The sequence below is a fragment of the Saimiri boliviensis genome, chromosome 9, assembly GCF_048565385.1.
Source record: "Saimiri boliviensis isolate mSaiBol1 chromosome 9, mSaiBol1.pri, whole genome shotgun sequence".
Classification (NCBI taxonomy): domain Eukaryota; kingdom Metazoa; phylum Chordata; class Mammalia; order Primates; family Cebidae; genus Saimiri; species Saimiri boliviensis.
Window position 1 is genome coordinate 23330131 of NC_133457.1, and position 213482 is coordinate 23543612.

The 213482-nt window shown below is 37.5% G+C and overlaps 3 protein-coding genes and 2 pseudogenes across 11 annotated transcripts; 2 read left to right on the forward strand and 3 right to left on the reverse strand.

Moving 5' to 3' along the window:
* The first annotated feature begins 9854 nt into the window (after positions 1 to 9854).
* Positions 9855 to 12574, forward strand: LOC101035122 (breast cancer anti-estrogen resistance protein 1 pseudogene; annotated as a pseudogene).
* A 1946-nt stretch (positions 12575 to 14520) lies between these two features.
* Positions 14521 to 152864, reverse strand: IFT80 (intraflagellar transport 80). 6 transcript variants are annotated; one of them, XR_012519158.1, is made up of 23 exons: positions 152377 to 152864; positions 136762 to 136829; positions 136081 to 136165; positions 133029 to 133248; positions 128966 to 129076; positions 127284 to 127352; positions 115647 to 115756; positions 111541 to 111630; positions 110265 to 110402; positions 78743 to 78922; positions 66489 to 66607; positions 63062 to 63136; positions 59706 to 59869; positions 44723 to 44787; positions 42776 to 42868; positions 41136 to 41271; positions 39344 to 39491; positions 37544 to 37715; positions 36145 to 36234; positions 35874 to 36046; positions 26234 to 26357; positions 16807 to 17445; positions 14521 to 15399 (listed from the first exon to the last, which is right to left on the reverse strand). XR_012519158.1 is itself a non-coding variant. In XM_074405588.1 (22 exons), the coding sequence occupies exons 3-22, from the start codon at positions 136117 to 136119 to the stop codon at positions 17335 to 17337; spliced, it is 2427 nt and encodes an 808-aa protein (XP_074261689.1). In that variant the 5' UTR covers positions 136120 to 136165; positions 152137 to 152291; positions 152377 to 152864; the 3' UTR covers positions 15951 to 17334. The 6 variants fall into 6 exon arrangements, 5 of the variants coding, with proteins under 5 accessions (XP_074261691.1, XP_074261689.1, XP_074261688.1 ...); XM_074405588.1 differs by lacking the exons at positions 14521 to 15399; positions 136762 to 136829 and adding an exon at positions 152137 to 152291 and having other exon boundaries at positions 15951 to 17445; XM_074405587.1 differs by lacking the exons at positions 14521 to 15399; positions 136762 to 136829 and having other exon boundaries at positions 15951 to 17445.
* Positions 152865 to 152911: 47 nt separating this feature from the next.
* Positions 152912 to 191219, forward strand: SMC4 (structural maintenance of chromosomes 4). Its single transcript, XM_074405593.1, has 23 exons — positions 152912 to 154217; positions 155159 to 155337; positions 155904 to 156095; positions 157605 to 157781; positions 165699 to 165863; positions 166075 to 166202; positions 167182 to 167322; positions 168400 to 168550; positions 171505 to 171669; positions 173490 to 173723; positions 175157 to 175342; positions 176702 to 176863; positions 179013 to 179238; positions 179323 to 179402; positions 180453 to 180605; positions 181676 to 181802; positions 185933 to 186122; positions 187278 to 187422; positions 187699 to 187872; positions 188295 to 188477; positions 188776 to 189008; positions 189809 to 189992; positions 190413 to 191219. The coding sequence occupies exons 1-23, from the start codon at positions 154082 to 154084 to the stop codon at positions 190563 to 190565; spliced, it is 3864 nt and encodes a 1287-aa protein (XP_074261694.1). The 5' UTR covers positions 152912 to 154081; the 3' UTR covers positions 190566 to 191219.
* TRIM59 (tripartite motif containing 59) lies at positions 189659 to 212022 on the reverse strand. Of its 4 annotated transcripts, none has more exons than XM_039480286.2 (3): positions 211921 to 212022; positions 210928 to 211003; positions 189659 to 196296 (listed from the first exon to the last, which is right to left on the reverse strand). In XM_039480286.2, exon 3 carries the CDS (start codon positions 196291 to 196293, stop codon positions 195082 to 195084), a length of 1212 nt encoding a protein of 403 aa, XP_039336220.1. In that variant the 5' UTR covers positions 196294 to 196296; positions 210928 to 211003; positions 211921 to 212022; the 3' UTR covers positions 189659 to 195081. The 4 variants fall into 4 exon arrangements, with proteins under 4 accessions (XP_039336220.1, XP_010334017.1, XP_074261692.1 ...); XM_010335715.2 differs by lacking the exon at positions 211921 to 212022 and adding an exon at positions 211677 to 211880; XM_074405591.1 differs by lacking the exon at positions 211921 to 212022 and adding an exon at positions 211293 to 211625.
* LOC101034290 (small ribosomal subunit protein eS6-like) lies at positions 197569 to 209751 on the reverse strand (annotated as a pseudogene).
* Positions 212023 to 213482: the final 1460 nt, after the last annotated feature.

Genomic DNA, 213482 nt, shown 5'->3' on the forward strand with positions numbered 1-213482 from the left:
CTTTGAAGGAAGCAGATTGCTGCTGCAGGCTCTGAGAGACAGCCAAAATTTGTGAGTCTCCAAAGTGTGAAAGTCTGAAAAGGGGATCATCCAGCCCCAAACACACATTCCCACTTGGGAACCTGAAGGTGCAGATCACTGGAGAAGAATTTGACCTTACCTGGAGCTAAGGTGAACTTAGAGAGCCAAGGGAAGTACAGGGGTAGAAGAAGCAGCGGGAGAGTGCCTGTGAGCATCCTCAGTCCCTGGGGAAGCCATTTCCGACTTTGTCTCACGGGGGTTCTTGGTGAGGGCTGCCAGTGGAATTGGGGAAAGACCACAGGGAGAAGGGAACTTCCAACTGAACTTTATAACAATTTTAACTGAATGCGAAGTTCCCTGGACAGAATCTGGGAAAAAGGGTGAACCACGAGTGCAGACAAAGCTCAGAAGTTGCCGCAGGGAGGTGCAAAACCTGAAAAGCTTGTTTTCCCAGTGGGGCAGCCTGAAGCCTGGGGTGAGTCCTCAGCCCTGCTCACCTCCTACTGTCGGGGGGTTGGGGGGTGGGGCATGGTGGGAGTCAGACCGGCTTTTTGGGCTGCATGGGGGCTGAGTGAGGCCTGTAACTGCCCGCTTTCCCCCACTTCCCTGATAACCTGGATAACACAGCAGAGGCACACATAATCCCCCTGGGAACATAACTCCATTGGCCTGAGAACAACACCGCCATCCCCCACAGCGCCACAGCAAGCCCCACCAAAGGAGAGTCTAAGCTCAGACATGCCTATCCCTGCCTAGACCTGATGGTCTTTCTCTACCTGCTCTGGTAGCTGAAGGCAAAGGATGTAATCTCTTGGTAGCTCTATGGCCCCACCTACTGCCTGAGAAATTTATCCAGGTGACCCTAGGACAAGGTTGTATCCTCCTTATTCTACTGCAACTGATGCTGTCTTGAAAGCACCACCTCCTAGTTAGAGGCCAACCGACACAAAACCAGTGCAATAAACAACAACACAACAAAGGACCCTCACAGAGTCCACTTTACTCTCCTTCTACCTCCACTGGAGGAGGTGCTGGTATCCAAGGCTAAGAGACCTGGGACAGGTAACATCACGGGTCTCTTTGCAGAGACTCCCAGTACCATGCCTGAGCCTGGTAGCTCTGCTGGGCATCTAGATTTAGAAAAGAAATAACAGTCACTGCAGTTTAGCTCTCAGGAAACCACTTTTCTGAGCACTCACATCCAGGGAGCACCCTGTGGGAAGAAAGAATCTGAACAGCAGCCCTTGAGCCCCAGATCTTTCCTCTGACAGAATCTACCCATATGAGAAAGAACCAGAAAAACAATTCTGGTAATATGGCAAAACAATGTTCTTTAACAGCCACAAAAGATCACACTAGCTCACCAGCCATGGATCCAAACCAAGAAGAAATCTCTGAATTGCCAGAAAAAGAATTCAAAAGGTCAATTATTAAGCTACTCAAGGAGGTACCAGAAAAAGGTGAATATCAACTCCAAGAAATTTTTAAAATGTTATAGGATATGCATGGAAAAATCTTCAGAGAAATAGATAGCATAAATGAAAAACAATCACAACTTCTGGAAATGAAGGACACACTTAGAAAAATACAAAATGCACTAGAAAGTCTTAGTAATAGAATCAAACAAGTAGAAGAAAGAACTTCAGAGCCTGAAGACAAGGCTTTCAAATTAACCCAATTCAACAAAGACAAAAATAAAAAAGAATTTTAAAAAAAAAGCCTCCAAGAAGTTTGGGATTATGTTAAATGACCACATTTAAGAATAATTGGTGTTCCTGAGGAAGAAAGAAAATCTAAATGTTTGGAAAACATATTTGAGAGAATAATTGAAAATTTCCTTGGCCTTGCAAGGGAACTAGACATCCAAATATAAGAAGCTGAAAGAACACTGGGAAATTTATCACAAAATGATAATCACCTAGGCACACAGTCATCAGGCTATCTAAAGTCAAGATGAAGCAAATAATTTTAAGAGCCATGGAGGCAAAAGCATCAGGTAATCTATACAGGAAAACCTATCATATTAACCTATGCAGATTTCTCAGCAGAAACCCTACAAGCTCAAAAGGACTGGAATTCTATCTTTAGGCTCCTTAAACAAAACAATTATCAGCCAAGCATTTTGTATCTGGTGAAACTAAGCTTTATAAATGAAGGAAAGATCCAGTCTTTTTCAAACAAATACTGAAAGAATTTGCCACTACCAACCCAGCACTATAAGAACTTCTAAAAGCAGCTTTAAATCTTGAAACAAATCCTCAAGCACACTAAAATAGAATCTCCTTAAAGTATAGGTCTGAGAGGACCTATAAAACAACATGATGTCAAAGAAAAACATATTTAAGTAACAAATAGCATGATAAACAGAGCAGTACCTCACATCTCAATACTTTGAAAGTAAATGACGTAAATGCTCCACTTAAAAGATATAGAATGGCAGAATGGGTAAGAATTCACCAACTATCTGCTGTCTTCAAGAGACTCATCTAACATGAGGACTCATATCAACTTAAGGTAAAGGGGCGGAGATAGATATTCCACATGTTAATGGACATCAAAAGTGAGCAGGAGTAGCTATTCTTATTTCATACAAAGCAAACTTTAAAGCAACAGCAGTTAAAAAAGACAAAGAGGGGTCATTATGTAATTATAAAAAGGATTTGTCCAATAGGAAAATATCACAATCCTAAAAATATATGCACCTAACACTGGAGATCCCAAATTAATAATGGGGTGATTCAATACTCCACTGACAGCACTAGACAGGTAATCAAGAGAAAGTTAGCAAAGAAACAATGAACTTAAACTATACCCTACAACAAATTGACTTAGCAAATATTTACAGAACGTTCTACCCAACAACTGTAGATTATACATTCTATTCATCAACATATGGAACTTTCTCTAAGATAGACCGTATGATAGACAACAAAACAAGTCTCAACAAATTTTAAAAAATCAAAATTATATCAAGTACTCACTCAGACCACAGTGGGAAAAAATTGGAAATCAGCTCCAAAAGGAATCCTGAAATGCAAATACATGGAAATTAAATAACCTGCTCCTGAATGATCGTTGGGTCTACAATGAAATCAAGATGGAAATTTAAAAATTATTTGAACTGAACAATAATTGTGATACAACCTATCAAAACCTCTGGGATACAGCAAAGGCAGTGCTAAGAGAAAAAGTTCATAGCCTTAAGTGCCTACATCAAACAGTCTGAAAGTGCACAAATGGACAATCTAAAGTGACACCTCAAGGAACTAGAGAAACAAGAGCAAACCAAGCCCAAATCCAGCAAAAGAAAAGAAAAAATAATAAAGATCAGAGCAGAGCTAAATGAAATTCAAACAAACAAAAATACAGAAGACAAATGAAAAAAAAAAAAAGCTGGCTTTTTGAAAAGATTTTTAAAAAAATCTATAGACCATTAGCAAGATTAACCAAGAAAAGAGAGAAGATCAAAGTAAGCTCAATTAGAAATGAAACAGGAGATATTACAACCAATACAACAGAAATATAAAAGGTCATTCAAGGCTATTATGTACACTTCTGTGTGCATAAACTAGAAAACCTAGAGGAGATGGATAAATTCCTGGAAATAAGCTTCAAGCAGCGAGATTGAAATGGTAATTTAAAAATTGTCAACAAAAAAAAGTCCAAGGCCAGGAGGATTGACAGCTGAATTATATCAGACATTCAAAGAATTGGGGCCAGTCATGGTGGCTCACATCTGTAATCTCAGCACTTTGGGAGGCTGAGGTGGGTGGATCACTAGAGGTCAGGCATTCAAGACCAGCTTGGACAACATGTCAAAACCCTGTTTGTATTAAAAATACAAAAAGACTTTTGCCAAGATGGCCTAATAGGAACAACTCCAGTCCACAGTTCCCAGTGAGAGTGATCCAGAAGGTGAGTGATCTCTACATTTCCAACCGAGGTACCAGGTTCACCTCATTGGGACTAGTTACACAGCAACTGGGCAGAGCCCACAGCAGATCAGGAAAGCCTCTGCAGGCAGACTGTGACTAGACTCCCTTCTTGCTGGGCAAGTCATCTCTGAAAAAAGGTAGCAGCTCATCAGGGACTTATAAATAAAGCCCCCATCTTCATTCAGGAGACCCATCTAACATGCAAAGACACACATGGGCTCAAAATAAAGGGTTGGAGGAAGATTTACCAAGAAAACGGAGAGCAAAAAAAAAAAAAGAAAGAAAGAAAGAAAGTAAAGAAATGGTTGCAATCCTAGTCTCTGATAAAACAGAGTTTAAACCAACAAAGATCAAAAGACAAAGAAGGGCATTACATAATGGTAAAGGGATCGCAAATAGAGACGATAAAATCGTCTCTTTTATCGTCTCTATTTGTGTATATTTAGAAGACCCTATAATCTCAGCCCCAAATCTCCTTAAACTGATAAGCAACTTCAGCAGTTTCAGGATACAAAATCAATGTGCAGAAATCACAAGCATTTCTATACACCAATAACAGACTTAAAGAGAGCCAAATCTTGAGCAAACTCCCATTCACAATTGCTACAAAGAGAATAAAATACCTAGGAATACAACTAACAAAGGATGTAAAGGATCTCTTCAAAGAGAACTACAAACCGCTACTCAAGGAAATAAGAGAGGACACAAACAGGGGAACATTCCATGCTCATGGTTAGGAAGAATCCATATTGTGAAAATGACCATACTGCCCAAAGCAATTTATAGATTCAACGCTATCCCCATCAAGCTACCAATGACCTTTTTCACAGAACTGGAAAAAACCTCCTTAAACTTCATATGGAACCAAAAGAGAGCCCACATAGCCAAGACAATCCTAAGCAAAAAGAACAAAGCTGCAGGCATCATGCTACCTGATTTCAAACTATACTACAAGGCTACAGTATGGTAGTGGTGGTACCATAACACCAGAATGGTAATCAAAACAGTATGGTACTGGTACCAAAACAGAGATATAGACCAATGGAACAGAACAGAGGCCCTGGAGGCAATGCCACACATCTAAAACCATCAGATCTTTGACAAACTTGACAAAAACAAGCAATGGGGAAAGGATTCCCTGTTTAATAAATGGTGCTGGGAAAACTGGCTAGTAGTATGCAGAATGCTTACTGGACCTCTTCCTGACACCTTACACTTAAATTAACTCCAGATGGATTAAAGACTTAAACATAAGTCCTAACACCATAAAAACCCTAGAAGAAAACCTAGGCAAAACCATCCAGGACATAGGCATAGGCCAGGACTTTGTAACTAAAACACCAAAAGCATTGTCAACAAAAGCCAAAATCGACAAATGGGACCTAATTAATCTCCAGAGCTTCTGTACAGTAATCATTAGAGTGAATTGGCAACCAACAGAATAGGAAAAAATTTTTGCAATCTACCCATGTGACAAAGGGCTAATATCCAGAATCTGCAAAGAACTAAAACAGATTTACAGGAAAAAAACCCATCCAAAAGTGGGCAAAGGATATGAACAGACACTTTTCAAAAGAAGACATATGTGAGGCCAATAAACATATGAAAAAGTGCTCATAATCACTGATTATTAGAGAAATGCAAATCAAAACCACATTGAGATACCACCTCACATCAGTTAGAATGGCAATCATTTAAAAATCAGGAAACAACAGAAGCTGGAGAGGATGTGGAGAAATAGGAACACTTTTCCACTGTTGGTGGGAGTATAAACTAGTTCAACCACTGTGGAAGACAGTGTGGTGCTTCCTCAAGGACCTAGAAATAGAAATTCCATTTGACCCAGCAATCTCATTACTGGGTATATACCCAAAGGATTATAAATCATTCCATTATGAAGACACATGCACATGTATATTCATAGCAGCAATGTTTACAATAGCAAAGACCTGGAACCAACCCAAATGCCTATCAACGATAGACTGGACAAGGAAAATGTAGCACATATACACCATGGAATACTACACAGCCATAAAAAATGATGAGTCTGTGTCCTTTGTAGGGACATGGATGAATCTGGAAGCCATAATTCTCAGCAAACTGACACAAGAACAGAAAATCAAACATGGCATGTTCTTACTCATCAGCAGATGTTGAACAATGAGAACACATGGACACAGGAAGGGGAGCATCACACACTGGGGTCTGTCAGGGGAGGCCAAGGGAGGGACAGTGTTGAGGGGGTGGTGAGGAGGTCAGGAAGGGATAACACAGGGAGAAATGCCAGATGTAGGTGATGGGGGGATGGAGGCAACAAACCATATTGCCATATGCGTACCTATGCAACAATCCTGCATGATCTACACATGTACCCCAGAACCTAAAGTACAATAAAAAAATTTTAAAATAAAATTTTGTTTAAAAAAAAAGAAAATCTATTACTCAATAACTTGTATGAAAATGTTCATAACACCTTTACTTATAACAGCCCAAACAAAAGTAGATACTACCCAAATGTCTATCAACTGATAAATGAATAAATAAATTGTGGCATATAAATACAGTGGAATATTATTCAGCAATAAAGAAAGAACCAATACATGCTACAACATGGATAAACCTTGAAACATTGTACTAAGTGAAAGAGGCCAGTTACAAAAGAATTGTTTAATTCCATTTAAATTAAATGCCCAGGAGAGGAAAATCTGTAAAGAGAGAAAGTTGATTAGTAGTTTCTAGGGCTGTGTGAGGGGTGGGAAGGAGATGAGGATTTATTGCTAGTGGGTACAAGGTTTCTAGGGTTGTCTTGTGGTTTTTTTTTGTTTTTGTTTTTGTTTTTTGGTGTAATAAAATGTTCAAACTTGATTAAAAATATTTTTCAATAAAAATAAAATTACAAAAGTGATAATTAAACACACATTGGAGAAAATTCAGTCTTAAAATCTGTCCTTTATCTCACTACACTGAGATACTCCAGTGAACTATGTAACCTTCCAGTCTTCTTTGATTACATTCTCAAGTAATAACAAATACATCTTCCTTTACAAAGAAGGAAAGAAAGAAAACATTACAACAAAGTCCCCTATACTACCTTGGTCCTCAATCACTGCCTACTCCTCTAAATCGAGATTTAACCAATGTTTGTTAAGTATCTTTTCAGAATTTTCTCTGTATATTTTTGATCCACGTGGATGTACCCAGAGTAAATATAGACAGCATCGTACTGTTTTGCACCAAAGGTTGTTTATGTACAATATAATCATTTAGTAGCTTCATGTAACCGTCATCACAATCAAGGCACAGATCTGTTCTATCATCACAGGATACATAAAGAAATGCAAAATAGGAGAGAGATCCAAGATGGCTGATCACTAGCAGCTCGGGATTGCAGCTCCCAGTGAAAGTGCAAAGAACGAGAGGATGCCACACCTTCACATGAATTCTTGTTGCTCACGCACCAGGAGATTCCCAGCGGAGGAGCCCCACGGGTCGCCAGCAAGACTCTTGTGACCGGCGAGGCGGTTTTGCCAGTGCCTCGGAGCGTCGGTTCTTGGTGCAGAGTCAGAAAAGCACCATCAATCTTAAGCCGCTGATTTAGTCAGCGCAGTGTGTTGCTCAGATTTCGGTGCTGAGAATCAATAAGTTGGACGTCCACTCAGAAACTCAATTATAAAGACGGTAATTATAAAGACCACAGACAGATAAATCTACAATTAAGGGAAGAAAACAGCCAAAAAAGGCTGAGAATACCCAAGATCAGAACGCCTCTCCCTCAGCAGGGGATCACGGTTCCTCATCAGCAACAAAACAAGGCTTGATGGAGAACGAGTGTGTTCCAATTACAGAAGCAGGCTTCAAAATGTGGATAATAAGAAACTTCTGTGAATTAAAAGAACTTGTTCTAACCCAATCCAAAGAAACTAAGAACTTTGAAAAAAGCTTTGATGAAATGTTAACAAGAATACACAATTTAGAGAGGAATATAAGTGAATTGATGGAGCTGAAAAACACAATACGAGAACTACGTGAAGTATGCACGAGTTTTAACAGCCGAATTGATCAAGCAGAAGAAAGGATATCAGAGGTCGAAGACCAACTCAATGAAATAAAACAAGAAGACAAGATTAGAGAAAAAAGGATAAAAACGAACAAGCAAAGTCTCCAAGAATTATGGGACTATGTGAAAAGACCTAATCTACGCTTGATAGGTGTACCTGAATGTGACAAAGAGAATGAATCCAAGCTGGGAAATACGCTTCAGGATATTATTCAGGAAAATTTTCCCAACCTAGTAAGGCAGGATAATATTCAACTCCAGGTAATACAGAGAACACCACCAAGATATTCCTCAAAAAGAGCAACTCCAAGGCACATAATCGTCAGATTCACCAGGGTTGAAATGAAGGAGAAAATACTAAGGGCAGCCAGAGAGAAAGGTCAGGTTACCCACAAAGGGAAGCCTATCAGACTTAACAGCAGATCTCTCAGCAGAAACCTAAAAGCCAGAAGAGAGTGGGGACCAATATTCAACATCCTTAAAGAAAAGAACTTTCAACCAAGAATTTCACATCCAGCCAAACTAAGCTTCATAAGTGAAGGAAAAATAAAGTGTTTTGTGAACAAGCAAGCACTCAGAGATTTCATCACCACCAGGCCTGCTTTACAAGAGCTTCTGAAAGAACCACTATACATAGAAAGGAACAAACAGTATCAGCCTTTCTAAAAAATGCCAAAAAGTAAAGAGCATCAATATAATGAAGAATTTACATCAACTAATGGGCAAAATAGCCAGCTAATATTAAATGGCAGTATTAAACTCACATATATCATTATTAATTCTAAATTTAAATTGACTAAATCCCCCAATCCAAAGACAGACGGGCAATTTGGATAAAAAACTAAAACCCATCGGTATCCTGCATCCAGACCCATCTCACATTCAAGGATACACAAAGACTCAAAACAATGGATGGAGAAAGATTTACCAACCAAACAGAGAGCAAAAATAAATAAATAAAAAGCAGAAGTTATAATTTTTGCCTCTAATAAAATAGTCTTTAAAGCAACAAAGATCAAAAGAAGCAAAGAAGGACATTATATAATGATAAAAGGATCAATGCAACAACAAGAAGAGCTAAAGATCCTAAATATATACACACCCAATACAGGAATACCCAGACATACAAGACTTATAAAGAGACTTAGACTCCCACACAATAATAGTGGGAGACTTCAACATTAATATTAGACAGATCAATGAGACAGAAAATTAACAACGATATCCAGGACTTGAACTCAGATCTGGAACAAGTAAATTTAATTAACATTTATAGAACTCTCCACTTTAAATACACAAAATATACAATCTTATCAGTACCACATCATATCAACTTAGAAGTTTAAACGAAATGTTAGTTGGCTCCTTGTTTGTTATTCTCTTCCCTCATTTTCTTCCATGTCTCCATTATTAAGGACAATTATAGGCATACTCATATTTAGACTGCATTCTAGCCAGGGCAATAAAGCAATACCCCCATTCTCTCTCCCTCTTCCTCTTTCTCTTTCTTCTTCTTCTTTATTCTTTTTCTTATTCTTTTTTTCTTTCTCAAAAAAAAAGAAATGCAAAATAGTAAGAAATATAGTAAACACCCCTTGGCTCTATCTATAATATAGCTAAAGTGAGAGTCAAAGAAAACGCTAGGGTGCATGTTGACCCTGAACCAAACTAAGATTTTGGTAGGTCTCAGCTATGACCACTAGTCTCAAGCCATCCCCGAAGGGAACAATCATGATAGGACAGCAGAAGGAGATGCAAGGACTCCGAGTGCCGCTGGATTGGCTCTGGGCAGCTGGATCGGCGGTACCAGGGTGGCTGCGGGGCGCTCGGAGCCCCAAGGGCACACGGCCCGGGCAGCTCGGTGTGTGCCGGGGAGGGGGAGTTCCAGGCCCGCTGGACACCATGAACCACCTGAACGTGCTGGCCAAAGCCCTCTATGACAACGTGGCCGAGTCCCCAGATGAGCTCTCCTTCTACAAGGGCGACATCATGACGGTACTGGAGCAGGACACGCAGGGCCTGGACAGCTGGTGGCTCTGCTCACTGCACGGGCGCCAGGGCATCGTGCCCGGGAACCGCCTCAAGATCTTAGTGGGCATGTACGATAAGAAGTCAGCAGGGCCTGGCCCCGGTCCTCCTGCTGCCCTGGCCCAGTCGGGCTCCATGCCAGCACCTCCGACCTCCCAGTACACACCAATGCTACCTGCCACCTACCAGGCCCTGCTCAACAACGTCTACCTGGTGCTCACCCCGAGCAAGACTCAGCAAGGCCTCTACCAAGCCCCCGGTCCCAGCCCTCAGTTCCAGTCGTCCCCAGCCAAGCAGACATCCACATTCTCGAAGCAGACGCCTCATCACCCATTTTCCCAGCCCGGCCACAGACCTGTACCATGTACTCCCAGGGCCTGGAGGCCCTGCCCAGGACATTTACCAGGTGCCATCTTCTACTGGGATGGGGCATGACATCTACCAGTTTCCCTCGTCCATGAATACACGCAGCTGGGAGGGCACAAAGCTCCCGGCAAAGTGGTGGTGCCCACCCGCGTGGGGCAGAGCTATGTATGAGGCCGCACAGCCGGAGCAGGGCGAGTAAGACATCCCGCGACACCTGCTGGCCCCCGGCGCCCCAGGACATCTACGATGTGCCCCCTTTCGGGGGCTGCTTCCCAGCCAGTATGGCCAGAAGGTACATGACACACCCTCACGGCTGTCAAGGGTTCCAACGGCCGAGCCCCATTGCTAGAGGTGTATGACGTGCTCCCCAGCGTGAAGGGCCTGCCCCTGTCCAGCCAGCACGCGGTCAACAATGTTCCTCCATCAGTGAGCAAGGATGTGCCTGACGGCCCGCTGCCGCGTGAGGAGACCTACGAGGTACCCCCGCCCCGACCTTCACCAAGGCCAAGCCCTTTGACCCAACCGGCACCCCGCTGGTCCTGGCTGCGCCCCCTCCAGACTCCCTGCCGTCTGAGGACGTGTATGACGTGCCGCCCCCGGTTCCTGACCTCTATGGTGTGCCCCTTGACTTGCAGCGGCCTGGGCCAGGCACCTGTACGATGTGCCCCGTGAACGGGCGCTTCCTCCTGAGGTGGCCGACGGTGGCGAGGCTGACTGGTGTGTATGCGTTGCCTCCCCCAGCTGAGCGTGAGGCCCCCAGCACCGGCAGCACACGCAGCAGCCAGTCGGCGTCCTACTTGGAGGTGGTGGGGCCGGGGCCGAGAACCCCTGGAGCTGGAAGTCGCTGTGGAGGCCCAGGCTCGGCTGCAGTAGGGTGTGAGCGCCACCGTTGCCCACCTCCTGGACCTGGCAGGCAGCACCAGTGGGACCCGAAGCTGGCGCAGCACCCCTGAGCCACAGGAGCCACTGGTGCAGGAGCGGCGGGCCGCCGTGGCTGCAGTCCAGAGTTCAGTCCACGAGCTGCTGGAATTCGCTCACAGCGCTGTTAGCAACGCTGCCCACACATCTGACCGCGCCCTTCACGCCAAGCTTAGCCTGCAACTGCAGAAGATGGAGGATGTGCACCAGACGCTGGTGGCACATGGTCAGGCCCTTGACGCTGGCCAGGGAGGCCCAGTAGCCACCCCTGAAGACCTGGACCTGCTGGTGGCCTGCTCGTGGGCCGTGCCCGAGGACGCCAAGCAGCTGGCCTCCTTCCTGCACGGCAACGCCTCGTTGCTATTCAGACGGACCAAGGCCCCTGCGCGGGGGACTAAGGTGGGTGGCACCCTGCATCCCAACCTCACTGACAAGGTCAGCAGCATCCAGTCATAGCCCCTGCCCTCACCCACTAAGTTCACCTCCCAGGACTCGCCGGATGGGCAATATGAGAACAGCGAGGGTGGCTGGGTGGAGGACTATGACTACGTACATCTGCAGGGGAAGGAAGAGTTTGAGAAGACCCAGAAGGAGCTGCTGGAAAAGGGCCGCATCACACGGCAGGGCAAGAGCCAGCTGGAGCTGCAGCAGCTGAAGCACTTCCAACGCCTGGAACAGGAGGTGTCACACTGCCCATAGACCACGACCTGGCCAACTGGACGCCGGCCCAGACCCTGGCCCCGGGGTGGACGGGCAGCCTGGGGCCCTGGGACCAGCAGCTGCTGCTCTTCTATCTGGAACAGTGTGAGGCCAACCCGACCACGCTGACCAAATGCCGTGGACGCCTTCTTCACTGCTGTGGCCACTAACCAGCCACCCAAGATCTTCGTGGCACATAGCAAGTTCGTCATCCTCAGCGCCCACAAGCTGGTGTTCATCCGGGACACACTGTTTCGGCAGGCCAAGGTGGCTGAAGTGCGCAGCCAGGTGACCCACTACAGCAACCTGCTATGCGACATCCTGCACGGCATTTTGGCCACCACCAAGGCCTCCGCCCTGCAGTACCCATCATCCTCTGCTGCCCAGGACATGGTGGAGAGGGTCAAGGAGCTGGGCCACAGCACACAGCAGTTGCGCAGTGTCCTGGGCCAGCTGGCAGCCCCCTGAGGGCAGTGACCCCAGGAGGGAGGCAGGGGAGGGGTGTGGCAGCCCCAGCTCCCCATCCCCCATCTCAAGAGTACCTGTGCTGCAGGCTGGGGGACAGGACCCCAGCTCTGCCTCAGGCCTGGCACCCAGATGCCCAGGATCTGTATATATTTATGGCTGGGTAGGGCGTGGGGCCGTGCCCCTCAGGGGAGCCGAAGCCCAGGGGCTGGCCAGTGGCCTTCCCCCTCGTGCACCGCAGGCCCGGGCTTGTCCCCAGGCAGGGGGCTGGAGTGTGAGGGCTCACAGCCTGCAGGACCTCCTGCCACCAGAGGGCTGAGCCTGGCCCCCAGAGGGTGCCCTGTCCCGACAGGGCCAGTGCAGTTTGGTGTGTTCCTCTGCGTCACCAGGAAAAGACCCTGAAGAATTATTTTTCATTATTGGTTTTCCAATCATTTGACTAAGTCTCCATTTAAATAAAGTTTTTAAAATGAAGGAAAAACAAAAGTTGGGTCAGTAACAGGGTACTTCATGTTGCAGGAGGACAAACCCAAAAAACTACTGAAATCAGCAGGTGTAGTGTGAAGGAGCTGTTTAATTTTGTGAATAGTTATCAGCTTCCTGAAGAATCTTTACTAAAGTGGACTGTAAGAATATCTAATTTAGGGGCAATACCTTCGGTTTTGAATGCTGCAGTACAGAAGGTTATGTTTGGGTTGATATGGTACCCACAGCTCACTATGGAACAATCATAGAAGGCTGTATGTGATCCAGATACACAGCAGGTTATTCCAGAGGGAACAGCTGCCTTGGTGGACTGAATAAAAGCCACTGTAAGAAGTGTAATAAAAGCCCTGAGAAGGACTTTGATTCTCTCTATAACTGCCAAATGAAATAGCCCAGATGAAGCAGCTGATATGTTTTGTATGCAAACCACTGAAACTGGATTTATGATAATCAGGATATTTATCTACTGAATGTGCCCATTACCTAGTCATGGTAAATGCCGTGATTAAAGGGACCCCTTTTGCAAGGGCACCCCATGTAAACTTACTCTTGCAGAATTCAACAACAGAGAAGGCTTATCAGGTTTGCTTTCTCTGCTTCTTGATGTGGGTCATAAAGATATCAAGAACATTAATTAACGAGACAATGAGAAGACGCAGGAGAATTAAAGGATTCATTCCATCAGGGTGGAAATCTTTAGATGGCTATTAAGAAATGAGATAAATAAAACGGGCACTGGTGGGTTGAAATAAAGATCTTAATATAGCACTGTAGAAGGTTGGGTGAACCAATGGGACCCCCTCCTAAGCCTCCAACATTAAAAGGACTCCTAAAAGTCTGCTTTATTTATCCCAATTTGGAGGATTTATTTTTTATTTTTTTATTTTTTTAAGTAGAGACAGGGGTTTGTTATATTGCCCAGGCTGGTTTATGGACGGTGGTTCCAGTGAGATCAGACAACATCACTACTCTGATCAAAAAATGTAAAACAAAAAATAATTTTTTTTTTTTCTGAGACAGCATCTTGCTCTGTCACCCAGGTTGGAGTGCAGTGGCATGATCATGGCTCAATGCAGCCTCTGCTTCCCTGGTTCAAGCAATCCTCCCTATTGAGCAGCTGGGACTACAGGTGCATGTCACCATGCCTGGCTTTTTTGTAGAGATGGGGTTTCACTATGTTGTCCAGGCTGGTCTCAAACTCCTGGGCTCAAGCAATTCCCCTGCCTTGGCCTTCCAAAGTGCTGGGATTACAGGAATGAGCCACTGCACCCAGAGTAGAATGCAAACACAAACCAGCCTGTTGGGCTGTATTGCATGCTGTTTCTTATGTTTGGGTTTCTACATACTCCTTGCTGGTGGCCAGTGGCCTGGACATGTGGTCAAGCAGAAGAGCAATGGGAGATTCATCTATTAAAGAGATGCCCTTATATAAATCTGTGGAAATCAATATGGGAATTTGAGGGGTGCATTAAAGTAAGACAAGTCAATGCTCTTAAGAGGACCTCACTTCCAGCATCAAAAGGTGATTGGAGTGGATGATACCCAGTATATTCACTTGACATAGCCACCTGGGCCCATAAAATGACTCTGGGGAGCTGCAGCAATGCATAGAAGGGGTGAATGTAGACATGTTCCGCTTACCTCTTCTGAGGAAAAAATTACCAATAAAAATTTTACTGTCTGCCAAAAAGAGAGACAGAGACTCCAGATAGATGGCTAGGGGGAAGATTCCCCAGGGGGAAGGTCCTACACACAGAGAACAACTTACACTGATGCCAGTGGCCATGGGCGAGCTACAAATGGGTCCTGACAGGAATAGGCACTTGGGACTGGGCTTTGCTTATACAGGGAGAGACGCAAATACTTAAGAATATCAGTTATGCTCAGCCAGGTATGATCTTTTTGCTACAAAAGATCCTGTGGTCAAAGACAAGGAGGTGGTCTGTAATATACAAAGAATATATATGGTCTACTGAAGGACGGTTCCTGGCACTGATCTTCCAAAGTCTTTGGAATTTCCTGAGTGATAAGAATATCTTCGTTATTCAAAAAAGGTTACACTGGGAGAAAAGGTCTAGATAGCTTCAGAATGGGGCTGGTTGCCAGAAAAACTAACCATGTGATTGGAATTTAAGCCACTAGACCTCTGGGCAGAGGAGGAGGCAGGAGACCGAGTTCAATTGCATGGCCAATGTTTTAATCAATTAACGAAATCCTAATTAAGAAAAAAGAAACAAAACAGAAAAGTAAGGCTCGGGGAGCTTCCCAGTGGGTGAACACATCGAAGTGCTAGGATGATGAAATACCTGGACTCCATGAAGAGAGGACACGAAGTTCTGTGTTCCATGTTCCCTCCCTCAACTTCTTCCCAGACAGTGCAAGTCTTCCATGTGGCTCTTCCTGAGTTGTGTCCTTTTAATAAAACTGGAAGTAATGCATTTCTGTGAGTTCTGTGAATCTTTGTAGCAAATTATCAAACCAAAGGGAGGTCGAGGGAACCCCTAAATGTGCAGCCAAGTCAGACACAAGTGTGAGTAGCCCTGGGACTCTTGATTATGGCTGGAGCCTAAAATAAGGGCAGTCTTAGGCCAGGTGCGGTGGCTCATGCCTGTAATCCCAGTACTTTGGGAGACTGAGGAGCATGAATCAGTTGAGGTCAGGAGTTCAGGAGTTCGAGACCAGCCTGGCCAACATGGCAAAACCCCATCTGTACTGAAAATACAAAAATTAGCCGAGTGCAGTGGAGTGCACTTGTAATTCCAGCTACTTAGGAGGCTGAGGCACTAGAATCGCTTAAACCTGAAAGGCAGAGGTTGCAGTGAGCTGAGATTGGGCCACTGCACTCCAGCATGAAAGACAGAGCGAGACTCCATCTCAGAAAACTAATAAATAAATAATAATAAAATAAAATAAGGGCAGTTTTTTGGGGAACCTTGCCCTTTAACTTGTGGGATCTAACTCCAGGTAGTGTCAGAATTGAATTGAATTCTAGGATATTAGAGAACTGTTATTTAGAACACAAACTTTTTATTTTTTTAATTTTTTGTGGTAAAATACACATAACATAAGACCCTTTTAACCATTTTTTATTTTTAAACTTCTCATTGAAAGATAACAATACAGAAAACATATAAACAGTACAACTTATAAAGTATACTGCTCAATCAGATTTCATCTGGAACAAGAACAGGATATTCCAATATTCCAGGAGGAAAAGAAACATGTTAAAAAGAAAAAGATTTTTATTTTAAAAACTTAGACATAGTACATAGTAATTAAAATGGGAGTTAAGAGCAGTAATCCCTCTATCCCTTTGTGTGTGTGTGTGTGTGTGTGTGTATCTGTAACATATTTATATATAATCCCATATATATGCATATACCCACTCTATAATGTACCATTTCCAGAAATGGGTTCATGAAGACTTTCTAAGGGGTATTTATTATTTAAAAGATTATGTGATAATAACTTTGGGACATACTAAATTAAGAGCAATCAAACAGTTTATCACCTATGAAAATACTTCAGGGCTTATTGCCTGGCCATTCTCAAGTCAGGAGAGGAATGAGGAGAATCCTTCTTGCCATTCTAGATATATTTTGAAAATTATGATAATATATAGATAGCAAAATTTACCATTTTAACCATTTTTATGGGTACAATTCAGTGGCACTAACATTCACAATGTTGAGAAACCATCATCGCTATCCATTTCCAGAATTTGTTCATCCCAAACAAAAACTATGTACCTGTTAAACAATAAGCCCCCCATTTCCTCCTCCCTGCAGTCTCTGGTAACCACTGTTCTCCTTTCCGTCTCTATGAACTTACCTATGCTGGTTTCTCCATGTTGGTCAGGCTGGTCTTGAACTCCTGGCCTCAGGTGATCCGCCTGCCTCAACCTCCCAAAGCGCTGGGTGTAAGCCACCGTGCCTGGCCTCCAAATGTATTTTTGTTCTATAAATAAACTTTTGGAGGCACTTTAGAATTTAGAGGTCAAATAGAAATTAATCATAACGTATATTTCAAAAAGTGCAATGTTTTATTATCAACATTAATATATGTTCATGCTAAAGATTCAGGGACGAAGTAATAGGCAAAAAACTGAAATATAATCAACATTACACAGGTATATCTTAGGTATATAGTAATACTTTGCTAATTATTGGACTAAAAATATAAAAGAAGTACATCAATTATTTTGTGTTTCACCTTTCTGAATATACTTTTACATTAAATACACAGCAAGTACTTATTTATAAATTATGCTTTTTTTTCTTTAGGAACCAAAACATGCTTATTCTTGATTAATCAGAATTTGTTTCAAAAGATAAAACTTCTTAAAGATAAGCATGGCATTTAGAGTTTTAGGCCCATATTCTTGCTGGATTGGCTGTTTGATGATTGCTCTTGTTCTTTCGTAATTTCCATCTTGATCTTGGCTTTGATTTTCTCCCAATCTATTTGGAGCTGCAATAGAAAAAAAAAAGAAGAAGAAATATGCTTAGATATTGTAAGACATTTTTGTTTAATCCAAAGTAACCAAGAGTAAATAGATAGAATGTATGAATTCCAAAAGATTAGAAAAAAGGAGAGCATTAAAGTTAAGAAGAAGAAATAATGCTTGGTCAGGGGCAGTGGCTCACTCCTGTAATCCCAATACTACAGAAGGCTGAGGTGGGTGGATTGCTTGAGTCCAGGAATTTGACACCATCCTGGGCAACATGGCAAAGTCCCATCTCTACAAAAAATAGAAAATTAGCTGGGTGTGGTAGCAAACACCTGTGGTCCCAGCCTTTAGGGAGGCTGAGGTAGGAGAATCAACAAAACCCTTGAGGTCAAGGCTGCACTTTGTAAATATTTTGGCTCACCTTTATTTAAAATAACAATTCCATATACTTAGGTATAATACATAAAATAGATGAATTGATAAAGTAATTCCTCTTACTCATAGAAGACAAATGTCTGTGCTAAGATGCAAGTGACAGCTCATTGAAAAGCTGAGCAGATGTTAGATTATTTGAAAGACTCATTTTTTCAATCAGGGCAAAACCTGATACTTTTAAAATGGCAAAGCACTCATTTCTATGTCTAACAAAACAAAGAGAAGACAAAACTTGATGAATGCTTTGGCTTTCTTCCAGCCTTAAATTGACTTACATATATTTCTCAAATCAATCACAATAAAACCATATATTGATAGTATACTGAACAACTGTTGCTCTGTTGCAAGTAAATTGATGATATTCGTATTAGTTACTTGTTATAATACAAATGAGGGTGTCAGTGGATAGCTGTCCTACTGAAAATAAACGTTTCACTTTCACTTTGGCATTGATCCAGTTTTAAAAGCGTTTCATAGATAATTTAGTTCTTGGATTAGAATATTTTTAATAGCAGATTTTAGATAAGAATGTTCTCTGATAGCGGTCAAGTGATTTGCACACTAAAATCCATCTTTTGCTAGTATAAGGAGTGCCAGTATTATCTGGCACTCCTTATTCTACTCGTTAGTCAATTCTTATTCATCTAGAAGCAATTTCAAAATCATACCAAAAGACTCTCCATCTTCTTAACACATTTTTCTTCCTCTCAGCTGAAGATCAGCTTCCTACTTTATAGAGAATATAGTGGCCATCAGGTATGAGTTCATTTAATTTTCCTTCCTTGCATTCACAAACATACCTGTTATCTACACCCATCATTATCTTTCTCTTCCATCTCTGGCCAACCTCTAACACATGTCCCTGATTCCATTTTCTTTGACTCCTTTGGGACATCTGACTTCAATTATTCCTCACACATTCAATGTCCTTTTCACTGGTGCTTTCTCATCATCCTTGCCTCTCTATTCTGTCTTCTCCCTGCAAGCTACCATCCCTCATTCTTCTTCTCATTCCTGACTCTCATTCTCTTCCCAGTCCACTGTAATTCTGATCCTATGACACTTTAGGAACTTTGCACTAAAGCCACCATTGGCTGCTTTCAGTTCTTATCCTATATACCTTCTCTGTATGATTCGATTTTTCATTCAACACATTCACTGATTAGTATATGTCAAAGAATGTCTGAGGTACAAGGATTCACCAGTGAACAGAAAGATAAAAATCACTGTCTTCATAGAAAGATAATAAAGAAAGAGAGAGAAAAATGGAAGAGGCAGATAATAAATAAAAAATATATCTAGTATGCCAGAAGCAATAAAGATTTTGAAAACAGAAGGGAGATAGTCAACACCAGGAATAGAATAAGAGGTTGCAGTGTCATAAGTTTACTTGATGGGAAGTCAAGGCAAGAGGATTGCTTGAGGACAGAAGATCGAGACCAGCCTAGGCAACATAGTGAGAAACTGCCTATATGAAAACTTAGTTTTTATTTTTATTTTTTGGGGGTGGTGGCATTCATCTGTAGTCCCATCTACTCACTGAGCTCAGTATGTTGAGGCTACAGTGAGCTGTCATTGTGCCACTGCACTCCAGCCTAGGCAAAAAAGTGAGACCCTGTCTCAAAAAAAAAAAAAAGGTCGGGGGGACTTGAAGGAGATGAGTGAGTGAACCCATGTGTACATCTGGGGAAGGGCATGGTAACATGGAGAAAAACATGGCCCTGGGATAAGAGCATTCTCTGGACCTTGCTTGCTGGCCACTGCTCTTCGAAAAATCTCTCAGACTGTATAATACTACTCTTTTCTGGTTCCTGCTCTCCTTTCTAAATGCTGCTTCTTTCTTTCTCTCTCTTTTTTTCCCCTATATTCTGCTCCTAAACAATGTTGGAGAAGAAATATAATTTCTCCTCAACTCTTGTAAGTTTATTGATGGGATAGACCCCTATAACAAGAGACAGGTTAAAAAGAGAAAAACAGGCCAGTTCAATAATATGTGCAATGTACATCACATTAGGAGAAATCTCAATGAAAGGTAACTCAAAACAGTGTCTTGGAACTCTGGCTTACAGAGCATATTCAACAAAGAACAAAACATTTTAGAGATGTGACAAGACTGTTTTTACAGAAGTGAAAGAGGTTTTAGGCTTCCAGAGATTGGAAACCATGGGAATAAAAATATATGGAAAAAACCTAATAAAGTGAGATTTGTTCTTTTTTGAGACAAAGTCTTGCTCTGCCGCCCAGGCTGGTGTGTGGTGGCCCAAACATGGCTCACTGTAGCCTTGACCTCCTGCTGGGACCAAAGGTGTGTGCTATCATGCTTGGCTAATTTTTAATTTTTTTTGTAGAGATAAGGTCTCACTTTGTTACCCAGGCTGGTCCTGAACTCCCAGGGTTGGCTTATGTGATCCTCCTGCCTTGTTCTCCCATAGTGTTGAGATTACAGGGGTGAGCTACCACCCCCAGCCATGGAGTAAGGTTTTTTTATAGATTGCTCTGGAGTTGTCTCTGAGCTGACAAGAGTTGTCTCCAGTAAAGGAGAATTTATATTCTGTCTTTAGGAGGAAAAAAGGGAGAATAGAGAGAGCTCTTCCATTTGCTGCTTCTTAATTGTCTTTAGCTCAAAAATATGTATTCCAAAGAGGCATATTTGGGGGTGCCATATTTTGGTTTCCTTCAACAACCTTTCAACTGTTAATATTCATCAAGGTCCAACCATAGCTTTCTCACACCTTCCCTAAGAAATATCAATTCACATAGCTTCAACTATACCTAGATGGTCAAGACAATAAATTTAGTTGTCTACCCCTTATGTCTCCTTGTCAACGTCCTTGTGTGTTCATATTTATATTTCTAATTGCCTTCTAGATACCTCCTCCTGGACACCTAATAGATATTCTAAACACATAAAAAATGGCATATTTTCATGTATTCATACTCAAAGTTCCAAAATATGTATATTCTTATGTATTCTTTATCTAGATTAATGGCATTCCCATCTATTAGCTGTCCACACTAGAAATGCTCAAGTCATTCTCAAATGCCTTGTCTTACTTCACCACCTCTCCTCCCACCCCCAGCCACAACTGTTCTCTTAATTTGACTTGTAAAATTTTTCTTACATTTTTTTACCCTTTCCATTTCCTGGTGGGATTATTATAGTAACTTCCTAACTAGTTTAGTCATTATGCTCACCTCTAAGCTATCTTTCACGTCTGATGTCATCTTTCAAGTCACTCTCTTGACTACAAATCTCCAAGTCTTCTCATTGCCTTCATTATGAAGTCTATTCTCTTACCCTGGTATTATTAAAACCTTTCAGTGTCTTGTCCCAACCAGTATTCCAACCACCCGGGGCCCAGAGCAGTCTCAGGATTCTTCCTCATTCATTCAAAAACTCATACGTTTGCTCTTATCATCACCTTCAACTGACTGGCAAAATCTTATAATTTTGTAAAAAATGTTGTTTCCATTTATTTTTAGGAATCAGGATTTTACTGATTATTTGTTTCTTTATTTTTTAATAGAGACAAGGTCTCACTACATCGCCCAGGCTGGTCTCGAACTCCTGGGCTCAAACGATCCTCCCACCTCAGCCTCCTAAGTGTTGGGATTACAGGCGTGAGCCACTGCACCTGGCCAGGAATCAGGATTTTATTTTATTTTTTTGGAGATGGAGTCTTGCTCTGTTGCCCAGGTTGGAGTGCAGTGGTGTGAACTCAGCTAACTGAAACTTCTGTCTCCGGGGCTGAAGTGATTCTCTCACCTAGGCTTCCAGGGCAGCTAGAACTACAGGTGTATGCCAACATGCCCAGTTTTGTTTTGTTGTTTTGTAGAGACAAGATTTCACCATGTTGCCCAGGCTGATCTCCAAACTCTTGGACTCAAGCAATCCTCCCACCTCAGCCTCCCAAAGTGCTGGGATTACAGGTATGAAACACTGTGTCTGGCCAGGGATCAGGATTTTATTTTATTTTATTTTTGAGCTCTCATTCTGTTGCCTGGGTTGGAGTACAGTGGCATGACCTCAGATCACTGTAACCTCTGCCTCCTGGGCTCAAGTGATTCTCCCACCTAAACTTCCAGAGTAGCTGGAACTAAAGGTGCACATCACTATACCCAGCTAACATATATATATATATATATATATATATATATATATATATATATATATACACACACACACACACACACACACACACATATATATATATATATATATATATATATATATATATATATATATACATACATACATATTTTTGGTAGAGACAGGTTTCACCATGTTGCCCAGGTTGGTCTCCAAACTCTTAGACTCAAGCAATCCTCCCATCTTGGCCTCCCAAAGTGCTGGGATTACAGATGTAAGCCACCACACCTCGCCAAATCAGGATTTTAAAAGGGAAAAGTAATCATGTTATTTCCCTCCAATGGCTTCTCTTTATTTAATTTGCCCTGTGAAACCCTAAAGTCAATCCCTCCATTACTTTTACTCTTTCCCACTTCAAAGCCTTCCCTCTGCCTGGAACATGTTTGTCCTCATCTCCCACCCCCAGCCTCTACCCTGCAGTGAGCTTCTACTATTCATTCTCTAAAGCTGAGTTCAAATATCATAGTGCTTTGCTAGAAAATTCTCTGCTGATTGCCTCACCCTAGGTCAGGATCCGCATTCATAAAGTCTTATAGTGCCATGTACATCTCCTTCAAGGCAATTATCACAATTGAAATGAACAATTAACTATATAATTGTCATCTCCATTTGAATACAAACTTCATAAAGCCAGGGCCAGTGTCTGTCACATTTACTATTATAGCCCAATCACTAAGGAAAAAACATTGTCAGCAGGGGGCACTCAATAAATATTGAATGAATAAAAGGCAAATAATTACCCGGCAAATCAGTAATCAGCTAACAATTCCTCACTATTAACAATTCCTCCAAATTAAAAACCTGTAAAGCAGCTTTTAGGTAGTAGCTAAGCCTAAAGTGGTTTGTCCTAAATAGAGTGTTGACTCAGATCTTCAAAATTCTAAACTTTAGGAAATCCTGCTCATGAGTTTGATTTCTTTCACTCTTTTTCTTTTTCCTAGCAACATGTTTGAGGTATTTCCCAGATTTTCTACTTTTCTTCCTGTACAGAGTATATATGCAATAGAATGAATATATTCTTTGAATGGATTTTGCTAGATTTACAATTTGTTTTATAAATATTTACAGAACACTATTGTAGACCAAGTACAATGACTCTAAATATTAGGGTTCTTAGAAAACAGTACTCCTTGTATGAATCCTAGATTGTCATATTTTAAATCAGAAATAACATTTCAGGGCTCATAAAGTGTCTATCAAACTTCTAACTTCTTCCCTTATATAGATTCCAATCATTTATAAACTTCCAGATGGTATGCATTGTAGCCCACCGAAATTCACCAAATATCTAGAATAAATTTCTCAATGTTATTTTTAACCTTTTAAAAATAAAAGTGACCCTTTTCTATTTAACTTTTAGTTCTGAAATAAAAGGTTTATATAATCATAAGTGTGGCAAAGATAGATAAATATGAATGCTATATCATGACTAGATTATAGACCTAAATGAAACCAAATGATCAGTAAGTAACGCAGATATCTCTAAAGCTATTTTCCTAGGGTTACATTTTATTTCATTGGTGGGAATTTTTTAAGGAAAAAAATAATTTTCATCTTAAAATAACTGCTTTATAGGCCGGGTGCGGTGGCTCACGCCTGTAATCCCAGCACTTTGGGAGGCCGAGGTGGGTGGATTACGAGGTGAAGAGATTGAGACCATCCTGGCTAACATGGTGAAACCCCATCTCTACTAAAAATACAAAAAATTAGCCGGACGTGGTGGCACATACCTGTAATCCCAGCTACTTGGGAGGCTGAGACAGGAGAATCGCTTGAACCCAGGAGGCGGAGGTTGCAGTGAGCCAAGAATGCACCATTGCACTCCAGCCTGGGCAACAAGAGCAAAACTCCATCTCGAAAAAAAAAAAAATACTGCTTTATGATTTTTAGTTAACTCCAAATGACATTTATGAAGAAAAGTAGGAAACTAGAACATAGTACCATAGGGAGTCAAAGTAACCTACATAGCTTCTGGATTTAAAAAAAACCCTAAAATGCCTAAGAAAGCCATGTTGTTCTGGTTATCTCAGTTTGGAAATTTCTGCTACTTTTATGATTAAAGTATTAAATTTTGGTAACAGTTGAATATATGCATAATGAAAAAGATGATAAGGATGTTAAGTTTTTGCTATCTCAAATATAATTTCCTTTCTAGTAAGAACTTTCCTTCCTTCCCTTCTTCCCTCTTTCCATTTCTTCCTTCCTTCCTTCTCTCTCTTTTTCTCTTTCTCTGTTTTCTTCCATTCCAACAGAATCTCACTCTGTCACTTAGGCTGGAGTGGCATGATCTCAACTCACTGCAGCCTTGACTTCCCAGGCTCAGGTGATCCTCCTACCTCAGCCTCCTAAGTAGCTGGGACTACAAGCATAGGCCAGGATGTCTAGCTAATCTTTTAATTTTTTGTAGAGGTGGGGTCTCACTATGTTGCCTAAGCTGACCTCAAACTCCTGGGCTCATGTGATCTCCTGTCTTGGTCTCCCAAAGTGTTGGGATTAAAGGCTTGAGCCACCACACCTGATCAGAACTATATTTTCTATGTTCTCCAAAGTATCTAATGTGAATATTGAAAAAATATTGATGACAATGAGGAAGAAGCAGCAGAGCAGCTTAATCTGCTTTAAAATTATACAATAAACAAGGTAGGTGCTTAGTTTTAACATATAGCCATATTTCCAAAACTGTGACACAAAGATCAGGTAATCTGGTGATTCTCTAGGCTGCTTAGCACTGTTTTGGTGGTGGCTGCTGTCATATACTATGAATCAGAGTATAGCCCCAGAGATCCCGGGGATGCTGTGTTTGCCCTAATAGTAGAGTACGCCCACATTCCCAGGATTCACTTCAGTACTAAGCAGGTTCCAAATGAAATCAAAAAAGGTTTGTAGAGCTTCTATAAAATATGTCTCCTTTCTACCATGAAATACACAACTTGTAGCTACCCTAGATCCAGATGTTGAAGTTGCATTGCTAAACTCTAAGAATGATCTCAAGGGCCTGACTCACCTGAAAATTGTTCTGAAGTGCAAGACGCTATGTATTCTAAATACGATAAGCAGACAATGTTGGCTTTAACAGAAATTGTGGGTGCCTTCTCTCTACCTTCTCTCCTCTTCCTAAGGCTCCTCTAACCCACTCTGCCCCTAGGAGCAACCAGAACATTCCATTTTATTCTATACCAAGAAGGAATGTTCCCACATAATCTGTAAGCTCTACAGAGACATATAAGGCTGTATCTGATTGTAACCCCTAGCATGGTCTGTAACCAGAATGAGATCTCATAAATATTTTTTGAATAAATGAATGAATAAAAGGCTAAAGAAAGTGGTTCACAGAACTGAAAGAAAGGTCAGCCCTGTCTTGTAACCACAGCTCTCAGGAGTCAAGCCTCTGGGATCTACATAGCTAGTGACAGGAACTCTGTTTCTGCTGTCTAAAACTAAATGAATCTGGGTAAGTGGCTACAATCAGTTATAGTCTAGGCAATGGGGCAAACACATTCTGAGTCTCCTTGTGGGCTGATCTTTACTGGAATAAATTTATTATTATTATTTTTATTTATTTATTTAGAGGTGGGGTCTTGCTATATTGCTCAGGTTGGACTTGAGTTCATGGACTCAAACAATCCTCCTGCCTCAGCCTCCCAAGTAGCTGGGACTACACGCATGCACCACTGCATCCAGAATGACTTTCTTCTAGAGTGATAAAATCTGAGATTCTGGTAGGAGCTTGTGAGGCAAAGGTTGAGTCTTCTTTGGTTCTAGCTAGTGAAATCTACCTAGGCTAGGCACTTCTAGGAGGTACAACCTAGCTCTCTAGAATTCTACAAAGTGACCAACTATGCATTTTCTGGTCATTGCCCTCTCTGTATATGTATTTCCCCTGAAGCAGAAGAGGCAGTTGGTGGCAGGTAAAATTTAGGAGTTAGAAGCTTTTATTCCACCCACATATATTATTTATCTAAAAATATCAAATAGGACCCAACCTTAGCACAAACGGAATATGATGATGACAGACCTGAGTTAATCAAAACGTGCCTGCAAGATTCCAGAAAAAAAATTCAGTACTATAATTACATAGTCAAAATAAGATGTCATAAGGTAAAAAGTAATTCATTTAGTAATTAACAGATACAAAATTTGAATAATTCACATTTTGTCTCAGGATGAATACGATATATACTTTTAAGCATATGTATTATTATAAAAAACTGTAAAATACTTACGCCTTCTGCATAATGCAAGAATCGTTTATTAGTTTCCTGTTTACCAAATGTCTCCAAAAACTTTTGACGGTAAGCAAGAACCGTATCAACATGTGTTTTGTATTTTACAGCCAATTCCAGTGCCCTATAATGAGAAATAAAACATCATTAACATTGTTTGTGTCAGACTCCATGAGTAGTAGTTCTGGAGTTGGGGGTAAGACAAATGGCTGTTCTCTCTGTTTATTCCAGAATATAAAATGTCATTTTCTACCTCATCCATCTTGCAAATTCCTATTTTTATACTTCAAGGCCCAGACCAAACATGACCTCTTCTTCCTGACCAGCTCCCCTTGTAGAAATAAATGACTATTATCTTACCTATGCTCCATACCATTTATATATATACATACACACATATATATATTTACAGCACTGCTTATAGTACAATTGTTATAAGTCTGTTTTCTCTACTAGCCAGCACAGTTTTAAAGAGAGATATTTCTCTTTGGTGAGTACTACAGAGTACATATGTGGTAAATATTCATTGAAAATATTTTTCATGAACCACTTAACACAAATGGTTCATGTCTGTAATCCCAGCACTTTGGGAGGCCAAGGTGGGAGGATCACTTGAAGCCAGGAGTCCAAGACCAGCCTGGCCAACATGGCATCCCTCTGTCTCTACTAAAGACAGAAAAATTAGCTGGGTGTGGTGGCACATGCCTGTAATCCCAGTTACGTGGGAGGCTGAGGCAGGAGAATCGCTTGAACCTGGGAGGTGGAGGTTGCAGTGAGCTGAGATCATGCCACTGCACTCCAGCTTGAGTATCAGAGCAAGATTCTGTCTCAAAAAAAAAAAAAAAAAAAAAAAAAGAAACTACTTTTGAAATCATCCTGTAATCCTATAATTCAAGTGAATGAACTTCCCCACAATATAAATGATCCAACTATTTTGACCATTTTCGTAAGTCTATACTAAGTTTATAAAATTAAAAACTGGTATATTTATATTATTACTACAGCAAATTAAAAATCTTATGCGAGTAATAAATTGAGGCTAAGAAGTCTGACAAAATGCCTTTTACCATCTGAGTCTCAGAAAAAGTTGAGTCATTTAAGTTATATAATTCAATCAATATTTATGCAAATTATTTTTAAAGTAATATTTTATTTAAATGGTATATGAGAACTAAATGAACTGCTGCTGAAAACGGTGGTAAAAACTAAAGATATAAAATATATGCACTGACAATAATTTGCAGGAAAATAAAAAGATTAATCCTCAGTTCCAGGTTTACTTTCACAAGTGAGTTTTAGACAGCACCTCAGCCACTGCAATTCTGTGCATAACAGATATTAGTTGAGTCGAGAAAAATCCAGTGGATGATAGCTCTCCTATACTGTTCACTGTCATCTTATTTCAAAACATAGATAACAGGCATTATAATAGTCAAAAGCACATTAATTCTCAAGTTCTCTTTCTTTTTCTTTTTTTTTTTTTTTTTTGAGATGGAGTTTCACTCTGTCATGCAGGCTGGAGTGCAGTGGCGTGATCTCGGCTCACTGCAACCTCTGCCTCCCAGCTTCAAGCGATTCTCCTGCTTCAGCCTCCCAAGTAGCTGGGATTACACCATGCCTGGCTAATTTTTGTATTTTTTAGTAGAGATGGGGTTTCACCATGTTGGTCAGGCTGGTCTCAGACTCCTGACCTTGTGATCCGCCTTGCCTCAGCCTCCCAAAGTGCTGGGATTACAGGCATAAGCCACCGCACCCGGCCTTGTTCTCTTGTTTTCTAATATGACATAGGACTTCTAAATATTCCAGTCAGGATTTATCATAGCCAACTATTATAAATCTGTTGTTTTAGCAAAGCTGACTACTGATTAGATTTTTTGCAATTAGACTCTTTAATAGGAAAATCTGGTTCTTTCTTCTCATGCTTTAGTTTGCCTTACTATTTTTTTTAGATGGAGTCTCACTCTGTTGCCCAGGCTAGAGTGCAGTGGCATGATCTTGGCTCACTGCAACCTCCACCACCAGGTCCAAGCAATTCTCCTGCTTCAAGCCTCCTAAGTAGCTGGGATTACAGGCATCTGCCACCACATCCAATTAATTTTTTATTTTTAGTAGAGACAGGGTTTCACCATGTTGGCCAGGCTGGTCTTGAACTACTGACCTTAAGTGATCTGCCTGCCTTGGCCTCCCAAAGTGCTGAGATTACAGGCGTGAGCCACTGTGCCTGGCCTGGTTTGCTTTACTATCAATCAAACGCAGTAGTCACTTTAAAAAGTATTTTAGACATGGTGTATGTATTGACTGACAACTTATAGACTTTCGAGAAAGATATTAAACATTTAATATGAAAAAATGATGAATTTAAGTTATATCCAATACAAACATTATGATTTCTTATAAATATATTGACATATACTATATTGTGAAATCCAAGGGTCAGTATTTTTTTTTTTTTTTTTTTTTTTTTTTCTGAGACGGAGTTTCACTCTTGTTACCCAGGCTGGAGTGCAATGGTGCGATCTCGGCTCACTGCAACCTCCGCCTCCTGGGCTCAGGCAATTCTCCTGCCTCAATCTCCTGAGTAGCTGGGATTACAGGCATGCGCCACCATGCCCAGCTAATGTTTTGTATTTTTAGTAGAGACGGGGTTTCACCATGTTGACCAGGATGGTCTCGATCTCTTGACCTTGTGATCCACCCGCCTCGGCCTCTCAAAGTGCTGGGATTACAGGCTTGAGCCACCACACCTGGCCCAAGGGTCAGTATTTGCTACCTATCACACACTCTCACAAAGTTCCCAACCATTCCTCTGTGGCCTTAAGTCTTCCAGAGAAAAATCAGATAGGCAGAAGAAAATGTAAAGTTACTAGAATATAGAAGGGAAAAGTGGAAGATAAAGAAGGCAAAAAGCCATTCACAGAGGCTCAAAAAAGGCAGAAGGGAAGTAAAGATGCCTCAGATCTTCTAACCCTCTTCCATATAATCCATGTAATCCAAAAAGGCGGAAATGGAAGTAAAGATGCCTCAGTTCTAACCCTCTCCCATATAATCCCCCCATGAATATCCCTAAGGCTCTGATTCCAGTGGTATATATGTGAGTGGAGACTGATAAGCTACTTTTTTTGTCACCTTAGACGCTCCATCTCCCATACTTTCTTTATGATTGTACATGATGAGGGAAGATCTTGATTGTGCAAAACTGAAAGTATTCTCAATGGGGAGTACACGGAAGCACCAATTCTGGGTTGAAGCTTACAATTTTCCAAAATTGCAAGAGATACTTTGGTATGAAACATCAATATATTTAATTTTGTAGCAACAATAGAATATGATGTCTAACCCTGCATTTAGATGCTAGATACTAAGAATTATCTATCATTGTTGTTATAATAAAATATGTATCGATTGAATAGCAATGGCTAAAGGTAAACATTCAAATGACATGTGCTATTTTAAATGTTCTCTAAAAGCACATACTGGGTAAAAAAATATTTCTTCACCACATTTAGGAGGGAACTTACTCCAAATTATATAAGGATTTTGGGAACAGTATGTCTCTAGTTTTAAAATGGTTATTTGGCAACCAAACAAATATGACAGTAGATTCTAAGGCTGGAATAAGTTCATGTATTTTAAGTAGAAGGAAATTATATAAAAAGATGTTATAACTTCAAAATATGATTTTTACATAACTTGAATGAAGCAAAATCACTTTGTATAACTGGTAGAAGATTAGAAATTATCGTTATTAATATGTACATGAAGAATCAATATACATATCTGGAGTTTCTAGTTTCTCTCTCTCTTAACTTCAGTTTTTGAGAACATGCTATCACCAAATGTCCGAAGCAGATAACAAACAGGTAACTTGCTTACCTATAACTCTTCAAGAGCTATACCTTAATAGGTTGCAGGCAATTTTCAAACTCAAATATGAAAGACAGAAGCATAAACCAGCAAGACTATGGTTCTCAAGTGGAATATCACATATGAACAAAACAAAATCTGTTCCCTTCTAGAGGATTTAAACAAATACAGAAATTCAGGAATATTAAAAGCAACTTAATGTATTTACCATCTAACAAATTCCATTCTTCTGGAATGATAGAATATCATCATTTTATAAGTCCATAGAAATAGATTTAGGCAATGATCATCAATGGCTAACAATATCACAAAAAAAATCATGAAAAACCACCAGAGCCAATCATTACAGAAACATATAACACTACTATAATGAAGTCTCATACAAAAATAAAACCTAAATCTAATCAAGTTCCTAGATTGAACAACCAATTTGCAACTAATTCAGGGGACAGAGGACTATGTTAAAGTATGCCACAAAGTTGCAATCTTTGTCCAAAGATCCAATAATGTTCACACTATGGTAAATTCTATAGGCCCAGTTTCTTCAATGGGAAGATTGCAAGAAAACACACAAAAAAGAATAGGAGAAGCTATCGATTAAAATAAATTTAAGAACATATCAGTCAATCACAATGTATGGATTTACAGGATTCTGATTTAAACAAACTGTAAAACAAAGCAGAACACTTATGAGTGAAACAGAAATAGGAACACTGAATATAATCACTGTTAACTTTTTAAGGTATGACCATAATATTGTGGCTATGTTTAAAAAAATTTAGAGATACATACTGAAATATTTACAGAAAAAATGGTATGATGATTGGGGTCTGCTTTAAAATAGATGGTAGGGAAGAGTAGAAATTGTTCACAAATTGATAATTGTTGACATGAATGATGGGTACATTCTGATTTGTTATCCTATTCTCTCTACTTTTGTGTTTGAAATTTTCCATAATAAACATTTTTTTTTAAATTCCATCTTTTTGTTCCCTTCTGATCTCTACTGCTAAATTCTCTTCTTAAAGCACATCGTTAAATATTGGTATTCAGCAGAGATCTGCTTGCTGCTGCTCTCTTAAGTTTTCATGATTAACCTTAGCCATACTCATGGCTTCAACTACTGTCTGTAGGCTGATAATTCCTTCACTGGCTGTCCTTCAATGCCTAGGATCTCTCCTAAACATTACACTTGTATATCCCACTCCCTACTGGGCCTTATGAACTGGATATAGAAAGTCAATTAAAGGTAAATAAATTCAAATTGTTAGCTTAACCATTACCTTATACTCTCTATAAAAAAAAAATCTAGTACAGCTCTGTTCTGTACATATATTGAATGTGGGCTTTCCATGCAGCTAATGTACAAAAACAAACTCAAGTCCTGTGCATAGGTTATATGTGAATACTATGCCATCTTATATAAAGAACTTGAACATCCCAGATTTTGGTATCCTGAGGGTCATTATCTGTCTCATGGATACCAAGGGATTACACTCAATCATCTGTTGCATGAATGAATGTGTAGTTGGAACAAATACTCCAAACTGTTTCAGAAATATCTGTAGAACTTAGAAATGAAGACAATATATAAGTTTCCTGCAGGTTTCTTAGCAGCTATAATTACTTTTCCTTATTATTTACAGTCCTTTCTTATGCAATCTTGATATTTATGCTAAAAGCAATGGGAAACTATGAATTTCACTGATGCAGGTTTCATTGAAGTGAATCAGAGGCAAGAGTGATATGATCAGATTTCCACTGTGAAAAGATCACTATGACTGCAGAGTGAAGAATGAGTAGGAAAGAGACAGAGTAGATATAGGGAGATCAGTGATGACATTAAACAGAAACACTTGAATCAACTTAGAAAACGGTATTGGTAGTGAAGTGGATGAGTGGCTGAGTGGCTGAGTGTTAGAGCCATGTGGGAGGGAAATGGTTGATAACAGAGAGGGGGAAGGCGAGGAAAATGTCAAAAGTAACTTCTAGATTTCCAGCTTTGTACAACTGAAAGAATGATAAGATAGCCTAGTCTGGAAGAGGACCAGGTTTACGAGAGAATAAACATAAATTTGAGCTAAAAAAAATGTGTGATATCTAATGGAAATGTTAACTATGCAGCTGGAGAATTGATTCTGGAAACAAATATGGGCAGAACAGAAGGCTAGATGAGAGGTGTATATTTTGGAGTCTTAAGTGTATGGATAGTGTAGTGTATAGATAATTATTAGAATCTAGGAACAATGTTCTGGTATCTTTATCATCTTACCAGTTAGACTCAGAGATTTTACCAGCACCTGACCAACCCGCTGGCTTACAGTTAGATAAAAGCAAGAAACAAAGGCAAAGAAAGTGCCAGGAGATAAGAAGAACGGAGGAGCACCCAGAATTCATTCTCTTTCCTCATTACATCTTCTTTGATCCTCTTGTTTTCCCTCTCCCTGAGATCTAATAATCTCAAGGCAAGATCACTCACTGAGAATTGGAAGGTGAAGAGGGGCATGCAGGGAACAGGATATAAAGATAGCAGGAAAAGTCTGAGGTCTCAGCAAAAAGTAAGTAGAGACATATGATACAAGCCTTAAAGGACTGGAGATTTTATAAGATAGGGAAATAAAGATGAGGGAAGCAAAAAGGACACCAACTCCACTGACACTGGATCCTAAGGAATGTAGAGTAGAGAGAGTAAATGGACTCCATTTGAAAGGACTGGTAGAGAAATGGTGTTCTCCGGGCAAAGGTAGGTTTCATTTGGGTCAAAGAGGTACAAGAAATGTTCAGAAGGTTATTTGATAGGACATCAGAGGCAAATTTCCTCATCTTCTTCTGTGATATTTACTCACTCACTGCATGCATCTACATCCAATAAATGTTTGAAGAAAAGGAATGCTGCAAAATGATGAAGAGTAAGAGCATGAATATTAACTACCCACTATGTATAGATAATGTGAAATGTTTCTGCTCTTCAGGAAGCATACAATCTGTAAGGGGAAAGACTATATAACATCTGCAAAGATAAAAAGATAAATAGTAATCCAGTAAAAACAACGTTAAGTGTGACTGAGCACAGTGGCTCATGCCTGTAATCCCAGTACTTTGGGAGGCCAAGGTAGGCAGATCGCTTGAGGTCAGGAGCTGGAGATTAGCCTCGCCAACATGAAGAAACCCCGTCTCTACTAAAAATATAAAAATTAGCCTGTAATCCCAGCAACTCGGGAGGCTGAAGTGGAAGAATCCCTTGAAACCAGGAGGCAGAGATTGCAGTGAGCTGAGATCATGCTGCTGCACTCCAGTCTGGGTGACAGAGTGAGACCTCGTCTCAAAAAAACAAACCAAACCAAACCAAACCAAAAAAATGTAAGCAATGGTACCAGCTGTAGACAACTGATTGCTTGGTGATAAATTGAGCTCTTCTTTGATATTACACAACTTGAGGGTTCAAATACTAGATTTTGTGCTTACTTATAAGTAAACCTCAATTTCCTCATTTGTAAAATGGGGCTGGTAATAGCTAAACTTCTAGAGCTGAGATAACCTAATGAAATAATATATAGGAAGTATTTAGCACAATTAATTCCTGGCACATCATAACCACTCAATAAATGGAGGCTAGTGTGAAGAAATATTATTTCAACCTTTGTATGTTCCCACTAAACATTAGTAAGTGGGTCACTTTTGATTCTTTAGATGGAAGTTTTTTTTATAGAATTGATGTACTGAATCCTATCAATCTAAAAAAAGGAATGCTGCAAAATGATTATTAATGATCACGAAGCAGTTAATTACATACTTCTGGTACCACTGTTCATATTGTTTTTTACTGGATTACTGTTTATGTCTCTAATTATTTATCTTTGTAGATATTTATGTTATCTTTCCCCCTTACAGATTACATGTTTCCTGAAGAGCAGAAACATTTTACATTATCTATACATAGTAGGTAGCTAATATTCATTCTGTATGCAATACTCTTCATCATTTTGACATTTGACTATTATTAATAACAATAAAGTGGAATTCCCAATTAGATCATAAGCTTTTTAAGATAAAGACTATTATCTTAAATTTTTTTGTTAAATTGTACAGTATTCAGAATGCTATATGAAAAGTAGGGTCTACAGTTTCAACATATTTTTTCAAAAACTCTGGTCAAAAGAATGCTATAAACACAATTCTTCCCTATTTCTCAATAGAACTCTGTTAGCTTGGTAATTATATATACAATTTTATATAAGTTACTTAACATAGAATTTAAAAAATAATCACACTCTCTAAACTAATTACCTTAAACTTTATGAATTATGAATAAATTCAGGACAAAGACAATGGCCTATTTATTTATCTATTTTTGAGACAGAGTCTTGCTCTGTCACCCAGGCTGGAGTGCACTGGCGTGATCTCGGCTCACTGCAACCTGTGCCTCCTGGGTTCAAGCAATTCTCCTGCCTTAGCCTCTTGAGTAGCTAGGATTACAGGCATGTGCCACCATGCCTGGCTAATTTCTCTGTATTTTTAGTAGAGACGGGGTTTCACCATATTGGCCAGGCTAGTCTTGAACTCCTGTGATCCGCCCACCTCGGCCTCCCAAAGTGCTGGATTATAGGCATAAGCCACTGCACCTATTTATTTTTATAAAATTAAAAACACCTTTCATGATCCTTTGTACAGCTAGACAATAACAATAAATTTGTGTTAATAAAGGACAGAAACAGAGTAGCTAAATTATATGAATAGTATAGATCATTAGGTATAAATTAAATAAGGAGACTACAGTATGTCAGTCATAAAATTAACCATCCGCCATTTTTGTCATTTCTAGTCAAGGGAAAGATAGAGATAAAATATCTATAAAAATTCGAATCTAAGGAAGTTTAAGTAAAGGGCCTTGTGATTGACAAATACAGGGGATACTTTTTAGCTCAGGCAGAAACAAAGATCATGAAAGACATTTCAAACCTGGAAAAGTATGTCAATTTCATAATATAGTAACTTGAAGAGCATATAAAAACTATAAGAGCAAATAAAAACTATAGTTTTGCTCACTGAGTGACATGTACCTTAGAGAATGATTGGGAGGAACCTCTTTATGTCACAGAGAAGAGCAACTTGTCACTTTGCCTCAGAAAGCAATCTGTCCCAGAGCCTAATGTAAGGCTGTTGACTGCTGCTGACCAATCCTTTCCTGTTTCTTCCTTAGCACTACACATCTCTTGGTTCTTCTTTTTGCTGCCTGTCTGGCTGCTTAATGGAATAACATTTCGTGTGTTTCTTTTCTTTCATCCATCTCATAATGTAGAGGATGTCTTTCCATTCCACACATTCCGAAGGCAATTGCATCCATTCCTCTGACTTCAACTACTATCCATTTGCGAATGACTTCTAAATCTAAACCTGTAATTCAGATCTTTCTTATGAGTCCAGGTCCATTTAATCAACTATTATATCTCTTTGCAAGTATTTCAAAGTAAACTTGGCTAAAATGAAATTCGCTGTCTTCCCTACCAAATCTGCAAATGGTGGCATGATCTCTCCAGTTACTGAAACAAAAATTTGGGAAACATCCTAGCTTCTCTTCTTCACACCCCAACGTTTAATCAGTCACAAGTTCAGAAAAGAAATAAACTGCAAACTATTCACAAACAAAAATATGAATAAATTATTCTGTGAGTTAAAAAACTAAAATATAGTGGAAAATGTAATTTACTAAGTGGTAGGTGGAAAAATACATTAAGGTGAAACAGATTTTGGAACTGATGGAAAGTATTCTTATTACCTTTCCCAGTTGTAGAGATTAATATTGATCTGGATTGCTTGATAAACAAGGCCAGCCTGAAGAAGTACTATTTCAGCCTCCTGTATGTTCCCACTAAACAGTAGTATGTGGGCCATTTTTGATTCTTTAGATGGAAGATTTTTTATAGAATTGATGTACTGAACCTTATCAATCTAAAAAAAGAAAAGAAAAATATTGAAGTAGATAATAACAGAAATAAATTATGCTAAGAAAAAACACACATACATATATGTAAACATTAATTACTTACTTCACCAATTGCTGCATAGCCTATTTCTGCAGTAGTCATATCTCGATTAGCAACTGCCATAGCAGCTAGACAAGCCCACATGGTTTGCTCCTAAAGTGAAGTATGAGAACGGTTATCAACTACACAGCTGAACTGCCTTAAAATAAGGATCATTTAAATATTCATATTAAAATTATATTTTAATTTAAAAAAAAGAAAAATTACTAAGCTCAGCATTGAAAAATAATAATGTAAAAATTTCATTGTGGCCATTTTGTTAAAATATACTAATAACACAAACTTTTGAATGAAATTTTCAATTTCAGGTTATTATGAATTTATTTCTGAATTAAAAATAACTCAAGGTTATAAACCTTCCAGTCTTTTGATGAGGTGTCAAAGAATGTAATTTATAGGGAACCAAAGAAATAGTGAAGTTCTCAGACAATGCTATAGTAAGGGTACAGAAGTCCTAGATAAGGTTTTCCTTTTAATGAAAAGCAGCCCCCAGATCATTTTCTTTTCTAATAAAGAGCAGCCTGTAAAACTGAGCTGCAGACATAAGCAAACTGGAAGCTTGCATGGGTGAATGCCAATAGTTGTGCCCATAGCAATATACTACCTGGGACTAGGCATGTTCAAAATGGCAGCTCCATCTTCTCTTTTTGCCACACTTGTACAGTAAGGAGTAGACAAGATGGGGCTGGCCAAGTGGAAAGTCTATTTGCATAATAAGATTAGGGTGGGGTGACCAGCCTTCCCTGTGCTATGTAAATGTCACACCTGGTCAAACCAATCTGTGAGCACTACATAAATCAAACACAGCCTCCTCAAGCCTGCCTGCCTATAAAATCTGCTGCAGTCTGCCACTTTTCCCTTTTTGGCTGCCTCTCTCTGGCAAGAGTTGCTCTCCTCTCTCCTTTCTTCTGCCAATTAAACTTTCCACTTTTTAACCTACCCACATGTCCATGTCCTCAATTTTCTTGGTGTGAGATGATGGACTCAGGGTATTTACCCCAGAAAATGATGCTGCTTTACCACCAATGATCCATTGTTAAAAAAAAGCATCTGAAAGTCATTTCACAAAAGTGTTTTCTAAGGAATGTTCACTGATATTCAATTTAAAAAAGTCTATGGTTAAACATGTTTGAAAAATACTAGATTCAACCAAGTTGGAAAAAGGCTGATTGAAAGCAGAGATTCTTAACCTTAGCTGTATAAAACAATCATCTGAGGAAATTAAAAAATATGCCCAGGACTCAATCCAGACATAATGAATTAGAATCTTTACTTATAAAACAAAGGACATGATCTTATTGACAATTTTTCCAGCCTCTAAGCCTATTATCATTACTCATTTTGCACAAAGGTAAACTACTATGCAATATATATGCAACTTTGAATCTAAAATGTAAATTACCTTAACAAAGCGACAAAGTCTTACAGCATCTTCCCATTTTGAACTGCTTACATATTCATGGAGAATAGCAGGATATGGTGATATGCTGATGTGAACCAGGGAGCCATCAGCTCTTCTAATAGTTACTTGATTTCCAACAAAACTCATAATATGGGGATTTTTACTAAATTCACTGTTAAAAAAAAAAAAAAGCCAAGTACACTTTAAAGTTGTATTCTGAGCAAAATTTTTCATGTATATTAAATCTGGGGAGTGGATTGTGAAACATATATGGAGTCTCCAATTTCCAAAGGCACACCCCCAGAAGGTAACTCCAGGGAGAATGTATATATTCAAATAAATACATTGAAATTTATTTGAATATATACATTCTCCCTGGAATTAACTTTGAATATAAACATTTGAATATAACTTGCTATATACAGCTTAAATTGGCAAAAATTATTACATATTTGAGAGCTATTCCTAAGAGCATTTGAAGTCACCTTTTTTTTTCCTGAGGCTTAAGACAAATTGCAACAATAATTAATATAGCTTTAGTTTTTAAAAGTATTAAAGAGTAAGCTGATAAAAAATAAACTTAATTCCAAGACTATTTTCTTTTTCTTTTTTTTTTTTTTTTTTTTGAGATGGAGTTTCACTCTTGTTACCCAGGCTGGAGTGCAATGGCGTGATCTCGGCTCACCGCAACCTCCGCCTCCTGGGTTCAGGCAATTCTCCTGCCTCAGCCTCCTGAGTAGCTGGGATTACAGGCACGCGCCACCATGCCCAGCTAATTTTTTTGTATTTTTAGTAGAGACGGGGTTTCACCATGTTGACCAGGATGGTCTTGATCTCTTGACCTCGTGATCCACCCACCTCGGCCTCCCAAAGTGCTGGGATTACAGGCTTGAGCCACCGTGCCCGGCCTGACTATTTTCTTAGAATAAAAAGAGGTGAGCCGGGTGCAGTGGCTCATACCTGCAGCCCTAACTACTTGGGAAGATCACTTAAGCCCAGGCTGCAGTGAGCCATGACTGCACCACTGCATTCCAGCTTGGGCGACAGAGTGAGATCTTGACTCTAAAAATAAATAAATAAAAAGAGATGACCTCCAAATAAAGAGACTAATTTCTTTTCATTAGTTCAAATGCTTTTTAAAATACACTGTTTTATTTCGATGCCTCTCTGGTTTTGCTAAGGTTGTATACTTTAATACTAAAAATGAACTCAAAATAGATTTGAAAACTAAGTTAAGGTCTAGAATTAAGAAGTCTTGGTATGCCTATTTTGTCAAGAATAAGACATCTCCTTGCCATTTCTTAGAGAATTTAGGAATATAAATGATTTTCTGAAGCATATATATTTTTTAAAAATTTCAGTAACTTTGGTCTTTTCCTACTTTTAATATTAACCAAAAATTCAATTCTAGAGACATACACATTCTTGAAAGTGTTAAAGTCAATGATAATATGTGACAGAATTGGGTAGTTGTCACAAGTTTGTACATCCTGAAAAATCTTAATAGTGCCTATACTAAAATCACTTAATCACACTGAGAAAACTACCTGAGCTACCATTATACCATACTAAGCTTGAAAATTATATTCATATGAGGGAAAATATATAATTCATATCATACAACACTATCAACTTGATTCTGTCACTTAAGTCTCAAGCTAGCTTTAGCTGAACAATTTATTCATCAATAATCTGACTGATGTGAAAAATACCTTGCAGGATTGAAAACAGAAGCAAAACATGATACTCTATTAGAGTTTTATTTACTACAACACAGAATTATATGCAGTAAAATGTTACCTTGCATCCCTTTCATATAATGTTTTAGGCAAAATGTCTCTGTCCACATAAACTGTATTGGGGTAATACCACACTATAAATCGAGTATCTTGAAGTCCACAAAGGATATTGCATGTATCATTCCATGCCAAGGTATGCACCATTGTTCCTTAATTTAAAAAGAATGTTAATATGCTATTAGTTTTAATATGTAAGTATTAAAATATATCTTTAAAATGCCTGATAAACAAAATCCCATATAATTTCTGGTAGATATGACTCTAGTTTCTGATTGTATAATGGTGAAAAAACATTTAAAAAACACACAAGAATTTACAGAAATATTTGAATGCTTTACCTAGAACTCTTAGATTTTTAATTTGCAAATTTTTCTTTCAGTGACAATTTAACTGCAGCAGCTAAAAACTTGCTATTAAGATGAGTTAATCCTCTTGCCTCAGACCATCAAGTTCCAGATGCTCCTCAGTGAGGGATACCGTCCTCTCAATATTCAAGAGTCACTCTTCTACAGGGGACCCCTAGTCTGCCCATCAGTGGGACATGACGGAGGTGTACTCCTGCCTTTCTCTCCCTTGGACCCGGCTGGATACTGCTTTCACCAACCCATGGAGCCACCCTGCCCTGAGAGCTAGCAGGAGGCTAAGACCCACAGAACAACCACTACTGCCCCTCTGTCAGCAGGAAGCAGTTACAGAAGACTGACCTTTCTCCATTTTTACCATAGCATTAGGGTCTTGGACCCTTGACGGGGGGGGAAGTGTTACAGCAGGTAGTCAGGCAGACTTAAGCAAGGCAGGAGAGGCCCCCCCGCCTCTAGCACCAGGAATGTCAGGTAACCATCAAGTGATGGTCAGGTAGTTGTTAAGCTGTCTCTCTAAAATAGTAATTGGTTACAGCCAGTACCAGGGAAAGGCAGTCTCTCAATAGAAACATCGAAACTGGAAATTAGTGCTTCTCCATATGATCTCAAGAGCTAGGTGAGTGGGCTCACACATGTGCGCTAACAGGCAAAACGGTGGAGGAGTTTAATTGGTATATGAACCTTGTTAAGAACACTGGAGTGGTAAAGAAAAAAATGCCTCAAGTGAGCATGTGTACAACTTCAGTAAACACACTGTGCATGTGGCCCCTCCCAGATGCTGGCAGGCCACTGTGCATGTGGACAGCCCACCCCAAGGGAAGAACTAGGGCAGAAGGGTTACAACTCCCCAGAAGCATGCCAAAGTATAAAACCACAAATCAAAGGTCAAACAATGCACTTGATCTCTCAAATTGCCTGCCTGCCTGCCCTCTTGTGAGTTTACTTTATTTCCATTCTTTCCTGCTCTAAAGCTTTTTAATAGATTGGACACCTGTAATCCTAACACTAAGAGACTGAGGCAGGTGGATGGCTTGAGCTCAGGAGTTTGAGACCAGCCTGGGCAACATGGTGAAATCCTGTCTCTACCAAAAATACAAAAAAATTAGCTGGATGTGGTATCACGTGCCTGTAGTCCTAGCTACTTAGGAGGCTGAGGCAGGAGAATCACTTGAGCTCAGGAGGGGGAGGTACAGTGAGCCCTGATCGTGCCATTGCACTCCAGCATGGGTTACAGAGTGAGACCGTGTCTCAAACAAAATAAACTTAAAATAAAAAATAAAAAATAAAGCTTTTGAATAAACTTTCACTCCTGCTGTTAAAAAAAAGTAGCTAAGATTAAAACATTTCCAGATTCATTTGAACAAATTATTTATTACAGCAAATATAAGAAAGTAGACAATTAAAACTTAAAATGAATTAAAATTGTTTTACCAAGTTTGATAATTTGTTCTTCCTTCCCAAATCGTTTCACAGAAGTGATACAGAGATCTCTATTTTTATCAATGAAAGCAATTTTTCTATCATTGGTAAGTCCTTTTTGATCCAGAGCAATTTCCAAGATTTCCATCTAAAATTTTTTAAAAATGTAAATACTGGGTTAGTTTTAGTGTTTGATATAAGATAATTTTAATTATTTAACGATAAGAATATTTTCTTTTTTAAGATCAATTAAATGTCACTTACACTTACAATGATAAAATGTCCTTGTTAAATAATTTTAAACTGCCAATATATTAATTATTCAAAAGCTGCACTAAAGTATATTTGCCTGACATCCAAGGAAAAGATACCTCTCAAAATACAATAAAATAATATATATTTTGATACTCTGTTGGCTGAGAAACACTCCTATCTGTTCTGTCCTACCTTTCACAGTCAGGGTGAAAGGGGCAGGTAAGTCTGAGTATGAGAGGTCTATTTTGATTAACAAGTTGCCTAATATAACTATAACTTAAATATTTTTAAAACTAAATTTTGGAAATATGTGGAAATATATCATGTGTCCAGAGCCTTGTATTTTACAGATTCTCTCACATTCATTCTTGCAAAACAGAAAAGTCTTGTAATATAGATACTATTATACTTACTTTGCAAATCAGAAGACTAGATTTATACTCAGTAAGTGATTTTGCTCAGAAAAAGCCAGTATCAAGTATATCTAAACTTGCAACTCAGACTTCTAACTCCAAGATCATTTGTTTTCATTTGCTAGTACGATGAGATTTATTAAAACTTGAAAATGTTTTAATACAGATTTATTTTAACTCAAACCAAGAAAGATTTATTTACTGTCTACAATGTCTGAAGACTTTGCTAGGAACTGTGAATTCAACAAGAATCATGACCACAACATCAAATCATTGTATCAAAATGTAGTATAAGAAACATTGTTTAAAATAAAACAAAATACACATGTAACTTTATTCAAAATGATTAATCAATCATACACCAGTTCAAAATACATTTTAAAAAATTCAACTCTTTCTAGAATACAATAATTTATATTTTAAGGAAGAAAATAATTTTGTTTCATATATATCAAGGCATGCATGAAATATAACACTAGGTATTTTCAAAATAGAAATGTTTCAGAGAAACTGATCTTTACAATAAAGAATTGCTTATCATTGTCATCATCCTCAGAACCTACTGTATTATTTTAAAAACACTGTTAAACAGATATGATTCTTCTAAGAAATTAAAAATCAAAGATGTATAGTAATTATAATAATGCCCATGTATGTAGGGGAAGAGGGGTTCCCCAACTTCATTCAGCAGGGCATCCCCCATTTTCCTCTTGTTAAGTCCATCTTCCCCCATATGTTCTATTCCTCCTGGGTGGCTCTGCAGTCGGTCATAAAAGCAGTTCTGTGTTCAGTAGAACCGTCTCCCTTGCCCTACACTAATTAATATTTATTTACTGATACACAGACTTGAGCTCTAGTTGGGTTCTGTTACTATTTGGGAAGATCCTAGATATGAGTTTCTTCCAGATATAAAATAAAATAGTTTGGGTGAGTTTTCTATTACTTCATAGAATGTAAAATTTAAAAATCCTTTGTATTACGTACCAATGTTCTGGGTAATTGGGTGAAGTGTGACAAGTAGAAGTCACTTCCATTCTTATAATTAGGAAATGGTAAATTATCCAGGAAATTCTTACACTTAGGAAAAGTGTTATAGAAAGCATTATTAACATTAAAATAAATATTTAACCTTATTAATTGACTCTCTTTTCAATCCTACTAACAAAAATAACTGCATCTTGAAAAGCTGAAAAATTTACTCCTTTTGATATGCTTAATCTTACTGAAGAGGAAAATCTCTGCTTACATAGTCTTGATTTAAAATGACAATAATGGAGAGGTTGTAGTGAAATAAGCACCTCAGATATTACCAGTGCAAAGGTAAACTGATACAATCTCTTTGAAAGATAACTTCAAAATATTTATTAAAATTACAAATTCTCATATCCTTTGACCCAGCAACAATATTTCAAGAATAAATCCCACAGTTATAATAGCACATGTACAAGAAGATGTATATGCAAGATAATTCATCTTGCCAATACTGTAATATTCATAGCAAAAGGTTGGAAACAGTTTAAATTCTGATACATCCATAAAATGTTATACCATACAGTGGAGAAAAAAGGGTTGAGAAAACACTTTAGGTATAGATATGGAACCATCTCCAGAAAGAGAATATTATATGAAAAAAGCAAAGTGATATAGAATTGTGTGTTACATTTTTGTAAAAGAGGAGAAAGAGAACATATATCAGTTTTGTTGGTACATACACTAAAAATCTCTGGAAGAATATATAAGAGATTAATAACAACGGTTACTTATTTGGTGAAGAGGCACTATAGTGATGAATAATAGTATAGCAGGAAGACTACCACTGTATACTTTTTAATGCTTTTTGATTTCTGAACCATATGAATGTATTTGTTATTCAAATTTAAAACTAGGGCCAGGTGTGGTGACTCATGTCTGTAATCCTAGCACTTTGGGGAGCTGAGGCAGGTGGATTGCTTGAGTTCAGGAGTTCGAGACTAGCCTGGGCAATATGGCAAAACACTGTCTCTGCCAAAAACAAACAAATAAATAAAAAACTAATAATTACAAATATATATATATATATATATATATATATATATATATTATATTAACATTTCACTAGAAGTATTAATAAAACAAAAGCATCTTTAGACTCTAATATATCAGTAATTTAGAAGGATAACTCAATGTAATATGCTTCTTTAAGGCTAAAAATCAGAAACCAATAACCAACTTAAAATTCAGGGTCTTTTGTACTTGTATAGATTTCTTACTACAGTCTTAAAGCCTACAGAAAATGCTGGCTAGCTGGGCGCAGTGGCTCAAGCCTGTAATCCCAGCACTTTGGGAGGCCGAGGCGGGTGGATCACGAGGTCAAGAGATCGAGACCATCCTGGTCAACATGGTGAAACCCCGTCTCTACTAAAAATACCAAAAAAATTAGCTGGGCATGGTGGCGCGTGCCTGTAATCCCAGCTACTCAGGAGGCTGAGGCAGGAGAATTGCCTGAACCCAGGAGGCGGACGTTGCGGTGAGCCAAGATCGCACCATTGCACTCCAGCCTGGGTAACAAGAGTGAAACTCTGTCTCAAAAAAAAAAAAAAAAAAATGCTGGCTAAGAACAGGTCAATGAGAAAACTGCAGGATATTCAGAAACACAAATACATTTTTATTTACTGATAAGTGCTAACATTTTAATCTAAATAGAACACGTAACTGAAAAACAGTGAAGAGCTTGACAATAGACATATAAGTCAGATCCTTTTATTCAATTAATTTGCATATATAGACTAAGGTCTTTGTGACATTTTTAGGCAGAATAGTCAATGGAGAATTCACAGTGATTTAAATATAAAACTAATTCCTTTGTGTCCTCTTTAAATTGAAAACGTTAATCTTAAAAAGGAAGTAAATAAATAGTGGCTATTTACATTAGAAGTAGTTAATGTCCATTACCTTATGAGAAAGAAACTTCCCATCACCTAATGGTTTTCCAGTTGACGCCTCAAAGAGGAAGATTACTTGAAAAAAAGTAGAACATGAATTAATGTGTCATATTAAAATTTTTACTAGTAAAATTTGGCAAAACTATTATAAGACTTATGAGAAATTATTTAACTCTCTAGACCACAGAGAGTTAAATAATTCAGCACAGAAGAGCAGCAGCATCCAATTTTAATTTATTAATGTGGTCACATTTCTTATGAAAACAATAAAACGGAATACTTCTTCCTAAAACACATTCTTTAATTAGAATTTTTATTAATGGCATGGCATCAATGCTCCATAGGCTCAACCATGGCAAGTCCAAATGTGAAAGTAATTTATAATTCTGATAACTTTGATATAAACTACTGTAACACCATAGTATACACGCCAAAGAAAAACTTCCTCTTTGTCCTTTGGAGGTTAGCTGAAAACCAACTCACAAAAGGCAGATTAATAGGATAAATGGCATACATATTTATTAACTTACATGAGGGAGGATCATAGAGTGATTACTCTACCATACAATGGGGTGCAGATGGTTAAAAGCCCCTTCTTCCCCTCTTAAGGGAAATGGAGATGGGGAATGTGGATGATTTTAGAAGGAGTAGTAAATGATTTCTAGGGGAATTCAGTGGGCAGGAAGAACATACAAAGTCTGTTGGGCACACAAGAGCACACAATGGTTTGTGACAAATGTCTGCCCAGGTGTGTTGACAGCCTTCTGTATTTCTTCCTGCAATATGAGTTTTGTTAATGAAAACTCAGGGAAGGGACCAGAGGTAATTTGGTGGGTCCGAAGTTGAGGCAGATAAAGGAACTTCAGCATAGTATGCCAAAGAACCATATTTTGGGGTACTGGTTTCTAAGTCCCAACAATAGACAACCATATTCCACAAAGGAAAAACATGTTGAATGCCTATTATAATGCCAGGCAATGTGTTATATGTGCTGCTCAGTTTTCTGTTATTAATATGTTACTCTGGTATAATCAATAATTTACCTGGTCTCTGTCCTGGAGCTTCAAAAACCCTTAGAATTTCCTGATTAGAGCATCTTTATTATTGCTAGTGAAGAGACTCTTGGTGGGCCCCTATACAGCTTCAGGATAGGAGCTGATAATCAGATCAAGTATGTGGTTTGATGGTCTGAACTTTCAGGTTCCCAGTCTCTGGAGATGGGAAGCAGGCTGGAGACAGTTCATCAGGTGGCCAATGATTTAATTAATCATGTTAATGTAACAAAACCCCATAAAAATTCTGAATGCCAAAGCTCAGTGGAGCTTCCTGATTAGTGAACACAGTGATGAACTGGGAAGATGATGTGTCCTGAGACAAGAGGACACAGAAACTCTGTGTCCATCCTTTATAATAAAACTGTAATTAAGTATAGCTTTCCTGAGTTCTTTGAGTCATTTTAGTGAATTATCAAACTTGAAGGAGTTGTAGGAATCCCTGACTTTGTAGCTGGTTGGTCAGAAAAGTAGGCAGCTACAGTGGGGTTGGGGGAGTCTTAGATTTGTAGCTAGCATCTGGAGTAGGCGCAGTCTTAAGCTTTGGTGTCTGCACTAGTTCCAGCTAGTGTAGAAACGAAATGCAGTAAACCCAGTTGAGATGAAAATGTAATAGTTGGTATTAGGTTATTGAAGGATTTGGTTTGGAAAGAGAAAGGATGAAAGGGTAGAGGATGAAGAACTTCTGATTCCTCAATGGCCACGGGGTCACCCATGATATGAAACATCAGCTATGTTGCAATCAGTTATTGGAGGTAAAAGTTACCCATGGAATTTAAGATGATGCATACATCTTGTGGGGAACTGGCTCACTAAATGCATAGGAAAATGGAAAGTCATAAGAAAAAAGATAAATACACAATCTCTTGATTATTGCTATCTCTAATAGCTAAAAATGAAAGGAAGAGATTAACCAAATATAAATTCTGGCCAGTCTAAATTATGGCCTCTAGTCTCAGGGCCCCTACTGAAGGAATGAATGTGTTGGGAAAGATATTGATTCTTGCCAGTTCAAGAACAGGCACTAGCCTCAGAGTCATTTTCAAAGGAAAAAGTCATGCTGAAACAAATCTTGAAATATACTAAAATAATTCCTAAGACAATGGAGATAGAAAGAGGGAGATGTCTAGAAATTCACCCAAACTGGGAAAAAAAATCTTTAAACAGTTATTAAGAAATAGAGCAAACAAAACTATAAAAACTCAACTTAGGCAATACCATTCTGAACATGGGAACAAGAAAAGATTTCATGACAAAGATGCCAAAAGCAATCTCAACAATAGTAAAAATTGACAAATGGAATCTAATTAAAGACCTTCGTCACAGCAAAAGAAACTATCAACAGAGTAAACAGACAACCTAGAGAATAGGAGAAAATTTCTGCAAACTGTATATCTGACAAAAGTCAAATATCTAGCATCTACAAGGAACTTAAATTACAGGAAAAAAACATTAAAAAGTAGGCAAAGGGCATGAAAAGCCACTTAAAAGAAGACATACATGTGGCCAACAAGCATGTGCATAAAAGCACAATTCAATTATCATTAGAGAAATACAAATTAAAACCACAATGAGATACCATCTCACACCAGTCAGAATGGCTATTAGTAAAAAGTCAAAAAACAACAGATGCTGGTAAGTTGTGGAGAAAAAGGAATGGTTTTACACTGTTGGTGGGAGTGTAAATTAGTTCAATCATTGTGGCAAGGAGTGTGGCAATTCCTCAAAGAGCTAAAAACAGAACTACCATTCAACCCAGCAATTCCATTACTGGGTATATACCCAGAGGAATAGAAATCATTCTACCATAAAGACACATGCATGGGAATGTGCACTGCAACACCTATTCACAATGGCAAATACATGGAGTCAACCTAAATGCCCAGCAGTGACAGACTGGAAAAAGAAAATGTTGTACATATACACCACAGAATACTATACAGCCATAAAAAAGAATGAGATCATGTCCTCTGTGTGAATGTAGATGGAACTGGAGGCCATTATCCTTAGCAAACTAATGCAGAAACAGAAAACCAAATACCATATGCTCTTACTTACAAGTGGGAGCTAAATGATGAGAACTCATGGACACAAAGAGGGAAACAGAGACTGGGGCCTTGAGGGTGAAGAGTGGCAGGATGGAGCAAATCAGAAAAAATAATTATTAGGTACTAGGCTTAGTAACTAGGTGATGAAATAATCTGTACAACAAACCCGTATGTAACAAGTTTACCTATGTAACAAACTTGTACATGTAACCTGAACCTAAAACAAAAGTTTTTGTTTTTTTAAAGAAATGGAGTGAAAAAGCAAACAATGATGCGGGTAAAATGAAAGAGAAAGAGAAATGGGAGAGTTAAGGGACTTACCACAGCAGGGTAGAAGTCTGGGGTCAAAACACAGTGCTAGGTGGACTGATGCGGGGGCTCCTGCTAGTGTCCCAACATTTAAGAACACTAAGTAAATCTGCTTTATTCATCTTAGTTTGGAAGAATTTGGAAAGCAGCAAGGCAAAGATGGCAACAAGAAGCTTGACCTTCCATTACCTGGAGCAACAGTCTACCAATTTAATCAAGAAAAAGACTTAGGAAAAGGCCTGAATTCCTTGGCTCAGTTATGAGCTGGGGACCCAACACTTTAAGCACACGAATGGGCAAAATGATCAGGGTGTGGTGAGGAGAAGACTCGAGGACACCTTGACACAAAAGTGCCATGTACTTTGGTCCCAAACGCCCTGGTGATGCCCTAAAGAAGACTACAATTAAATTGAGAGTACAGAAGTGCAAGCATTGATAGAATTAAGGTGAAAGTTTGAATGAAAACTGGAGAGTTTAAACAGACTTTATGTGAAGAGGCTGTATCCTTTACTTGAATGTTTCATGGGAATAGATATTATGTCTGACTGGAACACTTCCCCTACCTACTACTGAAAGTCCCAATGGGGATGGGTGTGGTAGCTCACATCTGTAATCCCAGCACTTTGGGAGGCCAAGGTGGATGGATTACTTGAAGTTAGGAGTTTGAGAACAGCCTGCCCAACATGGTGAAACCCCATCTCTCCTAAAAATACAAAAAAATAACTGGGTGTGGTGGTGCACGCCTGTAATCCTAGCTACTTGGGAGGCTGAAGCAGGAGAATCACTTGAACCTGGGAGGTGGAGATTGCAGTGAGCCAAGATTGTGCCACTGCAGTCCAGCCTGCAACAGAGTGAGACTCTTAAAGAAAAGAAAAGTCCTAACAGGAGTCACAACTAGATTGAAAGGATATAGAAATGCAAGACTTAATGAAATTAAGGCAAAAGTTTGGATGAAAATTGGTAGTTTAAACAAGCTTTGTTTTCTTTTTTAGAAGAAATGTTTGCTCTTGTTGACTAGGATGGAGTGCAGTGGCACAATCTCAGCTCACTGCAACTTCTGCCTCCAGGGTTCAAGCAATTCTCCTGCCTCACCTTCCTCAGTAGCCAGCTAATTTTTTTGTATTTTTAGTAGAGATGGGGTTTTGCCATGTTGGCCAGGCTGGTCTCTAATTCCTGACCTCAGGTGATCCACCTGCCTCAGCTTCTCAAAGTACTGGGATTACAGGCGTGACTCACCATGCCTAGCCCTCAACAAGCTTTATGTTAAGTAGCTGTATCTCATTTACCAGGATGTATCACAGGGATTGATATTACATCTGGTTGGAGAGTGTTTCCTCTAACAAGTAATATGAAACAGAAGGCATGTAAACCCACCCTTTAAGCAATATTAATTGGGAATGCAAAATGGGAATAAATACGATTACTCAAGTTCACACAGGCCTTTAATATCAATCAGTATATGAACTAGTATGGATGAATTCTCTATACAATAACCCTGGGTGGAATGCAGATTTGAACTTAAAGGGGAAAGCCTATGAGCACCTCTCAGTGAGAATTACTGGGACTAATTACTAGCTTGCTATCTGACATTAATTGAAACTACCCCTATAACAGTAGAAAATAATTTTGAAATCTAATGTATCCATAATATCTTGGGTGATATTGGAGACAGATTCTACTAGGAAAGGCAATGCCCAGAAGAGTTTCATAATAAAATGTAGATTCAACACTCGGATAGTGGCCTATAAACAGCTGTCAATTAACCAACAAGTAGCTGCCTAGTTTATGAACAGCAGTTCTACTGTGAACATACAACATTTTATTTGTAAGGCCACCCCTCTGACAGAAGGTGAAAACAAGCATGGTGGGCTGCACTGCATGCTGTTTGCCTAGATATGTGAGTTTTTATTAACTCACAGGCAGCGGTCACATGGTCAGGCAAGAAGGACAGTTGAAAACTGGCCTATTATAGGGATGCCCATGGGTACAGCCTCAAGCAACTTACTATAGGAATGTGATGGCTACATTAAGGTATGACGTATCAATGCCTATCAGGAGACTTCCCCTTCTAGATTCAAAAGGCGATTGGAATTGATGAGCAAATACCTCAGGATGCCTGCTTGAGGTGGCCCCCTAGATACATGAAGCAAGTGGACACTGAGGGCTGCAGCAATGCAGAGATGAACTGAATTTAGAAATGTTCATCTCATACCCTCTGAGGCACAAAATACCAATAAGAACTGTTCTGTCTGCCCATGACAGACTGCAGATGACTATGGGGCAGATTCCTTGGGAGAAAGGCTCTACACGTAGCTGGAAACTTGGACTCATGCCAGTAGCTGGGGAGGGCTCCAAATGGGTCCTGACATGAATAGATGCTGACTCAGGAATGGGCTTTGTTTAACCAGTGGTAGCCTGGCAAATACTGAGGGTACTATAAAAGAACCAGTAGAGAAGATAATTCATTGATTTGGACCACCTAGTCACATTTTATCAGACCAAGGAACATACTTTACAATCCACAATGTCCAACAATGGGCAGAGAGATATCCTCCCCAGAGTAATGGTTTGGTGAAAAATCAGAATGGGAAGTTAAAACAGTGGGTCTCGAAAACAGGGGAAAGGATGAACTGGCTTGCATGCCTGCATGAGTATGGCCTCAACAAGAGAGAGAAACAAAAAGATAGATTCCTCTGCTGTTTTTGTTTTGTTTTACTTTTTAGATGGAGTTTTGCTCTTATTGCCCAGGCTGGAATGGCACAAGCTCAGCTCATCATAACCTCCGCCTCCCAGTTTCAACTGATTCTCCTGCCTCAGCCTCCCCAGTAGCTGGGATTATAGGCAGGCACCACCACGCCCAGCTAATTTTTGCATATTTTAGTAGAGAGAGGGTTTCTTCATGTTGGTCGGGCTGGTCTCAAACTCCTGACCTCAGGTAATCCTCCCGCCTCAGCCTCCTAAAGTGCTGGGATTACAGGAGTGAGCCACCATCTCAGGCACTTTTTTTTTTTTTTTTTTTTTTTTTTTTTGAGAAAAAGTCTCACTCTGTCACCCACGCTGGAGTGCAGTGGCATGATCTTGGCTCACTACAACCTCTGCCTCCCAGATTCAACCTATTCTCCTGTCTCAGCCTTCTGAGTAGCTGGGATTACAGGTGTGTGCCACCATGCCTGGCTAATTTCTGTATTTTTAGTAGAGACTAGGTTTCACAAGTTGGTCAGGCTGGCCTCGAACACCTGACCTCGTGATCTGCCTGCCTCAGCCACCCTCTGTTTTTTTGATGAATCTCAGGAAGAAGGGGAAGGGAAAGGAGGATACTGGTATGGCAAAACACTTTTTTCTTTCGTTCCTATATCACCTCAGCTTTCTCCTCTCTGATGCCATGGTCCCAAGGTCAGGGCTACCACTATAAATGCCAGAAGCAGAGATGGTTCCCAAGTAAGAAACTGTAACTATACTTTTAAGCCTTAATGTCAAAATTCCTAAGGACCTGATAGGATTGGTTGTGCCTTCACTCCATCTGGAGAATTTGGGGTTAATAGTGAATGCAGCTTTATTGGCTTGTAGTGGAAATAGCTTGCTTGCTCTATACAAATGAAAAGGAGAAATAACAGCTGAGAGTAAAGGAACGAATAAATAGGTTGTGCAATAAGTAAAATATTACATTAATGTTTCAAAAGAGACTCAGAGCAAAAGAATGATATTGTTTCTTGACTTAATTATAGCTGATACATGAAAGAGTGAAACCATATATTGCTGAGACCTCTCCTGCTTGGAACTTAACACACTTGAATGGAATCCTGCAAACCTCAGAGGCCTAAACTTGAAGACAACTTGGTAATAGAACGTGATGATGGACTGGACTAATTATTAACGACCAGTTGAACCCTAGTAATGCACTAGTGTCTTCTGACTCTTATCTTACAATATGGTATAACACTGGAATTGCTGGTAAGTGTATAATACTGATAGTGATGGTCAGATGTACTGGGAATGGAATTTAAAAGCCTCCTATCTCTACCCAATATTGATTCCTCCAAACACTAGGCATATTCATACTAGTCCTATAGACAGGAAGGATCCTTTTGCTATAAGGGATCCATGGTCATAGACCAGGGGGTGATCTGTGATATAATAAATAATTTGTCTGGTGTTTTGTCTTGGGCTCCTGGCAGGTAGCTTCAAAAATGCTTGGAATTTTCTGAGTGATAGAAGTGTCTTTGTTGTCCTAATAAGGTGACTCTGGTGAGTCCCTAGATAGCTTCAGGAGAGTGACTGGTCACCAGAAAGACCAATCTCATGTTTAAAGGGTTGAGCACTTTCAACCCTCCACCCCACCCGCAACCTCTTGAGAAGAAAGCTGGAAACTCAGTTCAATCACATGGCCAATGATTTAGATAATCATGTCTAATCAATCAGGTCATCAAATCCCAAAAGCCTTCTCTGGACACCAAAGCTCAAAGCTCAGTGGAGCTTCCTTGTTGAACACGTTGATGTGCCAGGATGATGTACCCTGATTCCATGAGGGCACAGAAGCTCCAGGCCTCACCCTATGTCTATCCTTTGTAATAAAATTGTAATAATAAATATAGTGCTTTTCTGAGTTCTGAGTCATTCTAGCAAATTATTGAACCTTAGGGGTTGATGAGGTCACCAAATTTTTAGCCAGTTGGTCAGAAATGCAATTGCCCTTGGGAACCCCCACCCCGCAAAAACTAGTGCTGGCATCTGAAGTGAGGTCAATCTTGGCAGACTTTTGTCTTTAACTTTTTTTTTCCTTTTTTGGAGACAGGGTCCCGCTCTGACATCCAGGCTCGGGGAGCAGTGGTGTGATCTCAGCTCACTGCAACCTCTGCCTCAAGCAAACTAAAGCAATCCTCCCACCTCAGCCTTCCACGTAGCTGGGAGTACACGTGTGCGCCACACTATGCTTGCTTAAGTTTTATATTTTTTGTAGAGATATGGTTTTGCTATGTTGCCCCGGCTGGTCTCAAACTTCTGGCTCAAGTGATCCACCCACCTTGGCCTCCCCAGGTGCTGGGATTGCAGGCATGAACCACCACGTCTGGCCAACTTTTGGCATTGCACTAACTCTGAGTAATCAGTGTCTGAATTGAACTGCAGTATATTCAGTTTGAGCAGAAACAGATTAATTACTAACAAGTGAGATTCTCCATAAGTCATCAATACAGTATTACAAATTTGTGACCTTATTGTAAAATATTCAACTCAAAGTTTCAGAATACCAGAGAACTAGGAGAAATCTTGAAGAACTTTTATTTGTCACAAACACTTGCTTTGGGAGCTAAGCTAGCTCCCAGTCTGAGAATTTCCCTAAACTCTTGAGGAAGGCTTTCAGAACCGTTCTCTCCATATCTCCAGTAAGCCTCTTAATTTTTAGTTAGTGAAGGAAAAAGCACACATGCAAATAAGGTGCAGTCTATTAAATTATTTATTAAATTAGATAATGATTATTTCAGCATCACTTCTAAAGTGTTTTTCTTTTTGAGGGCTGCTTAGCAATGATTTAACTAACTGATAGTTGGGGAGATTAGCTCCTGTAATAAACCGGGGCAGGTATTTCAAGATTAAATATGAAAAGGTGTTCAATGTCATTAATCTTCAAGAAAATGTAAACCAAAACCATAATGAGATATCACCTCAAACCTGTTAGGCTATTACTTTAAGAAAACAGCATGTTGATGAGGATGTGAAGAAACTGGAACACTTGCCCACTTCTAGTGAGAATGCAAAGTAGTACAGCCACTATGAAAAATACTATGAAGGTTCCTCAAAAAATTAGAATCAGCCAGGCACAGTGGCTCATGCCTATAATCTCAGCACTTCGGGAAGCTGAGGTGGGAAGAATGTTTAAACTCAGGAGTTGGAGACCAGCCTGGGCAACATAGTGAGACCTTGTCCTACTAAAAATATAAAAATTAACCAGACATTGAGGTACCTGCTTCCTGTAGCCCCAGATACTTGGAGGCTGAGGCAGGAAAATCACTTGAGCCCATGATGGAGAGGCTGCAGTGGAGCACTACTGCACTCCAGCCTGGGTGAAAGAGGAGACCCTGTCTCAAAAAAAAAAAAAAAAAAAAAAAAAAAAAATTAAAAATAGAACTACCCAGCAATACCACATATGAGTGCTTATCTGAAAGAACTGAAATCAGGATCTTGAAGAGCTATTTGCATTCCCATGTTCACTGCAGCACTGGTCACATTAACCAAGATGTAGAAACAACCCAAATATCGGTCGACAGATGAATGGATAAGAAAATGTGGTATATATGTACAACGATTATTTAGTCTTCAAAGAAAAAAGAAAACCCTGTAGTATGTAATAACATGGACAAGCCTGAAGGACATTGTGCTAACTGAAAAGCTTGTCACAGAACAAAGACTGCATGATTCCACCTATATGAGGTATACTAAAATAGTTAAATTTATTGGAACAAAAGCAGATCCGGTTGCCAGAGGCAGGAGGGAGGGAGAAATGGGGAGTTGCTAATCAAGGGCATAAAATTTCAGTAATGCAAGATGAGAAAGTTCTAGGGATCTGCTGTACAACATTGTACTTATGTTGTATTGTTCACTGTTAACAATATTGAAGTGTACCCTGAAAAATCTGTTAAAAAGGTAGATCTCATGTTAAGTATTCCTATACTCATGTTAAGTATTCCTATCAAAATCAAATAAAAATAAAATTCAATCCTAAAAAAAACTCCCCAGAAGCCACTAAATAGATATGAAATATTCATTAAGATGATGTATTAAAAAAATGTCACTATATAAAAGTAAACTTTTGGTAACTTTTGATGTAACAGCTCAATTTCCCTCAGATTTATCTCCAACCTTACTTATAATAGTTCAGGTCCTCACCACACACATTCTAATTTCAGGCAAAGGAGTATCTATTGCCCATACTTCTCCATCCCTACTACATTCTTTACCTATATATTGTTACTCTATCTGTTATTCTATCTCCCTGGCTTTCTCCGAAATACTATTCTATCAACAATCCCCACTTTCTCCTGCACCTTTACCCGGGTTCATTCTCAGCATACAAACGATTCTGATATTACCCTCACTTTAAAAAAAAAAAAATCACAATTACAATTATTTGCCTTTTTTTAACTCTAAACTTCCTGAAACAACAGTTATTCTGGTTTTTACAACTCCTACCCATTCTTCAATCCCCATTCTTCAATCTATGACAATTTGCTATTCAACCTCACTACACTGATGACCTACATGTTGCCAAATCAAAGACTATTTTTAGTCCTCACTCTAGGAGTCTATTTTTAGTCTTGACCTCCCAGGAGCACTGATGCTTCTGACTATCCTCTCTGTCTTGAAATGCTTATGTGGGCTACACATAACATTGTTTTCTCCCAATTCTCTTCTATTTTGGATCATTCCTCACTCTCCTTTCCTAGCTTCTCCTTATCTTAAGGAGATAACCTTAAGATAAGGATCTTAAGGATCTTAAACCTTTGATCTTAAGGTTTTGTTCTTTGCAGACTTTTCACTATAAATACTTACCCCAGTATCATTAACTTCTATGACATCAATCACTATTTAAATAATGATAATTCATAGTTCTCTATTTCCAACCTCAACCTTTCTCTGATGTTGTGCAGTAGGTAAAGCTGTAAAAATTACAGGAGATATTCTATTGAAGAAGCCTGGAACAAATGCTGCCTCTGCCCCTTTCTCTGTATCACCAAGGCTTCTCTTAGTCTCAATCATAACAGTAGTATTGGTAGCTGTTGTTTATGCTTTTGAAAAGATTGTTGGGAAAGAAAAAAACAAAAAGATTATTTTGATGGTTCTCTTTAAGTAATTCTCAAATTACTCCAACCCAAGATTAATCTCAAATAGAGTAATTTTATATGACAGCATATGAATAGGATTACAAGAAATGAAAAGATAGAAATGGCATAAGACAGAAGTGGCATTGAGTACTCAGCCAAAAAAACTGGACAACATATACAGATTATAAAAATGCTACAATGTGTATAACATGAAATTTAATTCCAGAGGATCGTACTAATACATTATTAGCTTCTAGTAAATCATAGGATGCTAAGTTGGAGGTCATTGGCTATATTCACAAAGTCATGTTGTAACGTTTAGTTATCTTCTAAAGTTGCCAATTATGAAAAATAAAAATACTATAATAGAATTTTGTTTTTGTTTTTTTGTTTTTTGAGACAGAGTCTCACTCTGTCGCCAGGTGCTAGGCTGGATTGCAGTGGCACAGTCTTGGCCCACTGCAACCTCCACCTCCTGGGTTCAAACAATTCTTCTGCCTCAGCCTCCCGAGTAGCTGGGACTGCAGGCGTATGCCACCACGCCCAGCTAATTTTTGTATTTTTAGTAGAGACGGGGTTTCACCACGTTGGCCAGGATGGTCTCGATCTCTTGACCTTGTGATCCGCCCACCTTGGCCTCCCAAAGTGCTGGGATTACAGGCTTGAGCCACCGCGCCTGGCCTAGAATTTTTAATTAAGCAGGGAAACAAAAATTTAAAATTTTTGGCTTTCATTTTAAAAATGTTTTGGGTTTGGCTAATTCATATTATTTTCATAGCTATGCAAACTAATAAACTTTTTAAATGATAGCAGCCTTCCATCCTTTTTCTGACTATATATATATAAAAAGCTAGGGATATGCAGATGAACTCATCTACTTTTTCCACAACTGTAAGTGCACCTGATCTATGGGAGGTTGGTCCTGTTTTTCAGTGTTAACATGTAATAGAAACCGGCAGAATGAACAACAAAGGAGCTGTGAGTTGAAAGAGTTGCTTCTAAATATGAATAACTATCCCCTAACTTCTAGACATTTCTTTCAAATAATCACCCACACTAATATAGCATATCTGTGCAAAGTGAATAGGGAGAAGGAAGGCAAAAACAGCAGCTCTAGTACTTAATCACCAAAAGGGGTACTCAAACCCACCCAAGATCTATTTGTGGAGCACCTGTTATAATATAGAATACTACACTTGATGCAAGAATAAAAATGTCACATACAGATGGCACCCTTCTAAGGGTTAAATATGTTGGGTACTTCAATTGTATTTTCTATTGTTAGCACTTACCACTATTTAGCCACCAATAAATACCATTTTTTTAAAAAAAGGAACATACAAAAATATTTTCCCTTTCATTTAAGTTCTACAATAATTTTATTTTAGTATTTTGAGTTTATATTTACAGCAAAACAGAATTACATAATTATCTTGTTTAACAATCTAAACTTACAGAAGTAAAATAGATAATTTATTGGCTTATAAATTCATATTTCTGTAAATGTTAATAATTTTTTATAGTTTTAGAATTCTACCAATTATCAATGGATTAAAGAATAACAAAATACGTTCCAGATGTGAATTAACCACAGAAAATTTCAGAATAGGGTATATTCAGTTGAGATCACACATACTGTCATGCCTTGCTTAATGATAGGGATATGTTCTGAGAAATGCACTGTTAGGCAATTTATCATTGTGTGAGCATCATAGAGTGTACTTATATAAACCTAGACAGTATAACTTACTATTCACTAAACATAGAAAAAGGTAATGCACTATGACATCACAATGGCTTTGACATTACTAGCTGACAGGAAATTTTTAGCTCCATTATAATCTTATGGTATATGCAGTCTGTTGTTGACTGAAATGTTGTTAGCAGGGCATGCCTGTACTTTATTAAAGCTTTTATCTAAAATACATGGTATTGAATAAGGAGAGCACAGACAGCTCATAGTGATCACAGGGACTTTCAATCTTAAGTTTATTGAAAACAAAAATCTGTCTTCCAAATTACAATTATTTTTACAATTATATAGCTATCTTAATTCTGTCTGCTATCTGGATACTATTTTACTCCATTCTCTTTTCCTCATTTTTAGCCAGAAAGAAAGTCCTTTTTAAAAAATTACCAAATGTCTTCACTCAGAGAAGGCCTAAGGCATGAAGAGATAGAAAAGCTCTATTTAGGAGAGTTATATTTCCTACCAGTATAAGAGGTGCTATTATCTGAAGTACTGAAAATTAAAAATTAGGAAAGTTCCTAGTTTATGAATTAGGTCTTCTGTGGTATGAACTAATAAAATTAACATTCAAGTAAGATTTTTTGGTAACAGTAATATACAATATTTCGTGATATATTTTAATAGAGAGAAACAATTATTTAATATACAATATTTTTCACTAGGTTTTTGGGATCACTCACTCTTAACTTTCCTCTTACCTCACTGGCTTCTCTTCCTTTTATTCATCCCTAAGTACTGATGTGCTGTGTTTAGTCCTCTTCTCTGTATACACTTATTTCCCAGGTGATTTCATTCAGTGTTATAGCTTTAAGCACTAGTAGTATACCAATGACCATCAAATTCATATCTCTAGTCCCAACCTCTCTCCCAAGCCTTGGGCTGGTTTATCCTGTTGTTCACTCTCATCCCTGCTTGGCTGTCTAAGAAAGATTTAAACATACCAGGACCAAAATCAACTCTTGGTTTGCAGACCAGCCCACTCCAAATGACCTCTTTCCCTGTCTTCTATCTCATTTACTCAGGGCAAAAACCTAGGATAATATGCTTGCCTCCTCTCTTTCCTGCATGCCCACATCTTTACCATGGCCAAGTCTTTACATGATCTGGTTCCTGCCTATCTCTACGTTGTCCTCTCCTCCCACTCTCTAGCTAGCTGATTTGACCCAGTCACATGGCCTTCTGGCAATTCCTTTAACAGCTGGTTGCTCCCACCTCAGAATCCTTGTACTTGATTGTCTGTCATTTCCCTGCCTCACCTTCACAACCCTTTATTCTCTCACCCTGCACTAGTTTTCTTCATAGCTTGTATCATTATGTGACAATTTATTAAATATTTATTAAATTTTAATTTTTATTTGCTAATTTTGTTCACCATTGTATCCTCAACTTCTAGAAAAGTAGTTGGCACATAGTAAGCACTCAATAATACTTACTAGATGAGTGAATCTGTGATATAGATATGCCCTAATAAAATGGTTTCATTGTGCTATGTAATCCAAAACACTTGACATACTTATATTTATTTATAAGTATTAATGTGGCCTAGATTTTTAAAAAGAAAATTTAAGTTATTCATATCTTTCTTTCACTTAACTTTAAAATATTAATTTAAAAATAAAAACAAACTAAATAGTTCAATGAAGTGCAGTATTTACTATGTTACCAAATGAAGAAAACTGGAACATTTGGGATAAAAAGATCAAAAACTTAAACATTAATATACATTTTTAGGACCACAACATTGAGTTCAAATTCTCTACCAACAGATACTGAATATATATGTTTTCCTTATCACTGATGTTCGATGTTGTGATGATATCTATTTGTTCTATTAACTGGATAAAATATGACAATTTTAGTTGCTTAATTAACTCATGTTTTGAAAACAAATTAGAAAGCTCATAATTCTTTTGATATAAAGTTAATGAATTGGTAGATAAGAAAATGTAAGTTATGAAAAATTTATAATGTTAACAAATTTCATATTTGACAGGAAAAATTATAAAAACGTACTTACTTTTTTCATCAGCTTTGTCTCTTATTGCTATGGTATCATTACTCAAAGATACAGTCTGTGCATTCAGAATATCTGTTCTCATCCCAGGAAATTTTGGAGATGAAATAAAGCGCCCTTCATATGAATATAAATAGATACTACTACCATCTACAAGAAGAAAATGTCTAAAAAATAAAGAATAGAAATAGATTCTCAAATATGGGTAGACTACATTTTCATTTTTATATTACAGAATAGTTTATCCTTGGGAAAAAATCTAAATCTTACAACTAATATAAATGTGTAGATATGTAAGGAATAAAACATTTTAAAGACTGAAAGCCAGGGCCGGGCACGGTGGCTCAAGCCTGTAATCCCAGCACTTTGGGAGGCCGAGGCGGGTGGATCACAAGGTCGAGAGATCGAGACCATCCTGGTCAACATGGTGAAACCCCGTCTCTACTAAAGATACAAAAAAATTAGCTGGGCATGGTGGCACGTGCCTGTAATCCCAGCTACTCAGGAGGCTGAGGCAGGAGAATTGCTTGAACCCAGGAGGCGGAGGTTGCGGTGAGCCGAGATCGTGCCATTGCACTCCAACCTGGGTAACAAGAGCGAAACTCCGTCTCAAAAAAAAAAAAAAAAAAAAAAAGACTGAAAGCCAGCCAGCATTGGTTGTTTTGGTTTGTTTTCTGTGTTTTTGTTTTATGATGACGTAGGAGAAGAAAAATGAAAATGTCCATAATCACCACCCTATACACTAAAATTCTGACTTATACCCACAATTCATTTCCTTTCCTAAAGAAGATTCTATACAAAGGCAATCAAAAAATCTTATAATTTATAATTCAGTGATTTTAATGCCAGGTGCTATTTGTTTCATGAAACAGTTTTAATATGTATTTTATAACTAAAGATTATGCTACAAATAATTAAAGATTCAATACAGGTTAAAGTCTAAAGCAGTGAAAATGACTAAAAAAATTACCATGTGGGCAAACATTTATTAAAAATAAGGCAGTTGTGACTTTAAAATCATGTGGTGACCATCAGTATGTATTCACATCTAAAAATTCCTGTATTTTTGCTGCAGGGTCAGAGTCACTTGCTGTGTTGACAGCTATATTTAAGGCATAGGGCTCTGTAGTTAATTTTTTATTAACTCAAAACATAAGTATTTTATGGCTGTTATATTTTTCCTTTGAAAATTTATGAATATTGTGCAAAATAATTCAAGCAATACAGAGAAAACAAGACCTCTTGAGATCCTACCTCCACAGAGATAACTATGCCAAAGTATGAACTTCCATAACTTTACTAACTCACTCATTCCTGACATACATCTGTTTCAAACTATTCACTGTTTTAAAGAATATCTATAGTATATATACATTATCCATATATCTTCCCTACTTATTTTCCTTAGTACAGCTTCTAGGAGTGCATTACTAGATTAAAGAGCATACATTCAGAATTTTAAAATATATATTGTTATACTGCCCTTTGAAAAGCTGTACTGATTTACACACATACTATGGCTATATTGGTATGCCTGCTTCCTTAATGCTGAAGACATTATTACTTTTCAAAATCTTATGTTTAATGTTTTAATATCCTTGATTCAGAACTGGTTCTTGATTAAGGAACTGCTAATTATTCTTTTTTTGCTATGGAAACAAAAGGGAAATAAACACCAAAACCAATGGAAAAATTAGTATCTAATGAACACCAATTATATACACTTCAATTAAATTAATACTTGAGGATTGGTAGGTAGTTTATTTAATTGAAGGGTTTGGCCCTTACACACTGGTGTCTGGTCATACATAATGGCTTATGAAAACTACATTTGCTAAACTTGACAAAGTGACATATATTAGTACGTATTCCTCTGTTTCAGTACTAAAAGCATTTTCTTTTCCAAACAAGACACTATAGCTTTTAACCTACTTGTGAGTAAACACCCTGTTTCAAGGGGCAAGCAACTCTAAGTGTATACATAAGACCAATGATAGGTAGTAACTATATTCTATAGGTAGTAACTATATTTTTTGGCTATTTATGCCATTAATATATGTTTTATTAAGAGCATATTCAGTAAATACATTTATAAATAATGTATAAATAAATTTATTTGGAATAGAGTAAAAAGCATTTCAGAAATATGGTCTTTTAGATAGCTGACATCTTACCTTTCAAATGACAAAAAAGATTGACTTAAAAAAATTTATGGTATAACTAAATAATTCATATATTTAAATTTCATTAAATAAATAACATAAAAGTTGATATAATATTTTCTTGGGCACTCAAGGTCATCAATATGGTGACCACACTTTTCAGTAACGATTTAACTGACAACTTTGATACTGATCAAAATCTGTTAGTGCTCAGAATCATTACATTACTCAGGGACACAGTTCTGTGCTTTTGGTTTTTCCATATTCCCTTGCCAGGCAGTCACTTTTCTTCCTGTCATTGCGCCAGCCTCTAACAGCCCACCAGTACCATTCTTCTGGTTTTCTATTTATAAAAAGCTGTGGGCTAGAAAATCTGCTAATAAACACTTTTAAGAGCTGCCTACATGATAAGTAAAGGGATGAGGAATAAAGTACATGGTTTTAGCGCAAATGTTTTATGGGTAGATATTTTAGGGAACTGTCGATTATATTTTCATAATTTTTTAACAAGTTTTATTGGGTTGTAGCTGTCTAAGTCCTCTTCTGATTCAGTAGAATATCACTGTATTCAAGAGACTGACAGTTTTCATGGAAAAGTGTAGGTTCTTGAGTAATAGCTATTCCTAATTTACTTAGTTAATTGCCTAACATTTCTTAGTCCTGCATATGCTGAATGTCTAAGTAGAAACAACTAGTTTTCAAACTTTCAAGTCACAACCCAGAAGGCCCACAAAACCAGAGTTTCAACCAATATTTAAAACAAAGCAGAACAGAACAGAATGGAAAATAGAGGGACTATGAGGTAAAAACTCTTTAATAGTTATTTGCCTGTGTTGCTTTCATTCTCTCATGTCATTACTCTGATGTTTACCTGTAATGAGCTTATTCTCATCATTTAAAATAAATAGCTTTAAAATTTCTGTTTTAATTTCTAATATCATAATTGTTGATATATATAACACATATATAACCCTCAATAATTTTCTAAGAATGTTAAGAAATTCAGAGATTAAAATGTTTCAGAATCACTGATTTAAAGAGCTTATTCTTTTTTTCTTCTAAAATGTATAACAGAAACAGATTAGTTCTAAATGACTAGCACACCATTCTTTAAATTAGATGTTTTTACTAAAGAGTGCTTTAGTGCTTTTTGAGATATTTTAAACCCAAATCCAGTAGTTAAACATAATAAATTACCTTTCTGCCTGTAGAATTAAACTAACAGTTCCTTCTTTGAGATCAAATATAATTGGTGTATTCCAGTTCTTTGTGCTAAAAGACAAATAAAATGGATATTTATTAACCTTTAAAAAACCAAATACTTTAAAATAAGTAGATAGGTAATCACTTTAAATAAAGTGACTTCAGTTTCATAGCGATTATATACATACTTCTATTATAGCACTTGGTGCATTGTTCTGAAATTATTCACCTATATGTCCATATCCCTGACTAAAAAGCAGAGACTCTGTATCCCCAAGAACTAGCACATAATAGGCATCCAATAAATGCTCACTGTAGTATTACAACATGTGAATTGAGGAATTCTAAGTATAAGTCTGAGTTCTGCCATTTGTTGGCTCTGAGTCTGGGCAAGTCATCTCATGATTCTCATTTGAAAAACAGTAGCAGCATGGCATAATGAAGAGATGATAGCTTTTTGTTAGACAGATCTGGATTAGAAATATGGTTTCACCACCTGTCAGCCACTTGATCTTAACAAGCTTAACCTGCTAAGCATTAGTTTTTTATTTGTAAAATGGGGATAATGGGCCAGGACTTACATAGTGTCTGGCAAACTACCTAATATAAAGCAGGTACCAAACAAACAGAAACTGTAATAATAGTAATATGATGAACATGATTTTATTTCCTACAGGTTTCCCAAAGTTACTGTTGGATTGAAACAGAAAGATTTCTTTGAAGCATTCTGCAAACTCTAAAATACTATATAAATGTAAGCCATGAACATGCTTATTGAATGAATGGATGAATAAATGAACAAATAAATCATTTTGCTTTTACAGGGTAACATGAATCAAAGATCGGGGTGGGTAAAGGGAACATTTACAAACAGGAAAACCTATCCTCAAATAATAAAAGTTGTTCCATAGTTTAAAATAAGTTTTATTACTTCTATATATTCTGAATTTCTCTCAGTAATTTTCATAAAACCAATTCTCTAAATCAGATTAAATCTCATGTTCAAATCCAGATGATTGAGGAGAGAAGGGGAAGAATGCAGTGAGTAAGCAAACTGGTAGGTAACTGATCTTGGCTAATGGAAAGAATCTGATAATCATTTCAGTAAGTAAATACATGCAAAAAGCAAAATAACAAATAAATTACTGCTAATAATTAGTGATTACTAATTACTGATTATTAATTAGTTTGGGGTTCACAGATATGATAAAGATATGCTTTTGTACTTTAGAAAAAATATCACAGCATACTTTATTAATTAACCTTCATTCTTTGTCAAGAGAGTTGTTAAGTAGTGATTATGTGAGTTTTTTTTTTAATATCCCTTCAGAAAAAAATCTGAGATTTCTGACAATGGAGATATATAAATGCCATGAAAATATAAATTCCCTAAGCTATAAATGCTGAATAGAACAAGAATATTTTCAATATAATTATCTGAAAAATCGAATGAAAATTTAATGTAGAATGCTTATATATTGTTTTCTTTTTCTGGAACTTCTTTTCATATAAACCAGTAAAGTACTTGCATGTCTGTTTTTAGAATTATATTTTTATTACTGAAAAAGAGGCAACAATTATTAAGAACTTGGATTCAAATTCCTGCTTTCCTTTAGTAACAAAGTCAATAATCTGATTTAAGGCAAGTTACCTAATCATTTTTATGTCCTTTAGCTTCAGCTTTCAAACGAGAATAATAGTAAACATAAAAGACAGTAAAACAATTGTTCAATAAATGATAATCATTATTATCTAAAATGCTAGGTTTTTAAAATGTTATGAAATATGTTTTGGTGGTGATTCATTCCCACTACGACATCCTGGTATTTTATTACCACTGCTGCATCCTAATAAATATTTTGTACCTTAATAAATGTCTTGACAATCAAAGAAGGGAGGCAAGGTTCAATCACAAAAGAAGAAAAGCAGTTTTACATTTGCCACATATTAACTGGTAAGGAAAAAGCAGAGTGACCAAAAAAAAAAAAATTAACAGCTACTAAAATCTGGGTATTTTTAAAGGCAGCTTCTCTAATACACATAACACCTAATGATATTAATCCTATAGATTCAAACATTTTGTCCTTGCCACATAACTAGTAGAATAAAAGGGAAGTTATTATAGATAAGTTAAGAGTATGGCCTTTCTTCAAACAAATAAACACTAAACTGAAGAGATTTCTGTTCTCCCCTGCCCCATGAAAATTAATTATTCAAACACCTATCTGCATTAAAGTGAGTGGGTGATCTCACATTCTATAATCCCTTCCCCATATCTCAGCTGCTTAACTTGGTATCTTTTTTGAATTTTCCCAAATTCTTACTGTTCCTCTTTCCCGCTCATGTAAGGGGGAGAAAAAAAAACCTCATATAAAATTAAGTTCCTTATTTCTTCATCCATTCACCTCTGTTTCTTCTATTTCATCACTCCAGACTTGGCTATTTGTCCCAAATTGTAGATTCTGATTAGTAGCAGGTTTACACATAGTAAGTGGGAATTTTTAAATATATAGTTGTAGCGGTTGTTAATTAAACTAAATACCTTTGTGTTGTGTACTACTAGACTTTAGGATACTAAAATGACAAAGTACTTGACATATTTTAATTCATTTGTTCATTCAGAAGTATTCATTAAGTACCCACAACATGGGCACTGTGCTAGGTGCTGGGCATACAGTGGTAAATGAGACACGTATAGTCTCCATCCTCAATTTTATATTCAATGACTAAACTATAACCACATAATGTTATAAATACAAGGATAAAACTTTTAAAAATCCTTAACTATGTATAACTCTTGAAAGTATCTTAATGGTTACTTGAGTTTTCTGGATAGTTGAAGAATCAACTGGTAGTACGCTAGAGCCAGCTTGTACTAGTTATTAAATTTTCAGGAATTTTGTAAGCCAACTGTTAAATAAAGCCATTATTTATTATTTGAGACAGGGTCTCCAGCCTGGAGTGTAGTGGTAGGATCACAGCTCACTGCACCCTCTGTCTCCTGGGCTCAAGCAATTCTCCAATCCCAGCCTTCTGAGAAGCTAGGATCATAGGTGCGCACCAACATGCCCAGGTAATTTTAAAAAATTTTTGTAGAGATGGAGTCTCACTATGTTACTTATGCTGGTCTCAAGCTCATGTCCTCAAACAATCCTCCTGCTTTGGTCTTCCAAAGTGCTGAAATTACAAGCATAAGCCATTACACCTCACCTGACTATTAGCTGTTGATGTACAAACCTTGTTAGATCTATTTTTGCTGCTATAAGTTCACTTTCTCTCACTTCCTGGTTTGAGGTAGTTCAGGATAGCTGAGGTTTTGAGGAAGTTAACTTTAAACCAAACCATGCTGATGTGAAATCCTCAAAATAAACTCCTCAGCACAGACAAAACTCTGAATTTTTAAGAAATGCAAGATGCTTACGAGAACACATAACATTGAAGAGATGTTGAAACCACTAAATGTGCATAGTTCAAAGATGCTTTAATGACTCTATCACGGAATTCCAGTAAATCCACTGCATCATTAAGAACGTTACGAACCTAAACAAGGAAAAATAAAATACCAACAAACATCATTAAAACACAACCCAATTTTATTTAGATAAGTTAGCAAGATTTTGAAACACAAAAAAATTCAATGCACTATTGATTACCTAATCATATAAAAAAAGAATTTAATAGAAACTAGGTGTAAGACAGTCTACCTAATTTTTAAAAACCAACCAACAAATTATAGATACAGAAAATCTCTCAGAAATAAGTAGGAAAAAAACCTACAGAGATTTCTAACTTGCAAGCCAAAATGAATGACGTAGTAATGAAGTGATATGAAAAATACTCCAACACTGAGATATAGTCAAAGGAGGGTGGCATATTGAAGTTGGAAAGATTCTATGTGATTTCTGCCCAAAACGGTAAGAATATCTCTTTTGGGGGTTAGATTTTACTTTAAAATATACATTCTAAAAGAAGAGACATAATTGCTTTAAAAATCAAAAGTGGGGTAGGAGGTATTGGTAAACAAACCAATTGCATAATGAAGAAGCCAAGCTGCATGGAGTGGGAAAAGGTATTTCCGTATGCAAAAACCTGGAGATTGTATATAAAAAGTCAAGCAGCAAGTAACAAAGAGAGATTTGTTTATGATAGTCCGATTTATCATAAAAGTTTGTAACAGACTGTTTTGCAAGGATTTTAAAATTTCGCAGTATTGGCCAAAAATCTTGAAGTTGATGAACAAAGTGGAAGAAATTAAGAAAAATGTTGAGCAAGTTAAATTTACCTAATCTCTGGTCTATACTAGAACAGGTATTATGGGAGTATAGTAAGAGGTGAAGAATAGAGGAAAAAATCTAATTATACCTACAAAACTCCTTTAAGTCCTCCTCAAAGTGTTACCATATTTCTAAATATAATGTGACAATACTAAAGAGCAATGAAAGGGTATGGAAAGAAAAATAGGAAGGTAAATCAAACTTCTTATAAGTACTTCAAAGAAGTACGCCTACCAGGCACTGCCATGATCTAAATGTTTGTGTCTTCAAAATTCAAATCTAATCACCAATATGACATTATTAGCAGGTGGAGCCTTTGAAAGGTTGTGGGCGCTGATGAATGGGATTAGTGTTCTTATAAAAGAGGTCCCAGAGAGCTGCCTTGCCCATTTCGCCAAGCGTGGACACAGCAAGAAGGCACCATATGAATTAGAAAGTGGGCCCTCGCCAGACACTAAATCTGCTGGCACCTTGATCTTGGACTCCCAGCTTCCAAAATTATGAGAAATAAATTTCTGTTGTTTACAAGCTACCTAGATTATGGTATTTTGTTATAGCAGCCCAAACAGAATAAACAAGTATGTTACTTTTTTTACTATCTGCTCCCCAACTCCCATCTCCACCAAAATACTGACCCAGCAATCTCATTTCTAGAGTTCCATCCCAAAGATAAACAAGCAAAACTATAAAATAACATATGCACAGACTATCACTATAGCACTATTACTAATACCAAAAAACTGGAAATAGCCCAAATGTCTATTGATAAAAGACAGGTTGTATAAACTATGATATAGTCAAACAGGGGAATATTATACAGCTATAAAAAGAAATAAGGAAGATCTATAGATGTCCATGAGATACAGTACAGTAAAAAAATGCAAGATGCAGAACAGTGTGTATAGTATGATACTTTTTATCTTAAAAAAGATAAAATATAAAAATATATAGATTTGCTCACTTTTTTAAAAAAACAAGAAATCTTAAACAGTATTCACTAACATTATTAGAATAATATTAATATTGTTATTTTAAAACCATATTTTGGGATATAATGTTTTTAGGAACCAAATTTTTCTGGTCAGAAGAGTTGCTCTTAAAAAACCAAGAAGTAAAACTCTATAATCTTGAATTTAAATTAAAAACCTCAGTATAAACTTGTGATGTATTTTTATCTGTCAAAAACAAAAACATTTCTTTCCAGTACAGACTCAAGTAAAAAGAAAAAAGAAAAATAAATTTTGTCTAGAAGTAATGATCAAATCAATAGCAATGAACACATGTTATTTAGAGATCTGATTGTGTCTGTAAATAACATTTCCCTCCAAAAGGAACAAGGCCTTCATGGAAAAATGGTTGATTTTAGTCTAGATGTACAAAAGAAGCCTGAAACATCTTGTCACACCAGAAAGCAAGGAAGCTACTGAAATCAGTCAAAAGAATATAGGTACCAATTGGCCAAAGATGGAACAATCTGAGCATTAAAGAGAGAATAACCACGATGGATAGAAACACATAAAGTTAAAATTGGAAGGGTGTGGTGGCGCACGCCTGTAATCCCAGCACTTTGGGAGGCTGAGGCAGGTGGATCATGAGATAAGGAGATCAAGACCAGCCTGGCCAACATGGTGAAACCCTGTCTCTACTAAAAATACAAAAAAATTACCCAGGCATGGTGGCGCATGCCTGTAGTCCCAGCTACTCAGGAGGCTGAGGCAGGAGTATCACTTGAACCTGGGAGGCGGAAGTTGCAGTGAGCGGAGATAGTGCAACTGCATTCCAGCCTGGGCAACAGAGCGAAACTCCATCTCAAAAAGAAAAAATTAAAATCCACAAGTTTATAATGATAACATCAATGATAACAAAAAAGGAAACTTATTGGACTTGCTAGGAAACCAGCTTATTACTTGAAAACTGGCAAATAGGAAAATAATTTAGCATTTGATACCATTCCCCAAAAGGTAACCCAGTGGTGGAGGAGGAAAACAAAGTCTTTTATAGAAGAATTCTAGCTAATAAATGTGGAAGGAATGATAGAATTACAATGTTACCACTTCACAATTCCCCAATGAAAAATAGATCTAGACGACTATTATCAATGGCAGCTAAAAACGTTAAGGTTAAAAGCCCAGTGGGGAAATATATGATAGATGAATCAGGTTTATTAATACCCAAACACACTGATCAAATGTTAACATCAGTAAAAGAGAGACAAGCAGACATATGCGCCTCCTGATGCAATGCAACAGGAAGCACACAGCATCACCTAAGGCTTTAAACCTAATAACCAGTCTACAGGAAATGCAGGATAAATGAACGTATTAATTGTAATCAAGGCCAAGAGTGGTGGCTTATGCCTTTATTCCCAGCATTTTGAGTGGCTGAGGTGGGCAGAGTTCAAAACCAGCCTAGGCAAAAAGGTGAGACCCTGTCTTTACAAAAAACAAAAACAAAATAGCTAGGTGAGGTGGCAGATGCCTGTGGTCCCAGCTACTAGGGAGGCTGAAGTGGGAGGATTGTTTATGCTTGGGAAGTCAAGGCTGCTGTGAGCCGTGATTGTGCCACTCACTCCAGCCCGGGTGATAGAGTGAGACCATATCTTGAAAAAATAAATACATAAATAAGTAAATAAAAATAAATTAATTAATTAATGTAATCACATCACAAAGATGGAATCAGTCAAATATAGAATGTGGGAAATTCAACAGAATAATCTGGTTTCTTTAACAAATAAATCATAAGTAAATAAATAGTAAGTTGTTTCAGATTTCAAAAGACTTAAGAGACAAATTAACTAAGTGCAATGTGGGACTTTATTTCCTGATACAAACAAACCAACTGTAAAAATATACTTAGAAAATAATTGGAGAAATGTGATCTGTTACTGTAGAAAGATGTTAGAAAAAGACTGGGGAAATGTGAATGTTACTATGGTAATGTTAAAATGAAAATAGTTCTTATCTTTCAGACAGTTTTAAACAACTTAAAAAACAATTCCAGAACTAGTAGTGAAGAGATACCATCTCATGCTAGTTAGAAAGGGGATCATTAAAAAATCTGGAGACAACAGATGCTGGAAAGGATGTAGAGAAATAGGAACACTTTTACACTATTGGTGGGAGTGTAAATTAGTTCAACCATTGTGGAAGACAGTGATTCCTCAAGGACCTAGAAATAGAAATTCCATTTGACCCAGCAATCCCATTACTGGATATATATCCAAAGGATTATAAATCAATCTATTATAAGGACACATTGAACACGAATGTTCATTGCAGCACTGTTTACAATAGCAAAGACCTGGAACCAACCAAAATGCCCATCGATGGTAGACTGGACAAGGAAAATGTGGCACATATATACCATTTAATACTATGCAGCCATAAAAAACGATGAGTTTGTGTCCTTTGTAGGGACATGGAAGAACCTGGAAACTATCATTCTCAGCAAACTGACACAAGAACAGAAAATCAAACACCGCATGTTCTCACTCATAGGCAGGTGTTGAACAATGAGAACACATAGACACAGGGAGGGGAGCATCACACACTGGGGTCTGTTGTGGGGAACTAGGGGAGGGACAGCGGTGGGTGAGGAGTTGGGGAGGGATAACATGGAGAGAAATGCCAGATACAGGTGATGGGGAGGAAGGCAGCAAACCACATTGCCATGTATGTACCTATGCAAAAATCTTGCATGTTCTTCACATGTACCCCAAAACCTAAACACAATAAAATACATATTAAAATAGAAAAAAAAAGAAAAAGACATGAATATTTTTGCTCACCTCTTCAATGAGTAACAGTAATGACTGCAAAGAGGGTAGTAGTCTGATGACAAAAGTTTCAAAGGAGCTAGAGTTTTTTAGGGAACCTCAGAGGTTATAGTGGTCTAGAATCAGCAAGGAGTAAAGAAGACATCTACCCAGATCCAGTGATACGCGGCGCATCAAAGAAAAACACTTCTACTTGAGAAGGCTGGAGGAAAAACACTGCTCTCAGTATTCAGCTGCTGTTAATTAGAACAAGAATGCTTTCAGTGAAAGGGCTGAGGTTTTTAAGGCCACAGCTATATGACTGCAGGTTGTGTACTGCACAACTCTGGGTCTGTGTGAATGGTGCCCTCTGGAATTGAACAGGCCGCTCACTGCAGGTGGTGTCATGTAAACCTCTCTTCAAATTTCCTAGGCCTACAACTCCGCATATGAAGCCCCATATAGCAGTTGGCTGTAGATTTTTTAGGTCACCTTTCAGGATGAAGAGAAGGAAGCTACCTCATAGACCCCCCCAGGCTCTGATTTCAAACAGAAGCCTGGATCTAGTCCCTTGTCTCACTGCAAGTATTAATACTTTCAGTTTCCTTAGCCAGCAGGAGCTACTCTCTTCACTGCCTTTGCCTGCCTGCTTCTGGACCTGAAGTAGGTCTGAGACTCCATACTGCATTTTTGTTCTGTTTCTAGTCCACAGAGATCTTTATCTTGTTTTTGAGTCCAGGTAAGTCTTTTAAATATATATCTATATACATATATTTTAATCTTTTGGAGCCAAAAGTATGTCTTTGTCTTCTATGAATGAACTAACACCATTTTCACAAGAAGTCTGAGCTTCCTGAGATTTTTTTTTAAAGATCCAAATACCATAGTTTTCTAAAAAGTTTAAAGCTAATAGAATGATATAAAAATTTTAAAGGGAAGTTATATGTTAGTATTTTTATAGCAACATGCTGTCTAGAACTGCCTGCAAACTTTCCTAAACAGGTTTAAGAAAATTCAACATTTAAAAATTCAGTTGTATAGGCCTCTAACATTATTAAAATTATAGACAGATTTCTTAAGATCCATATTTGTCTAAAGCTTCACCTGGGGGAATGCACCGTTTTGTGAATCTGGTACACTAGAACCAAACCAGAATAAAGCATCCTAGCCATAATAACAAAACTAAAGACACTCCAGTAATTGCTGTTATAGTTTCAAAACTATGGCAAATTTCACATCAGAAATGTTCTGTGCTGAATTTTAAAATACACCTATTACTCTGTTCAATTCAGGGTAGCTCCAGGATTAATCTCCTGATATTCACGCCACCCAATTATTCTATGTGATCACAATATTTAGACTCCTCAGATTGACATAAGTCTAAACATTCTGTTCGCACATTTGCAAAACATCATTTAGTCCTATACATAGCTATAATCATAATAGCAATAGCTATCATTTATTTTTGTTATATATACATTATCTCATTTCATCCTCAAAATTACTCTATTATTAGCTCTTATTTTTACAAGACATAAAAGTGTCCTGTAAATTAGACACTTTTGAACTTTGACGACTATTAAAAGCCAAATTTGTGCTCCATCCTAAAGTTAGAATGGCAGGAAAGAAATAAAGGTAATTTCTGAGATACCAGAAGTACCTCATCCTTTGCACCTGCACACTTTCCCACCTAGGTAGGCACTTCCTTCTACCAAATATATCAACGATCTTTTTGGGAAAGAATTATCCACTGGGCTGCTTCCTGGAGGCAAGAGGCAGATTAAGAAACTTTTTCACTCCAGCTATTGTGCCCCACAAAAGACAGTAGGGCAAAGAAGTCTATTGTAGAAAAACAGCACCAGCCAGTCAAGGTGTAGATTTAACAATCATGACTCCACACGATCTCTGGTTTCTGAGTTAATGAAACACAGATAAAACAAAAGCCAACTAAGCCTCTAAAGAAACTGTAAAATTCTAAATCGGACAAACAAAAAAATTGTGACTGTTCAGTCTCACTGAAATCCTGTGGCTCCACTTTGCAACAAAAGTAAGCTGCTAAAAAGTACAGCTCTCAGAAAGGGAATCCTCCCAAATGTCCAGGGTTATCTTCCCAGAAAGGCAAACTAGAGTTAACACACTGACCAAGCAACTGCTTTATTGCTAAGAGAGTTAACAGTATATTCTTGGTGTAAAACCAAAGAAAATGACTGGAGGTGAGTCTCAATCAATTTATAGGTTTATTTTGCCTAAGTTGGGGATGTGCCCAGGAAAAAGGAACACAAAAATCACAGAAACATCTGTGATTCATGCTTTTTCCAAAAAGCGTTTGGAGAGCTTCAATATTTAAAGGAGGGGAAAAAAGTAGGCAGGAGGGGAAAAGGGAGACAGAAAGAGTAAAGAGGGAGGGTATGGTCACATTCTTGTGAGGCTTCGATTAGAGTTCACTGAATCCACATGTTGCAAGTGAAAACAGGTACAGGGATAGTCAACTATGTATTCCCCTTGCAGTGAATCTGTATTTGTTTATAAGATAAACACAGAGTAGAAGAAGCAGTGAAATATGTATTGTCTCAGGTGAGCAGAGGGATGACTTCTATAGTCTTGTCTTCCCACATCTGTGAAGATAAGCTGTTAATTTACGTGGTCAGGGTGAAACTCAACAGAACTCTGTTTTGGGGTAAAGATCTTGGGGACCACAGGAAATTTACTTGTGGGCATATTCTGAGGAAAGCCCTCTGCAGAGGTATGTGTTCTTTTATCTTTGCAGCATCTACTTAGGAACAAAATGGGAGGCAGTTTTGCATGACTCAGTTCTCAGGCTTACCCTTTCCCTTTGAGATAGTGAGGTTGGGGTCTCAAGATTTTCATTTTTCTTTCACACTCACCAGCTGGATTTTAGCTATAAACTGGTAATCACTGTGTGTTGTTTTCCTTTCTCTCCTTTTCCAAATTGTTTTCACTGCAGCCACCCTCTTTTCCCTTCGCCATTGTAAACTGGGAATATGAAGAGTGGGAGGGGAGGGGAGAAGAATTAAAATACATACTTATGTATAGTTTTCCAAACCAGAGAATTGGAGCTGGATGCAATAACTGGAGAGTCTAGGTTATCTGTTTTTAGAAAGCGGATGGGTTTGTTTTCAATCATATATTAAATAGCTGCATGATAAAGTAGTATATTTCAGAATCATATATATAAGAGAAGGTTGAATATATATTCATATATATGAATAAAGGCATTGCAAGGTGACTCCCAATGATCCCTGCCTCCTGGTATTTACACATGTGAAAATCTCTACATTTAGTTTGGACTGGACCTAATAGCTTGCTTCTAGTGAATAGAATATAGCAAAAGTGATGAGATGTCACTTCTGAGCTCGGGTTATAAAAACTGTAACTTTTGAGAGGCCGAGGTAGGCAGATCACGAGATCAGGAGATCGAGACCATCCAGGCCAACATGGTGAAACCCCATCCCTACTAAAAATACAAAAAAATTTGCTGAGCATGGTGGCGCATGTCTGTAGTCCCAGCTACCTGGGAGGCTGAGGCAGGAGAACAGCTTAAACCCAGAAGTCAGAGACTGTAGTGAGCCGAGATCGCGCCACTGCACTATAGCCTGAGCGACAGTGCGAGACTCCATCTCAAAAAATAAAAATAAAAAACAAGAACTGTGACTTATGTCTTGCTTACACTCTCTCTGGCCCTTCTTGCTTGCTCTAATAAAGCAAATCACCAAGTTGTGAGCTTCGCTATTAAGAGGCCACATGCAAAGAACTGAAGGAGATCTCCAGTCAATAGTCAAGAAAAAACTGAGGCCCTCAGTGCAAAAGACACTGATGAACTGAATTTTGCAGCAATCATGTCAGTGAGCTTGAAAGCAAATCTTTCCCCAGTTGAGCCTTTAGATAAGACTCAAGTCCTGGTCAACACCTTGTTTAGAACCTTGTGAGACTGTGAAACAGAGGACCCAGCTAAGCCATGCTTGGATTCCTGACCCACAGAAAATGAGTGATAACAATTATTGCTGTTGAAGCCACTATGTTTAGGGTTATTTATTATGCAGCAATAAGTAACTAACACATATTACTACATAAGTAATAACACAGCAATAAGTAACTAACACTAAACAGCGCAAAATAGACTATAGTATATATCTATCATTTTTTTGTCTGCCCAGAATCAAATGACATATTTTCTTATAAATATACATTTATTTTCCTTTAAGAAATCATTCCTTCCACTATTCTCAGTGACTGGCTAGATGGGATTGACTCATCTTTCTCTGCCTCTCCCTGTCTAAATACATTTGACTCAGGCTCAGCATATAAAATCCAAGGCTGAGATCTCTCCTGAATTACTGGGAAAAAAGCAGTCTTTCTGCTGAACTTGAAGTTGGTAGAATGAGCCTGGAACTACCAAGGCCACAAAATAGAATCTTTCTGAAAACTAAGACAATTACAGAGAAAAAGAGAGTTGAGGAAGAGAAAGAGATGAAGTCCTCTTGGCATTATTTAAGCCTCTGAACTAGTAATGTCTCTCAAGTCAGTCTATCTCGTAACTTCACATGAATCAATAAATTTCCTTTTTTCCTTCATTTTTCACTTTACATCAATTTCAGCTAAATTTATGGAAAAAAAAATTTTTCAAGGTGCTAATCTAGGAGGTCCACAAAAACAAGGACCAAATCTGTCTTATTCACTACTGTATTCCTCCTTGCTTAGCCCAACCCCTGGCAAGTAGGGACCACTCAATAGATATCCATTGAATGGTGAATACAATCATTCAAAGAAGAAACAGTGAATAGGCCTAACTCAGCAAAAATGCAGTCAAATGTTTTATAATCATGGAGAAAGTAAAACCCCTTTTAAAAAATAAAAATAATGTTCTAGTTTAAAACTTTAAATATTTATTTATAAATATTATTTTAAACACAAGGATAATTTAGATTAGATAAGCCAGTTGAGCATTTCCACAGTTCATTTTATTTCACATAAAAATCCTCTAATCGCTAGGATAATTCCTTTTTACTATAAAAGAAGAACTCCTATTTCTAGATATATTCTCATGTTGGGGCACTTCTGTAAGGCCAGAACTTATTTTAGCAATACTATATTAGCTATAAATATAATATATCCCAGTTAGTTGATTAGAACTCACAATGGATTCTATGTCATATATAGACTATTATAATGTTTCAGATGCCAGGTTAATTAGAAGAAATATATATTTACACCATCATCTAGATCGTAAATCCTTCTTTAAGGAAATACAGAAGATAGAGGGGTGTGTCAAATCACCCCATAAAGATACAATCAGCCAAGTCCAGACTGAGAAACTATACCAGACAAATTACTTGGTTTTTCAACAGAAAAACTGCAGGGCAAGAAACAGAGATAGAAAGGGAATTTACAGTCATCTACAGACTAAAAGAGACTTAAAAGATACATCAGCGGGGCACAGTGGCTCACACCTGTAATCCTAGCACTTTGGGAGGCTGAGGCAGGCAAATCACCTGAGGTCAGGAGCTCGAGACCAGTCTGGCCAACACAGTGAAGCCCCATCTCTACTAAAAATACAAAAAATAAGCTGAGTGTGGTGGCAGGCACCTGTAATCCCAGCTACTCGGGAGGCTGAGGCAGAGTAATTGCTTGAACCCAAGAGGCAGAGGTTGCAGTGAGGCAAGATGGCGCCATTGCACTCCAGCCTGGGTAACAGAGAGAGACTCCATCTCAAAAAAAAAAAAAAAAAAAAAGATACATCAACCAATTGCAATATGTAAACCTGGATCCTGATTCAAACAAACTTTTGTGGCATGTAGGAAAAAACTGGACATTTAAACACTTTGTGGATATTTGATAATGTTAAGAAATTATTTTTATATGGTATGATAATGGTAGTGTGATTTTGTTAAAACATAGTCCTTATCTTTTAGTTATATATACTAAAATATTTACAATGAAATACAATGTCTGAATTTGGGGAACAGGGAATGTAGATGGGACATGGACCAGGCAGGCTTAAGTATGAATTGATGATTTTCAGGGCTGAGTACATGGGGATTCATCATACTACTCTGTGTGTGTTTAATATTCTCTAAATAAAAAGTTTTACAATTTTAAAATAAACAGAACAAAGGAAAGTATAATACATTTAATTATTAGAAATCTAGTGACAATATCATCCAAATTTTAAAATCTGGATACCTGGGCTAACAGAATATTTGAATAGGCCTGCACAAGAAATCACATGATATATGCTTCTAAATTTTTATAGTAATAATACGAATTATGAATACTGAAGAAAGAGGCAACTGATACAGAAAAAAGGAAGAGGAGGAAGGTCGAGCCTTCTTTTTCAGAGGATTTGCGTCGGCACATTGGACTTTAGTCTTTTCCTTGTACCTTTCTTCAACTAATTATTAATATATTAAGTGCAAGGCACTGGGCTAGAGGCCCTGAAGGAGAGATAAAGATGAGCCATGAGGATACTTGTGCCCTCTCACTGATGTCCTGTGACCTGTAAAACATTTCCCCCCACTTCCCATTGCCACATTCCAACCTTCTCGTATTAATCTACAAAATATTTGACTTCAAAATGTTCTTCTGATGGCATTGAGGATACACTATTCCAAAAAAAGGCACTATGGCATACTGAATAAGCTAAAGGAATTTAATAAAACTAGAGCAGCAGGAGATCACTCTGACCTTCCCCTACTCTTCTTCCCAACACAGGTCATAAAACCTAGGAAGGATTTTCTGACCTTTCCCTGAAGCAGGTCATAAGACTCTCATATGAGAGGTGCCCTCCCTATACCCAGAGGAAAGTTATATTCTTATTTCTGAAGACACAGGGACACAGAGAAGAATCTAAACACACAGGCCTTGCTAAATTTCCCCCAGCTTATTACCATAAGATCATATCTTTTTTGCCCTATTGTGTATCGCCACAACTGTCTACTCTTCATCAAACCTGCATAAAAGCACATGGGTTTAACTGTTTCTTCAGGTCTTCATTTCCTCAGGAAGGCTCTGTTATCATGTAAAACTTACATGGAATCAGTTAATATACTTTTTTCTTGTTAATGTATCTTTTGTTACAAGGACGTCAGTCATGAACCTAGGATGGGTAGAGAGATTTTTCTTCCCCTATACTTCCTAATTCCCAGTAAGAACTTCCTATACCATTTTCCCATTTTGACTCTCCTTAGGTAATTCTTAAAAGAAAGAAAATTTTTTAAAATCAGGTTAAATAAGTTATCCAATTACAAATAAGTAAAACAATTAACCCTGTCAGTAACTGGCAGATTAGACCTGCCTTGGAGTCAGCTCTAGGAGTTAAATCCAATATGTTCCTATTTGTTACAACTTCTTATCTCCTTTCCTCACTGAATCCACATATTTCCTCAAGGTTTCCAATTTCATTGTCTTTGTCCTAAACATATTAACGGAAGAGCTTGGGGCATTCAGGTTCTATATCTGTGAAAGGTTCTTTCATCAGAAAAAGCAACTAATGGCAGAGTTAAAATAATTCTAATGTGACTGAACTTTTATAAGCTTGACTAAATATAATTATGAAGATAACTCCATATTCTGTACAGTTAACTAATACGAAAAGAAGTAGGTTTAATCAACCTTGGAACATAATCATACCTGCATGGTCCTTCTTTTAGTTAATGTTACTTGAAAATTTTTCCACTCCCAATGTTGTTCCACCACATGTGCAAAAACAACATGTCCATTTCCACAGGCTCCAGCAATCTGAGTGCCATCAATAGACCATGCGATATTAAATATGCTGCCAGTGTTGGGTTTTTCTAATGCGTATGACCACTGGGGAAGAAAACACAAGAAAAAAATTGACATTGAAAAAAAAATTTTAGGAAGTTTTAAATCAGGCATGTGACAACATATTAGGTCATTTTAAAAATAATATCTGTTTATTCTGGAATTATGAAACACTACATGAATACTATTTTATATATTATTGGAATTTTTCTCAATAAAATTATATTGTACTGAATAGAAAATACAGATATAATTGTTAAAGTCCATAGTAGAACATCATGATAAAACAGTGTATGAAAATATCTCAAGAACTGTAAAAAACCCACATCATTTTAATGTGTGTTATTGCTTTTAAGTAATAACACTTAATAGGTAAACATAAAGATTCTTTAGAAAAAACAGACATCTTGGCCGGGCGCGGTGGCTCAAGCCTGTAATCCCAGCACTTTGGGAGGCCAAGGCGGGTGGATCACGAGGTCGAGAGATCGAGACCAACCTGGTCAACATGGTGAAACCCCGTCTCTACTAAAAATACAAAACATTAGCTGGGCATGGTGGTGCGTGCCTATAATCCCAGCTACTCAGGAGGCTGAGGCAGGAGAATTGCCTGAACCCAGGAGGCGGAGGTTGCGGTGAGCCGAGATCGCGCCATTGCACTCCAGCCTGGGTAACAAGAGCGAAACTCCGTCTCAAAAAAAAAAAGAAAAGGGAAAAACAGACATCTTAATATTCATTCTTAAGGCTGCATATAGTCTTCACACCTAAAAATTTCTCATTACAATATTTTAAGACTGTCACAAAAAACTGAAATTAAACACACAATGTAACTAAAACAGCTCTATACACATCATGAAATTACATGCAACTGGATCTATTTTTTTTCTTTCTTTTTTTTTTTTTAACAGACTACAGTTAGTATAACCTCTCCTAGAACCTATCTGTCTGTTTGAGAAAGTTATCTAGAGATATCAATAAGCATTAAATAGGACAAAAGAGATTCTGGTGCAGGTGTATAAATAAGACATAAGAAAACAATCCAAACTTTTTGATAGATGGTATTATGTGTACTTGTTTCATTTTTTCAGATGCAACATATGTTATTTGCCAGGATGATTAATTTGACTAAACTTATATATATATTCTCTTTCCATTCTTCCAGCCTTTACAGCCTGTAGTCACAGTCTTGATTTTGTTGTTGTTGCTCTTGGCTGGAGAGAGAGATTGTTTGTTTTACTTTTTTTTTTTTTTTTCCCAGAAATACTCATTATTAGCTACAGGCTCACTTTGACAACAAATTTGGAAGAAATGGAAAAATACAGATAAAGATTTACTAATTGATGCTATTACAAATCAAGACTTTAAAATTCCTAACAAAAGTTCACACATAACATAAAAATACTGAAAGGCTCTTTGACCACTCACTGACACTTTTTTTCAACTCTCACCACCCTCCAACTTTGCAGCTACTGACTGTTGCTTTAATGTCTTAAGTAAAGGCCTAATAATAAAGTTATCAAGAAGAAGATAATGAACAAACCATAACCTTTGCTTCATCAGCAGTATGAAAATACCAGAAACTTTCTTTTTGAAAATTAAGAATAATAAATTTTTAAAAATACATATAATATTTGAAGTCATCTTTTGGAAATAACTGTAGAAGACTGGGAACTTCAAAGATACTAATGATCTGCTTTGGGCAATAAAATGAAATTAATTCACTTCTGTTTGACAAACAAGAATTATGAAACACTACACGAATACTATTTTACATAAAGATTAAAAGTGGTTGATAATGACAAATAAGACTTGATTTATTAACATATAGGCTTACGACATAGCTCTCTCTTTTTCTAAATCCAGTCTATACTCATGGTGTAGAAGAAACAGAGATCTTAGTTTAATTTGTATTTTAAAACCATACATTCATATAATAGTCCCCCCTTAACCATGGGGATAAGTCCCAGGATTCCCAGTGGAAGGCTAAAACTATGGATAATACCAAAGCCTATACATCCTATGTTTTTATCTACACATATATACCTACATTAAAGTTTAATTTTTAAATTGGGAAAGTAAGAGTTTAACAATGTTTAATAACACAATAGAACAATTATAAAAATATACCATAGTAAAAGTTATGTGAATGTAGTCTTTATTTCTGGAAATTTTCATTTTGGACTGCAGTTGTCAGAGGGTAATTGAACTCACACAAAGGAAACACGAAAAAGGGAGGACTACTGTATTTAAAGTATGGTTTTAAAACACTCGAAGAACCAAATCAGCCAGAAAAAAAGTCTTACTAAAATTAAACAGAAATATTTATCTAAGAACTTATAGATGCATGATCCTAAGAGGACAAAATGAAAAGAAACGCTAAGATAATAGTATATCATCATCCTATAGTCAACTGACTTCCTTTACAATCCACATGAACCAACGAAAATAAAATCTGCAACATGCAACTTATCCCTGAAAACACATTTCAAGGAATACAGATTGAGTATCCTTTACCAGAAATGCTTGGGGGACAGAAGTGAATTTTGGATTTTTTCAGATTTTGAAATATTTGCATATATCATAATTAGATATCTTGAGAATGAGACCCAAATCTAAACAGAAAATTCACTTATGTTTCATATACATTTTATACACATAGCATGAAGGTAATTTTTTATATATTTCTTATAATTTTGTGCATGAAACAAAGTTTTGTATTTTGTTGTGGATTGTCACATGAAGTGTTGAAATTTTTCACTTCTGGCATCATGTTGGTGCTCAAAGTTTTAGATTTTGGAGTATTTTGGCTTTTGAATTTTTTCAGATTAGGAATGCTCAACCTGTATAACAGTATTATAATAGTAAAGTTAAATTAAGTTCTTACATTAAAATTTTTTAAATTTACAATTTAAAAATTATTTTAAATGTAAGCATTAAAAATTAAAATTTCATCACCCAGGTATTAAGCCTAGTACCCATTAATTATAACAAATCCCCATGAAGAGAGATCCAAGATGGCTGATCACTAGCAGCTCGGGATTGTAGCTCCCACTGAAAACGCAAAGAACGAGAGGACGCCACACCTTTACATGAATTCTTGTTGCTCACGCACCAGGAGATTCCCAGTGGAGGAGCCCCACGGGTCGCCAGCGCGACTCTTGTGACCGGCGAGGCGGCTTTGCCGGCGCCTCGGAGCGTCGGTTCTTGGTGCAGAGTCAGAAAGGCACCATCCATCTTAACGCCGCTGATTTGGTCGGCGCAGTGGGTTGCTCAGATTTCGGCACTGAGAATCAATAAGTTGGACGTCCACTCAGAAACCCAATTACAAAGACGGTAATTATAAAGACCACAGATGGATAAATCTACAACGAAGGGAAGAAAACAGTCAAAAAAGGCTGAGAATACCCAAGATCAGAACGCCTCTCCCTCACCAAGGGATCCCAGTTCCTCATCAGCAACGAAACAAGGCTTGATGGAGAACGAGTGTGTTCCAATTACAGAAGCAGGCTTCAAAACGTGGATAATAAGAAACTCCTGTGAATTAAAAGAACTTATGCTAACACAATCTAAAGAAACTAAGAACTTTGAAAAAAGGTTTGACGAAATGTCAACAAGAATACACAATTTAGAGAGGAAAATAAGTGAATTGATGGAGCTGAAAAACAGAGTACGAGAAGTACGTGAAGTATGCACAAGTTTTAACAGCCGAATTGATCAAGCAGAAGAAAGGATATCAGAGGTCGAAGACCAACTCAATGAAATAAAACAAGAAGACAAGATTAGAGAAAAAAGGATAAAAAGGAATGAGCAAAGTCTCCAAGAAATATGGGACTATGTGAAAAGACCTAATCTACGCTTGATAGGTGTACCTGAATGTGACGAAGAGAATGAATCCAAGCTGGAAAATATGCTTCAGGATATTATTCAGGAAAATTTTCCCAACTTAGTAAGGCAGGATAATATTCAACTCCAGGTAATACAGAGAACACCACAAAGATATTCCTCAAGAAGAGCAACTCCAAGGCACATAATCGTCAGATTCACCAGGGTTGAAATGAAGGAGAAAATACTAAGGGCAGCCAGAGAGAAAGGTCAGGTTACCCACAAAGGGAAGCCTATCAGACTCACAGCAGATCTCTCAGCAGAAACCCTACAAGCCAGAAGAGAGTGGGGACCAATATTCAACATCCTTAAAGAAAAGAACTTTCAACCAAGAATTTTACATCCAGTCAAACTAAGCTTCATAAGTGAAGGAAAAATAAAGTTTTTTGTGAACAAGCAAGCACTCAGAGAATTCATCACCACCAGGCCTGCTTTACAAGAGCTTCTGAAAGAACCACTACACATAGAAAGGAACAAACAGTATCAGCCTTTCTAAAAAATATCAAAAAGTAAAAAACATGAATATAATGAAGAATTTACATCAACTAATGGGCAAAATAGCCAGCTAATATTAAATGACAGTATTAAACTCACATATATCATTATCAATTCTAAATTTAAATTGACTAAATTCCTCAATTCAAAGACAGGCAATTCGGACAAAAAACTAAAACTGTATGCTGCATCCAGACCCATCTCACATTCAAGGATACACAAAGACTCAAAACAAAGGATGGAGAGAGACTTACCAAAACCAACCAGAGAGCAAAAATAAATAAATAAAAAGCAGAAGTTACAATTTTTGCCTCTGATAAAATAGTATTTAAAGCAACAAAGATCAAAAGAAGCAAAGAAGGACATTATATAATGATAAAAGAATTAATGCAATAACAAGAAGAGTTAAAGGTCCTAAATATACACGCACCCAATACAGGAATACCCAGACATACAAGACTTATAAAGAGACTTAGACTCCCACACAATAATAGTGGGAGACTTCAACATTAATATTAGACAGATCAATGAGACAGAAAATTAATAACGATATCCAGGACTTGAACTCAGATCTGGAACAAGTAAACGTAATTAACATTTATAGAACTCTCCACTTTACACAAAATATACACTCTTATCAGTACCACATCATATCAACTTAGAAGTTTAAACGAAATGTTGGTTGGCTCCTTGTTTGTTACTCTCTTCCCTCATTTTCTTTCATGTCTCCATTATTAAGGACAATTATAGGCATACCCATATTTAGACTGCATTCTAGCCCGGGCAGCAAAGCAATACCCCCATTCTCTCTCCCTCTTCCTCTTTCTCTTTCTTCCTCTTTATTCTTTTTCTTAAAAAAAAAAAAAAAAAAACAAATCCCCATGATACAAAGTTACCTATATAACAAACCTGCACATGTACCCCTGAATTCAAAATGAAAGCTAAAAAAATAAATGATTTCTCTCTTTTAGATTACTCTAGTAATAAAACCATATAATCAAAACCTAATCAGCAGAGAGTGTCTTTAATAGTTACTAAAATTGGGAAGACATACTGGAACTATTCCAAAAAACTGAAAAGGAGGCATTCCTCCCTAACTCATTCTAAGAGGCATCCTGAAACCAACATCCTGGCAGAGATACAACAACAAAAAAAAAACTTCAGGCCACTATCTTTGATGAACATCAATGCAATAATCCTCAATAAAATACTGGCAAAGTGAATCCAGCAGTACATCAATAAACTTATCCACCATGATCAAGTAGGCTTCATCCCCAGATGCAAGACTGGTTCAACATATTCGAATCAATACATAAACAGAACTAAAGACAAACCACGATTATCTCAGTAAATGCAGAAAAGGCTTCTGATAAAATTCATCCCTTTACGTTAACAACTCTCAATAAACTAAGTATTTAAGAAATACTTCAAAATAATAAGAACCATATATGACAAACTCACAGCCAATATCACACTGAAAGGGCAAAAGCTGGAAGCATTCACCTTGCAGACTGGCACAAGACAAGGATGCCCTCTCTTACCACTCCTATTCAATACAGTATTGGAAGTTCTGGCCAGGGCAATCAGGCAAGGAGAAATAATAAGGTATTCAAATAGGGAGAGAGGAAAGTCAAACTATCCCTGTTTGCAGGTGACATGATCCTATTATATATCTAGAAAACTCTATCATCTCAGTCCAAAAGCTTCCTAAGCTTATAAGCAACTTCAGCAAAGTTTCAGGATACAAAATCGATGTGCAAAAATCACTAGCATTCCTATACACCAAAAACAGAGAAGCAGAGAGCCCAATCACGAATGAACTCCCATTCACAACTGTCACAAAAAGAATAAAATACCTAGGAATACAGCTAACAACGGAAGTGAAAAACCTCTACAAGAACCACAAACCACTGCTCAAAGAAATCAGAGGTGACAGAAATGGAAAAATATTCCATGCTCATGAATAGGAAGAATCAATATTGTGAAAATGGAAGCCAGGCGCGGTGGCTCACACCTGTAATCCCAGCACTTTGGGAGACCAAGGCAGGTGGATTATGACATCAGGAGATCGAGATCATCCTGGCAAACATGGTGAAACCCGCTCTCTACTAAAATACAAAATAATTAGCGGGGCGTGATTGTGCACACCTGTAGTCCCAGCTGCTCAGGAGGCAGAGGCAGGGGAATCGCTTGAACCTGTGTGGTGGAGGATGCCGCAAGCCAAGATCGTGCAACCGCACTACAGCCTAGGAGATAGAGCAAGACTTCGTGTCAAAAATATATAAATATTGTGAAAATGGCCATACTGCCCAAAGCAATGTATGGATTCAATGCTATTTTCATTTAACTACCATTAATATCCTTCACAGAACTAGAAAACAACTATTTTAAAATTCATATGGAGCCAAAAAAGAGCCCAAATACCCAAGACAATCCCAAGCAAAAAGAACAAAGCTGGAGGCAATATATTACTTGACTTCAAACTCTACTACAGGGCTACAGTAACCAAAACAGCATGGTACTGGTATAAGTACAGGCACAAAGACCAATGAAACAAAATAGAGAACCCAGAAATAGGACTGCACACTTAGAACTATCTAATCTTGGACAAATCTGACAAAGCAAGCAATGGGGAAAGGATTCCCTATTCAATAAATGGTGCTGGGGCAGGGCGCAGTGGCTCACGCCTGTAATCCTAGCACTTTGGGAGGCCGAGGCAGGCGATCACCTGAGATCAGGAGTTCAAGAGCATCCTGACCAACATGGATAAACCCCGTCTCTACCAAAAATACAAAATTAGTTGGGTGTGGTGGCACATGCCTGTAATCCCAGCTACTCAGGAGGCTGAAGCAGGAGAATCGCTTGAACCCGGGAGGCAGAGGTTGCGATGAGCTGAGATGGTGCCATTGCATTCCAGCCTGGACAAGAGTGAAACCCCATCTCAAAATAAATAAATATATAAAAATAAATTAAAAAATAAAAATAAATGGTGTTGGGATAACTGGCTAGCCATATGCAGGAAACTGAAACTGGACCCCTTCCTTAAACCATATACAAAAATTAACTCAAGATAGATTAAAGACAAACATAAAACACAAAACTATAAAAATCCTACAAGAAAACCTAGGCAATATCACTCAGGGCATAGGCATGGGTGCAGATTTCATGATGAAGATGCCAAAAGCAATTGCAAAAAAGACAAACATTGACAAACAGGATCTAATTAAAGAATTTCTATACAGCAAAATAAACCATCAACAGAGTAAAGAGACAACCTACAGAATAGGAGAAAATTTTCACAAACTATGCATCTGACAAAGGTCTAATATCCAGTATCTCTTAGGAATTTAAACAAATTTAGAAGAAAACAACCCCATTAAAAATTGGGCAAAGGACATGAAAACACACTTCTCAAAAGAAGATATACATGTGGCCAACAGTCATATGAAAGAAAGCTCAACATCACTAATCATTGGAGAAATGCAAATCAAAACCGCAGTGAGATACCATCTCACACCAGTCAGAATGGCTATTACTCAAAAGTCAGGCCAAACACAGTAGCTCACACCTGTAATCCCAGCGCTTCAGGAGGCTGAGGCAGGTGGATCACTTGAGGTCAGTAGTTCAAGACCAGCCTGTAACATAGTTAAACCCTGTCCCTAATGAAAATACAAAAATTAGCCAGGCATGGTGGTGGGTGCCTATAGTTCCAGCTACTTGGGAGGTTGAGGCAGGAGAATCACTTGAACCCATGAGGTGGAGGTTGCAGTGAGCTGAGATCATGCCAGTGTATTCCCCGGCCTGGGTGACAGAGGTAGACTCCATCTAAAAAAAAAAAAAAAAAAAAAGTAAAAAAATAACTGATGCAGGAGAGCTTGTGAAGAAAAAGAAAGGCTTTTACACTGTTAGTGGGAGTGCAAATTAGTTCATTGTGGAAGACAGTGTGGCGATTCCTCAAAGAGCTAATAACAGAACTAAGGCCCATCAACCCATTACTGGGTATATACCCAAAGGAATATAAATTGTTCTATTATATGCAGCCATGTGTTCGTTGTAGCACAATAACAAAGACACGGAATCAACCTAAATGCCCATCAATTATAGACTGGATAAAGAAATGTGGTACATATATGCCATGGAATTCTAGGTAGCCATAAAAAGGAATGAGATTATGTCCTTTACTGAGACATGGATGGAGCTGGAGGGACATTAATTATCCTTAGCAAACTAACGCAGGAGCAGAAAACCAAATATCACATGTTATCATTTATAAGTGAGAGCTAAATGATGAACACATGGACACATGAGAGGAACAACATACACTGGGTCCTACTGGGGGGTGGAAGGTGGGAAGAAGGAGAGGATCAAGAAAAATAACTAGCGGATACTAACCTTAATGCCTGGGTGATGAAATAATCTGTACAACAAACTACCATGCCACACATGTATCTATGTAACAAATCTGCACATCCTGCACGTGTACCCCTGAACTTAAAAGTTAAAATAAAATAAAATTGGGGAGACAGGGTTGTATTTTTCCAATGAGTAAATTGAATAATTTTTATTGGTAAATTAAAAAATGCATTTATCATTTGTGCTTTTTAAAGAGATCTTTTTAACACTAATTCTCTTTTCTTCCCCAAATACGCTATGAAATACTTGATTCACATTTGTATTACTGTCCTCTAAGAGGGAATGAGACAGCTGTCCTGGGTGTAATTTAGTGGTACTGACAGTGAGAACCCTGGTAGATGAATTTTAAATATCCCTCTTGATGGGGTTCAGAACACACCACCTCCAAAGTATGGCACATTGACATAGAGAACACAGCAGAAGCAGGAACGTCATTCTCTAACCTTCTTCCCCACTTCTCCCAGGGCAGGTCAGTTCATCAAGAGAGAGGTACTTCCCCTGTACTGGAAGGAGAGACATCCTTATCTCTAAAGACACAGGGACATAGAGAAAAATAATTTGAACAGAAAGGCTTTGCTAAATTTCCCCCAGTTTATTAGCATTAGACCATATCCTCTTTGTCCAATTATGGACACTTTTCCATGACTGTTTGTTTGTCATAAAACCTAAGCATAAAAATACACAGATTTCTCTGTTTCTTGTGGGGAGGTCTTCATTTCTGAAGGCTTCCATGTTATGTAAAGTTTTTATTAAATAAAACTGTATGCTTTTTTTTTCTTGTTCATCTGTCTTCTGTTATAGGGTCCTCATACATGAACCTAAGATGGGGAGAGATTTCTTTTTCTCCCCTACACTCTTACTTACGTTAGGTATCTCTTTCTTTAACCAGACTATCTCTTACTTTAAGATGTTACTCAAAGTGTGCAAGCCAGCAGCATCTGTATCACGTGTGAGCTTATTAGAAACGCAAATTGACGAACCCTACCCCAAGCTATTGAATCTGAATCTCTGGGGAGAAGAGACTCGAAGCTTTTAACAAGCTCTTGAGATAATTCTTATGCACATAAAGTTAGGATACTTGTTCTCAATACTAGCTGCACATTATAACCATCTTAGAAACTTTTTTAAAAAGCAACCAAAACCTTGGCTCTGATCCAACCAATTAAATCCAGAAACTCCTGGGGGTAGGTCTGGATATGTGTTTAAAAGTTCTCTAGGGCCGGGCGCGGTGGCTCACGCCTGTAATCCCAACACTTTGGGAGGCCGAGGCGGGTGGATCACAAGGTCAAGAGATCGAGACCATCCCGGTCAACATGGTGAAACCCCGTCTCTACTAAAAATACAAAAAATTAGCTGGGCATGGTGGCACGTGCCTGTAATCCCAGCTACTCAGGAGGCTGAGGCAGGAGAATTGCCTGAACCCAGGGGGCGGAGGTTGCGGTGAGCCGAGATCGCGCCATTGCACTCCAGCCTGGGTAACAAGAGCGAAACTCTGTCTCAAAAAAAAAAAAAAAAAAAAAAAAGTTCTCTAGGTAATTTTAATAAAGAGCCATTGTGATTTGGTTTATCATTAGCAGTTGGCTGACAGTACCTTGCCAATTCATCTGCTAACTATTAAGACAATTAGACAACCTTGTCTTAGCCTCTAAACCAGCTTCTCCTAGCTATGTGTACATTTGGCTTCTTATATTCATAACCTAATTTTTTTCTTTTGCACTTTTTATTTGAATTTCGAACATGAATTTAAACAGGAAGAATAACAGAAAGCAGTGGTTTTCAAACCTTAGTGTGCATTACAGTTACCTAGAAGGATTATTAAAATGGATTCCTGGGCCTCACCCCAGAGTGTCTGATTTAGTAGATGTGGGCTGGGGTCAAATAATTTGCATTTCTAACAAGCTCCCAGAGGGTGCTGAAGCTACTGGGCCAGTGACCAGTGACTTTGAGAATGATTGGCACAACAGACCCCCATTTACCTGTTACCCAGTTTCCAACAATTATCGACTAATGGCTAATTCTCATCTCTGTACTACCACTCACTTCTCCATGGCCCAGATTATTTGAAGCAAATCCCTCACATATCATTTAATCAATAAATATTTCAGTATACAGTGGTCCCTTTTTATCCACAGGGGTAAGTTCTAAGACCCCCAGTGGATGCCAGAATCCAGATAGTACTATACGTTCTATATAATACTAGGAACAGATTTACTTTTCCTTCTTCACAATTTCATGGACAGAAGATGCATTTTTACCACAGAGCTTAACAACCTCAGCATATCATTTTTTTCTTATTGAGAACTTTCACCTTTTCACTTAAAGGAAGCACTTTACGGCTTCTCTTTGGCACGCTGAATTGCTAGCATTCCTACTCTTGTGCTTTGGGGCCGTTGTTAGTAAACTAAGGGTTACTTGAACACAAGCACTGAAATACTGTGACAGTTGATCTGATAATTAAGCCAGCTACTAAGTGACTTAGAGGTGGGTAATGTATACAGAGTGAATATGCTGGACAAAGGGATGATTCATGTCCTGGGAAAACAAAGCAGGATGGCTTGAGATTTCATCATGCTGCTCAGAACAGTGTGCAATATAAAACATAGGAATTCTTTATTTCTAGAATTTTCCATTTAATATTTTCAGATCATGGTTGACCACAGGTAACTGAAAAATCATGAAAAGTCACTGTCCAAAGTTTCCCAATCGTCATTTTTTTCCAGTTTGTTTCAATCAAGATGCAAATAAGGTAAAATCACTGTTAATGGGTAAGTCTTTTAGATATCTTTTGATCTGTATGTTCTCCTTCAACATATTTTACCCTTGTATTTTTTCTTTGTTTTGAGACAGTGTCTTGCTTTGTCATCCATGTTGGAGTGCAGCAACACGATAATAGCTTACTGCAGCCTTAATCTCGGGGCTCAAGTGATCCTCCCCCGTGAGCCTCCTGAGTAGCTGGAACCACAGGTGCATGCCAATACACTGGGGTTTTTATTTTTAGTAGAGATAAGGGCTCACTCTGCTGCCAAGACTGCTCTTGAACTCTTGAGCTCAAGTGATCCTCCTGCCTTGATCTCCCAAAGTGCTGGGATTACAGGCATGAGCTATCACACCTGGCCTCCCCTTGTAATTTTGTGGCTGTTGAAGAAACTGAGTCGTGTGTCCTATAAAATTTCCCACAGTTTGGATTTTGCCTTCTGCATTCTCAACATGTTGTTTAATATTTCTTCTGTTCTCTTTATTTCCTGTAAATTAGTAGTTAGATTTAGAGTCTTGATCAGATTCAGGTTCCATGTTTTTGGTAACATTGTATACTGTTGTGACTTGTTAAGTGAGGTATTTAAGTTATGTATTTAAGTTAGGTGATGTTGTATACTGTTATGATTTGTTAAGTGAGGTATTTAAGTTAGGTTTTGCGTGGCACAGTGAAGAACATTCAGACTGGAGTAGTGGAAAGATTAGGTTCATTACTCATAGATTTAAGAGAGAAGGCAGTGGGGTGTCATTGAGAACATGAATGCTCAACCAGCAGATGGGGAGCAAGAGAGAGGCTGAGACCTTTGGGTGGAGGCCTTCATTGGTGTCCAAGGTCTTACCTAGGTGGGTTTCCCCTGACAACCCCCAGGTAGGGTTGTTTGAAGGTAGCACAAGTTTAAGCATGGGCTTGGGGATTACATTATCAGGTTCATAACATTTAAAAGTAGAAGCTGGTCAAACAGTTCAGAGTATGGGCCTTATCTATTTAGAAGATGAAATGCTAACTAGGTGGAGACTATCTCAAAATAGGTAGGTCAAAAGTAACAAGTCAGGGACAAGACAAGATAAATGCTGAGACAGCATTACATGAATAAGAGTTATAACATGTACTTCCAGGAGGAAGCATTTAATGCCTGTTGCCTCTCTTCTTATGGTTTTAGTAAATGATGATCATTGCCTACATCTACTGATTCAGTAGGGTTGCAAAATGAGTAATCTTCTAATCTTTTCTTCACTTACTAACTGCAATAGTTTTACAAAAAGAAATATCTCCTCATCACCTATTTGGTTACCCTGGGGTATATACATCAAAGGCAGGATAAATTCTTGATTATTTCTAGTTCGTTGTGATCATGTGTTGCTTAATGAAGGGGATGCATTCTGAGAAATGCACTGTCAGGCGATTTCATCATGTGAACATCACGGCGTGTACTTACACAAACATAGATGATACAGCACCTAGACTATATGGTATGGCCTATTGCTCCTAAGCTACAAACCTGTCAAGCATGTTACTGTTTATAAACACACATATTAGCCTAGGCCTACACAAGGTCAGAATCATCAATATCACATCTTCCACCTCTACATCTTGTCCCAATGGAAGGTCTTCGAGGGCAATAACATGCATGAAGCTGTCATCTCTTATGATAAGAATGTCGTCTTCTGCTATATCTCCTGAAGGACCTATGTGAGGCTGTTTTACAGTTAACTTCTTATTTTAAGTTGGAGTATACACCAAAAAAGAATAGTATAAGAAATATATAAACCAGTAACACAGTCATCTATTATCACTATCAAGTACTATGTATTGTACATAATTGTATGTGCTGTACTTTCACATGACTGACACCTCAGTGGTATGTTTACACCAGCATCACCATGAACACACAAGATATGTGTTATATGATAATAGGATGGCTGTGACATCAATAGGCAATAGGAATTTTTCAAATTCATTATAATCTTATGGGACTACTGTCATTTATGCAGTCTGTCACTGACCAAAATGTTGTTATGTGGTTGCATCACTTTTCAAAAATATAAATTTGAATAGTGACTGGATATTTAAAAATTACTGTTAATTGTTTTCAGATTTAATAATGGTATTGAGGTAAGGTTAACAACAGACTTTGTGTTTTCAGTGATACATACTGAAATATTTAGTGATGGAATGACAGGATGCCAGGGATTTGCTTAAGTGGGTGGTGATACAGATGACATATGTATTAGTTGACAATTGTTGGAAATTGAGTAAAGGGTAAATAGGGGTTCATTATACCAGTTAGTACACACACATTTGATGTGTTTCAATAAATATGATGCTCAAATTGGCTCACTTTTAGCCAGTGAGATCTCTTTCAAGTTTTGTTTTTTTTTTTTAAGTCTTCTTGACAGGATCCCATAGCTTTCTTTAAAAAAAGTCACTTTCCTTGTTTTCTATTATGATAAGATGTCCACATTCACATTTTACATTTCCTGGCTCACCCAGGGAATTCTCAGTGAGCTCTGGTTCATTTTATAAAAATGTGGAAAATATTTAAAGAATGCCCACAAGTGCTGGGATACTCACTATTACTGAGTTGATCATTGCTCTTCTAGGCCTTTTTAGTGGACAGAAACAGGTAATTTTTTCAAGATAAAAAACAAACTCTAATATTTTCCATTCAAATCTGGGAACTATCAGATTGCCACTTACCCTCACCAATCTTACCTCAGGATCTCCTTTAATTAACCAAAAAAAAACTCCTTTTTTTTTCTTCTTCTGTTGAGAGGGAGTCTCACTATGTTTTCCAGGCTGACAATGTCAAACTTGGTTTGGCAGAAAAATCACAATTTTTTTTTTTTTTTGAGACGAAATCTTGTTCTGTCATCTAGGCTTGAGTGTAGTAGCATGATCTTGGCTCACTGCAACCTTTGCCTCCCGGGTTCAAGAAATTCTCCTGCCTCAGCCTTCTAAGTAGCTGGGACTACAAGTGCCACCACCATGCCCAGTTAAATGTTCTATTTTTAGTAGAGACAGGGTTTTGCCTTGTTGGCCAGCTTGTCTCGAACTGCTAACCTGCTTGTCTCGATCCACCCACCTCAGCCTCTCAAAGTGCTGGGACTACAGGCGTGAGCCACCACACCCAGCCCTAAAAATCCCAATTCTTAAGACAACACTATAGATACTCAGAATAACACTATTAGCACCACAAACAAATGACTATAAAAGAGTTTAAAGCATCTTTTTGCATTCTATTTTTCCCTTAGGCCAATTTTCTTTTAAGCAACATCTTTCTTCAATATCTGTGTATGTGTGTGTATCCCTAGCACTATGTCCCAGAGATCACCTATTGTAATACATGAATGTATACTCTTCTATATAGCTATTGACAGTATGAACAATATGTTTCACCTCAACTCTATCATTTTATGTAATATGTATGTCCATACATCTGTGGCTTTCAAACAGCCTTTATAGGTGGTCTATTTTATTTGCTCTCTTTTTCTTTAGGATATACTTTAGTATACAGGAAAGTTTGTATCTTTAACCTAATGATTACGTTTATGCTAATTACTTTTATAAAAATACCTTATCCCCATGCCACACATTTTTCAGGGCAATTTTCTATTTGTTCTCCACTATAAGCAAGATGAAAATTAAAAAACAGCCTTCCCCCTCCTCTCCTTTTCTCCGTATCTGATTTTAAGTAGTATCATTTTATTACCAATTAATATCTACAAGCCAATTAACAAATTCTACCTTTCTATACTCTTTTTCATTCTCTTCCTATTTTTGCAATGTTGGTGTCTATAGTCAATATGTATGTGTGTGTATATATATATAATATATGTATATATATATATATACTGTATCTTTTGTGTCTACCATTTTATCTTAGTTCTACAGATGAATATAAAATGCTCAAAATCAGTCCTGATTTTACTATGTCTCTAGTAGTATTGTTTATCTGAATCTGGTTGATTCCTCAAAACATTTATAGAATCATTCTGTGAGTTTTTACATGTTTATAATAGTTTGCTTATGACCTTTATATTTAAAGGTAAGAATGGGCCAGGTGCAGTGGCTCACGCCTGTAATCCCAGCACTTTGGGAAGATGAGGTGGGTGGATCACGAGGTCAGGAGGTAAAGACCAGCCTGGCCAAGATGGTGAAACCCCGTCTCTAATAAAAATACAAAAAAAAAAAAAAAATTAGCCAGGTGTGGTGGCAGTCGCCTGTAATCCCAGCTACTCGAGAGGCTGAGGCAGACAATTGCTTGAACCTGAGAGATCGCTCCACTGCACTCCAGCCTGCATACAGTGAGACTCTGCCTCAAAAAAAAAAAAAAAAAAAAAAAAGTTTAAGTATGATTCTATGTAAAATCTTTGGCTTGCATGTTTTTTGAGACATAGTTATTATATTAACTTATTATCTTCTGACATGAAGTGTTGCTGTCAAAGTCTGATGATGTTCTGATTTTCTTCTTTATGAGGGACTTGGTCTTTTCTTTAGATGGCCAAAGTATTTTTTTCTCTTTTCTCTAAATTTTTATAGTTTTCTTAGCATGTATCTGGGTGTTAGCCATCTGGGTCAATTTTCCTAGTTATCTTGTATGTCTTTTCAATATCAATGTCAAATCCTTTATTTTGAGGAAATATTTATTGAATGGTAGCTTTTAATATTTCTTCTATTCATTGCTTTGGGCTTCATCTTTGAAGACTCCTATTATATGTACCTTGGATCTTCTCTGCCTAAATTCTCTATCACTTTGTATTAAAACGTTTTCTCTCTTGAGACTTCAGGTTCTAAAATGGCAGCATAGAAATAAGGTGGCTTCAACCACATCCCTCACCCCAGAAAACCAAAAACAAATATACAGCACCAAGATTATCATCTTCAATATCCTAGAACTCAAATATAAATATGAGATAGTTCCTAGGGCCACAGGTAAATGAAAGAACTCCTGAGCAAACAGTAAGAGAATGGACTTCCACATCTGTGGCACCCTTTCCCCCATCTGCTTGGCACCAACTAAACAGAAAAATTTGCCCCCAGGCTGGTTGCAGTGGCCCACACCTGCAATCCCAGCATTTACGGAGGCCAAGGGAGGAAGATCACTTTCTCCCAGGAATTTGAGACCAGCCTGGGCAACATAGTGAGACCCTGTCGCTACAAAAAATTAAAAATTAGCTGAGCATGGTGGTTTGTGCCTGTATTCCCAGCTACTCAGAAGCTGAGGCAGGAGGATTGCTTGAGCCTGAGAGCCCGAGGCTGCAGTAAGCCATCATTGTGCCACTGCACTCCAGCCTGCACAATCAAGTGAGACCCTGTCTCAAAAAAAAGAAACCTGAAAGAGATGAGTGAGTGAACCTATGTGTATATCTGGGGAATGGCATAGAGACATGGAGAAGAACACGGCCCTGGGATAAGAGCATTCTCTGGACCTTGTTGACCACTGCTCTTTGAAAAATCTCTCAGACTGTATAATACCACCCTCTTCTGGTTCCTGCTCTCCTTTCTAAATGCTGCTTCTTTTTTTCTCTCTCTTTTTTACCCTACATTCTGCTCCCTAGACAACGTTGGAGAAGAAATTTAATTTCTCTTCAACCTTTATAAGTTTATTGCTGGGATAAACCAGTATAACAAAAGATAGATTAAAAAGAGAAAAAACAAGCAAGTTTACTAACGTGTATAGTGTATACATCACACAGGAGAAATCTCAATGAAAGGTAATTCAAAACAGTGCTTTGCAACTCCAGTTTACCTAGCATCTTCAAGATGCTATGTTTCTGGAATATTGATAATATTCTTTATTAATACGGATGGTGGTGTCTTGGATATTTACATATGTAAAAAATTACTGAGCTGTACACATAAGTTACTGTATATAATATCTCAATTAAAAAAAAACAACATGCTGCCTCTGCCATTATCTTTCCCCCTCAATCCATTTTTATAGAAATTATAGTCAGGCCTTGCTTTCATTGTTTAAGAGTATTGTGAGACTATAACATAATAAATAAGTATATCAATACCAAAATGTAAAAAATGTCCACTCAAAGACAAAAACCTGGAAGGTACACAAAAACATTAAAATATTTTGTTCTGATTATAGGTACTATTTTTTCTAGCTTTTTGTTATACTAATTTTTTGCCATAAATGTTTCCAAAATATGTTTATCCTATATATCTAATTAACCACTTAACACAATTTTTGTCTCCAAAATGGTTTTCTATTTTTCCCTAATTCTATACAGCAAATTGCAGCTAACACAGTTTTCTTCGGTTATAGAATGTGAAAATTAAACAAAGATTATTTTTGGCTTTGTTTGACACAAATAATTTCTAAAAGCAAAAAGTAGGTAAGCAAAAAGTAGAAAAAAATACAGTAATTATAAAAGATATTTATAGGATACAAAAGTGACCTGTATTAACAATATGATATCCAACTAAAAAACTAATGTTATTTTGAGCTGCTTATGAAGAAGCACTATATCACTGAAGATGAACACAACAATCAACTGCTGTTAGCTTTTGAAGATTTAACAACATATTTTTGTCTGAAAGCAGGGCAGTCTTGAAAAAGTGTGAGGCTGACCAATTTGGTTTTTAGCTCTGGGCAAATATCACCGGCATTTCCCCAAATATCCAGTACCTTGATGGTGTTCTACGACTAGCCAACTCTCCATAAAGGGCCATCTCCTGGGCAAAAAGATTCTATGCCTCTCTTAGCATACTATAAAGTCTGTTCTCAGCTACCCAAGTTACTTAGAAAAGGAACTGATAAAAATAACTTTATATGTTACTCCCATGATAAGAAATGATTTCTTAAAGCAATAAAGCTAATGAGAGATTTATTTTTTTTTTTTATCAGTAAGAAAAGGGTAAAATCCTTCCCAAGTTATCCATCTACGTGACTCATTGCTAACACTGGCCCTAAAATGGAGTTACAAAGATATAGTTTATAACTTTGCAGATATATCTGCAGTGTTCTATTACTGCTATAACAAATTATCACACATTTAGAGGCTTAGAAAAACACAAATTGATTATCTTGCAGTTCTCTAAGTTATAAACCCAAGATGAGTTTCACTGAGCTAAAATCAGTGTGCTAACAGGGCTGTGTTCCTTTCTGGAGGCTCTGGGAGAAGGTCCATTTCCTTGATCATTCAGGTTGTTGGCAGAATTGTTTCTTGCCACTGTATGACTGAGGGCCCTGTTTCCTTGCTGGCTTGCATAGCTCCTAGAGGCCACCTGCATTCCTCGGCTTGTGATCCACTTCCTTCACCTTTAAAGCCAGCAACAGCAGGTGGAGCTGCTCTTACTTTGAATCTGTCCTCCTTCATCCACTAACCCCTAGCTAGGAAAGGTGCTCTGCTTTTAAGAACTCGTGTAATTATATTGGATGACTGGATAATCCAGGATAATTTTACCATCTAAAGGTCCCTACCCTTAACCACATCTGCAAAGTTCCTTTTGCCACATTAGGTAAAACATTAACAGGTTCTGGGGATTAGCACATGGGTATCTTTGGATGCCTATTATTCAGACAGTCATAAAATTACATTAGGAAGAATATAGCAGTTAATTTGGGGATTTAAAATTGTATTCCTTTTCTCTAAAGATTAATATTTAGATATGACCATAAACACATAAAATAATATTTTTATTCCTTTTTTTTTTTTTTTTTTTGAGACAGGTTCTCACTCTGTTGCCCGGGCTGGACTGCAGTGGTGTGATCATGGCTTACTGCAGCCTCAACCTCCTGGGCTCAGGCAATCCTCCCACTTCAGCCTCCTGAGGAGCTGCAGGTACAGGCGCCTGCCACCATGCTTGCCTAAATCTTTTTTGGTATTTTTGGTAGAGATGGGGGTCTCACCATGTGGCCCAGGCTGGTCCTGAACTTCAGGGATCAAGCAATCCTCCTACCTCAGCCTCTCAAAATCTTACCACTTTTTAAATGTAGTTTGTGATCTGTGGTTTTGGCTTTCAAGGACTTATTCACAATGATTTACAAAAAAAAAAAAAGCCTAAATAACAATTTTACCATGTGACCATGTTGTCACTAAGTGGTGGTAGGAACTTGGCATGTGGTACTAGATTACTAAAGATATCCAAAACAAAGTATTTTAAATTATTGAAGTTGCTTTTAAAAAGAAAAAAAAGAACCAAAATAGGTATACTACCCCAACCTGCCTAGACACAATTCATTAGAACAGGCATGTGTACTAAACCTAAGTTGAGTCAGTGATCCCCTCCCTGAGAGAGTATTTAAAACTGGGACTAAGATGCTTGCGTCAGCCTGACTACTCTCTCAAATAGAAAAATGTACACTTGAGACTTGTTAACACTGGTCACTTTCCAGCACATAAATGGAGGGGGACAAAAAAGGTCAATCACTGGAAAAGAAAAAAAGGACCTGGATATACAGACAGAATCAGACAAAAGACACGAAGAAAACAGACACTTTCTGTGTTCTCCTAGAACTCCAGTTCCTGTTTCCTGAGGTCTGGCTACATCCTTTCCCTGGCTTCTGGAAGATATCCCTATATCCTTATAACCAATTCTCCTTTTTGCTTAATGGTTTCTTCTACTTGCATCAACTAAAATAAAACATAGAGTAAATATGAAGTCATAAGATCAGTCACGCTTCTCCAGCACTGCTTGTGTTTTTCTCAATTCTGGCATATCATTGCAGTGCTGCCTCTTCCTATATAGTAACTTTATATTAAAAAACAAAGAAACAAACAACACACTAACACTTATAGGAGGAAGCAGGCAAGATGTCCGATGCCCATGGGAAAGTTATCATAGAATCCTGGAGTTGAAAAGAGAAAGGTAATCATTTAGCCTAGACAATTTATTTTGTAGATGAGAAATGTCAAGACCCAGAAGAGGCCTCTGACTTCGTAAACTCGCCACTGGAGTCTTGACTCTAGGCTCCACCAACATGCTAATGCTACTCATACATTTAAACAAAATAAACAATCATACTAAACAGCACAATAGAGAGAACAATAATTGAGAATGTTTTATAAAGTGTTGATATATCAAAAAATGATACATTCCTTTGAGGAAAGAGACTACTTTTCCTTCTGTATTCTGCCAAATTGCTTAGGCATGCAGGTTATTTCCCAACAGGGAAATAAATATTTAAACTAAAAGCATGACTTGACTCTAAGAACTTTTAAAAGTACCTCCTCAATGTCAACCTCACCCTTCTCTTTACTACTCCTGTATAAACATATTACATTGAAAGAATCCTCAAAAGTATAATCTTTGGCTATTTCTGCCATCTTGGAGCCTGTGGAGGCCTGCTGGGAACAGGATGTCTAAAAGGGAAATATGTCTGGAAGGCTGTAGTACAAGATCATGTCTGCTTGCTCTAAGTGGGGACTCCAGAAACAAAGGGAGGATGCAGCTCTTCTTTAAGTTGAAGGTGTTTATGTTTGAGATGAAACTGAAATTCTATTTGCGAAAGAGATACGCTTATGTATATAAAATAAAGAACAACATAGTGACTCCTGGTGGCAAACCAAACCAAACTAGAGTAATCTGGGGAAAGATAACTTGGGCCCATGGTAACAGTAAAATGGTTGGTGCCAAAATCTGAAGCAATCTTCCAGCTAAGGCCATTGGACACAGAATCTGTGTGATGTTGTACTCCTTAAGGGTTTAAGCTAATGAAATGTAAATAAAAGTAGATTTGTGTTTTGTGGGGAAAAAAAGCATAAACTTCGGCCATGTTCAATGAATTCAATTCATAAAACTGTACATTCACAAAGTAAGTTTAAGTGGAAGAGAAAATAGATGCAGAGTTTCTTACATTCTATTTAGGGTACAACAACTGATGTTTGGGGCCAGTTACTGCAGATGATAAGTCTCTCTGTTCATCTATTCATTGCAATTATTTTAATTGAATAGATGAACAGAGAGATGTCTTTTTATTATAATGCCTAAACGAATATTCAATGACAGAAAATGAGAATCACAAAAAAAGTTATCTCTCACACAAGCAATAGCACCACCTGCTGATAAATAAAAGCAATAATGTCAATTAATTAAAAATGAGGCCAAGTACTTTTTTATATTTAGATCTTTCCCCTTGAACATTATTGCTTAATATAGTATAATTCATTAATATACTGTATAATTTACTTACTTATAATAAATATGTTAATTTAAACATTTGTCCCTTACAATTGGAATCAAGCATTTCTTTAAAATCAAAGGTAAAAATAAAATGTATTATATAACATAGAAAACATTATGGTACTATGACTTTTAATTTTTATCCAAAAGGTAATTTACTTGTACCATATTTATTTTACTTACCATCCAGTACATTCAGTTTATACATTTGTTTTTATATTCGCTGATCATTTCACTTAAAATAATGCCATCTCCTTTTCCGAGCTTAATTTTTATAGCACTCATTGCCATTTAACATATATTACTTTTACTTTTTTGTTTATAGTTGTTCCTCTGATGGAATAAAAACTCTCAATAATAAAGAATGTATTTCTTGATTTTCTTTAACAGCTAGGGCAAGTGTCTGGTATGTAACAGACTCTCAATAAATATTTGCAAAAGAATTAATAAATATGAAAATAAGTGAACAAATTAATATACAATGCATTTTTGAATTTTTTTTTTTTGAGATGGAGTTTCACTCTTGTGGCCCAGACTGGAGTGCAGTGGCACGATCTTGGCTCACTGCTACCTCTGCCTCTTGGGTTCAAGTGATTCTCCTGCCTCAGCAGTATTGAATGAATTTCCATTTTTTAAACAACCTTTTACCAAGAGAACAGATCCTACTTGATGTTAAGCATGATAGCTCAACCTCAGATAAAGACCTACAGTTTCTACGGTTTACTGGTAGAAAGATTAAGAGGGCAGAGTTCTGGTGACCACCATAGATGGGGGAAGGTCCTAGAAAGAATAAAGTCACAGAGATCTTATCTTCTGACTACCACATAGGAGTTCGATGCCTGATTCCTGACATAGGAGACAGTTTGAGGTTCAAACAAGTTAAGTCCCTGTTAATAGACACCAAAAAATTAGCACTCTTTAGAGAAACACAACAGAATCCAGTCTCTACTTTGCATTATACACAATGTTCGGAGTACAACCCAAAATTACTAGTCATACAAAGGCACAGGAAAACCAATACAACAGAAAAGGTAATCAATGACAAGATGTTAGAATTAGCAAATGATGATTTTAAGGCAGCTATTACAACCAAAGCCTTAGTGAAAAATAAGTCCCTGAACATGTAATAACAGTGAAAATCTCAGCAGAGAAATAGGAATTATGAAAGAATAACCATATGGACATTCTAGAATTAAAAAATACAATGTTTGAAATGAATTCACTGGATAGGCATATGAGAAGAATCAACTAATGAAAGAGTTAATAAACAAAGATAGATCAAGAAAAATTATCCAAATGGAAAAACTGAGAGAAAAAAAAAGAAATTGAGACTTGTTGACCTGTGAAACAACATTAAAAAGTCTAAAAGTTCTGAACTTCCAAAGGGAAGGAAAGAGAGAATAAGATAGAAAAATTATTTGAAAAAGCAACGGCCCCAAATTTCCCAAGTTTTGTGAAATCATAAGTTTACATTTTCCAGAAGTATAGAGAAACCCAAACGAGACAAATATGAAGACAATCATATGCTGCCAAACTGCTAGAAACCAAAGACAAAGAGGAAGTCTGCAAAGGAGCCAGAGATAAATGCCATTTATATTTGGAACAATGATACAAATAATCACTTTCTGATCAAAAACAATAGACCAAAGGACAGTGGGGACAACATCCTTAAAGTGCTGAAGAAAGAAGAAAAGAAAAACAAAACAACCTGTCAACCCGCAATTCAGTGGTGGCACTCCTCCCCTTCCCCACATGATGCTTTAGAGACAGTGAGGTACAGAGCCCTGTCAGACCATTCCAGCTTTGCAATAATAATGCAGTGGCCCTCCCCAGTGAGCTCCGTAAAGGCTGTGTAGTACATCCTTGCCTACTATCCCCAGTCTGCACTAACAACAGCAAAGAGACAATATTAACCCCTTTTCAACAAGAGAGTTAGGGAAGGATTATGGAGAGAAGGGAGCTGGGGAAATAGAGTCTTTAAATCAAAGTATGAAAGCCTTGGAGTACTAGTAAGCAGTCCATACATGAAACTGACTAGAACCAACACAGTAAAACTGGTAATTGAACTACAGTGTGTAATGCTACCTAGGTTTCAAATTTGCCTCTGGGTTGAAAAGAAGCAGGGCAGATCAGAATAGTACTGCAATGGCTTTAAAAACTAAATTGATATTTGAACCACAGTCCACAAAAGTGAGCCAGAAAATGAGTTCTGAAGCAATACAAGTAAATGTCTGCTCAAATAGAAGACGTAAACAGGAACTGGAGTCTCCTAGGCTTTGTGATGATCTTTTTTGACCAAAGGAAATACTTGAAAGTTGATGGGAAAATTGGATTTACTATATAACAATGGAGTTGGAGTAATGTGCCTATAAAAAAATAAGAGTTTCTGCTTTTTCAAGTATTCCTATCATAAATCCAGTTACACACTTGAATATTAAGAAATACATTCATGAGGCCGAGTGTGGTGGCTCACACCCGTAATCCCAGCACTTTTGGAGGCTGAAGCAGACGGATCACGAAGTCAGGAGTTTGAGACTAGCCTGCCCAACATGGTGAAAACCGGTCTCTACTAAAAGTAACAAAAATTAGCCGGGTGTGGTGGCTCGTACCTGTAATCCCAGCTACTCAGGAGGCTGAGGCAGGAGAATTGCTTGAACTGGAGAGGCAGGGGTTGCAGTGAGCCAAGACTGCACCACAGCACTCCTTGGGGACAGAGTGAGACTCTGTCTCCAAATCAAACAACAACAACAACAAAATACAAACAAACAAAAAATGCATTCATTCTAGTCACTGGGGGGAAAAATGCATTCAAATCAAAACTTAATCTATTATTAATGTTAACAGCCTAGAAGTACTCAAGCGTTTTCTCCCCACTGGAAATATTTCTTAAAAAACATTTTAAAAGGCCAAGCACAGTGGCTCATGCCTGTGATCCCAGCACTTTGGGAGGCTGAGGCAGGCGGATCACGAGGTCAAGAGATAGAGACCATCCTGGCCAACATGTTGAAACCCTGTCTCTACTAAAACTACAAAAATTAGCCGGGCATGGTGGTGAGCACCTGTAGTCCCAGCTACTCAGGAGGCTGAGGCATGAGACTTGCTTGAACCTGGGAGGCAGAGGTTGCAGTGAGCCAAGATGACACCACTGCAACTCTAGACTTGTGACAGGGCCAGACTCCATCTCAAAAAAAAGAGAGAGAGAGAGAGAGAGAGAGAGAGAGAGAGAGAGAGAGAGAGAGAGAGAAAGGAAGAAAGAAAGAAAAAGAAAGAAAGAAAGAAAGAAAGAAAGAAAGAAAGAAAGAAAGAAAGAAAGGAAGGAAGAAAGAAAGAAAGAAAGAAAGAAAGAAAGAAAGAAAGAAAGAAATGCTCGCAAAAAGATCACATTTTCCTAGGCTTAATATTTGCACAGAAAACTTGGAAATTCACACCAATGTCATTCTTTTAAGCTAATATTATAAATTACTCTTCAATTTCTGTCAAGGAAGCCTAGATAAGAACTTTTAACAAAATGTTAAGAAACACTGCACTCAACTAAAAATTTGTGAAGAGCTCTCAAACACTAAATAGAAATTTGATAAATTTGTGGAAAATGCTAGGGTATAGATCATTCCTGAGGATTAGATTCTTATAGTATGTAACAATGAAATTCTTTCACAAAATCTGGTCCTGGATAAGTTATTATTTACATTATTTTTATATACATTATTATATATATTTTATATACATTTTTATATATGTATATACAATGTATATATTTTTATATACATATATACATTATTTAGACATACATTCATTAGACTGCTTTAAGTTACATATTATGAAACAAAAAGAAAGAAGGGCTACATTTAAGGGTAACATTTCCAAATTAAAGAAAATATGTACTTTTTAAAAGAAGTCTAGAAGTTTTTTTTTCCCTGGAGAGAGAAAACACTGTGTGAGAAAAGCAGCTAGCACCAGCTGACTTACATTTTCAGGTCTAAATTGACACCATTAAGAGTAAGCTGGGTCAACTTACTCTAAGTTGACACCAGCAGGTACTGTATCTACTTACTTGGTAAGCAGAAAGGAGAAGACCCTCAATAAGTGTTGCCCTTCTTACCTGTTGATCACGCTAACCTGCCTTGATCCTCCAGACATACTAGTTCTCATTACTAAGAGCAGCCTGTTCCTGTTTTTAAAATGTATTACAACTATAAGTAACTGAGTATATAATTATTTAATATATACCTTATCAACAAAAGAGTAAACTTTGTAAAGGCAATGTCTGCTTGGCGTTCTTAAAAAAGATATGCAGGGGCCAGGCATGGTGGCTCACGCCTGTAATCCTAGCACTTTGGGAGGCCATGGTGGGTAGATCACTTGAGCTCAGGAGTTTGAGACCAGCCTGGGCATCATGGTGAAACCCCGTCTCTACTAAAAATACAAAAAATTAGCTAGGTGTGGTGGCACATGCCTGTAGACCCAGCTACTCGGGAGGCCGAGGCATGAGAATCACCTGAACCCAGGAGACAGAGATTGCAGTGAGTCAAGATTGCGCCACTGTACTCCAGCCTGGGTGACAGTGAGACTCTGTTTAAAAAAAAAAAAAGCGTCAAATATTTAGATAATTTTTTAACTCAAAATGCTCATAGCATTTATATCTTAGTAAGCAGAATTATTCCCCAATGAAAATGGATGTCATCAGGCTGGGCACAGTGGCTCACACCTGTAATTCCAGAACATGGGAGGCCGAGGCAGGTAGATCACAAGGTCAAGGGATGGAGACCATCCTGGCCAACACGGTGAAACCCCGTTTCTACTAAAAATACAAAAATTAGCTTGGTGTGGTGGCACGCATCTGTAGTCCCAGCTACTCAGGAGACTGAGGCAGGAGAATCACTTGAATCCAGGAGGCAGAGGTTGCAGTGAGCAGAGATCATGCCACTGCACTCCAGCCTGATGACAGAGTGAGACTCCGTCACAAAAAAAAAGTCACCTTAAAAATAATTTCCCATGTTTTAACTAATAAATATTTCTAAAATAAATTGGATAGCTTCAAAAAACAATACTTTTTAAAAGACAAAGGCTGAATTACATGATTACAGAATCTAGTGAAAACTAAATAAAGAATAAAGCTATTTTTTCCCTTTTCAAAAACTGTACATTTTATCTAAAAATGTACATTTAGAAAACGTAGATATGCAAAAAAGAAGAAAAATCACTATCACTACCTGTGACCAAATCAACAAACTTTAGACATACCATTGTTAAAATTTGTTATATCATGTCTGATTATTTTTCTGTTCATTTATACAGATATGTACTAATAAGATCATATGCATAAAGTCTGTCACTATTTTTTTCTTGTGGTCATATATTTTAAAACATTTTCATGGTATTATAAAAGTAATTATCATTTTAATAACTATATAGTAATTTATTATAAGGCTTATATTCTATAATTAAATAATATCTTGCTGTTAGAGATTTAGATTGCTTTTCATTTGTTAAATTATAAATAATGCTCCACTAAGCATTCTTTACCTTACTGCTACCTTAGGATAAATCCTAGAACTGGAATTGCTGAGTTAAAGTATATGTATATTTCTTGGGTTTTTGATATATAATGTCAACATATCCTCCAGAAAGATTTGAACAAATATTCAGAGTATATATATACATATATATGCATATACACACAGATAAATAACACATGAAGTCATAAAAATCTAAATATTAAGTAACTCATAAAAATCTAAATATTAAGTAACTCATAAAAATCTAAATGATAACTGTATATGTTAACAGGATTAATAAAAACCCTGTAAAAAGAAAAGAAATGATTGCATAAATGAATTCCAAATACTTTTGTGGAAATACACAAGGCAGAAAATGAAACAAAAAATCTACTGATAATTCAAAGAATGAAAGTTAAGTGTTTGAATAGTATTTACAACTAGTTATTCTGAAAGAATGTCTAGAATATTAACAGATAATATCATCACACGATTCATATACTATAAACAGTTTTGCTGCAGCAAAATGGCAGACATAACCCAACAGTAATTTTAAATGAAGAACATGCTTAGAACAAATCAGAAGAATAAATTACCTGAGATTTTAAAGAAATATATTTTTCTATTATACTATTCTTTTTTAGTATCACCTGAATTATAGTTTATTATTTCATCTCCAAATTCCAGGTATTTTTTTCTGCAATAGAGTAAGCATTGCTCCTTTCAGAACTCAAAAGGAATATCAAACATCTCACTACGTCTTCTTTCAAGTGCCCTTTAAGGACAACCTGCATAAAGACAACTAGGAAACTTCCTAAAAATATCACTTCACAGAGCCTCATTCTTGAAGATTTTGATTGTCCCTATTGCAAACAGTGCCCAAGAATGTGTATTTTTCTAATACCCAGGTGATGCTTATGAATGCTAAAATTTAGGTAACTTGGGTTACTATTGTAATGATTGAACAGGGCATGAAAGGGCATTATTCTCAGGCCAACCTCCAAACAGTAAGGTACCTGAATGGATACTCAGGTAATTATTCTTGACTCTTTCTACTTAGACACCAAGGATTTATCTCCTGAATCTGTCTATTTCTTTCCATCTCCATTACTTCCCTGTTATTCAGGCCAACGTCATCATTTTCTTGTACTATAAGAGCTCCTAATTAACCATCCTGCCTCTAGTGTACCTTTAAACTATCCTTTATGATCTTAGAGTATGCTTCCCCAAAAATTCCAAATTTAATAAGGCAACTATCAAAAATGGATCAGTGACTCACCATTGCCCCCAAGATAAATTCCAAACTATTGTAGCCATACTAAACTTTTAATTTTTCTAATAAACTATGATTCCTTACCTTTGTTTATTCCCTCTCTTGAATCACTGTTCCTTTGACCTCAAAGCAGTATTTCCAACATTTAAACACTATTATGTTACTACACACAATCCATGGCTCTCTACTGACTAATACATTCAATTTCCAACTTCACGATTTCAGCTGGTCAAAGAAAATCCTATACTAGATGCTCAAACAGTATAACTGGAGCTGCTCTGGTTGCAGGTAGTGAGAGATATCAGGAGCTCAACTCCCTCACCTCTTTTCCACCCCAAAGCAGCCCCAAAGGAGCCTCCACAGAACATAATTAGATTTTAAAAAACTGAAATCTGGATTCTGTTACATAGCAAACACTTTAATCCATCTATCTTTTCTGAATTATCTTCTGGTATTATGACATGACAATTTTACAGATATTACACAAAAAGCAACATACTGTTTTATACTTTGATTCACAAGAGGTTTCTTTTTTCTTTTCTTTCTTTTTTTTTTTTTTTTTGAGACGGAGTTTCACTCTTGTTACCCAGGCTGGAGTGCAATGGCGCGATCTCGGCTCACCGCAACCTCTGCCTCCTGGGTTCAAGCAATTCTCCTGCCTCAGCCTCCTGAGTAGCTGAGATCACAAGCACGCGCCATCATGCCCAGCTAATTTTTTGTATCTTTAGTAGAGACGGGGTTTCACCATGTTGACTAGGATCTCGATCTCTTGACCTCGTGATCCACCCGCCTCAGCCTCCCAAAGTGCTGGGATTACAGGCTTGAGCCACCGCGCCCGGCTCACAAGAGGTTTCTTTTGCCTGCAACTCTCTTCCCCCAACTTTGTCTCCTTGGAGAATTACTAATTCTTCAAGGCTCTGCTCTTGAAGAAATGTCCCAGAGGCTGAGTTAGGCTCTGCCACATATTTGCAGTGCTTGTATGAAAAAACCTCTTGTATAGCACTTAACATACTTACTATAAATCTTTTAGTCTAATTCTCCACGGGACTGTCAACAACTTGGGTGAAAGTCTTTATATCTTTTTCTTATTTATAACCCCAGTTTCTAGAACACTGTCTGATGAGTAGTATATATTTAATGTTTATTGAATAAAAGATAGATGTTATTAACATCCTAAATAAGACTTGGTGCTTAATGAGGTAAAGCTTTAATTCAAGTTTTTAAAATTTTTAAATACTTTAATCAAAATGATAAAGTGAAATTATGCTTAAATTGACTTATTAATAAATTGTTGAATATCTACTGTGTTGTACAGATAATAGAGAATTATTGAACTATGGGATTTTATAGACAAAGGAGTCAAAAATAATATACATTAAACTTTTTGACAATGTAAGAACATAATACATTGTGAAAATGAGACTACATATTCCATAGATTTATAATCACTGATGGGGAAAATCAGAAGTAAAAGCTTCTTAAGTAATTAGATAGGATAATTTAACATCCTGATGTTGTAATTGAGAAAAGAGGGACCTAGCAGAAAAGAAATTAGAAAAATATACAAACAAACTTTGGAGTCAATGGAAGGCATGTTCAAAGGAAGTCAAACATAAGACAGGCCTTTAAGAATGGGTAGAACTCACTATGGTCTAAGACAAAAATCAAAGTATTTCATGAAACGAGAAAATGAGTGGGGATGTTAATAAGAGGCAGGAAAGGTTCGAGAGCCAGTATTCAATGTGATTTGAACACAGAGTTGCGGGAGAAAAGACTGAATGGATTTTACGGCACCAGGTTTCAAAGAGCTTCTAAAGCCACGCAGAGGACTTCATATTTTATGTGATAGAAAACAAGTAACCAGAAATCTTAACAGATTAAAAGCTCTAAAAATTCTAACTTTTTCTGCATTAGGGGCAAATAAGCCACAGAACAATTATATGATTTCCTCAATTAGGAATAGTATAAAATAGCCCACTCAAACTCTTTTTACCACATAATGCTGCTGCTATGGCAGTACTTCAATGAACAATTCATTCAAGCACAATGAGTAAATGCTGCTGAGCTTGGCTATTTCCTAGGTTCTAAACAGAATTTGTATGAAGGAGGGCATATTCTCTCATGAGGAAAAATTCTTGCATGTATTCAAATATGAATTCTTGACAAAGAAAACTGTGTCCTTTGGATATTTATTTATTTAGAGACAGGGTCTAATTCCCACTTGGGCTGGAGTACAGTAGCATGATTACAGCTCACTGCAGCCTCCACCTCCTGGGCTCTAGTGAGCCTCCCATTTCAGTCTTCCCAGTAGCTGGGACCACAGGTATGCACCATCATGCCTAGCTAATTTTTTTATTTTTTTGTAGAGACAGAGTTTCACTTTGTTACCCAGGCTAGTCTCAAACTCCTGGGCTCAAGCAATCCTCCCTCCTTGGACTGCGAAGTGCTGGGATTACAGGCATAAAACACCACATCCAGCCATGTCCTCTGGTCTTAAAATGACAATTTTTCAAATGTACTATTAATTCCTTACAAAAAATATGCAATTGAGATTTCATATGAAACATACTGACAGCAAAAAAAAAAAAAAAAAAGTTTATGAGCTTCAAGTCAGTGAAAGCTTAGGAAAAAAAGTTTCAACCTGAATTCTCCATATTGAATGGGCATAAATTTTAGTACTTTACCTCCATCACAATCATGTTCAAAATAAGTATTTCCAGAAAAAAAAAATAGTAGAGAATGTGCTCCATTCTTCAAACTTAAACAGATTTTGGTCCCATATATCTGGAATTGATTGAACCAGCATATTAAGAAGACAAATTAGAAAGATTCAACCAAATGCATCCATTGAAAATGTTTTTTAAGGACTGAGAACCATGTGTGTTGTGCATTACCACATTTATGACAGCACATCTGTGATTGCTCACCACTATAACTTACCCCAGTTTTATCACACAAGCGTAAAGTATGAAATGATCCAACAGCAAATAATTCTCCATCTGGAGCCCAGGCAACTGAAGTAATAGGATGCTCATGAGGTTGTGAATTGTACAGCAGGCGGCCATAACTATCCCATACCTACAAAAGCAATTTTTAAAAATCTTTTATAATATCAGGGAGAAGTTTGCCAAAACTGAAAGAAAAATAAATAAATAAAATAAAAATATTTTATAACAGATACTGCAGAAAAACAAGTTTGTCTTCCAGTAAGGTAGCTAATAAAAATTTAAAAATCAGCACCTTATTTATTAGCAATTAAACACCTTTACCATCACACAAGGGGAAAACAAAGATGTATTCCTTGAAGCCTAAATATCTCAGAAAGAAACTATTTTATAACATTGTCAAAATTTTCAGATTTTACTTAATCTCTGAACATAAAATCTATCCATTTTAAGTCCTTTTAAATTTAATAGTACATTTTGACATGTATATGCTGCCACGCTTGGCTAATTTTTTAAATTTTGTAGAGACAGAGTCTTGTTATATTGCCTAGGCTGTTTCTCCAACTCCTGGCCTCAAGTAACCCTACTGCCTTGCCCTCTTAAAGCACTGGGGTTACAGGTATGAGTTACCATACCCAGCTTGCTTAGTATTTTGCTTAAATTTTTTTCACCCTGTAAGGGCTCTACCTACTTTCTCTAAAAGTATTTACTTCAATTTAATTGCCTCTAACTCTAGTTATTTATATATTAAACCTTATTTTTCTCTACAAATTATTTTGACCTGAAATTAATCAATATTTAGTAAACCAGCAGGGTTGATTTTTAAAAACGCACTGAATTCATTTAAATTGAGTCACACTAAAATTAGGGGCTATGCTGATATTATTACTTATTAAATTCCCAACTCTATAATTTCACTGTGTTGCCCAGGCTAGAATGCAATGGCACAATTATGGCTCACTGCAGCCTCGACCACCTGTGCTCAAGTGATCCATTTACCTCAGCCTCCCATGTGGCTGGGACCACAGATGTGCCCTACCATACCTGGCTAATTTTTTTTTTTTTTAAGAGATAGGGTCTCACTATATTGTCCAGGCTAATGAGTCTTTATGAAGTCTGTGCTTTTAGATACCACTTAACATTATAAAATAATTTGCTAAATTACCGGAGTATAAAGACATGGCTAAAGTAAAAGAACATTCTTATATACTAAAAACTTTTCATATAAATTTGATTATTTCAATCAAGTGATAAATCTAAACATTACATACCTTATATTTACAGTCTTCACCAGCAGATAAAATAAGATCATTGACTGAGTTCCAATCTACTTTTAAAATAATGCCATCATGAGCTTTCCACTGTGAGAAAAAAAAAAAAAAAGATACTAATTATAACTTTAAAAGCATTTAAGTTTTTTTCTATAAGAAAATATACTTTGCCTCTTTTTAATGACTCCCTTGTCATCTTCTCAGGGATCCCTATCTTCCTTTTATAGCTATTGTACAATATCTCATTTGCTTGTTTCATTTGTAATTTACACTAATGTTAGCACCTATAACATCCACTATATAGCTTCCAATCTTATGAATTTCCTCCATTGCCTGGACTCCAGATGGAAAATCACTTGCTGCTGAACTATTTCAAGCTTGACATTTGTGCGATAAAACTGAATGAATATGTTATGTATTCCAAAAATGTCAACTGAATCCAAATCTTGCTGTCTCCTTCATATAGCAGATCTCATTATTGCCTTCATGCTTGTTTACTTTTTTTTTTTTTTTTTGAGATGGGTTCTCACTGTCACGCAGACTGGAGTTCAATGGTATGATCAGGGCTAACAGCAGTCTCAACCTCCCATGCTCAAGCAATCCTCTCGCCTCAGCTTCCTGAGTAGCTGTGACTTGTACAAGCATGTGCCAACACATCCAGCTAATTTCTTTTTTTTTAATTTTTAGTAGAGAAGTCTTGCTATGTTGCCTGGGCTAGTCTCAAACTCCTGGGCTCAAGCAATTCTCCTGCTTTGGCCTCCCAAAATGCTGGGATTACAGATGTGAGCCACCATGTCTAGCACCCAACCTTTTTTTAGAAAACCTTTTGCACAAACATCTTTAATACTCTCTTCATTTCATTCTATACATCAGATTCTTCTAAGTTTCATTCACTTTACCTTCGTGTGTCTGGTTCACAACTGGACTACTCTGAGAAACTTCTGCTGTATTTACCATGCAACAAAAAGATGTTTTCCATAGACAAGTATATATTCTATGTATACAGTCATTCTTTGGCATCTGTGGGGGACTGGTTCCAGGACCTCCCACTGATATGAAAATCGAAAGTTCCTAATATAAAATGGCATAGTATTTGCATATAACCTATGCATATCCTCCCATGTACTTTAAATCATCTCTAGATTACTTATTATATGAATAAAATGGCAATACTATGCAAACAGTTGTATTGTTTAGGAAATAGTGACAAGAAGAATGTCTATACACATTCAGTACAGATGCAATTTTTAAAAAATATATTTGATTCATGGTTGATCTATCAGTGCAGAACCCACGGTTATGCTGACTGTACATACAATGCATAGACGTGGGTGTTTTTAAGTCATGAAGAAACTGGCAATCTAGAAAGTAAACATGAATGTCTCACTCTTAAACATGGATGTCTTGCTCTTAAATGTAATTACTGGGCCCATTTAGCTATTATATCACATGTAATTAAATGTTACCATAGGCAGAATAATGTAACTAAATAGAATTAACTGGCCTAGGTGGCGCATGCCTATAATCCCAGCACTTTGGGAGGCCAAGACGGGCAGATCATGAGGTCAATAGATGGAGACCATCCTGGCCAATATGGTGAAACCCTGCCTCTACTAAAAATACAAAAATTAGCTGGGTGTGGTAGCACACACCTGTAGTCCCAGCTACTCAGAGTCTGAGGCAGAAGAATCACTTGAACACAGGAGGCAGAGGTTGCAGTGAGCCAATTGTGCCACTGCACTCCAGCATGGTGACAGAGCAAGATGAGACTCTGTCTCAAAAAAAAAAAAAAGAATCATCTTTGAAGACTATAAGGTGTATTTTAATGCCTGAGTCAATTAAATCCATTTCAAAGGGTGGCAGATTTTAAGGACTTTCCACTCAGGCCCTGCTCAATCTATTGTTCTTAATGTATACAAGTACAAAGTATTGAATGTGAGCCAAATAAGCTCCAAGAATAAGCAACAATTCATAATTTGGTTTATTCTAAATATACAAAAATACACATTTTCAAAACAAATGTTTTGATAATACATGTTGAAAAGCAATAGTTGTTACAATTAACTATCAAATTAATCCAATATCCTAAAACACACTTCAAGGACAAATATAACAATATACAGCTACACATATACATAAAAATTCTATTTTTTTTTTTTTTAACAGAGTCTCACTCTGTTGCCCAGGCTGGAGTGCAATGGTGCGATCTCATCTCACTGCAATCTCCACCTCCAGGGTTCAAGCGATTCTCATGTCTCAGCATCCCAAGTAGCTAGGATTACAGGCGCCTGCCACCATGCCCAGCTAATTTTTGTATTTTTAGTAGAGATGGGGTTTTGCCATGTTGGTCAGGTTGGTTTCAAACTCTTGACCTCAGATGATCCACCTGCCTCGGCCTCCCAAAGTGCCAGGATTATAGGCACGAGCTACCGCGCCCAGCCATAGACTCTTAAGAGTTTCATTTTAAAGGAATAAAATAAATATTTGCCTATTCAAGATCTATGAACAAAATATGATTTAAATTTTCCTTACACTGTAATTTAGGATATCAACATACATTACAGATAATAGCATACTGTTATGCATATAATAATTTTTATTTACTTATTTATTTATTAGGCATTTTGTAAAATTCCTTTGAACAACAAGCTCCTTGAAGGCGGAAACTATGTTCCATTTCATTTTGACTATCTGATACCACAGTGCCTGGTATATAATAGGTACGCACTACATTTTTATTCAATGAATGAATAAAAATGTCCTCACTATAAAGCCAAGTTCTGGGTGTCGAGAAGGTCTTAAAGGAAATGAGGTATATAGATCTGAACTACATTCCACAAGCAAGAATTAATTAAGCACACTTTTTTGTGGACAATCCTAATTTGAATATGTTTTTATGTTCAAGAAGAATTGCAGCTGCTTTAGTCTCCCAAAAGGAACAGATAATTTGCATGAAATTACTAATTATACTTTAACTCCTGTTTTTCTCTAGCTGAATTTTGGCTTTGGATACTTTCCTTCTCTCCACTACCTCCTGGCCCACAAGTTCTACTGAACCATTAAATCATATTTTACTTGACCAATGGTGATATAATCAGCTTCCTGAATTTCATTTATACAAACCTAATTACAGATACCTAAACAAATTCACATAACTATAAACTAAAGGTATAAACTCAGAGATTCAACTTGCCTATTTTGCTGTATAAATTTCACAGCACATTTTCAGCATAGGTAATTAGCATGGAAGGACTTTGACTAAGGGCTATCAGAACTAGTCCTCTTTTCCAGCTTCTTCCCTTTGACCAAATTCTTTACCTTAGGTCCCTAAGGACAGGGGCTTGTATGTTCTATTCTCGCATGACCCTATAGTTCCTGGAAGAATGTTCTGCACACTGTAAAAATGTACATGTATGTGGACTGTGTAAAATACAAATAGCATAATCTATACAGATGTTATTAATATGGAACCTCAAAGTCATCTCTATGTCCTTATTCCTTGAAATCTAGATTTACTCAACTGTTAAAACACTTCTATACCTGCTATAGCCTGTCAGTGTCTACCAACAAATCTCTTACTCAAGTCCTAGTCATTCTACAATGTTTTCCTGGCCTCCTTGGTTGACTAAAAGGTAGAAATGGCATAATAACTTATAATAGCATAATAATACAGATAATAACAGGTATTCTATATTGAGTGCTTACTGAATGCCAGGAATTGTCCTTTGCACTTTGCAATTTAACTCATTTAATCCTCACAGCAACCGTGTTAAATTGAAATTAGTATCACTAAGAGATGAAAAGACTGACGTTCAACGATATTTTATAACCTGACTAAGATTTGAACCCAAGTGGCTAACTCCAAAGTCTGTTCTTATTAGCAAAACTACACTGCATCATTATCAAAATGAGTTGGAATAAGAAAAAAACAAACCTTGTGGAAATATAAAGATATTCTTTGTTCTGTAATAAAGGCTGATTAAACCATATACTTAAAGACCAGACCGTAAAAAGACCACCCAGAAGAAAGAGACTCCTAAGCAAGTGCCCTCTAGTTTAGCAGTCAGGCAGATCCTGATAACAATTTACAAATGACTGAGAAGTACCTGTAAAACTTTAGCATTTGGTTGAAGAGGTTTAATGATTAGTTGCTTGCCTGCTGTAAAAAGAACCTTTTCTGAATCAGGGCCCCATGCTACTGAATACACTGGTGTTCCTGTAAGATGAAAAAAAAAAAAGGCTGATAAACTTTAATTCTTGTGTCTTATAAAAAGAGAGATTGTTAAGAGGATCAAAAAGCCATTTGAGGTGTCATTTCATTTCTTCTCTTTTAGAACTAGAGTACAGTCTAATGTTGAAATGCAGACTGGGTTAATATTGACCTTGAAAATCTACAATGAGTAACTGACATACTAAATTTTTAACTAATTAGGCTCTTGCTGAGAAAATACAGTTTTTAGAAATTCCATAGAGTGTGCTATTGAAATACATAAGATAAAATTAAATATACTTCATTTTTAATATATAAAGGAATAGCAGAAAAGTCATGGTTTATCATTTCCCATCATCGACAGTCATCAGCATATATTTATTTATTGGCAGCAAACGTTTTTACATTTATTTGCAACTAGTTCAACAAATGATGTTGGTTTAAACAGCAGTCTTGGGGCTTAGCTGCACATTGTAATCACCTAAAGAGCTTTCTTACAATTTTTATTTTTAATTTTTGTGGGTACATGGTATATACATTTATAGAGTACATGAGATGTTTTGATACAGGCATGCAATGCATAACAATCAAATTATGAAAAATGGGGTATCCATCCCCTCAAGCATTTTTCCTTTGTGTTACGAACAATCCAACTATATTCTCGTCCTGTTGTGTTATCAAATACTAGGCCTTATTCATTCATTTATTCATTCATTCTATTTCTGGTACCCATTAACCTCCCCACATCCCCCACAACCCCGTCACTACCTTTCCCAGCATCTTGTTACCATCCTTCTACTATCTCCATGGGTTCCAGAGTTTTGAGTTTTAGATCCCACAAATAAGTGGGAATACACAATGTTTATCTTTCTGTGCCTGGCTCATTTCACTCAACATAATGAATATAGTACAGTTCCATTCATGCTGTAGCAAATGATTGAATATCATTCCTTTTTATGGCTGAATAGTACTCCACTGTATATAAGTACCACATTTTCTTTATCCATTCATCTGTTGATGGACACTTAGGTTGCCTCCAAATCTTGGTATTGTGAACAGAGTTGCAACAAACACAAAAGTGCAGCTATCTCATTAACAAATTGATTTCCTTTCTTTTGGGCATATATCCAACAATGGAGTTACAGCCATCAGTATTTAAACTGACTCAACAAAGTAACTGAAATTTTCCATATTAAAATACAAATGCATGCTCACCTTATAGATTAATTCTCACACCTGATGCTGTAACAGGCAACAGAACTTCTACTCACATACTGCTTAAGTAGTAGACTAATAGACAGAAATAACTGCATCTCAAAATAATCTAATAGTCATGAATTCACAAATGGCAAATTTTTAAAAATACCAGAATAGGGAAAGTTTTGTTATCTATTAGGTTTGGCTTTAGTCTGAAAGCTTGGCTAAAAAAAGCTCCAATATCTTATAACTAGAATAAAGGTTACTTCCAGAGGAAAAATACAAGCTTGATTTACCTACTACTCTACAAACTACATTACGCTTGATACTGTTTTCAGCTGCCAATAGGAATTTAGAGATGGTATTTTTAAAATCAATTACATTTAAGTATAGTATTTCTTTTTTTTTTTTTTTGAGACGGAGTTTCGCTCTTGTTACCCAGGCTGGAGTGCAATGGCACGATCTCGGCTCACCGCAACCTCCGCCTCCTGGGCTCAGGCAATTCTCCTGCCTCAGCCTCCTGAGTAGCTGGGATTACAGGCACGTGCCACCATGCCCAGCTAATTTTTTGTATTTTTAGTAGAGACGGGGTTTCACCATGTTGACCAGGATGGTCTCGATCTCTCGACCTCGTGATCCACCCGCCTCAGCCTCCCAAAGTGCTGGGATTACAGGCTTGAGCCACCGCGCCCGGCCTAAGTATAGTATTTCTTAACTTACTTTCTAGATTACCTAATGTCTTCTGGAAAACTATACTTTATGTAAGCCTATTTCTAAAAAATGACTATCATATTTGTTGAAAGCATTGGATATATAGCAGTAAATAATCTGTATTCCACTTGCCTGGTCCACCTACTTATTCATTTGGCAAGTGAATCAAGGTTATGTAGTTAATCTATTAAATAGTAACCCATTTATATTTACAAAACCAAGCTTTTAAAAATTGTCTCGGACTCCTAAATCAGACTATTATAGTAATTGACTTTCTGTGAATAAATGAACCAATGAATAAATGAATGAATCTTTCAGGAATTTACATTCTTAGTAGAATGAAATCTGAATTTGAGGATTTATGGGCAATCAGTAAGATTTAATTGTTTATTTAAATGAAAAGCCCAACTGATGCTATCTATAATCAAAAGAGAATAAATTTCAGTAAGACAAATGCTTTTATTTAAGAGGTACTCTAAGGGCCGGGCACGGTGGCTCAAGCCTGTAATCCCAGCACTTTGGGAGGCCGAGGCGGGTGGATCACGAGGTCAAGAGATCGAGACCATCCTGGTCAACATGGTGAAACCCCGTCTCTACTAAAATACAAAAAATAAGCTGGGCATGGTGGCGCGTGCCTGTAATCCCAGCTACTCAGGAGGCTGAGGCAGGAGAATTGCTTGAACCCAGGAGACGGAGGTTGTGGTGAGCCAAGATCACACCATTGCACTCCAGCCTGGGTAACAAGAGCGAAACTCCGTGTCAAAAAAAAAAAAAAAAAAAAAAAAGAGGTACTCTACCTTTTTTGTGCCATTTTCTCCCTAATAAAAACACATTTCAAATGTGAGCAAGTCCCAATGGTTTATAGAGGTTAGAAAGTCTAGTCTAGAACCAGTCCCCCCGCCCCCCCCCAAAAAAAAACTCTGAAACATGTCCTCCACAGTTTAGATGTTATAAAGTATCTAAATATCCCATTTAGTCAATGACATCTGGGATTGTTCTGTATCAAAGAAACCCACAGAAATTCTTTCCAATGAGATGACACATCTCAAAAGGTACTCCTCCTTCTTCTGTACTTGGTAAGCATATTTTCTGGGAATATTCTATGCAGTAGTCAGGAGCTGACCTGTGCTTCAAAAGTAAATCTCCAAATGAACGAAGTTCAACCCTAATAAACTCCTACAAAAATATACGTCAAAATTTCAGATATTTCAAATGTAGTTCTTGGTGAGGACTAGAGAGTAGTGACAGGGACTTACTTGTTAAGGTGGTAGAATTACAGATGCTATCTTTATTTCCATTATAATGGTTATAATTTTTGTACAAAAAAGTAAATTAATATGTTTTAATTTATAGCCTATCAAATCATTATGAATACACTTAGTAAAATTATGCTTTCCTGGGGTATATACTAAACTACGACAAACACCTACCCTCAAGGAAATAATTCAGTAAATACAACTCCCATTGAGTTATACAGGATGTGACTTTAAGGCTTTAGTTGTGGTAAAAGGCACAGCTGGGGTATAGAATGAGGAACTAGGGACTCTTTAGTCCTCTTAACTTTAACATTTAATTTGTGGCCCCATTAAGTCAGCTATGACACAGTTTCCTTGTTCATGAACCTTTCTTCATAGTATTTATCTTCCCTTTTCGGACAAAGAGATAATTCATTTCCTGCTTATAAAACAAATTTGTAAACAATAATAATAATGTTAAAGAAACTGGTATAACTTATATAGTAAAAGAAAATAAGCTTATAAAGAAAAAGTTAAGTCATTCCTTTGTTATAACATGTGGTTTTTAACCACATTTCCTTCAATCAAAATATAAGCAATGGAAACAAATATGGAACTCTTTATGATAAATAAGCAAGGTCAATAGCCAGAACTCATTAGTTCAACTCTCCTTAACCACTAAAACTTCAAAATGGACATAACATCAAAAATCTTGATCTTTATTATAATCATTCCTTTCATTTAAAATAAAATATTAAGCATGGAACTACTTATATGTGAATATTTTCTTTTCTAACAGTAGATAAACTACATAGCTATACAACTTTCAGTTTGGGTGGTTCTAATAAAGATCATTATTAAAAGTGAAAGAGCTTCACAAAGAAAATAATTTCTATTATTATGAAATCCATCTACCAGCATTTAAAAAATCTAGAATATTTAAAAAATTTTTAAATATACTTATTAAAGCATGAATGATTCCCAGTGCTACACTTCACTTTGCAAAGTCAGCATGGAAATAACAAATTTAGCCTTTGGATTGAATTGCTTTAAAACAAAGAGTTTAGCAAATTATGTAACAAGAAGTTATTATTTCATCATTAACAAAAACGGACCAAAAAACAAAAAATAGCTTCATAATAATTAAATAATTTTTGCTTTTTATATTGAAAATTTTAATTTATGCTCGATTTCTGCTAAGACACTCAAACAGATCTTGTTTTTCTAACTTTGTACACTAAAATCATGTGATCTTTTTGACATTTTTTAAGAAACCACATGCACCTGGGGTTGTGTTAAATGTCAGACCCTTATCTCTCCATAAAACAAATTATCTAAATTCTTTCAACCTGTTGAAGGCATTTTAAACCACAGAAGAGGAGACAAAAATGTATTTCAATTGTTTTAAGGAAGTACATGGTCAAATATACCATGTTTTTCACATTCATACTATAAAAGAATCCCCTAAAAACTTTGTTTTTGTATGTTTTTAAGAATGCCTTTGAAACAAACTGTTCACTACTATAATAAAGCGTTAGCTATCTTGCCTTGAATGCAGTATTGGTCTATACTGAGTTAATAGAAGTAAAGCGCTTGGAATATAGTCTGGCACTATATAGCACTATCCTGTTTACTACTACTACTACAAATTATTTTGTAATGTAATAAGCAACCATTTGCTTACTGCATTGTTCATAGTAGTAGGCATTTGATTTTTTTTTTTTTTCTGTTTTGGCCAAATCATTGGAATTCAAAAACCAAGAATGATTTCCTTTTTATTCTATTTGTAGAAGACATGGGCTAACAACAGTTAATCAAGTGGGATTTATTTTAAAAACTCCCATGCTAATTTATGTCACTGAATCAATCAACACAAGAAAAAGTTTAAATAAACGTTTTTTTTGTTTGTTTGTTTCTATCTTCAACCACCTCTCCCTTGGGGGGTCTCAACTTCCCCCATAGCTTCATTTTTCACCTTAATGTAAACAGACTCCCAAATTAATATTTTACCCTTTAACTCTGACCTCCAATACATTTCTACTTAATCCAAAGACATCTCCATCACAGAGCTTCAAATTCTACATATCCAAAACCATCATCCCTCCACGTATATTTCCTAATTTATCCCTCTTTGAAGTCTTTACCTTTACAGGGTATGCATGCCTCTCAGTCCCTGAGAACTATTCACTGTTTCAACTGCTGTTGTCACTGCCTCTATTTTTGTTTAAGTGTTCATTAGCAGTAGCATAAACAATTTCAAACCTTACTGCCCACCTCCATTTAATCTCTACCTCCTCTAATTTAACCTTATTATTACTGCAACGAGAATCTTTCTACAAGATTGGCACTATCCTTTACTTTCCTGATCAATTTTTTAAAGGTTTTGTATGCTTATAGAATAAATGCCAAACCCCTTCCTTTAGCATCCAGGACTGTCAGTGTTTTGGTCCCCTGGGCAGTACTATCCTTCACACAACCTACACTCTGGCCCAAGAATTAGCTTCCACTCACCTGACTTCTATGTTTCACACTCTTCTGTCTCTAAGCCTCTTACAATGCTAAGCTTCTTAACAGCTTCACTCCAATGCCAACAAGCCCATTTCCTTACCTAATTTCTTTACTCTTCAAAGCCCAGTTCAAAAGGTGCTACAATACTTGCCAGGAAGTCTTTTCAATACCTTCACTTTCCCCAGAGCATTAACTTCTGCCTTCGGGTCAACTCCCACCTGTCAGTGACAGCACCTTAAGCATATTCCCTTATATTACAATTATTTATTTATTCTTATTGATTGATTTTTTTTTTTTTGAGAAATAGTCTTACTCTGGTGCCCAAGGCTGGAGTGCAGTGGCACGATCACAGTTCACTGCAGCCTCAATGCCCACAGGCTCAGGTGATCCTCCCACCTCAGCCTTCTGAATAGCTGAGACTACAGGGATGCACCACCATGCCCAGCTAAGCTTTGTATTTTTTGTAGAGAAAGGGTTTTGCCATGTTGCCCAGGTTGATCTCTACCTCCTGGGCTCAAGTGATCTGCCCACCTCAGTCTCTCAAGTGTTGAGATTACAGATTTGAGCCACCGTGCCCAGCCACAGTTATTTATATTTATAGTTTACCTCCTTTACTAATTCCTTATAGACAAGTTCCATATTTTGTTGTTCTATTCCTCCACATGAAAATAGTGTGGGAAAAATGTCCTTAAAGGTTTGCAGAATTACTTTACATATTTTAATTAGATATTAAAACTAGAACAATGACACAAAAGACATGGCCTAAGTATAATTATCTCTGGTATACGTATTTTCTTCCCTAATAAGGAACAATAAACTCCCTATAAATATCAGTAAGAATCATTTATAAACTAAGTCAAATCCCCCCACCCAAAATTGAGATTAAAGATTAGAAGAGAAGTTAATGACTATGGCTTTTTCTATCTGAACATCTGGCTCCAACAGTCATGAAATGAATTCAGGAATTAATCTGTATTCATCAAGAAATAAGTATAATTAACACACATAAACAAAGTCACATGGATGCTTTCAACACTGTTTGCAGAATTCCAAATTTTATGGTAATTCAGGTTTATATTACTTCATTTTTGTGCCAAAATTTAGTTTCCCCTTCAAAGGAGACAGTAGTCTTACACCCTCAGCTGCCTTGGCCTTCTTATTTAAGCCATTAGCATACAGCTCTTAGTAGTTCAGATTTACAATTACTCTCAAAACTTGTAGTCTCTAACAGATCAAAGAAACTTTACAAGTAATTAGGGACTTTTCCTTGTTGGTTAGTGTCAATTATAACAACTTAACTGCTCTACTGATTTTTCTGGAGACGAAAAAGGAAAAGTCTATGCCTTATTAGGAAAGTGTAGTTGGCATCAATGATTAAAAACTCAAAAATTAGATGCATAGTTCTATAGTAAGTGTAATTCTTAATCTAGAGAGAAGATATAAGATTACTCTGTTGAATACCAAAAGGTTAGCCAAAATGGGAATATTTATCTAATTTAATTCTGCTTATTAATCTCATAATTAACATAAACTTTGACTGAGAACAATAAGATTAAACTAAGACAAAGATGATAGTTATTTCAAAGTCGTTTGATGTTAAGGAAAACACATTTTAAATGTTGATGAGTAATATCATTACATGACATGATGAATACATAAGAAAATCACCTGTATTATATGGTATAATCTGTATTTTGCTTTTAAGAAAATCTTGCTTACTCATCTACGGAAAGGCGGTCAGGGGAAGAACATCACCATCCCTCCCCATAATAAATACCGCACATAAAAACTAGCTCAAGGCCAGGCGCGGTGGCTCAAGCTTGTAATCCCAGCACTTTGGGAGGCCGAGGCAGGTGGATCACGAGGTCGAGAGATCGAGACCATCCTGGTCAACATGGTGAAACCCCGTCTCTACTAAAAATACAAAAAATTAGCTGGGCATGGTGGCACATGCCTGTAATCCCAGCTACTCAGGAGGCTGAGGCAGGAGAATTGCCTGAACCCAGGAGGTGGAGGTTGCGGTGAGCCTAGATCGCGCCATTGCACTCCAGCCTGGGTAACAAGAGCGAAACTCCGTCTCAAAAAAAAAAAAAAAAAAAAAAAACTAGCTCAAAATGGATCATAGACCAGAATGTAAGCATTGAAATACAGGTGAAATTTTTATGACATGGGATCAAGCAATAGTTTCGTAGCTATAATATCAAAAGCAGAAGCAAATTTTGTATTTTTTGTAGAGATGGGGTTTTGCCATGTTGTCCAGGCTGGTCTCAAACTCCTAAGCTCAAGTGTTCCACTCACATTATATAATTATATAATAATATATAATTAACATAACTGGCCTCCGAAAGTGCTGGAATTACAGGAGTGCGCCATCATGCCTGGCCAGAATGTCCTGATTTTTAATATTGGGCCTCCACCATGCTAGTAGGTCACATTAAATCCAGAGGCCATCTATTTGTGATCTGCAATTTTCTTCATTTTTTTTTTTTCACAGCCTGGAAAAGACAGTAACCTTCTGAACTCACATTGGCCACTATTTCCTTAGGTGTCACTAGATTAACCAGTCATGTTCCCTGCCTGCTGTCACTGTGTGCAGGCTGTCCAGTTTTCACTCTTTTTTTTTTTTTTTTAAAAAGAAAGAGAGAAAAAAAGAAAAAATAAATAAAAATTTAAAAATCAAAAAAAAAAAAAAGAATGAAGGAGAGGAAGAAAAATGCACATTTATCAACATGTGCTTCCAACCAGCCTTTCCAAGCCTGGAGACTCTGAATGCATTCTCCCTATGAGAATAAAATAAGTAGCAATTTGGTTTCCAGACACATTATATAGGAAAACTAGAGCACTAAACAACTAGCACTATTATTACCTAAACCAGTGATTCCCCAAGTTTTTGGCACCAGGGACCCATTTTGTGGAAGATAATTTTTCCAAGGACCAGGTGAGGGGTGGTTTCAGGATGATTCAAGTGCATTACATTTATTGTGCACATTATTTCTATTATTACACTGTAATATATAATGAAATAATTATACAACTCACCATAATACAGAATCAGTAGGAGCCCTGAGGTTGTTTTCCTGCAACTACATGATCCCATCTGGAGGTAATAGGAGACACCAACAGATCACCAGGCATTAGATTCTCATAAGGAGTGCACAACCCAGATGCCTTGTATACACAGTTCACAATAGGGTTCGTGCTTCTATGAGAATCTAACGCCACCACTGATCTGACAGGAGCAAGTGATAGGGAGCAGTTGTAAAAACAGATAAAGCTATACTTGCTCACCCACCCACTGCTCATCTCCTGCTGTGCTGCCCAGCTCCTAACAGACCACAGACAGCTGCTGATCTGTGGCCCAAGGATTGGGAACCTCTAACCTAGACTAAACAACTAACAATGTTTATATTAAACAACTTATTCCAAGTTTCCATTTTAGACTCTGGAACATCTAAAGTGGTGAATCCACAGGTAGTAAACGGGAAGGAGATAACAGAAAAATTTAAGGAAGTGGAAGCAGCATTGGGAGGGTGCTGGTGAAGGATCCTGAGAAACAAATCAAATCTTCAGACCGGCACAGTGGCTCACACCTGTAATCTCAACACTTTGGGAGGCCGAAGCAGGAAGATCACTTGAGCCCAGGGGTTCACGGCCAGCCTGGGAACATGGTAAAATCCCAACTCTACCAGAAAAAAAAATCTATATATACAACAAATAAGCCAGGTGAGGTGGCACACACATGTACTCCAAGCTACTTGGGAAGCTGAGGTAGCAAGATCGATTGAGCCCAGGAGGTGGAGGTTACAGTGAGCCGAGATCATGCCACTGTACTCCAGTCAGGTGATAGAGCAAGACCCTGTCTGAAAAAAAAAAAATGAAAAAATTTCCCATGGTGGATAGTGGGATGGGCTTTCAGAATTTCTCTGAAGATCTGTGTCATCTACAGGCAACACATTGATAAAAGAAACAGAAAAGAAAGGAAAAACGGATATAGCATTCCAGCTGCTGCACATTGTCTCAGCAGTAGCAGCAGCTGAAATTCTTGTAGTTCTTCCAAGAGGCCAGTGATCTCTGGAAGAATTCTGTCAATTACTCATAAGTCATTCATCATAAAATGAGGATGTCAAATAACTAGCCTTAAGAGAAAAATCTATGAAGCCGAAAGTAAATCCATCTGCCTATTGGAAGATTAAAGTAAGATTTATGTTCTAAAGGTACATTTTATTACTGAAGTAACAATAAGTTAACTTTTGCTATTAACTGAAATTAACCCATGGCTACTTCTATGAACTCTGAATTTTCTACTCATGAATAAATATTCTACCTTGAGATTATCCATAGCAAACATTTAAGCTCAGAGAAGAAATATTACCTAGTATTTCTGGTTACCTTTGCTAACATTCAGTTAACATACAGCTGAAGAAATGTGAGTTGACTGTTATCCTAAAAGTAAACATGATTTTTTTTTTTTTTTTTTTTTTTTTTTTTTGATGAGACGGAGTTTCGCTCTTGTTACCCAGGCTGGAGTGCAATGGCGCAATCTCGGCTCACCGCAACCTCTGCCTCCTGGGTTCAAGCAATTCTCCTGCCTCAGCCTCCTGAGTAGCTGGGATTACAGGCACGTGCCACCATGCCCAGCTAATTTTTTTTTTTGTATCTTTAGTAGAGACGGGGTTTCACCATGTTGACCAGGATGGTCTCGATCTCTTGACCTTGTGATCCACCCGCCTCAGCCTCCCAAAGTGCTGGGATTACAGGCTTGAGCCACCGCGCCCGGCGTAAACATGATTTTTAAAATAAAATTTGGAAATTTTTAGAAGTCAGTTATTTTTTTTTTTTTTTTTTGAGACGGAGTTTCGCTCTTGTTACCCAGGCTGGAGTGCAATGGCGCGATCTCGGCTCACCGCAACCTCCGCCTCCTGGGTTCAGGCAATTCTCCTGCCTCAGCCTCCTAAGTAGCTGGGATTACAGGCACGCGCCACCACGCCCAGCTAGTTTTTGTATTTTTAGTAGAGACGGGGTTTCACCATGTTGACCAGGATGGTCTCGATCTCTCGACCTCGTGATCCACCCGCCTCGGCCTCCCAAAGTGCTGGGATTACAGGCTTGAGCCACCGCGCCCGGCCAGAAGTCAGTTATTAAAAATGTTTCACAATATGACTTTATCACATAGTTCTGAGGAATAGTCTACAAGTTTTTTGGCAACCTGAAGATTAGCTGATACATGCTCAGGTAAACATTAAAACTGCTTTACTGTTCCTACATAACTAATTAATTTGTTACACAGAAAAAAAATCATATATGTTAACTAACTCCCAACAGGAAGGACCACTGGATTGTCTTTATGGCCAATCCTTTCTATTAACATAGAAAATTAACATGCTCCTCTAAATAGTGTGGTTTACCAAATTTCAGATTCTTAATGTGCCTGCTCCCCTTCATTAGTATAGAAATCAAACATACAACTTAATTTGGAAAAGGTGGTCATATTATGAAGTTATTGGGGGTTTTTAAGTAAAGAGATACTCAATGTCTTTTTGTACTAGACACCCAATTCTATTCTACATAAAATATGCTTCAAATGTTTCACGATTATTTTTTGAAAATATTTAGCTTGTAACTGCCTTCACAGAGATTCACTAACATAAAGAAAAAGCCCTTGAGTATTTCTTCTATTTCTTGGCTTGAAATAATAGTTACCACGGTACATCAGACACCAAGGAAAGCAAGACAAAAAAGTATAAAAAATAAAGAGATTATAGATTTTGAACTCAACCAAAGTCAGTCTCAACCATCATATCAGATTGTTTCTAAAGGAAAACTTTAGAGCATTTTTGTATTGTATAATTTGCAAAAATGAAATTGTCAATTATAAAACATACCTTGCTGAGCTAAAGTTGATCTAAGCATCCCAGTCTTTGACCAAATTTTTATTTGTCCATCTTCTCCAACTATACAGGGAAAAGAATTTAATCAGTGTTTTTACCTATAGAAAATAAATTTAAACATTAAATTTGAAACATTAAATTTAAACATTAAATTATAGGTACTGTTGATTTTGTAAAAATCAACAGTACCTATAATACTGTATATTCTTTTTTTTCTAGGCTCCCTCAAATCATGGGATATTAACACATATTTAAAATTCAGATACAGTTTAATTAAATGACAGAGTACTTTATAACTGTATCAATTAATAGAAATTGCTTTGAGATGATTTTATCAAAGTAGCTTAACTTTCATAATTAAAAATTTTATTTTATTTCCTTTAATCTTAGAAGACTTATAAGCATATTACTCAAATAATGTTTCCTTTGTCACTGCAATCTCCATCTTAGAATTCTAAGAAAAGTGTTTCTAATGTAATAAGAACTACAGCCAAATTCCAGTGAGTTGGGGACTGAATGAAGTAATAAACTACTCTTTTGAACAGTGTGGCTGAAAAAGGGAGAAAGAAAATAGTTGCAGGTACAGAAAGCTGTTTATTAAGAGAGGGATTTTTATTTCTTCTTAATTTTTAAAATGAGTGACATCTGAACATATTTACATGCTGACAAAGAAACCACTGGACAAGGAGACATTGAAGATACAAGCAAGAGAAGGGACAATTCACTAAGGAAAGTCCCAGAGAAAGCCCAGAGTATAGGTATGGTGGTTTTAAAACATATCCTCAAATTCTTTGTTATTCTTCCCTTCAAGAGGCACGGTTTAATTTTCCTCTCTTCCAGTGTGGGCTGTACTAAGTGACTTGCTAAGTCAACAGAATATAATTGAAACAGAGTACGATTTCTGAGGATGCATTACAAAAAAGACAGTAGCTTCTACCTGGCTCTCTTTTGGATCACTGGGAGACACCAGCTGCCATGTTGTAAAAACACTTAAGCAGCCTTACGGAGATGCCCCTGTGGCAAAGAATTAATTAAGGTCTTCTGTCAAAGCCAGAGAAGAACTAAGGCCTCATGTGAACAACCATGTGAGTAAGACATCTTGGAAGTAGATCCTCCAGCCCCAGACAATCCTTCATATAACTGCAGCCCCATCCAACGACTTGACTAGAACCTCATGAGAGGCTCTTAGTCAGACAGAACCACCCCAATCTAATCTACTCCCTGACCCACAGAAACTATCAGGTACTATATGCTTATTTATTTTAAGTAACTAACTATTGGAGTACTTTGTTATGAGCAACTGATAACTAATGTAATAGGTGAAGATAAGAATCCTTAGCGTAGGGCAGGGGATGGGAAAGAGACAGAAGGGAGATAAAGATCAGTTAAATGAGAATATTTGCAATTTTCAAATTTTAAAGAATTACAACTTTTATTTATCTTATACTTGACCATTCCAAAAGCCTTCTTTGACAGAACAGTCTCCCAAGGTCACATAAGAAAACAATTAATATAATATTCTGCATTATAACATTTATATATCAGTGTAGAACAACACTATGCCAATTATTTGCTTTTAGACAATGAAAGACACTATTGCTAAATGAAAATATTATTTCTTTGGAAATTTTTCTTTAAAAAATTCATTTCAAATGTCATTTTTACAGACAACTTACCTGTAACTAATGCTGTTCCTTCGTAATTCCATCTTCCTGCAAGTACTGCTCCACAGTGAGCTTCTACACTTTTTTCCACTCTTCCTAACTTGGAAATCAGATGAAATTTACCTAAAAGAAATTACATTTGAAAAATCTATTTTATTAATTTATTCAATCAACAAAGCACCTACTACTAGACTAGGTAATAGGTGCTGGAGGCATAAAGGCAAATATTAAAAATATAATTATTCTTAATCTCATACATAAATCTATTGGAAAATAGGCACAAAAACAAAATTATTTAAATATTATAAAATATTTTAAAATAAATTGAAAATGCATATGCTTAGTTGGTTCAAAATAATTATGTATGTTCATAATAGGGAAAAAATCAAAATTCATAAACATTTTGATTTAGTTAACATAATTTAAATACCTATGGTCTGGGTATATGTCTATGCTTCAGAAATAACATGCCAATAAATATATCACACCTATGGATAGGAAAGTGTTTTAAATTACCAGCTGTATATGATTAAATTTAATGATCATTCAGAAACCACAATGATCCTTCCTTTCTTGGCTTATTTTATCACTTATTCTTTGCACTGTTGCTTTGTCTCCCTGACATCTCAAATAATTAGCTTATGTCCTTTAGAATTACACTGTTTTTATTTTTTGCCAATATATGTACATACTTCTGCAACTAAGTGGCTTGCTTTTGTCTACCTGGTGCCTGACAGAGTATAAAATTATATAAGGCAAGTATTTTAAAGCTGGGGATTATCCATTTTACTATTTGGTTTCTCTCCTTTATGCCTTTTCCAGCATTTTTATAGACTGTTTAAAAAAAAAAAAAAAAGTCAAGACTACAAAAGTGTGCTTTCTTGACATAGACTTCCGTGACATTTCTCTTGACCCTCCCTTGGCCACATCACAGCAGAGTTTTATGTCCCTCTGATTTATCATAGCACTATATACCTATGTCTATTATGTATATAGTGCTATGATAGCACTATATTCAAGGTTTCAAGGTTTTATATTCACAGTTCTTAGTTCTATCTACTGAAAGGGCCTTGAAGTAAATATACCCACTGCAATAAGCAGAGCTAGCACTCTTATCTTGTTTTTTAAAATACCATTAACCACCAGAAAAAGAATAGGTCTCTGTGGAAAATGGATGATTTGGGGGCAGGGACTAAGAAAGTACAAGATAAGCCTGGAACATCTTGTGCCAGCAAGAAAGGCTGAAAAAATGATGAAGACACATATAAAATTTTTTTTTTTTTAAATCACTGTAGGTGGCTTGATGGGGCTCCCACTGGCCAAATCTGGGGCACTTTTAACATCAAAATTTAAAAATGATAATAATATTTATGAAATAAAATAAGAATCTACAAGTCTAATCTGATCCCAAAAAACAAATAAATACATGGACATGGGACAGGAAGCTCTTCCCTGGCGTAGAATACCAACTAATCAATATGGAAGGAATTATGGAGTTGGAAAAATCACCATTTGGCAAACCATCTTAGTAATAAGTGATTCAGCCAACAGTCATCAACAGATGCTAACAGAGTGCGAGGAAGTTTGATGAGGAAGAGAATATTTTTACATAGTGTCAAAGTATCTTTTCACAAATTATTAAAAGGAGTAAATAGTAACTTTACAGAGATTAACTTAATGAACATGAACTTATTAACTTATAATTAAGGTTAACATAACCAATAATGGGTCAAACCAACATCGTAAATCTCCTAATCTGCTGCCCTGAGTATCCTGCTAAGGACATATAAATTGAATCTAATCATGAGGAAATATCAGACAAAAATAAATGGAAGAACTATAAAATAACAGGCATATATTCTTCTAAACTGTCAAGATCATAAAAGAAAGACTGAAGAGTTGTTCCAGATTAAAGGAAGCTAAAGAGACACAATAAAAGCAATGTAACATCCTGTATTAGCAAAAACAAATTTCTATGGAAAATTAGAATGATTGTTAAAATTTAAACATAAACTATAGATTAGATAATAGTATTGCTAAATGTCATGATTTTTATCAACGTATTGTGGCAATGTAACAGAAAATTCTTATTCTTATGAAATACATTGAAGTATTTATGGTTAAAAGTACATATACGCAAATTACTCTCACATCTTTCAGAAAAAGTGTGTGTGTGTGTGTGTGTGTGTGTGTGTCATGTATGTATCAAGAAACAGAGCCAATACTTTGTACCAACGTATACGGGACAAAATGTGAAACTGGTAAATATGGATAAAGGACATGAAGGAATTATTTCAACAATTCTTAAAACTTTTCTGTAAATGTTAAATTACATCAAAGTCTTTTTTAAGTCAACGGCTCACTTTATCATCTGAGGTAAACTAAATTCTAGCTGTGGTTCATCTTCTAAGTTCCAGGCACTCTACCAAGTGATTTTACACACGTATCTCATTTAATCAAGTTTGCAAAAAACAAAGCTTTTAAAAAACTACCACAAGTCTCTCTGTAAAAGAGGTGTAATCTGAGATTCCTAACAGCCTTTCCCTCTTCTGGTAAGAAAAGCACTCTTCTTTCTCTTCCCCTTTGCATATGGATGGCCCGAGGCCGGATATACTCCATCAGTGTCCCAGTGTCTTTTTTTTTTTTTTTTTTTTTTTGAGACAGAGTCTGTCACCAAGGATGGAGTTGATCTCGGCTCACTGTAACCTCTACCTCCCAGGTTCAAGCAATTCTCCTGCCTCAGCCTTCCAAGTTGCTGGGACTACAGGCATTCACCACCATGCCCAGCCAATTTTTTTATATTTTCAGTAGAGATGGGAGTTTCACCATGTTGCTCAGGCTAGTCTCAAACTCCTGATCTCAAATGATCTGCCCCAGGCTCCCAAAGTCCATTCTCTTGACTAAACTGATTGACTCAGTGTTGGGCACATGACCCAAGTTCATTTAGGGTCCCTCTGCAACCTGCCTACATGAGACACTGAGGAAGAAGCAGTCTTATAAAGTAGGATGAGCCTTGGCTACTAGCCACATCATATTCACCATCATGTTGACCCTGTGGACAGAACCTACCCAAGTGATGGTAAGAACAGGGGCCTGATGCAAGTACTGCTTGATCTACTCCTAGAGCTGAGTGAACAAAAAAAAAAAACTCCACTTGTGCTTAAGTTAGCCAAGAAAGTTTCTGTTACTTTGAATAAATGTGCTCCTAACTGAAACAGTAGGTAAAGTATAACAGATGAAAACAGTTCAACTATTTCTAAGAAAACAAATATAAAAACAAACCCTTAAAAAGTAAAAAAAAAAAAAATCATACTTTCTATGCACCAATAGAAAGCTGTGGTCAAATTATATAACTCTTCAACTCTGTAACTGAAAATTAACATGTACTGGAAAATAAAGGATATATTTAATAGATACCTTACTAAATGAGTATGTATCTCTTTTCAGTGTGGTTGTATTAAGTTAAATTTGAAGAATTTAGAAACTAAAACTGTGATAACAGCTTAACTCAACTCGTAAGAGTACTAAAAAAGTAAAGCCAGCTGGGCATGGTGGTTCATCCCCATAATCCCAGCACTTTGGGAGGCCAAGGCAGGAGGATTACTTGAGGCCAGGAGTATGAGACTAACCTGGGAAACAAGATGAGACCCTGTCTCTACAAAAAAATTGTTTTAATTAACCGATGTGATAATGTGCACCTGCAGTCCCAGCTACTCAAGAGGCTGAGGCAGGAAGATTGCTTGAGCCCAGGAGTTTGAAGCTACAGTGAGCTATGATCACATCACTGCACTCTGGCCTGGAGTGAGACCCCCGTCTCTAAAAATATATATATATGTAATAAAGCCAAAGGCCCATATTCAATCCTAGCATATGCCAGTTAGATTAACTTTCTTCCATGACAATAGTCTCATAGCCTATATACAAACCAAGTGACTATTCAGGAAAGATATGCAATGTGTGGATAAAAGTATGCAGATCCACCAATACCAGTTTTGTAAAACAACTCAAAGCACAAACAATACTGTTAAGTCTTTTAAATACAATGGTAAACATATAATGTTTATTAAATACTTACCATCAGAACTTGTGAGGACAAAGCTTTCTGCCTGGGTTTGTTTCTTTGCACTCAAACTTTTTGGAAACCAGTGAAAATCTATAGGGTAAATATCATCAGGAAGCTTTACTATTTGAGTTGTTTCACTAGTTAACAAGTTCCACTTCACTATCTGGTGGTCATCACTACATGAATACAGCTCTTCAGCAGTAGTCCAGCCCACACAGCTTACTAATTCTTGATGTGTCACCATGTTAAAGAGATATAAAACATACAAAAGTCTTAAGTCTTAATGAATAATTCACAGATACAGATTATAAGGTGTAAGTAAAATAGGGTCAAATGTTTTCAAGCTTCTAAATGTGTTTTCCATTTTATGACTGGTATTTTTTTCTATATAAAAGAAAATAAGCATCTGTTAAAACAGTTCTAAGAATAGAAAGCAAGAAAGAAATCCAGATGACAAAAGGAGGGAAAGAAAAGATCTGACCACATGAAAATGTACAACTTGCGTAATACAATATTCTACAAACAAAGCCAAAAGGTACACAAAAGAAACCTAGTAGATCAAAAGGTATCAATGGATCTACACATAACTGTTGGAGGATAGGTGGGGAGCAAAGGGAACTATACTTTTTTCTTTATATACATCTGTGTCATTTAAGTTATTAAAATAAGCATGTATTCTTTTGCTAAGAAAAAAATTAAATGTCAAAAGAAGACTGAAATCTAACTGTGAGATACCCTTTTAAATCACATATTATCATAACAGTTCATCTAGGAAAGAACCTATGGCTTAACAGCTGAAACTAAAATCTTACCAAACTTTTTTTCATTTTTCATTTTATATTTTTAACTTATTTTCATTGACAATACCAAACTTTCTTACATTAAAATTAGGAAATAATTCAATTATGATTTACTTCACTTATAAGATGCATAATGCTGGATGAGATATGATTCCAAAAATTTTTACTTTATTTAACCCATTTTTTTCAGTCTCTAATTTATCAGAATTTCTATGTAAGTTGAGATGCTCAAGTAGCCCTCACTTCCTCCATCAGGACAGAATGCTTACCCTAGCAGAACTGTGGTACCTAAAGGCATTTCAGTTTGTTATTTACAAACAATGTTTTATCTTGCTACATCTGGATGTCTATATTGCCAGATTATTCCTAGTTGAGTTGTTTGTTCTTACTGTTATGATATAATCCTTTTATTTCCTTCATTTCTCACCAGTACTTTTATTGTCTTATCTGAACAATAGTTTGATTGTTTTTTCCAAGGAAACAGAGACAATGTGCCATAATTATTCTAGGATGTTCCAAGATTTTTTAATACTTCAAAATATGACAGATTAAGCAGAACCCAAAAAGATAAAAAGAGATTACAGAAAGATCGTAAGAGAGTCTGCACAAAAAAGTAATAAAGAAAACAGTGGAATACTCAGAACTCAAAACACAATCTAAACAAAAGGACACTAGACCGTTCCTAAAAAAACTGTTCTATTAAAATTGCTGTCGCCTAAACAATGTTAGGTAAAACCTAAAATGGGAGAAGCTTAGGTAAAACCCAGAAAGGAAGAAAACTCACACAAACAAATATCCGAAACAAATAATCATTAGCTTTTCCTTATATAAATTGCTATAAGTACATGCCAGATATCCATGACATTATTTTCAAACTAACAGGTCAATTAAAATTATGGGAGAAATGAGAGGACTGCCAGATCAAGAAAGTCTAAAAACATTGTTATTCCTTGGCTTGACAGCTAAAAGCAGACAGTAGACATGGTCTCAAAATCTATAAAATTGTGTATGGCATGAACTCTTGAAAGCACACTTTTTGAAAAGACAGTAAAAATGATTTAAGGAGAAATAAACATAATTATATCTTTACTTAATAGTTAAATAAGCAGACAAGATAACATAAAATGAAAACACCAATTTAAAAGGTCTGACCAAATGTTTAAATCAGGGCTTTCCTAGTTCTTATGAAGGACCAGAATTTTTTAAAATTTTGAATCCATTGCAGATGGCTATTTTGTAAGATATAATAAAAATGAAACACTAGAAAATTTGGACATTATAACAATGTCAAATTGCTACAAAAATTTCTCTGCCCTTACTTTCAATTTCTTTTATTCCTTCACAGACTTGCAATAAAGTCTACAAAAGATACTTTGAATAAAGTTAGTCTAAATGTCTAAGAATGATGATAATGGGGCCTGTCATTTCTCTTGACACATAACTGGGGACTATTGCTGATAAAATATAGGGTCATGTGTTTGAGAAAATATTACTAATTGCCACCTTCCCATGTGAAATGAGGATCTGACTGCTCAAATTTCCCCAACTTGTCCTTCACTTTATCACGAATGTTAAGAAATAGAGCACAGCTGAATTTAATAAATGCTAGATCACACTGGCAAAGAAATTATTTGGTTTAAAAAAAAAAAAACTTGCTTTTTTTGGCCAGGCACGGTGGCTCATGCCTGTAATCCCAGCACTTTGGGAAGCTGAGGCAGGCAGATCACTTAAAATCTAGAGTTCAAGACCAGCCTTGCCAACATGATGAAACCCTGGCTCTACAAGAAACACAAAATTACAAAAATTAGCCAGACGGGTTTGTGGACACCTGTAGTCACAGCTGCTCTGGAGGCTGAGGCAGGAGAACCACTAGAACCTGGGAGGTGGAGGTCACAGTGAGCTGAGATTGCACCACTGCACTCCAGGCTGGGCGACAGAGCAAGACTCCGTCCCAAAAAAAAAAGCTTCTTTTTAAGATCCTATTAAAGTAAACAAAAACTGCTTTTTAAGTATTTAAGTATAGTACTTAAGTACAGTAAGAAAAATGTCAATAAGAATTTGAAAGTAAGATTTATAGCAAATAGTTCACTTTGGAGAATTACCTACAACACGTGATCTTAAATATTTTAAAACAATTTAGGTAAACAGCCACTAAAGGAATGAAAAAAAAAATCTATTCTTCAACTAGATTATAAAATAGAGGAAAGTTTTAACAATACTATAATTAAGAAAATCACATTAAGATTTATAAGCATTAAAAGGATATGCTTTGGTTCTTTTAAAAGAGATATCTTCAGTCTCATGACTCCACTTCTAGCAAAAATTTCAGATGCCACTTGATTGTATTTTCTGTAAAAATAAAAGGAGATAAAATATAAAGTCAGCATGAAAAAACAAATGTATGTGTACACACAAAAAAAGCAAACAAAACATCTTTGCACCCCAAGGAGCACCTTCAATCCTTCTGACACCGAGTGCGTGGAAAGAGAAAGAAAACTAGTGGGTGTGCCAATCCTGCCAAGAGATGATGGAGAGCCTTAGGTCAACCCCCAGGAGTCTTCTACAACCTGAGACAGTCCTACGCAGAACACCACTAGGTGAATCTGGTCAGGTAAAGAATTTCCATGTCCTGAGGCCAAATCAAAAGAGTCTACAAACTGGGAACTCTTCAATTTTGGTCCTGTCTACTGGATATAAGTTAAATATAGAAGGTCTGATTGAAGACTAAGCTACAATTCTAGAATCCATGTGGAAAAATATAACATCATAAACCTAGGGGCCCAATCAGGGGTTGACATCCTGCAGTGGGGGCAGATACACTGCCCAACAGTTATGGTTACCACAGTGACAATGTAAAAAATGAATGACTTATTTAAGAAAGAGGTAATAAAATGCTTATGAAAGTTATGTAAAAATCACAGTGTAATTGCCAAATAAAAACTTACAAAAAGAAGAATAACATTCCCCAAATAGCCATATCATCAAGACACAAATGATTGCTATGAATATGTTGCTGTAAAAAAAAAAAAAAGATAGAAATCAAGAAAATGCTAAATTGTCTGAGTCCGATTTACATTTACAGAATTCTTTCTGAGTAACATCACTAACCTAAATAGATAAATATAAATCAAATGAAAGTGTAATTAATGGGAAAAAATCCTCTTTACCAAGTTGAAAATTACTGCTAACTACATCAAAGGAGGTCCTGACTACAGATAAGAATTCAGTAGGCCTCCCTTAGATAATTTCTCATTCTCCTGAATCCAAGAAACCTTAGATCAGCAAGGTGCTAAATATAGCCATATTTCAAAGCACTCTTTTCACTTCTTTCTCTTTCAGTTCTCTTAGGGTGATTTCTGTTGAACTTCAAAAGTATGAAACTACGTGTAGCACAGCTGGAGCTAGATTACAATGTCTACCAGGCACACTTCCTAAGTTCACTTTTTTGGTCTTTAAGAATTCTCTGCCTTCCTCCAAACTCCCTCTTCCATCAGACCCCCTCAAATTAGAAAGGGGAAAAAAGACTAACAACATTTTATGAAATGCTGCTTTTTCACAATAATTGAAATTTACTCAGCTTATAAGGATTTTAAAAGAAGAAAGGCAGATAAATATTTGCTTCTGGAAATGCAACACAATCAACAATAAAATACACAAAAAAGCTGAATATACTATTACAATCAGAAACTTAAAAGACATTTTTTTTCTATTCTACATCAGAAAACCTAAAACTGCCAAAATCCATAATTATTAAAATAATTCCTCATGAAAATAAATCATAATCCCCTACAAATAGTAGAAGCAGTATGGTTTTTGTTTTGTTTTGTTTTGTTTTTGAGATGGAGTCTTGCTCTGTCACCAGGCTGGAGTGCAGTGACATGATCTCAGCTCACTGTAACCTCCACCTCCCTGGTTCAAGGAATTCCCCTGCCTCAGCCTCCCAAGTAGCTGGGACTACAGGCGTGTGCCACTGTGCTGGGCTGATTTTTTGTATTTTAGTAGAGACAGAGTTTCACCATGTTGATGAGGATGGTCTCTATCTCCCGACTTCATGATCCACCTGCCTCAGCCTCCCAAAGTGCTTGGATTATAGGTATGAGCCACCACACCCAGCAGAAGCAGTATGGTTTTCATAAGAAAGGAATCACTAACCATTCAGAAACATCATGCCAAGGAATCAGAGAAAAAAGATTATGGCATTCTAACACTGGGAAGATCTTCGCTTACTCAGAAAGATCTTCCCCACACATTCCATTTATCTGAGATCATCTGTATGAATGATATGTGTACTTTGATGTGAGATTGAACAGGGAAATAACAGAAAAAGTAATATTAAAACATAGCCAATTTGGGGAAATGCAGATGTGCCTGAATGCTACATTAAGGTGTTTTTATCTGCCTAAGGGCACTGATCATGAGGCTCTGATTATCCAGTGGCATTGGGGCAGGGGTTGGATTTAGATAATAGAAAAGAAAATTTTGAGGGTATAGGTAACTTTGCAAGTTTACACAGGGAGCAAGTAACAGCAACTATCTCTTTGCTACTAAAAATCATTTAAAAGTTGTTTTTGGTCCAGTGTGGGTCAACATTTATGAGGCTTGAGAGGAAAAAATGTGCCCAACAAAATGTGACAATCCAACCACTAAAATATACAACAAATCTGGTCATTTCTCAGTACCTTCCTCATAGTCCAAAGCCACCACCATCCACAGCCTCAATTATTGCAGTGGTCTCAAAACGCATCTTCCTATTCCTATACTTACCCCTACAAACTATTCTAAATACACCAGCTAGTAATTATTTTAAAGCTAAGTCAGAATATGAAGGCCAGTATACCTAAAATAAAATAAGTAAGGGATTGGCAGGAAATTAGGGAAGAAGAGGGTGGGACACATCATGCAGAGCCTTGGAAAGTCATAATAAAAGCTTTAGTTTTTCTTCTGAATGAACCAAGAAGCCAGTGGAGAGGTTATGAGCAAATAAGCAATATAAGCTGACTTACGTTTTAAATGGATGCTATGGGTGTTATACAAAAAAAGAGCCTATCAGGAGAGAAAATGAATAAGACTGGAAGCAGTAAGACCAGTTAAGATTTCAATAATCCAGAAGAAAAATGAAAGTGACTTAGATAAAGAAGGACAAGGAAGGCGGTAGTACAAGTAGCATGAAAGTGGTCATATTCTAAATATATTTTGAAAAAAAGATTTCAGAAGATTTGCTGATGAATTGGGTTTAAGAAAAATAGTAGTAAAAAATAACTGTAAAGTTTCAATAGGTAGAATGAAGTTGCCATTTATTGAAATGAAGAACATTGAGAAACAGGTTGGAAGGGGTGAGATTAAACATTCTGTTTTGGATATGTTAAGTACAAGGTGTCTATTAGACAACCCAATGGCAAAGCCAAAGAGAAATCAGACATAATAAAGTAAGTCTGGAGTCAAGCGGGAAGTTGGAGTTGCAGATATCAATTAGATCAGGGGCCCCAAACTACAGCCCGTGGGCTGAATGCGGCCCCCTGAGGCCATTTATCCGGCCCCCACCGCACTTCTGGAAGGGGCACCTCTTTCATCGGTGGTCAGTGAGAGGAGCACTGTATGTGGCGGCACCGCAAAGCGCAACATCACTCACGTACAGTACTACTTCCAGTGACATGGGATGCACGCGTCACGGCTCCGGAAGTGCGTCATATGACGCACGTCCCGTCTGCGGCTGTGGTGCCCCACATCACCGGAAGCAGTGTGAAATAACAGCGAAGTAGGAAAAAAGGCAAAGCACTATAACCATTACTACACAATACAATGGCCCCCATACTCACCAAAATATACAACATAATGGCCCCTATAACCTCCCTTTGCCCAAAAGTCTCCCCCCACATTACTACACACCGTGTTTCCCCTATTAAAAGACCCTGTCTTATATTAATTTTACCCCCAAAAGACGGAGGCTGTCTTATTTTTAGGAGGTGTCTTATAAGAGGGGAAACATGCAGCAGTGGGCTTCCCACAGAAGAGGCCCACCGCTGCTGCAGATGTCCAGGACGCTGTATACACAGTTTGACAGGCTGATCACCACCATCCCTGTATACAGCACTGGAGGTGGTGCTGGGCCTGTGACACTGTATACCGCTGTCTGGGACAGTGGAGGCAGTAGCGCTGGCTGTGAAGGGGGTCATACCTTGCATAGTCCGGCCCTCCAATGGTCTGAGGGACAGTGAACTGGCCCCCTGTGTAAAAAGTTTGGGGACCCCTGAATTAGATATTGATATCAATTTGAGGGTTGTCAGCAAAAGATCATATTCAAAGCCATGCAATAAGATGAAACTATCAAAGAGAACATGAAAAAGTGGTAGATTCAATGGCCTGGAAATTCTACTGAAGTCTTTAGAATTGTTAGCATTAAGATTCCAGAGGACGTTAACTAGCAAAAACAAGTGGAAATAGACAATGGGATACTTAAAACAGATTCTAGGGCCAGTATAAATATTGGTAATGATAAGATAGGTTATGACTGTGAAAGTGGGTGGCCCAGAACTGACAGGCCAGGCAATGGACTAGACTTATCCGTGGGCATTTAAATCACTGAAGATAATGATAAGAATAGTATTGGAGATAGAGACAGCAAGATGCTAAAATATTCATTGAATGAGGACAGAGCAAAGAGTTCTGCAGATGACTACATAAAAGCACAGCAGAGAATGGTTTAATCTGGTAGGACTTGTTTCAAATGGACCAGGAGATTTTAGACAGGAAGAAGAGAATCGACTGTCCAGAAACAGCAATGAGAGATAAGACTCTGACATATGCGAGTTTGGGAGGCAAAATAGCCTCTACTTGAGAGATCTGTAAAAGCAGCTTCTCCTTAGGAAACAACCAGATTTAAGTTAGAATTCAAGAGCAATGGGATCATTCAGAATAAAAGCTGAAGACACTGATTTGGCTAATGACACACCATGAGTTCCAAAAAAATTTAGATGGTGAAGAACTAATGGTTTAAGATAGATGGAGATGGTAGAAACAGCTGGCTATGCCACAATACCCATTCATTCCTGCTTCTGTGGTATAGGAATTTGAAGTTTTGCTGTACATCTGGCCTCCTAAAATGAAGACTATGTTTCCTAGCCACCCTTGAAACCAGGTGTGGCCACATAGGGTATTAATAATACTGAAACTGACAGTGGATATTATAGTATCATCAACCTACCGGCCCAATCTGGCTTTTATATTCTGTGAAGGGTAAAAATGAAGAGGCAGGACTCAACTCTGGAGGGAGGGCTCCAATGGGACCAGACAGGGACTGGCTAAAACAAAGAATAGGTGAAATCACCTCTCTGCAAGACACATCCATCAGTGTGCCATGTAGGTTTACCCTTGCCACAGTAACACCAGGAAGTTATCTGTTTTTCTAGAAATTTCTGTGTAACTCACCTCTTAATTTGCATAAAGTTAACAGTGGGCAAAAATATGACTGCAGAACTGCCTTTGAGCTGCTCCTCTGGGCACACTGCCTATGGGGTAGCCCTGCTCCAAATGGAACAGTATCTTTGCTGCTGCTGTACACTGCTGCATCAATAAATGTTTCCATATAACACCACCGGCTCACTCTTCAATTCTTTCTTGGGCCATGCCAAGAACCCTCCTGAGGTAAGCCTCAGTTTTGGAGCTTACCTGCCCTGCATCAGATACATTGCCCAACAATAATACTACCTAAGTTCATATTGCCTAATTTCAGAGTGGCAACGTGAAAAGTGTGTTATCTGAGAACCCCATTTCATTACCTCTTATAAAAGTTATATAAAATCACAGCATAATTGGCAAATAAAAAAACTTGGAAGAGTGACACTCCCCATGCCATGCCATCAAGGCCATGTATAACACAGCAAGATAAAAAGAGCCAGGATTCCTGACCTTGTGGAAAGTCACATCAATCCTGTACCATTGAAGTTTAATGTGATAGAGAATAGTTTTATTTAAGTTACTGTCATCAACAGCTAATCCTAAGAACAAACTAATGCAGGGAATTAAGAGTCTTAAATGTGGAGACTGAGGTAAACAGGGATGTAAGGTATGACAGAGTAGTCCCATATGCCTCTTGAGAAATGGTGGCTAATCAATTTAAACTGTAGCCTTCTTGGAACTGCTCTCTTAAGCAGTATTGATACAGACTTTTGTAAGAGAAAAAGGGGCAGTCTTCTAGCAGCATATAAAACTCTGTGGAATTTCTTTTCAATCTTGATAAGAAATTTCTTCCCAAGTCCTAGCTACTTGGGAAGGCTGAGGCAGGAGGATTGCTTGAGCACAGGAGGTTAAAGTTACAGTGAGCTATGTTCATGTTACTGAACTCCAGCCTGGCCAACACAGTGAGACCCTGTCTCTTAAAAAAAATAGATTAAACCATGGTACTCTTCTGCTCAACACTCTTTAGTGGCTTCCTATCTCACCCGGAGTAAAAACAAAGTTTTTACGATGTTGTCCAAGGTCCTTATTACTCTGGATTTCTATTGTGATGGTTACTTTTATGTGACAACTTGGCTAGATTATGGTGCAGAGTTATTTGGGCAAACACTAATCTAAATGTTGCTGTAAAGTTATTTTTTCACAGGTGAGTGTAACATTTTCAACCAGTTAACTTTAAATAAAGCATATTACTCTGAATAATGTAGATAGGCTTCATCTAATCACCTGAAGGCCTTAACAAAGACCAAGGTTTCCCCCTCAAAAAAGGAATTCTGCCTCCAGACTACAACACAGGAATTCAGCCTGAGTTTCCAACCTTTGGACTCAAAACTGCAACATCAACTCATACCTGAATTTCCAACCTACTGGACAGGCTACAGATTCTAGCCTTGCCAGCTCCCACAATTACATGGGACAATTCCTAAACTCTCCCTTTATATATAGACAGATATATCTATGTATGTATGTATCTATGACTATGTATGGAGAATATATATATATATATATACATATATATATACACACACAGGTATATCTTACTTTATTGTGCTTTATTATACTTCACAGAAAATTGAAGGTTTGTGGTAATCCTGCCTTGAGCAAGTCTATCAACCATTTTTCCAACAGCATGTGCTCACTTAATGTCTCTGTATCACATTTTGGTAATTCTTGCCATATTTCAGACGTTTTCATTATTATTATATCTCCTATGGTGACCTCTGATCAGTGATTTTTGATGTTACTATTTTAATTGTTAGTGGGCACTGCAAAGCATGACTGTGTAAAATGGCAACTTAATGCATAAATGTTGTGTATGTTCTGACTATTTCACCCACCAGTGGTTTCCCCATCTCTCCTCTCCTCAGTCTTCCCTATTCTCTCAGGCACAGCAATATTGAAACTAGGCGAATAAACCCACAATGGCCTCTAAGCATTAAAGAGAAAGGTCTATCACTTTAAATCAAAAGCTAGAAATGACTAAACTTAGTGAGGAAGGCACGTTGAAAGCCCAGATAGGCCAAAAGCTAGGCCTCTTGTGCCAAACAGCCAAGTTGTAAATGCAAAGAGAAAGTTCTTGAAAAAAATTAAAAGTGCTACTCCAATGAAAACACAAATGATAAGAAAGTAAAACTGCTTTATTGCTGATATAGAGAAAGTTTTAGTGGTCAGAACAGATGATCAAAGCAGCCACAACATTCCCTTAAGCCAAAGCCTAATCCAGAGGAAGGCCCTAATTCTCTTTCATTCTATGAAGGCTGAGAAATCTCAGTGAGGAAGCTGCAGAAGAAAAGTCTGAAGCTAGCAGAGTTTGGTTAATGAGATTTAAGGAGACAAGCCTTCTCCATAATATGAAGGCGAAAAGTGAAGCACCAAGTGCTAACTTAGATGCTACAACAAGTTATCTAGATCTAGCTAAGATAATTGATGAAATCAGGTGGCTCCACTAAATAACAGACTTTCAGTGTAGATGAAACAGCCAAGATGATGCCATCTAGGACTTTGATAATTAGAAAGAAGTTAATGCCTGGCTTCAAAGCTTCAAATGACACCCTGACTCTCTTGCTAGGTGCTAATGCAGCTGGTGACTTTAAGACAATGCCAATGCTCATTTGCCATTCCGAAAATTCTAGGGCCATTAAGAATTAAGCTAAATCTACTCTGCCTGTGCTATATAAATAGAACAACAAAGCCTGAATTATAGCACATATTTATACAGCATGGTTTAATATTTTAAGCCAACTTTTGAAACATACTCCTCCAAAAAAAATTTTTTTTGTCCTTCAAAAGATTACTGCTTATTGACAATGTACCTAATTACTCAAGAGCTCTGATGGAGGTGTACAAGGAGATTAATGTTTCCATGCCTGCTAACAACAACATCCTTTCTGCAGCCCATGGATAAAGAAGTCATTTTGGCTTTCAAATCTTATTAAGAAGTAACATATTGCTTTACAAATTGCAAGAGAACTAGAAATGGAGCCTAAAAATGGGACCTACTCCTGATGAACATGCTGTGAACCTCTTGAAATGATAACAAAAGATTTAGAATATTACATAAACTTATTTGATAAAGCAACAGCAGAGTTGGAGAGAACTCACTTCTATTTTGAAAGAAGTTCTGCCCTGGGTAAAATGCTACCAAACAGCATCACATGCTAGAAAGAAATCTTTCATGAAGGCAATAGTCAATCAATGCAGAAAACTTTATTGTCGTATTATTTTAAGAAACTGCCACAGCCACCCCAACCTTCAGCAACCATCACCCTAGTCAGTCAGCAGCCATCAACATCCAGGCAACATCCTCAACCAACAAAAACATGTTAACTCACTAAAGGCTTATGATGAGTATCAACATTTTTTTTAGCAATAAAGTCGTTTTTACTTAAGCTATGTACATTCTTTTCTTAGATATTACTATTGCACACTTAATAGACTACCATATGGTGTAAATATGCAGTGGGAAACCAAAAAATTCGTGGGACTCACTTTATTGCAACATAAGCTATATTGTGGTGGTCTGGAACCCAACCTGCAATATCTCTGAGGTATGCTTGTATATATCCCACGTTGGTTCTGTTTCTCTGGAGAGCCCTGAGTAATAATATACTCATTATTTCTCTGACCATATCTTCTGCCTCTCTCCTCTTTCACTAGAACTGCTCCAGCCACAATGGCTTCTAGGCTTTTCTTTCAAGCATGCTCCTGCCTCAGGGCCTTTGTGCTTACAGTACCCTGCCTGGAATCCCTATCCCCTGAGAGTTGTATGGCTTACTTCCCTTTACTTCTTTACAAATTTGCCAAAAACATCACCTTTTCAGCAAAGCCTTCTCTGTATACCCTATTATATGTGTCTGTCATACTATGTATTTTATTTACTTACTATTGCCCCTTTCGTAAGCTCCATGAAGGCAGAAATTTTTGTCTGTTTTGTGCACTCAAAAATCCCCTGCAACTAGAATCGTGCCTTCCTTACAGTAAGTACTCAGTAAACATTTGTCCAATGCACAAATGGAGAAGATATGAAGCCAGTAGGCACAACTCACAAGTGTAGAGGTGAAACATATATAAGTGTAGATAGATAGATGTAGTATATGTGTGTATTAATATACTGTATATGTGTGTGTGTGTGTGTGTGTCTGTGTGTGTGTGTGTGTGTTAAAATGTACATAAGTATAGGAATTAAAGGAAAGAAATACAGCTTTAGTTATGAAGGTAGTCTTTAGTATGTTTGGAAGCAAAGGACAAGTTTGGAAGCAAAGGACCCAGTGAACAGGGATAGATTAGCAATACCATGGAAACAGAGGAAAACTAAGACAGCACAGTCCCCCTAGAAATCATTTAATGAAGGGCACTGATAACGAGCTATCTTCCATTTTTTAAAATGTACAGGTTCATAGAAACATAAAGATGGTTAATGGGCAATCAAAAACATGAAACAATGACCAGCCTCGATCATAATTAAAGAAATGAAAATTAAAACAACCAGATACATTGTTCTGTTCTCCAAGTGGCCAAATGCAACATACTCAAAACCCAGTTGGCTGGCAGAGAGAAACAGATACTTTTGTACATTACTGAACAGTAGGCAAACTGGTGCTGCATTTCCTATGCTTGGGGAATTCCCTGTCTTATGAGTCCTTCTTCCCATTACACAAAACAAACTATTTCCTCCAGGCTTCCTTATAGCTAAAACACAGGTAAATATTAATAAAACTTAGGCTCTGCCAAATCTACAACCTGAGCTATATTTTGAACTGGAAGCTACTGATGCAAAGGAGGTGGTATCATATAAGGAATAGACTCTGGGAAGAATTCCTAGGCATAGGAATTCACCCTACACATATGAATGTACACCAAGATACACAGATGCTCCTCAACAATTTACAAAAGGGTTACATCCAATAAACCCATCATAAGTTGAAAATATCATTAAGTCAAAAATACATTTAACACACCTAACACACCAAACATCAGAGCTTAGTCTAGTCTACCTTAAATATGCTTAGAGCACTTACAGTAGCTACAGTTGTATACTATAGCATATCAGTTGTTTACCCTTATGATCATGCGGCTGACTAGGAGTTGCAGCAGGCTGCCCACTGCCAAGCATCCCAAGAGAGCATCATGTCATGTATTGCTAGCCCAATAAAAGATCAAAAATCAAAATCTGAAGTACTGTTTCTACTGTAAAGTACATCCCTTTCACACCATCATAAAGTCAGTAAACATCATGTCAAACCATCATAGTCTGAGACTGTCTATATATACAAATCTGTTCATTACAGAGCTCTGTAAGTACTACCAAAAATTAGAAATTTAAATGTTCATAGACTTTACATCTCTGTGTGGATATGTGTGTTTATAACATGGAACAGGGTTAGAATCAAGAAAATATAATGAAGAATTAGACCTAACTAAGCATTATGCTAATTGAAAAAAGCCAGTTACAAAAAGACAAATACTGTATGATTCCACTTATATAAGTTATCTAGAGTAGTCAAATTTACAGAAATAAAGCGTAGGATGATGGCTGCCAGGGGCTAGGGGAAGGAGAAATAGAAGTTATTATTCAATAGGTACACTTTCAGTTCTGCAAGATGAAAAGAGTTCTGTGGATAGATGGATGAATGAATGGATGTGACAGTGGCACAAATGTGGATACACTTAATGCCACTGAACTATACACTTAAAAAAAAAGATTTTTTTTTGAAAAAGAGAAAAAAGAATTAGATTTAGGAAATAAAACTAAGAGGTAAAGCACTAACAATAAGAAAAATTTTAGGTGATAAAACAGGGAGGCCATGACTTGTCAACAAGAATGTACCTATAGGTAAGAAGTGGCAGAAAAATCTTTAGTAAACAAAAATGTTAAGGATAGATAAGAAATTCAAGAGCTAGATCACAAGCATATTTATACCAAGTTTTCTCTGAGTCACTTGTGTTCTAGTTAATAGAGACAGCAGGCTGGCTTATTACTATCCAAGGTCCTATTAAAATAAGTACAGTTTTTATCAAGAGTCCCCTAAATTGACAGTTCTGACCAAACTCCTGTGAGAGTAGAGAAAGGAGAAAGGTAAGTTTACAGATTGGTGCCATCATAAAACTTGAAGACTTGAGAGGAGATCTTTTGTATGATAGAAAAGAAAGAGAGGCAGGCCCACCATTTCCAGGCACAGACTCAAAGTCTTAACCACAGGAAACAGTACGGCAGTATAGTTCACCAAGGGTGTCCAATCTTTTGGCTTCCCTGAGCCACACTGGAAGAATTGCCTTGGGCCACACAGAAGATATACTAACAGTAATGACAGCTGATGCGCTAAAGAAAAAAAAAATCACAAAAAAAATCTCATAATGTTTTAAGAAAGTTTACAAATTTGCGTTGGGCAGCATTCAAAGCTGTCCTGGGCCGCATGTGGCCTGTGGGCTGTGGGTTGGACAAGCGTGGTTTAACTAGAAAAGACCTCCACCTTCCACCCCAACCCAATTCCTATATGCATTTGCTAAAGTGTATGTGTATGCTGTGGTATTTATGTTTCCTTACAATTCTAGCTATGATTAATAGCCATACATCAATATTATTCTTATTGGCTATAATTATAATTCTTCTGTGGGGTGGTCTAATAAATTCTAACCAATAAGCCATGTGATTCAGAAACTTAAAAATATGTAGTCACCTTTAATATACACGTTTAATTCAACTAGCATTTTTTTAAATCATATAAGTGGTATAATTGAATGTTGTTTTAAAACTATTTTTAAAATGAGATGAATCCGTACATGTTGATATAAAAAGACATCTGTGTTAAATGACAAAAACAAGATATACAGCTGTATTATCGAATTCAATCCCTTTTGTGAAAATAAAAAGTGAGATATATATTTAAACTGGTGGATACCAAAACATTTTTCTGGGAAGATATGCAAGACACTTAATAATGGAGACCTCTGGGAGGATAGGAGCACTGGAATGAGAAGAAAAGCTTTAAATTCTAATTTTACATGTTTCTGTACTGTTCGAAGTTTTTAACAATGCTCACGGTATTTTTAAATCAATCGATTATATATTTAATATAGGATTATCTAAGTGTAGCATTATGGCCCTTTTTTATACATTTCTGCATTTCTATAAAACCCTAATAAATAATATTTTTAAAAGATCACATTCTCCACACTTGAATCCCTTCTTATTGAAACATTCACCTGGCTTATCTTCCTGAAGATACTATGCTTTGCCTTGTTATGTAAATGAGGAAAATAATGCCTACTTGGCAAGTTAGTTATAAGGACTAAATGAGATAAAGTACGTAAAGTGTCCAGTAGAGTACCCAATACATAGTAAGCACTTAATAAATGTTAGTATTTCCAGTGAAAATTGTTTTTTCACCCTGCACATATATATTCACTCGTTTCCTACCTAAAAAGAATTTATCTTTGGAACAACCACTTTCTCACTGTTAGCCTATGTGGCATGAGGCCCAGACTTTAGCCAATTAGAGCATTCCATTCCCTTTGCACAGACTGTTTCACAGGTGGCCCAGGACTTTTATTCAAATCAATGCTGGGGAAGAGAAACTCATTCCCCTTGGATTTTAATTTTAGAAGATATGTGGCTGGAGTTTCTGTAGCTAACTTACCACAACAAAGGAGAGCCTAAAGGTGCTAGAAGCCATCATATGGAACCTGAAAATAATGCTAAGACAATGGAATCCAAAGCGAGGAAAGTAACCAAATCCTTGTGTCTTTATTTGAACCCTTAATCCAGTTATAGTCACCAGACTTTTCAGTAATAGGAGACAATATTTTTTTCAAGACAATTTGGATTGAGTTTTCTGTCACTTGTAATCTAGGGTCCCACCCTAGACATTACTGTAATTACTTCCTCTTCTTATATTCTAAAAATGAACATTTTCTCAATATCCTTGGTCTGATGCTAGCTTCTCTCTACTTAACAATCTTAAAAACCTAACCTATTTTTAGTGTTCCAGTTATTCTTACAACACTATCCATTTTATTTTCTCTCCTAAGCCATATTCTCTACCTCTACTGCTTGTTGAATAGATCTTTCCAGAATTCCAACCTACAGAAATAAAAACATACTTATCTTTCAAAATGGTATTTGCAAAAAAGAGCTGTTCTGCCTTCTAGCTTCCTGGGTTTCTGATGATAAGTTATATGTGTTTCAGTAATATTAATACACCAAGGGGGTTTATATTATCAGGAGAAATATTCACTTCCATCTGTACTGTCTATATCTAATTTATTATAATCTTGAACAATATTCTCTATTTATCTTGAACAATATTCTCTAAATATTTATACAATAAATTCACATTTACTTTGATTTATTAGTTAATATCTAATTTATCTAAATATTTACAATTATAAACTTAATCTTTTAAAATATTTACTTATAAATCTAATTTCAGCTTTTCTGAAATGTTATGACATTAGAAAGCAAACAAAACATGTATTATTAAAATGATGACAAAAGCTTGCACTTAAAGAACTGAAGACTTTAATTCTAATTCCAATTTTTCACTTTGAACTTTTTCTTATTTCTGTATGTGGGGTATAATTTTACTTTTCTAATGTAAAAAGTGAGGTTTTCTTTCTAAGACTGCCTGAAGTTGCAGGTAAAGATTACTGGCAGATCATTTTAGACTAGGAAGATAAGACCTGGTTATATTAATACTTTCCAAAATGATGGTAAACCAGTCTTTTCCAGGTAGACCAGCTTTTCTTTGTAATTAAAATCTGTTAATTTCATGAGACATGTCCAAAATATTGGCAACAATCAACCAAAAGGCTTTATTTCTTGTGACACTAATACCTTCTCAAAAATTATGCTTATTCTGGGCCAGGCGGGGTGGCTCACACCTGTAATCCTAGCACTTTGGGAGGCTGAGGTGGGTAGATCACCTGAGGTCAGGAGTTCAAGATCAGCCTGGTCATCAGGGTGAAACCCCACCTTAAAAAATAAATAAATAAAAGAAAAAAAATTATGCTTATTCTCAATGTCTTATTTTTTGTTGTATGTATACACCTCCAGATTTAACTCTACTCTGAAGCTGTTTATGTTTTCTCATTATACAACCTGGTTTATGACACTTTTGAAAATATTTCTTCTGTGTGGGCAATGGTTAGTTTCAATTAAATTTAAGGCCATCAGTCAGTTTATTCGTCAAAACTATATTTCTGTGTATTATCATTCTTCCTATACCGTTATCAATTATTCAAGGATTCACAAAGAATACTGTATGACTGACACTGAACCATCAAAATCTACAAAAGCTATAGATTTTTCTCCCAAAATGACTTCCGATTTTTTTCCATCCTACTTTGTAGGCACTTCTCACTTACTGTTATCTAGTAACAATCTTAACTAAAGCCTAGACTGATCTCAGTTTCCTTCCTCTTTAACACATTCCATATAACTACTGTTAATCATTCTTCCTATATTTACCAAGTCATTCCTCGGCTCAGAATTGTTCTAAAAGCTGTTTCCTCCATATCATATCTAACATCCTTGATTTGGTTTTCAAGATCCTTCAATTTTAGTATATGTGCTGCCGAAGCGAGCACTCAAGATCCTTCAAAAGCTACACTTCCTTTAACTTGATATCCCTTATTCATCCTTAGCACACCCTAATAAGTTCAATGTCATAAACACAGCAAAATCAAATATTTATGGAATGTGTGCTAGATGAATAATCATAAACAGTACGATGAGACAGGTATTATACGCTGGTTTCATAAATAAATACTCTCAAGATTGACAAAGTGAGGAAATAGTCAAGCATATATCTCAAAAATGATGGAACTTGGGACTCTGTTTTCTATATTACATTTTTGCACTACATTGTGCTGTTTTAGCACACTACTCGATTTGGTCTATTTATTTTTTTCATAGTTGATACCTCTCTAATAGTAACTCAGTCTTTGTCGTGTTCTACAACCTTTGGAAATGCAAAACTTCCAGAAGCCCTCAGAGATAATCCCTGTATCTTTTTGTTATGCTTACCAGCCAAAAAACTTTTTTCCATTGAGCATTACTTTCTATAGTTTGTTTTATGAGAAAACAACAATTATTTTTTAACTTCAAACATAAAGATATATCATGATATTGAGTCTATGCTTCTTCAAAATACATCAGTCTCCCAACCTCACCGAATTCTTACAATTGGTTGGCTGAGGGTGGCTCTCCACCCCTTTCTGAGAATCACTGAACCTGACTTCATGCTCTTCGATGGAAGAACCATAATATATTTAAAATGATTATGTAAATTCATTCAAAAAGCAGATTTATTGATGCTTTAATATGCCAGACCCTAAGTAAGCAAAAGTTAAAGAAAAAAAAAAAAGGAGGCTAGTTCTTAATGTCAAGTACTTAAAAGTTGTTGCATAAATACTTGAGATAATCAAATGAGCTGGTAGTTCTTTAACAATGCAGGGAATTAGGAGCCAAGTATGAGATTCTGATGAAAGCTGTAGGAACACTAACTCTCCAGAAAAATGCACATAGAATCGTGTATACAATTTTAGGGGAGTTATGAAATCTGAAGCCCAATCACCTTCAGATCCACAGACCCCAGGTTAAAAACCCACTAAAACTAACTTCTCAGGAAACAGTAATTGCCAAACTTGCTTACTAATCCTAATTATGCCTTATCCAGTGCAATGTATACAAAAGCCACTTAAGGAATATTTGCTGATCGATAATGCCCTCATAAAAATAGAACACTGGTAAGTCGTTTTTTTCCATTACAGAGCCTTTTAGTAAAATTATTGTAAAAGTCCGAAACCTTTCACTAGTAACACCAATGATCTAAAACCAGTAACTCGAAAATCGTTATTGTGCTACTCACATGTGGACTAAGCTATCACTAATCCAGGTCTTCTCCTTATTGTCTCTTTACTCCCTTCAGACTCAGGGGCTTCCTCCTTCGCATCCCAAAAGCTACACCCAGAGCCCCCGCTGCCGCCAGAGAAGACAGAAAATGATGCTCCACGAAGCACACACCTTCAAAACAGGAAAAATGGGGATCCAGTGACGGCTACAACTTCCAAACTCTTTTCTCACCACGTCCAGAGTTGACGAGATTTACCTTAAGTTCCAGGAAAGCGGTGGCGATTGCTCACAAATAGTTGGTACCAGTTACCAAGAAGCCTCCGGATCTCCCCGTCACCATAGTGACTTCTAAGAATACGCTCCCTTCGTCTTCCCGCGATACTTCTACGCGCACGTCATCCGAGTGGGGCCGAGACCCCGCCTCCCAGGGAGCGCGCCTTCTTCTGAAGAGGCGTTTCTGGGTCCTTGAGCCCCGCCTCCTGGTGTGAGCAGAACTCTACCCATTTTTAAAAATCTTTTCCAAAATTTGCCAGGTTGCTTCTCCAAATATTTTTAATAATAGTGCCGCTACTGTAGACCATGAAGAAAACAATCCCTCGCTGTTTTCACTTAGTATAAACTTCTGTCGCCTAGGTCCCGCCAGGAGTTCGCGCATGCGCAGGAACGACCATAAGATGGCGGTGAGAATCGCCGCACTTTTTTTCAAATTAGTGGATCCCAGAAATCATTGCGCGCATTTGTAACGAATTTCCGTTCGAGTTTGTATTTTAGGCGCCATTTTCGAGTGAAGGACCCGGAGCCGAAACACCGGCAGGAGCGGGGAGGGGGGCAGGTACTACACAACCGTCTCCAGCCTTGGTCTGAGTGGACTGTCCCACAGGTAAAGTACTTCTCTTCCTGGTCAGGTTGTCACGCTCTTACTTCCTGTCTTGTCCGCGGGCGCCTGGAAAATAGAGGCCTTGAGCCGGAGCAGCGAAGTCCGGGCTGAGGCTGCCGCTGGGAGATTTCGCTTGCTGTCACCCCTCCCCCCTCGGCCGCTCCCCGGCGCCCGGGCTCCCGCCCGTGCTCCCGGGCGCCACTTTTCCGAGCTACTCAGACGTCTCTCGTGGAGGCTCCGAGCCTCGCAGATCTGTTCTAAAAAAATACTGGTCTCTATCTGGGAAAGGGCGTCTCCCCCTACCCCTCTGTCTTCTGCCAAGGGACTAGTTACCGGGTCTCAGCCTTCGCTGGTGACCTTTCATGGTTTACTGTCCAACGGGAGGGACTCCGCCCGAGGAGCAGGAGAGATAAACTCCTGCCACCCCAAAATTAGTGAGCAGGCGCTGCCAGTGTCCGGCTTGAAGTTGCTAGTGGTTGGTCCCAGCCTTCGCCCTTCGCGGTTCGGACTGCGGAGAGGAGGGGAGACCTCGTTATGCCCCGGGCGGTCCACGGCGTCAGGAGCTAAAGGGCGGGCAGAGGAAAGCGGGCGGCGAGTCGCCGGTTAGTCCTCACTGCTCTCGAGAGTTGTTCGCCGCTGGATCCTGACCCTGACACGAACTCGTCTCTCCAAGTCGGATCGCTTGCATCCCTGGCCCCGAGAGCGTGGGAGTGTCAGGAAATGCCAGCGTATTGGAGTTCCTCCGTTAGAAATACGTTAGCGAGTATTACACGCTTGTACTGTGGGCGGACGGTTGGAGGTCCTTAAAAAAAAAAAAAAAAAAAAAAAAAACCTAAGCAGTTGCTCAATTATTGATTGATCCTCAGGCACGTCTAGGTTTTCCCACTTACATAGGCCTTATTAAGAAACCAGTCCTGCCTTCTTGCCACTTGCGTCTTTCGGTGGCGCCTTCACGAAGTCCCGCTGAGCGGGGTGTTAAACGGGGCTCTCGGAAGCCGGTGGACCGAGGTTTCCCCGGGTGGGACGCGCGGTGCAGCGGCCCGCCGACTGACTTGCTCCCGGCTCTCCACTGGCCCCAGCAACCATGCCCCGTAAAGGCACCCAGCTCTCCACGGCCCGGCGCAGAGAGGGAGGGCCGCCGCCGTCCCCTGACGGCGCCAGCAGCGACACGGAGCCTGAGCCGCCGTCCGGCCGCGCGGAGTGCCCACCTACTGCCGCAGGTGAGTGACCCGTCGCGACTCGGCAGGAACGCGCGCAGGGGGACTGGCAGGCATACGCGCCCAGCCACAGGTTGGCTGAAGTTATTGAGCGCGGGCAAGAGGCTGCGGGGTTGACGTCTAAAGGTCCGGTGTTTGTCCCGTAGAGCAGCTCAGGAAAGCCATTTGGTGACTTTGAGATAGGACTCCTGTGCAGTTTTGGTGTAATGGCGTTGGAAACGATGGGGGCAAGCAAACGGGTTCAGTTGTGAATTTTTGTGACCGTTTGGAATGGTACGTCTTTATTGTAGTTCTGCTAAAATCGAGACGGTCAGTCAAGAGCAAGTGAACTTTTTTTTCCCGGAGAAAATCAATATGACTATGTGAGCATGACGAAAAGTTGCTTGACCCTAACCTCACCTCCGTGGTCTTAGATTGCCTTTAAAGAGAAGACGATAATTTATTTGAAACCACTGTAGCTTTTGTGAATCCAGGAGTTAGGTGACATTATGAAACCCCTATGGCAGTGCCCCCGAAGTTCATGTGTTTCCAAAATGAAGGTTCCAGGTGCTCAGCGGTAGCGGTACGGAGAATTGGATCTAGAGCCTTAGGATTAACCTCCTGTTTAGGATAGCAGGAAATCAGCTTGTTACAGTTTTCCCAGATGTGCTGTATGATGTAGTGTTTTGACTCTGACGAGGTATAGGTATATAGAATTTTATGGCTGGTGGCATTTCTTTCAAGAATTTTTTAATGGAAACCAAGCTGAAGGTTTAGATTCTCACCCCCATGAGTTTAAGACAATAACATATCTAAGTGGAAAATATAGACTGCTGAGTTTCATAAACAGCATCTCTCAATCCCCTACTTTAAAGATGGGCAGTCACTAGTTCTTCAAACTAATTTCACTAATGTAGGCTCCCCCGCCCCCTTTGCCTTCCTTTTTCTTTCCTTCACTGACTTAGAGACTGCAAGTGAGGAACTTGATAATAGAAGTTTAGAAGAGATTTTGAATAGCATTCCTCCTCCCCCGCCTCCAGCAATGACCAATGAAGCTGGAGCTCCTCGTCTTATGATAACTCATATTGTAAACCAGAACTTCAAATCCTATGCTGGGGAGAAAATTCTGGGACCTTTCCATAAGGTATTTGTACGGAAATAACTATTTTAGAACTTTTTAACTATTGTAGGGTAATCCGTCTTTACAAGGTGTTTCAGTTTTGTGACTATCCTCTCTATACTGATAGTCATATTCATTCTGTCTCTGTTTCTCTGTGTCTTTCTCACACACACGATCTGTTCATATGATTTTAACAACTGAAATTATCTTTTGTTTATCTGGTTATCTTTGGCACTTCTAGCTATAAAGTTTTTCATTGAATGGAGTTGGTATGTTTTTGTTTGAAAGAGTATTTTCCTTTAGATCATTTTTTTCCTGAATAAATCCTTTATTGGAACCGTTAGGTAATTTATTACAATGAGTTTTCTAAAAAGTCTGCGTTAGCATTATAGCATTCTTATTGAATGTTGAAGCTCGGAAGAGAGAACATGATATAAGAAAACTCCATTCGTATGCCTGTGATTAGAAACGACTTTTAAATACTTGTAATTTTACTACAATAAAACAGTCTAACAGTTTAAGTTAAAGTCAGTAGTATTAGCATGACCTTATATGCCTTTGCGTGTTTTTGGTTTTGTTTTTTTATACAGCGCTTTTCCTGTATTATTGGGCCAAATGGCAGTGGCAAATCCAATGTTATTGATTCTATGCTTTTTGTGTTTGGCTATCGAGCACAAAAAATAAGATCTAAAAAACTCTCAGTATTAATACATAATTCTGATGAACACAAGGACATTCAGAGTTGTACAGTAGAAGTTCATTTTCAAAAGATAATTGATAAGGTAAGGGATTTTTACTATTTAGTTATTGGCAAGTTCAAGTAAGGAAAATGGACTTAGATGCATAGTATATTTTATTATTTTTGGCTTAAATTGGCTTTAAGAAATCTATATGTAATTATAGCACAAAGTATTGGTTTCATACTGCTATGACCATATTTTATTTTGGGGGAGTGGTGATGCCTGTTATATTAATTTTTTTAGCTAAATAAATGAATTACAAATAGTTCATAATAATCCTTGAAGGAATAAAAGCATTGAACAGTTTTAGGATCCTGAGTACAATATAGGCATTATTTTACTGAAAATACTGGGTTCATTTTTAAAGCGATATTTTGGTTACTTTAAAACAAATCGGCTAAATTTGAAAATGTAGCAGTTGGCTGGTTTTACTGTCTTCATTATTTTTATGTGTTTTAACTTTAATGTAGTGGCCCCTGAGTATCTGTGATATGAAAGATCTTTGCCACAGTTTGACTACTGTTATTAAGTCCTTTTGAAATTGGGGAAGGGCAAGCTAATGTTTGTTTTCTAGAAATAGAGACAATAATAGGTAAAGTGTCTAGATTATTTACAAAGTTCTGTTGATACTTTTTTCTTCTGTTTAATAATATGGGAAATTGTTCAAAAATGACTCGAAACTATATGACTATTTTTCTGAAAGTACGGAAAACTACATAATGAAATTGGGAGGTGATTTGGCTTTTAAATTTTGTTTTCCTGTTTTTTTGTTTTTTTTTTTAAATATAAAATGCTTTAATTGAAAATCATCTATTTTAATTTGGTTTCTTTTGTGCTTTCTACTGTACAAGTTGGGTTGGAACATGGATTGCCAGGAATTTTATTTCATTGCCTGTTAATTATATTTGATTTATCTAAATTTTAGAAGCCATTGCTTCAGTATGACAGAACCTTTAAGGGTAAGGGAAAGTGAGTGTTAATATTAAAGTAGATTTGCACTTGATTTTTTTTTTAAAAAATCTGTTTGTTTAAAAGAAAATCTGGGGAATTTAGTTATTTCTTTGTGATTCTTTTTACTTTAAATTAATGGCACACTCTACCCTCCCACACAAAAAAACTAAACCATATCACCCGGTTACTAACCTGCCTTTCTTTTTATTTGAATCATCATTTGAAAAGCTGCAGCTTTTTAAATCTGTCAACATGTTAATAATTTGTGTGAGTTTTGGATATGGTGGAAATCTTATCTACCTTAATCAGCTCTTTTCAGTCAAATATGTTTTTAGGCTTGTTTAGAGGTGGGTTTTTTGTTGTTGGCTGGTTGGTTTGGCTTCTTGGTTTTTGTGATCTATGAGAAAGGGCCCAAACAACATGGAAAAGTATCAGTTCTTTGCTAAGCTCAGTTATTACTGAGAACTACTGGCAGTTTATGTGTTCAGTCGAAGTTTTTAATCCATAGAATTATTTTCAATATGATATGAGTAAATTTTGAAGTAGGCCTGTGACTTAATACCAACAGTTGTTTTCTGGCTTTGTTTTTCCTCAAAACAGGAAGGGGATGATTATGAAGTCATTCCTAACAGTAATTTCTATGTATCCAGAACGGCCTACAGAGATAATACTTCTGTCTATCACATAAGTGGAAAGAAAAAGACATTTAAGGATGTTGGAAATCTTCTTCGAAGCCATGGAATTGACTTGGACCATAATAGATTTTTAATTTTACAGGTAAGTTTATTAAAGACTTTAGAGATTCTCTTGTTCTTGTTACTTTTTTTTCTAGAAAGCTAGGTTGGATGAATCCTGTGTTTTTGAGGCCTTAAAGTACTGTAGCAGCACATCATGGTTTACATACTACAGTCAAGATGCGAATCATTATTTGCTGCTCTAGAAATTTAAGGAAATTCATTCAAAACTATGTTTTCATCATCAGATGTTCATTTTATGTTTGGATGAACTGACATTCTTGTTCCACTCTAGCAGCACGTAAATATTGGCGTAGTGAAATATATATTAAACACCAATATTACTGTGCTGCTTTAGTGTGACAGGGATATAGCAACTATTTGTCAATAGTTTGTATTTCCCTTTAAGGTAACATTTTAAATGTATTATATTTTAATAGTGGATGCTCTTCCTTTGTTTTTGTTCTTATTCTTATCTCTCCTATTAGATAACCCAAAAAATGAGAAAAATCTGTAAACTTAGTGTTTGATTTACCTGAGCACCTCATTAATTGAAAATTTGTAACACTTTGAATGGTTAACTGAACCTTTACTCAAATTGGCTTTTGTTTTGTTGAAAATGACTTAAACTTGGTGGAGCCATTACTACTGAAAGAAAAAATTTGATACTGCATTCTTAAGTATCACAGCTGTTAGAGAGAACAAGTCTTTTTAGAAAGATGTAAAAATTAAGTACCTGGGGCTGAGTTTATTTTTATTAGAAACCTATATTCTTTTAAGTAAAAGTATATTCTACCAGCATGGCTTGGTAAGAAAAATCCTGTCTTTTTTTCCCTTTCCTCAAAATTCAGAATTAAAAAAAAAAAAAATTAGGGTAAAACCATGGCTTGTCAAGTTCCTGTTTGATTCGAGGATATCTTCTTTTCCTGTGTTCTATCCAGAATCACCAAAGCATAATAATAAAAGCAAAAAACTTTTGTGATGCAGAAATGACTGAAATAAGTAGGGAATTTTGATTTGATACTAAAAGTTTTGTTAGGATGACGGGATATTCCTAGTAACAAACATAAAATGTTAGCCTCTGTTTCCATTTTAGTCTTTATTCAATTGTTTTTAAAAATTATTACTTTTAGACATTCATAGAACACAAGGTAAATCAATATCATTCTGGGATAACCTTTTTTAGTATCTTTTATTACGAGGCACAGTACATTTGCAATACTTCAATCTAAACTTAAAATGAATGTTGAGGAAATTAATTGCAGATATATTTCTAAACAAGATTTGAAGTTATAGAATGTGGCATTAAAGCATTTTGTGTATTTTTAAAATCAAATTGAACTGTTTCCTTGTCTTTTATATTCTGGGAATTGGTTTGATTAATTATGGATAAAAAGTTTTGTCCCTATATAATACTAAATTTGATGATGATACCAATTTGTAGGAAATTATGTTTATCTTTTGTTTACTCTTCTAAACAACCGTCATCCTGGGATAATCAAAGTTCTACATTTATGCAAAGATTCATCAAGTACATTGCATTTTAACCCTCTTAAGGATAATTTTTTTCTCTGTGCAGCATCTCTGTACATAGTTCAGTAATAAAGGAGGTTAATGTAATGTCCAAAGGGAGTAAATAATTTATAAATTGTCAAATTTGTATTAAATGTATGCTTCTAAAGTATATGGGATGCTAAAGCCATTCATCCACATGATAATCGGAACCTTTTTATGTGATCTTTGCAATTATTTAAAACATTTCTTCTCAAATAATACCAAGGTAAATGTTCAAAGTTAACAGATTCAGTTTGACTCAATTAAATTTACAGATAAGGGCCTTAGGAACTCATGTGTTAGGAAGAAGAAACAGAGATTGGACTAGGATAGAACTAATAGTGCCCAATTAAAACTTTGAGGGAAAGTGGCAGTGGTTTCTATGTTTAGTCACTTATGAAAATCTCAGACTCTTAACTGGCAATTTAAAGCATTTGAAGGTAAGTAAAAATATGTTTTTTATTACCTTCTCTCCTACTGGATAACATCTATCTTAAAAACTGATTTGGGAGGCTGAGAAATTGGAAACAACATCATAGTGTCAACATCCAAGACCTAAAGGATTACTTGGAATAAAATGCTGTTTGGCCAGTAATAGTGATTAACAGCAAAGGTAATCTAAATTTAGTGAAAGAAAAAATTTATTTTTAAGATTAAAAAGAACCAAATGTTTTTAAATTTTTGCAGTGTTAATATATTGGTTTAGCAAATTTTTCAAGTAGGCATTTTTATTAATTACTTGCATCCGTTAAAAATTTCGTTAATTGGCCATTCAAATGAATTCCTGTTGAGGGCACTATGCTAAGATGCTATAAATAATATAAAGATGGCTAAAGCTTGTTTCTTGTCCTTAAAGACACATGCTTGCCCTCAGAAAGTTTTAGATTATGATTAATCATTGTGTTTTTTTATAATTATACATTTCCTTTTTTATATACCTTCTTTGGGAGCCTTTGTCCCATTGTAATAACTAAGTCCATACAATGAGAGTTTTATTAACTCCGTATAAGCATTTCTTGGTTAACTGCGACTTATAAATTAGGGGTACTTTTGCTCCATTCAAGGTTAGAAGAATGGTTAATGCCTTTACTAAAAAGTTATATTAATGATTGCTGCCTTAGGAATATTTTTGTAAACTCAAAAGCTACAGCTATTGGCACAACTTGAATTTTGTCAAAATTTTCAACTCCATATGCTCTTGTTTTCGTATTACAAATTCTAAAGTTTGAAACAAGAACCGGGCTGGGTGTGGTAGCTCACATCTGTAATCTCAGCACTTTGGGAGGTCTGGCAGGCAGATCACTTGATCCTAGGAGTTCGAGACCAGCCTAGGCAACATGGTGAAACCCTGCCTATAGAAAATAAAAAAATTAGTTGGGTGTGGTGACACACACCTATGGTCCCAGCTACTCAGGAGGTTGAGGTGGGAGGACTGCTTGAACTCAGGAGCAAGAGGTTGCAGTGAGCCGAGATTTTGAGACAGAGTCTTGCTCTATCACCCAGGCTGGAGTGCAGTGGCGTGATCTCCGCTCACTGCAGCCTCTGCCTCCTGGGTTCAAGCAATTCTTCTGCCTCAGCCTCCTGAATAGCTGGGACTGCAGGCACACGCCACCATGCCTGGCTCTCATTTTTGTATTTTTAGTAGAGATGGGATTTCACCATGTTGGTCAGGCTGGTCTTGAACTCCTGACCTTGCGACCTACCCGCCTCAGCCTCTCAAAGTGCTGGGATCACAGGGGTGAGCCACAGCACCCAGCCTAATAACCAAGGTTTTTTAAAAAATGTAATTTGGAGATATGATTAACCTAGGTCTGCATTGCTGCTTGGCCATCTCTTCTTTTTTTCAATGTACTTCTCCTAAGCTTGTCTTGTAAACTACTTGGGTTCCAGTCTCTTAGTCTGTAGAAATGAACCTATACTATAATAGCTAAAGAAAATTTTAGTTTTTTCATTAATACCTCAGTTTTCCAAAGGTGTCTGATTCAGTATCCATAACTGTTGGGGGAGGTGGGGAGCAGGAAGGAAGCTACCTCCAACCAACCAGAAGTAGACATCAAGAAGTTCAACTACTAATGAATTACTCTTTCTGTTTATGAGCTTATTTTAGAAAGATACTAACCTTGGTGATTTAGTTTCTTGGCCTCTGGTAGCTTACAAAGATCAAATTAGAGTAAAATATATTAGAGGAAGATAAAGAACAATAATTTGTAGTATAGTATAATAAAAGATGCAGAAAATAAAAAGATTATCAAAATAAAATAAAAATTTGAAGTCCAGTAATTTAGGCCATTTAATTTTTATACAAACACTGATATTTGCCATAAGATTCGTTGAAGCCTTACTAGGAAAACAAAACTTTGTTATAGCTGTGTACTATTTGAGTTTTCTGTAGTTTATGCATGCTAAAATTTTGATTACATTTGAGTAAGGATAAAGGGCATCATAACCTCTTCATTCTTAGATTTTTAAGCTGTATTTCTATAAATTAGATTCTCAAAAGAGTGGTAAGACTGGATCATAACATCCTTGTTTGCCACTCAACAAAGTCTTCCACAAATTAGGATTTAAGCCTTTTGATATGATAAAGACACTCTTGAAGCATGTTTGCTGTTTTGGTGTGACTCCTAAAAGTCGTAATTTATCTTTTCCACAGTTGCTTAATGTCCCTAATACAGTAGGAATGTAATTTAAAATATAGGAAGTTTGTAGTAAATAACAGCGGGGGTGAAGAAGCATTTAAGACCTCGTTTCATATGCTTTAAGCTATAGCAAGAAGAGATAGCACTGGGAGCATATGAAACTTTGTCAGCATCAGATAATAGTATCATAGTAACTTGAAACATCTTTTGTGTGTAATTGTGCTAATCATGATTTGTGATTTGGATTGAGCCTTGATATGACTTTAAATTCAGGTTGATATTCTAAATTTTTTTCTGAAATATATTGAGTTTGTTGCCCTACATTAAAACCATATTCTATAATTTTACATAAGTTCAGTAAGTTTTCTAGAGAAATAAGGAAGAGTCCTTTAGGTGCAGACTGTCATTCCACAGATTACATAAGAGATGGCACAAATGGAAAAAGAAGGAAGAAAGGAAATGGTAGCAAGTGGTAGGGCAGGCAAAGGACCTGAAAGAACAGAGGAACAAGAAAAGTCCCAGGTTATCATTAGAATACCACGGTAGTCTTAATAGTCAAAGAACAAGAAAAGGCAGTCTTAAGACTGAATGTTATGTGGGATTTAAGATGGAACTATTTTGGACCGGGCGCGGTGGCTCAAGCCTGTAATCCCAGCACTTTGGGAGGCCAAGGCGGGTGGATCACGAGGTCAAGAGATCGAGACCATCCTGGTCAACATGGTGAAACCCTGTCTCTACTAAAAATACAAAAAAGTAGCTGGACATGGTGGCACATGCCTGTAATCCAAGCTACTCAGGAGGCTGAGGCAGGAGAATTGCCTGAACCCAGGAGGCGGAGGTTGCGGTGAGCCGAGATCGCGCCATTGCACTCCAGCCTGGGTAACAAGAGCAAAACTCTGTCTCAAAAAAAAAAAAAAGATGGAACTATTTTGCTTTGTAAATATCCTTGTCTTGACAAAAAAAAAAAAAAGAAATGCAAAACTGGTCAACTTTATTAGAGTAAGAGGAAATTATAGCTGTATCTTTCATTTTACTTAGAGAGGAACAACCAAAAATAAGCAACCATTGTTATTTACCCAAAGCTAAGCTATTTCTTAATAGCTGTATTCTGTCTCTTCAATAAGTAATTTGCTAGGAGAAATAGGGTATTTTTAGGGAATATATATTTTATCTTTTTTGGTTGAGATGGAGTCTCGCTCACACTGTCACACAGGCTGGAATGCAGTGCTATGTTCTCGGCTCACTGCAACCTCCGCCTCCTGAATTCAAACTGCCTCAGCCTCCCAAGTAACTGGGATTACAGGTGCCCATGACCATGCCCAGCTAATTTTTTGTATTTTTAGTAGAGACAGGGTTCCACCATGTTGGCCAGGCTGGTATCAAACTCCTGACCTCATGATTCACCCGCCTCGGCCTCCCAGAGTGCTGGGATTACAGGCGTGAGCCCCCGCGCCTGGCCAGAAGATTTTTATCAATGTAAACTGTTACACTGAATCCCAGCTTTTAGCTGTCTGAAAAATGTATACTTAAATAATACTTTATGGCCATTTGACTCAAATGTAAGTTCTCTTGGGATGGCTTTTTATTTTCTTAAGTGCTCACATATTCACCTTGAATAGGGGAGAATATTAGCTGTCAGATACTGTTTGTTATTTAGATTATAAACACTAACCCACAGGAGTTAAACTATAACTTCTAGACTAGGCATGGTGGCTCATGCCCTTTATCCTAGCATTTTGGAAGGTTGAGGCAAAAGGAGCTCAAGACCAGCCTGGGCAACATAGGGGGTCCACCACCTGTACGAAAAAATTTTTGTTAAAGATTAGCTGGGTGTGGTGGTGTGCACCTGTAGTCCCAGTTACTTGAGATGCTGATGTAAGCGGATTGCTTGAGCCTGGAAGTTAAGGCTGCAGTGAGCTGAGAGTGCATCACTGTACTCCAGCCCACGTGACAGAGTGAGACCGAGACCCTGTCTCAGAAAAATAATAAATGAATGAAAAAACAAACTGCAGTCTCTAGATCAGTGGATCTCAACCGGCAGTAATTCTGCACTCTTGCTGATACGATATTCAGCAATGTCTGGAGACAGTTTGGTGTCCAGTTGGTGAAGGTGAGTGATGCTATTAAGGCATCGTATGCCCAGCATAGCTCTCCACACAACAAAGAATATCCAGCCCAAAATGTCAGTACTGCCACTGTTGTTAAACCCTACGTAGAGACAAACTTTGAATAAGACTCTTGGCTTCCTCAGTGACTAATGTTCATCCTGTTGTAATCTAAAGGTTTGGACATTTTCCCAGGCTTTAATCCTGTCTAAAACTTAAACTATTGCTGCAAACGTTTAGAGAGAACTAACATTTGAAAGCAGAATAAAATATTTCATATAAATATCTAGATATTTTCATCTATATACTGATTCATACATAATAAAATGAATGTTATGAAAAATAACTTTTGGGTAACAGTTTTACTTTATGTTTGATAATCATTGTGCTAATAGATTGTCAAAAGTATGGAAAAGTGATGTATACAAATAAAATTAGGCCTTAACGAGTAGATTTTCAAATAAGCTGTTTTATCTTGTGCTCTGTTATTAAATTGTTTACTTTTTGTAGTTATGTTGAGGCTTTTGGTAAATATAATACTCTCATTGGTAAGTTTTATCCCATATTTTTAAGGCTCACCTGTATTCACTTAGGAAATGAGAATCACAAAGATATTTAAATAGAGAAAAAACAATATACTAATTTTAATGTGTAATTTTTTGTTGACTTTTTTCATCTTAGCTATTTTGCTGAAAATAAGAGGTGTATCTTTTTTCACTTGCCTATACCTATTCTTCCATTATAATAGTCTGGAGTAAAAACAGGCTACTTCTATAAAGTAGCAGCATTTGGCCTGAACATATTCAGATACAATCTTCTCTCCACCATAAAACTAAACGGCTGCCTGGCAGTCAGCCTTGATGGTTACTTACTATGGATTTTTTTTTTTTTCCTCTTTTCACAGTTAAACTGCATAAATGCAAATATGTAAAGTTAATCCAAAATTTTGATTACAGTTCAAAGTTGTTTTATTAGTGCTTACAAACTAAAAGTTTTCTGATGTCTTATATACCAGTGCCATTCGTTTTCTCTAGTCAAGGTGGTCAGTTTGATTTCTGTTATTACCGTGAGAAATAAGTAATACCCTTTTCTGTTGAAGGCTCTTTTTTAGAAAATTAAACATTTAAGTTTTGACTACCTTTGAAAACCATTACTTGTTAAGGAACTCATAATAACAAGGTTTAGATAGGAAGTTAGTAATACTACTTTGGGACAGGGTTCCTAGCACATTTAATCATGCAGGTGTTTTTGAAAATTATTTTAGAACAGGAACTTCAGTTGTGTTGACAATTGATAATGTTGCCACTATCATCAGATTGCAGATTTAGTGAATGCTTTCCTAAATTTTACTTAAAGAAACAAGTTTTATTTATTTATATTGAACATTCTAGATGGGGAAATGAGTGTGTATTACACTTTTATAAGGATTTATCTAAGGGCATGTAAATTCATGTTTTGTATCTCCTTATGTAAAATTAAAACTCTAAGAATACCAGTGAAAATAACATTTTTATTTGTACTTTATTAAATCTTTGCACTACTTACTATATGTTTTCACATGTTTATTACTCTTGGCTTTGTTATTTAACTGCTCCTAATTCTCACTTAAGATTGATTTAGCTAAACATATACAGTGAGTATGAAATACAACTTTTTTTAAAGGGTGAAGTTGAACAAATTGCTATGATGAAACCAAAAGGCCAGACTGAACACGATGAGGGTATGCTTGAATATTTAGAAGATATAATTGGTTGTGGACGGCTAAATGAACCTATTAAAGTCTTGTGTCGGAGAGTTGAAATACTAAACGAACACAGAGGAGAGAAGGTGAATCTTCTGTAGACTTTCATTGTAAATCAGTGTTTATGATTTGACAGATTATACTAAGGCACTCATATATCTTATATTCAAATATATGTACTAATATTTAAGATGAACATTCTCCTTGTTAATTGTTTTTATCGAATGATGGCATATTTTAAGTTCATATTGTACATATGAAGTGTGTGCTCAGTCTTTAAACTTTTAATTTCTATAGTTAAACAGGGTAAAGATGGTGGAAAAGGAAAAGGATGCCTTAGAAGGAGAGAAAAACATAGCTATCGAGTTTCTTACCTTGGAAAATGAAATATTTAGGAAAAAGAATCATGTTTGTCAATATTATATGTAAGTGCCTTAATTTATCAGTTTTTAACCGTTAAGTCAAAGCCCTTCTCTTTTCCTAAAGAAACTTGAAGACTGAAGTGAAAAAAATCTCTAACATTGTTTTACATGACTGGACATGGTAGCTTATGTCTGTAATTCCATTACTTTGGGAGGCAAAGGCAGGAGGATCACTTGAGGCCAGGAGTTCAAGAGCAGCCTGGGCAATACAGCAAGACCCTGTCTCTACAAAAAAAAAAATTATATGGTGAATTTATCACATGTGAGGACAATCTGACTGCGATACCTGTCACTCCATTGATCACCAGGGTTGAATTTATTAAATTAGGCTTATTTATCAGTTCATTGAAGTTGACTTTTTAGTATCCTACATTAAGTTGGAAGGTGGGTTTGCAGATATTTATTACTATAGTTAGTATTTTTACATCTGTACTTTTAAAAATTCATGTAATAGCACATATCTGAATTTTTTTCCACTTACAATGAACTTTTTTGAGACGGTCTTGCCCTGTCACCCAGGGCAGAGTGCAGTATGCGATCACAGCTCACTGCAGTCTCAACCTTTCTAACTCAGTTGATCCTCCCACCTCCACTTCATGAGTGGCTGGAACTATAGGGCACACAACACCTGGCTCATTATTATATTGTTGCTGGGTTTTTGTTTTTCCTGTTTTTGCTAGAGATGGGGTTTCCCCATTTTGCCCAAGCTGGTCTCAAACTCCTGGGTTCATGCAGTGTGCCTGCCTCAGCCTCCTAAAGTGCTGGGATTACAGGTGGCAGCCATGGCATTGGTGGAATGAAACCTATTTTTGTTCCTAAATTCTAGCCTTGACCCAGGGGGATTTTACCCTCCATAGCCTAGGTAGTCACATATTGACTGTAGTTAATATTTTAGAAACAGCTAATTTTACTAAAATTGTTGCACAGTTTTTAGAAATGGCATTTTAGGAGCTTTAATTACTTTTTGTTTTCCTCCCTCTAGTTATGATTTGCAGAAACGAATTGCTGAAATGGAAACTCAAAAGGAAAAAATTAATGAAGACACCAAAGAAATTAATGAGAAGAGCAATATACTATCAAATGAAATGAAAGCTAAGAATAAAGATGTAAAAGATACAGAAAAGTAATAATATTTTGGAAAGTACTAATAGTATTTAGATTTAGTTAATTTTATTGCGTGTGTATTTATATATAAACTTATTGCCAACACATGAGTGTAAGATGTTTGCCAGCATATCAAGTGGTGGCCCCCTTGGGGGGAGGGAAAAAACTTGCCTTGCATCCAGTTCATTATTACAGATCAAATGCTCAACTCTGAAGTCTTAGAACTATGGGGATGCTACCCCCTAGTGGTGTAGCACAATAACAAACCATAAAAATAAGCATTTGACTTGACAGTATAATCTTTTAATAATCCACAAATCTAACAAATCTGATGGAGTAGGATTTGGGTTTTTCTGTTTCGATTTTTTTTTTTTTTTTTTTGAGACGGAGTTTCGCTCTTGTTACCCAGGCTGGAGTGCAGTGGCACGATCTCGGCTCACCGCAATCTCCGCCTCCTGGGTTCAGGCAATTCTCCTGCCTCAGCCTCCTGAGTAGCTGGGATTACAGGCACGTGCCACCATGCCCAGCTAATTTTTGTATTTTTAGTAGAGACGGGGTTTCACCATGTTGACCAGGATGGTCTCGATCTCTTGACCTCGTGATCCACCCGCCTCGGCCTCCTAAAGTGCTGGGATTACAGGCTTGAGCCACCACGCCCGGCCCTTCTGTTTCGATTTTTAAGGATTTTTATCATGTCCCTACTTTATGCCATTTTTCAATGATAATAGTATCTCTATTTTAAAGAATAAAAAATTTGTATACTAAGTTTATGGTATAGTAACTTGGAAGTATATTCATAAAAGTTTTAAAAAATTTTCCTGTGGTAAGATTTTTATATACCTAAACATTGTGGTCACTAGAAAATGTGGTATTTTACCTCCAACTTAGAAGGGCAAAATAGCTCTCATCATCACAAATATAGGCACTTCAACTATGGGGAGAGGGATCATCTTGGAATAGGGAGGTTTAGGATCCTGCCTTATTAAGAGCCTGGACATATTTATAGAGGAAGTGTTACAGGTAGGAAATATAACATGGCTTTAAAATATTTGAACATTCAAAATAATGGCTAACAATAATATACTTGCTTTGCTAGGAAACTGAATAAAATTACAAAATTTATTGAGGAGAATAAAGAAAAATTTACACAGCTAGATTTGGAAGATGTTCAAGTTGGAGAAAAATTAAAACATGCAAAGAGTAAAGCCAAAAAACTGGAGAAGCAACTTCAAAAAGATAAAGAAAAGGTAGGTGCTAGGGAAAAAAGTCTTAAAATTTCATGTGCGAATATCATATCTAGTTTTCATAGATGTGTTTGCCCCTTATTGCCTAAGAGAATGAATTAATATTCTAAATGTTGTTATAAGATTTGTCTCAACATGATTCTACCCCACCAAGGGAAACCTTGCTTCCATTGAATTTGTTTTGCAGGAGGTTTTTTGCTTGGTTTTGGAGTTTTGTAGAGATGGGGTCTCAATACGTCTTCCAGGCTAGAGTGCAGTGATATGATTGTAGTCTTGCATGCCTGGGTTTAAGCAATCCTCCTACCTCAGCTTCCCAAAGTAACTTGGACTACAAGTGTCAGCCATTGCTCCCAGGTCGACTTTGAGTTTTATTATAATAAAACTCAAGTTTACAATACAATAATATATGTTACTAGGAAAACATTTACCAAATCAGCAATTCCATTTTTGTGTTAATTTTAATTTTCTTTTTTCTAAAATAGTAGTTTGGTTTTTTTTGTTGTTGTTGTTGTTTTTTCTTGAGACGGAGTTTCGCTCTTGTTACCCAGGCTGGAGTGCAATGGCGCGATCTCGGCTCACCGCAACCTCCGCCTCCTGGGTTCAGGCAATTCTCCTGCCTCACCCTCCTGAGTAGCTGGGATTACAGACATGCACCACCATGCCCAGCGGATTTTTTTTTTTTTTTTTTTGTATTTTTAGTAGAGACGGGGTTTCACCATGTTGACCAGGATGGTCTCAATCTCTTGACCTCGTGATCCACCCGCCCTGGCCTCCCAAAGTGCTGGGATTACAGGCTTGAGCCACCGCGCCCGGCCCTCCTAAAGTAGTAGTTTTTAAAGGTCTTTAGGTGAGGTATCACAGACTTTAAAATATTGCCTGTCTTCTAAAAAAAACTAAGCTAACAGGATCAGAACAGGATTTTTCCCTTAAGAATGACCGATGTTGGCCTTTCAGCTGGAATCGCCGTCTTCTGGCAATTCGCCAAAATGACGAATAGAAAGGGAAAGAGGAGAGGCACCCAATATATGTTTTCTAGGCATTTTAGAAAACATGGAGTTGTTTCTTTGGCCACATATATGTGAATCTATAAGAAAGGTGATATTGTTGACATGGTAACAATTGTTACCATGGCAAAACTGGAAGAGTCTACAGTGTTAACCAGCATACTATTGGCATTGCTGTAAACAAACAAGTTGGGGGCAAGATCCTTGCCAAGAGAGTTAATGTGCGTATTCAGCACAGTAAGCACTCCCGAGATAGCTTCCTGAAACTCGTGAAGGAAAATGATGAGAGAAAGAAAGAAGCCAATGAAAAAGGTACCTGGGTTCAGCTGAAGTGCCAGCCTGCTCCATCCAGAGAAACACACTTAACGAGAACCAGTGGGAAGGAGCCTGAGTTGCTGGAATCTATTCCTCATGCATTCATGGCATAATAGGTGTTTTTTTAAAAAAAAAAAAAAAAAACAAACAAAACCTCTAGACTGTTTAAAACACACACATGCATGCACGCACGCACATGCCCCCCCCCACCATGTTGGCCAGGCATAATGACTTACACCTGTGTCCCTGGTGCTTTGGGAGGCCAAGGTTGGAGAATTGTTTGATGCCAGGAGTTTAAGACCACCTAGGTAAGATAATAAGATCCCATCTCTACAAAAATATTAAAAATTAGCCAGGTATAATTTATTCCTCATGCATTCATGACATAATAGGTGTTTAAAAAAAAAAAAAAAGACCTCGACTGTTTAAAACACACACACACGCACATGCACACGCACACACACGCACGCACGCGTGCACACAAAACCAATATTGACCAGGCATAATGGCTTACACCTGTGTTCCTGGTGCTTTAGGAAGCCATGGTTGGAAAATTGCTTGATGCCAGGAGTTTAAGACCACCTGAGTAAGATAAGATCCTGTCTCTACAAAAATATTAAAGATTAGCCAGGTGTGGTAGAATATGTCTATAAGTCCTTCCTAGTCAGGAGACTGAAGCGGCAGCATCCCTTGAGTTCAAGGTTGCAGTGAACAGTGATCAAGCCACTATATCCAGCCTGGGTGACAAAGTGAGACTCTGTATCTTAAAAAAAGGAGAGATAGGAAAACTCGTAATTTGGAGTCTCTTAAGCTATGTTGATGTTCATAGCTCTATCATATATAAATAGGTAGGACACCTTAATCTCAGCCCTTCAGAAAAAAGCTTTGTTCCATATGCTTGCAGGATAATTACAGATTAGGCTCTGCTTTACCCTATAAGCATTTTCTAAATGTGTTTGTTCATAAAATACTTTCTGCTTAGCACAGCTGATAAATATGTTGTCAGTGTTTAGGGAAACAGCATTTTGGGAATTGTTGAACTTCACTGAAACTAGATGCTCAGAGTAAACAAAATAAGGAGGTGCTTTGGGGGTAACCCCCGAATTGGACAGACTTAGCTAAGTGTATCTGTTACAGAGTAATTAGCCTTTGGGCATAGAATGCAATTATTATCAGAAGATGTTAATGGAATAAAATACTAGCCCTACATGGTGACTCTGGAAGAGTAAAGTTGTGAACGATTTTAGGATTGGGGAGATGGTAAATATAATTTGTGGTAAGTTGTGATATACCAGGAAGGAGAGTTTTGAAAATTCTGTGTAGTCATATATATAGCTAAAGAAGAACGATTACAACCTGAAATCAGGAGAGAAGGATAGGATGACAGACCTAAGGCCCTGCCAGAGATAATTTTCCTTTATAAGAAATTAGGTGTTTTTAGAAGTAGTTTTACCATTAGATTCAGAGAATATAGAAATTATAGTAAATGGTCGGGAAAATACATTAAAGTTAGCTAATTTAACTCTGATTATAAAGAAAACAACTAGAGGGCCCTGAGAAATGCCTTTGAATAAGTCAATATTGATAGTATTGGGTAGCGTAAAGATGTAGGCTACATAACTTGTTTTTTAATCTCAGGTTGAAGAATTTAAAAGTATACCTGCCAAGAGTAAGAATATCATAAATGAAACAACAATCAGAAACAATGCCCTTGAGAAGGAAAAAGAGAAAGAAGAAAAAAGATTAAAGGAAGTTATGGATAGCCTTAAACAGGAAACACAAGGGCTTCAGAAAGAAAAAGAAGTAAGATTCTTTTTATTAATCAGTGTTTATTTTGGTGGCCTTTTTATTTTTAACTTAAAGATTATTTTTGGCTGAATGCCGTGGCTTATGGCTATAATCTCACCATTTTGAGAAGCTGAGGCAGGTGGATCACAAAGACACGAGTTCAAAAACAGCCTGGCCAAGATGGTGAAACCCGTTCTCTACTAAAAATACAAAAATTAGCTGAGCGTGATGGCGGGCGCCTGTAATCCCAGCTACTCAGGAGGCTGAGGCAGAGAATCACTTGAACCCGGGAGGCAGAGGTTGCAGTGAGCCAAGATCGTGCCGCTGCACTCCAGCCTGGGTGACAGGGCAAGATTCTGTCTCAAAAAAAGATTGTTTTTTCAAAAATACTGAAATCTGAACTGGTAAGTTTGGACTTTTAATATCCAACATTCCTAAAACTAGTCAACCTAGACTTAGACTACTCTTTTAGTTCCTGCTGTCCTGTTTTTTGTTTTTTGGTTTTTGTTTTAAGTTAATGAGAATTTGTAGTAGTAGTAGCAGATGTGATGTCAAATACAGTACCTTGATTATTATATATGCCACTCCTAAGCAAGTTGAATCAGCATCCTGTTTTGTTGCCAGCTGTGAAAGTATAAAGCTTCTATGGCTCTTGTGTGTTAAAAGCTGTGGCTCTTATTTCAGTTTGTGGTTCAAAGCCTAGCCCAATCACTTACTGTCTCTGTTCTTGTGCTGCTTGTTATGTCTCCAAGTCATCTTCCTTAAAACGAGGGAGAATATATCTACTTTGTGAAAATAAAGAATAAATATATAAGTACCAAGAAAGAAAATAAATGTTAGCTATAATTTTTGCACTTTGTTAATAAAACAAGAGCGTGTGAGGTTGTCACATTCATATGTATTATTATCCCAGCAAGAGTAAAGATAAAATTAGCTATCTTTGTTTATATGTACCACAGCATTTTGACAGTGCTGAGCATGTTAAATACATATTTGAATGGATAATAGCAGTTGACTGCATTAAAAAGTCATGGACTTTAGAGTCTGCTTTGGAGTATGGACATGTTCTAGAGTCTGCTTTGGAGTATGGACATGTTCTAATGTCATACTAGAAAACTTTACAAGTAGAATACCTGTGTGATAAAGTAGCAATGGATAATGCAGTAGCTTTCATGATGGAATACTTTATGGTTAGTGGATTTTCACTGTTTGTTCACTTAATATATATTGAATACACATATGCCCTGCACCTCGTGTTAATGACAAAACTAGGCCTCAAATGTCTTCATTCGTCAGCATAATCATTTACCTCACGAAGCTCTTGTGAACTCAATTGGGAAGAGACTGTGTGTAGTGAATATTGACAAGTAGGCAAAAACTAAATCTGGTCTACTTATAAGACTTTTTTTTTTTTTTTGAGACGGAGTTTCGCTCTTGTTACCCAGGCTGGAGTGCAATGGCGCAATCTCGGCTCACCGCAACCTCCGCCTCCTGGGTTCAGGCAATTCTCCTGCCTCTGCCTCCTGAGTAGCTGGGATTACAGGCATGCGCCACCATGCCCAGCTAATTTTTTTTGTATTTTTAGTAGAGACGGGGTTTCACCATGTTGACCAGGATGGTCTCGATCTTTTGACCTCGTGATCCACCCACCTCAGCCTCCCAAAGTGCTGGGATTACAGGCTTGAGCCACCGCGCCTGGCCAAGACTTTTTTATATCTATATACTATGCTCGTAGAATCTCCTTTCTTAAATTGAACATAAAATGTATGATTTTATTTCAGTTTAGGTTTGAAAGTACATATCTGTCCATATTTAATGAACTCATATTTTAACAGAGTCGAGAGAAAGAACTTATGGGTTTCAGCAAATCAGTAAATGAAGCACGTTCAAAGATGGATGTAGCCCAATCAGAACTTGATATCTATCTCAGTCGTCATAATACTGCAGTGTCTCAATTAACTAAAGCCAACGAAGCTCTAATTGCAGCTTCTGAGACTCTCAAAGAAAGGAAAGCTGCAATCAGAGATATAGAAGGAAAACTCCCTCAAACTGAACAAGAATTAAAGGAGGTAAGTCTTTGCTTCTCTATTGCATCAGAAAATCATTCATCAGCTTCAGTTTTATACAAGTTTGTTGTTTTTAATTTCAACATCTAAGGTGACTAGTGATAGATAAATTTTCTTTGTTTTGTATAATCTCAAAAGAATGAAGTCAGCATTTCAGTATTCTATATGTTAATTGAGAGTATCAAGAAACTAACTATATTCTCCCCAGAAGCATCATACAGTAAATCACCCTCACCACCCCACTGTGGAAATGATTTAAACAAAAGAAAGTTTGTGTTTCTTATAAATCTTAAGTATAGATCTTTAAATCTTAAGTATAGACAGTTAAAGATAAATAAAAAACGTAAGTGTGTATATACTTATAAATATACAAACTATCTTAGTATGTTTTTGGTTTTGAATTTATGGATGTAGTTTCTTTACTGGCATTCCAAAATGTTATAAACTAACCAAGATATGTAGCTTAGCTCATCAGTGCCCATCCCCCATCCTTGAGTGAATTAGATGTTTAAGGAATTTCATAAACTTTAAAATAATCTCCAAAGCCTCAGTAGGCAAGGTGGCAATAAAAAAAAAATGCTGTTTGAAGTGAAATTGAACTGAAAATAAATGAGTCTTTTTTCATTTTAGTAAATGCATGCCATGTGGTCATCAGGGAATTTCATGACCATGTAGAATTCAAATGTAAATTTAAGTTAGATCCAGTGACTACTTCTATCTTCCTGGTGACTTAGTTTCTTTTGGGATGAATTTTGTCAGTAACTTGGTTTAAACTTTATGCCAGTGCACTGAGTAATAGAAATAATTTAAATCTAGTGGATGGAGGAGAATACCTGCTACAAAAGATGGCTGCTGCTAAGTTGAAGATTGAGAAACTGAGAGGTTGTGTTTATGTGTGCATGTGTGTGGTTCCTCTCTTGTTGGGGGCCTGGCATTTTCGTATAGCAATAGGACTATCCAGTCATCTTCCTCTCATTCGTTTCAGAGATGTGCCTTTTCTCCCTACCCCTTTATTTAGCTAAAATCAAAGCACAGCATAACCATAGTCCTGCCCAGTCATTCATACCTTGGATCCTCTTTCTACGTCTGCTTTTAATTAGGGCAGAGCTTAAGAATTAGGGCACACTTAATGTATAACTATGTAGTGTCAAACTGGGATTTCCACAGCCCAGCTCTACTTAATCAGGATGAACTGCTCCTGGAACAGTATTACATTTATGTTTTCTTTTATTGACCCAAGTAATTTATGCCTCTTTTAAACCCATCCATATTTTCCACAACCAAACCACAATTCCAGTATAGCTGCTCAGTTTCTGTTTAAGTTTTTATTGTTAGTCTTTTTTTTCTTTCTTGTTATTAAAGCATTACAACTAATTTAGTGCTATGATTGGTCATATTTAGGAGTTAACGCTTGTGAATTTTATTTTCACTTTTAGAAAGAAAAAGAACTTCAAAAACTTACACAAGAAGAAATAAACTTTAAAAGTTTGGTTCATGATCTCTTCCAAAAAGTTGAAGAAGCAAAGAGCTCATTAGCAATGAATCGAAGTAGGGGGAAAGTCCTTGATGCAATAATTCAAGAAAAAAAATCTGGCAGGATTCCAGGAATATATGGAAGACTGGTAAAGTCAATTTTGGGGGGGCATGGCTTTACATTTTTTTTAAGCAAGTGTAACTTATTTTTTTGCCTTGACTTAAACAACTGTATTTCAAGTGTCACTCACTATATATAAAATAACATTCATTTTGTTGTCAGGCACATTTATTTTTAAACATTTTGCTCTTACAGTTTTTTGTTTACTTAACTTTAGATAAATACAATTATTTCATACATATCCAGAAAAATATTAGTAATGACACACAAACTTAAAACCACTTTATCCTTTTTTAAAAAATGAGAATTTAGCCAGTCACAATGATGTGTGCCTGTAGTTCCAGCTGTTGGGTAGGCTGAGGCAGAAGGATCACTTGAGCCTTGGAGTTCAAGTCCATCCCGGGCTCCTTCAAGACTCTGTTTTTTAAAAAATGAAAATTAAAAAAAGAAAATAAGAATTTGATATATTTGGGGTTTCATAACATTTTACTTAGGTTTTTTGGCTTGCATTTAGGGATATAACAAGGGATAATCTAAAAATCCAAGGCTAGCAATAGTGAGGACCATTACTGCTCCTGAGCCATGAGGGGAGGGAGGTATGTTCCAGAGGAAATGGGGAAAATAGATACTTTAGCTGAAACCTCACATTGGCTGAAGCTGGAGAGTCAAAGGAGCCAGTTTATGTAGTCCTTAAATCAGGCTTTTGGAGAAAGGAACAGAGTGATTCAGGGGGCAAATAAAAAATTATCCAACATGATTGCTTCTACATCTTGTATCAAGAGAATTCCACCCCTTATTTTCTTGAGGATAACCACAGTTGGATCCTATTCATTTGCTCTCAAAGAAAGCCCAAACCAGTGAATGTTGCTAGATAGCTATGTAACAGATTGATAAACAGATAAATGTGTTTCATCAGGATTTACATAATTTTAGATGCTTTTCAATAATAAGTTTTCTGAGTTTTTCTGCTTGCAGTCCATTTAGGTTTCATAGCTTCACATTGTTTTCATAAAATGAAAACAGTGTTGTTTTTTTGTTTTTTGAGGCAGTTTCACTCGTTACCCAGGCTGGAGTGCAATGGCACGATCTCGGGTCACCGCAACCTCCGCCTCCTGGGTTCAGGCAATTCTCCTGCCTCAGCCTCCTGAGTAGCTGGGATTACAGGCATGTGCCACCATGCCCAGCTAAGAAAACAGTTTTTTCATTTTGTGCTCATTAGAAATTCAAGCTTCATATTCATAAACTTACACATATTTTGTTGTGTACTCTTTTGTGCCCTTTAAAACCACGTATACAGTTTTTCAATTAAAAGAACTTTTCAAAACTTGATGAATGAAATGGTCCTGTGCTTTTTGCCTAACTCTCTATTCCCCCTCTTAATTATTAGGGGGATTTAGGTGCCATTGATGAAAAATATGATGTGGCTATATCGTCCTGTTGTCATGCATTAGACTACATTGTTGTTGATTCTATTGATACAGCTCAAGAATGTGTAAACTTCCTTAAAAGACAAAATATTGGAGTTGCAACCTTCATAGGTTTGGATAAGGTAGGTATTCCTAATAATCTACTTATAATTGAATTTTTAAGTGCTAAGTGTTTTTTTCTTTCTGGATTCTAGCTTTTTCTTAATGGTTACTCAGTGAACAACACCTAATGGGTTTTTAGGATTATTTTATGTTCTGGGGTTATATGATTATAAAAAATTGTTTGACATATTACAGTGTCTCCACTAAAGGAATATACATTCCAGAGTTAAAAGGAAAATCTTTATTGAGATAATTTACCTCCAATAAAATTTATCATTTTAGGCTAGGTGCAGTGGCTTACGCCTGTAATCCCAGCGCTTTGGGAGGCCAAGGTGGGTGGATCACCTGAGGTCAAGGCGTTTGAGACCAGCCTGGCCTGGTGGCAGGCACCTGTAATCTCAGCTACTTGGGAGGCTGAGGCAGGAGAATTGCTTAAACCTGGGAGTTGGAGGTTGCAGTGAATCTAGATTATGCCACTGAACTCCAGTATGGGCGACAGACTCAAAAAACAAATCAATCAAAGTATGCAATTCAGTGGGTTTTAGTATATTCACAATGTTGTTCACCCATGACCACTATCTGATTGCAGGATATTTTTATCACTCCCAGAAAGAAACCCCATAGACAGTAACAGTCACTCCCTACACCCCTTCCCCCACCAAACACTAATCTACTTTTTTGTCTCTATAGATTTAGCTATGTATAAATGAAATCATACAATATGTGGCCTTTTTATACAGCTACATTTACTTAGCAGGTTTTCAGGTTCATCTATGTTGTAGCACATATCAGTACTCATTCCCTTTTATTGCCAAATGGTATTCTGTTGGATGGGTATACATCATTTTGTATAACCATTTTTCATTTGATGGATGTTAGTGTTTTCACTTTTTGGCTGCTTTGGCAATACTTCCGTTAGGAACATTTGTGTACAGGTTTTTGAGTGAACATGTATTTTCAATTCTCTTGGGTACGTACCTAGGGTAGAACCGCTGGGTCATATGAAAAGAGTAGTAGTTTCCATGTAATTCTATGTTTACCTTTCTGAAGAACTGTCAAGACTCCAAAGTGGCTGTACCATTTCCCACAAACGTGTAAGGGTTCCATTTCTTTACATCCTCGTTAACACTTGTTATGATATATCTTTTTTGTTATAGTCATCTTAGTGAATATCAAGTGTATCTGATGGTTTTGATTGGGATTTTCCTCATGACTTACAGTAAAAGTCCTTTCATGTGCTTGGCTATTTATCTTCCTTGGAGAAGTATCTTTTCAAATCCTTTGCACATTTTTTAATTGGTTTCTCTTTTTTATATTGTTGAGTTGTAGGATTTGTTTGTTCTGAATACAAGTCTCTTGTGAGATACGATTTACAGATATTTTACCCCATTCCTTGGATTGTATTTACACTTTCTTGATGGTATCCTTTGAGGCACAAAAGTTTTTAATTTGATAAATTTCAATTTATCTTTTTTTCCTTTGGTTGCTTGTGTTTGTTTGGGGTATCATATCTAAGAAACTACTGCCTAAGCCAAGATCATGGTGATTTACTAAGAGTTTTATATAGTTTTAGCTTTATATTTAGGTTTTAATCTATTTTGAGTTAATTTTTTTATGTGATATAAAGTAGGGATCCAACTACTCTTTCCACGTGGCTATCCAGTTATTTCAGCACCGTTTGTTGGAAAGATTATGCTTTACCCCACTGAATTTTCTTGGCATCCTTATTGAAACCACCCAACCACTAAAGTAAAGGTTTATTTCTGGGCTTTCAGTGGTATTACTTGTGCTTGTATAGCCTACTGTCTTGATTATTGTAGCATTGTAATAAGTTTTAAAATCAGGAAGCTTGAGTCCTCTAATTTTGTTCTTTATCGTATTGGCTGTTCTGGGTCTCTGGAATTGTATATATGAATTTTAAGACCCAAGTGGTCATTTAGTGCCACAAAAAAGGCGGGGTGTGTAACTGGGATTTTGATACAGGTTGTATTGAATCTGCAGATCCATTTAGATATTGCCATCTTAAAATCTTTAGATCCACAAACATGGGATGTCTTCCATTTATTTAGGTCTAATTTTGTAACCTTTTGTGTACAATTCTTGTTTCTTTTGTTAAATTATTCCTATGGGTTTTTTTTGTTTGTTTGTTTTCTTTTTTTTTACTTTTAGATGGCTGTATGGGCAAAAAAAATGACCGAAATTCAGACTCCTGAAAATACTTCTCGTTTATTTGATTTAGTAAAAGTAAAAGATGACAAAATTCGCCAAGCTTTTTATTTTGCTTTACGAGATACCTTAGTAGCTGACAACTTGGATCAAGCCACAAGAGTAGCATATCAAAAAGATAGAAGATGGAGAGTGGTAACTTTACAGGGACAAATCATAGAACAGTCAGGTAACAGTGTTTTTGTTTTTTGGGGTTTTTTCCTCCCAGCATTGGGGAGACATCTAAAGCTGACTTCTCTCCCCTGTTTTTCAGGTACAATGACTGGTGGTGGAAGCAAAGTAATGAAAGGAAGAATGGGTTCCTCACTTGTCATTGAAATCTCTGAAGAAGAGGTCAGCATATCTAAAATTGTAGTCAGACTTTTCTTTAAAAAAAAATAGCTTTACTGAGATGTATACCTACTACCAAATTTGGCCATTTTAAGTATGGTGTACTCAAATTATAGAACATTGAATCTATTAAAGTTTACTAGGGATTTTTCATGTAAAGCCCTTTAAAGTTCTATAAAACAAAATATTAAATTAGAAAATATACACTCAAAATATATTTTTTAATTAGTACATTTCGATCATGTGGATATTCCATAATTATTTCTGATTTACATTTAATGTATTGGGTTTTTTTTTTGTTTTTTGTTTTTTGCAGTATTGCTTATATTACATAATTTAGTTCAGAGAATTCTTTATAAGTATAGCAAAGACTTCTTGATGCACATCTCAACTTCAAAGTATTTTATACTTTTTTCCTCCTCAAAAACATGCTCTTAGATGTCCTGAATACCTTTTTCCAAAGTATTGTACTTAAATTTCCCCCTTCCCATATTTTGAAAATATGAGTTTATATCCTTCCACTCAAGTATTTGAATGCTGTATCTTCATTGAAATAATAGGTGACTGTACAATTTTCCACCTGATTATTTGATCAAGAAATTACTCGATCATCTCCTGAACTTTTGATTGGAATTAGAACTGGGTGGTTTGATTTTTGTTCTAGTCTTTAAGATCCGAAGTTCTAGGCCAGGCATGGTGGCTCACGCCTGTAATCCCAGCACTTTGGGAGGCTGACATGGTTTCATCACAAGATCAGGAGTTCGAGACCAGCCTGGCCAACATAGTGAAACCCTGTCTCTAATAAAAACACAAAAATTAGCCGGTGCAGTGGCACGTACCTGTAGTGTCAGCTACTCAGGAGACTGAGGCAGGAGGATCACTTGGACCCAGGAGGCAGACGTTGCAGTGAGTTGAGTCTGTGCCATTGCATTCTAGCCTAGGAAACTGAGTGAGACTCTGTGGCTCGAAAAAAAGATCAGAAGTTTTAGTTTTCTTTGTAAATTGACTTTCCTGTCAATCTGAAATGGCCCTTAGGGAAAACTTTCTTTATAGGTAAACAAAATGGAATCACAGTTGCAAAACGACTCTAAGAAAGCAATGCAAATCCAAGAACAGAAAGTACAACTTGAAGAAAGAGTAGTTAAGTTACGGCATAGTGAACGAGAAATGAGGAACACGCTAGAAAAATTTACTGCAAGCATTCAGGTGCGTGCATGTGTGTGTGTATTAACTGAAAACTATTGGGATTTGATAGGAATTTATCAGAACCATTTTGGTATTTGCTTACAATTTATAATATATATAAGGGAGGGAGGGAGAAGGATCTGTAGGCAGATCTAACTCTTGTTTATTTTATTTCCCTGAGTACTAACTGATTGATAATGCCCTGTCACAATGTTGCAGACACAGCTATTCCTGTTTTCCATTTGTACTCCATAGAGACTTACCTTAACGATTATGGACCCTTTGTTTTTATTCTCTTTTCAAAGTGGATGTTTTCTTAATTATGAAAAAGCAATGCATGCCCACTGTTTTTTTTTTTTTAATAAGTTTTCAGAAAATACCCAAATGATCATTACCTTCAATTTTGATGTATGTTCTTCAACTTGTCTAATACCTAGTTTGCATGTAACATATATATATGTGGTAGATATGTGTGTATATATATATTAAGTATGCATATGGTTAATGTCATATTAACTTTTTTAAATAAATTGATTTTCTTAAATTGATTTTCTTTCCAAGCCAGTATAAATTTACTTTGTTCTTAATTGCTTTAGAACATTTTATTTGTACCACAATTTGACAGATGTTTTTCTGTATTATTATGTACATGGCTGTGTTTAAAAAAAAATCCTTGTGGGTATACATTGATACAGTCATTCAGTTATTTCCTTAAATTTCAAAAATTACAGGTATCACACCATGTGTGTACAATGTTTAAGGCATTTGTTACATAATGCCAGATTATTTTCAAAAAAGGTTATAATTCATGCACTACTAAAAGCATATTCAAAAAATTATTTTTCCAAGTCTTTGAAAACTATGGTGGTCTAAATAAGTTTGCGACCTTGTAAACAGAAATGTGGCATTCTAACTTGTCTTTATAATTTTGTGTTTGTTGGCCATTTTCAAAATCAATGGCGCATGTCTTTTGCCCTTTTCCTATTAGTGTTTGTCTTTTTCTTGAAGATTTTAAGTGCCCTTTTTAAAAATTCACAATGTTTAAAGCAAATGTTAAAATACTGACCTTAAACGTTAAAACTTCTCTCTAGCGTTTAATAGAGCAAGAAGAATATTTGAATGTCCAAGTTAAGGAACTTGAAGCCAATGTACTTGCTACAGCCCCGGACAAAAAAAAGCAGAAGTTGTTAGAAGAAAATGTTAATGCTTTCAAAACAGGTATGTTTAAAGATAGACTTTTTTTTGGGTCAAAAACAGCTTTTTAAAACTTGCAGTATTTAAGTAGCAGAAGCTAAGTATATGCAAGTCATTGCACTAAATATTACGGTTTTTATTATTAAAAAGTAAGTGCTATTAGTCTCATTTGACAAATAAGGAAACTGAGGCACAGAGGTTTGTTTTGTTTTGTTTTTTAATATAATTTGCCTAAGGTCACACAGCATATGGTAGTATAGAAATAGGTGATACAGTCTGATTTTTGAGCCCATGCTTTTAATTTCACACTTGATATACCTTGTCCCTAATCTTTCCAAAACCCCTTCAAGATAGTAGTCACAGATTTAGAAAAACGAAATCACTCCGATAACACAGAGAATAAGTAGTATACATTCAAAGAAAAACAATGCTTAGTTGAAAACTTAAAATACATATATTTTCTTTTTTTTTTTTTTTTGAGACGGAGTTTCGCTCTTGTTACCCAGGCTGGAGTGCAATGGCGCGATCTCGGCTCACCGCAACCTCCGCCTCCTGGGTTCAGGCAATTCTCCTGCCTCAGCCTCCTGAGTAGCTGGGATTACAGGCACGCGCCACCATGCCCAGCTAAGTTTTTGTATTTTTAGTAGAGACAGGGTTTCACCATGTTGACCGGGACGGTCTAGATCTCTCGACCTCGTGATCCACCTGCCTCGGCCTCCCAAAGTGCTGGGATTACAAGCTTGAGCCACCGCGCCCGGCCAAAATACATATATTTTCTTTCTTTCAAAACTTCTTGTGCACATACAGACATGTAAGTGTTCTACCAAAATAGAATCTTTAAGCAGGAAAATGAATTCATAGGCAAAAATGGCTTTGTAGCTTTAATTGAAATCCCCTGATCACATACCTGATCAGCTGTGCTTGTCTTCCCATGTTGGTTTCAATCAAACATAGATGTAGTCTTCCCATGTTGGTTTCAATCAAACATAGATGTACATCTTACTGAGAGAGGAGATGGTGGGTTATGCCACAGTCCCCTTCCAGGCTTACAGAATCTTAGCTAGTGACTCCAGCAGACACAGCAAGCTTCATTTTATTCTTAGGAAAGCTTCATTTTATTCTTAAGAAGGATTCCTGTTGCAGTTTGCTTCATGAGCCAAGGAAGACAAATACTGATTAACCATACCAAAGAACCAGTGAGAGTGGAATTGGAGCAATTATCCAACTGCTCCAAAAATGAGGGGATTTTCTTCTAAAAGAAAAAGATACTAAAATGTTGACACATGTATACAATACCTATCAAATGTTCATTTATACTCCTATTAATTTGTATGTGTATGTCTATGTATCTAATATTCAGGCACGCACTCACGTAGCATCTGCTACTGGCCAGGCTTTGTTTTAGGTCATATTGATAGACCAGTAAACAAAAATAAAGTTTCTCTTTCCAAGGGGCACACATGTAAGATGGTACATATTTGAATGGAGACCCAAAGGAGGTGTGAGTGGTAAACTCTGTATATTTGAGAGAAAAGCATTCCAAGAAGAGTATAAAGAGTATATGAGGTAGGAGTATACTGGTAATAGAAACCATTGTGGCTGGAATAAAGGACAGAGGAACCCAGGTCCTCTGGGGCCTTCAACCACACTCCCCTTTCCCTACAAGTAACGGTCAGTCGAGAAGCCAAAATGTTTATCTGTGTCATTAATGGGAACATTTTTATGGAGAGACTACAAGAATCTGTGTTTCATCCTTACTTGAAAAGGAATCCTTGACTTTATTAGGAGCTCTTTCTACCTTCTTAGAAATGCTGTATATTATCAGTAGACTCTGTTAATGTCTCATGTGGAGGGCCCATTTGTGTAAGCATATCAATTCAATATTTTCTTTTCCATTCATTGTAGTTTTAAAAGTATATTACACTGGCTAATGGCAGAGAAACTGAGATGCCATTACAGTAATTCAGGCAAGATGTGACTCATAGCATATTTTTTAACTCTTGAACATACTCGTATTTTTAAACAAACAGGCTACAGTGAACCTTTATGTCTAAATCTGTGCAAACATTTTATATTTAAGATAAATATAAAATGCGCTGGGCATGGTGGCTTATACAAGCACTTTGGGAGGCTGAGGCAGATGGATCACTTGCAGGTAGGAGTTTGAGACCAGCCTGGCCAACATGGTGAAACCCTGTCTCTACTAAAAATATAAAAAATTAGCCAGGTGTGGTTGGTGGCGCACACCTGCAATCCCAGCTACATAACAGGGTGAGCCTGGAAAATGGCTTGAACCTGGGAGATGGAAGTTGCGTGAGCCAGTATCACAGCACTGCACTCCAACCTGGGCCGCAGAGTGAGACTCCGTCTTACTAACAAAAAAGATAAATTGTTAAATATAGAAGAGTGACGTCAGAATTGTAGGCTACACATGCCACAGCTTTTCCTTTCTAATTCTAGTAGACATACTACTATAGGTATTAAAAAAGAAATGCACTGCAGGTACTTGAAAACAAGAAGGAAGATACTCTGTTGAATTTCTTTTGGAAGGATATTCAGGGATAGAAGCCTTCCTAGCTGCATGCCTGATCTTGTAATCACTGTGAGTGGTGCTGCTGGCTGTCAAGCAGCTGGTGCTGTATCCTACAAGTGAGCCAAGCACACAGGCACAGCCTAACAGAATTTCAGTCACAAAGAACATCATTACTGTGAGCAAGTTAATCCCGTCAACAGAAGTGATTACCAGTGTTAGCAATATATAGGACTTCTAAATGTATATGTTTAATATTCTTAAGAAAGTAAGGAGCCATCCATAAGCCCCCCAAAAAGTATGTTTTTTTTTTCCTTTTGTTTTGTTTTTAGAGCCAAATGGTGATTCCAGATACTTGAAAAATAGAGCTACTGGAATTAAACTCAATAAATGAGATAAAAAGTAGGGCTAAAGAATTACCTGATCATATAGTACAAAAAGATAAATTCCAACATATGCCTAATAAGACAGCAAAGACAAAGGAAGCAGTAGTTACATCTATCCAATCCTTTTCTCTCAGCAAATCCTACGTGCCTAATACCCACATACGAATAGGAGCTTTATGGTAGTCTCCACCAGTTATCTGAGCATTTTTTATTGCCTTTCTGTATCCTTGATAGCTTGAATTTCCCACCTTTTTGCTACCTTTTCATTGTTCTATATTGTATAGTGATTCAGATTCAAGTATGGAGAACAGAATCCACTATGACTAGGATAGGATTTGTGTGGTGGGTGGGTGTGGTGGAGAGGGACAGAGTAATACATTGTCTACAGAGTCATTGGGATGTCTAAAGAGAGTTTCTAGATTAAACGTTCAGGAATAATTTATTATTAAGAAATAAGAAATTTCTCTACATTTGAAAAGTAATCTCTCAAATTTGGAAGATGCTACTACAAGTACCAACAGCAGAAGTACATTGTACCTATTATAATCCATACCATCATCGTCAATGCCACTGCCTGTTAATATTCACAAAGCTATTGACTGGACGCCAGACCCTCTAACTTCATTACAGAAAATCGAGACTTCTGTGGGACTGCTTGCCAGAAACATGTCCAATTTGTTTATGCCTTCCAAATTATCCAAGTACTTTTGATTGAATTGACCTAAATTACATCTAAACCCTAGCTACAGGGGAATCTGGGAAATATTAACTTTGATTCTTCATTGTCACAGGAGGATTGCTAATTGATCTTACGTCCCCCACTTAGTTATAATGTGGAGAACTGCAAAGTTATGTTAGCAGAAGAAAATAACCAGTTTCTTCACTGTGGGCAAGTGAACACTGAGTTAAGCCCATAGTGTGTCTAAGGCTAAAAACCATTATGAACTTAGTAGTCAAGGAAGTGCCCTAAGAAAAGTTGAAAAGATACTTTAAAAGAAGCTGAGAACATGAAGCCATTAACAAATGGTGTATTTACAGCTGAGCCAGAGAATTTAACCTGTGTGTTACTATAATACCATTTGTTTTGATATGAGATATTTTTTTAAGGTACTTTTTCCCATGTCTGAATTTGTTTTAATGCATCATGTATAGTCATACTGACTGAAGAAGTATACATCTAACAAATGATGTTCATTATCATAGAAACACAAATTAGGTTCTTTATTTTTAAATTTCAGAATATGATGCTGTGGCTGAGAAAGCTGGTAAAGTAGAAGCTGAGGTTAAACGCTTACACAATATCATTGTAGAAATCAATAATCATAAACTCAAGGCCCAACAAGACAAACTTGATAAAATAAATAAGCAATTAGATGAATGTGCTTCTGCTATTACTAAAGCCCAAGTAGCAATCAAGACTGCTGACAGGTAGAGTATGCATGTTATCTAACCTGTTTTCCCTTTCCCTACCTTTACATTGGAAAGGAGGTTACTATTTAATGTTCCATAAAATGTTTCTCTTATCTGACACATTACCTAATAGGACTTTCATGATGGAAAACCTATAATGAACATTTATCCTTTGTTTCTCTGGTCTGGGGGAGGGAGTAGTTGATCATTAAATAGATACAAGCCTTAAAAGAATAAGTAAAAGAGGTAAAAATAGGATCACTTAGCAAAATTAGTTCTCTTGATAATCTACATTTTATTTTTCAGTTTTAGTTTTTGATACAGAGTCTTGCTCTGTTGCCCAGGTTGGAGTGCAGTGATGTGATCTTGGCTCACTGCAACCTCCGCCTTCCAGGTTCAAGCAATTCTCCTACCTCAGCCTCCAAAATAGCTGGGATTAGAGGCGTGCGCCCCATGCCCAGCTAATTTTTGTATTTTTAGTAGAGACAGGGTTTCACCATGTTGGTCAGGCTACTCTTAAACTCCTGACCTCAAGTAATCCACCTGCCTCAGCCTCCTGCTGGGATTATAGGCGTGAGCCACCTTGCCCGGCCTTAATTTTTTTTAGGGTATTTATTGACGTGTTTCCAAAATAATTAAAGTTAGGTATTGTATATAAAATATTGAAATTTAAACAGCCATTTCATCTCTTTTTAAAAAATAAATTGATTGCATACTGATTATCTGGTTAAATTAATCCAGAGTGTTTTACTCAACTCAAAGATAAAGAGCTAATAAGGGAGAAGTAGTGTTTCACTCTTTCAGAAGTACTTGTTGCCTTGTCTTGAACTGGAAAGCATTTGAAGGTAAAACTTTACGGGCATAGAGATTTAAGAATCTCTGATGAGAAAATGACAAGAATTTGATAATTTAATGGACAGTGTTGCATCAAAGTTAGATGATATAAGCAGCTTATGTAAGAAAGACCTTTATAATGAAAAATACACAACTCATCCCACAAGTGTTTGTATAAACCTACAAAAATTGATTTACGAATGATTTCGTAAGTCATAAATTTAAAACTCTATGAATAGAAAAAATGTCACATTAAATGTGAAAAATTCTTTAGTAAGTTTTTAGAAACAATAACGAATCACGTTACCACATTTTCAATGCATCATTTTGCTTCTTTAGAAACCTTAAAAAGGCACAAGACACTGTCTTTCGTACAGAGAAAGAAATAAAAGATACTGAGAAAGAGGTGGATGACCTAACAGCGGAGCTGAAAAGTATTGAGGACAAAGCAGCAGAGGTCGTAAAAAATACAAATGCTGCAGAGGTAAGACTTGCGAAGAGGAGATAGGATGATACTGGAACCAAGTTAAAGAGGTGGATATGTGACATCAGTGCCTAGAATGTAGTAAGCACTCATAGATTAAAAGTTTTATAACTGAATTATTTGTACAATAAGAATGTTATAATTTGTGGATTTAAATGCTTAAACTATTTTAAAATGGAAGGTGCATGGGGAGAGATTGGTAATTCCTTCATCTTTGTAATGTGAAAATGACTGCTCTATTTGGGAACATTATATCTAGCAATTCTTTGTGTTTAGAAATCCTTACCAGAGATCCAGAAAGAATATCGCAATCTGCTTCAAGAATTAAAAGTTATTCAAGAAAATGAACATGCTCTTCAAAAAGATGCACTTAGTATTAAGTTGAAACTTGAACAAATAGATGGTCACATTGCGGAACATAATTCTAAAATAAAATATTGGCAAAAAGAGGTGAGACTGTTAACATTTAGTTTAAACATTATTTTTAAAAAAAGGGTTTGGGGAGGATTGTAGGGGTTGGAGTTCTTAAATTTTGTTGGTTTTGTTTGTGAGCTATGTTGTGATTGTTAATTCTATGATCACTTCTCCGGTTTATATGGGATGTAATGAACAATATAAATTGTTATATACAGAAAAGTCTGAGTGATTGTTAAACAACTACCCTTTCACTGTAGGACTGATCTGGACATTTAAGAAAAGATTACACCGGTGTAATCACAACTATTTTTCTTGAAGTCAGTCCTTTGAAAAATAATGGACAGACAAATCAGTCACAGATCCTATTGTTTTAATAGCTGTGTAATTTGTCATTTTTTTCAAACAATGAATTGTCATATTGTGCCTTCTAACTCTCCCCTAAATTGAACTTTTAGATTTCAAAAATATCATTGCATCCTATAGAAGATAATCCTGTTGAACAGATTTCAGTTCTAAGCCCAGAGGATCTTGAAGCAATCAAGAATCCAGATTCTATAACAAATCAAATTGCACTTTTGGAAGCCCAGTGTCATGAAATGAAGCCAAACCTCGGTGCTGTTGCAGAGTATAAAAAGAAGGTATGAGAGAACAGTTTACTTATATTAGCTGGAATTCTTTTTAGTCCTTAGCGTAAATTAACAATGCTATCAGCAGGGCGTGGTGGCTCATGCCTGTAGTCCCAGCTACTCCAGAGGCTGAGGTAGGAGAATCACTTGAACCTGGGAGGCAGAGGTTGCAGAGAGCTGAGTCACACCGTTGCAATCCAACCTAGGCAACAGGGCAAGACTTCGTCTCAAAAAATAATAATTAACAATGCTAAGTCTCATATCAAATTTATCTGAGTAGATTTTTCCTATCATAACATTCTTTTCACAGGAAGAATTGTATTTGCAACGGGTAGCAGAATTGGACAAAATTACTCATGAAAGAGATAATTTTAGACAGGCATATGAAGATCTTCGGAAACAAAGGCTTAATGAATTTATGGCAGGTTTTTATATAATAACCAATAAATTAAAGGAAAATTACCAAATGCTTACTTTGGGAGGAGACGCTGAACTGGAGCTTGTAGACAGCTTGGATCCTTTCTCTGAAGGAATCATGTTCAGGTTTGTAATCCCACTGTTAACCTATTTCTACATATTCTCCAAACAGTATTTCTTGGAGGTAGGATGTGAAGGCAAGGTGTACAGCTTATTTTATTTGATGATAAATACTAATTTGTTTCCATGCTGTTTATGCTTGCAAACAGCCAGTATTGACAAAATATTTGTCTAGTTCATCTTTTAAATTTTCAAACCATTTTAACATCAGGATTGAGAAATTATATTTGGTAAGGGGAAAGAATAGCAAGAAGTAGAAGTACTTACCTCGCTCTTTAAATCTTAAAATTTTGATATGTGTTCCTATGTATTCATCCTCCAATGTTTTTATAAAAATAACAGAAAAAAGAGGCCGGGCGCGGTGGCTCAAGCCTGTAATCCCAGCACTTTGGGAGGCTGAGGCGGGTGGATCACGAGGTCAAGAGATCGAGACCGTCCTGGTCAACATGGTGAAACCCCGTCTCTACTAAAAATACAAAAATTAGCTGGGCATGGTGGCACGTGCCTGTAATCCCAGCTACTCAGGAGGCTGAGGCAGGAGAATTGCCTGAACCCAGGAGGCGGAGGTTGCGGTGAGCCGAGATCGCGCCATTGCACTCCAGCCTGGGTAACAAGAGCGAAACTCCGTCTCAAAAAAAATAAATAAATAAAATAAAAAAAATAACAGAAAAAAGTTCATATTTGTGAAAAGCAAAGAACATATTCCTAAGAGAAATATGGCATAAGGCAATTAACAGAAAACAAATCATGAGGTCTTAACTTTAGCTATACAAGTAATTTGACTAAGATTTTCTTAATCATTTCAGTGTTCGACCACCTAAGAAAAGCTGGAAAAAGATCTTCAACCTTTCAGGAGGAGAGAAAACACTTAGTTCATTGGCTTTGGTGTTTGCTCTTCATCACTACAAGCCCACTCCTCTTTACTTCATGGACGAGATTGATGCAGCCCTTGATTTTAAAAATGTGTCCATTGTTGCATTTTATATATATGTAAGTAATCATTTTGGGATTTTCATTCCAGAAACTTAAAGGGGTACCCTAAACATTATTTCTTACTATTGAGCTTTTCTTTATTCTCTAACTCCATCTCTGCTGGTATCAGTAGAGACCAGATTATTTTTTATTTGAACCAAATATTTCCATTTTGGAGGATTAAAATATAAATTAAAAATGCAAATTAATCGCAGAATCACAGCTAAAGTCCTAGGTCATTTTCCTAGATTTTTTCCACTAGAAGTCAAAATAACCACATTCCTTTCAAACTCAAATACTGTTTTATGAATTATTCCTGCCATCATTCCTTTACATGTTATCAATGTAATGTTTATTGTCCAAAAAATATTTGAGGTTACATGTTTGTGTGATTTACCTGTTACTACTTAACATTTCTTATTCTTTCTTTCTCTTTAGGAACAAACAAAAAATGCACAGTTCATAATAATTTCTCTTCGAAATAATATGTTTGAGATTTCAGATAGACTTATTGGAATTTACAAGACATACAACATAACAAAAAGTGTTGCAGTAAATCCAAAAGAAATTGCATCTAAAGGACTTTGTTGAACTTGTTTATACTGAAGATTCTTCAAATTGATTCAGTGTATTACTGATTTTTTTCTATTTGTAAAGGATTATGAGTTGTATAAAATACTCCTTAAACTAGATTACGAAACTGGTTTCTATTTTATGCAGTTCAGTGATTTATAGGGTCTAATAAAACATTCTCTGTAACTGCTTCTAGATTGCAAAAATATGATCATTCTGTAAGTAGCAGACAATGGAGAAAAATGAGCTACCTGGAGGGTCACATAACTTGCCCTTAGTTCCAAGTTGCTGCCAGCAAAGTAAAAAGTATGTTAGTATGTTAGTTGAGGCAAAGTCCTAAACTAGCTTATGCTATCAAGGCTCAGCATACCTTTGAGGGCCTTTGACTTACCTACACTAGAAAAGTCTGCCAGCTAATCTTGGATCGATTAAGGAGCATTCCACTTAGCTTACCAGTTTAGACAATCACCAATTATTACCCAAATGCTAGGAACATATTTTTGTAAACCAGTCATTCTGAATTATAGTGATGAGAATTTAAGTATCATATACTTTTCTAAAATTTGATGTGTTTGACCACTTAAGTTGTAAGAGAGAGCCAGTACATTAAGATAGTGTCTTTAACAAGCCTAGGCTATCATCTCAAAAGTAGAAAAACATCCCATTATAGTTGCTTGATGAGTATGAAGTAAGATGGTTCAACTTACAAATTTTCAACTTTTTGAAACCTTTATCAGGGTACTCAAATGCATTTCAACTTGATAGTTTCAACTTACAGGTTTACCAGGATGTAGCCCCTCTGTTGGAGCATCTGTATTTGAGTAATCTTTGCCTATAAATTTGTCAGGGTATTTTTACACTATTGGCTTAAGAATGTTATAATGCTACTGGACATAAGTTGGCAACCACTTGGTTTTTAGAAGGACCTGCAGTATTGAAGTAGAAGTCTGCCCTAGCTATTTAATTCCTGGGTATTTATCCTAAGGAATCAGAGTTAATTGTTGCTTCTGTGGACCATTGTTTTTGATATTTAAAAAAAAAAAAAAAACAGTTTGTATCACGTAACTATAAAAATGTAAACATTTGTAGCATGGCCTTTTAAATAAAGCAAGATCTGAAGTTCAAGTATGGTAATTTGTTCTAAATAAAGAATATATAAGGGAAAACATTTAAAATGCTATAATTATCAAGTATTTTCACTTGGTGGGAGAAATGAATAGAATTTAATACTTCCATTATTTTTTTTGGCGGGGCGTCTCAGTTACCCAAGGTGGAGTGCTGAGGCAAGATCTTGGCCCACTGCAACCCCGCCTCACAGTTTCAAGGGATTCTCTTGCCTCAGCACCTGCAGGGGCTGGGCCTACAGGTGCACAGCAGTGCCCAGCTACTTTTTGTATTTTTGGTAAAGATGATGGGGTTTTGCCAGCCAGGTGCGGTGGCTCAAGCCTGTAATCCCAGCACTTTGGGAGACCGAGGCGGGTGGATCACGAGGTCAAGAGATCAAGACCATCCTGGTGAAACCCCATCTCTACTAAAAATACAAAAAAAATTAGCTGGGCATGGTTGCACGTGCCTGTAATCCCAGCTGCTCAGGAGGCTGTGGCAGGAGAATTGCCTGAACCCAGGAGGCGGAGGTTGCAGTGAGCCGAGATGGTGCCATTGCACTCCAGCCTGGGTAACAAGAGCAAAACTCCGTCTCAAAAAAAAAAAAAAAAGATGTGGTTTTGCCATGCTGGCCAACCTGGTCTCAAACTCCTGGCCTCAAGTGATCTGCCTGCCTCAGCCTCCCAAAGTGCTGGGACTACAGGGATGAGCCACGGCACCCCAGCCTGCAGTACTAAGTTTCAAAGGATTAGAAGTACTTAGAACCTATTTGAAAATCCCATAGCTACCACTCCTGAGTGGAACTCTCATTAAGCCACTCAGTGCAAATATCAAAAGGAGTTTATTAAAATTTCATTATACATAAAACTTAAAATATTTTAAGATTTATATACGTTAACTTTTACAATCTTCCTCCTGGTAAAAATTCAAAACAGTGCCGGGCGCAGTGGCTCAAGCCTGTAATCCCAGCACTTTGGGAGGCCGAGGCGGGTGGATCACGAGGTCAAGAGATCGAGACCACCCTGGTCAACATGGTGAAACCCCGTCTCTACTAAAAATACAAAAAATTAGCTGGGCATGGTGGTGCGTGCCTGTAATCCCAGCTACTCTGGAGGCTGAGGCAGGAGAATTGCCTGAGCACAGGAGGCGGAGGTTGCGGTGAGCCGAGATCGCGCCACTGCACTCCAGCCTGGGTAACAAGCGCGAAACTCCGTCTCAAAAAAAAAAAAAAATTCAAAACAGCAGCCTAAGAACCAGTTACTCATAAACTTAACTGTATTTATATATAACAAAATGAAAAATTTTACTAAAAACTGGCAAGACACAATGTCAATAGTATAGATACATAATTTTGTGTTTAGCTATAATTCCTACCAATTATAAACCCTTATTAATTTTGGCCTACTTTAAAATTGAGTGATAGCATGAACTCTGAAGATAATGTATGGGTTCTCTCCACAGCTCTATGGCCTTGAGCAAGTCACTTTTGTCAGTTCCCTCTACAAAGAGTGGGGGTTAAAAATATTCACATCACAGAAATGCAAAATTAGATGGCATACATTTCATTGCTTACGTGTATTTTAAACTACCAGGCAAGGCACTTTTATGGTGTGACTAGTATAAAATGAATGCAACTTTTAAGTTTTACAACTAGTTCCCTGAAAAAGCTGTATTTATTTATGATAGTTTATATGCAATCTGTAGAGCCAGGAACATTGTCTAATCTGACCCAAAACATCTTTTTGAACTAGATAAAGAGCAGCCCATTTGGGATTTCTGGAAAGCAAATCAACTTGCACTTAGGGTTGCATGGACAGTGTGCCAAAAGTCATAACATACGCATCATAACTCCAGTCTCTGTTAAACGGAACTACAAGGTTTTGATTTAATAAGCTCTCTTAAAGCTAAGAATATAAGATTAAGTTGTTAGAACTTTTGCATTAGCTTTAGTGAATGTATGGAAATTTTAATATGAACTAGTTTTTAATATGAATAAAGTCTACATGATGCCATCAAAACCTGTTGCAGATCAGTTCACGAACATGATTCTGTTCTAGTAAGAATGAAGGTTTTTAGTTTTTTGAGATGCAATCTTGCTCTGTCACCCAGGCTGGCGTTCAGTGGCGCAGTCTCAGCTCACTACAACCTCTGCCTCCCAGGTTCAAGCAGTTCTGCCTCAGCCTCCCATGTAGTTGCAACTATAGGCGCATACCACAATGCCCAGCTCATTTGTATTTTTAGTAGAGATGGGGTTTCATCGTGTTAGCCAGGATGGTCTCCATCTGACCTCATGATCTGCCCTCCTGGGCCTCCCAAAGCGCTGGAATTACAGGTGTGAGCCACCGCGGCCCACCAAAATGAATTTTTATCAAATAACTTATTTGACTGATGAGTAGAAAAGTTAAACACAATCTTAAATTTACACGAACTATATATGACAAGTATTAGAAAATGCTGAACCCCAGGCACAGTGGCTTACGTCTGTAAAGCCACATCTGTAATGCCAGCACTTCGGGAAGCTAAGGTGGGGGGATCCCTTGAGCCCAGAAGTTTGAGACCAACCTGGGCAATATGGTAAAAAACATTTCTACAACAACAACAAAAAAAAAAAACACCTTTTTTTAAAAATTAGCCAGGCCTGGAAGCATGTGCCTTGTCCCAGATACTCCAGAGGCAAAGGTAGGAGGATCTACTGAGCCTGGGTGGTCGAAACCGCAGCTAACGATGGCCAGACCACTGCACTCCAGCCTGGGGGAAAAGTGAGACCTCTTCTCAAAAAGTTTTTTTTTTTAAGCCACTGTTCCTTAACAGCTACCCAAAAGCAATAGCTTTATTCAGAGGGAATGCTAATAAATATTTAGGGCTCTTAAATCTACCTAAAACACGTATGTTTGATCAAAAGATCTTTAAGCAATGCCTTATCACTTTAAGACTTTGTTGCTTGATTTTAAAACCTCTTTATCATCCTTATTCACCCATTCAAAAGCTTCAAGCCACATCAAAACAAAGGCATGTGTACTTTCAGATTTTGCTATATATAAAGAACTATAAAGCCAATCAACTGCAGTATATAATAATAGTAAAAGACAATATTGGTACAAGAATGTTTAAATGTCACAGCAACATTGTTAACCTTCACAAAGCCAATAAAAATGGGATAATTAACTTTCAAAGTAGTTACTAGATTTTATTAACTTTAGATAAACTATAGATAATTAACTTTCAAAGTAGTTACTAGATTGATTTGAATATTTCAGGTATCTCATTTCTAACTTTGACATATCATTGCTAACCAAAAGAAGCAACAAATATAAACACAATTTCTATTAGTTGCGGCGCTAATAAAGCTGTTTGCTATTTTTTTTCATTTAGCAATGGTTAATCTCTGCTGCACAGAAGCAGCCCATTTAAACCATTCAGATTGACGTTTTCAATAAGAAACTATTTTCCATACGAATTCCTTCAATAAATAGAAAATGTGATACAGTATATTCTTTACATCATGCAGACTGTTAGATAAACTTTGGTCAATGGATAGCGAGGCTTCAGAAAACCATACTAAAGTAATTTCATTTAAAAAGGTTATGATGTGTTGGTTGAAAAAGAGTATCAACATCAGTATCACTGAAATTAACGTAACTATAACAACATTTAAATTTTTCAAAAATTCAATTCCCTTTTCATCCTTATCAGGCCAGGAACATGGCATCCTTTTTGGAGAAATTTTCATTTTGGGAATGAGAATTTTATTAATTTGTCCAATTTCTGTTCTGTTCCATTCTTCTTTCAATACTTTGCTTACTCGAGGATAAATTTCAACAGGTAGAACCTCAGGAAGGGGTCTTTGTTTCAAGATCTGTACACGCTGGCGTACATCATCAACTTTTTCAAGAAAATTAAGTGGAGACTCTTCTTGTAAAGATGTTGTCAGTGTCATTAATTCAAGCTGCTGCTCTCTTATTTCTTTCATTCTTTCAATTTGTGGAGTATATTCTTGATTAATCAGATTGCTAACATCATAGAGAGCTGTTAGGAATTTTTTTTTTTTCTGTTCTAATGTATCATTAAGCTCCTTAAAATACTGGAGAACAAATTCCTTTTCACCTTGGACCATTTTCTCAGAATGAGATTTTTGTTCTTCCAGCTTTTCAATAAGATGAGTAAGATCTGTCCAGTGTGTGTCAGTCAACTGTTCAAGCAGTTTTTGAGGAGTGTTCTTTTCTTTCAAATAGGCACTTTGAAGGTCATCTATAGGATGACCATGATGTTCACCTATGGTAAGGCAATGACCACAAACTAATTTTTTGTCTAGTAGACAGTAAACATTTAATGGTTGCCTGTAATGTTCAGGGCAGGTGACAATATCTGGATGGTCTTCTTGCTGGTACTTTTCAATAATAGCTCTTAAAGCAAAATTAACAGGTAAAGATTCAATGCCAGTTGGAGCAATTTCAATAATACTTCTGCAATTAGGGCACTTGAGTGGAATTCGTAAAGGTCTCCATATATAAAAGTTACCAGATGCCTGAAGAACATTTTCCAAACAATTTCTACAAAATGTATGGGAGCATGGCAGTACACGAGGATCTTCAAAAATACTGTAACATATGGGACAAGTTAACTCTTCCTCAAAATTGTGCATTTCCTGTCAAGAGGAAAAAGTATTTTAAGCTTACATAGAGACAGCTGTACATATTAACATTCTAGGCATTAACCTTCAAATTGTTACTACACTGTTTTGTCATTTAAAAGATAACAAGGTATTTTTAGCTGGGCGCATTGGCTCACGCCTGTAATCCCAGCACTTCAGGAGGCTGAGGCAGGTGGATCACGAGGTCAGGAGTTCGAGACCAGCCTGGCCAATATGCTGAAACCCCGTCTCTACTAAAAATGCAAAACATTAGCTGGGCATGGTGGCATGCACCTGTAATCCCAGCTGCTCAGCAGGCCGAGCAGAATTGCTTGAACCCAGGAGGTAGAGGTTGCAGTGAGCCAAGATCTCACCACTGCACTCCAGCCTGGGCAACAGAACAAGACTCTTTCTCAAAGAAAAAAAAAAAATAGAACAAGGTATTTTTTAAATGAACCTTTCTTAGTAATCCAATGCCTAGTATATATAGTGAATGATTGATCACAATTAACAGTTTATTCCTTAGGGATCAAAATCATCCCAAATAAAGCAATTATCATTAATTTGTAGTAAAATGCTTCAAATTAGAGTTATTTAAATTTGTTGCTATGTGCCATGGTTTGACTGTGTCTCCACCCAAATCTCATCTTGAATTGTAGCTCCCTTAATTTCCACATGTTGTGGGAGGGGCCCGGTGGGAGATAACTGAATCACAGGGTCGGTTCCCCCATACAGCTGTTGCGGTAGTGAATAAGTATCACGAGATCTGACGGTTTTATAAGAAGGAACCCTTTTGCTTGGCTCACATCCTCCCTTCTTGTATGCCACCATGTTAGACATGCCTTTCACCTTCCACCATGATTGTGAGGTCTCCCCAGCTATGTAGAATTTTGAGTCCATTAAACCTCTTTTTCCTCATAAATTACCCAGTCTCGAGTATGTCTTTATCAGCAGCATGAAAACAGACTAATACAATATGTAATAAAGACTTAAGTAAAATTCAAAGTTTTCTGTGAAAGTCTATTTAGTGATTACAAATATTCTGTGCAATGTTTTAATATTTAAGATGATAAAATCAGGCCGGGTGCGGTGGCTCAAGCCTGTAATCCCAGCACTTTGGGAGGCCGAGGCGGGTGGATCATGAGGTCGAGAGATCGAGACCATCCTGGTCAACATGGTGAAACCCCGTCTCTACTAAAAATACAAAAAAATTAGCTGGGCATGGTGGCGCGTGCCTGTAATCCCAGCTACTTAGGAGGCTGAGGCAGGAGAATTGCCTGAGCCCAGGAGGCGGAGGTTGCGGTGAGCCGAGATCGCGCCATTGCACTCCAGCCTGGGTAACAAGAGCGAAACTCCGTCTCAAAAAAAAAAAAAAAAAAAAAAAAGATGATAAAATCAAAACCAAACACATAAAATGAGTAGACAAGACTATTTCTATTATAATAAGTTAGGCTTATTAAAAGTATATTCTTTAATACAAAAGGAGGAAACATGTACCAGGTGGCTCAATCGTGGTTTCTAAAGCAAGTTATTAAATTTCTCCATAGTAACTGTTACTACCATAAATTTTTTAGCTTCTTGAATTAGAATACAAGTATGCCTAAAACCCAGGATCAGCATAGTGTAATTTTCTAAGGCAGTAATTTTAACTTGGAGATCTATAGAGAAGGCAGAAAAATTCTGAATTAATCCTTATAATAAAAATCAGTTTGGGCCGGGCGCAGTGGCTCAAGCCTGTAATCCCAGCACTTTGGGAGGCCGAGGCGGGTGGATCACAAGGTCCAGAGATCGAGACCAACCTGGTCAACATGGTGAAACCCCGTCTCTACTAAAAATACAAAAAATTAGCTGGGCATTGTGGCACGTGCCTATAATCCCAGCTACTCAGGAGGCTGAGGCAGGAGAATTGCCTGAACCCAGGAGGCGGAGGTTGCGGTGAGCCGAGATCGCGCCATTGCACTCCAGCCTGGGTAACAAGAGCAAAACTCCGTCTCAAAAAAAAAAAAAAAAATCAGTTTGAAAGATAAGATTTAACTATGGTAACTGTGAATTACTGCCTTAATTTTTAAGTGAAAAACTAGAGCACTAAATGGTAAAGAATATGAAGGAGACCATTAGTCATCTTTCCTTCATGAAAAAGTCCCTTGATAAGTATTTCTCTGAAACAGAAAAAGAAACCCAGCAGTAGTTCAGAGACCATCTCTGACACAAGTAACTTGACCTCTTGACAAGCTATTATTGATATTTCCAGTAACAAAAGCCTGACCATTTTGCATCCTACCACCTCTTACTGTCTTCCTTTATACCTACCCTCAATACAGGCCACAATTGTAAAGACTGGCTTCCTCCTTGATAGAGAAAAATCAAGTTACACCACTGTCGAAAGTACCTTAAGCAAAACTTAAAAACCCAAGTGCCAGTCATGTAAAATATAAAGGTTACCAAATCACATGCTATAAAACTAACTTTCAATATTAAAAATCTGTGAAAACAGCATCTAAAAGTAACTAATTGCATTTTTAACCTGATTTTTTTTTTTTGAGACGGAGTTTCGCTCTTGTTACCCAGGCTGGAGTGCAATGGCGTGATCTTGGCTCACCACAACCTCCGCCTCCTGGGCTCAGGGAATTCTCCTGCCTCAGCCTTCTGAGTAGCTGGGATTACAGGCATGTGCCACCATGCCCAGCTAATTTTTTATGTATTTTTAGTAGAGATGGGGTTTCACCATGTTGACCAGGATGGTCTCGATCTCTTGACCTTGTGATCTACCCGCCTCGGCCTCCCAAAGTGCTGGGATTACAGGCTTGAGCCACCGCGCCCGGCCTTAACCTGATTTTTTTAATTATTTTATTTATTTATTTATTTATTGAGACGGAGTTTCACTGTTGTTACCCAGGCTGGAGTGCAATGGCGCGATCTCGGCTCACCACAACTTCCGCCTCCTGGGTTCAGGCAATTCTCCTGCCTCAGCCTCCTGAGTAGCTGGGATTACAGGCGCGCACCACCATGCCCAGCTAATGCTTTGTATTTTTAGTAGAGAGGGGGTTTCACCACATTGACCAGGATGGTCTCGATCTGTTGACCTCATGATCCACCTGCCTCGGCCTCCCAAACTACTCGGATTACAGGCGTGAGCCACCGTGCCCAGCCACTAATTGCATTTTTAATAAAAAGCAAACTTGGCCCCTTTTCTTTACCAACTGTCAAACTCTTTTTTTTTTGAGCCTTATCTTATTCGTTACTCAAAACATCTTTTTGAGCCTGATCTTATTTGTTACTCAAAACATCTTATTTCTGACTGGATTCAGACTTAAAAGTAGAAGCTCGCAGAGACGAAAGTCTGCGTCTCTTCGCAATTTGTTCCTGGTGCTTTTCTTTAGCCTCCTTCATTCTCTTGGCCAAAAGTTTAGCATATTCTGCGGCCTCTTCCTTATTGTTCTTAGCACACTGCTTCTTCAGAGCAATATGCCACCGTTTGTGCTGCAGGACACGTGGAGTAACAAGACACTGAATCTTGGGTGCTTTGGTCCTAGGTTTCTTACCTTCTTTATTTAAGGGCTTTCTTACAACATACTGGCGGACATCATCATCTTTAGAAAGGCTGAAAAGTTTGCAGATTCTGCTAGCTCTTTTGGGTCCCAGGCGACGAGGCATGGTGGTATCAGTTAGTCCAGGAATATCCTCCTCTCATTTTTTTTTTTTTTACAATAACCAAATTGAGAATGCTCAGATTAGCATCCACAATGCAACCACAAACTGATTTTCTCTTTCTCTAGTTCTCCTTGGTCTGTAACAGGAATGCCCCTTACTCAGTAGCAGGCGGACATGGCCATGGGTTAAGACACCCTGCTTCATGGGGAAACCTTGTTTGTCGTTCCCACCACTGATTCAGACCACATAACCCTTCCATTCTTCACCCAGTGCATCAGCAGCAACTTCTGTTGCCATACGCTTCTCATAAAAAGCACGAAGTTTGCATTCATCGTCCACTTCAATGAGTTTCTGGCAGCCAGTAGCTGGGAAGGAGATGTTCAGCTTCACCTTGAAGCACCTCTATATACTCCTTCGAGGTGCCATGGAAAAGAAGCTACCAACTGTCAAACTCTTACTCTTCCTTTAAGCCTCAACTTGAGCCTGCCTTTTCCCCAGATTAGGTCCCCTGTCATTCTCACTAAACACTGCACTTCTACTTCATAGCACTTTAACAGCATTTTATTTAAAACAATTCTGCAACTCTTCTGTATACATTAGAATGTAGGCCTCCTGTAAGAGCAGGAATTGTGTCTAAACTATGGTTATATTCCTGCAATTCAGACGCAAATTTTAACACAGTAGGCATTTACTTGTTATTGGTTCAGTGAACTCACGCCTTTTCAAAAACCAGCGGCTAATACAGACTTTTGTTTTTTGGGGGGTTTAATAGCAAAATCTCTGCTTAGGAAAAGGTGTAAAAGGCAAATCTCTCAGAAAATACTCCATTCAGACTGACGGCATTCAGATCTCAAGTGAGCCAAAGTGTGTCACAGAGACTAAGCTTGAACTGTGAAGCATTCCAGCAAACTAAAGTAATTGAGCAACAGTAAAGAAGATGACATTCACTGCAGATAAATTCAAGTGAGTGCATGTTGGCAAGACCATACAACTTTACCCTACACCTACAGAAAGCTCTGAAGTCATACAGAAACCATCCAAGAAAAACAAACGTGTTTTTCACAGTATTTCAGTGATGTCAGAATTCACATGAAGGAATAAACAGAGTAACACTTTGTAGGAAACAAAATTTGAGCAGTGGACATGCATTTAATCTAGATTTAACATTACTGGAGCTATTAAATTGTTTAAGTAGCAAAATTAGTCCTAAAACACAATCTAACTCTTCTCTCCAAACCCCATCCTATATTTGCCAAAAGCTAGGAAACAACTCTGAGAATGTATTTCATTCTCAGAGTTGTTTGAGGGGCCAAAAGCTCAACTTTCTTTAGAATGAGAATATTCACAACATTGTAAACAAAATGTCATTTCCTAATCTTATATAAAATGGAAGCAGGCCAAGGCAGGTGGATCACTTGAGGCCAGGAGTTTGAGACCAGCCTAGCCAACATGGTAAAATGCTGTATCTACTAAAAATACAAAAATTAGCCAGGCATGGTGGCATCCGCCAGTACTCCCAGCTACTCAAGAGGCTAAGGTACAAGATGGCATGACTACACTCCAGCCTAGGTGACAAAGCAAGACTCTGTCTCAAAAAAAAAAAAAGGAAGCAAAAGTCATGGTTGGTCTCAAAGTTACTGCTATCATATGTTTACTTTTCAGACAAAAATTTGTGGATAACTTAAAAGATCACAGAAGTCAAAACCTACTCTCAACTACCCTTTTCTCACTAATTTATTTATTAAAAACTTATTTTAGGCAACAAATTCAAGACAAACTAGAACTGAAAAATAACTTTGTAAGGCGAGGAACTTTCTGACTCTGGTTGCTGCCTGAGAAGTAAACTATATAGGTGGGCCAGGTGCGGTGGCTCACACCTGTAATTCCGGCACTTTGGGAGGCCAAGGTGGGAGGATCACTTGAAGCCAGGAGTTCAAGACCAACCTGGGCAACACTGTGAGACCCCATCTCTACAAAAAATTAAACATTAGTAGGGCACAGTAATAAATGCCTACAGTCCCAGCTACTCGGGAGACTGAGGCAGAAGGATCACTTGAGCCCAAGAAATTGAGACTGCAGTGAGCCACAACCGTGCCACTGGACTCCAGCCTAGGCAACAGAGCAAGACCCTGTCTTTTAAGAAAAAGAGAAAAAGAAAAAGAAAAAAGATATACATGGCTATCATGCTTAGAGGCTAGTACTTTCGGAAACCAGTATGAAATTTTATGCAGCAGAAATTTTCCACAAGCAGCCTAGGCTTCCGAGGGGAAGAAAAAGAGCAAAAACTTTACCTATGTATATTTTCTAGAATGAACATCTTGGATTTAGCTATGCTGTATGTAGGTTTCCAAACAGTAAAAACATCAGTAACACTGGAAACTCCAAAACAATGAAATAATGCCTTTGATATTCTCAGGGGGAAAAAAATGGCTTCCAAAATGGAAAATAAAATTCTATACCTAGAAAAAAAAATCAATCCATTTTGATAAAAAAAAACAGTTTGACATATAAGGTCTCAAAAATGGAACCACCTTCTGCCAACTCTTTCTAAAGAAGCTACTGCAGGGAGAAAAGAAAAGCAGGAATGTTCACCAGCATAATGGTGAAATAAAGTCCAGGACAACTGTGAAAGCCTAGAGAAGAATCGCTCCAGAAGAGGAAGACAGATCCTGAAGACAGATCTTTAAGTAAATAAATGGAACTGACAGAATATTTCATGTGTCTGAAACATATTGAACAGTAACTAAATTTAGGGGAAAAAAGTGATAGAATCATGAAAGACAGGAAAGATTAATATTATAGTATATGACTCAGCTGTCATAGTAATAGTCATAATATTGTAAATATCAAATACTGATTTTACCAGAAAGTGACAAAATTATATTGAGGGGGAAAATAAGGGAAGGAAACAGTTTAAGAACTAAAAGTTAATCTTTCCTTATAAGAAAGTCAACATATAAAGAAATCACAAAAAAAAATCTAGAAATATAGAAGAAATGCCATAAGAAATGTTAAAAAAGATAAAAGTGACTGCTTCTAGAGAGCAACAATCTGTTTTTCATTATAAATTATGGTTTTACTTTTAACTAGTAAGCAATTAAAAATATAACAAAATTTTAAAGAACTAAAGATAATCCTACAAGAATCCACATAGAGAAGGATGAAAAAAGGAAAACAAAATCAAAGGTCTCAGAATTCTCCTTTGGGAGACTCATTTCCAAAATTGGAATGGCCACAGTAATTATCTCCCACATGTGCTGTCCTGTAATGTGAGTTTGCTGCTACTCCCTGTGCATGAAGAGATGAAATCAATTCTCCCCCTATTAGAATGTGTGTGGGCCATGTGACTGCTTTGACCAATAGGACACAATGTTAAGTGATGTGGTAGTTTTAGGTATAGCCCTTAACTAACTTGGCAGGTTGCTGCCTCAGAGCCACAAACTGCTATGTAAGAAGTCCAGACTACTTTGCTGAAGAGACAGGCCAAGTAGAAGGGCAAGGAGTTGCCAGACAGATGAGTGAAAAAGACATCTTGAACATCAGGCCAGCTAAACTTTCAGATGTTTGTTACACAGCAGGAAATAATCAGAACATCACCCGCAGCAAGAAATGCCAGAAGACAATGTAGCAATGTCCACAAGGTCTAGAAGGACAAGGATATGAGCTGAGAATTCTGTACATAGCCAAGACATAATTTATTCATGTGAAACAACAGAAATACTCTCAGTGAAATCTGCAGAGTTAAAAAAAAAAAAATGAAGGCCAGGCACGGTGGCTCAAGCCTGTAATCCCAGCACTTTGGGAGGCCAAGGCGGGTGGATCATGAGGTCGAGAGATCGAGACCATCCTGGTCAACATGGTGAAACCCCGTCTCTACTAAAAACACAAAAAAATTAGCTGGGCATGGTGGCACATGCCTGTAATCCCAGCTACTCAGGAGGCTGAGGCAGGAGAATCGCCTGAACCCAGGAGGCGGAGGTTGCGGTGAGCCGAGATCGCGCCATTGCACTCCAGCCTGGGTAACAAGAGTGAAACTCCGTCTAAAAAAAAAAAAAAAAAAATGATATGGGCAGAGCTGACACCATACACTTTCCTCACCAAACCAAAAAGAATACAAAATGAGAATTCAACTTTTTTTTTTTTTTTTTTTTTTGAGACGGAGTTTCGCTCTTGTTGCCCAGGCTGGAGTGCAATGGCGCGATCTCGGCTCACCGCAACCTCCGCCTCCTGGGTTCAGGCGATTCTCCTGCCTCAGCCTCCTGAGTAGCTGGGATTACAGGCACACGCCACCATGCCCAGCTAATTTCTAGTATTTTTAGTAGAGACGGGGTTTCACCATGTTGACCAGGATGGTCTCGATCTCTTGACCTCGTGATCCACCCGCCTCGGCCTCCCAAAGTGCTGGGATTACAGGCTTGAGCCACCGCGCCCGGCCAAGAATTCAACTTTTAAAAGGGAAAAAAAGAATAAAGATAGGCCTGATGTGGTCACTCACACCTGTAATCCCAGCACCCGAGAATGCCAAAGTGGGAGGATCATTTGAGCCCAGCAGTTTGAGACCAGCCCTGGCAAAACAGTGAAACCCCATCTCTACAAAAAATAAAGAACTTGGCTAAGCATAGTGGTACACGCCTATTAGTCCTAGCTACTCAGGACGCTGAGGAGGATGGATTGCTTGAGCCTGGGAGGTCTAGGCTGCAGTGAGCCTTGAGCCATGGTCGTACCACTGCATTCCAGCCTAAACTACAGAGCCAGATTTTGTCTTCATAAAAGAAGAAAAAAAAAGACAGAAAAATGGAAGATGATAATGAACTAGAAAATTTAAATCGCTAAAACTAGCCAGGCGTGGTGGCTCACGCCTATAATCCCAGCACTTTGGGAGGCTGAGGCAGGCAGATCACGAGGTCAAGAGATAGAGACCATCCTGGCCAACATGGTGAAACCCCATCTCTACTAAAAACACAAAAATGAGCTAGGTGTGGTAGTGCATGCCTATAATCCTAGCTACTGGGGAGGCTGAAACAGGAAAATCACTTGAACCCGGGAAGCAGAGGTTACAGTGAGCCAAGATCACACCATTGCACTCCAGTCTAGGTGACAGAGCAAGACTCTGTATCAAAAAAAAAAAAAAAAAATTGCTAGAACTGATAAATCCGAAAGATGGCTCTTTTTGAGACAGAATCTTGTTCTGTCACCAGAGCTAGAATGCAGTGGTGTGACGAAGGCTCGCTTCAGCCTCAACTTCCCAGGCTCAAACAATCCTCCCAGCTCAGCCTTCCAAGTAGCTGGAACTACAGGTGCATGTCAACACACGTGCCTCATGTTTTTATGCTTTGTAGAGATAGGGTCTCACTGCAGGCTGCTCTTAAAATCCTGGTCTCAAGAGATCCTCCCGCCTCAGCCTCCCAAAGGGCTAAGAATATAGTTGTGAGCCACCATGACTGGTCTAAGAGTTGGTTATTTAAGTAAATAAACAAGCCATTAGTTCATCTGTGATAAGCAGCCTCTAAAATGGCCCCCAATGACCTACACTTCCTGGATACTCTCGAAATCTCCTCTCCCTTAAAGTGTGGACTAGACCCTACTCAACTGTTCCAAAATACAAATATGAAAAGTTTGCTAACTGTTTTGAAGACAGTATAATACGACTCCAAAACCTGAGATAATACAAATTAAAAATGGACAAATTTCCAAAATGGACACTGATGTAAAATTCTAAATACAATGTTAGCAAAAATACAGGAGTACATTAAAAAAAAAACACTGTACCATGACTAAGTAAGGTTCTTTACAGAAATATAAAGTTAATTCACTAACAGAAAATCTATTAATATAATTCACTCAGTTCAATGGGAAAAAAAATTTCCAATCATGTATATGTGAAAAATCAAAACCAATAAGCAGTCCACAAAGAAAGTAAAATGGTAGAGCAGGGAATATGCTGAGTTACTACTTAGTGCAGGGGTCTCAAACCCTCCCTACCCACCCCACACCCCTGCTATGGTGGGGGCAAGCCCGCCTGAACTCCACCTCCTGCCAGATCAGTGGCTGCATTAGAGTCTCATAACAGTGTAAACCCTACTGTAAACTACACATTCGAGGGATCTAGGTTGTGGACTCATTGTGAGAATCTAACTAATGCCTGATGATACGCAGTGGAAGTTTTATCCCAAAACCATCCACCACCCACCCGACCTTTATCCATGGAAAAACTGGTTTCCACAAGACTGGTCACTGGTGCCAAAAGGTTGAGGTTTAATGGGTACAGTTTTCAGTTTTGGAAATATGAAAAAGTTCTGGAGATAGTGGTGATAGTTACAAAACAATCTGAATGTATTTAATACCACCAAACTGCATACTTATAAAGATAACAATGCAGTGGCTCATGCTTGTAATCCCAGCACTTTGGAGGCCAAGGCGGGTGGATCACTAGGTCAGGAGTTTGAGACCATCCTGGCCAACATGATGAAATCCCATCTCTACTAAAAATACAAAAATTAGCTGGGTGTGGTGGTGCACGCCTATAGTCCCAGCTACTTGGGAGGCTGAGGCAGAATTGCTTGAACCCAGGAGGCAGAGGTTGCAGTGACCAGAGATCGTGCCACTGCACTCCAGCCTGGTGGAACAAGACAGAACTCTGCCTCAAAAAAAAAGAAAAAAAGATTACAATGTAAATTTTATCTTAAGTATATCTTACACAGTGAAAAAAAAACTTTAAAAAAATTGTATCTTCCCTATTATCCAGTCTTTCTTTTCCTAAATGAATTTGAATCAATTTATACTATTTTGTCTTTAAAAAGCAAAAAAGCAAAATAATCTATGTAAAATTTATTTTCCTCTAGTGAATACTAAGTCCGTGTGAAAACTAGCACTTCAAGATTTCCTGCTTCTGGAGAGAGATCCAAGATGGCTGATCACCAGCAGCTCGGGATTGTACCTCTCAGTGAAAGCGCAAAGAAGGAGAGGACACCACACCTTCACATGAATTCTTGTTGCTCACGCACCAGGAGATTCCCAGCGGAGGAGCCCCACGGGCCGCCAGCGCGACTCTTGTGACCGGCGAGGCGGTTTTGCCGGCGCCTCGGAGCGTCGGTTCTTGGTGCAGAGTCAGAAAAGCACCATCAACCTTAACGCCGCTGATTTAGTCGGCGCAGTGGGTTGCTCAGATTTCGGCGCTGGGAATCAGTAAGTTGGACGTCCACTCAGAAACCCAATTACAAGGACGGTAAATACAAAGACCACAGATGGATAAATTTATAACGAAGGGAAGAAAACAGCCAAAAAAGGCTGAGAATACCCAAGATCAGAACGCCTCTTCCTCAGCAGGGGATCACAGTTCCTCATCAGCAACGAAACAAGGCTTGATGGAGAACAAGTGTGTTCCAATTACAGAAGCAGGCTTCAAAATGTGGATAATGAGCAACTTCTGTGAATTAAAAGAACTTGTTCTAACACAATCTAAAGAAACAAAGACCTTTAAAAAAAGGTTTGGCGAAATGTTAACAAGAATACACAATTTAGAGAGGAATATAAGTGAATTGATGGAGCTGAAAAACACAATACGAGAAGTACGTGAAGTATGCACAAGTTTTAACAGCCGAATTGATCAAGCAGAAGAAAGGACATCAGAGGTCGAAGACCAACTCAATGAAATAAAACAAGAAGACAAGATTAGAGAAAAAAGGATAAAAACGAACGAGCAAAGTCTCCAAGAATTATGGGACTATGTGAAAAGACCTAATCTACGCTTGATAGGTGTACCTGAATGTGACAAAGAGAATGAATCCAAGCTGGAAAATACGCTTCAGGATATTATTCAGGAAAATTTTCCCAACCTAGTAAGGCAGGATAATATTCAACTCCAGGTAATACAGAGAACACCACAAAGATATTCCTCAAGAAGAGCAACTCCAAGGCACATAATCGTCAGATTCGCCAGGGTTGAAATGAAGGAGAAAATACTAAGGGCAGCCAAAGAGAAAGGTCAGGTTACCCACAAAGGGAAACCTATCAGACTTACAGCAGATCTCTCAGCAGAAACCCTACAAGCCAGAAGAGAGTGGGGACCAATATTCAACATCCTTAAAGAAAAGAACTTTCAACCAAGAATTTCACATCCAGCCAAACTAAGCTTCGTAAGTGAAGGAAAAATAAAGTTTTTTCTGAATAAACAAGCACTCAAGAGATTTCATCACCACCAGACCTGCTTTACAAGAGCTTCTGAAAGAACCACTACACATAGAAAGGAACAAACAGTATCAGCCTTTCTAAAAACTACTAAAAAGAGCATCAATAAAATGAAGAATTTACATCAACTAATGGGCAAAATAGCCAGCTAATATTAAATGGCAGTATTAAACTCACATATGTCATTATTAATTCTAAATTTAAATCGACTAAATCCCCCAATCCAAAGACAACCAATTTGAATAAAAAACTAAAACCCATCAGTATGCTGCATCCAGACCCATCTCACATGCAAGGATACACAAAGACTCAAAACAAGGGATGGAGAAAGATTTACCAACCAGAGAGCTAAAATAAATAAATAAAAAGCAGAAGTTACAATTTTTGCCTCTGATAAAATAGTCATTAAAGCAACAAAGATCAAAAGAAGCAAAGAAGGACATTATATAATGATAAAAGGATCAATGCAACAACAAGAGCTAAAGATCCTAAATATATACGCACCCAATACAGCAATACCCAGACATACAAGACTAATAAAGAGACTTAGACTCCCACACAATAATAGTGGGAGACTTCAACATTAATATTAGACAGATCAATGAGACAGAAAATTAACAACGATATCCAGGACTTGAACTCAGATCTGGAACAAGTAAACGTAATTAACATTTATAGAACTCTCCACTTTAAATACACAAAATATACACTCTTATCAGAACCACATCATATCAACTTAGAAGTTTAAACGAAATGTTGGTTGGCTCCTTATTTGTTATTCTCTTCCCTCATTTTCTTTTATGTCTCCATTATAGGACAATTACAGGCATACCCATATTTAGATTGCATTCTAGCCCGGGGAATAAAGCAATACCCCCATCCTCTCTCCCTCTTCCTCTTTCTTCCTCTTCTTTATTCTTTTTCTTATTTAAAAAAAAGAAAGAAAGAAAGAAAAAGAACCAGTACCTTGAATTCCACCATGCCCTGACCTCTCAGGGACCCTATACCATCATTTATCCTCCATTCACCTACATCTCACCTCTTTCTCTATTTTCCCCTAACTCTTTCACCTAAGAATTTAGACTTCCTCTTCTTAAAACAAATCCATGCAAATCCTATGCCCAAAAAAAAAAAAAAAAAGATTTCCTGCTTCTCTTTTAAGTCACCAAGAAATATGAATATAAGAAAATGAAATCTTCTCAGAAAGAAACCTGACTAAATCACTCTACTTATAAATTATTTCACTAATGTCTAGTGTGTTTAAGTGTCAAAAACAAATACATTTCTGAATTTCCAAAGTTTTTATTAAGTCTTTCTCCAGAGGGCCAATTCACTAAGGAGCCTCCATGATGTCTAACTGGCATGTTAGGTAACAACTAGTATAACAGATGATGAATTAAATAGCACCAAAAAATATAATTACCCAGTCTGCTGTATAAACCAGTTTTTAAGGTTTAATTCACTAATGCTTTCCTGCCTTTCAGCTCTAAACATGAACGGCTATAAAACGTTCATTACATTTTACAACCTCTGAAAAGAAAATATATTTACTAAAGTATAGAATTCGATGACTTGCCCAAAGACTTCTAATGAGTCAGCTTTAAGTGGTGCCACCACCCAAACTGGGCTCATGTCTTTGTGGGCTGATAAAGAAGAAACATATTTCATGCAATTCAAGCCTTACTTAAGAAATAACTACAACTGCACCACTGATATACATATATAGGAGATATATATATTTTTTTTTTTTTTTTTTTTTTTTTTTTGAGACGGAGTTTCGCTCTTGTTACCCAGGCTGGAGTGCAATGGCCTGATCTCGGCTCACCGCAACCTCCGCCTCCTGGGTTCAGGCAATTCTCCTGCCTCAGCCTCCTGAGCAGCTGGGATTACAGGCACACGCCACCATGCCCAGCTGATTTTTTGTATTTTTAGTAGAGACGGGGTTTCACCATGTCGACCAGGATGGTCTCGAACTCTCGACCTCGTGATCCACCCGCCTCGGCCTCCCAAAGTGCTGGGATTACAGGCTTGAGCCACCGTGCCCGGCCTTTTTTTTTTTTTTTTGAGACGGAGTTTCGCTCTTGTTACCCAGGCTGGAGTGCAATGGCGCGATCTCGGCTCACCGCAACCTCCGCCTCCTGGGCTCAGGCAATTCTCCTGCCTCAGCCTCCTCAGTAGCTGGGACTACAGGCACGTGCCACCATGCCCAGCTAATTTTTTGCACTTTTAGTAGAGACGGGGTTTCACCATGTTGACCAGGATGGTCTCGATCTCTCGACCTCGTGATCCACCCGCCTCGGCCTCCCAAAGTGCTGGGATTACAGGCTTGAGCCACCGCGCCCGGCATATATAGGATATTTTTAAACACTGTCCCAGAAAGCCTGAGAAGCAAGATTTTAAAAAAATAATCTTGTCACATATAAATATACAAATACAATAAGAAGGCAGCAAAACTTTTCCAAATTGAAAAAAAAAAAAAAAAAAAACTATGGCCAGCTGATTTTAACTATTAATTCAATTTAACCAGGAATTGACTTGAGAAGTTGAGGCTTTAATTGCTTTTGTTATACCTTTCAAAGTAAAAATATATCCAATGGAAAATATTCAGCAACGTGTTTGGTGAAAGGCAATGTCAAAACTAACATTACCTAAACTCAAAATTTCGTCTTGCCAAATTAAATGGCTACTTACTCTACCAACAGAATGTTTTTTCAAGACTTTTAAATTTCACCTAATAGTTTAAATCATACACTCTGTAAGAACTTAATTAAAATGTTTTCCATAGTCACTTAATCTCTCAGAACTTACCTACTTTGCCGATCTGCTGGTTTGGGGACTGAATGCACTATCTTCTCCAACTCTTCCAGAATCTTTTCTTCTTATTCTAAAATTAAAATAATGTTATCTTTAATGTTTTCGATTTATTGTCTCATGTCAAAAAATCGTTTAGTTCACTGTCTTTGATTTTTATCTTCACTGTGTCTCACTGTTTTCAGAAAAGTCACAAATACCAACAGCTGCTGGAGCTGAAGTGGAGGTATCGCTAGTACCTTGAAAATCCCAACTCTATGAACTAACAGACTGTCACGAAGGACCTCTTTTTGCAATGTCAAATAGTTTATGAGCTCTCGACAATATTAACCAACAATGGTGATGGCAGAACCAATACTCACGGTCATTTCAGAGTGCTTAAAATTAACTGCAAGACAAAAGCATCCATAGGAATAAGACTTTGCCAGCTCGAAATTAAAACTGATTTAATATAGTCTGCTCATCTCTCTGTTCTGCCATTTCAATGCTGTGGGACCCTGGGTCAGATGTACCTAATGCACCTCAAAATTGAGGCTTCACATCTGTGAAATGGGCATAACTGCACCTAACCCAGTTAAGTCCTGCGAGCACCTCGCACAAAGGGGCTCAAAATGGCGGTACTCCTCCCTTCCCCTTCTCGAAGCTCCACTCTCCCAGGCCTCCCTCCTAAAGAGTCTCCGCCTCGGCGCCCGCCAGCCCCGAACACCCGCGAGGCGGACCGACTCGGCAGCGTCCGCTCCTCTCACCCTCGCCACCAAAGAGGCCTCCTCCCTCACAGGAACCCAGCTCCAGAGCGGAGGGGCGGGAAAGTGGTTCCCCAAACTCCTGTGTGGGACAAGCCGGAACGAGTGGACCCAAGCCAGCCCCCTCCATCGTCACGCCCCCAGGATTCCCCGCCAAACACACTGGGCACACCAGCCTGTGCTCCAGGTAAAGAAAAAAGACTCAGAGCCGCCTTCTCGGGTCCGAATAAAAGGTTCTTAGACTCACCGCGAAGAGGAGGCGGACCAGGCAACTCCACAGCACCAAAGCAGCGCCAAGCCCTCCCAGCTGATGCTGAGAGCCGCTCCGAGGCCCCGCCCTCTTCCGCCCCAAGGGCTTCAGGTGCCCAGACGGGGCGTGGCCTCGCGGCGCAGGCGCAGGCTGCAGGCAACATTCAACTGTGTGGCAATGGCCAATGGGAACGGTTGCTAGGCTTGTTCGAAAGTAAACGGCGGACGGCGTGGCCCGAGGCAGGTGGCGGGTTCGGCTCGAGACCCGCGCCCAGTTTTCCGCGCCTGCGTGCTAGGCGCAGGCCGCCTCTCGGAAACTTGCGTGGGCGCCTCGTAGTAGCTGCTGTCTAGCCGGTGGGGAGCTTCGGCCGGCGGACTTCTTGAGCTGGGGTTCCGCCTGGGGAATCCGAATGGCACCGATGGTCGGGGCGAGAGACGGGATCTAGCGCGGGCCAAGGCACAGCGCCGGCGGCCTCCGGTTTCTGGGGAACTATCTTGGAGCCACATGGGCATGGCCTGCTGCTAGGCTGTGGAGCGCAGGGGCTTCCATCGTAGTTTCACAGACCCGCTGCTCCGGAAAGTCTCCACGCGTCCTTGGGGCACACCCACACCTGTCTCCAGCACCCTCCGCCGCTCAGCTGTTTGCTTTTGTTACTAGCTCCGGAGACCTGACCCACCCGAGCACGGGGATGAGCACAAGAGAAGAGACTTGGGAACGCTCTTTGTACTCAAAGAACTCCCAAGAGCGAGTGGGAAACCCCTGACTGGGGTGGGTGGATCCCTGCATCTCTTCCTAGCCAGCTTCCTCTTCTCACGTTTTTCCACTTTATGAAAGTATTGTCTAGAGATGAGAGCTGTCCAACTCAACACTTCCAACTTCAAGTTCCTACTTCACCTCTCTGACTCCCTAGAGTTAGAAAACAACAGTAGTCCCTTTCCCTTTTTTTCTTGAGAAACTTTATTCAGCTTTATCTCAAGACATCACCACTTCCCTCTGCTGTCAACCTTAAATAGTGAGGTTCAGGAAATATAATTAAGCATAGAGTTTATTCCAGCGTCAGGCTTGTGGGTAGCCACCCAGGAAACACCAGCTTCAAATGGGGTCAGCATTCCAAAGTGAAGTTCAGGTTTCACTTAGGTGGGCAGAGATAAATTTTAGCAGGATTTTATTTTCATAACAGACCAGTGCATACTTAACAGCTATTTGGTAGTTTATAGATTGCTATATTCCAAGAAAGGGTACTCTGTTATTCTGTGAGTAGGGGTCGTGATCTCAGGGGGTTGTATCTCTGGTATGGTTTGGTCCTCCTGTTATAATTATTTACAGAAACAAAAGGCAGACGTTGCAGATGGCTGCTGCTTGACTCAGGCTGTAGCCACATTCCTCTCAAAGCTCAAAATAAAGCTCCAACAGCTTTTAAGTTTGAATTACTGAATTTCACATAACTATACTTAAGTCATTTTGTTTACTAATGTGCTACATAAAGATACGGGTTCTAAACCAGGTGAGGTGGCTCACGCCTGTAATCCCAGCACTTTGGGAGGCTGAAGCCGGTGGAT

Coding starts and splice junctions, on each gene's coding strand:
- IFT80 (XM_074405587.1), bottom strand. CDS start 136,119: ATGAGACTGAAGATATCTCTTTTAAAAGAACCAAAGCAT. Junction 127,353..128,965: donor AGGAACAGCATTAGTTACAG/GTAAGTTGTCTG, acceptor TTCCCTGTATAG/TTGGAGAAGATGGACAAATA. Junction 42,869..44,722: donor GGAAGTTTCTTTCTCATAAG/GTAATGGACATT, acceptor ACTTTTCCTAAG/TGTAAGAATTTCCTGGATAA.
- SMC4 (XM_074405593.1), top strand. CDS start 154,082: ATGCCCCGTAAAGGCACCCAGCTCTCCACGGCCCGGCGCAGAGAGGGA. Junction 175,343..176,701: donor CAGGAATATATGGAAGACTG/GTAAAGTCAATT, acceptor CTTAATTATTAG/GGGGATTTAGGTGCCATTGA. Junction 181,803..185,932: donor TGTTAATGCTTTCAAAACAG/GTATGTTTAAAG, acceptor TTTAAATTTCAG/AATATGATGCTGTGGCTGAG.
- TRIM59 (XM_039480286.2), bottom strand. CDS start 196,293: ATGCACAATTTTGAGGAAGAGTTAACTTGTCCCATATGTTACAGTATT.